General features: G+C 41.0%; 9 protein-coding genes across 23 annotated transcripts; 5 read left to right on the top strand and 4 right to left on the bottom strand.

Moving 5' to 3' along the window:
- Positions 1-19,210: 19,210 nt before the first annotated feature.
- col27a1a (collagen, type XXVII, alpha 1a) lies at positions 19,211-85,765 on the top strand. The gene is made up of 61 exons (XM_061060821.1): positions 19,211-19,603; positions 23,634-23,704; positions 27,969-29,485; positions 33,415-33,468; positions 39,794-39,847; positions 41,802-41,855; positions 41,996-42,049; positions 49,078-49,122; positions 51,749-51,802; positions 52,195-52,239; positions 53,356-53,409; positions 54,150-54,194; positions 58,162-58,215; positions 59,960-60,004; positions 61,971-62,024; positions 62,295-62,339; positions 63,568-63,621; positions 63,970-64,023; positions 64,345-64,398; positions 64,485-64,538; positions 65,079-65,132; positions 65,282-65,326; positions 67,197-67,250; positions 67,335-67,379; positions 67,466-67,519; positions 67,604-67,657; positions 69,291-69,344; positions 70,034-70,087; positions 73,278-73,331; positions 73,584-73,628; positions 74,579-74,623; positions 74,872-74,925; positions 76,272-76,325; positions 76,659-76,712; positions 76,804-76,857; positions 77,176-77,229; positions 77,374-77,481; positions 77,582-77,635; positions 77,723-77,830; positions 77,955-78,008; positions 78,550-78,603; positions 79,086-79,142; positions 79,250-79,303; positions 79,390-79,443; positions 79,554-79,607; positions 79,979-80,032; positions 80,216-80,323; positions 80,698-80,805; positions 80,976-81,083; positions 81,224-81,277; positions 81,444-81,506; positions 81,594-81,647; positions 81,735-81,770; positions 81,885-81,902; positions 82,020-82,055; positions 82,172-82,198; positions 82,335-82,385; positions 82,482-82,650; positions 82,734-82,843; positions 82,979-83,194; positions 83,323-85,765. The coding sequence occupies exons 1-61, from the start codon at positions 19,551-19,553 to the stop codon at positions 83,467-83,469; spliced, it is 5,298 nt and encodes a 1,765-aa protein (XP_060916804.1). The 5' UTR covers positions 19,211-19,550; the 3' UTR covers positions 83,470-85,765.
- A 4,760-nt stretch (positions 85,766-90,525) lies between these two features.
- Positions 90,526-124,264, top strand: cdk5rap2 (CDK5 regulatory subunit associated protein 2). 7 transcript variants are annotated; one of them, XM_061061482.1, is made up of 51 exons: positions 90,526-90,694; positions 94,808-94,863; positions 96,165-96,226; positions 96,923-97,033; positions 97,540-97,616; positions 97,757-97,880; positions 98,177-98,343; positions 98,440-98,587; positions 98,711-98,764; positions 103,115-103,237; positions 103,316-103,435; positions 103,573-103,669; positions 103,834-104,048; positions 104,170-104,340; positions 104,435-104,545; positions 104,628-104,765; positions 104,875-105,054; positions 105,140-105,334; positions 106,009-106,200; positions 106,385-106,514; positions 106,608-106,747; positions 106,844-106,960; positions 107,102-107,245; positions 107,343-107,455; positions 107,562-107,701; positions 109,434-109,574; positions 109,656-109,765; positions 109,882-110,016; positions 110,531-110,632; positions 110,744-110,931; positions 111,026-111,359; positions 111,789-113,274; positions 113,436-113,537; positions 113,981-114,129; positions 114,871-115,268; positions 115,410-115,642; positions 115,898-115,949; positions 117,663-117,838; positions 118,457-118,795; positions 119,348-119,473; positions 119,610-119,726; positions 119,812-120,001; positions 121,046-121,167; positions 121,377-121,592; positions 121,689-121,778; positions 121,884-122,140; positions 122,235-122,384; positions 122,475-122,613; positions 122,769-122,815; positions 122,932-122,986; positions 123,755-124,264. In XM_061061482.1, the coding sequence occupies exons 1-51, from the start codon at positions 90,642-90,644 to the stop codon at positions 123,889-123,891; spliced, it is 8,769 nt and encodes a 2,922-aa protein (XP_060917465.1). In that variant the 5' UTR covers positions 90,526-90,641; the 3' UTR covers positions 123,892-124,264. The 7 variants fall into 7 exon arrangements, with proteins under 7 accessions (XP_060917465.1, XP_060917466.1, XP_060917462.1 ...); XM_061061483.1 differs by lacking the exon at positions 90,526-90,694 and adding an exon at positions 91,528-91,639; XM_061061479.1 differs by lacking the exons at positions 90,526-90,694; positions 94,808-94,863; positions 96,165-96,226; ... (4 more) ...; positions 98,440-98,587; positions 98,711-98,764 and adding an exon at positions 101,805-102,976 and having other exon boundaries at positions 122,932-123,001; positions 123,755-123,889.
- On the bottom strand, positions 124,265-139,770 carry nup188 (nucleoporin 188). Its single transcript, XM_061061484.1, has 43 exons — positions 139,639-139,770; positions 137,949-138,003; positions 137,721-137,794; positions 137,556-137,640; positions 137,382-137,462; positions 137,145-137,189; positions 136,960-137,052; positions 136,729-136,848; positions 136,377-136,588; positions 136,092-136,206; positions 135,651-135,851; positions 134,856-134,936; positions 134,662-134,754; positions 134,435-134,554; positions 134,222-134,348; positions 133,899-134,057; positions 133,176-133,302; positions 132,977-133,064; positions 132,803-132,879; positions 132,588-132,702; positions 132,385-132,505; positions 132,229-132,295; positions 131,803-131,928; positions 131,423-131,663; positions 131,110-131,316; positions 130,846-131,015; positions 130,655-130,724; positions 130,498-130,565; positions 130,208-130,403; positions 129,329-129,406; positions 128,989-129,074; positions 128,732-128,877; positions 128,469-128,647; positions 128,107-128,307; positions 127,661-127,753; positions 127,412-127,564; positions 127,111-127,248; positions 126,939-127,013; positions 126,572-126,787; positions 126,259-126,390; positions 126,099-126,172; positions 125,503-125,632; positions 124,265-125,081 (listed from the first exon to the last, which is right to left on the bottom strand). Exons 1-43 carry the CDS (start codon positions 139,677-139,679, stop codon positions 124,902-124,904), a joined length of 5,256 nt encoding a protein of 1,751 aa, XP_060917467.1. The 5' UTR covers positions 139,680-139,770; the 3' UTR covers positions 124,265-124,901.
- Positions 139,771-140,917: 1,147 nt separating this feature from the next.
- dolk (dolichol kinase) lies at positions 140,918-144,953 on the top strand. The gene is made up of 2 exons (XM_061061285.1): positions 140,918-141,052; positions 141,671-144,953. Exon 2 carries the CDS (start codon positions 141,811-141,813, stop codon positions 143,380-143,382), a length of 1,572 nt encoding a protein of 523 aa, XP_060917268.1. The 5' UTR covers positions 140,918-141,052; positions 141,671-141,810; the 3' UTR covers positions 143,383-144,953.
- phyhd1 (phytanoyl-CoA dioxygenase domain containing 1) lies at positions 144,788-150,222 on the bottom strand. Its single transcript, XM_061061286.1, has 11 exons — positions 149,973-150,222; positions 148,745-148,903; positions 148,367-148,442; positions 147,905-147,952; positions 147,757-147,812; positions 147,615-147,677; positions 147,503-147,524; positions 147,255-147,383; positions 147,002-147,118; positions 146,219-146,345; positions 144,788-145,263 (listed from the first exon to the last, which is right to left on the bottom strand). The coding sequence occupies exons 1-11, from the start codon at positions 150,057-150,059 to the stop codon at positions 145,215-145,217; spliced, it is 933 nt and encodes a 310-aa protein (XP_060917269.1). The 5' UTR covers positions 150,060-150,222; the 3' UTR covers positions 144,788-145,214.
- A 346-nt stretch (positions 150,223-150,568) lies between these two features.
- lrrc8aa (leucine rich repeat containing 8 VRAC subunit Aa) lies at positions 150,569-163,795 on the bottom strand. The gene is made up of 3 exons (XM_061061287.1): positions 163,616-163,795; positions 156,795-158,919; positions 150,569-155,390 (listed from the first exon to the last, which is right to left on the bottom strand). The coding sequence occupies exons 2-3, from the start codon at positions 158,907-158,909 to the stop codon at positions 155,115-155,117; spliced, it is 2,391 nt and encodes a 796-aa protein (XP_060917270.1). The 5' UTR covers positions 158,910-158,919; positions 163,616-163,795; the 3' UTR covers positions 150,569-155,114.
- Positions 163,796-167,189: 3,394 nt separating this feature from the next.
- Positions 167,190-169,581, top strand: dnlz (DNL-type zinc finger). The gene is made up of 3 exons (XM_061061901.1): positions 167,190-167,488; positions 168,632-168,771; positions 169,359-169,581. Exons 1-3 carry the CDS (start codon positions 167,219-167,221, stop codon positions 169,510-169,512), a joined length of 564 nt encoding a protein of 187 aa, XP_060917884.1. The 5' UTR covers positions 167,190-167,218; the 3' UTR covers positions 169,513-169,581.
- Positions 169,582-169,916: 335 nt separating this feature from the next.
- Positions 169,917-172,850, top strand: uck1 (uridine-cytidine kinase 1). The gene is made up of 7 exons (XM_061061913.1): positions 169,917-170,074; positions 170,528-170,687; positions 171,016-171,112; positions 171,218-171,360; positions 171,441-171,535; positions 172,004-172,052; positions 172,138-172,850. Exons 1-7 carry the CDS (start codon positions 169,985-169,987, stop codon positions 172,332-172,334), a joined length of 831 nt encoding a protein of 276 aa, XP_060917896.1. The 5' UTR covers positions 169,917-169,984; the 3' UTR covers positions 172,335-172,850.
- A 345-nt stretch (positions 172,851-173,195) lies between these two features.
- rapgef1b (Rap guanine nucleotide exchange factor (GEF) 1b) lies at positions 173,196-222,590 on the bottom strand. Of its 9 annotated transcripts, none has more exons than XM_061061903.1 (27): positions 222,333-222,590; positions 197,976-198,121; positions 196,822-197,000; positions 194,558-194,714; positions 194,361-194,449; positions 194,108-194,263; positions 193,427-193,477; positions 192,738-192,852; positions 192,152-192,338; positions 190,151-190,672; positions 188,898-189,100; positions 186,035-186,196; positions 182,650-182,796; positions 182,089-182,181; positions 181,035-181,120; positions 180,377-180,482; positions 179,526-179,601; positions 179,103-179,190; positions 178,214-178,303; positions 177,445-177,630; positions 176,107-176,191; positions 175,911-176,005; positions 175,709-175,787; positions 174,876-174,977; positions 174,598-174,695; positions 174,373-174,501; positions 173,196-174,118 (listed from the first exon to the last, which is right to left on the bottom strand). In XM_061061903.1, exons 1-27 carry the CDS (start codon positions 222,358-222,360, stop codon positions 173,968-173,970), a joined length of 3,606 nt encoding a protein of 1,201 aa, XP_060917886.1. In that variant the 5' UTR covers positions 222,361-222,590; the 3' UTR covers positions 173,196-173,967. The 9 variants fall into 9 exon arrangements, with proteins under 9 accessions (XP_060917886.1, XP_060917888.1, XP_060917885.1 ...); XM_061061905.1 differs by having other exon boundaries at positions 192,188-192,338; positions 194,108-194,266; XM_061061902.1 differs by having other exon boundaries at positions 194,108-194,266.
- Between the last annotated feature and the right edge of the window lie 65,768 nt (positions 222,591-288,358).

Raw genomic sequence — 288,358 nt, forward strand, 5'->3', positions numbered from 1 at the left:
TAAGAGGACTTTCAACCAGCCAGACGTGATACACACTACAGTAAGCTGCTTTTCCACTGTGACTGAATCAGGCAGAGGTTTCATAGCACTGAGATTTGCAACTTCTGTGGGTCAACAGGGTTTACTGGTATCATTCATCTGTGCATTATCATAGGGCATCTCATTATACTTTTTATTGGTCTCCCTGCCAGAACTGTATGTTGTGTTTGTAATTTTCTTTTACTGGGATTCCTTTTCAGTGTTTAGTGGATGCTAACAGTTTAAAGAAAACAAAGTCCATTGTCTCCTGTTGTGAAAGAGAAGCAACTTTTTTGTAATGATAGCTCTGACTTGGCGTGTACTCGACTATACAGGCTCTATTCTGGTACCAAATTATTCTGTCTGTTGGATAAGTCGCCAACAAACTGGTTTGGCCTTATTGTGTCTTGCTAAGTTATGCTAACCCTCTATTTTGTCTCATTTTTCTTTTGCTTTTAATATCGGAAGTTGCATCTTCTCTTTCAATTATGTCTTTCCCGCAGTCTTTTGCATTCTTGTAACTACACAGACAGATATGCAATAACACAAGTGAAACAGAGACAAAAAAGAATTTTACAGACCAGTTTGCAAGCACCAGTGTTGTGCTGGCACTATGAGCAGAGTATGTTTCCTGCCGCTCTGGGGTTATTTGAGGGCCTGGTATTCTGTTGTAGACTGACCCACCTCTTCATGGTCAACTGCTATATAAAGAATGCTGGGTGTGTATCTTTATTGTTGATTAAAAGGGTCTTCACTCATCTCATCTGGCTTTCATCTTACAATCCAGCTGGGAATAAAGACATTTTCTAAAAGAGGCATACAACTATTTTACGCATGAAGATAATTTGACTTGTTCTAGGGAGTCTAATACTGTGAGGACTGTGAGGCCTGTGAGGGCGGTTGTTAAAGGCTTTCTGTAGGTTTGAGAGATGATGACATCATCAGGCCAACATCATCATTCATTACTGATGATATCATCTGGTTTATCACGGCTTTGAATGTAGACTAATTGTTTGCAAAAGTAAGCAATACAATCTTTGGGCACAAACTTTAAAAGAAGTGAGCATATAGCAGTCGGGATCAAATTATATTACAGAGATGCATGTGATGCTCAGCGAGATGTTTCTGGACCTTTAGTAGGGTTCAAAAGTCACAATACTTTAGCATTTGCATGCTCTGATTTCGATGTTATTTAAAAACTCACCACCCTCACCATTCTCTGGTTTGACCCACATGTTACTTTACACACAGTTTTCATGACAGTAGTTCAATGTGTAATGGAAAAAAATATATTTGTAATGTTTTGCACAACTAATTACACTTAGTCATTACTTGCATACATTATATATATATATATATATATATATATATATATATATGTACTGTATATATGTGTGTGTGTGTAAACATAAAGTATATATAAATAAATATATAGTGTGTAAATAACAAGGTAAGAGTTAAATTATGTTGATTTAGGTGTTAAGTGTTGTTACCAATAACTTTGAAATTCTTAGTGATAAAATAGTCTCACAGTTAACTGTCTGGGTTCAGAATGATCTTTGCAAAAGGGGGTTTTGTGTTTCATCTTGGTTCATTAAAAATGTTTTTGTTTTTTTTAATGGCCTCCCTGCGTAGTTTTCTAAAAGATAAGTATCAAGTAGAAATGACTGCACCTTTAGAAATATTTATGGAATATAAAAGGCAGGTAAGCAGTGCTGTGTGGTGCCATATTTCGCTTGAGGGGTGCCACTTCCTTTGATGCATGTTCGCAGTTTTATGTTAAGACATACAGTGCAGACGCACATGACTCACCCACATACATTCCTACGAACCCTGCGACAGCCTGAATATAGTATTTTAATGTCGGGAAGTGCTCCACCCTTTTAAGTACAAAGTTCTACATTTTAATACATATAATATGCACGTATATATAAATATGTTGGACACTGTATGTCTTCGTTTCAGTAACAGGGCCTCAGTTTTGTGGCACATGCATGTCAATCCTGTGACTGTTTGTTGATGATTGTGCTGTTTGAGCATCTAAGACTAAGTACCATCTTTGTCCCCTGAAGGCTATGAGCTTGTGCCAAAATATTTCCTCATGGTATCTTGTAAACTGCAACATTTTATAGGGATAATTAAAAAAAAAGAGTTGTTACCTTCACTTCAAATGCTGAACGATTTAACAAAATGTAGCTTTTCATTATAACTCTTTCCTTAGAAGAAGCTAAGGAGTGTGTGGAAAGGCTGAACATTTGAATCATGAACTTAATTCTAGCCAAAGACTGCTGTGAGATTAACCAAAGACTGTGGATTAAGTTAAACTCATACAGCCACACCTGATTGGCACCTTTAAAGGTACTTCATGACCCCAAATTATCATGAACAATATTATTTTGAGCCCTGAAATAACCATACATAAACACGTGAAAATAATATTGTATTGTTATCCAATTACCTAAATCCCCTTTGCAGGTGTAAAAGATACATTGTGACATGCACCATGAGAGTAAATGCTTAGTTCACAAAAAGTGTCTATATGCCATTGTTAGTGGGTCACACTGACCGGTTGTCTTTCCTTTTGTTTTTACACTCACACACAATTTGCTGCAAACTAATATACAAAGCGGCACAATTGCAATTTTTCACCTGCCATGCATTTGATGTTTTCATTGGCTTATCAGACAGACTCTCATGTGACTTATAATGTACTACTACCGAAAATTATTCTCACAACAGCCATAATGGTAAACTCCCAACCACATAAAGAAATTTAGACTGTCTTGGACATTTGTCCAGGAGTTTAATTTTGTGTATCTGACCAAGAGTGATGCTGTTGTTTGCTGCAAGAGTACATCCTACACATCCTAACATACATGTTTATACAGTGAGTTGTAGCCTGTGCAGAACAGAGCATTCATTTGATCAAGGCACATGGGCAATATTTTTTTCATCATGCAGGCTATCACTAATCATGTGAATTATGGAGCCTCGCGTACAGAAGGTGCTTTCGATGTTTATGCATCAGAACGTAAACAGGTGAGAGAGTCAACAGGCCAGGCTTAGGGTAGAGGAAGGAGTTAAAAAGCTCATCTTTCATCTCTAGTTAAATGAAGCCTTTTGATGGATGTTTCTGTGAAACGAGGCTCAGTGAGCCCTTAGTGAGTGCCCTTCATAAGACCGAGCGCCTGCGCTACACAGGCCTGCTGTTCTAGTGGGCGGCAAACATGGGGAATTCTCAAAAGTCCATCTGTCTCTTTCTGACCTGTTTGGATTTCAACAGGAAGTTCAGCTAGCGAATATAGGTGTGACTGTACTATGATATTAATGAGTTTTGTAGAAAGGCCCCATTGAAAATAGGCCCTGAAAAAAAGAGGAAAAAAACAGGGCCCCACCAGGGTTTCAGTTGAGCGCGCATCCTGCCTGCTTCTGAGAGAGGGAAGGAGTGAAATCAAATTTTATAAATTGCATACTTACCTTCTATTTCAGTAGCTGAAACCAGAAGGACAAATGTCCGAATGCCAGTTTTTTTTATGGCTGAAATAACATTTTCTCCCATAACCGGAAGCAGAAACCTGGAATCTAGAGGAAAAGCGCACATAAACTCAGAGCAGAAGATATAGGAAATAGACATAGACAAACACAAGTGCCCAGAAGCATTTTTACTGACTCCAGCTTTAGACAAGCCTGTCATTAGGGTTTGGTTTACTGAAACAAGTGTGGCGGTTCAAGCCAGGAGGCCTCATACGAGACAAGGCTGCAGAAGACTTGAGTCCATGAAATGACAGTGGCCTCAGCCTGGCTGCTGGCACCAAAAATATACAGCTGGGGATGGCTAAGCACTGGGTCCTGGAACGTATATATAAAGTTAATTATTGTATATGCTCAAGGAAAAATATAGTAGGCCGTTGCTAGCTACTCATTTTCTCTGTCTCTTGACTATTAGACTTTCTGTAACAAGCTCTCTCTATGTACAAGTGGATTAAGGGATTGGTGTAGTCTGTGCATTTGGTTCATCTGAAGGATGATTGTCTTCTCAGCAATCCCTTTCTTTTACATAACTGTCCAAGTTGCATTAAACAGAGTTATTTATAATCACATCTAAGCTTTATGAATGGACTGACTCATTCTGCAGCATGCATTGTGCACATTCAACCACAAGAGGTAGCGTTAGTCCTCTTTGGGATGAATCCCTCTCAGGCACAACATCAACATATGCAGTCTGATCTGTTTTAGGCTCGTGAAATGCACGCTTTTTGAAATGTAGTCAAATTTAAAAACAAGTTTTTATTATGATCCAAAACCATTCAGTGAAGATTCAAAGGTGTTCAAAGCAGGTTATAATTCAGCAACTTTGCGGGTGAAATTGCTGCTGGTTTGTTGACAACAATATGTTTGTTGGAAAACAAAAGGCCAAGATCTTTTTTTCTTCCTTCACTTCCACCTCTTCATAAGGCCTGGTGCTATTTAAGATGTGGTGTATGCAGCGGGTGGCCCCTGCAGTCACTATAACTTCTCAGAGCCTTCATTTACCTGTATCCAGGAAATAAGAGAGACAGAAAGACAAGGTTGTGCTAAAATTAAAGAGACTGAAAAGGGCAGAAACAGCATTCACAAGTGTGGTGTTAATGAAAGTAGAGAGAGGTATAAAATGAAAGAAAGGACTTTGGTTTAATTGGAGAGGACGTGAGTGAGAGATTAGAGGGGACAAAGATAATGATGCGGGGAGCTAGCTACACGAGTCGTATGAAAGTGACAAAGAGCAAATGAGAGGCAGCACTGTGCCCTTCCTCTCCTCCTTTAGACCTTAGAGCAACTAACCATGAATCCAGCTTTTGTGATGTAACAGTGTATTGACCCTTGGAGGGGCCCTGGACCAAAAGAGGGTGTTTACCCGAACGCGCAAGGAGCTCTAAGCGTTTCACAGCCTCCTGTTCTGCGAGAGGGTCCGACGCTCGTTGACTGCCACTGGAAATGGAACGGCCAGTCTCTCTGGCTCCCTCCCTCCCACAGAAATAACAGAGCCACATAGAGACTGTATTCAATGCAAGCAGAAGTCACTAAGGCTACAGGCAGTCACATGTGCCAGAGCCGCAGATCAACATGGCTGCATGTACGGTCGCAGTCCAGTCCAACACAAAGCGAGTCACGGCCACTGAGAGGTTGTTTGTTTGCGGGAGAATCGTACTGTCTGTCATTAGCGTGGACACTGCTTTTTCCAGAAAGGCCAGTTCACTATTTAACGAGTTAGTCATTGTGATCCTCCGTCATGGCAATGAATGTTGCATGGGGAGCTGATGTCATGTCTTGAAATATCCCAGAGGTAAGAACAGGCCTGGGTTCAGGAGGTTTGTCTTTCCAGACTATGTCCAACCTGTGGCTCTATTCCCCGAATTTTATTCCCCACTCTCTCATCTCGATTTTCTACTCTATCCACTGTCCTGTCAAAAAAAAAGGTTCAAAGCCAAAAATAAATCTTGGAGAAAAAAAAGAGTGCTTAACTCACGTTTTACCAGTCTCGTCAACTCTTGTGCAGTGATGGAATATCCTCTGGGAGAGGCTGCCAGTTTCTTAAGGCTTCTGTGTTGTCAGCTGTGATTTAAATAAGTGATCAAAGATATCTGGCCATAATGTTTGTGTGTCTACAATGCAACTTTCAATTTTAAACAGATGAATAACGTATAGATGCCATTACTTTACCTTGATGTTATCTGCACTTATATGCAGGTGTGTGTCTTTAGAGTTCATACAAATCTAAATGTCAGCCTAATGATTCATTCATGAGGGCCAATCACAGCCTGACTCTTAAGTTTACCCCTTCAGGCAACGGGATTTTTCAACAGCTGCCAGTACCCTTTCCTGTCCTCTCCACAGCTTACAGCTTATATTGGCGATTAATAATAGCACCTAAAATACTTTACCCATGAGTCACGCTGTTAGTTGTGACACTTGCCTCTGTTTATATGATGTGCGGCTCACTATTGTTTTCGTGAGAGTGCAATGTCAGATTTACGCAAAGTTGCCAGTCACTACAGTGTTGGATAAAAGAGGCGAGGTGGAGTAAAAATGTACATGACGGCAATGTTGGCCCGACGCCAAAAGGTCTAAAAGAGGACACTAACCGGAGCAGAGTTGGATGATGACACAGCTCTTGGACAGCCCATTTTTGCTGCTGCTGTCCTGGAGCATCTTCTTAAAGCTTTCCACATCATGAGCATGGTGATGCAGATTTTTTTTTCCATTCAAAGCGCTGCTTGCATGTTTGAAATTTGGGTTGTACGACTGCATTGGCAGGAGGTAGCTACAGAACTCCATCTTCTAGAAAATGTTTTTCATGATTGAATTCCTCAGTTAGCTTGTATTTGTTGATGATGCACGTGTGTGAGTGGGATAGAGCACAGGCATTTTGACCGTGTTTGTATTTGAGTTGTGCATATGAGACATTCTGTCTGTCATGGCGGCTCATCATGGCGACCGCCTCGACAAGACACGTCCCGTCACAACTATAAAATTATGGATTTCTCTGCATGGCTTTGATAACTGTTGGAAATATTTGAGGTAATGTAAGTACTCAACAACAAAAAATGCACGTTTAGGCCATTTTTTATTAATTTAGATATTTGAATGTAAACATTGTTTGTCATAAAATTCAACATATTGTACGTTTAACTGTCTACAGTTAAAACTTTATTGGAAGTCTGATTAGTTCACTGCACGCATGTGCTTTAAATCAGGGTAGAGTTAGTCAATTCACAGATACAAAACAAAGTACCAAGGGTGTAGGGTAATGATAATGTCACTATTTGTGGAAGTAATAGGTCATAAACCATGGTATAGATCAAATGTTGGCCTTGATAGTACTGTCCACATACCATTAAAGTCATAATGATTCATCCTCTGAGAACAGTGAAGTTGGTCACCAAATTTAAATTTAAATTCAATCCAATAGTCAATACATTTCACTAAAATCTGAGTTTAAACTTGGAGAACTACTGTTTGATGGAAAAAAGTTATTCACAAGGAGGTAGAGAATACTTTGTATGATTACTTCAAAGTTAGGAAAGTCCTTGATTTTTGTAAGCAAAAATGTGACTCAGAAAAGCTTTGAAGTGTCTGTCACTGTTGTAATTTTGTAAACCATGGTAAATGGAACTCTGACTAAACAGCTATACTATGCTCCTGTCAGACTGAAAAGTTGCAACTTTTCCAAGTTTCAACCTTTATTGCAGTAAGATGTATGCCAGAGTGCAAGAGAATAGAAAAGTAGTTTGGACTGAACTCAAAATACAGAAAACTTTAGAATTGCTGAATTTATGAGAATTTTGGGACCAAAAAATGAGGCAACATCCAAAGAAGGTTTAGAAACCCTGTACTACCCTTTTCACTAGACCATCAGTAAGAATATATAAAACTAAATAAACTCATGAATATTAAAAGCAAGCATCAGATTCTCTGATGAGAAATACCACAATGCACGTGACTAAAGTTCAACATCATGTAAACCGGTCTGATTCACACTCATCCTCGCTTTTCCGGTGGCCGACATAAATCTTCTAATGTGTCATTCACTGGATGAGAAAGTGGAAACCGGCTTTAAACTCACAAAGAAGACAATGTGAGGCAAGACTTTGGAAATGTGCAATAAAAGCAGTTAGTGATGTTATGGAACAAGCTCCTTTTTTTCTGTCCATGAGAGGCCATTATTCATACTGTGGTGTAATTATTTCCTAAATATTTTGATGATGTACTTCTCGCCTGGCTGTTTTAAAAAATGATCGTTTCCAGATTCTAACACTTATTAAAAGTAGTAGTAGTAAAACCACTCAACAGTGTTTTATAAGGAGGGAATAATGCATATTTAATTTCATGACTGCAGGCGCACACAAACAGTCTTTGTGTTTTTTTAAATCACAGTGTTTTCAGCTGCAACATCAATGATCTGACTGCTGTCATTATATTGTGATATCATGCTTTGGATGGTTAAGTCTTTGGGAATCTTGGAGTGAAAGAATAACTATAAACAACCCTCTACAAATGAGTGGAACAGTGGTGCCTTTAATCAACTAAACTACAGCATTTTGTAATTCTCCAATCCAAATTTGTTCGTTTCTTCTCACAGATGTCTTTGTGGGCACCTCGTGCAGAGCCTGGCCTCCACACCCAGCAGTTTTACCGTAGTTCTCACAGATTCTCTACATCCTAAATGTCAGATCCTGCTGTATCATTATCATTTACACACTCTCATATGAACTTGACTCTCATACATTCCTCTGGAAACATTAAAATGCTTCTAATTTTACTACAAAGGTTGTAGGTTGGAGGAATGTTGGCTTTTAAAAGAAAAAAAACAACAAACACTTTCGCTGTTGAAGGTCCTCAAGAAGAGTTAAAAGCAAAAGTATGAGCTGTGTGAAGGTGCATTTTAAGGGAAATGTGAGCAATATGTGTGCAGCCTGCAACATGCTAACAGTGATGCTAACAAGCTGATGTTTGGCTAGTTTATTTGCAAGGGTTTTACATTTTAGATTAGCATGTTAGCATGCTTACATTAGCTAATTAGCACTAATCACGAAAGTCAGCTTTATAGTCAAAACACTGACACTTTTAGTCCATTGTCTGACTTTATAATTAACCAAAAGGCCTCTCAAGCTAGTTGTTGTTAATATTTCCAACTTAGTCTAAAGATTCAAGGAAAAGAGCAAATAGTCAGCTGTGGTGTAAACAAGCTAAATCTGTTTAAACATTAAATGTGTTATCAGAGGATTTAAACAAATAAATGATGATGATTCATGCCAGAGGATAAAATAAAATAAAAATGACGTATTTTAAAGCAACACAGATTTACAGTACTTTGCATTGCCAGTCCCAGTAACTTCTGGATTTCATTCTCAGCATACTGCTCACAGGAGCCTGGACATTGTACTGGTTTATGGCAGCATACATTAAAAAAAAATGTCTGTGCTTAAATCTTAAATGTTTATTGGTGCAAGCCTTGTTCTTATGGTTACTGTTCTTTTGGAAAGCACTGTCCTCAAAGTAGGGAACGTTTTGGGAGTTAAAATAGTATTCCCCAAACTTTATCTAACCATGGTCCTGCAGCACTGAGTTCCTCCAAAGGCCATTTGACGATGGCACAGTCAGGGGATACAACATGTGGTGCCAATCCATCTTTTAGATATTTAGCTATACTTCAAGTGAATCAAGAAAACTTCATTTAATTCACACCTATTACAATTCATTAAAAAAAAAATGTCGACATTTCACTGTGAACAAAAATGCTGACCTGCTGAAACTTCAGAAATTCAGTTGGATGTCATTTTCGCTTGCAAATTAAATGCATTTAAAAAAAAATCCAAGTTCATCCCTAGAGCTCCACTGTGAGGCTACGTAATTCTACAGTATGAGTTTAAGAATGGAGCAGAAAGTGTAGTTCTCAGATTAGAAACTAAAAGAATTAAGGGGTAAGAGCAGCCATGGGTGCTTATTTATCCGGCAGAAATAAGCAACCAGTCTGATGGAAACATTACATTCCCCTCATCCTCCAGTCACCCCATATACTGTTTGATGGTTTAGGTCTTTCATACTTAAATACTCTGCAGGTAAGTATTGTCATTACTAGTATTTACGTTGGCTAAGGATCATTGGCAATGTGTGTTGGGTTAAACAATCGGTTAGAATAGTAGACAGTCTGGCACTAGGAGGAGAGTAGTGTGAAGGGTCCCTGTTAGTCTAAGCAGGCAATTTCTATAAAGCCTAGTAGAAAATGAGGTGCTGGTTCTATTGGTATTGTGTTTTCTTGGTGTTGATTATTTTAATTTTCTTTTCTTTTTTAAAGAAAATCAAAAGTCTGATCATCCCTGGAATAGAGGGATATCATGAGTGTTATTTCCAAAGTACATCACATGTAAGTGTTTGCTTTCCTATTATCTGTTTTTCAAATTATCAGTCAAACACAACAGGGTGATCTGGGTCACTGTTGACTTTGTTACCTGGGCTTTGCGTCCCGCCTCATCCAGTATATAATTGTTGTCCTGAAGCGGCGACATTCAGCACCTTGCTAACCTCTATGGGCTGAGATGGTTTTTTTTAATAGTAGCTTCCAGAGCAGCTGAATAAACACTAAACAAACGCTCTGATAAAGACACTGGGTCCAGGTACCAACATGCTTATGATTTCTTCAGTGGGAACAGCTCTGCACGAAAGATAAATGGACTTGCGTAGCATACAGGCTAACTATGGCTAACACTAACACTTGCCTATATTAATCAGAAATCACTTCACTAGCTCTCTGCTAGAAGCGCATTCACTGACCTGAAACAAATAGCCGCTAGATCCAAATACCGGGATCCAGTTTTTGTGGGTTGCATCTAATGTCCTTCCTTACTAAACTGAATGTTCGTTATGTAAACTCAAAAGCTCATTGTCTAGCTATCCTACTTGCTCACAGAGGTGAGACGGTTGTATAAAACTAAAGTTATACAGACATGACAACCACTTGCCACTGGTTATCTTTTTTCATTTAGAATAGATGGCTAATTTACTCATTGATAAAACTTGACCATGTATTAGCTGGTTCAGTGAGAGAGACTGATGAGGGATGACACATAGTTTTATTAGTAACCTGAAAGACTCTGGGCTTTTGAGGAATTAAATTATGTATTGTCAGCTGTTTTTCTCTTTCAGCTCCTCTTGGCTCACGTCTGTTGCTTTTATGTAAACTGATATGACTTTGCAATTATCGATCCGAAGGGAAAAAAATGATTTTTGTTTTACAAACTTGTCTAGTAAAGAGATCCCGAGACTTTTGTGAATACATCCCCCCCCCCCCCCCACTCTTACAAGAAATATCTACTTGTCCACTGAATGATGCTAACTTCAGCTCAGAAATGGCTTCAAAAAGTGTACAGTGTCAAACTCAAAACGCCACATTTACTTTAAACTCCTAAAATAAAGCATGTCATACATCACCCAAACCTACACAGTACTGTACCCTACCTTCTTAGAGCATGAAAAAAGTGTAATGACAAGTGAGCATCTTTTTGCATGCGAAAGAAAAAAAAAAAAGGTTTCCCATGTTTCTCTGGCTTTCTATGAAATCACTGCTGCTCACATGTTTTTTTTTATTTTTCAAAGTTACAATTTGGGGTCAGTTGGTTTAACTAGAGGTATGTTTTTGGGATGGGGTTAGGCTTCCTTAAAACTTTTTTAACTACAAGGAAGGAGGATCATGGGGCCAACATGATGGAGAACAAATGGGAAAAAGCAGAGAGCAAGGATTCTCTCATAAAGTACTTCAATGTATACCAGAGTCCCCTTCTAATAGGATTGATTAAAAAAAAAAATCAGTGCGGTCTTGGTTCAGACCACTGTGGGACATGTGGCATTGGCTTGGCTTGGCTCAAGTGCAGAATAAATAACAGTATCCTAAAAAAACAACCACACTCTGTAATAATATTTAATAATAGTTGAACAGTTATTAAAAGGTCCTTTGAAACACTTTTTTCTGTATATAGGTTGGAAAATCACATCAAGGTACAGTAGTTGGTTTAGAAAGGTTTCGTCCTGTAATAGCACCAACGTCTGGAATTAAGAAGCTGGAGAGATCTTTGGACCTATGATTGTATAACTACTTTCAATGTACATTATCAATTGTCAATCTGTCACTAACTTATATATCATAAATAAAACATGTCCTCTTTTATTTATGCTGTTTAAAATTAAAAAAAAAACTAGTTTCCCTTTCCATGAAGATAACAAAATGTCTTTCAGCATGAAAGGCCTCGTGCAGTGATCCAGCCCTTTAACTCGAGGAACGAACCTGGCCCGAGAAACACAGAATGACAAGCATTTTTCACTCGCTATTTCTGCTCTTTTACATCATATAAGCCTTCCTATTGCTTGCCAGAGGAAATGAAATGTTTATTATATCGCCCTGAGGGCTTTTGCAGAGAGAGTTTCGGGGGACTTAAAGAAAGGATAAGCTTTTCCTCTCTCCCCACCAAACTTGGCTTCCACTCGTGGCATATTAGAGGCAAGGAGGTAGAGGCAGGGTCACAGAAATAGCGAGAAAGAACCAGCATAAGGAATGAAAGAGTATGGAAGAGAGGGGGTGAAGGAGTAAAATTGATGGAAGTCAGAGCTATGCAACTAATAAACACAGAACCCAAATTAGCCCCTCCACTAAAAGAAGGAGATGTTTCAATATTCCTTTCCGATACTGATTCTGATACCATCATTTGCGAATTAAATTATACAGAATACAGATCCAATACCAGTGCAATACTTGTAGATAACAGGATTGTGTGATTGATATCATTTTGTATTGCATGGCTAAGAGAATGCCTCACAGAGAACTCAAATTATGTACAGTAATGAAGGAATGGAGAGAGAGAAAGGAAAGTTTTCTAATTCAGTGTTTTTACCACATTTTATTATCAAGTCGGTTTGTTTTAGAGACGATACCTCTGTGAGGAGTATAGTTTTAGTGAAAAACCTCATGAAGGACAAAGGATAGAGGGAATGCTATCATTCAGTGATTAGTGCTACAAACTTTGCTAACGTAAGCAGCAGATCGACTTGCACTTCCTTGGACCTACTGTGTCCAATGAGTTTCCAAGAACAACAGATTTTATTGTGACATTGTTTTTATCAGTTTTTTTTTTTTATCAAGACCCAGAGGTTTGTTTTGCTACAGGAAATCTAATCAGCACTAGACATGTAAAAAAATCTTCTCTGTAAATCTGTAATTTTCGATTGAGATGTCATTATCGGAAAGCCTTGTGCTTCAGGGTAGGAGCGGTACAGTAAGCCACATATTGCTGTGTAAGCACTCTATGCTCAAAGTAAGGTTCACTTTAATATGAAGAGGCATTCGGCTCGGCCATACTAATGGCAATGTGGGTTACGTCACGGGAAAAGGAGGTTATCTTGCTGGTGTGGACTGGACACAGGGTCATATGGCCCCACAACTCAGGTCCAGAGGGGGGAAAAAATCCTCCAATTTCCTGTGGCCACAGTGAGTCAAATAATATCCCCGTATCAGAACCATGTGAAGTGATTCCCAGTCACAGCCACTGTCCTAGGACAGTTTTGCTTTACATGGCGACAGCAAGTCACTCAGACAAATGTAGATAAAAAGATGTTGGCTCAAACATTACATTGACATATCATAGCCTTGATAAAAAGAAGTTGACATGGCCAATCCAGAAGTGCCTTAAACCTCCATTCGTTTTATGACCAGCAAGGTATCACTTAATGTATAACATCAGTAAAAATACCCCCAATTAGTTATCAACATTTAGTTTCAGGTGTCCTTTAGTAAAGCATGATGTCAGTTGTGTAAACTAGGTTATTTTGGGGGGTTGACTCATTTCTACCACATTGAACTCTGAATTAGAACTGATACCTAGCAATGCATGTCCACCCACACTTTTGGTCAAACATGGTCGCTTTTGGTTCCAAAACAAAAAACACGATATTACAGCCACAGCAATTTGTATCAAACTTAGGAAGCGGGTGTCCAGTTAGCATTGTCGTGGGAGTGAGTGATTGAGAGAGAGGAGTAGTGGAGCTGTCGAGAAATCCAAGTGAAAGGAACATTTGTTTGGCTTGATGCAAGGGAGTGACAACTTCCTGACAACTTCTGAATTGTGTCACGATGATGGAGACCGGAGAGCTGCAGAGTCATTCAACATAACCTTTTAATCTTTAGTACCCTTTTCTCTTAATTCTCGGATACCCCAGTTATGTGGAAAAAACAAACTTAAATATCGCAGGACTTCATTTTCTTTTCTTTCCATTTGGGCCCTGTAGAAAAAAAAGATGTGAGACCCTGATGGGGGGTAGGGTGAACCATCTCCAGGATGCAAAAACACTGAGCCTGGTGTAGGGCCTGGTTCCTTTGGGGGGAGTGGGTACAGCATCATAATGACCAAGCCAAATATTTGTCTAGTCCATATTCTGGGAGCATAATGAAGTCCTTTTACAGAGGGCATCATTGGAATCTGGACACTGATTTCATGCCAGAGAGAGCAGGTTTCACTCAGCCCTGCTGTTTCCACTTAGGCTACCCAGGTCTCTGGTGGCCTAATGCAAATTCAACACAGAGCCTTGTGTCCAGAATAAAAATGAATTAAGGCTCAGTTTGACAGATGATATGTACTGAATCGGAAATTGAAGTTTGATTTTTATCAGGCGATGAACTACACTCAGGTGGGATTTAAGTCTGAAGTGAATTGTATAAAAACTCTGGAATTTAAAGTAAGTGTTTCTGTATACTGTACATACTCTCAGCTCACAGTGTAAGGAGGGAGGAGCTTGAAAGGTGGAATTTCACAGCACTCAATCCTCCAATTTCTCACACACAGACACATCTAAGACCTTGCATACCTGTGAAATCACTTACAGTATGTATATACAGTACATCTTCTATGCTTATACACACACAGGTGTGGACTAACTTCCTACTGTGTTGCGCCTTTCTGATGGTGCCAAGTCGGTCCTGTGTCAATATTCTATCTGAATGCCAAAAAATGTGTTAGGAATGAAGCTATACTGCCCAGTACCCTCCTGCTACACATATTTCAAGATTCTTCTTCTGAAGGTTAACATGCCATATTTGCCACTTGGATGTATCACAACATCTGTCCTTAAAGTGGAATGGACTGCATAGAAAAAAAATTGGGTAAGGCGGTTGTTAAATCATTGGGTGACCCACCTTTTTTATTAACGTTTATTTTGACCCTTTCTTCACCCAAAAGAAAAACTTCAACTATGTATTTCAGAATTCTTTTTTTTTTTTAAGTGTCCGAATCATTGAAATCAATTCTAGTTTAATTGTAATTAAATCCAAAAGGCAACTGGACTTGGTTGAAGACGTTTGCACCTCTCATCCAGGAGGTTTTCTTAGTGATACCTGACTTTTGGAAAGAGCGAGATATTTGAATTTTCCTGCAAGTAGCATCTTAAGAGTCAGGCCTTTTTCTCAAAAGTTGGCAGAGAACAAAAACAGAGCTAAAAGGCTGAATATTGGAATTCAATTCACGTGGCATTGCATGACTTTAAATAAGTGACCCAAAGATATGTTGTTGTAATCACTCCTTGACTAGGGCTGGATAAAAATATCAATTCATTAATGCGTTGCAATTATTATTTTCCCAATTCAATATCGATTCAGGGAAATCCTGAGATCGACCATGTCAATAATAGTATGAAAAAAAATCTTCCCAACCCTCTGCTTTTTAGAACACGGTTTGAATGTTTTTTTTCTTCCAATAACAGTTCCTGTGCATCATGTAAAAACATTTCAACCAAACAAAATACAGTAAGAAAATGACAAACAATGCAAAAAATCAATCTAAAAACAGCACATAGTGGGGAACTCAACTCCATATCTCACACTTCCATGAAAAGAGGTCTGTGTGTTGTTGACACTTTCAATCCAGAGCAGCCAGGTCTGAGAGGCTGGCCCCCTAAAGAGCTTGTCTCCCCCAGCAGGTTATTCTGGTGTTATTATGAGAACTCAACATGCTCATTATGGTTGTGGCACCGCTTTCGGGGTGGCTGTCGACTCTTGTGTGCCAGCAATGGAAATGCTTGTGGTGAGGGAATGACAGGGAGAGAGAGGGATGGAAGAGAGCGGAGGAAACGGGGGAGAGATGGAGAGGATTTAGCAGACAATAGTGAACAAGACTGAGGAGGCGGCGCAGAGCAGGGTGTGACAGATAAAAGGGAAAAAGACAAAGAGATAGGAAAAAAAGAAGAAAGACCTCAACCAAAAGATCACAGGAGACGGGCGAGTAGTTTTTGACTGTTTCCCGCCTCCTTGTGCATCTTCAAACCATCCCCACTCAGGAAGGAGACACAACCAGCAACACAAACAAGAGGACAGAACCACCTGTGAACGGAAAAACACAAACCACAGACACACACTGCATGTGTATGAACAGTCTTTCTGTGTGCAGTGGAGCTGTGAGAGACAGCACTGTCTGCTTCAGCGTCACCACCTCCGTAACCTCTGCCACTGCCCAACGTGAAAACACACCTACACAGAGGTGACTGTCTTTACTAACTATTTATTTGTTGGGTGACATGAGGTGGTTTTATTTCCACATGTGCTCAAAAATACACCACTGTTTACTAGAATCTTTCTTTAGGGGGGGGGGTTGTACATTTTCAAAATTAGACAGAAAGTCTAAAATGTGGAATAAAATCTTTTATTTCTCTTTCCTGCAGTTGCTGCACTGGGTTGGTGTTCGACAAAGTGGTTAATGGCACTCTTCTGACAGAGCCTTTGTTAAAGATGTCCATAGCAGAATTTCAAAGATAAGACGTTTAGTATTTTATTATAGAGAATACTATACATCTTTGTCCACAGGGGTCGCCAAAAACAACACAAAATAAGTTTCCGAACAGTAGCTTTAAAGTCACCTGGAAACAATTCACCACATGCTACTTATATAAAACAGCACTGACATCCAGATAAATATAAACCATGAGAAACATGTGAACACCCAACCAAGCCCAGCACGAAATTTCCCTAGCTTTTAGTCCTCAAAACACTGTATTGGCTGTTTGTGCGTATGTACAGTACACATCTCACTGTAAACACTGATATCCAAACAGCCTGTGTTGCTGTTTCTCTTGCCGTGCATCAAAGAGCAGTCTTGTGTCCTCACCAGGCCCAGGCTGCAATTTAGGCTCAAGGCGTGGCTCGGCACCCATCGGGCTGTGTCCGCCCTGCGCACCAGTAATGACCCCTTCCCTATGGGGAGCGTTTGATCTGGGCTGCGTGTGTGCTTCAGCAGGGCCTATTTCTGGAGCGTGGGGGGGATAAAGGGAGCTTTCAGACTTGGTGCCAATGACCATAATTAAGTAGCTTTAAGGGGTGGCAGTGAGCGCGCAAGCAGGAGCAGAGTTTGTAATTTGGATGCAGGGGGCAGAGTCGCTGTGGCTCATTGGGAGCACATGGGAGGGTCGGGTGGCACTGAACGCTGAAACACAAGGGACGGAGTATGTGAAGGGGATTGTAAAGAGGATGTTAATGACTCGCAACCATTAGCACCCACCCCTGAGGGCTGGCTGACCGGCAGCCCCAGGGTGCATTGCAGAAAGATCAACCTAACTGACACACGCACTCGGTCCCACCCTAACAAAGTGTCATTCAAGTCGACCTTTCGGGGCTTCAGGCCTTTGGCCGGTCAGCTCAAAGCCCACTGTTAATGGACCCCAGTCACTAAGATCCTTATTCTGAGGCCTCCTAAGCTTCTGTGAGTTCACTGAAGTCGCTGTGTGCTGTATTCATGCGATCAAGCAGTTTTCTGTGATACATATTCATAGAATGGTAGACTATATTCATTTAGACGTGTCTACTGCGGTTTCAGTCGGTGTTTGTCTGATAAGATCCCTCTATTTCTGAATCAACAACTTCAGATTGACTTAATAACAATTTAAGCAAAATTGCTGGAATTAGCTGCTCTTATTTGGAGAGTTATTTAAGAGATGATGGGCTGAGGCCCAAGCAGGTATGTGCATGTGCTTATCTTATTTACACTTGCACAGAACTCCAGGAAACTGTCCTGAAATTTCTAGGGTGAGCTGCGTGTACGAATGGCAAACAGTGACATTTTTCACTCCGACTTTACCCCAAGAACATTTTCTGCGTGAGATCGTGGTAAACTGATGTGAGAAAGCAGCAGAAAAGATACAGGAAACGTCACCGCCAGCGAGCGGGGAGGAGTGGTGGCTATTACATCGTGCCACCGGCGCACTACCACAGAGTGTTTGCACACGACCGGTGCGATCTACATGCATGTGATGATAATGTGTCATTATGTTTTCTGTTCACCAGGATGTTCTTCTCTGCTCTTTTGTTAGCATTATGAATGTGTCAAACTACACACCTGAAATGTTCTAGAAATGTTCACGAGTGCATACGTTGATCGGCATAAGAAAAGCCAAAGGGTCTAAGTTTAACTGAAGTGGGAACTGTTTTACTGTGTATTCATTTGACCTTTATAGAATATGTCCTCCCAAATTAAAAAGATGTATAAATAGAAATACATTTGTTCTCACTTATGACTTAATTTTATGTAATTTCTTTTGAGACTTTGAGTTTTTTGTGTGCCTCTGACCCACTTTGAACAGAAAGGTCTTTGTAGCATTTGATTCAACCTCAATATGGACAGAACAGAACCACAACAGACCTCTCTGTGAGAACTTTTTCATCCGAGCGACATAAAAGCCAAAGCGATGTTTCCTATTTTAAACTGTTGCCTTTTCTCACTCGGCACTTATTTTGAACGAACACAAATTGTATTTATCACCCTGTTAAGCACACACATCATTTAACATCTCAAACAGATGTCAGGGGGTAATTACTGGCTCCTGTGGCTGAGCAGTGGTCTTAGGTGGGCCTTAACCTGCAGCAGGCCGTGACCCCTCTTACCGTAATGGGAGCTGATCCAGGTGCTGCTCCGTCTCCATTAACACTTCTCTAACACAACGGGGCGACTGGTGTCACTGCTGACATCTCACACAGGAAATGTTGCAAAATATCTGAACAGTTTTGCAATGTTTAAACTTTCTAAATCTTTTACATATTTGTTGTTCTTATCTGCATTATTCTATGTTTTAATCTTGATACTTGTCTGCTATTGTCTGCATTATTTTCGGTCTTGTCTTTTTACACAGATTTGACCATGTGTTTTTCTCATCAAATATTCTATCTGTTCATTGAAAGTTGTTGTTCAGTCATATTGGGGACAAGAGTGGACATTCTGTGCAACCCATCAGTTTCATGCTCTGCATTGGAACTATGCTGGATTGCATCGTCCCTTTCAAATAAATGAATTCATTATCGTACAAAGAAGTTGCTTGAATTTCTTTTTATTGGTTTGCAATCACCCAAAATATTCCTAACATTGATTGGATAATATTTTGGATACACACAAACGAGAGTCTCTGGTGTAGGCGTCCCAGTTTTGCACATTCAGCCTGCCCACTCTGCCTCACCGTGCTTCATTCAGATGGTTTACCGGCTCATGGGCCTTTGGGTTGGATCCATGTGGCCAACCCCCCTGGAGAAAGGCGTGTAGTTGCTCCATGCAACCGCTGGGTTTGTAACTTGACACCTGGCCGTGCGGTGCATTTGCCATCGCTTTACCCACAGAAAGCCTATTTAAAACGGAAAGGGATGAGTCCAGCGCTCCTGACTCCGTAACCCCCCTCCAAAAAGGAACCTCAGCTTTCTGTCCGGGCTGCGCGTCCCTCACTCTGGATCGGCATAAATGAATGAAACACAGGGGAATATCGACAGACAACCGCACAGGAAAACTCTCTGTCACAGCAGCAGTCTGCCAGGAGGATTTTATGTCGGGCTTGACAAGCAAATCAACATGAGTTTTCCCCTCTGGAACTTCATCTCAAGCTTGTCAAATGTGTAAAACGGCGACCGGTGTCGTCTGCCCCCCTTACGAAGGAGTCACGCTGTGATTAACGGTCAGGTTTTTGACTGCCAGGACAAATGAATACAAATGAATTTAGGCACCCGAAGGAGAGATTGCAGAACCTCTCATCTAGACACAAAGTAAGTTACTTTTATTTTATTTTTTATTTGAGTGTTTCTCAAAACGAGAGAGGATGTAGAAAAGGCTGAGGTGAGAGCGGTCACTGTAGTCACAATTCACGGAGCTGCGTGCGTCCATGTGAGTACCTGTGATGTGCCGGCTGGCTGTGATCCAGCTCTCCATGCAGGAGTGCTGTTCACCTGGGAAGAGGCTCTGTATGGGGTCTGTTTGGATCAAGGGGGGTCATTTATCATTTGGCTGACTTAAAAAAAAATGTTTTGCCAAATGTTTATTCCCCCATTTCATTTTGATTTGTATCCGGACAAAAACATCGAGTAAGTTAATTCGAAAAGAATTCCTGAAAACGTCATTTAAAGCTTTTTCTTTGTTGGTACTTTTACGCAAAAATACAGTTACAAGTTATTAAGTTAGTTTGCGTTTTATCTCAAATATACAGCTGGTGCATGCAGGTACAATGCAATATTGTGTTTACTGTGACTCATCAAAACAGGCATTTATAGAGACCTACAAAGTTTCATAAGAGGCTAATCAGCATCCACTGCAGCCTTTGGCTAGATTTTGTGAGGATGCTTTCCATGTTTCCTCCTTTACGCACAGCCACATTTACGCACCACGGTGAAAATGAGTTTTTTGTGTGTGTGTAAGTAAACCAGTTTCCAACATCCAGGAAATGTTATTAAAGCTAAATCTCTTACATAACTTATTGCAATAGTTTCCTCGAGAGCTTCCACTTCGAAATGTATTTATAAAAACATCTGTTGCTGACACAAGTTTTACCGCTCTGTGACATACACTGCAGATGTTTTCTGCATGTGTTTACTGCATACATTTTCACAGACAGTGAAAAACACATCGGGCTATTAAATGGACCGAAATATTTGATCTCGACTTCGCTGCAGTGTTGATGTTTTCAGGGACGTCTCTGCAGCTGCCAGCTGTTAAAAGGTCATGCATTCATTCAATCTATTCAGTCATTTAAGTTAAACTATTTATCCTGAAGGAAATCTGGATGCATTTAAACAATGCAAATGTCCTTTTTTTTTCTTTCGATAACTATTTGGTTTATTGTGCAGTAAACACCTGGTTTTGTGAATGGATGAGTGGGTGATGCAGCAGTTAAACTTCGGAGCTTCGACGCACCGGCACCAAGTTTCTCCTTCTAAGGATTTATGTTAAAACATGCCACGATTTTATGAAGAATAGTTAAAAAAAAGACTTTATACAAATGGAATAGAAGCTATGTTACAGCAATGCATAATACGTTTTCCATATGAAATGTGTTAGAGCTGCGATACGGCAACGACAGTGTGCCTGTGAGGTGTTGGACGTGCAGCAGCATTCCCCACATGTCCACATGGCGTCGCTCTTTATGTCTCACTCCTGGCTTTTCACTTGTAATTAAACTTTGGCAATAAATATTTTCATTTCTATTTTGCCTCTCCTAAAAAGGACTTTAGAGTTACTATTAAAAAATATATAAACAGCCACACAGAAACTTTCACAATCTAAAATGTTTGCTCTAACTAGTTTAATTAATGGCTAAATAGCTGGATGTCAGAACGAGTCACAGAATTGTATTTTGTTTTATATCTGCACTCCAGTGTATTGATAGTTGCAGGGAGATGTAAAAAAAAGTCAGGTTATTTCATGAACTGGACAGAAAAGGAGAGTATTTTGACAGCAGAGAGAACAATTGGTGGACATGCAACTGTTCTAATGACATGTCAGCTCCTCATCAGCCTCTGTTAGTGTCAGCTAATGCAGTGGAATTTTCCTCTATGTGTGCAGGTTGTAGTTAAGATCAGGATCAGCCTTGGGAAATCCTTTAAGGAAATCATTGAGAAGACTAACCTTGTGAAAAGAAACGGAAACAGTACTGGCTTCTTAGAGTTTTTTTTTTTTGTCAACCTTTGACTGGTTAAGCTTGCCTATACAGACGGGCCGCTGTTTGAGTGTGTGGGGAGGAGCGGGGGGAGGGTTGGTTTTGGCGGGTCGAGAGGTTAGAATGAGAGTTTAGCAATAAAGAAAAGACGCAAAGACATTTCAGCAGAGACCGAGCTAGAAATATGAGACAAACCTGACACTTTTCATGTATAGATTTCTCCTGCAGATTATAAAATGTGGCACCAGATTTCTTTGACTGCCAATCATAAGCAGAGTAAGATGTTATCAGCCACACAGAGCTGCTTTCTTCCCTCTGCTGTCGATGAAATGTGAGTTTGGTGGCTCACTGCCCAACATATAGGTTAGACTGTCTGGTTTGGTGGATGACTCAAGAAGAGGTATTGTTCATCCGGCTTTTTTTTTTGTCCACTCAGCTTGGCCAAACCTCCCTCAGGCATTCATGTCAGAGCTCGCTGTTGCAATACGAAAACCACACCAGACTGGGTCAGTGCCAGAACGTCAGCTTTATTGATTTAAATACTCACTCTGCAAACATCATGCATATATGCTTCACAGAAGAAGAATCACTACACCTCAAAAGCAGTGAAGATCTCAACAACCTACTGAGGACTTTTGATGTGAACATCCGGATAAAACAAGCACAGTTGCCTAGGAAACTTGTTCTGGTTTGCGCGGATGTAAACAGCCTGAGGGACAGAATGAGAGTCATTAAAAAAATCTTGGCATTCATGACTCAGTTTCAGAAAGCAGATCCCACCTCAGCTGATAAGACGATGAATGAGAATGTAACCAGCTGTTAGTTTGTTACAGACAGACACACACACACACACAAACATTGCCACACACACTTAAACAAAGCATCCTGGGAAACCACAAGCAGCTGATTGTGGAGTTGATTGTAATGAAGCTTTATAGCAACTCAGAACTGAGGGGCAGAGGCAGACACCAAAATAACACGATCACACACGTAGATACTGTTTGTACACACACATCCTGATTACTATCAAACAGACTTGTGGGCGAAGCAGCCAATGGTATGTGGGGAAATATGAAAAAGAAGAAGAGACAGACACTTTTTGCCTGTTAAAGTGCAGGTAAACAAGTTTCTGTAACGTCTTTCCCACATTTTTGCATTTGGAGCTGTCGGCCCACGACCCCCTCAAACGTCTGCCTCCTCCACTTTGCCACAGCTGCTATACACATTTCCTCCTCCGATCTGTGTGTGTGACCATGTACGTCTGGATGACCTCCAGCTGTAAACAGTGGCTGCTCTGCCTGTCACCAGATCCCGGTCCCCCGCTGAGCTCGCAGTCCACATGCCAATCAGTCACTTACCTCTGCGACACACCTGGATGTGGTGAAGGAGGCAGCAAGTGTGTGTGTGTGTGTGTGTGTGTGTGTGTGTGTGTGTGTGTGTGTGTGTGTGTGTGTGTGTGTGTGTGTGTGTGTGTGTGTGTGTGTGTGTGTGTGTGTGTGTGTGTGTGTGTGTGTGTGTGTGTGTGTGTGTGTGGCTGTACACATGTTGGTTTTGGGCGGCGTGTTGACGGATAGGTCTACTGTAGTATTTCAGTCTTACAAAACCACAACTTGAAGCTGTCTGCTTGTGTGTGTTTTGGAGAGGAGCACTTGCTGAGTTGTAAGTGCTTTAGCAGAATCATTTTCCCATTTGTTATTCACGGGGTATCACAAGCTCAAATTCAAAGCATATGGGTTTATTTGTATTAGGTGCAATGCGAAAACTAAAACTATGGACAATCAATCCTGTTTTTGTACAACTGTTATTTATGGATAAAAGCCCTTAACTAATGATTTATTAACCTTTAGTCCTAAATACTTGATGGGTCATTGTAAAGTGAGTAACCAGTGAACTTGATTAATTGATTAATTAATTGAACTTGTTAAAAACTAGCCAATAGCATTGATACAAACCTGGAAATTCCCTCCTATTAACAGCTTTCCATAATAAAGCTGTTAATAAAAACTTATGAACAGTTTTTTAAAGGGTTCCTCATAACCATTATTTTTGCAATTAAAAGGTATATAATACATATATGTATAATTATACAATGTCAAGAACCTGTACTGTATTACCTCTTTCTAACCTTCTCTCTTCTTCTCCCTCAGGAGAGCCCTATTGCTCTGTACAGTTTTATATTGTACGTGTTACCTGGGACTTACACAAGTACACTCTGAAGGTAAGACTTCTCTCACCTCTTTCTTCCTCACTGAAATTGAACATGTTTAAATAAAACCTGTGAAACTTACCACAGCACTGGGAGGGGTATTTATGAGTTATTCTTTTGCCTGTTTGGTCATTGCCTGAGCACGTAAACACATTGCTATGAGAATTGGGCCAGCCGTTGCCATGACGACAGGTGTTGAGAAAGCAGCTGAGTGAGCTAGGGAGTGATTCAAATTGTAGATCCAAGGCTAACCAGAAAATGTACTCTCAAAACAATGCTCTGAGTGATGAACCTACAGAACATTAACACCTCAAACTGCACTTTTCAAAATTATAGAGCTTTGTGGGTTAGGCTTATTATTTACCTGTCTGACCCGCTCTTTTACTGTCTCAGTTCACTCTCACTGCTCTAACAGTGTCATTTTTCACAGCAGTTAACAGCTGTTTTTCAGTCAAGGAGCTCCAAAAAGCACATAAAGACAAGCTGCCAATTACCAAAAAGAAGACAGACAAAGATTGTGACTAGCCAGCAAAAAAAGCCAAAATACCCTTAGTAAGTTGGTAGAGACCAAACACTGAGCAAATCTGACCTAACTCTTGGGGATTGAGTTGCGTTTTGGTAATGCAGGCGCCAGGTTTTGACAAGGAAACAGAGTGTGAACTAAAAAAGACGATGCTGCAATGCTTTGATACTTTTCCAACGTCCACCATTAGTCCAACAGGAAGTATTGTGAGCTCCAGTACTTTTAGCCCGATCTGATTACCCAGTTAAGGTACAGTAGAAGTCAAAAGATCAATCTGGCAAATTAGCTGCTTCAGTTATGACCAAATGCTATCTTAAGATTGCCTTGTGGTGTGCAAACTTAATAATCAAACATAATAACAATTCTGTTTGGGAAAATGGTCAGTTTTTCACAGTAGGGGTTAAGTTAAATACCTACCACCACAGTGTTCCCGGCTTGAATCTGACCAGAAACCTTTTTTGTCTTAGGTTAATTCCAAATCTCTTCCTACTTTGTATTTCCCCTTTTTTTCCAAATAAAGGTAAAATATCAAAAAAATATACTCACCAGCAGATGTAAAATTGAATAAAACACAATTTATTACACGTTTTGTCCCTCATTAGAGTGATACAATCATAAATCAGGATTTAAAAGTGTGGGAATTCATGGGATGTATTGCTGTTGGGACACTTTTTCCGCTTAGACTTATCTTAAATGGCTCACTGTAGACTAACTTGGCCAGCCAAAGAGAAATCCTTGAGTGAGTTTCAAACGAATCAAGTGACTTCATCCTCTACAAGGGATAACATTTCAGAGAGTGAAGCTTTGGACTTTCTCTCTTTCCTACTTCAGTGATTTGGCACAGAGAAAGGCTCTGAACTACAGCCATGTGTTGAACACAAATTCATCGGTGTGTATTCACATCCATACAGTGTGCTGTGTATCTAAAACCACATGGTTAATGTATGCACCAGTAATAATACAAGTGGTATTTAAATAAGGTAGTTTGGAGACAGGAGTCTATGCACAGAACAGATACATGTAATGCAGCTCCTGCCTCACTGCCAAGTCCTGAAGTCCTTTACAGCAGAGGAGACCACACAGAGAGAAGACTCACCCTATGGATGGGTATATGCACTCTATACCCCATGGTGGTCTTGTTTCCTCTGACTTTTTTTTATAAAGCCCAAATGTTTTTAGAGTCTTACATCCCTATAGTGAGCACAAAAAGTCCTTAAAGAACTGCCTGTATAGGAGAGCCATGTCTACTTTTTAAATCTGCTTTTCATGAATGAAACTCAATAACTTCTGACTAGAAAGATTTGTGAAGTTTTTATTTTATTATTTATGTGAAAACTTATCTGCAGTTAAGCTGCTTCCTCCCTGAGGTCTAATTCCTCGACAACTACCGGTTCAACTAGGGATCAAATTCCTGCTATTGACTTTCCATGCAATTATATATTTCTCATGTCTGAGCCCCCGTTAGCCATCTAATGATGGGTGGGAGCATTGTATTATAGAAAGACAAGCATCTCATTGAAATCCTTGCTCTCTATGGATTACCAGGACAGCTTCTGTCAGGACACCCCGTCTCTCTTTCCACTCGTCTTTCCCCCTTTCTGTCATGTCATCAACTTTGCTTGTCCACTTTTTTGTCTTTTCACAAGCAGAGCCTCTATACACATGTCCCCATTAGGCAAGGCTGGGTGACCACAGGTCAGAGAGAGCCCACAGACAATACGGATGATGAGGGGCCTGGTCACAGGTCTGAGATCACAGGTCATATCGGGACTGAAACTCTGAACACAGAGTCATAGCTGGCTGAAAGGCTGGAAACTGTACTCTGCCACCAGGCACGGAGATGCTCTACTCACTTGTGGTTGCTGTGGTCATGTTGTGGATTTTACAAACTGACAATTGATGAGAAAGACAGATAGAAAATGGAAGAAGAGGATGTTGTCTGATGATGTCCTTGACCTTTTGCCATAAAAAGCTATGAGGCCATGACTTAATACCAGCAAAATCTCAATAACAAGTCATTCATTTTTCTCTATACAGCAAACAATCAAGTGTGTTTAATGGCATAGAAGTTATATATTTTGGGGAAAAAATGAAAATTCTAGCCTCTGTCTCTTTGGCTTCAAAAATGGTTCGCTCCATAAAGTATCCGTCAGTCCTTCTTTCCCTTGTACAGGAGTTTGTCTGCGAGGTTGTTACCAGAGAGGATTAGTCTGATTGTGAGTTCCTGGTACCAGCTGCTTTGGCCTTGATTGAGCTCCCTTCACAATTACCTCCACCAGCTATTACGTTTCCATCCAGCACAGTTTGAACAGGGACGCCAAAGTCTGGTCTTTCCCCATGCCTGAAATGACTCTAGTTATGAAGTGGACAGACTTGGCAATGGAGCCTTTACAAAGAATATAGTGATGTGATCAAGGAAATGAAAAAAGTCTTTTTTTTTCATAATTTCATGCGGAAATGAATTTATGACGTAGGGTTATAAGTACAAGCAAAATATCTGTTGAATCATATTGTATAATAAGCCATAGTTGTGACGTATGTATTTAATTGCTTTCTACTCCATTTCGAACCAAAAAAAATATTCAAGGTTTTTAGTGCTTGTATTTATTTTCTAGCAGCATGGCACTTTCTTGGAAAACACTTGAATTAATCTAAGGCAAGGACAGGATGGCACAATAAGGCAGAGATCATATAGTACATCTGGAACGAGGGTGCTTTGGTTTTGCTTTAAACCCTCAAATTATTTTTGTCACCATTTGGAGCTTTTTAAATGTAACCACAGTGGGCATATTTTATGTTCGCGTTCCTTTAAGATTTGCAGGCCTGATGAGCAATAAACATTTGTACATTCAAAGGACATTTGTTGTGGGCATGTTTAAAACTGTTTTATGCTTCACCACAGTCATACATTCAAAATTATTCCACAACGGGCTGTAATCCACTGACGTTTGAGACAAAGACAACCACAGAAACGTGCAGCATCTTAACACTCAAAGACCATAAACTGACCAACCAACATCTTCATACTGCCCCTTAACATATTTATGTCTGTCTGGATCTGAATTGTTTTGGCGTAAAGTTGCAGTAGAAAGCTTACAGAATACATTTTGTGGTCTAGAAAACCTAGTGAGTCTATTTTTCTTTCTAAGTCTTTGCAGTAAGCATCTTTATTCCCATCTCTTGACCCCGCAGTTCTTGAGCTCATTTGCTTGGCTTAAAGATCAGGGAGTTATTGGAAATTTGGCTCAAAGGCATTGTATTCAATCCAAGCGCCCGTGGCAAAGACAGAAGTCATATTTTGCTGCGCCTCATTCACTTCAGGAAGAGCAAATTCTCAGCATGAGTCCAGAATGTCCTGTTTACAATTTTACCTCTTTTTTCCATATCTGATAACTGTGGATGAATGCGAACAGTTGCTCAAATGGCCATGTCAGTTGGTGGTAGTACATCAACAAAACTTATGACTGTAAGTCTAATGATTTAATGAGTGCTACAGTTGGGGGCAACAATGTCTGGACATATGCAAAAGTAACAGCACCCAGATAAAGCAAACAAAACAGATGTAAGGAGAAGGAAGTAATCTATGTCAGATCCAGTCAAACTAAAAATATCTCTTAAATATACTTGGTAGTTACTAAAAAGAAAATATAATAATAGGCTACAATTTTCCCTATTGTCTCAAAGCACTGGTGTGTAACCGTCATAAACAAGCGTGTCACAATTGCATCTCTAACAATACTCTCTCTTTAACAGATGTGGACATCCTCCAAAAGTTGGGGCTCAAGGGAGAGAAGCTGTCTCGCTCTGTGCCAGCAGGGGTCATTCCATTCAGATCAGGGATCATCCTCAACCAGCGGGCGCACATTGAAACTCCATTGCGCTCTGTCTTCCCATTGGCCATCTGGCCCAATCTGGCACTGGTCCTGAGTGTGCGCTCACACCGTGTCAACAGTGCTTTCCTCTTCACCCTGCTTTCAGGCCGCAAGAAGCTCCTTCTTGGTCTGCAGCTTGCTCCGGGCAATCTGGTCCTTCACACTGGACCAAACACTTCGGTGGCACTGCCCTATGATCCCCATGATGGTCAGTGGCACCAGCTGGCAGTGGAAATTAATGGACAGAGAGTGACTCTATATGCCTCCTGCGGAGAGCAGAGTGTTCATGCAGACTTTGGGTGGGACAGTGAGGAAGGGCTGGCTCCAGAGCTCCATAGCTCCTTTTTACTGGGGCAGTCAAGCCAGCAGCAAGCTTCAGCACACTTTGAAGGAGCCATCTGCCAATTTGACCTGGTCCCTTCTGCACAGGCAGCTCACAACTACTGCAGGTACATTAAGAAACAGTGCAGGGAAGCAGACACATACAGGCCCAACCTTCCTCCCTTGTTGCCTATCCTACCAAGAGAAAAAAACATCACAGCTACCGCCGCTACGCCTAAACATGGTGGTCCGGTAACAGCCAGAAAGCCCACAGGGTTTAGCCTCGCCAGGAGTGTTGCCGCTGCTGCCTCTGCTGTTAGATATGTAGCCCCTACTCAAACAATAAAGCCCAGTTCTGGGACCATTCCTACACCTTTACTGGCAACAGTAATGCCAGTCACAGTTCAGCTTGGTTTAGCATCCCCACCTCCCAGCACCAGGACGGAAACTGTCACAGCACCACTCAGGACAAGAGTACACCCAACAAAACCACCAAACTCAAAACCCTCCACCTCTAAATCTTCTAATCCAAAACCCTCTAAACCCACTCCCTCAAAGCCCATTCCTAATACCACGTCCAAAAAAACAGTTGCAGGAACAGACAACAAGAAGAAACCTAACTTTCCAGCCACTACCAACACCAAACCCTCCAAGACAAAGCCTGGAGCTACCTTATCAGACCAAGGTGCAGTCCCTAAGAAACCACCACCCATCACAGCCAAGAAAACACCTTCCAAGCCTAAAGTTACACCATCCAAAGCCTCTCCGTCCAAGCCCAAAGTAAATTCTGTCAAAGTTTCCCCATCAAAACCTACAATACCCAAAGTTAACCCTTCAAAACCAACAGTCTCCAAAACTACAACTGCAAAAACCTCCAAGCCATTCTCAAAACAGGTCATCAAGCCAACAAAGCAAGCAACAACTACCAAGTCTCCAGTCACCCAAAGACCAAGTACACCTTCAGACAACCCAGTAACACCACCTGCCACTGATGGCTTCCAGAGCTGGGAGGTTCCACCAACTCAATTCTCCCTCCTGGAAGGAGCTATAGGACAGAAAGGAGAAGCAGGCCCATCGGTAAGCATGTCTTGTCTTTCGGACAGCTCAGATTGCATGGTCTATTAATGTAAGGTACCTGATGAACTCTTGGCGAAATAAGAAGCATATAAATCTAAAAAGGGCTCATAATGGAGGTTTCTGGTTTCTCTCTGACTCTGGTCAGAAGCTAAGCTTTAGCATTTGATGCCACATGATGGCAAAAAACATTTAGAAACCTTGCACCACTAAAAGTCCTACAAAACCAAAAGGAACAGAACCTGCAGTCCGTCTCTGCTGTTTTGGTTGGCAGGAATGGGTTCTTCATTTTATGGTATATATTATTAGAGTTAGTTAACTTCATCATTACAGAGTTCACAGTCATTGCTGTCGCCTGTGAAAGACAGAGTTTGATTCTAGAGCTCTTGGGCTGAAAATAAGAGCCCACAGAGACATGTAGGTTAACTTGAATACTATCTCAGTTCCCACACTGGTTAGAAATCTTACATTTTCTACCGCCCATTCCTCCTTCATCTGTGCACTAAACCCTCCAGGCTGGGTGTGACGTGTCAGGTCTGACGCCTTGCCGTCTCTACACAAGATTCCTCTGTCATGGAGGGCCAGTGGAGGTCTCATGGCCCTCTTTCAAAGACAGGTCAAGGGTCAAAGCAGTCAGTAAACATTATCCTTCAGCTTCCCAATGCAGGCACAAAGGTAGTCTAGGTATATAGTATATCTCTAAGAGCGGAAACACTCAAGCAAGTAGGGCATTGACACTCAGCATCTGAGTACATTTTTATCGCATCTTGATGGACAACTGGAGATGAGCCACTAAACTGTGTAAATCACTTTTGTAACTTCTTGGTAGCAAATTTGGAGTTCAGTATTGTGTCCACGTTGTTTGGAATTGACAAATCACTTGTTTTAGGTAACTATGAGTAATTGTTAATCAGTTCTTCAGCTCCAAATATGGCCTGGGTGATCAGACTCGGACATAAATGTCTCTTCATCCCAATCTGGGTGTGTTTGTTCCTTTATTCAAAGCTTCCCCTGTGATTCAGTCATTTCAGTCTAATGTGTGAGAAGGGACTGTTTGTTTGGGATGTGTGCCTTGCTTATTCTTTGTAGTAGTCTGTAATTTGCCGCTGTAGATTGCAGAGTGTGGCGTGTTAAGGGTTGGCTAATTTACATCCACACTGATGTCCCCAACAGACCTAACTGCCATTACAGTGGGCCAAATTACTGCCATCTAGGAAGCACTACCTGCAATCTCAATATGAAGTGCTGTAATCTAAGACAGGAAAATACGCTAGAAGGGTGATTTATAGAGGTTATGAGATCATTTATGTGAGCACTGTCTGACACATCTATGAAAGCAGGTAGGAAGGCCAGAAGACTTTTGCGATGTTAAAATGCATGAAAGGCCAGATAAACCAACCGAGAGTAGTTCTTTAAACTCCAAACTGTGCTTAAGTGTACAGGAAGAAAGAACTCAAGCGGATCAAAAGTTCTAGTTTATGTCTCATGTTTGTAATGTGTGTGGTTTTTTTTTGTGTGTATTTTACCTTAAACCCAGAAATTTCTCAGGATTAGGTCTCGAGATTCACATGGCGAGTCTATACTCTGAGGTTGTATCAGATTAAAAAGCTGTTTCCTGTGAAAGTATCATGCATTCATGTTGCATTGTTGCAGTCATGCTTGGTTCCATGTGAAAATTTATTTGTAGCCATGTTGTGCCTCAGGAGATCCCATATGAACCCAGTCACGCTTCCTTGTCAACAAGGTTCCAATTTCATAAACACACATGCCATTCATATACTATCCCTTACTCCCCCTTCCAATACAGTTTTATACACTCAGACTGTTTCTTGAACATTCACACACACTTTGACAAATGTAAAAGCCAGATATCAATGAAAAAGCATTGAATTAGTTAGGAGTTCAACCATGAGCCTTGTCATTCATCACTCTTGCTGCGTAAAGCATTAAGATTCTTCTTCTGAAACAAAATAAAACCACAATTTCGACTTGTGTTTCCACTGTGCAGACTCTGCACTCTAGCTGCCAGGAGAAACATCCTGTGCATGTGCAGATATGGCAACAGTTCCTGATCTGAAGCATGTTTGGCTCCTCACTGCTGCTGTTTCCCTACATACCTGAAAATTATTATATACAGCACTATGAATTTCGATGTGATTGCTGACAGTTGGAATTGTTTTAATTAGAGCTGTGATTTTAATTCAAATATCAACTGGAACTGATTCCTTTCAATACCAGGCTTCTGTATTTAGTTAAATTGGACCTGCAACAAGCTGTCTGACCTTCATTAACGTCGCAGAAATGGTGAATGTTCTTGTATAGGGCTTTTAGTCCGCCAGACTATGTAAGGCATTTTCATAGTACATGTCACATTCACCCATTCGCACCACATTCACACATTGATGTCAGAGGCTGCTACGTAAAGTGCCCAGACGCTCATTAATAATATTCCATTCACACTGATTCACACACTGCTGCCAAAGCAGCTGGAGCAAATTTGTCTTATGACATTTTGAGATGTGCCTGAAGGAGCTGGGGATCAAACCCCCAACCTAACAGTTAAGAGATGACCGACTTCATCACTGAGTCACCAACTTTCAAAAACGTTTTATGGCATTTTCATAGGAAATTATGACAATAAGACTACTGAGGACTATGTTATGTACATTTGTAATTGTTTGAAGAGATCAAACTATATTTCTGAAACATTTCTTTCTGAGATCACAGCTCAGTCTCTCCTAGAAGATTCAGTTGTCAGGTGGCATGAAACATACCCAGACTTTCTCATGGCCAAAGTTGCCCCCCTCCCCCCCCCCATAAGTGTAAACAGCCTTTGCCATCAGACTGTGTTTGAAATGTGGTGGTTGAAAAAATGCATACTGATATGGAAATGTCGTGAGACTCCTCCACCCTTGGGTAACAAACAAACAAATTATCTTTGACTGAAAGAGATGGGTTGAAGTTACAGTTACAAAGAGAGGAAGACATTAGGAATAAACAAACAAACAAGTGTAAGGAAGGAAGACTTGGGTGGGACGTGTGAGGATGGACAAGAGTGTGTGTTGATATTGACAAGTCCCGAATGAATGCCACCATAGGGCACACCACCTGTAACAAGGGTGGTGGTCTCAACCATGTAGGTCTTCCTCAATGTGATGGTAGGGGGGGCAATTATAATCCTCACAGCGATTTGAAAAAAAAACCCACCACAGACAGTAGGTTACATGCAAGTAATTGCTATAATCCCTATAACCTTTAGACTTCAGGTCTTTAGTGTATTTAAGAGGGTTTGCAGTGTTTTGACGGTGGTTTGGGGCTTTGTGTCTTTAAATTCATAGCCTTGAGATAAGTGAAACTACACAAAGGCTACAACCTTCCCTTCACTTTATGGTAGATGCTGCTGCAATGTTACTACTTTTTGATATCTATGTTACCTCGGGGATCAAATTTAACACTACAATAAACTCACTGAATGCATTTACAGAACCAGAAAGCATTCAAAAAATGACATATGGAGGTCATAACACATACATCAGGATCCAGAGCTCTGCAGGTAGCTCTTTTTTTTTTTCTGCAGGCCCTCTGTTTTTCTTCACTTCTCCTTTCCCTCTTTTTTGATTAAAAGAAAACGAATGAGCACAAGGCTGGTAGAGCCACACAGCAGGCATTGAGTGGCGCAAGGAAATGACCTGTTATTTCTAGTTTTTCTACGGTTTCCTGCTGCACAAACTCAGAACTTCCTGGTGGATAAGGCTGAACTCTCATCACCTTGCGATGGGTTTACTTTGGAGTGAAAAGGTGTCACTTTTTATGTAGCCCCTGCTTGAGGAGTAAATTACCTGATGGTCTCGATGGTGAGATTAAAGGAGATTGCTGAGATATCAACATGATCTGAATGCATCACTGAATGAATGCTCTCTCTTTCTCTCCAGGGACTGCCAGGACCTCCAGGGAAGGCGGGCCTGCCAGGCAAGAGGGGTCCTAGGGTAAGTCTTTTTTGTCACTCTGTTTCATTGAGAAGAAGTAGCTTTATCTGGTGTTCAAACCATGATTTTGTTTTAAATGGCATCATGTATTGAGCTGTCTTTATTTAGCTTTACTGGTAGTTTTTTGTCTGTGTGTGTTTGTGATTTTTGCTTTGCTGCTGCCATGCATGTTGACTAAGAGCTCAGACACAAACAAGCAGTAAATAAACCTTTGGCAGGGAGGTGACTCAAAAAAACAAACAGACAGACCAACCGACAGACAGACAGACAGACAGAGAGGACTAGATCTGTGGGTTCCAGCCCAGAAGGCATCGTCCTACTCCATTTTTTGCAGCCACAATATAACCTGCCAAACCAGACTCCCACATCTCTTTAAATGCCTCCCATCACCCAGCTGACACACCAAAACACACACGCGCACGCACACACACGCACGTGCAGACTCACAAAGTTTTCCTATGCAGGCGGAATTGACCATATTCAGCACAGGGCTGCGAGCGCTGACCTCCCACCCCTAAGCATAAACAGGAAAGCTCCTATAAAGACGGCCTTTCAAAAGACTGCCTGTGCCACAGGATGCCTAATAAAAGCACTGTAAACATACAGAGAACACATGGCTCCACTGGACTTTCTTCTCCTCATTGAGCTTTTGCAGCAGACTGCAGCGACACTTCATAGGAATCCCATTCTGAACTAATGAAAGGCCTCTTTCTCCAAGGCAGTTAAAGTGACACTGTTTCTCTCCTGGGTCACTCTTCTTTGTGGAATTCTCTTTTGCTTCCTCTTTTTCCTTCTCAGACGTACATTTTTTAATTTAAGCTGTTAGTATTGTGGCTGGAAGTCAGGAATTAGTCCTTTCACTTCTTTGATCCCCACTGAAATATCTCAAAAACCACCTGATGAAATACCTCAAAATTTTATGCAAAGGTGCATGGTCCCAAGAGGATGAATACTAATAACTTTTATAGTCCCTTGACTTTAATTTAAGCTCCACTAGCAGATAACTATTTAGGCTTTAGAGTGAAATATTTTTGTCAACTTTTGTCAGTGTTGACTTTTAGGTTAGCATACTGATTTTAGCTTGCAGCCTGAAGCTCCCGTGTAGGTACAGCCTCTCAAAGTTGTCAAGAATTCTGTCAACTATTAGTCTATTTTTTTATACATTTATTTGACCACAAAAGACGTTTCTTGTTCATTTTCTATCACTTTGATTAATAACTACTGAGTTGTTGCAGAGTTGGGTCAACTGAATGCAATTTACATTAAATGGTTGAATCCCATGTGCTCCCACATGCAAATATGTTAAGATGCCTGTGCTTGTGTACTTTTTTTTCGTTTAAATACTACTCTGTGTCTGAGAGGCTGTTCAGCTAAACTCTCTGTGATCCCCCACCACAATATATAAGGAGGTCTTTGTCTGGTTCTAATTAAAGCTATTTAAGCCCCAGCAGCAACTCCTATCCCGTCTCAAGTAACAGTTCCACAAAATCAGCTCCACTTAGGTGGATTTCTAATGATCCAAATCAATCTTACTAGAAATAAAACTTTAATTGGGCTTAATTTTTTCGCACAGAGCTTGACTAAGCCAAGTACTTTATAGTGGAACTCTGACTGGAACTATTTTTGTGCGGCCAAGCAGCAGCTTATCCAAAATATGCACCAAATGTACCTTGATGTTCCTGTGAAGAATTTCTCGTTTGACAAGAAAGAAATGACTCAAATTCACTTAGATATTGAAAGAACAAAGTTACCTATATGCACTGCAGTGTAAGTTGCAGGGTGGACATTAAAGGTTGAACTCAACCTTGTCCTTGGTAAAGCCACACTTCTGTCTCACACTCCATTCATCAGCACTATGTATCAACCAATCACCTTCTACTGATTTACATCCTGGCAGCTCAGACGTGTCCTTTGTCAGCCGAAGCAGAGCAGCTGTTGAACTGCCTGTGGCATTGTCAGTGGAAGTGGTTGCTTTGCAAAGCACACACAATGAAAACAAGTCTCTTCAATAAAAAAAAACAAAAAAAACACTTGTAAAGGTCTTTGGTTGTGATGCCACTTTAATAAGAGGTCAGTTGCAAACATACTGCCAGTGTCTGACTCTGACCTCACAGGCATTCTGCTTAACGCATACATCCAGACTCACAAAAACATGTACACACGCTAAAGTGCGAATCCCACGCCGTGCCGCACAGACATATGTGGTTGTGTTTATGGCCTGCCTATATAAAGACTGAGACAGATTATGGAGCTTTCCTGTAAACAAAAGCATTTATCAAGTTTAATTGCTTGTTGCCATGCGTGTGCAAACACTAAGCGCCATATACACACACTTAAACATACTCAGAAACACATGTTGTCCAAACTCTCCCAAACCCAGCCTGCTAAGAATGTGATTTCAATTTGGCCAAAGAAAAACACTTGTTCATCACTGAAATAATGAACTCAAATCTGCATCCTCGCTGCAAGTTGCATAGGGTGCATTTCCACTGTTGGCATAGCGTGATTCGATCATTAGCGTCATCTCTTGATGAGAAAACAAAAGTCCTGTCCCGGAAAGAGCTGTTTGCATTTTTTTTGCATGACCCGCCGTATCCTTGGATTACTGGAAGTCTGCATGATGACACACAGAGCACCATTGAAGCCCTGTAGCACCACCCATGAACCTTGACCTCTGATCCCACACATGTGAGTGTGAGACGCCATCACTATGGCAACCACTGTCAGTACAGAAGCCTTTGCTAGGTGTCCGTGTATAGTCCGGGTGAGATCTTCTTTCGGTTTTTTTTGGGACGGTGGTAGAAGGGTGTGAGAGGAAACGTGCAGTGGATGTATCGAGGGGCACACAGGCCTTTATCTATCTGAAGACTGGCTGCTTCAACTGGAGCCTGCTGGGTCAATAGGGTCTTTGTCTGAGGGGGGGGGGGGGGGGGGACCCTCTGTCGCCCATCTTTCCTCATGCTTCCTCTCCTTTTTCCCCACCGTGCTGCACCTTCTTAAAGCTAATTCAGATTCCAGATGGACATTGCATGAAGAAACCTGGAAACCTTCAGCTAGATTGAACTTTCAAATGTGTAAAGGTGTTGAGCTCTTCTTAGTCTGTTTTTGTAACACCAGCCTTTTTAAGGATCCGTATAATCCTCAGAGTAAACTGTGTATATGGATCTCTCATTTGGAACTTTACTGTAATAAGCTCAGGGACAATAAAAATCACATACCATAGCTCAGTTCATTATTTTTGCAATACCTGTTTGGCCAGTTTTATACCTTTTTTACAACCAGGTCTAAGATGTTTGGCATAAAAGTAACTCCAAGTTTCCATCATTATTTTGAAACTTGTCAGGATTATTATGAGCTAAATAGATTATTGTTGCCCTAATAATACTTTGGATTACTTATTATTTCCTTTTTCTTATAATTTGGACCCTGCATGATGTATTTAGCTCGTAAAATGTTGGCTTTTGAAGCCAATTCATTTATTGGCTTTTTCCCCAGCGACGCTTAATTCATTTGCCTTGTCTGCTTTAGTTATTAAGAAGTTTTACTGTAATTTATGTGGCATTAGAGTGCACATTCTGCTATTGCTGCTATAATAAACTGAAATATTGTCCTGGATCCTCAGAGGCAGAACTTCTGTGTGCGTGTCAGTCAGTGTGTGTCTTCAGACTGTGCTCTTTAATTATGAAGACATCCAGTGGTTTCACATGCTCTTGGTCTAATGTTAGTTTTATCAGAATTTGCCCCTTCTGCTCTCATTTGGCACAGCATCATACAAAATCTCTTTTATCTTTAATTTGGTGGCTGTGTATACATTTAAACTGCCTTTTACAAGATAGTGTTGAAAGTAGGACTATGTTTACAGCAAAGCCCATTAAAAGGACATGCTAGAATATTCAGTGTGGGAATGTAACCTTGAGAGTGACATCATGGATCCACGTTTAAGATCCATAAGTGCCTATACATTTTTTGGCTTTAAGTTGCACATGTGGTGATATAAAATGTATAGACTCAAGGACAGATATTTATACACCGCAGAGTGGGCAGCATGCATGTTTCCAGAACATGAAACATTTGGAGCTATCATTCGTCTGGCTTTGGACCGTTTAGTACCAACTTAAAATCTGTAGCAGCTAGCAGGATTATTACCACAGGAACCACAGTAACGCCCTGCATTGCTGTTCAGAGGTTGGTGGTTTTTCATTTGATAGCTCAGCTTGTGTGCACCCCACCCTGCTCTTCTCTAATTAGACACCTGTTGTGCGAGAAGGGGACACAACATGTAAGGGAGAGCCCGGTACCAAATGTGGGTGCCAGCCTGTGCCCACCAGTGTACTGCCCAGGCTGTGGTGAACCACAGGGTTAATTTTGAAGCATGTAATTCAAACATGTCTAGTTTGTTCAAGGTTATTCAGGGCACTACAGCACTGTCTGGACACAGTAAGTCTCAAGAGAGAGAGAGAGAGAGAGAGAGAGAGCACCAGCGGAAACCAAAAGAATAAAAGAGATTGTGGGAGGGAAAGAAGCTACATCTTTAAAACTTGAGAATCCTTGGAATGAAAATATCTCATTTGTAAAACATAACTAAAAACAGATGGGCATGTTTAAGTCTCTTTTTTTTGTGCTTCCCACATACACTTAACAAAAAAGTGGACTTGACCGCAGTGACTTCTCCAATTGATTCCTGATCCCCTTTTTCAGCAGCTTGGTCGTCCCAATCCCTTTTTTTTTTTTTTTTTTTTTTACCAAAGGCAACCATACCAGGATGTTAGGAACGATACAGATTGCAACCTCTCTTCTGATTGATAGGCATCTGTGAAGACAACTTATCTCTCTTATATTATTCTAGATTGGTCAATTTTCAAAAGTACACACCCAACAGTATTTGAAAATGACTTTTCATCCGTGATTTAGACCATTCGCTTCTTTTGAAAATGTTTACTGAGGTGAAAAAATAAAAACCAAATGAAGGGTCATTGTCCCATCTGGTTTTATTCAATCAGACTTCTTTTAGTAACCAGTGGAGTCAAAAGATTTAAGGCACTATCCTAGACATTATATCACATCTTGTTGACACTCTCGAGTCTAAGACAAATTTCATCACATTGTATCTTATCTTATCTTTTCTTACTGTTTTGCATTTTGTCTTATCAGTCTTTGGTTGTCCATTAGTTATAACAGCACCTTTACTAATGCTTAGTAATGTCCTGGTCATTCATGAAAAGTTCTGTCTGAAGTGATTCAGACATGACTGTCATCAAAGCATCCTCTGACAGGAAGAGCGCTTACAGTAAAAGGCATTTATGTTGTCATGTCTGCATCCAACCAGTATGTCTGTTTTTCTACTTTTCTCAAAGGGCTTTTTGTTGCGCTGTATAACCCAGCCCAAACCTCCAGATAGCTTTTTCTTCCCTGTGGGATTATATAGAGAGCCGCCTGTCTGGATGGCGCTCTATGCCCTTGTTGATCCCCTGATTCCCTGATTTGTTTTGACTCACCTCAGTCAAACTTGCTAACCCGGCTCATAAAGCAGTTTTTCCGCCCTCTCTGACTCGCTCGACCCTTGACCCAAAGCAAGGGTAGGTTGGGGGCCCAAGGGTGCCGCACCACGTGGAGGGCAGGAGTGAGGTCAGAGATCCAAAGGAAAAAGTCATTCACAGAAAGAGGAGGCCGAAAGACACACAGACACAACCTTTGTGCTTGTCTGATGGCTGCTGTTTCAACTTAGGAAAAAATTGTGAAAAATTATTCTCTGTTTTTTGAAGGTTTTCTGCAAAGCTTCCCATGGGGGCTGCTGGAGAGGGTTCATGTTACCAATATGCGGCTACTGTAGAACTTGCTTTGTTTGCTTTCACACAAGGTTGTGTTAATTTCCCCAGCAAAAGCCAAGCCAAACTAAAACGTTCACCAGAGAAAGAATTCAAAATGTTATGATACAAGATGATCTGCATTACTCATTAAGATGTTTGGCATATGTGTGTTTGGGGGGCTTGTTGAGTGTGGAGCAAAAGGGGTGGGGGCAGGAAAACCACCTCCATATGGTGAAGCAGCCCCACAGAGCCCCATTTTCCACAAGCTTCTACCCCAAACACCAACTCCAAATACCTCACCACACACACAGCTGATGTATAGGAAAATAGGTTAAAGTAGCACGAAGGCTGAGGTTCTCCAGACAGTCTTTGCCCTCGACCCCCCCCCCATCCCCCTCTGTGGTCTCATTCACAGTAGCAAAGCCGCAGTCTGCCTCACCTCCATTCCAACATGAAGATTGATTGAGTTCTTGCTCACCTTTTGATTATGTCTTCCTCTCTCTCTGGCTTTTCCACAGGGCGCCCCTGGTCCCCATGGAAACCCTGGCCGACCTGGTCCATCCGGGCTCAAGGTATCTTACACACTCTATTACTCAAGTTAGCCTTTCTTTTTTCACCCGGGTACAACATGTATTTTTCCACATAATTTGATTATGTATCGGCATCTATGGCTAATTTAATAACACCTTTATGACCTGGTATAGCCTCTAATGTGACCAACAATCCTTTGAGGATGATGAGGAATCAGCTGGATTCCATAAAGAGTATTGGGGGTAATGGAGCTTTATGGCGGAAGATTCAGGGCCATGGCAGTGTAGCCACACCTGGCAGTTTCAGACACTCAGACACCTCTGCAGTTCATACTTAAGAGCCGTATAACTGCATCACTTTAACATGTGTGCTTAAACAATGACTGTCATTTATTTTATACTCAAATGTCATGAAAGCTTTCCATCTTATTGCAGATCTATTGGATTTAAACTCCAGAATTGCTTTAGTGTGTATGAATTTTAACGATGTTTTTGTGTAAAGAAAAAGTCTTTGTGCTACCATTGCAACTCAAGCGGGAGGGTAAAGGGTAGTTGGACACCATGGAGGCTTGAAGTGATTTATCGGCGCTCCAGGGAAACATTGAGTCGGAAAGTGAGAACTTCTAATAAATCTGTCTAATTTTAAAGCTTGAACAGGAGGTGACCCGGCTCAAGACAAATTCTCTGCATCTTTTTTCTAGACTGATTTGTACCCTAGCAAACACCCTTGACCTCTGGCACTGTGTGCTAAGAGTACATAGTGAGGAGAACTACCTATATTTAGGGCACATTTTAAAAATACCATCTATGACATCTGTGTTCCACTATCCCCAGAGCCCTGACCTCTACAGGTCAAGTAAAAAGAGGGGGCAGCTGGCATGGCTTTGTTTAAAAGTAACAAAATTCCCTTGACACCACTTCTGATGCCTTTGTTGGATTACTTATATCTAAAACCTGTGTGTTCAAGTGATAGTTTTTAGTTTGATGTGGGATGTGGGGTTATGTGTCTGACTATTTCTTGTCTGGGAGTAGTGACCTCTTGGAGTCTCTAGGAATTCACCATACTCTGCCAACAATTGAACTACTGAGATTTATAGGTAGTTTTACTTTTAAGTGCATTTGATGAGGATTTTACTAGTTGCCATAAGTCTTAAAGGGACAACTGTTATTGTAAGGCACTTATTGTATTGACCAGGGACCTTTGTTGGTTTGTGTCATACCCCCTCCTTCATGTAAAAATAAAAATGATGACGGTAATAAAGGTAGTTTATAAATACTGTATGTCTAAGATATGTCGTAAATAAACATGGCACGTTTAAGAGCACTCAGGTCAAAAGGTAAACATTTGAGTCAAAAGGTAAACATTTGAAACGTTGTCTCATTGAAGGAAAAGCCCTTTTTTTAAAGCAGAGTTGTTTAGAGCTGGCTTCTTTCTACCTGGAAGGTGTGTTGAGAGAATGACTCTGAAGTGTTTGATGTCTCCGGGGTGCACCGCTGTCCTTCCTCTTTCATCGTTAATAAATGAAACAAAGTTGTAAATAGCAGGGGGCCGTGGAGAGAGAAGGAGTCAGCACTCAGTGTAATTTCCGATTCATAGCTTTGATGTGCCGGAGCTCCATTATTGTTACCTGATGACAATGAAGCTTGGTGTGTGTGTGTGTGTGTGTGTGTGTGTGTGTGTGTGTGTGTGACTGGAGGGGGACTGAGCCCAAATTAAGGCAGCTAAGAAAACCATCTGTGCTTTGAATTTATCAGTCACATGGTAACTCAATCCTAACCATTACTTGTAACTTCCTAACATCTAGAATGTGATTTATATGGCAATCTTTTGTAGGATTAACATTTTCCTTATTCCATATGAAAGGTGTTGGCCGTTACATTTTTGAGCTATTACAGGTCTTAGTCACACACTTTTAGAGATTGAAATCACTCAATTGCAGCGGGGTATTTTTCACCCTGACAAAGTCCACCTTTGTGTTTTTCTGCTTTGTATTAGGGGAGAAAAGGAGACCCTGGCATTTCACCTGGACCAGCACCTAAAGGAGTGAAGGTATTATGTCTTTAATTCCCTACATGCTGCATTGGTTTGTTAAAAATGCTGCAAGCTCATGACACATTTATGATAGCCATTTGTGCAACCAGTCATTGTTTCATTACTGCTTTTTTTGACATTCTTGCTTTGTCTTAAAGGGAGACTCAGGGATTGTTGGCCCGGTTGGACTGGCTGGCCAAGAAGGGAGGAAGGTAAGACAGAACAGCGAAGCTTCCACCAAATCTTCTGAATACTCGGGAAACCAAATTCCTACCAATTCAATGGAAGTCACTTTTCTCAAATACATGCCGATCCATGTTTTGATTGAGCACAGTGCTTCCATCTGCAAATTTAAAAAATTAGGGAAATCCCAGAAAAGAAAGTCTGCATGAGTCACTGTCACCATTTCCTAATCCCTGTGCTGTTGGATGGTGTCTGTTGTCATGCTTTTTTTGTATCTGTGTGTATTTGTGCACAAACCCACTGATCTCTGTGGAGACCCTTGTCTTTCTCTCCTTAATTCTCTCCATCATTCTGTCTTTGTTTGTGCTGTCGTCACCATTTTTTCCATCTGTGTTTGCTGGATCCAGCTCAGAGGGGTCTTAATGTTGGCAGGAAGGATGTCATGAGGGATGAAGGGGGGAAGGTTTTGTCATCAGGGAAATGAGGATGGGGATCATGCACTGAAACACAGACTTACCAGTGTCTTAGATGTTACTGAAGTCACAACTTGATTGATTAATGAGACTAGGGAAGGAGATGCAGGACATATATTCTAATAGAAAGGACTGGAACAAGCAAGAGTTGAAGTCCAATGGAAAGTTTGAAGGATGTGTCCATGTTTAGGATTTGGTGAATGCATGACGGCTTTTTGGTCAGTTTATGTTTCTAAAATGATTCAAAAAAGCAGTGATATACAGCCTGGGTAGGCATACCTGTACCCCAGGATGGACAAGCGGTGTCAGGAGGCTAAAAGTGAGAGAATAACTGTTTATTAAAAAGAAAAAATCCATTCAAAAAACAACTGCAATCACGACGATTGACGATTGCAATCTAGAGGAATTGTCTAATCATTTAGTTAAGAATATAGCCTAAAGAGTGTTGACTTGGTAGGTAAGAACAAATGGGTAAAATACTTTGGGTTTTTTAAAAATATTTACAAAAAAGACATGGATAAAGTAGAATATTTCATAAATATTTCCCCCTGAAGTTATGTAACACACAGATCTGATGCAGCATTTGGAACAAAGTAGAGGAATCAATTGCATGTTTGAATAAAGCCTGTAGATTGTATGTATTTCAGCAGAGGTGTAAAGCCCCTCTGTATGTATTCTCTGTCTTCCTCTGAGCCCCAGTGCACTGTAACAGACTCCAGTCGGATGACTAACTCGAGCTCAACATATGGCTTTTGTTAGGGGTCTGCTTTCCTCTGTGTATGTCTCTGTGTCCATTTGTATGTCTTTGTCTCTCTCTTTCACACACAGTCAGAGTGGAAAATGTAAAGGTGGGGGGAAACATTCACAGGGTTCTCTCAAACTTAATGAGTCCTGGCAGTGATTTGACGACCTATCAGAAATTTACACCGTGACATTAAAATCAGGGCTGCAGGTGAGAGACTAGCAGTCCAAGAACGACAGCTTACACAGCCCTGAGGTTAGCCACAAATTATTGTTTAGCACAAAGGTAAGCTCACCTGGCAGGAACAGAGACCGTGACTGCAGACCTACACTCCCTTCCTGTCTACACCAAGATGAACAGTGCAGATGCTCTTTAAATTTACCTAAGGGAACATTGTTGCTGCTTTTTAGGAGTAAGAATGTATGCATATTCACAATGGGGGCAGCCATTATCTTCCAATGTTACGCTCAGAGAGGGAAGGTAAAATACTCTAAAGATGCGTGCTGCTTTGATCCAGGTTAAAAATCAAAGGGAATATGAGAAATTGTGAACATTTCACAGCTTTATGATTGACTAGCAGCTTAGAAGAAATGGAAAGCAAAGATTCAGAGGGAGGTTTGGTCATATTTTAAGGTAAAAACATCACAGGTTATTTGTTAACTGACTATAGCTAAGTCACAATATCTTTTTTTTTAGTATTCAACCAATTCCAAGCTAAAATGACTGTTAGCTTGCTAGCGTTACCGTTATCTAAGAGTGTATACTCGTCCTATCCCTTTGTGCTCCAAATACTGATGTTAGCCAGGGAGTGTTTACATGCTAATGTTAGCTGTTGTGTAATGGGTTATCAAAGATCTTTAATGCTTTGAAATGTGAAAAGGTTTCCCTCCTGATTTTGGCTATACGTTGTCTTTTTTAGTAGCTAAGTATCTTGAGATCCAGTGATATTAAAACTTTTTGTAAAATTACCAACATTTATTCAGTATACAAACCTGGAAAGAAGCAGTAAATCATTCTAGCAGCAGTGACCCCTTGTGTGGCCTTAACAGGAAAATAGCCATTGTGTGAAAATGGTTAATGACATAAGATCCCCAGTTCTTCCAACCTGTTACCATGGCAAGTTCATCAACACAAACTCTCTCAACATCCCAGCATGCCTCAGGTTTTACTCAATGAACCACAGGCATGATGACTGTTGAGGAAACTTGTGAAATAAGCCGCGAGGAGTCAGCTTCCTTTCCGTGCACGACCAGAGAGACGCTTATTAACTCGTTAAACAACGTACAATGAACTCCCTGAGGTGTCAGCTGTGCCTCACATCCTACATGTCTACACATCACACCTTCAATGACAGAGCTGTTACTGTACAGTTGCAGGGCAGACTGACTGAGAACAGGTATTGTTTTGTACTGTTTCTCATCGGGTCAGCTCAGGCGGAAAGTCCCCAGACGTGTCTTGTCCTAATGCAGGTCTCTTCACAGACGGCCACGTAATGTTAAAAATCAATGGAGGTTTTCTTTGCAATTACCGCACATGCAAGAGGCAGGCCACCCTGAAACATCCATGTGCTGTTTCTACCTCTTCATACCTCTCTAACTGTTTGACTTGCTCTGTCTCGCTTGCCTGGCTTGTTACTCTGAACGTGTGGTTTAGGAAAACGGGACAAAGGCAGCTTTTCCTCTGTTTTCATCTCTCTTTTTTTTTCTTCCTTCCACCTTTTTCACACACTCAAATACACACACACAAACACTCACATACACACTGGCCCTTTATCTGCCTTAGCTTGACACTTCAGCTGGGATTTCTGGAATTTGACTGCTGGTTTTCCATGGAAAACTTTTAATGGGGAAAGCAGTGGTGCTTTGAACGTGTGTTGGGAGAGTGTGATTTTACACCGTCAGACAAGCCAAGCATGTTCCGCTCTGCACAACATTTGTTCTACCAAGCAGAGCCTGAATGGCTTTTCAGTATGGTAGACAAGGTCATAGAGAGGAGACTCACACAGGGCCAAACCTCGGCTACAAGGCCACATAACAGAACAAGCCACACGTCTCACCTTACTACCTCCATCTTCCTTTCCTTTTCTTTATGTTATCCTTTTAACACATCTGTCTTTCACACTATAACTGTCTCTTCCCCTTAAAGCCAGTGAGACTTGCTCTACAGTTATCCTCTCATATTCTGGTTTAGTTGAGGGATTTTGCATATTTCATTGGTTCACTGTTCTGTCATCAGGGTTTGTAGCTCTGGATTGGTAAATACTTCTATGTCTATATGCTTATCTGGATGTTTTCCTGAAAATGTTCATAGTGATGCAAAAACATTTTGGACAACACGATTCTTCAGTGGGGTCAGGATGCAGTTAGCATAGCTTAGCTAAAAATAAAAAAGATACAGGACCTAGGTGTTATCTACAAAGAAAAACTCCCTGTAAATCCAAAAACATTGAATGTTTAAGCGGATGAAACAAATGGAATGCAATCTGTTAAGTAGCAGGCATTTTTGGTGTGAGCCAGGCTAGCTGTTTTCCCAGCTAAGCTAAGCTAAGTTAATGGCCTCCTGTCTGTAGGCACCACACTTCACTTATAGAATAAGGAGTTGTATTGCTCCTCGTCATGCTCTTGGCAAGAAAGCATATTTGTGAACTTCCAAAAATGTTTAACTTTTTTTAAAATCATTGTTTTTTTTTCCGTGCTTGTTCTGTGTAGTGTAGAAATGTTACAGACTTGATGCAGAACCGAGCTTACAATCAGTGCACTTAGCTAAACTTAGTATCAAAAGTTTTTTTTTGTAAAGACATGTTCTTTTAAAATGAACAACAATTGGTTTAGACATTCAGTTTGAGATTTAGTTGTGTAAAGTTTTGTAGAATACAAGATCAAAGACGTATACAGTACCATTTCCCACTAGTTATGATAGAGAGTAAACCTGAAGCTAGACAACAGTCAACAAACCCATACAGACTAATGTAGACTCTGTTAGGCTTTATTCTGGCAAAAATATGACTGGACACACATAATGTTATATGCTTATTTAGTATTCACGCTTATAAATACCTATAAGTGCATGAACTTTTCACACGTTCCATAATCCGTCAATTGGACAGCCCAGTAACTATTGCCTATAGGTTAGATTTTATATAGACCAAACAAGTTCATTGTTTATAGTTCACCATCAATAACCTATGAATAGGCAGTAAACCAGTTACTTTAATTTCCCAGCAGGGTTTGGACAGTGAATTAATCATTCTCGTTTTCTTCACTATATAAGACGGTTAATTGTGTGACATAAATCTATCTGAAGCTCCCCACGACCGCCTCTAAACCACACTCTCCACATTTAGCTCCTGCCCACTGTTCAAACGAACAACTCCACATGCTCATCATCATCGTAATTTGGGGGAATTCAAATCAACCATCATTTTCTTTGCATTTTCCACAAGCCAAACAACAAATCATTGCTCTTTCTTCCACTGTGCTAGCAACGCATGCAAGCAAACATGCTGCTGAGATTGCGGTTCATGCAGGGATGGGATGAGGGATGTTTTTCCGACGGGTAGATTACAACCAAATTGTCCGTCTAGGTTGTTTGTTTCGTTTGTCCCCACCAGACATCCGTGTGGAGGGTTTATGTTCTGCCATACATGCAGCACATGCATGAAGCCAGACGATTGCTCCGAGCGATCATCTGGCTTCATTCTGCAGACAGAATTTTGGAGTGTGAGAGGTGGAAAGATGAAAGCAGAGATTAATGAGGTGAGCGGTGTATTTTTGCTACCAGGGTACTGGCCAGTGGAGACAGACTAGAACCCACATATTTCATCACTTGTGGTGCACAGTTGTTAACAGACATGAGGCGTGTGCTCATTTGAACACCCACAAAGTTAAGCGTACACAGAGCGACATGTCATCGCCGAACACAATGTGTCCTTTATTTTATTTCAGACTAAATCCGCTTGGTGGCGTTGGATGAGGATGAGGGGGGAAAAATATTTCGAGGGTGCTACCGGGGAGCTGCTGTAAATGAAAAGCACTCTGTGGGTTTATCTGATTGAACCCACATGCTCGTTAAGCAAGTGGCATTGTAAACACAGGCAGCCCAGTGGAAATGGCAACTCTCATTAGCAAGCTTATAATGAGTGAGATAAGGATCTGAACTCTTCTAGCCGAGGTTGTGAGGCTTTGGTTAATGCAAAGGAACTATAGCATGTGTGTGTGTGTGTGTGTACACAAGTGTGCATGAGTGTGTGTGTGGAAGTGTAGCTTTATGGCCTTACAGCACAGCTTGGGAACCACTGCACATGTTTGTGCTCTAGCTAAGCCATGTAATAAGATGACAAAATACATAAATCTGTGTGTGTGTGTGTGTGTGTGTGTGTGTGTGTGTGTGTGTGTGTGTGTGTGTGTGTGTGTGTGTGTGTGTGTGTGTGTGTGTGTGTGTGTGTGTGTGTGTGTGTGTGTGTGTGTGTGTGTTCCTCTGCCTGTGTTAGCTTGCATGCACCTATATGTATGTGTAATTGAATGCAATGACTGTAGGAACGAACTCAAACTAAAAAAGCAACAGATGGATATTCCAATTAAGATGCATTTGGGCCAAGCCGGAAAAACACAAATTCATCAACACAGTATTGTCCAACAGGCAATACTATTTAAGAAGGAAAGTTTTGAAAGGTCAGACGCGGGCGCCATGTGTCAGCAAGTGCATCCATCCCTGTTCTCTCCACAACACTGCTTACCAATAGAGCTTTCATAAAAGTATGGAAAACACACACATTTCTGCTTGTGTTGGCGTTTTATGGCTGTGGTCTGTCAGCACCTGGTGACACATCTGTTTGTTTTTAATTGTATTACTCATATACAGTATTTTCATCCCAGAACTAAGCGTCTCCGCCTAGTGGTCATGTTATGATGCGCAACTGCTGAAGTTCTCAAAAAAAAAAAGGGCTTGGATTTTTTTATTACATCTGTTATAAAAAGGCAACCTAAAATAAAGAAATGTGTGTGTTTTATTTTAACTTTAATACTGGAAAACAAGTACATTGTTGACACAGTTGCTGTACCTATTTGAGGACTGAACATGGAGTACAGTGCTGACAATGGCACTTTAAAGTGCTGGTTTAAAGGTTTAAGCCAGTGGGAGTGATCATGTAACATAATGAGAAGAAGGCTGCTGTCTTCTCTTCTCCTGCAGGGCTAAAGGAAGGTTTTACAGGAACTCGGGGGAGTCTTGGCTTGGCATTAAGAAGCTGTGGTTTAGGAAAGCGGGCCATCAGGAGTCTTTCCTTTCTTTGCCCTTCTGTTTGTGTTTTGTTTTTTCTCCCTTCTTCCTTTCCTTCTCTCCTGCTGTCTCGCTCTATCAAACTGTGGTCTCAAAAGGCATGTCTTCCCATCTTTGATTTAGATTCCCTCTGCTCTTTGTTGGGGGTCCGTATTGCTGGAGTCAGCAGAACTGAAGACAGGCACTATGTCAGGCTGTGTGCAGTGTTGTATTCTTGCTCTGCAGGCGGAGGGAGGGCCATGCTATCTGACTCAAACAGGAAAGCATTTATATCGTTCAACATGGCATTATCCTGGCACAGCCTTTCCCAGCACCACTTCTCTGCCAGTGGAAAGTCTTATTCCCTGAGAAAAAAGGCAGATTGATTCATTCAATATGGCATGGAACTCTCCCTCCTGTGTTGTAAGCGTTGACGTGCATATTTTGCTTTGCACAAAACTCCACTTGTCAATCCCACATGCTTGATAGATTTTCTTCTTCTGAAGACTTTTATAGAGTTTATGTTTTCTTTCATAACTCCTTTATTAAATCATTGAACTCACTTCTACTTTCTCTTGTATCTAAGGGGCAGAAAGGTTACCCTGGTCCACCTGGACTCCCTGGAGAGTCTGTAAGTATTTTGTCCACTTTATTTTTCACCTTTTTCTTTGCTGTAAAACTCTAATACCAAATATCACTCTCTTGTGTTTTTGCTGTTCCTCAAACGTCCATATTTCCAAATCTTCCATCTCTTTTCAAGTTGTAATGTTGATATTATAAGTACCTGATGCACACCCAATCACCTGCACTTCATGCATTTTCCTCCAAGAATATGTTAATATTGTCCTTGTGTCTTCATGTCAACAATCAGGGACTTAACAATGACAATGCACAATATTCTCATCTCATTCTTTAAGAGCTCGGTCATCATCCCCTCAGTCTGTTGTGTAATTGCCTGTTGGTTTCTGTTAGCGTTTGTTACTGTGTGTCCACAGTGTATAACTCAGGGTCGCCAGATTAGATTAGCCTGTTTTGAAGTACTGGTGAGGACTGACATCTGGCCAAAGTGCTGCACTGCAGCAATGCTCTCCAGGATGTCAGAAAGTGATGCCAAAGACAGAGAAAATAGAGGGAAGAGAAGCAGGCGTAAGCCAACTAGGTCAACAGTGACACACTCTCGGCCATAACACGGCAGATATGAAGAAAAAAAATCTTTGTTTTACTTCTTTCCAAGATATTGTCTTTGAACATTCAGCATCTCTTAAATCGAATATTATTGGCCTTTAATACTGTCCCTTTATCATTCCTTCTTCCTCAAACTGACGATATCGATTCAATTAACTTTTTTTAGACACTGCTACAAGAGGGTGGAGACATGACTTTGGCTGTTTGGTCCAGGCCCAAAAAGACTATTTTAAGTATGGAGCATCCAGGGCTATTTTCAGCTGGGCTGGGTCATACTACTGTTTTCATTAAGTAAAGGCCTTAGTCATAGAAAGCAGAGTGGAACAGACTCATCATTGTCACACAGTTTTAGAAAGGTCCCTGTTCTTGAAGTGACGTCACCAGTGCAGGGAGTTCCTGTACTACTAATCCCAGTCATTTTTTCTCTCCCACCCTCACGTCCTCCCACTGTCCATCCTCAAACGCCCCCGTCGTTCCCACAGACGATGATGATGCTGACTTCAGCCTTGAGTCAGAATCCCCCGTAGCACACGGGATGGGGTAATAAGCACAACTGTTTGGCAGAGCGGACTATGTTGAGGCTATTGGGAGCAAAGGCCAGCTGGTGTGCAGAGAGTGTTGATGACTCTCTGTTACTGTAATACACCGTGGACCAAAGTCAGAGCCTCTCCTCGCTGCTGGCTGGTTAAAGAAGGCCTTGCTTCTTGTCTGCTTCTAGCTGGCTGCATTGTGCTCTATATTTATCCAAGAGGCAAAAGGCACGCAGTGTGCATGGCTGCACGCCGGAGTGTGTCAAAGGAAGTTATAACGAACGCTCGAACTTGCTTCTTGAATTCTGGACACAACCCACCTTGTGTGTGTGCTGTGCTAACTCTCACACAAGCATACATAAGCAAAACTCTTAATTGGCGTCAATTCTGTTCGAGGACACAGGCCACATCCAACAAGTGTTAAAGCATTAACAATAAGTACATGGGCAGAGACTGGCTCTAATGTGGGGATGGAATGGAACCAAGTGCATTAACTCTATACATTTACAGGCATAACTACCAATCCTGTTTTACATGTACTTAAGTAAAGTGCTTTAATTCAAGCTGCCTTACACTTTATTTAATCAGGTTTTATTCATACAGCGCCAATCAAAACAAATAACCCTTACAATCAAGATATACTTTACATACACTTTCAACACATTAAAAGTTACCCCACTTTAAAACTATAGAAGTCAAATCAAACTTCTGTACACTGAAATGTATATCCTCAAGATTATATTTGATATTTTTTTAGTTTTTTTACAGTATTATATGATGCTATTACTTCGTAAAACATCCCGATAAACTTCCTTAAACTCTCTCTATGGATACACGTCTTTATCATGGTGTATTTAATTTGATATGAAAACATTGCTATACAGTGAAATCGTAGGATTGTATTCAATTTTATCATCATACCCACGTCTATTGTCAGTGTACTCAGTAAGTGAGACATTATGTAAACTGCACAGCAGTGGGTAAAGCATGTTTGGTATGTGATACAGTATAGTAATGATGATAGTAAGAAGGGATTTGCATGCATGCAACTTTGTCAGACCTGCATATAACAAAAAACCAGGCCTTCATATTCAAGTGTAAATGTTTTGCTACTGATCTAATACAACCATAGATAATAAATGGATAGTCACACTTACACATGTATATCATCCAACACTTTACAGTATATCTTCATAAAGCTCAAATATGATCTTTTCCAAAAGCAGAGAAGGAGATTCCTTTGCAATAAACTACACACACTTACTGAAACACATACTAACCACACTGGAATTTTAAATACAAAGGCCACTTTCTATGTCAGGCAAACACATCCATCTACTTATTTTACATTTTTAACCTCACCTCTGCTCCTTCCCCCCCTATGAAACTGACTGCTACTGTGCAGAATGGCAGGCCTGTGTGTTGTGCTACTTTAATTTTGATCACTCCCTCTCCTTCTCTCCCCTCTTTACTCCCTCTCTCTCTCTCTCTCTCTTTCTCTCTCTCTCTCTCTCTCTCTCTCTCTCTCTCTGTTCCCTGCAGGGAGAGCAAGGTCCAGTCGGAAGCCCAGGTGCCAAAGGTTATCCTGGCAGGCAGGTGCAGTAAATCCTCTGCTGTGACTGGTACAGTTATAGTCAGAGCCACAGTAAGGGCAGAGGGCCAAGTGGAATTAGGTTATGTTGAACAGCTGACTAAGGGAAATATTGAAGTAAATACTCTCTAGAGGGGATTTAGAACATACATACAACATAAAAGTACTAAAATAAATGAGTTCAATTTTTATCTTGAATCAATAATGTGCATGTTAAAATGTGTTTGCAGAAACAGCTTATTTTATGAGTGTAAATTGTATTCTTAAACACATCTGTGTTTTAATGCCATCACTTTACACAACAAAAACACACATTTAAAATGTATTCGTGTAAAAAATAGGTTTAAATACGAAATTGTTAAATCACTGAAATGAAGTTCCTCTCTTTGTTTTTCAGGGTTTACCAGGGCCTATAGGACCAGTTGGGCCTAAAGGCGTTCGGGTAAGTTAACCAAACTTCTTTCCTTTAAATGTGATTCTTAAATACGATTGATCAGTCTGAAATATTAACCCATCTGCTTTGACAGGACCTGAGAGTATTCTTGTGGGCAAAGCAGTAAGCCTTACAGCTTTATCCCCCTTTTATTTTGTACTTTAGAAAACAAGACTGTAAGTCCAGGTTAAAACACACCAAATGTTCTTAAAGTCAGGGTTTCAAACCATTGGTATTGTGTGCTGTTAGCATGTTGTGCAGAAGATTATGTATGTGCATGGAGATGCAAAAACTCATGTGCACCTCTGCATACATGAACAGATTCATACATGCTCACTGAATCCTGTGTGTGCCTCTATTAATGGTTTGCTAAACTTAGGAGCCTTTACTTGTAATGTAAACATTGTATTACCGTACACAGACACTTATTGAAAGACTGGCCGTTGATAAGCCTTCGCATGCAAACACACACCCTCTAGGTACACAAACAAAGCAACACATGCTCAGTGACACAAACAGTGATTTTTATGTTGCGTTCCAATAAAGGTTCTTTATCAGCTCCCCTCAGCAGCTCAGAAGCGTCCCCCCGCCCCCACCGGCTGGAATTTCCTGTTTAAGCTCCATATGAGGCCCTGCTGTCTTAAGGAGGCATTCTCGTCCCCTCACTCTCTCACTTACTGAGCCACCTTTCCAAATATTCTGCACTTTGCTTTGCAGCATATTCCACATTGTGCACAAATCGTTCCCTAGCATCTGAACTGTCTCAACTGTTGTGTTTGTGCTTGTTTTGTGTTTCTCCTTTGTGTGTCTCACCGTGCACCCGCCACTCAGTCTGATGTCCTGGCTATCTGCAGAGATCCCTGGCGTGAGGGTATGTGCCCTTGGACTACATCGTGGAAGCCAGCACCATGCAGTCCATGGGCATATACACTTGCCTCATGGCTTGGTTCTTCATGGAAGCACACCCTATCCACCATCGACCCCTCAAATTCAGCCCTAAAGCTGATGGGAGATGCTTTTCTACCTGCTGCTTTTATGATGTCTTAATACTCATTGTCAATACTTTTCTTCTTTTTTCTTTCTCCTATTGCCTTCTCTCCTCTCCTCTCCTCTCCTCTCCTGCAGGGTTTCATTGGAATCCCGGGGGTTTTTGGCCTTCCTGGGCCTGATGGCGAAAGAGTAAGTTCTTCCGTAATGTGTATTTTCTCTCATGCACAGTCAATAATTGCAAAAATGCACAGTGACCAACTTTACCCTGGCTAATAGCTCTATTGGATGACAACACTGTTTCTCCTGCCATTACACTCAGCTGTCTGGCTGTTGTTATAATGCGGGAAACATCCCCCAGCTGTCCGAGATGCTGCTGTACAAGGCTGTGTGGGAGTGTTGATGACTCATATGATAAAAGCCCCCTCTTGGAGCCTTTGAACTGCATGAACTCATCAAGGCCTCCTCCTTCTGTACAGCCTCTAAAACATGAAGCGATTAGCCTACTTATGACATGCTCCAGGGGGTTGCGTCATGGCAGGATAGGCTGTAATCAGGACCACTCCAGCCAGCACAGGCGGACGGAGAGTTGCCATATACCTTAGGTGCACACAACAAACGGTGTCTGCCTGTCTTCTCCCAGGAGAAACTGGTGTTTATTTACCATATGTAAATACATTTGAGAGATGGGGGGCCTAAATCCCTTATAATAGGCTGGGAACAAGTTGGATAAGCTGCAGTCAGCTGTTCCTCACATCTGTTGAGAGAACAAGGTTTTTTCAGCTTGAACAGTGTTATGCTTTTGTTTGTTTTTGATATGGTTTTCAAATTATGTTTGTCTTTGTCTTTCCTCCTTTTTTTTCTGCATCCTGAACCATTTTCCCCCTTCTGCTTTGTTTTCCACTTCTGCTCTCTCTTGTCTTGACTTTCAGGGCATTCCTGGCGAACCAGGGAAGAGGGGCAAGATGGGTAGGCCGGTAAAGTTTTGTCTCAACATACTTTACAGAAAATCATTATAATGTGTGATGAATTGTGCTGGAAATGTTGTACATTGTCTGTGAATGTATCATCTTCTAATGAATGACCACACTGTGGTAAAAAAAAAAAAAAAAAGTAGTTATTCAACTTCTTTACTGAAGAAAAAGTGAAAAAGAACAGGCTCTGAAATGTAATTACTGCTTAAAAGTACAAAGTTGCCATTTTTCTCTGCAAAGCTAACTAGACATATTTTCAAGTCAAATAAAATAAAATAATTATAGCTTTATATAAAATAAAAACAGATAATATATTAAAAATATCAACGATCATTTCTTTCCAAAGTGAAAATCAGTTTGAATAGGATACCTTCCTGGTTTGAATCTGCCCTTGTGGTATGTATTTACTTTTATCCATGTTTCTACTAGTTAGCAATTGGCAATAGCATTTAATTACAGGTAAGCTCAATGTGCTTTACATTGAGGGTAAAGACTAATGACTAGAAGAATGAGCGATTGTTTCCACAGTCATGAATAAGATTGAGATGAGAAATCAATCAAATCAAAAACACATCATAGCAACATCAAACACCAAAAACATAAAAGAAAATCAACTAAAAACCTCAAAAAGCATGCTGCACATACATTAACCACACAAATCAACATGAACAAATACACACACACACAAACACACACACACACAAAAAGTAACTTTTCATATGTTTGAGAATAGATCTGGTTTTGAGTTAAGCTGTAAAAGTAGAGACGGCTATGAATGGACCTCAGGTCAACAGGTAGCTTGTTCCAGAGAGAAGGAACACAGTAACTAAAGGCCTCCTCTTTGGACTTGGAGACTTCCACCTGATGACCCGAGGGGCCGGGTTGGGTTGTAGACTGTGAGCAGGTCAGAAATGTACTCAGGAGCTGAACCTTTGAGAGCTTTATGGACTAGTAAAAGGAGATTGAGGGATTCAAACATTCTTATTGATAACAGATTTAAATGCTGCATGCTAACACGATAATTTAAATGAGCCAATGATACATTGCATGTCATGAGCTTTTTTAAGTTAACTTTTTTTTTTTTGCAAAGTTTCCAGCAGCTACACATATGTGAAAATTTAAAAGGACTGCGTGTACGTCATTGTGTGAGTCGGCTCAGTATTTCCATAGCTGTTGGAAGGGTTAACTGCAGCCTAAATACTGTGGAGTCCCACCAGCCGCATGTCGGGGTCTTGGATGCAACAAGAAAAAGGCTTTTGTTGCAATAAAGAGCTTTTGCCTCCCCCCCCCCACCTCTCCCCTCAGCATGGAGCCAAGCCATTTGGAGGAAGCCATAGGCTCTGTTGTGTGTGTCAGATAGTGTTCAAAGTCCGTTTGACGGAGTGTTTCGAAGGACTTCTAGACTCACTGCTGAGATCATTCTGCAGCTGCTGCTTATTGGTTTTTCAGTAAATAAGGCAGTTGTAGTGCGAGATGTATGAACACACGCAAGAAAGCGTCTGCTTAGCGTGAGGTTTTCAGAACATTAGCTTTTTCTGTAATTAGACAAATCTGACAGAGGTCACTGCAGATGCCAAATCTCCATTTGTGAGGTCTTGTGTCACATCAGTGAGTTTCAAATTTCATGAACTGATGTGGTTTTTCTGATATTTTTCGGCAACAAAGAGCATTTCACAGTTTTGGCACAGGTTATGCAAAGCTAAGAGTATTCATATGGAGCTGCTGTCATCACAGCTTGCTCTTTACCACTCTCATTTTATACTGGACAGTTTAAGCACAGCTTGTCAACGCCAAGAGGAAAAATGACAGTGTGTCACTAAACAGCATTGTCTTAAAAGAGAGTCGAAGAGAAATCCTAGAATTTTGATCTTTTTGAATTCGATCTAGGGATTTTTATCTTGCTGCCACAGCCATTTAAAAACTGACCTTTATATGTTACTGGAAAATGCACACACCATTGGCTTTGTCCTGCTACTGCATGGAAAATGGGAAGTAAGGCATTTACAAGATGATCCCTTAGAGAACATCCTTGTCCTCCCTGATGGAGGAGAAAGAACAGAAGAATCACCTGAACCAGGGCCAGACACTTTAATGGCCATAACCGCAGCACTTGTACTTGTTGAGGAAACGCACGCTCAGACACAACTATGTCCACCTTTTACCAAAAGACAGATGATATATCTAAATCTAAAACAGTGGAGAGCATAAAAAGTTTTTTCCACAGCGCATCGCCAGCACTTCTGCATTTTTACTTAACCTTTATTTTTTGCATGTTGCTATTTAAGGTTTGTTTGTCTTGTCTTTATCAGACTCATCAGTTGCACTTCTTTGGCATTGTGCTGCTACTGTGGAACAGTTTGACCATGAAGCTGAAAAACATGGTTATCTGACATTAAATAAAAACAGAGATACACTATAGGCTCATAAGATTCAATACAGAGCTTTTCTTGGCAAAGCAACATTTCCCACATTTGTCCTTCGTTTATGTGGCGGCGGTTTCAGCTGTATGATTCCTCTTTTGGGTCACTGCCATGATTCATAGACTCCTTGTGCACTTCTGATACCCCTTGTGAGCACAATTTCTTTGTGCCATTGAAGCAGTCCAATGCAGTCTTTCAAAAATATTTTTTCCAATAGCTTTTAAAACAGAAAAGAGCTTTTGCTGACATAATTCTATCAAAGCATTTAGTGCAGCTAGGATGACACCATTGACCCGATTAGATGTGTCCTTGATTGATGGAAAGGTGAACATTTACATACATCTGTCACCAGGATTGTTATTGTTTGAATATGTAGTCTAAATTTAAAATGATCCCAGACTTTCTGTCCTTAAAGAAATAAACTGCAAACCCGAATACAAAGAGTAACATTTAGTCAGCAGTTTCTATTTTCTAAGGCACGTCAGCCATTAAAATAAACATGTGCTCTATATCTTAAACATCTAAGCTATGGTAAAAATAGCTGGAGGTATCTACAGTAATTAGCACCTTTGAACGATTTGTTGAGGCCACAATAGCACAAGCATGCCATTATGAGTTCTGGACTGTTGGGGTTTAAAACACGTGCTGTCTGCAGCTGTGGTTCCTCAGTTTAGCTTTACCTACAGTTAGCATAGCTCAGATTAGCATGCCGTTTTCTATTAAATGAACAGACTTGGCTACTGGTTTTTCATGTTGTATTTAGAAAATGTATTCAACAGAACAGTTGGCTGCCCTGCATCTGATAGACGTCCTGTGTATAATGCTCCCATCAAGCACTTACTTTGTACATATTTAGAATTACTGTGAGTGTAAGGTTATTTTGTTCGGTGAAATTGTTATAATTGCTGTGCAATTACAGTTGTGGAATTCTTGGTTGTGTAACACTCAGCACTATTTGTAAAAACATGCTCCAAAAATTTCAACTTGAAGGTAAAACACATAATTATTTACACACCCATACCCAATGAAAAGCATTTTCAAACTTACAATGAGTTTCTTTAATTCTATAATTAAAACATTCTAAACATTGAAGCGCCAAAGTTTTTTAGATAAGAGTTACAGTTTTAACATTTCTCTGTTATGCTGTAAAACTAAAAAAGGATTTGAAGCTAGCTGCCCAATGCCAAACAGCTAGTTGGCGCCTAGCTTGTGAACATAACATACCTGAAACATACTTTTTCAGGAGCTGGCAGAGACAACTGAAAATCAGAATAATAACTGGACTTTTAATAATCAAGTGACAAGAAACATGACTCAAAGTAGAGCTAACATTGCTGCGTATCTGCTAAATGTGTAAGTTAGCAAAGTTGTTGGCAAAGAGTTGCTAACAAGTTTACCAAATAAACTTATGTTAACCCAAACTGTTTAAAATATAAGCTACTACAGGTTTGATAGAGCAGAAATGATTCTTTAAATTTCATCCATGTTTCAGCTTGATTCTTTCCTGTTTATACAAAGCAGAACATTAAAGCTACTCTCTCTGTCTTCAGGGGTTTCCAGGCGACTTTGGGGAGAGAGGACCACCTGGACCAGATGGAGAGCCAGTATGTCACAAACTCAGTTAGCCAAAAAGCATACTTAAAGACATTACCATTCCAAGTCCTCAGACACTAAAACATAGAGACATCACACTTACACAAGCACACAAATTGAGAGCAGTGGTTTCACTTGCATCCCCCCCTCCCCCCGAGTGTTTTAGCACTGACATTTTGGCAGAAGCCGCTGGATAAATCATCCAACAGTCCAGAAGTTCGCCTCTGTTTTATTTGAAGTGAGTTTTTCGGTCCGGACAAGTTTTACTGCTGTATTTAATTTCAACCCATGCCTTCCTCCATTGTAGATAATTTTTCTTGGCCCTTGGTTTCAAAAACCTGCAGTATTAACAAGGGATCAGTTAGCGGGCCTGGCTTTCAAATGCAGCCCTTTCCTTTCACCCATGTAAACGGGCCACCAACACACACATACATTGTTATTATTAGAAGGTGATATCCAAGAATAGTAAATGATGTAATAGGAGGTTGTGTTGAGAAATTCTTCCAAATCACGGTCAGCATAGAGTGTTTGCTAGTCTGTCCCATGGCTGGGTCCATATGGAAGGCATCAAATTATTACTGTAGCATTTTGGCTATTTTCTGGATATTCACTGTTATTCTGATAAATGTAACACTTCATAAGTCCCAGTGAGAAGCTCTAGAATAAAACCATAAACACATCAGAAAGTTGCTCTTTAACAAACTCTAAATACATAATAAACATGAAGCACATTTATGTTTAAAGAAACACTTTGCTCACACATCTGTGACTTTTCATTCTTGTTGCTTTGGCAACCGAACTCCTCGTAAATTCTGTCTTAGACCTGGTGTTTTTTTCCCCCTGTGAATGACTCTGAATTACAGTCAGACGTATCAGATGTTGTAGGGATATATTTTGTTAGTCTATACAGGGGGTTTAAGAAATCAAAGTTACATACTTCATTTATTCCCCCCAGCTGAGTCTTTAATGTCTGTACATTTCAGAAACAAAAGCTAAGGAACCTTTTCATATGCTACAAAACCGTAAGGAGAGAAAGTGTCTTTAAGGGTGAAGGTTTGATGTCAATGCTTTCAGAGTTATTGGAATTAAAAAAAGTAATACAAATTATAAAATATTTGTTTTATCAATCATAATAGCTGCTCATTGAGCTAAATGCTAGCATTAGCATGCAAATATGCGCACAAGGATCATGCTAACATGCTTACGTTTATCCAAACATGCTACAATGAGAGGATTAAAAACAGCCTTTGCTGTTTAAACTATCTAATGTTAGTTAGCCTGTTAGCATGTTTCCCTGTTACTGTAGCAACAAAGTCAGCTAATGCTTAAGAAAAGGTCTTGAGTTTTGCAGTGATTTCACAGTACAATTAAAATCTTCAACCTGCTGGTGGCACTAGAGGAAAAGTCAGTTTACCACAGTCATTATGATTCATCCACTGAGAACCAGGGTATATCTGTAAAAAATTCCATCAATCTATTTCTTTCATGTTATTGGAGGGAGAGCTAACCTGCAGACTGGAAAAAGCCTCAGAGGGACGATGGGCTAACATCCACTTCCAACTTCACCTCACACACACACACTTACACATATGCACACACACATATACGTGCACACAGCCCCCACTCATAAGCCGTGATGAACACTGAGCCACTCTTCTGAGCATGTTTGTTTAAAAAAGAGCCAATAACCCCAGAAACTTGCTCCTTCTGACTCTCCCTTCATCTCACTGAATCTCTCTCTTCCTCTACGAATAGGGTGAGATGGGAGCCCCCGGTCCAAACGGAGTTCTTGGACTTATTGTGAGTAGTGGTTTATGTATGTTTTTGTGTGCTTGCCTTTGTTTAAACACAGACATGTGTTCTGTTAATACATGGCTTTGAAAGACTGTATTGAACTGAAATAGATTTGCCTACTGAATTTGAAAAACAGTCTCTAGTAGCTCCTATCATTATCTACGCTGCCCACCAATATCGTGGGAAACAAATCATTCTCAGTTGGTTCTTAGCCCCTGAAATTATTTTTTAAAAGTGTAATGTTAGTTTGTAGTTTGGGAGATTTTGGCAATGCAGTTAACCTCTAAAAGAAGGAGTTTGTAGCTCCTACTTCCTCTCATGACAAACACAGCAATGATCAATCAAACAGACATAAACAAAGCGTCTTGTTTTCCACTTCAATCTCTCTCTTATTAACTATTTTTGAAACAGGAACTTCCCCCTCGCCCACCCATCACCTTGCCCTCCAAGCCTGCCCTGCCCGACAGCCACATAATTTTGTCTGATTATAATGTCTCCCTGGTTTCTCTTGTCGTGTCCCATCTTCATTCATCGCCACCACTCCTCCCGGTCTATTCTAGGCCACCGGTGGTGGTAGAAGGCCTGTAATTGGAGGACTCTCTGATTACAGCTCTGGGTCCATCTGTCCCGACAGTGTACTGTACAGTACACAACCAGCAGCACAAAGCTGCACTTCAAAGATATAAATATACAAACACCCTTCTCTAGAGACTGTAGACCTCAAGTTAGGGTGAAGGCGGGCCACTGTTGGGAAAGTGTTAGCATGAAGATGGAGATCAGGGGCTTTCCAAAAACAATGATAGTTTTTTATGTCTTTGTTTCAGTCTTATCTCTTAGCAGAGCTCTGCAACTGGAAAAATAACCTAAAAAATATTTTGCATTGGCCCTGCACACACCATCCAACTTTTGTTTGATACACAACAGGTCACAAAGGTTAATGCACGCTCCAGGAAATTAACCTGGGTGCCCCCTGTGGCATGCATTTAAATTCAGTTACCATTATGTTACATTATTTCACTTTAAATCTTTATGTAATTCCTACTATTTGGGCCCGTAAGAAGAAAACTTGCAGTTGAAATTGACAATTGTTTGTCTTCTTGGCCCTTGAGAGGAATGTAGCTCTGGAGCCATAGAATGAGTTGACTACGGATGTTGGACAAAGTGCTTTTTTCCCTTTCATAGTCTGCATTGACTTTTCCCAGCTGAAGGGAAACAAACTTTTTCAACTTTTAATACCAAATTAAGTGACTTGTTGTGGCAGACTTTTTCTGCTTAATGCATTCAATAACATCCTCTGTTACACACGCAGATGCTACAATATTCAAAGAGAATTTCTAAAACACTGAGCCAAGGCCACCCTGAAGTTCTTTCAGCAGAGAATGAAAATAAGATAACAACTCTCAGCCTGTGATGATTCTCTGCGCAGAGGACACATGTCATGAATGATTTCATCAACACAAAGTACAATCAGGTTCCCTCTCACAGGCTGAAAAGACGGCCGATTACCTTAACTAGTCTTCCATCACTGTACAGTATTTGTCCTTTCTGAATTAAATTACATCCATATTTGTATTTGAAATCTTGCTTTTTTTCTCTCTTTGGCCATGAATTGTGAATGCATTCCCAATAGGACCGTTGACATATCATCAAGTAGTTATTTGTTAATTTTGTTGATTAAGGCGTAAAATTAAATACAATCTTGGAATCAGACAGCACAATCTATTCCTTATCGCTTAGATTTGTCCATTTGTTATCCTCCATTGTTTTGTGTGGTGTGTAATCTTATGGCCGTATGGGTTGTCTGGAAGCAAGACAATGAAACTTAGTCTTGCATTTATTCCAAAGTGAACTGACATGAACTCATTGTTAGTGTGTGTTTGTAGAGTAAAAGCTACGGGACTGGGCCATGTTTTTATCTGTAGTTCATGCACGGAATATGAATATGTTTCTTATTTGCCCCCTTTGGCGACAGGGTGATATGGGACCTGTGGGAGAGATGGGCCTTCCAGGACCTAATGGACTGAAGGTAAGCTCTCCCAAACAGATGGAAGCTGTTTCCTTCACTGTCTTATCTGGTATTGTCTTGTTGTTACTGCATATAGTTCAGTTATTATTGTTATACAACTCAAAGGAAAAGCCAACAACAGAGTTTGGAGACAAAGCTGGATAAAATAGCATATTAGACTTTGCCAGTGATTTACATCCTCAGCACGGAAACATTACCATGAGGGTGAATTGTAGGTGATCTTTGTCTTTGGGGATCCCTTTCTAACCTAACTGTTGGTGCTTGTTGCAGGGGGTTCCCGGAAATCCAGGAGAACCAGGACTGAAAGGTGATAAGGTGATCTGAATATTCCTGTTATTGACCTGTGTTTTAAGCAGCATGTGATGTAGGCCTTCATGTTCTCCTTTGCATCCTGCTATAGCCAACTCTGTCCAACTTTTACATATAGAGCATGTTTTCAGTAGGTCCCACCTTCATTTTCACTTCTAGGCCTATGAAAACTCTTCCACTTATATAAAGCATCAGATTTGACTGTTTTCTCTTGTTTTCATGAGTCCTTGCTATGTTACTTCCATGACATCCCTTTGTGATATGTTAATGAAAACGACTCGTCCCCCTCTTTCAGCAGGGAGACTGTCTGGTGATAAACTTAAAGGAATAATTTGACTATTTGTGGAAATATGCTTATCACTTCTTGAACTTTAGATGAGAAAATCGATACCACTCATTTGTCCGTTGAGTATGGCACTCAAGACAGTGGAAAACCGCTAGTTTGGCTCAGTCCAACAGTAACAAAATCTGCTTACGAGCACCTCCTAAGTAAACATTTTTACTCTTTTTTTTGTCCTGTTAACACAAAAAGGGGATGATGACAAAAAGTTAGCCTAAAAGCCAGTATTTGGGGTGTTAAAGGGGTTTTTGAGTGGGACTATTTCCTGGCTGGGGGCAGTGAACTCTTGGTGACTGGGAAGTAAGACTACTGTCCCTGGTTAAGAAGTTAGTCCAACACTTCTTTGGGTTTTGTGGGATTACAAAAACAGATATAACATGTTTATTAAATATATTTAAAAGGTTTTTGTAAGTTATTTTTAACCTTTGGATAGCAAAGCTGTTTGACTTCAGTTTTGAAGCTAAGCTAAGCTAACCAGCTGCTGGCTCCAACTTCAGATTCATGTACGGACATGAGCGTGGTATCAATCTTCTTATCTGATACGTGGCAAGAACGTGAGTAAGACTAAAGCCGATCGTACTTAGGCAAAGAGGAAAATAATTAATTGTCTAGATTTACTTATCTCAAACTGGCATATTCTGTAAGACATGTGGGTGTACAGATCAGTGGGATTGTTATCAACGCCTTCACTAAAACAGATTGACACCACATGAAGAACTTGGCTAATCAAATGAATTAGATCAATTGTGACAGAATGTTGGCAATCAACAAACCTGTAATTAGTATTGTCTGTTCAAAAGCTGAATGTGATTGTTCAAGTTGAAAGCTACCATTCCCCCTAATGTTTTCCATTTATATCTCTTTATGTCCATACCTTCCATCTTCCTGTGTCAGGGTGAAATTGGGATTCCTGGAGAACAAGGGGAGATTGGGTACAAAGGAGACAAGGTAGATCACCACTGCAGCACACATGCATATGTTATAAATGTTCACATTTAGACTTAACATCCTTTTTTGGAAGAACTGTGTGTCTGCAAAATGACTTAGCCAGATGTGTTTTGTCCTGGTTATGGAAAATCTTATGTAAACCCTCCTCATGTATCTGTATGTGTAAGCAAAATCAAACTCTTTTAGCAACCAAGCACGGAGTGGTCCCAAGAGATAAAAGAAATATTGAGCAGAGTCATGCATGTCTAATGTCTGTTTCCTTCGAAAAGGAACCAGGGTTCTTTTTTGCTTCTGATTGCTCTCTGACTGTCAGTCTAACATTTTATTTCTTGTGTTTCTGTTGGACAGGGTATCCAAGGGGCTCCAGGTTTGCCAGGCATCCAAGGAAAACCAGGACCGCAGGTTAGCTTTGGTTCTAGCATACAGAAATAACTTAATATGCATAAATGTGGGTAAAATACGAATACTTAATATGAATTTCCTTTCCAAGAGTCACTCCAAATCTGTCTGCTCAATATTTTGCTACAGCAACAGTTTAATTAGTTAGCCTAGCTTAGCGCCCAAACCGGAACCTAGGTGGAAACTTAGCCTGGGTCCGTCTAAAGTTAACGAAATCTGCTGACATGTATAAAGGGTGTCTCACATTACTCTTTAAAAAAATGTGAATGAGCATATCCCAATATTTGTTTAAGGTATTTCTCATGTTTGTTGTCTTTGTCACAGGGAAAGGTAGGAGAGAAAGGTCCAGACGGTGCACCTGGACCTCCAGGCCCTGAGGTCAGTATTTACATTGCTACAATCATTTAGTGAGCCTTTATTTTGAACAGACAATTGACAATTTATTTTTTAATCGATCGTGACAGGGTTTTCCTGGTGACATGGGACCACCGGGAGAGAACGGCCTTGAAGGACTAAAGGTGAGTAAACTGTCTTTTTGCTGAGTCGTCTATGAATGCAAGAGAAAGAAAAAGACATGTAAGCTAGCAGCTCTGTTATTTAGTATTTTGAGCTAAATGCTAAAGTCTGCATGCTAACATGATTTCAGTGGAAGTGTTAACATGCAATTATCTAGCAGAATTAATGTCTGCCATGTTCACTATCTTAGTTCAGTGTGTTAGCATGCTGAGCTTTGCTAATTAGCACTAAAAGCAAAGTAGAGCTTAGGCTGGTTTGAGGGTAATTAGTTTAGCAGGTTTCTTTTTAGAAAAAAATCTGAACAAATCAATAATTTGATGTAACAATGGCACTAATTCATGAAACCAACAAAGCCATAGTGATTCATGAATGTTTGTACAGAATTCCAAGATAATCCGTCCAGCAGTTTTTGAGATATTTCAGTCTGGACCAAATTGGTAGACCAGCTGACCAAAAGACCAACATTGTCTTCGCTACAGCCAAATCACTCCTGGCTAAAGCGCATTAGCATTCATTCATTCGACTGTTTGTTACCCATCCAGGGAAAGCCAGGAGTCAGAGGTTTACCGGGACCACGAGGGGTGCCTGGCTTGGAGGTAAGACTGCCCATCACCACCCCTGCCAGAACGACCCCAAAGCGCCAAAAGGCATTAAATGTTTTATTGCGCAGGGCTTCTCTTTGCTAAGGGGCTGCTTTGTGTCCCCCAACATAATTCATGCTAAGATCAATATCATCTGTTTCCAGGGTGATGAAGGCCCGATCGGACCACCAGGACCAACAGGACTTGAGGTGAGTTATTAGATAAATACCCAGCGCTCCCTGCCTGCTGTGGAGAAAGGAGGGAGAGAGAGCTGATAAAAGGGGTCACAGTATAGCATGTGGTTACTAGACATTCATGTGTGTTTAGTCATGGAAACACTTTGAGTCTGTGTGTGCAATTATGCAAGTTTACATGTTTGTTTAAACTGTACCCCATGCAGTACAATCAAACCATCAGTCATGTGCATTGTTTTGGATTCTTTCCATATCCCTTGTATGTCTGTTGTAAACAAATCAACGACAGAGAGAGATTGAAATATCACTGAGTTTATAGAAACCTAAATTCAGTGTGAAGCCGAATCAGCTCATGATCAGCTGTACAGTTCTGAGTTAGAAGATCAATGCAATCATTGCATGGGGAAAGTTTGCAATTGGACTGCTATGAATGTTACTCGATGTGAGTAAACAGAGCAGGCAATTGAAATGCAATGCCAGCCTTCTGTTTTCAACAAATTACATACTCTAAATCATGTGTGACTCTTTATGCACCCCAAGGACCAGCACAGCAAGCAGTATAATTTAGCGGTTTAATTTTAATCATGCAGCCCAACGATTGTTGTCCCGCAGTGAGAGTTGATAACAAGGTTATAAAGTAGGCCATCATTATGGATTTTTCTCGGTGTCCAATAAAGGAGCTGTAGAAATTTATACCCCAACTTTTATGGATGTTGTGCTACGTTTTGTCTCTTTGCAATTTTCCTCTCGCAACAAAGGCTTGCATGCAATCCACATTGTTGGCCACTAGGGGGTGATAACTGCAATCACCTTGTTTATAGTTGGCAAGATTTATTGCTGCCATAAAGTGCTAGATGTTAATGGACCACTGCAGAAATGAAAGAGTTGTTGACATTATTTCTTAACTTTTTCTCTGGCTGACAGAGAAAATTGACTGTTAAAAAAATAGAAATGCTGTCATCCCTACTTTTTCTTTCCTTTAAAAAAAATGTTTCTTTATCCGCAATGCTAACAATCCATCGGTTTATCTTTTTCTTCTTCCTGCTTCCCTGTCAGTGTGCACTTTCTTTGACTCCGGCCCCCTTAAACTCCCCTCCATCTCGTCACCCACCCCGCCCCTCTCTCCTCTATCCGAGGGAAGTGGTGTATTACTCCTTCAGGAGCTGTGATTGATCTCTGGCCAGGTGCCACAGGTCCTCCTGCTACTCCACCATGTCCTTTTCCTCAACCAGCTGTCTTTTAGCTTCACTGCTCTGCTCAGAATGACACCCTCTTCATACGATCTCTTACACCTCCTCAGATGTCCACTCTGTTCTTTCTTTAAGCATTCCTTTTCTTTTGTTGGTTAATGTGGTGCGTCACAGATGTAAATTTAAATAGGGTGATAAGAAGTCACAAATTCTGGAGAGCTCTGTTTTATTCTCATTTTACTGTTTTTTCGGTAAAACAGTGTGAGCCTTCTGAAAGCTGCCAACGTTTCCGGAGTAAAACTTTGGAATTGTTGAGTCACCTAGTCTTTAGGAGTTTGGCTTAGACATTTGTGACCTGGAGTTATTGCTGGTAAAAAAGCACTCAGACCCCCTCTTAACCCCGGGAATTACTGTCTGTGCAAGAGGAACATTACACTCATTGAACGCTTTCACAGCCGGCCAAAATGTACTGTCAGCAATACCTGCACACGCCAATGCATATTCCGACAGCATGTACAGTGAGCTAGAACAGCTGCCAACAACAGTACTTCCTAAGCCATACTTCAGAATGTCATCTCTTAGGAAGCAGATCCTTTATATTCATCGGGAGTTTGTCATGAATTGTAATGATTCGGCGACTGCTAAGTGTAAATCCGTAATTGGCTCCTATTATTCACAGCTTTGTCCTCTTTCAGGGTAGACTGGGCCGAAAAGGATTTCCTGGAAAAGTTGGGCCAGAGGGACTTAAGGTAAAAAAGAAAATCAGTAAGCGTATACCATTTTTGCCTTTTCTCAGTATAAACAAACCATAAGTAATGCATGTTTTTCTGCAGGGAGAGACTGGTATCACAGGAAATGTTGGATCCATGGGGGAAAGAGTAAGAAACTGTCACAAAGCACATACCATTTTTCCAAATCCTAATCTATTCATCCATCCATCCAACACTGAGTCTGATTGTTTCAGGGCTTGGTGGGTTTCATTGGACCTGTGGGAGAGTCAGGACTGGCAGGAGAGAAGGTAAAGTAGAATGTTCTTTACTTTTTTGTTCCATCTTTACAAGGTGACTTTTTATGACTAAACGTCGTGCTCATGTATGTTTAGGGTGATCGAGGGGAGATGGGCCTTCCCGGACCATCTGGAGAAAAGGGATCAACGGTAAGACACAGTGAAGAAGGCAGAGTGGAGTGATTTCATGTGTAAGAGTTACCAATGACAATGCTTCAAAATGAGCTCTTAGCGAGTGCTTTTATTACGAGAAACCTTAAAAAAACATCAAAAACTAAACTGTGTGTGTTATTCCCATGGGAATATTCTTAAAAGTGGGATTATGTCAGTACCACATAATATGCCTTTAATAGAGACACAGGACAGTTGATAGAGTCTCGGGGAGAGAGAGTGGGAAAGGAGCCATAGGTCAGATTCTAACCCTGGGCTGTCCGCTTTGAGGACTGTAGCCTCTGTACACAGGGAGCGCAAACTAACCACTAGGCCACCAGTGCCCCCTTGGGCATCACCAGGCTAGGGGGGCCGATACTTTGGAGAAATATTTCAGTACACTAGAGAAACACTTGTTTTAGAGGTAGGACTAAAACATGATCAGAGCAGTGCACTAAAAACTGACACAGCTTCCAGGGCTATTGTGAAATCATGGTGTTCTGTATTAAATGAAGAAATCAAATCTGAGAAATTAAAAATGACCAAGCCTCCAAGTCAGTGAGGAGTCGCTGGTAACCTTCACAAGGGCTGTTTCTATGCTGTGTTCGGCAAATACTTCAGATTGATACTGTTCAAACTGTGACACAGATGGCTTTTTTTGAATTTGAGATATATTTTTCCTAGGACACCCCAGTGCACCCAAAGGTGCTTTAATTTGCTTTATTCTGTGGTTATCATACAACCATCTTGCTGTGTTCAAACTGAGCATTCTGTCATGTTGTGTCTTTATCTGAAGTGAACCATTTAATACTGTATGAGTGGCCGGAGTGGATGAGAATTAAGTCATCATTTTTCCTGAAACAGAGAAAAGTTTCCTGCTGGCCAACAGCCAGTTGGATTCCTCTCAGGACATTACCACACACAACCACTCACAGAGTTGTGAGGAAGTTCTCTGTTGTCCCGCTTTCTCAGCTGCAGAACAGAATCAGACTCTGTGGAAAATACTGCATCATACAAAGTGAAGGGAGCTGACTAGGAGACATCTATAAAGGCTCATACTTCCCAACATTTGTGATTTATTCCCATGGATGCATGAGATCAGAGCTGCCTACTGTGCTATAGGTTTGGATATTGGTCAGATTTTATTGCACTCAGCTGATCTGAGTAGTCTGACTAAAATGGGTTCCATTACATAGTTATGCCTTCACAAATGGCCCGGCCAGAACATAAGGAGCAGCAGGGGAAAGAAAAAGCAGCCAAAAGCAGTACAGTATGTTTTCAGATGTTAAATCATCTCCTTGGACTCTCTTTTCCACATCACGCTTCTGCAAATGTATGGTCATACAAGTTTGTGGCTGAAATCCAGTTTATTGCTGCAAACAAATTCAAACTGTATGCTTGCAGAAGAACAGAATTAAGACTGAGTTTGTGTCTTACAACAAATAAATTCCCTTCTAAAAACCTTTAGTTTGTCAACACTCGACTACAACAATGTCTCGATCATGTTACAGTATTGTACCTTTCTTTGTGTATAAGATTTTTACTTTGCTCTATAGTATAGAGTCTATACTTTTACTGCTTCTTTAATCAATTCAACGACTGAATTTGTTTCTGTTTGTGTACTTATTGATAGGGTCACACAGGAACACCAGGTGCAACTGGGCCGACAGGACCACTAGGAAGACCAGTAAGTCACCACTCTTTCTCTCATTTTCTCCTTTATCACAGTTTTTTTTTTCCAGATAACTGTGTTGTTAATAGTGCTATAATTATTGTTATCAGGTTTTGTGTTGTCTGTAGCTTAAAGTAGTATGTATGGCTGTGTCTTAGTCAAACTATGTAGTCCAAAAAGCCTAATGTAGAACAAAGACATCTTTGTTTCTAGGTACAAAGCCCCATGTTTCTCGCCTTTGCAGATGACAGTAATATGTAGTGTTTACAACCCAGAGCCTACATCAAATGTTTCTCAGACAATTATGAGACCTGGCAGCCTCCTGCTGAACCCTCATTACCCTCCTGTCAGTCAAAAGCCCAACACCTATAACCAATTAGAAGCTGCCCCCCCCTTCCCTGTGTCCTTGCCATGGCCAGGTCTCAGCTGAGCTTTGCTTGAAGGTGGGGGCCACTGAGCCACCAAAACAAACATAAATATGGGGCTCTGGGGTGCAGCAGGACAGGATTCCAGAGCAGGACCTTTAATTGGTGTGAGTGACAGATCTAACAACAAACCCCATAGTGTGTTCTCGAGGTCAGGCTGCCCCCCAGGGTCAACAACCAGGGGGCTCTGTGCTCTGTCAGTGTAAACCTTTGTTTTATCTTTCTGTCCATTTTTCCTTACCCCCCTCTCTTCATCCCCTCTTTTCCTTTGTTCATCAGGGCCCTCCTGGAGCGGCCGGGCCTGCCGGTACCAGAGGACCCAAAGGCTTGCGGGTGAGTTTGACGTTTGAAGTTTCACACCTGTTCCTTTTGACACTTAACTTTAAGAATGAGTGTGCCAAACATCCCGGCCTTAAGAGCAGATCATAAACTACAAAAGCGTTTAGCTACACATCGCTTTGCTCTACTGTGTCGCACCACTGGAAAACTTTTGCTGATAGACATAATGAAGTGACATAGACCTGCCTCTGAGCTGAGGTCATGTGTGTTTAATGGACACGGCTGTTTGCATAACACAGTGTCTGGTTCAGAGTCATAGCATGAGTCCACTTTATCCTTTTGAGAAGTCAGTGCTCATTATAACTGCTGGAAGAGCTCCAGTGATGTAAAACAAACAGTTCCTTTTTTTGTATTTCATGCAAGTGCCACAATGACAAGCAGTTATGGGAGGAACCTGCCGTCAATCCAGCTACATGACACGTGTGGTGGAGAATGTGACCTGGCTTTTGTGGCTTTTCTGGAGATTGCTTTGAAGATAAATTTAGTACACTGATGAAATGTGATTTATGGCGGGGTTTAAGAGGCTTATATCAGTTATATTGGAAAAGCAGAAGGTTAAAAACATTTAAAAAGGTTGATGGGCTTGAGCCTGTCTTGCGCTTTTCTAGTCTTCTGACTACTCAAAGCGCTTTTACACCACATTCACACTCCACTGACAAAGCAGTGGAAGCAACTTTGGGTTAAGTGTCTTGTCCAAGGACACCAAGATGATGGCCTCAAATCTCTCTTATGCCCTCATATGATTGATTATCGGGTATTTTGATATTGAACTTAAAATAATCAGAGTTTTGAATCTCATGTAGAATGTATTGCAGACATATTGATTTATCATTATCACTATCAATTACAGGCTTTCATTGTAGCTGTGTTTCATTCACTGTGGGTGAGACACTGGAGTGCTGAATTTGCCTTTAATAGATACATTTGTGGGAGATAAGTCTATCAGGGTAAAAATAAGGCACGTAGTTTCAACAAAAATGTCAAAACTTTGTATACAGGTGGCAGTAACTGCTTGAGAGTATTCTGTGAGCGATGGAAAAAAAAGGTGATTTACAGCTGGTTAAATACCACCAGCAGACATTTAGACCACATAAATAAAAAAAATAGTTTTTAGGTAGACCCCAGAGTCATAATAATGTATACTGAGACTGATGCAGACAGCTAGGAGTGAGAAAATAACACTGTCAATGATATGTTGTGATTTGCTTTGTGTCACATTAGCATCTGCGTGATCTTTACCCTCTGTGGGAGGTCAGACATTGTCTCCACCCTTTATTCAAGGGTTTTAAAAAGATGTCTTTTACCACTTAAGTCCAGCTGGAGAGCTTCATGAAACAGCAGTGTGCTTTTTTATCAGAGGTATCCATGGGAGACGGGCCTCACTGCGGTCGGACTGGACACATGTAATGTCTCAAGCTGTGTTTTCAATTAATACAAATGTCAGCAGCTTCCATTGCCAGTAAATCTGCTGCTGCTGCCTCATGACTTATGCTGGGCAGTCCAGGCTTAGAAACCTGAGGGTAGCAAGCCAGGAGACAAATGTGTGCAACCAGAGACGCACACACACACACACACACACACACACACACACACACATCTCACAAGGTATTTCTCCACAAAAACACATTGTTTAAGTTTTGATATATTATTAAATCATAATTTAAAAGATGTTAGAACGCCTAATCCTCTCACATTTAAGATTTTTTTTCATTCATAAGATTATTTCAATTATCAAATCAACAAATGGGGCTGTATGCAACATTTACTCTGATTTCAACACAATTTGTCTTCAAGCTGTTAGCTCCTTGGCGTGAGGCCTCCATGTTGACAGCAACGTAACATCTGGCCTGGCTCTCTGAAACATTGGCACTGCTCTGTTTTCTAACATGGAAATATTGTGGAATCAGAGACAAGACACAAAACCGCACCAGACTGCATGTTGGCATTAGAACTAGCTCGGAAGCTAACAGCCCTTTAGCCTCTTTGTTAACTCTTTGTTTACGTTTCGTTTGCAGCCTGTTTGAACTTGCTGACTCAAATTTGGGGATATCAGCTGGGAGTGATCAGCAGTCTGACTAATCATGCTTTGTATCAAATAACTCCTCATGACGTCTGACCTACAAATTCTCTGCTAATGTTTTCCATATTTAAGAGCATATAAATCCCCTCTCAGCATTTGGCGATAATTATTTTTATTTAGCCAATTAAAAGAGATGTTTTTGAATGTTCTGAGATCATGCTCTTGGTGTTTCTTTTTTATATTTGACAGGCTTAGACATTTTTTGACACAAAATAATATAAACGGGTGTAATTAATAACCTTTAAAGAATAATCATAGTTGTGTGAGCGGGTTTTTCTGAAGCGTGATCAGAGTGAAATGTTTCCCCTACACATCGGCTAATCCGGCTATGTAAACGCAAGCAGTGGGTAGCAGGTACCCCAGACAGGAATGTTAATGAGTGCTGCTTATCCAGCTCTATGTATAATAGGCTTATAGCACTTCAGCTAGCGGCGGCTAAACTCCCACTGTGCTCAATCATCAAGCACTCCTGTGTGGCTGCGTCATATTTTCTTTGCTTTTCTCCTCGATTAATGACCCTGAGAAAATAATTAATAATCACTGTAAGCTCAGATCGACCCGTAGAGTATGAGCCACCGGGGATCGTCACTGTGTCACTAAGCCAGCATCTTCCTCAGTATGGATGAGAAAAGTTGTGCAGGTGCAGAGCAGATGCTTTGTATTGGTCCACTGCCTGGCTCCCATTTATTATCACTGCTTAATGGACTGGGGGGCCTTTAAGCACTGTAGATTGATTATGTTTGACAGCTTGATCCATGTAATGTAAACAGTCAGACTGACAGTATAGGTGTTTAAATTGGACCCCAGACTATGTGCCCTGCTTTAAAAGAACTGTAACTCTCGCTGCCATGTGTTACACCTGTAACTATTTCTTCAGTCTTTCCACACACAGATACAAAAAAATTATTTTTACACACACTTACACACAACTTGTTTCTGTATCTAAAATGAAATGTAGCGTTTCCAGGCACGGCTACACTCACACTACCTCCTACATGGACATTTTTTGCACTATACAATGATGTTTATGTACAGAATGCCGTGGCTGTCTGGCTGTGTTACACTGACCTCTGTTGGTGAAGTGACAGCTGTCTTGTGTTTCAGGGAGCAATCGGGCCTGACGGTCCAACGGGAGAGAGGGGGTTAGAGGGCAAGGCGGTAAGAAATCCGACTTTATTGTGTGTATATGCTGGATTTTCTTTTTCTTGTTTGAATTAATCACAAAGTCAAACCGTGCAAACACATGAGTTATGACCTGGAAATAGCATGACATGGTGTAAAAATGACACCCTGCATGCATAATTGATTCTAAAGAGGGGAAACAGATATTTAGCACCAAAAATGAAAAGCTGTAAATCTCTTGACATGTTTTAACATGCAGCCATTTTTCATCCTCCCCTCTCTCTGCAGGGCTTTGATGGTCCTCCAGGAAAATTAGGTTTCCCTGGACCTCAGGTAAAGCACTGGGGTACTGTTCTGCCTTCTCGCTACTTCCTTTCATATATTTTTCGGTGCTCATGTTCCTCTGGAGGGATTAGGCATTAGAATGATTTATAAAACCTACATGATACCAGCAGTGAGGAAGCCAGCAGTCAGACACAACGTATGACTTTGGAGGAGATAACTTTCCTGGGGAGGTCCCTGCTCGTTGACTGTGAGCCAGATTTACAAAGGCCTGCATGAGACTTTCTGGTGTAATATGAATGTTTCTGCACATGTATTACTACAAAGTCTAGTAATCTTTATTCATAGAAAATGTAATGGATATGATGAAAGGATCCATACATTCACTTTTGGGCACATGGACGGAAGTTAAAGTGGCCATTTCTTAGTGAAAATCAACTATTTTCTTTTTTTTCTTTTTTTAATCTACAGTGGTCAGATATTGCTCACATGTATTTTAATTACATAAATAGCAAACGTTAAGCTGCAGCGTACATCTCAAACAAAGCACTGAAGCTTTAATATACTTTCCTTAGTTATTATGGTAAATATCATAAATTAAAATGTTATCTTTAAAGAAAATTTATTTTAAAAAAAGTTAACTGAATGTGCTTTACATTAAAGCCAGAATATAAAGATGAATATAAAGATGATCATCTAGGTAATATGAGGAGCACTAATGTAGGACACACTGTAAAGTGCAAAATAATATAAAGTTCAATTCAATAAATTCCACACACAGAGATAAAACCATCAATATAATTAACCAAACTCCAGAATATGCAGGTCTAAGAAGCAGCAGCCACAGTTATTATTCAATGAGCCAGGAAGACGAGAAACATTCTTCGAGGAGTTTGCTTTTTCTATACTGAACTCCAGTTTAGTGAGCATCGAAGATTGCCACTTTAATGAACTTAAATTAATCAAGTCTTTCCTGTCGTCCTGTTATTGTGTCCTCGCAGGGGAAGATCGGAGAGTCGGGTGAATCTGGGCCTAAAGGTTTTCCTGTGAGTTCACTCTCCCCGTTTTCAGAAATTGTACAGTTAATGAATAGGCTTAGATGAACAGATCGACCCTGTTACAACAAGCTTTATGTTCAACAAGCCGTCTACTGTTTGTAAAGGCTGTATTCAACTGTGATATTGTTTAATTGCTTTTGCTATTTGAACAAACTAAATTTAGTTTTTTCTGTTTAAATGAAGGTTGGGCATATACAGTACTTGTTTTCTATGCTCACTTATCTTTCTTTTTCCAGGGTATCCAAGGGCCTTCAGGACCTCCAGGGGACAAGGGAATACCAGGCGAGCCGGTATGACCAACCGACTTCATCCAACTTCAGCCCTCATCTTTCGTTTTTCTCCCCTCTTACTCCTTCCTTTTTCTCTCTTGAAAATATCCGCTTTTGCAGAACTCCTAAATTAGCTCATCAGACTTTTCTTCTTCATTTTTCACGACCATACTTGGAAGTTTTATTAGCTTGTCTTTGGCGTCTACGAGCACCTTAGTCTTCTCTGCCCAGGCCCAAAATATCACAGCCAAGAGAAAATTTATGAGACACATTTTAGACTTTATTAAGAGTATATATTTGCTTCTATTAAATGTTTCCTCCAAAGGAGCCAGGGAGTTGTGTCATCCTTCATGCATCTGTTCTGTAGTGGCAGGAGAGTGAACTGTGAGCATGCAGTTTGAAGGATTAAGTAGTCTACTTTTTTTTAAGTAGGAACAGCTTATGAATAGAGGTGCTAAACTGCTGAACTTGTAGGGAAAATGTCTGTGATTATTGCCATGATGGATAAAACCTGTGCTACAGAGTTTCTGTAGTCCTTCATGTGGTTTTGTTTTAATTGTTCTGAAAGCGACAGAACAGTAAAAGACAGATGAAGAAAAGTTTTTGCTGGTAAATGGACTTGAGCAACTTGGGGTTTAGTGTCTTGCCCAAGGACACATCAGACATGTGACTACAGGAGCTGGGCATCGAACCCCTGACCTTCCGGTTGAGATACGACTCTACTAATTGAGCCACAGCCGTTAACTGATCTGGCTTTCTAGTATTAGACTATAGAGTTTGTTGACTACTTTGTTTACATTTAGGCAATCTTTTCGGTTACTCTCTATTAAATAGTCAACCTAGTTAGGAAGATGGAAACCAGTTTTCCAGGAACCAGCTACAAATATGAAGACTTGTAAATATAGAGTTCAAGAACCGCTCTTTCCCTCCTATTCTATGCTTCATTTGTTTTCTCTCTTATGCTGCATGGCTGTACGTACTGAAAAGAAATACTCTGAGCTCCTCAGTTTCTTAATTTGTTCTATTAAACAGCAATACAAATAAAAGCCCCCACAGGTGAATTCAGTTACATTTAAGCTATTGTTTAGGCAGATCCAAGTCAACCAGGGAGCACACATTAATCAATACGCACTCGGGATGAGATTCAGAAAATGTCATGGCAAAGCATCAGTGTTTTAGGCGCGTAATTAGTGACAGTCAGTCATTCAGAGCCAAACTGTGTACACATGATACTCATTTAGGTGATGTTTTCAACAACTTAAAAACAAAAGCCACATATTTCCTTCGTTTTGTTGTGTATTAAATGAGATCTGATGAGAAACATCTGTTTGAGTGAACTGATTAAGTATTTGTGTTGTCATCTGCAGGGACCACCTGGGCCACCAGGGACGGTGGGACTGTTGGGAGACATCGGCCAAAAGGTGAGAGATTTTGTTAACGATTACACTCATACACACAATGTGTTCATCCACACACACAAACACACACACACACACACACACACACACACACACACACACACACACACACACACACACATTAAGTATACTGTAGAGACTAAATGACTAAATATGTCACATCTGGTGTTCACTCTCTCACAGTTTATCAAACAGAACTTATTAACACACATCACAAAAGTGGCCTTTTTTTTTTACAGTAATTATTGGATCCAAGTCCTAAAAAAATATTGATATCTCGTACCAAAGAGTCATTAGTCCTATCTTTAAACTTGAATGTGCTTTGTATACATTCAGGGTCCTCCAGGCAAGGTGGGGGAACCTGGACTGCCAGGCGAGCCAGGAGAGAAGGTGAGATGTTTCATTTAAACTTTTGCAATCTTGATCTGCACTGATTTGGTCAGTGCTGTGATGCTCATGTTTACCTGTCTGCGTGTATCAGGGCGCCATTGGAGCTGACGGGAACATCGGGGAGCAGGGACTGATAGGACCACGGGTATGTTTTTCTTTTAAACTATTTCAAACTATCAAATATTTTGGGGTGCAGGTGGCCTAACGTTTGGTGAGCGCGCGCCTCATGCACGCAGGCTGTGGTCCCCGAGAGAAGGCGGCCCGGGTGTGGCTCCTTTCCCGCATGTCCTTCCCCACTCTCTCTCTCTCCCGTTTCTGACTCTGTCCACTGTCTTATCTCTGAAATGAAGGCCCAAAAATAAATCTTTAAAAACGATCAAATATTTTGCCTTTAACTGTTGCATTTGTGTCTCTCTGTGCGTTTGTGTGTGTGTGTGTGTGTGTGTGTGTGTGTGTGTGACAGGGAGAGCCAGGCCTAGAGGGAGAAGCTGGTTCTGCTGGTCCCGATGGCGCCAAGGTGACATTTTTGATTTTCCTAAATATCTTTTGCATCGTCTCCAAATCTCAGTTATATACTAAACTCATAATCAGAATAAGATTTTGAAACACGCCTAATATAGAGAATCATAAATATCCTCATGTTTTATATGCTTATGCTCAGGGTGACAAAGGCGACATGGGTCAGGAGGGCGACCAAGGAGAAAAAGGAGAAACTGGGCTAAAGGGAAAGGAGGGCCCGCCTGGAAGTCCTGGACTCACCGGCGTCAGAGTAAGTCGGTGTTTTTGGTCAAATTCATGTGAAAATGTTGAAAATTTCGCAGACTTTCACAGACCCTAAACCCCCTTCTTAAACTGTTTCTTCTCTAAAGGGTCCGGAAGGGAAACCTGGAAAATTTGGTGATAGAGGCAAACTGGGCCCGAAGGTATCAACATCAAATCATCTTCAGACCATGACATAGAAATGCTCTGTGGGTTTTTGTTACTATAACTTAAACTTTGTGTTTGTTCAGGGTGCAAAAGGTCATCAAGGTCACCTTGGGGAGACTGGGACTGTGGGGAAGATCGGACCACCAGGTTTTGTTGGGCAGAAGGGGTCCAGGGGAACCATTGGACACGTGGTAAAGTGGAACAGTAATTATATACAGTATATCAATCCGTTTTTATAGCAGTTTTCACGCCATCTAATGGTCTAAATTACAACAAGTGTGACTAAAGACACAACATTTATCACTTTGTCTCTAGGGAGCTCCTGGTCGGATGGGTCAACAAGGGGAAACTGGTCTTGCAGGTTATGAGGTAAGATTACTTGAACATTAGAAAGAACATGCATATGGATGGGCATTTTAAATGATAGAAAGCACTATTAACACTCCAATGGGAAAAAAAAAACACCTCTGACTCTCCATCTGCAAACTCGTATCACTCTGCTATGCCCCTCCCACCGAATGATACACCAAACATGAACGTCAACCGTTGCCACTGAAACTGTCTCTTCCACTGGGGTAGATATTTCGGAGGACAGAAGCAGCTGAAAGAGCAGATTACACATACGCATCCCCCAAAAAAGTAAAAAAGTAGAACCTCTTCGGCAAGGAGAAGCAAGTTTGTACAGGATCGCTGTGGTTGGCTGGCTACATGCAAGCTAACCCTGATTGGTTGGTCGATTCCGACAGGGCCCTCAGACATCATCTCAGTTTGATATTGTTGGTGACATGCAATGATCAAAATGTGTTTTTAACCAAATGATTATAATATAATGTTGCCTACAGACGCTTGAAATGTTAAATACGGCGGTTGTGATTTCACTTGATGTTACCTTATGCGTCTTTCTTCACAGGGTCATCAGGGAACACAGGGCCCGATGGGTTCTCCAGGACCAAAAGGTGAAAAGGTACACATCGTTTACTTCATGTGTAACACCAATCTCTTATTTTCCTCTTTATTTCCAGTAACTTTTCCCAGTACATCCCAGCACCAGATGGACTAGCAACAAAACACCTGAAAGTGGCCAATAGGACTAAATGTTTTCCTCTAAGTTAAAAAAGCCTCCCACAATGCACCTCTTTCTCTCTAAGCAGCTTGTACTGATCAGCCATGATTTGACACCTTCATCAAAACAACTCACTGTTAATATATCACGGCTTTTATCAAACACAAAGACAGGAGGAGGTGATTTCACACACACACACAGGGAGGGTGTCGGATTCTTGTTGTGTCATATTATAAACAGCCGTGTGTAATCTAAAGAATGTACACACAAAGTAAACATCCCGCCAACATTTTACACCTAAGAAGCGTTTTAAGAGGTAGACACGGTGTTTGGATGTGTGTCTTGAATTTAAAAAATATACTTTTTTTTTATTTGCTTCTCAGGGCGAGCAAGGAGACGATGGCAAAGTAGAGGGTCCTCCTGGTCCTCCAGGTGACATAGTAAGTCACACCTGACTTACTTTCTCCCTTCTTTTGCTGTTTGTCTTGTAAAAGAATGCAATAAAAAAATCATTTGCAATTTATAAATGTCCTTCTCGTTATATTAGGGTCCTACTGGTGACAGAGGAGAGAGAGGGGAATCAGGAGATCCCGGTTATAAAGTATGTACCATCACTCCAGCTGTTTCTAAATGGATGTGTTTGCTTATTTGTGTTGTTGATATTTATGTTGTCTGGTTCTGTTTTAGGGTCAAGTTGGCGTGGATGGAGAGAGAGGCAGGTCTGGAGCTCCTGGACTGCCTGTAAGTGTGAAAGTCATTTCCATACACAATGCTGTCATTAAGCCTGCATAAACAACCTGCAGGCACGGGGTGCCTTTATCTGGTTTTATTAACGTCACCGCACATTTCAGGGACAGCCTGGGCCTCGAGGGCAACAAGGACCCAAAGGAGCCAAAGGAGATCAAGTAAGGAAGTGGAAACATAAACAACTTTTTGTTTTTACTTTGTGTGGGAGAGGATGAATCTTCCTCTGCATGCATTTCTGATTACTTGGAAATAAGATACAGTTCTACCTTTTGTCTTAAGAGTATTAGGTGAAGTCTAAAACACCCCTCAGAGCTTGAAATACAGGATGTACAATTTTGTATGTGGTGTAAAATGAATACCAGGGGGAATGTCACTGCCTTAAATACTAAAATATCAACAATAACATCAGCAGGACACAAGCAGAACTAAAAGTTACTCTAGGTCACCAGCAGTGACGAACAATAATCAATAGATACAGGCTGATTTTATTCATTAATAATCCTTTTTCAAAAATGTTCTCTTTCAACAGGGTCAAAAAGGCAAAAGGGGTCTGTCAGGACAAAAAGGAAGCCGAGGAACAGAGGTAGGTCAATGAGTCTCCATTCATCAGTTTGAGCTTTTAACAATTTTATTTATGACTGCAATACTTTGAGATTATGAATAAACAAAGGCATTGATAAATTAACCGAGGCAGAAAATGCCTGTCTAATAAACTTACGTAAAGACGCCATCAGTAGTATCCATGTCTGACCGCTCTGCTCCTCAGGGTGTGGGTGGTCCTCCTGGTCCCAGAGGTGTGGTGGGCAGAGAGGGACAGGAGGGTGTTCCCGGGCAGGACGGAGTCCCAGGAAAGGATGGCAGTAAAGGCATGCCGGTAAGACAAATGAAGACAACTCTTAATGAATGACACCAAAATATCAACAGCTTGATGGTTTAACTGTGTTTTAAGACTGTGAGTCAAATACATACCAGCCTTGATCTGTGGGTAGTGCTGAAGGAGATAACGGTCATAGGAATCCAAACGGTTTATCCTCTTGAAACCATGAATCTTATCAGCAATGCCATCCAAGCCAACAAAGGCTTTAAAGAATGGAACAAGCAAGTTAATGGCAAGCTGCCCAGTAAATGTTTTGCCCTGGATTTAAATTATGAGTAAGCAAGGGCCACGCTTCCTTCAGGATAAAAGTTTGTCTACTTTTTGCATAACGTATGGCTCTGATAGATTTTGCTTTTATAAAATGTTTCTAGGGAGAACATGGTGATGATGGGGAGTTTGGTCCTTTTGGCAAATCTGGCTTCCGCGGTAAAACTGGTGTTCCAGGACTCCCAGGAGATCAGGGGAGCTTTGGAGCAAAGGTAAAAGACAAACGTAGAATACTGTACAGGTTAACGCTGTCACAAAGTAAGAAAGCTAGAAATCGTTTTTGATGTGATGGCTTAAAGTATCACATTACTACAGAAATAATAATCTTACTTCTCATGAGAGATCTACACTCAGTCATTCGATCATCTATTCATCCAACCAGGGGGAGCGGGGTCTTCGAGGTCAGAGCGGACCTCCAGGGAAAAGAGGCTTCAGAGGTGGGATGGGACTACCAGGGCCACAGGGAGACCAAGGACCTAAAGGACAACCTGTGAGTGTCTCCCACAGATACAACATCCAACGACTTTCCAAGACCTTGACTTGCATGATGTTATGACGTTAACATGTTATGATGTTACGACTCTTTTTGGAGATTCTGTATTCTTGATTGGCGTCTTTCTTATTGCTCAGGGTGATACAGGGGAGGCAGGATTTCCAGGAATTCTGGGAGTTTTTGGACCGAGGGTATGTTCACAAACCACACAGCAGCACATCCTCTGAACAAAACATAACTGTAAAGGTGCAATGCACAGTAGAAAACATTGTCTTAGATATGGTAATAGTCTTTGGAAGTCAATTATCAGACAGATATTTTGTATAGATTCTAAATATTTAAATCTGCTGTTTCCAGGGGCCTCCAGGAGACTTTGGGCCAAAGGGTATACGAGGACCAAAGGGGCCAATGGGATCAATGGTAAGCAACCACATGATCCAGGTCACACGGAGGAAACACACCAAGCCTCAAATTAGAAACTTATTTTCACCCTTTTCTCTACATCAGGGCAGAGGAGGAGTTGCTGGCCCCACTGGAATTATTGGTCCCAATGGCAGCGCAGTAAGTATTCTTTAGATTCAAATAGGTGTGTTCTGTTTCTCTCTGCTGTTATTCTACAGACAGCTGACTCTGCGTGTTTCCTTACAGGGTCCTAGAGGGGAGAAGGGGAACCGTGGAGAAATTGTAAGTTTTCCCGACCTCTTTGGCCAAACATTTTCTTTCAAATATTTACTTTTTGAAGCAACTAAATCTAACTGTGAAAAAACGACTAATTTTGTCTTTTCTTTGTCTGAACAGGGATTGCAAGGTCCAATGGTATGTTTGCATAGTGTGCCTTCATTTTCTGATATCACAAGTTATGTATATTTTACTATGAACGCCTAATAGACAACATATTAACTCATCAAGCATGTTTGTTTGTCATTTTATCAGGGATCTCCTGGACCTCGTGGACCTCCAGGACTTCCAGTAAGCGTTTCCAACTTTATAGATTCTTCATAGACCTTTTATAGGTCAAACAAATATTATTATAGAATTGAGGTGGATTTCTTTTTTACTGTCTAAATATGTATTTTTCCTCATAGGGTCCCCCGGCTGTCCCTCTGTCATTCGTAAGTCATCTTTTTTGAGCTTATTTAATTACATACAATTAAACCTTAATGTTGTTGAAATATAATGTATTTAGATGGCCAGAAAGAGTCATTGTCACTGATTTACTAAGATATGATTTTGTTTGTTTTGTTGCAGAAAGAAGATGGTGTTTTGTTCGCGGACTCACACACCCTACACAGGACTGAGGTCAGTGGTGTTTGATGTCAACATGTTTCTGCATTGTTACATTTTCAATCTGTTTCAGACTCTGCAGGCTCCTTTTTTTCCCCCTCTCTCCTCCAGAATAAGCCAGTGATGGACCTGCCTATGCTGGACCAAGGCGCAGAGATCTTTAAGACCCTCCACTACCTCAGTAACCTGATCCAGAGCCTGAAGAACCCACTGGGCACTCGAGACAACCCCGCCCGCATCTGCAGGGACCTGCACAGCTGTGAACAGAAGCTAAACGATGGTGTGTACTGTTTTGAAGACAGAGACCGAGAACAATAAGATGTTTCCAAAGACAAATATTCTAACATGTGTTTATAATTTTAGGCACTTATTGGATTGACCCTAACCTGGGCTGCTCATCAGATAAAATAGAAGTCTCCTGCAACTTTACTGGAGGTGGACAGACCTGCCTTAAACCAATAACAGCATCCAAGGTATTAGAAACACGTTAAAAGACACAGTGACATAATAAAAGTCTTCCAGATTATCAAATACAAAGATGGTAAATATGACACACATTAGCGCAAGCCAGACGTATTAACTGACACCTGATCTGTCCATTCATGCAGCCAACGGTCAGCGTCGGCCGTGTCCAGATGAACTTCCTACACCTGCTGAGCTCAGAGGCAGTGCAGCACGTCATCATCCACTGCCTGAACGTCTCAGTGTGGAGGTCACCTGAGGGTCAGCCGGGTTCCCAGTCTGTGAGATTCAAGGCCTGGAGTGGAGAGGAGTTTGAGGTGGGGGGAGAGCTTGAGCCAGAAGTCCTTGAAGACTCATGCTGGGTAGGAACATCATGATTATCATCTCGATTTGCTCCCTGTAGTAGACATGAATGCTAATTTTTAGACTTTTGAACTTGTTCCACACCAACAATTAATATTAAGTAATATTTTGTGTATCTTGGATTCAGGTGAAAGATGGCCACTGGCACCAGACCCATTTTGTGTTCCACTCCCTGGACCCCACCCTGCTCCCTGTGGTCGACATCTACAACCTCCCCGACACTTCTCCCGGGTCACATTACCACCTCGAAGTAGGTCCTGTATGCTTCCTGTGATGGCTGCAGTGTAACACATATGATTACAGAGGAAGGATGGATCATCACCCCCACAGGTGACACCCTCGTGCAGGCGTGGGGACCAGAGCAGCCTCCTCCAATCCATGGCAAAACAAGCGAGTACGAGTCTCCCTTTGCCAAACTCCCATTGGACTGCAGACACAGAGGGAGTAAACGCGGGGAGCTTGGAGGGGGGGGGGGGGGGGGAGAGAAAAGAAGAGCTCTGGAGGAGCAGGGGAGTTCTTGCACTAATAGCTTCTCCATATGGCAAACGCTTCGTTAAGCTCTTCAAAAAGGATCTCCACACGTGGCCCGCTTGAAGAAAAAACAAAGGCTCTTTGCCACAAAATCTCTCTGGAACATTTCTGAGTGAAGGGAGACAATCAGCAGACATTATAGTAACTTATTTTTCTAACTGTATACAGTCTGTATACTGTGTGTTCTATTTGTATGGAAGTACCAGGAATTCAATTCTGTTAAACAATAAGAAAGAAAGAAATTGGGATCAGTTAAATGTACATAAATATGTATACTTATTATTAATAATATTATAATTAACTTTTATACATGTATATCTTATGTAAAGAAATTAAAGTGCAATAGAAAATGAGAAGATAATTGGATATTTTAAACTTAAGAGGAAGGATTTTTTTTTTTTGTGCTCAACTCCTTGTGATCCTGCCCAGGTTTATTCAGAGGCAGGCTCAAAAAAAAGAAGAAAAAACAAACATCTATATTAACTAGGGTACTGTGGCATTCAGTTTCCACCTTAATTAGGCGAAAAAAAAACAGGAAAAAACGTTCGAGAGAGTGCATCTGAAGCTACAGCTGATGCACACAAGCTGTCCACAAGGACCATCAAATTGTCAAATACTTATTAGTATACTTATAACTTATATATTATGAAACTGGAGGCCACTGATGATTAGGGAGAGTATCTGCAGTTCAGGAGTATAAAGAGTACAGAGCTCTAGTTCTCAGTAGTTTTGATTAATTTCTCGTCAACTGTGGAGAATAAAATCAGGCTGTTCCTTTGTTTCTTACTTATTAAAAGAGATAGGAGGGTTTTATTTACTCAGTACTAAACGGGACCTGGAGTCTCTTCTTCTTGCCCAGTTTTGGTAACAGTACAACTACAGGTACAGCATTCTTAAGAGGAGATCTGAGCCACAGGAAAGACGAGAGTGGGTCCAGGAATCAGAATTGAAACCCCTATCTTCTGTCTCATCCTCTCTCTCTGTAATGCATGGTGCTAAGTGAATCATCAAAGGTGCTAACCATAGTGCTGTAATTACACCACTTTGCTGAAATTTTCTGATGTCTATAGTGCATGTTATCTTAGATGTTAAGGAGTAAATATAATATATTGACATAGTTTTTACTGCGCACTACAATGCTAATATCCCATTCAAAACTTCAGCCATTATTCTAACTGTTTTGTTCAATGCTGCATTTAGAAAATTGGTTTTTAACTGTAAAAAAAAAATGTTTAAGATATAACTATAAAAACAGAAAAAACAGATTCCTCCTTTTGTAGCCGTATAAATGACAGGGTTGATAGTTTTCCTAATAATCAACATGTCTTTCTCTCTGTACAAAGCCCCCCACAGCTGTATGTAATATTTGTTAGAAACACAACTAGTGGAGATAGTTTTGATTAAGGAAAAGTTTCTTTGTTGTAGCTGGACACAAGTGTGTATAATTGTGCAAACCTTGCTGTATACAGTGGATCCCCTCTTGCTTATTTAATGTTATTTAATGTTGTTCACGTGGTTGCAGATGGAGCAAACTTCTTTTGTTTGAAACAATACTACTCTCTCTGACATCTTTATCTATCAGTTGGCCCAACTGGTCTTGGAGTTTATAGATTTTTTTTTTATGTGTAAATTTGGGGCTCCCGAGAACAAATTTATTGCAATGTTAATTACCTTTTATTTTTCTAATTTTTGTTCATTTTTGTTGTCTTTTTCCTCTTTAATAATAATAATAATCAAACATGTACTGTACCAAGACTCTATGTGCTATATTATAACTTGTGTTTAAAAGAATTATGCAAATATGTGAAAATAGTTTTTGATTTTTTTTTGTAAATCTGTTGCAGACATTCAGACGAGCTAAGAATACCTCACACTTTTACAAATGAGTTCATCGTTAAAGCCTGTTTGGAAATATCAGCCAAATACAGTCAAGTCATCAAACTCTGAACAAGACCATTTCTGGTGCAAACATCCTTTATCCGTCTACTGTTTATACATTGTTTAATGTCCATTTGTTCAATAAAGACTTTCAATCTTTATGCTGAAGAATTTTCATCTCTAACAAAAGCATTTAAAGAAAGATTCATATGATGCAAGGATCTATCACATAACTTTATATTTACAACTTGTTTTATTTTGTAAAGGAACAATTAACAATGCCATATACATAGGCAGTCATTTTTGATCATTTGAGTTCTTTGTGGTTAGCACAATTGTTTCTACACAAAGAAATAATACTTTTGAAATGGTATCAGATGCAAAGAGTGATAATAAGAGTGGTATAGATACATTTTCACATGACTTAACGGCTAAAACGTTCAATTTCCTGTTTGTTTTTTTAAATTTGGTTTGATTTGATTTTTGATTTTTCTTTTATTGCTATCATGTAACAAATGACAAAGGGGAACATTAAAAAAATGAAAGAAAATAAATAATAATCTCAAAGAGTGGAAAGTAAAGTGCAGAAAATTGTCGGACACATAGCTATTTAATTGACATTTTTTTATTGTTTTAAATCAACAATGGAGTAAATTTTGTCAAATTTGGGCTTCTTATTAAAATCTCTCATGGGGGCGCTGGTGGTGCAGTGGTTAGAGCGCGCGCCCCATGTATGGAGGCTGGTCTTCCAAGCGGGCGGCCCGGGCTCGAGTCCAGCCTGTGGCTCCTTTCCCGCATGTCATTTCCCACTCTCTCTCTCTCCCTGATTTCCGACTCTATCCACTGTCCTATCTCTCAATTAAAGGCTCAAAAAGCCCCAAAAAAAATCTTTAAAAAATAAAAAATAAAAAAAATCTCTAATTTCCAAGTGCATAAACAGAAGGAATCCATCTCTCATATGCCCACATACAAATGTGGGAGTATTTGCAGGGAAGACAATTCTTCTGTGTTAAGCATTTTGAGCAAAAAAAGAAAGGAAACAAACACTAGACTATGTTGTTTGTATTTCTGTGAGACTAAATCCAAATCTGATTTTGAGTAAACTTTAAGATAAATAGTTAAAGCTGGACAAAGAGGGAAGAACCTGAGGTTCAAATGTTTGTGTTGACACCTGCAATATAGTATACATTCCACTTGGTGGTGTTACATCACTACTTTGGAGAAGTGGGTCTACATGATTAAAATAAAAGAAGAAGATGAAGATATACTTATTAATCCCCCAGTGGGGAATTCAATTGTTTTCACTCTGTTGTTATTGAAATGTGCTGCATACCATAAGCCCAAAGCACACACATAAACAAACTGGACCCTATTAGCATCCATCAATGAAGAAATGAGGGAGTTGCACCCAGACAAGCACTCTGATCAGTTGGGGGGATTGACGCCTTGCTCAAGTAAACTACGGCAGTGCCCATTAAAGTGTTCACCTTCCACTCAGACCTCTGCAACACAACAGCAGCAACTGCCTCTTTCCGCTGCCTTACATAGCAATATATGCTGCTGATTCCACCTTCCATCTCTGCCAAGAATCTTTATCCACTGCCATGTAAGCAGAAAGCTAAAAAGCAGCAGCCTTCCCTCCATCTGCACAATATGAAAGGCAGCTGCCATCAATGCTTTCAAGCATCTGACAAACCGCAGTTTTCAGCATCTTGAAATATCTGCAGATTATTATGCAGATTGTTGCTGATAGCAACAACCTTTCCCTCCACCTCACACCTCTGCAATAGCAATAGCCTCTGCCTCCGTCTGCATCTGCATCGACTCCAAGCTGCCAATATGACCTCCTGGCTCCAAATGCAGCCTCTACCAAAAACCTGCGGGGCCAGCCTTCCCCTGCAGGATATGAAAGACAGCTACCTCAAATATCTCTGCCACTACCTCCACCTGAAGATTGTTGCTCGATTGTCAGCTACAAAGCATCTCAACCTGCACCCTCTGCAAAAAAAAAAGAAAATTAAAAATGCCTTGAACCCAAATCTCTGCCTGCAAACTACAACTGCTGGTTTTGTGGCTCAAAGCTTGAGCCCACACCTCCTGCTGCTGACACTTCTATATACTTGCAGCCACCAACTTAAACTGGAGTGTCTGCAAGTGACCTTATTTTGCCACCATCGTCTGCAGCTGTCATACAACATGTACAATACGTTTTTCAACCTCTTCTTGAAAAATGTGGCCGACAACTGCAGCACTAAGGAACACTATCTGCCCTCAACCTTCAGCTTCAGAATCCAGCTGCAGCCTCTGCCAAAAAATAACAGCCTTGACATTCATCTTCACAAAATGAAAGACAGCTACCTAAAATGCTCAGACTCAAGACGCTGCCAGCAACCGTCTGACTCCACCTCAAGATTGATGATATTATACTATACTACAGCAAGTTTGCATCTGCTTTTCATATGCCGCACAAGGCATCACCGCAAACCTCAGCAAGCAGACTTTAGCTGCAGCCGCCACCTACAACCTCTACAAGAAAATCGAGAAAAGCCTCTATACCTCCAGCAAGCAGTTATTGTCTACCTCCACCTACATAATGTTAAAGAAAGCTGCTTCCAGTGCCTCCAACTCAATCCTCTGTCAGCAGCCAGAGGCCTCCACTTGCAGTTTGTGGCTGACAACTACAACCCATGCCTCCAACTCAGACCTCAATGAAACATGAACAGCCATCCCTCATCTCTGTCGTCATGTAGAAAAAAAGAGGGACTGTCTCCACGTGCCCCCATTTCCAGACCTTCTCGTCACCGACTGCACTTGGAGCCTCTATCTGAACCATCAGCCTCTCCGTTGACCTGTGTAATATTTAAGCCCTTCAATGTCTGCAAAGCAAGCCTCTGCCCGCAATATGCATCCGCCTCCACGTGAGTATTGTGGCTGACAGCTGCAGCTCAGGCCCCTAACTCCAACATCTGCTTGTTGTCAACATCTACCACCAACTAAAACCACACATCAGCAGCTGCTGACCCCAAATGCAGCCCCTGCTCCAAAGCCATCATCCCTTCCACATGTGCAATACTGAAGAAAGTTACATCCCATTCATTCAACTGAAGTCTCTGCCAGCAACCTTAGACCCCCACCTCAAAATGTCAAACTATCTCATTCAAAGGATTTTATTCAATAATAAACATAAGTCCATTGCACTCTTTCAAATAGTCTATGAAGGTTGTGTGTCTTCTGATGCTCTGAATGAGCTTTCAATAATTTGTTTAAATGTCATTTCATGTCAGTATTATAATTTTTTAAAACCACATTTATTAATATTATCCAGATTGAAAGTTTGGATTTTTCCAATTTGGTCATTTATCCTACAAAATTAGCTTTTCAAAACATGTTCATCTCACACCACTATATTAGGTTTTTGCAATTAAACCCAATTTTGAAACAATGTTAAACCATGCATCATTTCCTGCAAAAACAGCTGGAAAAAAACAGGTTAGCCCCTGGCTTTGAGTCAGACTTTAACATCACCAACAAAAGGCTGGACACCCAGCATTACTCGCAGTAATGTCTAAATACAAATCCAAAAGGAGCTTTTATATAAATGAGTCTTTATTATTTTCTATTTAAAATGAGCTCTTTGCATGTTCATTTCACGTGGTAGTTACAGCTTCAAATACAAACACTGTAAAAGTCATTAATCGAGGCATTTAGATAGTGTAAGAGAAAAAGAACAAATAGCCTACAAATACCCCCATCCTATAATATACTAACAAAATCACTATAAGCTTTTACATATTTAAATATGTTTAATTACAACTTTATTAAATGTTGTATTTTAAGCTGGAAATTGAGTTACACTCTTCAAGTCGTTTTATGTATGCATTCCGAATCTCAACATTTTGATGGTCAATTTTTGAAATAGATTTAAGCCTATGTAATCAGTGCTGTAGTCTGCAGTCTTCATACTGAACTATACATTGAAAGCCTAATACTAACATGATCCCTTTTATAAAAAGCCTGACGCATATCCCAGGTTTTAATTAGACCTTGGTGCAAAAAGTGTGAATTCGATCGCTGGCCATCACACTAGTCTTTTGCCTGTCTCAAAATGACCTAGTAGACTACTTAACTGTATAACTGGCTGAAATATGGGGATGCAACTCTAGATGTCGCCGCTGCTGTGTGGACACATGTGGAAACATTGCCTATAGACGTCCGTTCATGAATTTAGGGAATGGTGATAACACTGTGGGATAGAAGTACCCTAACATTACTGCAGACTAAATGCCTAAACGTATTCATTAGTCCCCTAAAGCAATAAACTAAAAATGCAACACACCCACCATCCTTTAATTACCTAGGACGCAAACAAAAAATGACACTGATTAAGTTTCAGTCAAAAAAATCACTCAAGTAGGCTACTTAGTACAAATCCACATGTATTAAATCATAGGCTACATCATAAATACTCATAGGCCTAAATCACAGTTCTATCTATCTATCTATCTATCTATCTATCTATCTATCTATCTATCTAGAGAGAGAGAGAGAGAGAGAAAGAAAGAGAGAAGGCTCTGGATATATCCTATTTTTAAGTTTCTATGTACCTCCCTAAAATATTTGTTTTGGCCAATCGCTTTGTTGCAGTGTCCACCCAGTTGTGTGCTGCATTTGTAATAGTCGAAATTTTTTTAATCGTAAAGTCGAAAAGAATAAACTCATACGGAGGCATCATAATTAAGAAGCACGGAGACTTGGCTAAAAATAAACATACAACAAACACTGTGCTATCGTGACTTTACAACGTCACAATAATTTTTTAAGGCATTTACCCCGAGGTACCTGCACCAAAATTCAAATGTTTCCTGCACGTCCTTGAAGGCATCATCAGTTTTCAACGTGCACAATGGTGACGTTTACCCTATCGTGATGGCGGTACCTTGGACTATTTTGAATTCCGTCTTGCGAAGTTTATACAACGTCTAGACAGTGAAATGTATTTTAATTTAGTGATAACATAGAATAGTCTAATTATTTATCATGGACTCCGTCGTGGGGGACGATTTGACGCTGCCCGTGGACATCAACGGAAGGTAAAAACCCCACTAACGGGCTAGTGAGCTATCGCTAGCTCGTACGTTAGAGCTGCAACACTAATCCGACTCCAGCATTTATCCAGCACCACTCTGACAATGACTACTGCCTGGATCAACACAGAGCACTTTACTTGTTATGATGTTAAAAGCTTAATTTATATATATTCACTGTAACACCATTCGCTAACTAAACAATGCCTTAACGTATGTATATACTGTGGTAGGTTAGTAGGTCATTGACATTTGAATGTTCAGACTTGTATTTGTTTTTAATTTTCCCATCCAACATATTGTTCAAATAACATGTAGCTGGCCATGTATATATCATTTTTTAATACGCAAGTTATTTGTGTAAAACTAATATTCCCTTGTTGCCAGATATAAGTTGTTAGTTGACGTCTTATAGATGTGTCGCCCTTTGACTACAGAATCATATTCTACCTACATAAGCAATCTTTATTGATATAAAATAATGGTCCAGTGCATGGTATTGTTTTACCATGCAACCTGTGCTTTTTTATAAACTCAGCAACACAAGAGAAAATCATCTTAAGTGATGCCAGTTTGAGTTGACCCACAGATTTAAGATTAAGTCTTTAAGTTTGGGGGACTAAAACCAAAATGACCTCACTCTTCACTGCCAGACTAAAAGGGCAGTGGACTCATTGATGCAGAAAGAAAGAAAGAAAGTCACGCAGATTCCGTTATAAATCATATTCAGCTCATTGGATGTTGCTGTGATATCACTGCGGTCGGTAGGTTGGCTTGTTGACCTGTCATTCAGTGAGAGAAAGAAAGCGGAAATTATCAGAGCCAGCTTTCAGCGGGCTTCAGACCGACTGAAGAAGCGACGTCTCACTGCATAATGTGGAGCATAATGTGGAGTTAACGTGTTTTTTTCCCCCCCTTGTGCCCTCCAAGAAGTGAAAGTATTTGAATGTGGTAGGTGAACTGTACATTGTTAGCTCTACTCTTAGTGCTTTTCTAGTCTGTAGCTCATTGTATTCAACTGGGAAGTTAGTTCAGCATCATTTGTTTTTGGTTTGTTGTCTCCTTGTTCTTAAATGACTTGGCCCAGCTGTGTTCTGTCTGTATTAGGGCTGTCATACAGGTCATACAGGTGGTAAGCGTGCCTCAGTAATGTAAGATGATAGCTGATATGTTTGGTGTGTATTACTTATTGGGTCATTCTGAAACCTGATTCAGTTGACTGTTTATAGTTTTAAAGCGATGACATTGCACGCTCAAAGTTGCTTAAGTATTTGCTGTATTATATGTACTACTATTCGAGGTATTCGTGTGAGCTGAGCTGTTTTAATATTTGTGACGAGCAGCTGAACAAAATGAAAAGAAAAGAGGAAGTCACTGTTTACAGACTCTTAACATTGTTTCCACTGTGCTGGAGGGGTAACTATGCAGCATTGTAAAAGCTGTGTGAATATCACCGACACAGATTTCTTATGAATTCGTTTGTTTTTACAAGAGGTTAATTTGTGTTTGTTTCTATGAGAAACGTTTCAAATGTTGTGTAACGTGTTCTTCTTATCACGTCTCTTGTTTTCAAGTGCTTCGTCGCTATTAACACAGGAAGGGGTTGCTTGGCATGTGAAACCTCAGTGATGCAACAGTTGTCAACACATTTTCACTGACTTTTAGTGTTTTGTGGAGGATCATTGCAGTCTCTTTGCTCATACTCTTCGTGGCCTTATTTTAAAATCCTCACAGTGACATGTAATAATCTTTTTTTTTGTTGTTCATTTCTGCCAGTAAGTGTAAGCTAATTTCAACAAATCATTGTCGAGACAGTGGTTTTATTTTAGAGCTTCTTTCTGCAGAGAACTGTCATTTTGCTTCATGTAGGTTAACTTTGTAGTGATGGCTGTCTGAGCAAAATAAAGTTGGGGAAGAGCAGTGTTTTTTCTTTGGTAAAGCCTGTGGAAGATATAATTGAAGTGTATGTCAAGCAAAAATGTTCAGAGCTCCCAGGATCACAGAGAGCATGGAAATCAAATGTTACTGAGAAATGAATCGAGTCATATTCTTTATCTCATCTAATTTAAGATAGTGATTACATTTTACTGAAATATAAATCACCAAATACTTTTATGGCTTCACAATATAAAAAAAAAAAACACATGTTTATTTGGTAGAGGATTAAAGATGTGAGTAGGAATGAGGATTGCTGCATAACTATTTTTATTTTCACACAAAAAAGTATTCAAATCATGATTAGATAACATCTGTATTGGCTTTGTACCAAATAAACTTGTTTTCATACACTGGAAGGACGAGATTTATACACCAGTGAGTGCATCACTACAGAACTTCTTTAAGTCATTCAGCGGTTTTGTCACAAATGTATATTTGAATGAAATTGCAGCTTGTGGGATTAGATGGTGCTTGGCCATATTTTCAGTTCGATTACAGTAGTTTTGTTAATTGTGTAGCTCAGATATAAATGTTGGTGTTTGAAAAAAATATCAAGTGATAGGAAAAACAACAAAAAATGCCCAGTAATAACTTTTGTATGGACCTCCTCCTCCAGTATTACTTTATCATTCTATAATGTCTCAATTATGGGTTGGAAATCACAGAGTAATTTACAACTTATATGATACAATACACACAGTATGTGGTCCACAATAATGATAGTATCACAATACAGTGATTCTGTGGTAATTGATATATTGCAAGACAATCATTTAACGATACATCATTATATTTGATATGGTTTGTTTAACTGAAGGATACAAAATGTCCATTACAAATTACAAAGCAGGATTAATGCATTAATTCACCACAATTTGGTGTCAGTTTCTTCTCTTTACTTCTTTTCACCGCTCTCAGACATTATCCTGCTGTGGTTTCTTATTAACTTTGGTTCTTATAATCTTCTTTAATGTCATAAGTGCCACCATGATGATTCATGAAGTGCTGAGTAAAATAATCAGGAACATTTGTAGAGCACCATATAAAAAAAAAAATATATATATACAGCATATATAGATAATTGGCACCAGCTATACGATAAATGTATCTCACGATATTTTGCAACATGATATTTTGTCCCATCCCTTATCATCCTAAATTAGAGCATACTCTGCTGAGATTTATCTACTAGATAATACAATATTAATTATTATGTAGAAATGAAATACTAAGTGTTTCGTGCTTGATCTTTATTGAGAAAAATACAGAGAAGCATCCAGAGTGGCTGTGCTTCCACTGCCTGAGGAAGTATGGGAGGTTGTTATGCAATGCTGAAAAATATATAGCATTAGACACAAGGGTCAAGGTTCACAAGAGCTTGGAGCAAGTAGTTCATGTTTTTCATGCATTAATTCCCCCTCTTAAATCACATCTGTCATGAGAAATTTGCTGTTAAGCTTAGTAAACAGCTTTACTACATATGCAAGTGTTAGTGTAACCCCGGTCCCTTTTATATTATTGGTATGATCCAGATGTGTGATGCTGATGTTTGGTGCATTGTGTAGTGTCTGTGAGTGCCACCTCTGTCCCATCTCTGTGTGATGCTTTGCTGATCAATGGCCACAGTAGTCCACTTGTCAACGAAAGCAAGCCCTCCCCATGCACTGCTTTCTCTGTTTCTCTCTCCTCCTGTCTGTCTGAACATGAGAGCTAGGCTGCCACTGGCACATGGTCCCACACGCATGCACGCACGCACGCACGCACGCACACACACACACACACACACACACACACACACACACACACACACACACACACACACACACACACACACACACACACACACACACACACACACACACACACACACACACACACACACACACTGACAGTCTTTCTGCCTGAGTGGATGTAAATGAAGCAGAGAGTCATTCTTAAGCTATTTATGGAGCGTTCTTCAGGCTCAGTGGATCTGGCCAGCGTGAGTAATACATAAACACGGCACATTTGTATTGTTCATGCTATGAAAATCAGTGTATGTGTGTAGGACGACCAAAGACAGAGGGCAGAGTTTGCTTTGGTTCCAGTGGTACTAGAAATTTGAACTGGCTTAGTTCAATACAATAGAAATGGATCCCTTTTCTATATATTTTGTAGCTAACAAAATGCTTTTTTCCCCAGCTGCAGACTGCCAGACTCTATAAATGCTGGAGATTTTTCAACAGACAGCATGACAGGTAAGACTTCTTATTGCTCTCTCTTCTGCTTCTTTTTCTTCATGCTCAGGTTGGATCCCTTCCCCTGTGTATTAATTAACACCACTGCCGAATCGTTGCTGTGACCTCCCACAGTTGTGTCTCCAAAGCTGTGATGAGGGATTAGCTGGATGTTGTTAATTAGCTAATCCTCTTTGTTATTTATTGTCAGGCTCTTGTGGTGTGCCAACAATACGCAGGGCTAGAACAACAAATACAAGCAGTAAACAATTATAGACATAGGTCAGCATCTGTGGCTGTTTGTCAAGTAGATCATGTGGACAAAAGTCATCTAAGCATAACACTGACAGTTGCATTATTGTGACAGTAGTCATGTTCAAATGTAAAGTTATTCTAATATTCAAATTGTTTAATATCAGAGAAGAATAGAAGCAATGTGTTATGTAATACAATCTACAACAAACATGTTTCTATTCCACAGAACAAAGAAATAATCATTTGGATACACATGCTAAAACTTGTGTATCATATTGACAGGAGTAGCAAATATTTTAGTTTATATCTATATATCTATATTTAGTTTGTTTCAGATGTCTTACTCTGATGAGTCGTGCTGCGACAACTCTTAATGCCTGGATAAGAAAATGAAACCTATTTAAGCTTATCTCTCCGTAATATCTTTAGATCAAACTGATCACGCATGCAAAAAAAACAAACAAACAGAATTATGCTTTAATTGTAGCGATTAGATCAAACTGGTATAATTCAACCCTGTGATGACAGCAGCTCCTGCAGCTGTTTGTTACCTAACCCTCACTTTTGTTTGCCTCTATGTTGTCCTCAATTGTATGTCAACTAGATAAAAGATTTAAGATAATTAAGTCAAGGCATCTAATCTTTATTGCTTTTGGTTTATGTTCACATTAAGTATGTCAGTATAGTCTAAATACCACAAGTACAAAAGCAATAACTCTGATTTTGAAGGAGAGAAGGTAAATAAACAAGCTTGACAGGCGATGGAGCACGTCCCATAACGCTGTCAAACTATGAATCAGGAGTCGGAGTTGTGAAATATTTTGTTGACGAGTGTTACATGATCAGCTGTGTGTGTAGGCAGCTTTGGACCGGTCTAAACAGGGAAGCGCTCCAGAAACCTTCTCACCTCTGATGCCTTTGCAGTGACAAACATGACTGCTTTCTCCTTCTGTCTCGAATATGAACAGACTCTTGAAAGCAGGGAGTCGTTCTTGTTAGGAGGGAAAGATCATCTGCTCTGTTGAGATTTTTGAGTAAAATGAGTGAATCACTTTTTTGTTTTACAGCTCCATCCTTCCCTGAGAAGATGTCCCCAATCAAAGCCCTCACAATGAAGGACTATGAGAACGTGAGTCAAAGAATGTGATGATTCTTAAATTTCAATCGTGATCAGTTATGTAATGTCTTTTGGAAGCCAAACCATGATCATTTTGTTCAGTAATTAAATAAATTCTTAATAAACTGAAACACAGAGCTTTTGAGTATGAGATCATGTAATCAACTTTAGCCCAACACTATTAAAATTTATTAAACCTTATCCTCAGTCTGACAAAAACCAAGCCTCACTGACCATTTATGGAGATTTAGTGATGAGGTGTGTGTGTAGGAGGATAGATAGCCTGAAGTCTATATTTCAGCATTTGTGTGGAATGCTTGCTCAAATCTTTTTGGCTCGTGCTGACCTCCTGGCTGCATGATTAGTTTTTTTTTTTTTTGGAGACTCCAGACTTCTACCTCCTCCCTTTGACATCTACCCAACCCCCCATTACCAGATGTATGACGCTGTGAGCCTGCAGCACAATGATGCACAGTCTACTTCACACACAAGCATGAAGGCCTCCCTTCATTTTAACAATATCCATACACATGCTCCTTTTCAGTTATATAAACACGTTGTCCTGGTTTTCCCACAGACAAACTGCAGTTTTCAGTTTTCATTGAACTCAAGTCAAGTGAATTTAATCAGAGGCTAGACATAATTCAAATGTTAGGTTTTTTTAAATTATTATCCTGTGTAATAAAATCTTTTCTCAATCATTTGCAGCAAATCACAGCTCTGAAGAAAGAGAACTTCAACCTGAAGCTGCGCATTTACTTCATGGAGGAGCGCATGCAGCAGAAATGTGACGACTCCACTGAGGACATTTTCAAAACGGTATTGTATTATCTTTAGTTACAGCATTTCTCTTGGCCTCCATGTCTATGCCATACATTTATTTGGACCCTTCAGTCTTCTAATACTACATGAGACTCAGTGTTTCCTACCGGGACTTACTGAGATCACAAAGATCACAGCTTCAGCCACAACAACAGCTGGATCTTATTCAACCAAAATCATGATCTCTAAGCAGCTGTCTCGCCCTTTCATTGTTCTTTTTTTCCCCTTTTCTGAGTAAGATGTAAGAGTAATGGAATCTCTTGGTCTCATTAGGGCTGCTTGGCTTTTGTTTTCCATCATGAAAAACGAGGTGCCATATAAGAATGTTATCTTTGGGCACACGTCCCAAGAAAAGCCTAAGATTCAATTAGTCACATATTAACAATACAGTTGCCAAAAAACATACTCTAATAATCTCTTTCTCATTGTTTTTGCCAGTGACTTTGTGGTTACTCCAGATATGTAATTTGTGCTATAGTGAACTTAATGTGGTCTGTTTGTAGAACATTGAGCTGAAGGTAGAGTTGGAGTCAATGAAGAGAGAGCTGGCAGAGAAACAGGAGCTTCTTGTGTCTGCATCGTGAGTATCACAGACAGTCCCACATTTCAGAGTTATAGTATTTGTCAAATTCTCGTTTGGTGTCACGTTAAGATTTCTGGCACAAACCAAGATCCTTATTGACAATGAGGTTTAATAGCACATAACAAAATTTTCTCCAGGAAAGCGTTGGAGAGTCTGGCGGGTCGGGAATCAGGAGAACCTCAGCGTGTGAGAGAGCAAGTTCAGAGAGACATGGGCGCATTACGTGATGCATTCAGCAAGAGGATAGCTGACCTAGAACAGGTATGTCAAAGGTTTTCTAGTTTTTTCATTAGTTGTGCTTACATAGAAAAGGTACTCTCCAAATTCTTGTTACTCCACACAGCTTTTCAAAACTCTATGAGCGCAGTAACTTTCTGTTTCATCTCCTGTAAAGTTCTGTCTCTTGCTCTTAAAAAATCTGATAATTACATTCCCTTTTTAAGGAATATTTATCTGGTATGCAGTACAATAAAATAATGACAGTCATAATAGTCATATTTGGATTTGGAACAGTTGCTTAGGTAGTTGTCTCACATGTCCTATTTGCCTCACGTCAGTGTCTGCGAACAGCAGAGGAAGAGGTTGAGAAGATGGCAGCTATCGCTGAGCAGGAGAAGCTTAAGAATATCAATATGAAGAGGCAGCTCCGAGGTCCACCAAGCACCTTTACCCCCGTTGCCAGCCCATCTCAAGACCTGCAGCAAGCCCTGCAGGAGAAAGACAAGTAGGAACATGAGACACATTCATGTGTTTTCAGTTTTTACCTGCCCTGAGGTCCTAACATTTCCAATGCTCTTTTTATTTTATTTACTCACTCCAGTATCATCGAGCAGCTCACAAACACTGTAAAGAACCAGGAAGCTGTCATCCAGCAGAAGAAAATTGCTGACCAAGAGAGAGATGCTCCATCAGCCGACTATGTCAAACAGCTGTCTGATCTCATCACCCAGAGAGATCAGGAGCTCGAGGTATGTCCTTCACATGTTACTTAAGATATCTATTTTATAAAGATGTAGCAAAAAAAAAATATTTCCAGCACTACTTGCAATATGAAAAGACATTTGAGTGACCTTTGACTATCCTTTTTCCAGGCACTAAGGAACAAGCTACAAAGAGAGAATGACCAAGCCGCTCCAGATCATCAGGTTGGTGTTTCAGGATTTCTTAGTTTTTCTCTTTGTTTGGTGTCTTAAAATGAATACAAAACATTGCAAGGCTTCAGGCTGAGTATGTAGACTCATTTTTTTTTCCAATTACTTCCACGTAGCCATTTTTTTTTATTCCGACAACTTGAATATTTTTTACGTCAATCATTGTTACGTCATTATTTAATTTTTTTGTTTCCAGCAGCAGACTAGCCTCAAACCAAAAACCAGCTCATTGAACGGTGCACTAATGTGTCAAGTCATTCAAACACTCACAGGCTGATGATGCACACAGGCTATGTTCTTTGCAGTGCACACACAGCAGGCACTTATGACTTCAGAGGACTTTCAGTGTTGTTCTGTTCAAGCACAGGAAATGTTCTTTGGCATGTTTTATGGCTTGTCTTTTTCCTCTGTGTGCCTCCAGGTGAGGTTTTATGTTTGCTTCCTGTTTCAGTAAAGTAGTGATGCTGGGTACTCTGTTGTTTGTTGTGGTTATATCTGGGCTTTTGACAATAAGAAGCTTACATCCTGATTACTACATGGAGTATAAGTGAGTTTGAAGTAAGGCTGTAGGGTATGATTCAATATATTATTTTACTGTAAGCCAGGCAAAATATTGCAATTTTAAATGCCGTTTTGGGGCAAGGCATAACAGTACAGAAAAAAAGTCAAAATACATTGACAAAGCCAACATGGTCAAATGTAAGAGGCACTGAATAAAGCAGACTTGGTGAAATGACAGTTATCCTTGATTGATGATCTTAGCAGCTTCTATTACACACAGAATAAAGTGCTGCGTAAAGAAGAATATAAACAGGTCACTGTTAAATATTCATTACTGGTAATAAGATTCAAAAGTGCACATTCCAACATAGCCTACATACATGTGAGAGTACCTGCTGACAATGTTTACAAAAGAAACATACAAAAGCAATGCAGCCGAAGTGAGATATAAACTGAAATACAACAAGCATCATTGGTACCAACAGCATTACCAACACAACTATCTCCTTCCCTGAATTGATTTAAGGAGAGAAATGGCGGTGGGGGCAAAAGAGTGCCTGTATCTGTTGGATTTAAGGAAATCTGAACCGAGAACCAGAAAGAAGTAACTGAAATTCAAAGTGAAGGGGGTGAGCACTGACTGACAGGATGGATTTAGCCTTTTTCTGAACATGTTTTTTGTACAGGCCGGTGAGGCTGCTTTGCTGGGCACCAATGTTGTATTAAGTCCAGCATGTGGTTTGGCATTGTCTTGCTGCAAGGCCTTCCCTGAAAAAGAATGTATCTATTTGGGAGCATATGTTGCTCTAAAAACCTGTGTTTATCGTTGGACATTAATGGTGCCTTCACAAATGTGCAAGTTATGCCATGTGCAGTAATAGATCCCTAAACCATTAAGGATGCTGGCTTTTGAACTGTGCCGTGTCCACTAATAACAAGCCAGATGGTCCCTCCCTTCTAGCCCAGAGAACAGGGCGTCCAGGATTTCCAAACAGAGAATCAAATTTTGGCTTGTCAGCCCTCAACACAGTTTTTACCTTTTCCTCAGTCCATCTTAAATGAGCTTGGACCCAAAGAAGGTCGCTGTGCTTCTGGATCTGGTTGTTACAGTGTTGAAGAGTTTGAAACTTGCATTTGTGGACACTGCGATGAACTGTGTTGAATGACAATGGTTATTGGATGTGTTGCTGGGCCCATGCAGTGCTGTACACTACAGAATTGTGTTTGTTTTTAATGCAGGGGCAGCTGAGGACCCAAAGATCATGGCTACCCTATAATGTTTTTTGTCCTTACCACTGCGTATAAAGATTTCTACAGATTCTATGAATCTCTTATTGATGTTATGTACTGTACACAATAAAATCACGAAAAATCTTTTGGATTTTATGTATAAAACATTATTCTTAAGAATTGCACTATTTGCTAGCACAGTCTTTCATAGACTTCTCTCTTAACTTCAGATAGACTCAGCCTGTTTAGTTCCTGATACATAAGCTTGATGTGTGTAACCCTGGTAAGTTGTCTCTGTCCCTTAATCCTTTAATTGATGTATAAAGGAGTTTAAAGGTGAAAGTGAACCAGTACTGGACGACTTCTCTGAATTATTCTCTTTTCTGTCTTCTCTGTTTTCTGCATTCTGTGGGTTTGAATCCTGTATGTTATAACACATTTCATGACATTGAATCCTGTTTATTGGGCACATTTGATGTATTTAAATGTTTGATGGTAATTAAACAATCAAGATATCTTACTTTTTCACAGTTTAGAAAACTTGAAAAGGTCCACTCTTTAGGCATAATGCAAAGAAGTTTAAAAGTGTTTTTTACACCATTAACCAGGCGACTGGTTAAGGTACTGTGACGTTGAGCGCTGAAAGCTTAGTTTGGCAGTCTACCAGCTTTCCTCATCAGGTTCTTGGCGTCTGGACTCGGGTCACAGTGTTAAGACTGGATTATAAAGTTGTCTGGAGACAGTTCCTTTGGATGTTATTTATGTCTATCCTATATCTAAGATAAAACAGGGGCTGTAATCTGTCTGTTTAAATATATAGGTAAATTAATGAAGGGGCTATATTTAGAAAGTTTGGATTATTTTTTTTTGGTTTTATGAGGGATGCTTTTGGGTTTGAAAGGACTTTGAAGGAGGTGTAATGGAATTTGTGACAGCTCTGATTGCCAAGATTACACCTTCTCTGGTCTTAAAGCAGGTTTTTGATGTACTGCCAGGCAGGAAGGAGTCAATGGCGTTTCATTTAGTGCTGGATACTGCCATCTTCATAGGTCCCCTGGAGAAGCACCTATATGGGGCTGAGTGTCATACCTGAAGTCCCTCTCAGTGCATCTGGTGGGAGATTTTCTAGGTATGGTCTGGCAATGGCCACGATGCTGATCCCTGTGGCCGTCCTAGAGGATTTGATCTGATTGAATATGTGGGAGAGGCGAATAGAGGCGGGAGCAGGGATTATCAAAGGATTAGGGCTTATAGTGCTCTGCACTCAGTCACTTTCCTCTCTGCTCTCCCTGAAGCAGTAAGAGGAAATGATAGACGACTCTTCCATGGTTGGCATGATTGTGATCATAAGGTCTCTGGACAGTTTATGCGTCAGAGAGAGAACTATTGGACTCATTAAAAGTGGGTGAGTGTTGAAGACCGAAGAGCGCCATGAGGGACCCGTGTCGGATATGTGGTGTCCGTTTGGTGGGAAGCCAGTGTCGCTGGATCTTCAGCTCATCAGCGAAAAGAAAGCTACATGTGGTCTTGTCTCATGTTCTGGGCTGGGAGGTGACTCGTGATGGCCGTGGAGAGTTCCTCTGTGGAAAGTGTGTGTTCCAGTTGGAGAAGGTGGTAACATGTGATGTTAACATCAGCCAGCTGCAGGATAAATACAACAGTCAGATCCAGAAGCTGCAAGCGGAGAAAGAACACCTTATTCAGTGCATCATCCACATCTACAGAAAAAACAACTCACAGCTGGCCAGAAGTGAGTTAGAGAGCACCAGCTGCAAGACCCTGCTCAGGTCTTCTGAGGTGGACAGTCCTGAAGATGAGGTTTTGTGTCACTTAGCCTCTGAAATACAACAGTTCAAGGAGGGTGGAAGTGGCCATTCAGAGATTCAAATTAGAAGGTGTGTGAGCCTTGATCGGATTGTAAGTAAAGGGGCGCGCTCAAGCCTCAGGAGGAGCAGGGTGGGATCAGCAGCCTGGCCCGATGGTTCTATTAAGAGCTTTGGGCTCCGAGGAACACGACAATGTTCCCAGAGCTTGTACCTCGACCTGATCCAACGTAAGGGAACACTTCCTAGACCTGGAATCAAAAGTCGCTCTACATCCCTGCAGTGCCTCAATAGAGACTTTTCCTTTGACACTTCTCCAGACCCTCCACCCAAATCAAAACTCAGAGAGTCTAAGCTGTTAGTTCCCAGGCAGAGTGTCTCTGATGAGCCAGGAGGAAAGGTTCAGGCCAGAGCATTGCTCCGCCGCTCCTCAAGCCAGCCTTCTGTGATCTCTGATCTGATCCAGCTCCTACGCTGCATCCCAAGACAACAAGTCTCTGCTCCACCTGGGAGCCAAATCCCTGTCTTGAAGAGGTTAAATGCTGGTTCTCTCAACCTCAGGGTCAAACGTAGATCAAAAGAGGCAAAGTGGAAGTCTCTGCATGACCTTACAGAGGAGTTTGATGATCAATTCACTCCTGTCAGAGTGAAGGTAGTTCTTTTAAGAAGTTACATTTTGGTAAAATGTTATAGCATTAGTAATAAGCTGCCAGATAGATAGATGCCAGCTTTGCTGCTTAACATTGCTAGGGTTAATAAATGTATTCCTTTCTTTGTTTAATTTGCACAGAAGCAGAATGACTTTAGCCGATTGGAGTCTTCTAAAACGCTCCTGACTGAAGAGATCACCCAAGCAAAAAGCACAATTGAGAACCTGAGCAAAACATTGGAGGAAGCCCAGAATCAAAACAAGGTACAAGAGGATGACAATTTACTTATTTAAATAGATTGAGAGGTTTCTTTGTTTAAGATCACTGCCTCTTGTCAACAGAACATGTTAGGAAAGTTGGAGGACAAGGAGAATGAACTAAACTCTGAGAAGAAAAATGCTCTGAAACGAGACAAAACGATCCAGGGACTCACTCAGGTTCTTAGAGAGAAGGAGAAAGAGGTAATGTTCATACTGTTACTGACACGTCTATTTATTGTGCTGATCACAAGACATCACCTTTCTTTCTGTATCACTAATTCTGTATTATGAAACACTCTTAACAACAATATGTCTGTCTTTTCCTGTGTATTATACAGATAGCTGAGCTGTGTCATGACATTGAGGACAGGGATGATGCTTTGGCCAAGGCAAGAGAGGCAGCACATAAAGCCCAACTGCAGAAATACCAGGCAAGTCCTGCACCTGTTTCAAGAGAGCCAGACTTTATAGAATTTACCTTACATGATAACAGTTATGTTAATTGATACATGCTCTGTGCATTGACAGAAGTATAACTAAAGATTAACACAACTGTAAAGAAAAAGCTAATGCAATTCTTCCGCATGTCCCTCAGGGAGCAGAGGAGCACCAGAATCTTTTAATGGAAAAACAAACCGAACTGGCCCAACTCCAGGCTGAACATCATGCCAAGGTGCTTGAATCCCAGAAGCTTCAGCGTGGCCTGGACAGAAAGGATCAGGAGCTGACTGACTTGCAGCAGGCAAAGGAGCAGCTGGAGGTGGAACTGGAGGAAATGCAGCAGCAGAAGAAGAAGGGTGACAAAGCCCTCAATGTAAGACTCCTTGAGGACAGTGATTGTCCAGTACACATTTCCTAAATGTCATTATTATCTTTAAGATCCTCTTGTCTGTTATTCTGGCTTTGTTTGATGGAATAATCATTCCTCCCTCCAGGATCTAAATAATCATCTCAAAAAAGTAAGTGGAGAAATTGGGGTAAGAGAGAGTGCACTGGAGCAGCAGTACGAAGAGCTGCTGGATCAAACAAAAAGAAAACTACAGTCCCATGAATGCACAATCCAGCGGCTAACATCCACCCTGGCTGATAAAGAGCAGCAGTTACAGGTGAAAATAATATATTAACATTTACTGACAGATTCTAGACCAAAATATATAACTTTTATTTCAGTATTAACATTCTCTTCCCTGTGTTCACCAGGAGTACATAAACATGGTCAGAGATCTTGAACAAAGCAAAAGCATGGAAGGAAACGATAATGTGCTTTCCAAGCTGCGCCAAAGGCTGAAAGAGAAGGAGAAGGCTTTGGAGGTGGGCATTCCTTCTATGTAATCTTCTCACCACAGTGACTATAATTTAAGTCTGACAGTCTTATGTTTACTCTCTTTAACAGCAAGCGCTCGATGAGAAGTTTGCTGCCATTGAGGAGAAAGACAATGAGATACACCAGCTGCAGCTATCTCTAAGGGAGAAAGAAAGAGACCTGGAAAGGCTCAATAATTTACTCTCTCATAACGAGGAAACCATTAATGTAAGTAGTTATGACTGTCCATTGTGGATATATCTGAGACTGGTGCCAGAAATGTTCATTTTCCAGAAATGAGTTATAAATGCATGTCTCTGCCCCTTTTATTTTTTAGAGTTTTGACAGTTTGATCAAGGAGAAAGATGTAGAGCTGCAGCATCTTGCAAACACCCTGAAGAACCTGCAGAGATCTAAGCAAGATGTAGAAGATAACCTGAACAGATCTCTGAGGGAGAAAGACTCCATCATCAGCCAACTACAGCTCTCCCTGGAGGGCAAGACGAAAGATATGGAGGTTAGCTTAAAAGCATACACAAATATACACCACATAATTTGTTATGTTGTTTTCAGTTGTGTAAGTCTGCCACTCTTCTTTGTAGGAAATGGCTAACTCAATGCTAAGCCAGTCACAGACTCATGCACATGACCTTGCCGAACAGATGGGCCAGAGGTTGAAGGTCACAGAGGCTATGCTGGCAGAGGCTCAGAAGGCCAGAGAAAGACTCATCGCTGACAATGAGAGTGCTGTGGAGGGACTGTTGGCTACAATCAACAGCAAGGACAAACTCCTCAAGGTCAACATATAATTGTGAAAATATGTAGAGTGATATCGGGGATTAACCCAGAGAAACTCGGTATTCATAGCAACAAATAGTAAGAGAAAATTCAATGTTTTATATGTAGACTTCAACATTAGATTAGCATTTTAGGTACTGTTTATTAGTTCAGATCTTAGCTACAGAATAAGAACTTTTATTGTCATGGAGGATTTTTTTTGTCTAAAAGCCATAAATATACAGAGGTGTTCCTCAGGGCTCAATTGTAGGTCCTTTACTTTTTAGCTTTTATATGCTCCCACTCAGTAACATCAACATTGCTCTAAATCAGGGTTAATAGATGCCCACAACACTGAAGACATTACCTAATGGGTGGCACAGATTTTCTACTGGTCAACCAGGATATAATGGAAGTCTTGGCTATTGGTAATAAGGTTCAGAGAGTCATATTATACAAGCAAATACTATTAAAAAAACTATATACATCTGGATTAAAGTGTATTATACATTAATCACAGCATACTAACAGAACATCTCAAATAAATATTCTATCATATATTAATACAAAAATGATCAATTATCCATTAATACAAAAAAAGATTTGTGCAGCAATATAAATTAATTACATTTTTTTAGTCAAACTGTGAACATCAGTATCTCTCGTTTATTTAATCTGTACTTTGTCTTCCCAGGAGTCTGCAGAGCATTACAACCGCATGCTGTCTGAGCGTACACAAGAGATTCAGGAACTAAGAAAGAAGCTGTCTGATAGTCAGCAGCAGCTTGCCACTGCTGAGAGGCAAACCTCCACAACAGCCCAGGAGAGTAATTTGGAGACTGCAGAGCTCAAAGCGCTGCTCGCTGACAAAGACAGCCTCATCAATGTAAGTTGCACAGTCAGTCAGCTGTAAAATGTACTCGACTTAATAGCCTAACAAGGGAAGGAAGTCAGAAGTCCCCAGGGGAACAATACTAATGATACTCCTCTTAACATTTTGACTTCATATGATAATCTTTGATTTCCAAACAAATTTTTTTCAGTCCGTGTTTGTGTTTGTAACTTTGCAGAAGCTGCTGCAGCGTGGTCAGGAGAGGGATCAGTATCTGGCAGAGATGAGGCAGAAGGAGGAGCCAGATCATGTGTTGGAACTCAGACAAACTATTCAGATCATGCAGGAGAAGTTGGTTGAGAAGGAAGGTGAGGCATTAAGACCCATACCATCTCACTAGAAATTGGAAACTTAAATTACATGATGGTCCTACTTTTGATTCTGTTTTGTCCACGTTGAAGCTGAGCTGTCCAGAAGGAACAGTGAGGATAACGCGGAGAACATTCATCTCCCAAAGAAAACAGTTGTTGTCCTGAAGAAAGAACTGGCACAGAAAACTGAGGCACTGAACAAAGCACTTAAGAGGGAGAATGAGCTAAAGGTCAGTTCATTTTACCCAACTTACTTTGTCAGTTATAACTTCTCTTACAAACATGTTATTTTCGGTGATCCTCAACTCCATTTTCTTTAAATCTAGATATCCTTGGCTGAGCTACAGTCTTTACTATCTGAGCGAGATGGTTGCAATGAAGGTCAGGCTGCTAATATTGAATCCCTGACTTCAACTCTGAAGACCAAGGATGAGATCATCAATGTAAGGCTTCACCCATTAACAAAGTGAAGATCTTATGCTGGAAAAAGTACACAACAGCTGTCAATAAGGAGCTTTTCTACTGACTTTGCTCCTCGGCCTGAACTCAACAGTTTTTAAGTTTTGTTAAATGCCTCTGTGCAGGTTCTCCACCAACGCCTTGGTCAGAGGGGGGACAGCCGAGCTGATCACACTCAAGATCAGGTCATCGGCTCTGGCATGGAGAGATCTCTCCCAGGGCTCCCCCAGAGAGAGAGAACCATGATTGGTGGAGACAGCCAGCAAGAAGTAAACATTTTCTTCTGAATAAAATACCTAAAGCAACACATTTAAAACTAAATTGGACATTTAGACCACTCCCTTAATCATTTCTGTTTCCCCAAAGGCTTTCCCCAACCTCATAGCACTGCAACAGGAGCATAATGCCCTGAACAAAGCCCTGAGAGCCGAACAACAGCTCTACTCCAGCCTGGTCAGGACTGTAAAGGAACAGGACAGGTGAGGGATAATGATCACTCTGTCAAAACTAGAAAAAATTCAGATAAACTTGATTTGGTTACTTGTTTTTTTAATTACTTTGTATGAATCCGTGTATGTTTTGCAGTGCTCAGCGTCTCCATGCTCTGCAGCTGGAGTTGACAGCTGTGCAGCTACTCAGGCAGCAGCTGGAGGAAAGCATCAAAACTAACGAGGAGCTAAGGGAGGACTTGGAGAGAGAGATACACAAGGCCAAACTCAGAGAAGGTGCAGTGCAATCACACGCGGTGGTATAAGATGGTGGGAACTGAATTAAAGAAAATAATGAAAAGGGGAAAATAAAAAGGAATGTTTATCAGTTCAGTTGTTAGGGAAGTTAGGAAACAACAGCTCAGGTAGACTTTCATTTAAAGCACCGAGTACGGTTGTCACCATACCAAAGTTTAACTTACTATTCTTGTAAAAATCAAACAATATCAGTACCCGTTTTTATACCATGACAATAACATTTCATTGGTACTTTTCCATACTTTTTATCTTATAAACAGAGATTTTATCCTTTTAAACTGTGTGGTATTGAAAAGTATTGAGGAATTGAAAATTTTGAAGACCTTAGCTCCCAGAGAAACACACATGTCTTCTTTGTCATGTGTGTGTACTCTAATAATATCTCCTGTTGACAAGCTCACGTCCCCTCTTTTATGTGTCACTGTATTCAGCATGCACACCTGCTCCTTCCACTGCTCATCTGTCTTCATGTTATGTTCATTGTTCTTAACGTCATCACCTCCTCATCTGCATGTTCTATCCAGAGTAAAGTTGATCGTTGTCTTTGTCTCTTTGAAAATGTAATGTCTCCAGTCTGTTTCTGTGTTTGTCTGTCCATTATTAAAAAAATAACTAAATAAAGGCTGCTGTTGGCCGATCTTTCTGTCTCTCACTTTAACACACTGTCTGTCTGTTCTGACTGTCCCATTAAAACATTTGGTTGTTTGTTGAATTCCATAACACCCCTCTGGTTATTAACTCAACCCATCCTACCTTCTGTCATTTCATTGCACAAGCATTTCATTATATAACAACTTTGAAAAGGGTATTAAGGGCTGTTATGAAGCAGAAGAATCTAACGGTATCCTGCTACAGGGCAGCTTCCCTGAAATAAATCTTATTACAAAAGCTACGTTGGCTATCTTTTACATCACATAGTTAATTCAATTTAGCACAGATAGTACTTTGGATGTGAAGTCAGGACGTAGTATTGAGACTGATTAAAGATGTCACTGTATGCTAGGACCAATTACATCAGTGTTTGTCAACATGTGTATGTGCTCACCCTTGTGCGCTTGTCAAGCGCCGGCTCTTCCCCTGTCTGCATAGAGCCAGGTGTATAAATAGGTCAGCTGTAAGTAACAGGCCTGTAGCTCACATTCACTCTGAATCCGATTTAGAAACAGCTTCAGTAATTACCACTGATTAAATTTCCACATCTTGTTTCTGTTACAATGTGGTCGTCTACACAAACTTTTTGATTGTATTTCTACAACTATATACATATTTGAGAATGTATTTTTGTGTAGCTGCAGATCTCTAGCTTAATTTCACACAGAAGCTTTCTGTTAAATTCCACCACTAGTCTTCCTGATTCTATCTTGAATTTATTGTGTATGGAACAAGCTAACCCAAAACCCATCAAATGTATTTTAGAAAGTAATCAACAGTGAATCTAGCTATGCTTTAATAAGAGGACAATGTAAAGCAGAATCATGCTTTTTGGGTATTTGGATAAGTCTTGGTTTCTTGAAAATATATTATTAAAGGGATTTATTCAATTATACAATGTTGGATGTTACACAAAAACATCTTGCCTTATTAACTTACTATGCTGCATGTGAATTGAAAAGTTAAACACATGTTGACAGTTTAACACTTACCTGAACATAGATACTGAATGCTAACATGACAGACATGACTGTAAGGAACCCTCTGTGTATCTCTTCAGGTATTGACCTGAGTGATTCCAAAGAACTGGAGAGTATGAGACACCAGCTGGAGGATGCACAGCGCTGGAATGCCTCTCTGCAGGCTCGCTTAGGAGCCATACAGAACCGTGGAGGAGGTGTTGGTGGGGCAAATGATGGTGGTAAGTTTGGACAGAATACTCAGACTTATTCTGGAGTTTTGGCTTTTACTCAACATTCATTTCCCCCCCCCCCCTTTTCAGGCGACACTTTGAGTTTCATCGGAGATCAGACTTCCTACATGAGTATCTGTGTGGGGGAGGAGCAGGATGACAGCTTGTCTCAACTCTCTGTGCAAGAGCTCAGACAGAAGGTGACTGAGTAAATTAATATAATTGATTTTTATCGGTTGGCAAGACTAGCAACAAAATATGTTCAACAGGAAGACAATAATTTTGTGAATAAATAAAAAATAAATCCATGGTTTAGGTGCTGGAGCAGCAGGACTCTCTCAGCAGACTGCAGACTTTAAACCACGAGCTGCAGAACCGACCATCAACTCTGGAGAAGTCAGACTACGACAATGGAGGCAAAGATTTGGCCAGCAGTAGTTCCTGGAAACAGGTTAGAGGCCACAGAAGACTGACGCAAATGGAGAAATTTGTACTTAAAGTTGAGGTGTTGAAGTGTATGTTCTGAACTTTTCTGCATTTTATCAGCAAATCTTGGAATAGTTTGTCCACATTTAGCAAATACTTGATGAATCATGTCTTAGTCATTGCCTAACATCCAGTCTGTTAGCTCCTTTCAAACCCTAAACCTTATTCTTAACATTTGCTCTGTCTAGCTTGTTGCTAAAGTCTTTCTAGTCTTTGGTATTGTTTGTCTTTTTCTCTAACAAGTGTGTTTTTTGTCTATAGTAGAAGTTTTCGTCTACTTCTCCTTCACCTTTCCTAACCACTCCCTGTGTTTTCTTTATCTTTGTGTCCCATGAAATGGTCTCTCTTCGCCATACCACATTAGACACGTCACACCATTCTGCTTTTGCTGTGCAGTGTTTTATGGATTTTGTTCCCTCGTTAAGTTTTTCTTTATGGAGCCATCTGTGTCATACTCGCCTCCCATCCCATTACTCTAGCAGCTCGAGAAGATGCAGGAGACGCGGCATGTGGCTCAAAGTAGGAAGACACAACATTCTGTTCAAAATCAAGAGAGTCAGACAGACATCTCACTAGGACAGGTATGATAAATATCATCTTTAATATATGATCTAAAATGTAATATCCTTACCCTTGTAAATTCCCATTTGATGTAACTCAATAAACCATTTTTCTAAACTATTGCTTCTTAGATGGTGTCTGGAGAGCTGTTGGGCAATATGAGTATAAACAGTGGCCTCAGCCAGAGTAGAGAGCATGCTCAGTCTGGCAAAGACACCTTGGACATTGGAGATGACGATTCTGGGCAGAGGAGCACAGATGAAATAGCACTTAGAACCCTTCTGACTGACAGTGGGGTCCCATCTGTCTTGCACCTTAGGTGGGTCTTTTCTGCACCAGTGTCCAGATCGTATTCCTTGCTTTCACTTTTGAGTCTATGTAATAGTAAACTAATAAAATTTCCCGTGATGCAGAGAGGAGCTGCGCAGACTCGAAGCAGAAAATGTGGAGCTACGGGGTCTCCTGAAAGAGCAAAAATCTTCAGAGAGTAAAGAGAAGGAGAGCAGAGATGCCTCTGGGAACAGTAGTGACGGACAGGCTGAGTTGAGAAGGAGTGCGGAAAGCCTTCAAGGCGAGGCAGGAGGTCACACAAAGGTCATGAATCTGCCAACTGAGGAGGGAGACAAGAACTCCTACAAGATGTCAGATGGGGAGAGACATGTCAGCACCACAGAGGGGACGAAGAATCCCCCAACTAATGGCCAAACACTCAACAAGAGTGCAAAGCAGCATGTCACAAACCATGGGGTAGGTTTTGTTTTATAGTAAAACTGTACAACATTGCATTGCACGCATTGTGTTCTTGTGACATCCCAACCAAAGTTGTATTATAGAAACTGATTTTAAATGCATCATTTAGGAAATACTGATGTTGCGGCTGAATTAATGATGTGGAATGGAAAGGTACTCAGAATGCCTTAAACTTCGTTTGATGCAGACAGTGCTGAAAGTGTTTATCATGGATGGGGAAGCTGCTCTGCTTGAAAACTGTCACAGCCCCATTTTTATATCACCCTGAGCATTTTGTTTTGCATTATGTGAAGGTGAAAACAGTTTTTTTTATCATAGCTTATTGGGAACTATAGAGACAATATATATTTGGTCATGTATCTGTGGTGGACACATGCATCAGCCAGGCTTTATTTATAATGTATTTGATCTCTGTTTTAATTGTAGGCTGGGGTCAAATCTCGTCTCCCGGTCCCCGTGAGGCTAAGAGCAGAGGCGAGTAGCAGCAGGCAGTCTGAGAACTCTGATCATCTGAGAATTGATACACTTAAACACCTTCATATGGATGATGTATGTGGGTCCGACCAGCTATTGCATACAGACTCTGACTCTTCCTCACGTGGATACACATATGGCAGCAGCCAAGTGGAGACAGATAACGTCTCTGAAGTAGCAACAACAATGGATCACACCCGAGCCAACTCTGCTCTTCTCACTCAGCTGGAGCTTCTTCACCAGGAGTGTCAGGAGAAAGAGGCTCTGATCAACAAGCTCAGCAAGCAGCTAGCTGATTGGGAAGAGCTTGACATTCAGCTCCAGGAAAAGGATTCGCTCAATCGCCAGTATGTTGAGGCCTTACAGGCTGCAGAATCCACCATTGCTTACCTTACCGCCTGCAGTCTGGACAGCCAGGGAGGATTTGGCACCGCAGGGTCATGTACAGCGTCGGGCTCTGTTGGTTCAGATGCAGCCCTCCACAGCAGATGCATGGTCCTGCAAACAGCACTACAGGAGAAGGAGGAGCTTAACAACAGGCTTATAGCTCTTCTGAGCATGGCAGAGAAAGCCATGGCCTCCACTAAATGCCAAGAAGAGAATCCAGAAAATTGTGATTTATGTTTAAAGATAGGGGCAGCTTTGCAGCAGGTGAAGGCTTCTTCAAGCACACAGTCTCCAAGAGGTGTTTTTGTAAGCACAGAGGACTCTGTGCAAGAGCTGCAACGGCATGTGGACTCTTTGCAGGAGTCACTGTGGGAGCAGAACAGGCGTAATGCAGAGCTTCAAGAACAAGTGAGAGCTCATGATGACGTGACTAAATACAACTGCAACAGTAGCAGTGCTGTCCAAAATGCAGAATCACTTAAGGGAAAGGAGTCAAAGAAAAGTTCTGCTTTTAATCAGGAGATGACCAAAGTTCTCATAAACTGCCTCAGTGCTGCAGAGTCTGCCATTGCCTCTCTGGCAACACACTGTACAAATACCAGCTCCTTAGCTTCTGGTAAATCCTCACAGACTAGCTCTGACCTGCAGATCACTTTAGAGAACCTTCAAAGGGCCCTGCAGGAGAGGAAAGACCTGGGTGAAACCACCCAGCCACCCTCTAAATCCACCAGCAATCAGTCTGCTGCTTCTGGAACAAATGGAGAGCATCGCCAAGACCTTCACAACAACATCCGCCTCCTCTATAAGGTCCTCGCTGATCAATATCAGAGAATATCAGAGCTCCAGGCCTCACTCCAAGGAAAGGGCTGGAAAGAGGAGAGCAAGGTCCACAGGACATTGCAGGATGACAAAGGATTACCACCAAATGTTCAGCTCCAGCTGGAAGCTCTCCACAAGGCGCTGAGGGAGAAGAAGAAAGCGTGTAAAAGCCTGGAGGAGAAACTGGCCACTGCACTTTCAAACACATCCTCCCCTGAAACTGCACGAAGAGGTAAGATGGATGGCCAAGACAGAATATTTTTTTTTAAATCTGCAAAGGCATGCTTATGTGATTTTAAAGTGAAATGGATATGGAACACCATAAAAGAGAGAGAGACTTGTGCTTGTTAAATGATTTCTTCCTAACCCAACATATATTGCCCCCAATGCCAGCTCTGGAGCAGGATGACAAAGGCGTGCAGGTGGATTTGCAGGACCTGGGTTACGAAACCAGTGGAAAGAGTGAGAACGATAGGGAAGAGAGCAGTAGCACAGGTAGACAGCTTTCAGACAGACACTGCATGTCTGTCTGTTGAGTGGACACTAATCTCACATGTGGACAGAGTCTTTCTATAAGTGTGCATGACAAAGTGAACAATGGAAACTGTAACACTGTCTCTTGCCTCGACAAGATGTTTTCACGTTGGGTGTCTTAACCACACAAACTCTACTGGTTTGAACTTGGTGTTTCTCTGCTGCACTCTTCACAAACTTAAATGAACTGTCAATGTTTTGCATTGATGAATTCTTGCATGTTTCCACTCTGAAGTTCAGAATGTCTCTGGAGCACTCATTAACCTTTCACTATAATTTCTTGACTTTTTTCACAGTAAATATGTATCTTAGATTATTTTCCTCTTACTCTCTTTCACAATTGTCTTTCCAGAATCAGTTCCCCAGTTGAGTCTTTTTTTCTGTGTTTTTCCCTGTGTTGCCAGATCTAGAGGTTGGTGTGAAGCCCAGTTGCAGTGCCTCTAGCCTGCCCTACCTGCTGAAACATGAGCAGGCCAACTTTTCCTCTACTGACAACCTGGACTCCACCTCCAGCACCCCATACCCCAGTTCTCCGGCTTTCAGCTCAGCCAAGGTATAAAATTAGGCTTAACCCCTCCCCTGAACATGCTTGCCAACTAGGGAAGAACAGCTGGTCTGTCAAACTATCAAGACACTAAATTTCAACAAGTTTGGTGTGTGGTGTCTCTTTTTTGCCCATCTGTAACAAAAAGTTAAGTTAAAAAGGAGTGTATGGTCTCTCTAACATGCACTGCAATTAATAGCATGTATGGCTAACTAGCTTGCTGATTACATAATGCAGCCAGTGAGCAGTTTGAACCAACTGATTTAGATAATGTCTGCTGTATCAGCTAGCCAGCTACAAATTTGCAGGCTACTGTTACTACAGCTTGGGATTCAGAATCAGATCACAGACTTTTATTCTCCCTCCAGGCAGAAACACACACACTAACATCCAGCTTGTCTACCCAACAAAATGCTTCCAATTGTGTATGCGTCCCCTCAAGTTCAAGGTCCACATCCAAAACTAATTTTACCGTAAAGAACATAGTAGAGGAGAAATACATGTTAACATTTTATTTCAAAATGACTAAGAATACTAAGCTGCATTTTTGCACAGTGAGATTGAAAGGTTTAAAATAAATTGCAACACTACATAACAAGGTTTATGCTACGTGGACTCTCAATGAACAATTTGCATACTATACATTCAGTCAAATTCCTTTAAACAACAATTTCCTACTGTTCAAAAGCAACCCCATATATTAGTAAAAACAGGTTTTCAATTGTGTAATTTTCTCTGTTGTGTTTTCAGGTCAGTCTGAAGGGCCTGCAGGTCTATGACGAGTACGGTGTGTCTGAGGACCCTCACCAGCTTCAGGGACAAGTCAAAGAGCTGAAGGTCCAGCTTGAAAACCAGACCAAACTCATCCTGCAAATGCAGAGTCTCCTGCGAAGGAACTCCCTCTCCAGTGATCAAGTCGCAAACACCTCCGATCCATCAGCCGTGAGGGATCAAGGGGGGCCACATGGAGACCATGGCCAGAATATAAGCCACAAAAGTGGGTCGCTAGGGGACAAGGAAGGGAAGAACCAGGCGATGAAGGACAAAACCAGCCGTTTGAATGTAGACCTGGAAGGAGAGAAGATGCAGAACAGAAGATTGAGTGATCAGCTGCAGCAAACCTGCAGCGGTTCTACATCTCCTGCAAGGTCAGCATTCACTTTTAATATGATCATTTCATTATCGATTGGCAGCTGCAAAGTTGTTTTGAATATTAGATCTTAACTCAGCCTGTTGACTTTTGTTGTTTTTCCTGACTTATCTCCATTCTGTCTGCTATTGCCTCTCAGACTGGACTCCCTGGTACAGTCACAGGCCCGGGAGCTGTCACAACTGAGGCAGCAGATCAAGGAGAGCCGCAAGCTGGGAGCCCTGCAGCGCAGACAGCTGGAGGAGCTAAACAAGGCCTTCAAGGATCTGCTGCAGGCAAACAAAGTGGACTACTACATGGGGGAGGTGGTCAAAGAGCAGCTGGACAAGAGCCTCGGCATCCTGGACAGGTTGGAAGGACGGCTGGACAAAGGTAGCTGCTGATTTGATTTGACTAGATGCAAATTAAATGAAAATTGTCCTTCCTTTTTTAAATAAATAGTAACAATCTCTTATACAGTTAATCCTTATTCTAAAAGTTAACAACCAGCTGTGTCATAAAACAGTCCTCACCTATTGCACAGAAATGGTTTGATGATTTTACAAAGCCTCAGCGGAGAAAGAGCAGTCACTCGTAACTGATTTTTACAGACAGGTCCTTGACAGCATCTTTTCCTCTGTCTGATAGGAGACTCTCATCTGGATAACGAGGACATGGCGGCTCTGGAGCTGTCACGCAGGTACATTGCACTTGCTTGTTGTCAGTGTCTGCATTTGATTTAGTCTGTAGCCTAAGTAACTGAATAGTTAAAACATGTCCCATTTTTCATGTTAATATTATTTTTCTGGGATTGTGATCTGTCCTGATACATAATTGTTAATCTTAGAGAATATGCTCAATGCACTTACGGTTACGGCTTTGTGGTGGGGAGTTACATCAAAGATTGTTATCTCTTTCATAAATATAAGATTGAAGCAAGCAGCCACAGGGGGGGACCAGCCAGCCAGCCCAGTCCAACTGTGACAGTTTGTTTTTTAAACTGGAAATCTTTGTGTTTACACTTCAGTCTTTGAGTGAGCTTTAGGGGGTTTTTAGGGGGGTTGTGTTACTTTTAACAGAGCCAGGCTAGCTGTCTCTTTGCTAAGCTAAGATAAGTGGCTACTGGCTTATTTATTTTGCTTTATAAGACAGCAGGTGTATCTCACTTCTCTTCCTCATTTATGAATACTGATTCAGCTGTTTTTAAAGCTGATGGGATTCTTTCTTTTGAATGTTCATGTATATTATTCAGTTCAAATTGCCAATGTTAATGTTTGAGTTTTGCCAGTCGTTAGCAGAGCTGTTTTGGTGTTTATGTCATGACCCTTTTAAACCCCCACCCCCACCTCCACCCTGCCAATTTGCTATATGACCGTGGGCGCTGAGTGTTTTGTTGATATTGAAAAGCGTCCTGCTGTTGACCTAATTTCTTTCTGTGACAACCAAAACATTAAGGTTACAGTGCCCTAACTGGGTCACTGGTGTGTCTGGGAAATCAGAACACACAAACCACATGTCAATAATCATCTATTAATGTGCATGTTTATTACAGCTTAATTTTTAATAATGGGCACAGTTAAAATCATTTTGAACACTTTCACATTTTTCTTTTCCACCATTGGTAAAAAAAAAAAAAAAAATGAAGTCAAGGAGCTCCAATGGAATATGTCTGGTTTCTTTAATGGTTTGACCTTTTTTGTGCCAATTTTTACATTCATATAAAGAAACACGGAGAAACAAAAGGATCTGTATTTGGTGAAGATTTTTGCAGTTATATTTGCGTTGCCGTGTCATGATGATTCTAGCTATAATTCATATAGTGTCGTTTTCTTAGAACCATACGTTGCTCACAGTAACATTCACTTTAATCCACGTCATGCCCTGGGCAGTTCTCTGGAGCTTCAGCAGGCATCACAGTCACTGCTGTCTTTTGAGGAGAGCATGAGGCATCCTGCTGACAGCACGGCTAGAATCCAGCAGGAGATAGATAACCTGCGTGTGGAGCTAGAGGGCGAGAGAGAGCTGCTGCAGCAGCACATCAGCCTCCTCGTCCAGCAGAACCTCAGCCTGGCTGAGTGCACCAGGGAGCAGCTGGACCTGTGAGTGGGTCTGATGCAGACAGATAGACTGCATGATGTTTGCGGTGCTAACTCCTTCTACATATTTTCTGGCCGTGTGTTTCAACTGAAAGTTCAAAGACCTGTGGTTGGATCTTTTTGTTTTTCACTTCTTTGTTGCACTTTTTGCCCCCGGATCTTTTCCTTTTAGTTTGTGTCCTTTCTTTCAAGTTCTTCTTTGTTATGATCCCAAAACACCCTGCTGAGATGTCACAGATTAAAATCCAGCAGTTGGGTCCTCAGGTAGACCAAATTAAAAAGATTTAAATCCCTCCTGTTCCTTCTTTTCTCCACAGACTGGCTAAGGAGCTGCAGGAGAAGAACTTTCAGATCCAGAGTCTGCAGAGTCAGTTAAGAGGCCAAAGTTTCAGCAGCCACCACAGCTCCCACTCTGACCTGAACCACTCAGACAGAAACTCCTCGTCCTCCTGCTACAGCAGCCCGACCTCACAGAGCAATAACCAATCCCACAGTAAGCATAATGACATGTTTATGAAGATGCAGATTTCTAGATGGAATTTTTTGTCTTTTTTTAATTAAAGAATTATAGACACAGAGTCACAGAGGAGGGAGTCAGTCAGGAGTGTTTGGTTATTTAAACTTAGCTTGCTCCATTAAATATGTGTATTTCCTGTCCTTAGTATATCATGGAATTACCGCAGTCCTTGTCCACCTGGGGGGCCCGGCTAGTCGCAGCCTGTAATAGCACTTCTTTTCCACTCAGATCCATTCTGTTGCAGTGAGCCGTGCTACAGCACAAAGCAAGCTGGCCAAGAGCAGAGCGGGTTTATAGTTTCAATCTGCCTCCACTTAAAGCTACATTATTCAGTGGCACCTATCCGTTTCAGCCTTCAAGTTGTGTTTCCCTCAGGAAGAGAGACCATGAAGGCCTTACAGAAACCAGGGAAGCATGTGGTCAAAACCTACATCTCCCCTTACTGCCACCTCACTTAACCTGTTTGGCTCCTTACGATGCATCTCAATCAGTTGCTGCTTGTGTTATCTTGGGGAATGTTAAACTCCATATATAAAAGGTGGAGTTTCAGTCTTTTACTCTTTTTACCTGAATGGTCTTCCTGCTTATGTTTAGGCCAGCGACCTCCCACCGATTGGACGGGAGCAGCTGTCCCTCCTATGGGAGGAGCTCAGGAGGAAGGAGGTGTGTTGGCTCACTACAGACTGCAGGGCCTGCAGCGGGAGAACGGGCGACTGCATGAGCAGCTGAGAGACACAGAGGAGCTCAACACCACCCTGCGCAGTGAACTGGACCTGCATCGCTCCATCATGGCCCAGACCAGCTCCCATCATCAGGCGCAGGATAGCGAACAAGACCAGGAGGGATGTGGGCCCCAGATTGACACTCACACTGGAGTTGGAAATGTTGGCTCACAGACTAACGTTGCCGAGCAGCCTCGCTCAATGAGTTCAGGTAAATGTAACACATTGATAGTTAGATGTATCTAACTCATAATACAGTAAACAGAGAAATGTATTAAAGTCCACATCTTTTAAGTTTAAAGTTCTCTAAACCTCAAAGGCCTGAGAGAACATTTGAATTAAGGGTCTTCATATGTCTTTTGTGGCTCTTGAGCTTTCAACGGTCTGTAAAAAAAGCAGTAACAGTGATGTTGTCATAGTGATGTCATCTGCTTGGACTTTAAGATTTCAAACCTTTGGCAGACTATCTTCCAAAGTTTTGTTTTGGAGTTATAAGATATGAACATCAAGGGATTACTTTTTTTTTCAAAAAAAAACAAACAAGTGGCATTAAGGGAATTATAGAATCTCGTTTTTTCTTTCATAGCTCCGTCACTTGTAGGGATTAACAGTCAGGATATTTGGGCCTTCACTGCTCAGTTTTGGCAATTCTTTTTTTGAAATCTATCTCTGGCAAGCCCTTATGTCAGAAACAGTTAATCCCCATAAAGTTCCCCTTTTAGTAAGCGTTCTGCATGTGAATTTGTGTGTGTGTGTGTGTCAGACTCTCTTGCAGAACACTTGCAGGAGATCCGAGCATTGAGGCAGCGCCTGGAGGAGAGCATCCGCACCAATGACCGTCTCAGGGAGCAGTTGGAGAAGAGATTGGCCGAGGTTGAGAAAGACCCAGGTAAACTCCAGAAACCATCTGCCTTTTTTCTGCTGTCCCTTACCTGTTTTAGTGTTAATATTTAAAGTGAAAGTGCTGTCAGTGTGGACTGACAAGTCTTTTTTTAAATTTTTTTTTATTTTTTTTACGTCTTTAGCGGCCACCAACATCTTCATCCAGGGCAACGAGGAGCAGGGTCAGCTGGCCAACGAGGTGCGGTTCCTCTGGGGACAAAACCAAGCCCTGAAGGAGCAGCTCAACATGGGCTCCAGAGGTAACACACATCAAAATACACACTTCATAAGTAGAGGTATAGATCCAATTGTCTCTCCCTGCTGATGTTTGAATCTCTCTTATAGATAAGCAGAAGGAGAACGAGAAGCTACGAGAGACTCTGGCCAGGCGGACAGCAAAACTGGAGCAGAGCAGGAAGGATCGTGAATCTCTGAGGCAGGAGAACAGTCGACTGCAGGAGAGGCTGGAGCTCAGCAGCCAGGAAAACTCCCAGCTGCAGGATTCACTGCACTACAGCAAAGAGGAGCTGCACAGGTACACACAACGATTAAAACGGCTCCTCTTCATGCAACCTGAAACTACACAGAGATACTAATTACCAATCTAAAGAGCCATTACTGTTAGCATTAGCCCGTGCTATATGAACAGCTCGGAAAGGAGATCTCCTGTCATTTGTACGCTCATCCATGAACACGTGCATGCATACCTTAAATGATGGTATGTGACCTCTTACCCTTCATCCCACTGACACAGCTGAGTGAGGCTGACACCTGAAACCTGTCAGCTCACTTCTCCTCTCCCTTTCCTCCCCTTGTCTCCTCTAGCTTGAGCACATACCACACATGGCTCATTTCTTTTTCTTTTAATGGGGATTTTACAGAAATACACCAAGACATTTCTTTTTATAGATTGAGTTCGGTTTTGAGATGATCTCTCTAAAGTAACACTTTGCTAGTTTATCAAGTTCATCTGACTATTACAATAAAACAATCTAACACAATTATGTTTAAAAAAAAAAACAATAGGGCTTTTTAGAATCAGGTTTTTTAAAATGTTACAAAACATTGTTACTGTGGTTGCTGCTGGCATTCTAAGAGGCTTTTTTTTTTAAAGCTTCTATGAGGAGTCTCAAACTGGTTATGAATCAGAAATTAATCCAGATGTCTGAATATGACCTACGAAGCAAAAGAGACTGTCAACAATATGGATTATTTCTATATAACATAATGTAATGCCTTGAACCGCTGCTGCTATCAAAGTGTTTAGCTGCACGCTGCATGAACACCCTTTTTTTTTTACACAAGATTCTTGATGAGTGAGAGTGATATATTTGACCATTAAAAGAAAGCAGCATTACATTTTTGTGTTTTAAAACACTGCAGACACATCCAAACAAATCTTATATTTTTCTTCTACAGTGCACATATTGTTAAAGATTGGATTAACCTTTCTATCCGTACATAATACTTTATAACGTAATGTGAAGTTTTCTAGAAGAGAAGCATGTTTGTTTTCAGACCTCTTTACCATTGTCTTAATTTGTAGTTGTGTTTTGTTTTGTTTTGTGTGTGTTTGCAGGCTGCAGATTGAGGTGAAGCTCCAGAGGCAGCAGCTGTCTGACTCCCAACATCTGCTGCAGTCTCTGCGGGTGGAGGTGCAAGTTTATGACAAGATCAAGACTGAATCTCAAAAACAGAACGGTACTTTAAAAACACACACCGACTCAGAACATAGAATGCAAAGACCCTGTGATGAAGCAATACTTAGAAATCTTCTAATTTGAAGACTTTCTAGCCATAAGTACTTAAATCTACCTTGACTCTGGCTCTATTACTTTAACATTGAGTGTGAAATAGCTTACATGGTTTCATGGTTCCCACTTTTTTCTTACCCCCCCCCCCCTTTGCAGAATCCAGCGAGCCCACCCAGGATCCCGTTTCTGTCCCTCCCCCCTCAGGCTCTGTAGACCTGAGTGAGCTGCTGCAGGAGATCAGACACCTGCGGCTGCAGCTGGAGAGGAGCATCCAGACCAACACGGCTCTGAGACAGAGGCTGGAGGAGCAGCTGCTCCGAGGGCCCAACCGCTCTGAAACCATCAACATCAACTACCTGCTGTCCTCACCAGGTAAACACACATGACAGACTGATATAAAGAGGCCCGTAAACAAACATACAAGAATCTGCAGGGTTCTGACCGTGCTGGTTTTACATTTTGTTTTAGACGAAGGAGGGAAATCACCTGGTCGGGAAGGCTGTGATCCTTATCGTCACTCGTTTCAGAGTCATAATGAACACACGGGCGTCCTCCATGGTAAGAAAACTTTATTAGCATTATGTTTCACACAGCAGTAAACACATAAATACAGGATGTGCAGGTCCGTTTGAAACCCTCTGAGCACACATTCATCTTTCTTAGATGAGAGGCTTCGGGCTCACTCAGATGGCGGCTCGCTCAGCAGCAGCTCCGGCGACAGCATCACCGGTGCTCCCTCTCGCCTGGTGCCAGGTCACCGCATGTGGGCCAACCGCAACGGCCGCCATGTTCTGGGTCTGATCGAGGACTACAACGCCCTCCGTAAGCAGATCTCAGAGGGTTGCAAGCTGGCACGCAGCATGGATGCACAACTACAGGAATGTCTGCACACATTCAGACAGCAGGGATCTGACAACAAGGTACTAACAAATCTTACTTTTTTTTATTTCACAGCTTGCACAGAAATATACATAAATTCATCAGGTTGAATACCTTGTGTGTACATCTTCATAGGTTATAGAGCAGCAGCATCTGAAGAGTTTGTCTGGTAGTGTGAACACCATGCAGCATGTGTTAGACGAGGCCGGTCGGCTCCTCAAACTGGTGTGGAGAGTCTCTTTGCCATCTGGTAACACAGCAGGAGACGGCAGCAACAACCAGCAGGTAGTCACACAAACACTTAAAATACTCTTTGTAGTCTATCTCATTATCTACGGGAACCAAATCTTAAACCTTTTTTATCCTCCGTATCAGGATGAGCTGCTGAAAAACGAGGTAGCCAGACTGAAGAGCAGGTTGTCACAGCAGGAGAGGATGCTGAGCGGAGCTGTGAAACGTCTGCGAACAACTAACCAGCTCAAAGAGGGGATGGAAAGAGTCATCATCGACCAGTGTATGATTAGTATTCTTGATTTTCTCCTCTGCTTTTCCACACTTTGCATTTCTTCAGCTCTGGTATAGAGTACAGTCGGATTGGATGGATAAACTGATTAAGTGTTTTGAACAATTGCAGACATCTGACTTCATGTTATTTTCCCTTCCATGTAGTGTTTCTGACCCACGGAGTGTTGAAAAAAGCCAGGGGGAATTTAGAGGTGAGTCAACCAAAAACAAAAGCATGCCCCCATGGTTAAATTTCCAACTAATCTTCTTGTCCATAGTGTTAAATTCTCCCTTTTTCCTTCTCCTGCTTCATGTGAAATAATGCTAGACAAATTACTGTACCATCTTTGGGCTGAAAGGTCGGTCTGGAGGACCAGACGAAGGTCAGTGTGGTTGAGGTGCAGGCTTTCATTGAGTTCACTGCTGCATGAGATTAATGAGACCCTGTATTTTTGGTTTGCCCTGCTGCATGAAGCAAACACCAAAAATATTTACGTATCATAAGATACCTGCCAGTTATTTGGGTTTGTTTGGTCAAATCTTGTCCTGAGATGAATCTAACTATGATGTAGGTTTTGGATTCAGTGCGACTTGTATTAAGCTTACTGTACTTAATAAACTGGAAACATTTCAGATTGTGTTGGAGTGACTGTGCGCCTTTACTACTTTAAGAGACATCTTTAAAGGAGTAGTTTCACATTTAGGAAAAAAAGACAAATTCAATTCTTATTTCATCTCTAAAGTAATCTATTTACAGTGATTTATCTTATATGTAATTTTCTTGGACTCTTGAGGATAAAACATGAGAGTTCTAACGTGTTTACAGGTGAGCTTCAGAGGTAGGCACATTTTAGAGCCTTGGACAGAGCCCAGAGGCCGTTTAGCCTTTTTTGTTTTGTCAAGCAAACTTTCTTTAGTGTCATATTGAACAGACACATGACATATTATCTTTCGGAAAGGAAAAAAGCTGTTTTCCTAAAGTGTCAAACAATTCCATTTAAACAAGATGTCATATGCATGTGTCTGCAGGTGGTTTGAAAATGTCAATTCAGCACGTCTGGTTTTAACCCTGCATGTTTAAGGGCCAAATATGTGAAGTGACAGTTTTTCTGTGCAGGATAATGTAATAACATGATGTTTTTCTCTTCCAGGAGGTGCCAGTCAGTGGCCAGTAGGAGGCACTGCAGAGCAGCTACCTGAGCACAGGAACGTCCCCGTGTCTAGACAGCCTGCAGAGAGACACTCTGATTCCTCCAACAGCGACGCCTCTTTACACTGCAGCTACTGAATCTGCTGCTTCTGATAATGTAGCTATCAGGCCTTATTCTTCCTGCCTCTCCGTCCTGCTGTTAAACTGTCACCTTATTCTCCAGGTATCAAAGCCTTCTTGCACATGACTATAATTTGGTTTATTTTAGGTACTGAAGATGTAAATGTTTTTATTCTTTAAAAGAAATGCCTTTGTAAATAGTGATTCCTGCATCTTAAATATTTTTCCTCTTTTTTTATATGATGCATAAAAAGAACATGAAATGTATTTTATTACTGATTTGTTTTTACTTTTTGTTCTTTGTAAGCCAATGTATAGGAAGGCTGAAGCTTCCCCCGTGTTTAAATTATGTGCAAATGCAGTAAAGAAAAAAAAGTTGAATGAAACTAAATTGTGGTACAAAAGTCCCTTTATTGGCATAAACATACATTTTTTTTCTAAGTACAAATCTTGAGAGCTGCTTCAAAACGTGTACATGGATGAAGAGAGATAAGAAAATAAAGTTCAGACGGAGTTAGTGAAGAGAATTAGAAAAGTACAAGAAAATGTTCTACATCTAGTCTATATAGGAGAAGATGAATTAAAAAGGTCGTATTATTTTTAAGCACTTGAAACGTGTCTGGTCATTCCTAAGGTAACATCGAGGTGACCTATAAAACTAGGCCTCAGAAAGAAGAACCACAGTCAGCGACTGATGTTTTAGTAGCACCCAGATCTCTTCATATGACATGTTTGTTTGAAACAATCACGCAGCTTCTCATTGGCCTTTCAGAGTAAACACTTTGGTTGTGGTCACGTTACGACAGCTGTTTTGGCAAAATGAAAAGTTTAAAACAAAAAAGATGGCTCCAAACATATCAGAATAAACTCTCTTTGTCACAAGTTGGTGCCATTTAAACGACAGAAATCACTTTGTACATAAAAACAAGGCATATCACAAGATAGTTCTCCCCGACTTCATAACTGGAGGTACAAAAACGATGTCGGGTTGTACTTCAGGTTTTTCCATCTGGAGCTGTTCAGTATTTCTATCTTTGCACCAGTCTGACAAATGCCTGAACCAGCTGGATGAACGGCTCCTGACCTTCATGGCTTGCCTTGGAGCCCGGTGTGGGGGGTTTGGACTGGGTGGAGGGGAGGATGCCACTGGCCGGGGATGATGGAGAGCCCCGGCGGAAGTGTCGGGACAAGCTGGAGAGGAGGGTGCTCTGGAGGTGAAGGGAAAAAAAAAACAAAGACACTTTTAGTTATGTAATATGAAATATAAGACAACCTATTTAAAAACTGTCAACGCTAGAATCCAGCTCTAAACAGTGCCTGCTCTTTTAAAAAAGTGCTCAATAATATTCTTAAACTTAACTGGATTTATATTCAGTAAATCGGGGAGATTACAGCCTTCATTGTGGTTTGCTAGGAAGTATTTTTGTTTACAGCGTGTTGTATTTAGGAGTAAATCTAACATTAAATTACTGTACCATAAACATTACTGTTCCGGAGTAAGAAATAAACAGCTTTAGTATTTAGGAAAATGTGTTAGTCCAAAAATCATTGTTTTCTCAGTGATATCCTTTTCTTTTTCCTTACAATAAAAAATAAATAAAAATCAAGAGGAGAGATTTCACATCTCACCAGTTCAGAGCTGAGCTCCTGTTTGAGCCTCTGTTTGTCTCGAGGGAGGATGGAGGGGTCTTTGAGACACCGAGCCGCCTGAGAGATGAGCACGTAGAAACAGTTCTCCATGGTGAACATCAGCAGGGACCTGACAGGAAACAAGAAACAAACCAAAGATGAGCTTCATTCAGTGTTGTTCAGCGAAACCCCCCCCAAAAAAAGTTTCACAATTTGGAGAAGACCCTCTTTTTTTTTTTCTCTCTTGCCAAGAGAAAAAGATACCGCACTCTTATTCTTTATAACAAACTACAATCTGTGGCTGCTTAGCATAGAGACTGAAGGATCTACCAGCTGCCCTGGCTCTGAATGGAAAAACCTTTATAGACATTAAAGTATGGTGGTAACAGTCTTCTTGCTTAAAGCTGTAGCTTTATATTTGTTTGAAAATATCAAGAGTGATATCAATGTTTTCATCCATCTCACAGCAAAACTAAAAAAAGCATTTCTTCTAAAATGTTAAGCCTTTTCGATTAGAGGCTGTATAATAAGAATAAGGGCCATGTCATGATAGTACCCTTGAAATAATCCATATATAAACAATAAGATTAACTCACTTGAGAGCTTGGATCTCCTCCGATGAGGCCAGAGAGACGATGCTCAGTGAAACAGGCTCTTTCTTCTTCTCCATCTTTGAACAAACAGAACAAACACAATCATTGATCAGCTGTGAGTTCCCTGCAGCTGAAGTTATTAATCATTAAACTTGATATCTACCTCGCCCAACATGCTCAGAGCCACATTGATGGTGGCCAGCAGGGTCCCGAACGATGGAGCCACGTCAGGGTCAAACGCCGGTGTCGTGAAGCTGAGCACGAACAGGGTATGATACTCTGCCAGATCCATACTCTGACACACAGATACACACACGTCAGCATTTATTTTCTACTCTGTTTCTATTTTTATTCATATCTCATAAATATCAGCAAGACTTCAGTTTCTTTCTGTGAAGCTGAAATGTGATGCTTGTTATCCGAATGAGTCATTTCACTCAGAAATGGAGCATCAGGAGCAGAGTCGGCAGACTGACCTGGTCCAGGAGGATCTGGCAGCAGTCTGGAGTGAAGTGCTGCAGAGTTGCTAGAGTTTTGCTGAGGATCTTCAGGAGGCTGCACTGCACAGCCAGCAGGGCTTTTTGCTCAGCTTCCTCCCTCTCTCCTCCGCCTGCGGCCTCTTTCGTCGGAGTTTGGGGGGGTCGCTGTGGCCTGGGGAGGTGACCGGGGGGCAGCGCTTCCCCATTTTTCGCCTGATAAAGCAACATAAAAGTTGTTATTTTTCAGAGTTCATAAATATCTTAAACCACCTCTTCTGAACAGGATATAAAACAGAACATAATAAAGGTGTTATGATGCTGCAGTGCGTGCAATGAGTAAATATAAAATGTTTGAGCTTTTGACCTGGAGGTAGTGATGGAGCATCTTCTTGCTGTGGAGCAGATACGTGCAGGTCTGGCACAGATAGCACAAGTTCACCTGTATGACAGAGAGAGAATGAATGTTGAGGTTTAACTGCACAGGTGGAGTCCCAGTCTTCGTCTTGGATGATTCAGACCTCTCCCTCTGGACTTACCTGTATATCTCGCAGCAGCTTGGGGAGGTGAAACTGCCACTCTTTACAGAAGCTGGAGAGCTGCAGCAGGAAGCCAACCGTGTGATCCGCCTCATCCAAACAGGCCAGACTCTGAACTGTCCGCACTGCGTTCAGGCACTGAGAGAGAAAAGCTCATCATGAAAACTCATATTACTGTAGTTTACAGAAAAAAGCACCAACATTACAAGCACAGGACAGTCATTAATACTTCTCTGAATAACAATACAAATTTGTAAAAAGAACAAAAAGATACAAATAATAAACACCGGCTCACTGTTACCTGAAGTATTCGTTCTTGATGGACTCCCACAAAGTCCAGAGCTTCGTTAATGAAGTTGTAGCGCAGAGTCTTCAGCAGACTCTCCATTAAAGACATGCAGAGGCGGTACACTCCGGGCCAGCAGGCCGAGTCCTGGGACTTGCGAGAGAAACTCTGCTCAAACAGAAATATGTTGTGTTATTACTTTAGTGCTACAGACCCAGCAGCGCATTAACATAAGGTCGCTGTATGTTCTCTTTTTTAAATCACCTGTGATGTTCCGTTTGAAGAAACCTCATAGACACTCAGAAGAGGGAGGCAAATAGTCTGGATGACTCCTGCTCCTGCAACCGCTGCTGCCCCCTACAGGATCAAAATAAAAACTCCCTCAGCTATAAAACAAATCTTACAATGAATTGAGCCTCATATCAAGTGTGTTCAGAGAGCAGCTCGATTAGCTGAAGAAATCCAGGAAATGCACTCTGAATTTCTGTTTGGTAACATTCTAATGTTAATCTACAGTACTCGACTGTTCTGGGAAGTTTCTGAGCCTCTTCAAAAATGTTACTTCACATTTGCAACCCATCAAAAAAAGTTGCATTTTTTTAGAGAGGAAACTTGTCTTTACTTAGTGGTTACTGACACAAAAAAAAGAAAGTAAGAAACTGGTATTATTCCTTAAATTTCACGGTAGAAATGTGTGTTTTGGCGTTTACCTGTGGCGTGCGGGCCAGTGTGAGCAGCAGGTGAAGTGCGGCCTCAGTGAAGTAGAGGTTGTGTTTGGATCGTAGGCTGAGCTCCACAGCGCTGAGCACTGAGGGGAGGACCGGCACCTTCCTCATCACTGAGACCCAATGCTCCCCGTCCTCATCGGTGCGACACAGCTCCTTCGCCAAGTGCAGAGCCAGCACACACACCTGATGAAAGAGGAAACAAAGTCCTAAAAATAACTCGGACATACTCTGACACTTCCTTAACTCAGAGACATCTGGAGAGATTGAAGCTAAATGTTTGAATGTTGGGATCGTTGGCTGCTTTGGAACGAGTGACATGAAAACAAAACACTGCTCCGGCTCACCCCGTCTCTCTGGTCCTTCTGTTGGCCGCGGGGAGAGTCCGTTTCCATGACGTCCTCGTCCTCCACTGTTTCTCCTGCCTGGTTCATGAGGCGAGTATTATCGATGAGCGCCAAGGCTTCATCTTTCGCCGTCTCACACACGGACAACAAAAGCTGGGGCAGTTGGGAAATATCTCCGCCTAGCAGACCGAGAAATGAAATCAACAAAAGAGATGCAGCGCTGCAGACAGATTCTACGTTTGACCCACACACGCGCCTCTTACCGTTGAGTCCCTGAATCTGCAGCACAGAGATGAGAGCAGAGAAGATTTTGGCTTTGGTCCTCTCCATCATCTGCTGGTCAGCCTGCAGGACGCTTTCCAGGATGAGGGAGAGCGGAGACAGGATGTCAGGGGCTGTAGCTACCACACTGGAGACCAGAGGAAGAGAGAGAGAGAGAGAGAGAGAGAGAGATGTTAATCCAGAAAACAAAGTCAGGCTATTTTATGTTAGTGTGTGTTGATATTCTGCCAATACACACCTCTTCCATTGTTTCAGCAGGATGAGTAGTAGAGTGGCCATCATGGATCCAAGACGAAGACAAGGCACAGACATGGGTGTAGTGAGCTGAAGAGACCAAAAGGAGATAAGATAAAAGAATTCAAAATGAGAGGACATACATTGCAGGAAATAATGTTTTGACTTTCAGCGGACTTTTTATCCCAAAGCAACGTTCATCTGAGAGTAAGAACACAAACAAGGATGTAGAGAGGAGGAAACAAGGCGAGTGTTTCTAACAAGCAGCTTTAAGTTAGGGGGTGCTGACAGGCAGTGCACACAGGAAAAAGCACTGGGATTTTGTTTTTTCTCTGATGACTTACAGCAGCTTTGGTCTCCTCCAGAACATCCATGAAAAGCTTCAGTTTGGTTGAGTCCTCCGTTAGCTGCATCACATCGGACTGAAAGCAAAAAGTATACACCAGTAATGATTGAATCTGTTTTATGTTGAAGCAGAAACACTAGTTAATATGTCAGGCCAATTAAAGGGGTGGGGGGGCAGACACTTGTACAAATCCATCAAAAACAAATAGACAAACAATATTTTGACATTCATTGAATGCTTTTTTTTTCTTCTCTTTCTTAACAGAAGTGAGATGATAAGATTGAAAGCACCTTTCTCTCCTTAAGCATCGTTCAAAACTTGAGAGTGAAACCTACGAGTTTGTGTGGAGGTTGTTGTTTGGCCTGAAGTAGTTGCTTCTCTTTCATTTTTGCAAAATGTAGGCAGATTAAAAAAAAACAAGTTTGAATTTATAATCATGTATGAGTTTTAGAGGTGCTGGTTGGCAGATCTGGATATCTTTGATATCTTTGGACAGAGACACAGCCTCCTTGTATCGCCGCATATCAACAATACAAACATGATCTTTACATCAAACTCTTGATCAATGATCAAATATTCTCTTCAATGCAGGCTTAAGGTGCTGAGATTGTCAATCAGAACTGCTTATCAGCTAGCCAATAAGCATCACAAGCCCTGAATCTCCCAACCCTTTTTGATGTCGATCAGGGCGGGTCTTGTTTGCCCACTTCTGCAACTTTATGGAATTAACGATCCAACATTCAGACATGTGTTTGGATGTGATGAAGTTAAGAAAAAGGTACATTTGCTGTGTGTGTAAGAGACATAGCACTAAACGTAACTCAAACTGTGAGTGTCTGTCCTTCTCTCTCTCTAACGGAGTGTTTTTTGAACATACATGGCTTGTGGAGAGTATGAGCAGCATCCTCCAGGCAGAGATCAACATCTGGGTCTCAGGAAAGTAACAGATTCCCTCCTCCTCCATCTCTGCTATATGGCACACCAGAGACTTCACATACTGGGACCAGTACTCATATCGTCGTGCATTGGAAAACTTCTGAAGGCCGTCCTTTAGAGACTGCTCCAAGGAACCGCTGTAACAACACACACACACACACAATAAAACTCCAGTTACAAGATATTAGAGCAATCATAGTCAATGAAAGAGATTGATGGATATGGAAATACCTGACAACGTAGTAGATCTCCAGGCCGATGATTTTCATGACAAAAGCACACGTCTCCAGAACACAAGGCTGAGGGAAACAACAAATTCTTCAGTTGACACGTTTCACGTCCAATAAGTCATGTGATCATTAAAGCAGAGTCAAAAATAGTTCACTACCTCTGTGGTCTCTGAAGGTGGAGTGAGGGTTCCAAAGAGAGGGGTTGTCAAATTCTCCCAAAATCTCTCCCTGTGTAAAAATCACAAATGTGTTCAACTCCATCATTCAGCCTTACACGAGACTTAAATGTTCACTTTTCCAGGAATGTTGAAGATCAAAGTAAAATCTTGGTTTGAGATCATGTTCCTACTTTTTACGCAGGACAGAGATGGCGCTTTCTCTGCGATCCTGCCAGAGAGCAAGCAGGAAGGCCAGGGCCGCTCTGTGCAGCAGGGGGGGACACCAGTACTTCCCCTGCTGTTTGGAGTCGATCAGGTCCAACACCACATGAAGACAGCTCCACTCACCCAACAGAAACTCCTACAGGATCAAAACAAACTAAAATTAATCTGGAAACAGTAATACACATTTTTAAAACAAACACACTTCTTTAACACACTACACATATCGTTACCTTGGACCCTTCCTTTCCATCTTTGCCTTCCAGGTTGAGGAAAAGCTCAATGAGGCCAGGCTGCGTTTCAACAGCAACAGTTAGGAACTCCAGGATCATGACCTTGATCCTCATGTCTTCTGTTTTGCTCTGCAGCCGAGTGAGGAACGCATCCCTGATGGCTGATGCGTCGCTGCCAAGGCAGGCGTACACTGACATAGGAGCCACCTACAGATTACAGATATACATTAAAACATCGATATTTAATTTCCTCAAAAACAAAACGATCATATAGAGTACAACATGCAAGGAACATATACATATAATCCCTAACCGTGGCGAGACGTTTCAGCAGCTGGATTGCCAGGCGAGGCAGCGCTGGGTCGTGTTTGTGGTAAATATATTTGGCCAAGACAACTATGAGATTGTTGCCATGGCCACTATGCTGCGTCAGTGCCTGCTCCAGAGGGGACACGACGTCAGACGGCGGCTTCAGGCGGATGACGTTGTTGGTGACGGAGAAGGCCAGTTTGACTGTCTGGATCAGGATCTGACCGGGACCCTCAGAGCCACAGCTGGACAGCATCAGAGGAAATATTTAAAAAAAAAGAAAAGAAAAATGATGAAATCATAATGTAACAAAAACATGGACTTTTTGGTCTCACTATATGTAACGTAATGAGGAACACTAGACATGAAGTGTTGTCCATTCACCTGCTGGGCTGTGCAGCCAGGACTACATCTATGGTGTCAACTCCAACTCCCATAATATTGACGACCGCCTGTCCAGCCTCAGTGTTTGCCAGGCTGTAGATGCACAGAGTCTGCAGGGTGGGAGTGCTGCAAGAAGGCAAAGTGAATTAAGTGACTGACTGACACTTAAAAGTGGATATTCAGGCCAGTTATCCAAGATCCTGAAATATGAGAAGCGTAAACTAGTACATGATTGTTAGTTTGTTTTGTTATAGGACTTTTATAAGATGTTTTCATTACTGATGCATATTAAACATACAGTAGATCAAAGACATTGATCATTCCAGTTCTTGTTTATGATCTCTTTCCTGTCAGTCTGTTTGTTGGATTGTTGAAACGTGCAGTGAACATTTTAAGTTAAACACTTAAACACAGATGTATCCTCACCTGCCCTGATCCTCTCCCTCTGGGCTCAGATTGAGGATAGCATGGATCAGCTCCAAAATAAGACAACCTGCATCAACATAGAGATTGGTTTTGAAATGTTGCAGTCTATAAGACAAAGAGACTTCCCAACACTTCTGTGAGGACTCGTGTCCTTACCTATCCTCTCCCTGACTCCATAGGTGTTGTAACGCCACTTGTGGTACGTGGGAAGCATCTCCTTTAACACCAGCAGCACACAGGGGATCAGGCCTTTGTTCTGAGTGCTGCCAAGCTGACCCTGAAAAAAAAAAAAGATAACAAACATTTTAACCACCACCTTTACAGATTGTATGTACAACGCATTTAGAAAAATGTGTTACCTTGACCAGGGTTGTAATGAGACGAAGGAAGGCAATGGTCACAGCGTACTCCCCTCGAGGCTGCTCAATTTGCACCAGCAGGTTACCGTAGTTACCTGCCTTCATCCCTTCAGCACTAGAAAAAAAACGCTTTAATTCAGTATTTTTTACTTTGTCTAAAACAGAAGTCAGGAAAATAAATAAATGTCTGTCCCAGTTTACATATTTGACTTTACCTCACACATTGAGCCATGCTGGTCAGAGGGTTGGAGGCAAAGGGTAAGAAACCTGTGTGGTGCAGACTGGACCACACCTGAAGATAAAAACAAGATATTTGGAGAAGTAGAAGCATGCATGAAAAATGACATTAATTTCCCTTAGTGTTCACTCTGGAGGTACTAAGCCTTTACCTTTCCAGGCATCCTCGCAGCCAGGACAGAGAGACAGTTGACACAGGAGGCGATCACGTCCACAGGAGGGTTGATGACTGACGTCAACCTGACAGATTGTAAATACAGAAATGATCACATAAATTCATTCTTAGTGTCTAATCAAGTTTTTTTTCACACACACAAAAATACAGAAAACTTGACTGTGAAGAGAGTTTACCTCTGCAGCAACATGTAGATGCGTGAAGTGAGAGGCAGCAGACAATCAGAGACAGTCCAGTCTGTGCTTATGATCTTATGGACCAGATCCAGGATGGGCTTCACACGAGCACAGTGTGCTAAAACATCTATAAAAATAAAAATATGACGACTTTTTTCAGTTTAAAAATATAGTAAACACTTTCAGAATCTTCAGAAACAAATGACTAATTTACATTCGTATGAGCTTTTAGTCAAAAAACGATTTTAAAAACAGATGAATTACTCCTGAAGTCAGATACTCCAAACATCGTGTGTCTGTGCTCTATTCTTTATGTTTGAGAATTAAAGCACAAGCACAAGGATTTTCTTTTCCCAACTGTCAAAAGCAATTAATTTATCCAACAAACAAACGTCATCTTGGTATTTGAACCCTGACAGTTGTGAAAAAAGCTACATTGTCATCATTGGTAAGACTTCCTGTCCTTACAATCTGAAGCAAAGTTGTTTCACTTTTTATTCTAAATTACAGCTTATATTCATAATCGTTTTTAAAGACTTAGAGGACACAGAGTAGCTTGGGACTGAAAGCCACAGACAGGCTGGATGAGTTAGAAAATATCTTTGTTGGTTTTGGTGTTTTAGAGAATCTGTTAATAACATAAATGTATGTTATCAAAGCCTAACCGCCTTTAAAGCAGCCAATGGTCTTCTTGTTAGAATTAATGAACCACGAGTTGCATACCTGCAGTTGAAACAACGTGGAGCAGCATCTCCACCTCACAGGTGAAGAGCGTCCAGGAGCTGTAGGAGAAATCCCAGCGGACCACATAGCCCTGCTCGCCTCCAATCATCACCTGACCCAGCACTCCCTGAGGCATCCACAGGTTGGCCTGCCCCGAGCCTGACGGTCAAGACAACATGTTGTAGTAGAGTTATGGCATTAAAAATCTTTCAATCTTTAATAATAAATTAAAAACGACACCGTGCTTCACAATTTTACCAAGCCGTGTCGGGCAGGGGAAAAAAGTGTTTTAAATCTGGGAATAAGATCTTTGAAACACTAACCGAGAGGGTACAGGAGTTTTGGTGTTTGCCTCTTCCACAGTGTCTCATCGTCCTTCGAGATGATATCACTGGGCTTGTGTTTGTAAACTTGTGTGTAGAATGACATCTTATCCAAAAGGTTGTAAACCTGTCAAAAAAGAGAAAACTTTTTATTATACCATTAACATGATACAAAGTTGAATTTGTATTTATCCATGAATCTGTCAAATCTACCTTTTTAACTGTTGACTTGTTTGACAAAAGAGCAGTAAGCAGCTGTAACAGTGGTCCGATCTTATGAGGGAACATCCCCACAGCACTGTCAAGGATCATTCCTAATCCCATATTTGGTTTCTGGATTTTTTTTTTTAAATGTGACAACGGGAAAAATTACAAACTGGCATTTTATTTTTTAAATCCAATGTATGTACGAAAGTGTTCTAAGTTTAGTCTTTTCTCACCATTTCCCAAAAGACCTCAGCCAGACTGGGAGCAGACAGCACCTCACAGGCAGCATCGATCAGCTGCGAGCACTGAGTCGCCACGCCGTCTGTCTGTTAACATGAGGGATGAGTGAAGTTACAAAAATAACAAATACAAGTGTGAACAAAGAACATTTGATATGCACACCACAAGTACAACTGGAGGTAATTACCTGTAAGCTTTCCTCTTCAAAAGAAGTGATCACAAACGAGAGGAGGCCGTAGACGCACATCTTCGCTGTGCTTGCTGTGCACTGAAGAGGAAAGATTTCAATCGTGATGTTCAGTGCATGTGACAGCTTTTCAATGACACGTTTTATTTTTCAGAGGTCATTTGTTTGCATCTCATGTCTTCTTGCTTTTAGTTTCACTGAACTCTAACTTGTCTCTTTGTTTGGATTGCTATACTTAAATGTGCCTGTGAAGATTTTAGTAAACGGTTTATTTTTTTTGCAAGGTGCTATTTAAAGGCTTTATATGCGATATTTCAGACTTAAATATAATAGAAATCAAGTATATCCTCTGAAAATAACTCTGTGAGACTGTCTACAATGTGTGTAACACCCGAGTCCCGCTGTCTGTGATGCTTTCCGAGTCCTATCTTCAGTTTGTTGACATCGCCGGGACGGCCGGCTGACTCCTCCCCTCGCGTATAAAAGTTGTTTAATTGAGGGACTAAAGAAAAGAAGAATAACATACTGTACTCACTGATTAACTGTGTTTCTAGATCATTTCGGGTAAATTTACATGCAGTGTGAAGATACGAGCATAATAAAGATCGCTAGCATTAGCATGCTAACACAACAATGCAGCACGAGTTGTTTTGGTTTCATGCTGGTGCTCAAGGGCGACATCTGCTGGATCAAAAAATCGCATATAAAGCCTTTAAGAAAAAGTTCAGAGTACAGAGACTGTTTTTCATGAAACTGTCCATCAATGTGCCCATTTGTGTATTTATGTTCTCTTACATTGTTTCCTGAGACTCCAAGGCCTTTCAGCATGGTTGAAATGTACTTGAACACCCCGAGCTGCAGGGCGGTGTTGCCTATCCTCCTGACCACGGGGCTGGACTCGTCCGGCCGCAGAGTGTGTCTCAGCAGGACCCAGGCTAGCAGCACCGGCCCGTGATGAGGGATGTCACCAAACGTCAGCAGCAGCTGATCTATCTCCTGGAAGGAACAGAGGAAATATAGAGACTTTATCCATCTCTTTATGGTTTAGTCTTGATGCCTTCACTTAGGTGTTCTGTGTGCGAACAACTTCAGTGGAAAGAATGCTAATCTTAGGATGTGTTGAGGTCATTTCAATACATTTCATCATCTAGTGGATTCTCTTAAGTGGAGTATTACTACATTTCAGCTGTGTTGAAGTGGATTTATACGTGTCTCCTTTAGAGACAATAGTCTAACCTTGATGACATCAGGAGCACTAGAGAACTGATGTTGATCTGTAGAGTCCTCCAGAGCACACTTGTGCAGGAAATCTATGTCCATTCCCTCAACCAAGATGAGAGAGCTTAAATATCTGCAGGACAGAAAAACATACAAGGCATTAAGGACTAACAATAAATTCATATTGAGTGATGTGATTAAATGCTTATTGCAGATATATTAGCCCTGAAGTAAACACACAGATAAATGTGACCTTACATTTATGAACAGCACATAAACACAGACATAATGAGGTGCTCATACCCAATGCGGTCCACCAGCGCGTCCATGCTCTTGTTTACTAGGTGTCTGTTTGTCTGCCGCAAACCGAAGCCTTGCTCTTTGAACATTTTGGTGAAGCTCAGCAGGTCAGCCGGGCTCATCTCGAAGTATGCGTAATACAGAAAGATGATCTCCAACAGCAGAGACTGTTCCCTCAGACACTGAAGAAACCAAAGGGACACCTGCCTCTCCGTCTGAGAGCAACAAAAAATAATAATAAGTTATATGCAGCAGTAATGGCCTCAGAGACAAACGAAATCTACATAAACTCTGGATAATAATAAACAGTATTAGTGTACTAAATATGAAAAAAACATATAAACCAAATTATCACCATAAGGTTTCCATGAGTTTCCCATGTTGGTGCTTCTGCTTTGAAGAGCTTCTCAAACTGTGACTTATAGTTGCTCACCAAATCCTTCTCCAGTTTATTTACACAGTTACTATACTCAGCCTGGGGGGGGGGGAAACAAACACATCCAGAGATATCACACACAGCGATTAACCAGAGAATACCTAAATAAGTGTTTCATTTCAATATTTGACAAGTCCAGCTGCTTCTCACCCTGTAGGGATGTCGTTCATCCTGAAAATATGTCAGCAGGAGCAGGACGCATCTGAGAAGGCACAGGCGCTCATCATAGTAATGGTCCGCAATCTGTGAATTTGCACACACACTGCTGGATTAAATATGGAAATGGAACTGTTACATTGAACTGATTGTAAATAGCATGTGATTTCCGTACTGACCTTCAGGAGAAGTGCCTGGCTTTGTCGCTCATCCTTGAGAACAACCTGTGTGGAAGAAGACTCTGTTAGCATCTATCTCAATCTCCATCAAGGAAATGGTCTCTCACAATCCCAAACATTTTTGGTTCCTTATTAAATTTGTGACTTTGATACATTTTGTGATCTACACACAGAAAGCCTAGATGTTAAACCCAAATTCTCGCCCAAAACTGAAGAAATGTAATCAAGATGGGACACCTTTAAGGAATCACGGGTTCCTCTGTAGTCTTCCTGTAGGTAGCCCTGTAAAAGCTGCACACTCTGCTGCTCATCAAGACCCTGTAACAGTATCAACACTTTAACTCATTATCACATTGTCATAACATATACCACATGGACACCTTTATGTTAAAAAGACATTTTAACACTTACCAATAATTTACTAATCCGCAAACCAAAATCCTTCAGTGGCTGTGCAACATCTTTGTTTTCCTTCACTTTCCCAGCAGAGGATGAGCTACAACATGTAATGTTTACAATTATTATAATTATAATTATGCTAAATCTAACATCAGGAATAAACTAACTTTATCGTACCTGGGTGGCTTGTAGTAGGTAAGTCCTTGATGTAGTCTGTTCCAGTGCCTGTCAAGCTCTGCTTCTATCTGAGCCTACGTACACATATATAAAACATTTCAGAATAAGAAAAGGGGAAAAAAAATCACTAATTTGTAATGTGAGAATCAACGCGTCGCCTGTCTTAATACTAAGGTTAAATAACATTTACATATGTAGCACATCAGTATATTTGAAAAGTAAACATACCGGCTCCCGCAGTGCAGACCTTCCCAGAAGTATGGTCCACAATTCCCGACAACTCCTATGAGAATAAAGAGTACACGAACATATTACTTATATTTATATAAAAGACATGGCTGACACGTATGCATCAACTATTTTATGACTTTTTATGACACTGTGGTGGCGTCTGCACTTTTCTATGCAGTGGTCTGCTGGGGAGGAGGGAGCACAGAGAGAGAGACAGGAAGAGACTGAACAGACTGGTCAGGAGGGCCAGTTCTGTCTTGGACTGTCCTCTGGACTCTGTAGAGGAGGATGTTAGTGAAGCTGACATCCATCATGGACAACCCCTCTCACCCCCTGCATGACACTGTGGGGGCCCTGAGCAGCTCCTTCAGCAGCAGACTGAGACACCCACCCTGCAAGACAGAGCGCTACCGCAGCATCACCACTCACATCAATAATGCTACACACTGCGTGTGTTTTTTAATTATAAGTCTTTCCACAAGTGGAAATGCACATACCTGGTATTATTCTATTATTGTATTTTTCCCCCTTTATTTTACTGATGTACATGTTTGATTTTTATTTTTATTTTTAATCATTTTATCACTTTTCCTGTTTTTTGGGCGGCAGTAGCTCAGTCTGTAGGGACTGGGGTTGGGAACCGGAGGGTCGCCGGTTCAAGTCCCGGTGCGGACCAAATATGGAAGTTGGTCTGGTAGCTGGAGAGGTGCCAGATCACTTCCTGAGCACTGCAGAGGTGCCCTTGAGCAAGGCACCAAACCCCCCTACCCACGACCAGCTCAGGAGCGCCCGCTGTGGGCCGCTCCGTCACTCTGACATCTCTCCATTAGTGCATGTCCACAGGATCCTGTTTCTGCATGTGTGTATATACTTCAGCCTATGTGTGTGTTGCATGACCTAAGAGTGTAAAAACTGAAAATTCCCCTTTGCAGGGATCAATAAAAGTGAATCTTAATATTTTCTTGAGCTGCTGTAATACAAACATTTCCCCCATGGGGGATCAATAAAGTTTATATTTATCATCAACTATCAAAGATGTGAAAGAACCAGAAGTTAAATAAACAGCTCCAGGGTTTCTTTTGAATCTCCTTGAGAGTTGTCAGTTTATTTCGACTGACTTTTAATGATGTAAAAGAGGATTCACTCAGTTTTAATGATGTAAAAGAGGATTCAGTCAGTTTTAATGATGTAAAAGAAGATTCAGTCAGTTTTAATGATGTAAAAGAGGATTCAGTCAGTTTTAATGATGTAAAAGAGGATTCACTCAGCATTTGTTAGTCATTGTCCTTCCCGTCCTCACACTTTACATTAGCTTTATTAGCCTTTGTCACAATCATCCTTTCTATGTAATTGAAACTTATTTCGAGGTTATTCAACTAGAAATAGGAGTAGCATTAACTCGTCTCGCAAAAACCCCACAAAGTTGTAGTGTATAAGTGAACATGCTGTTGTTGACATGCGGCTGACACACCGCGCTGATGAGAAGCCATTCAAATGTTTCACTGCTAGCTGCTGCTAAGCTAAGTTAGCGTGGTGCTAACCGCTCAACAGACACGCTGTCATACACACATGTTACTTTTTACAAGACTATTTAAACGTTGAGTTGAAGTGCTCACACTCGTGTTTATAGTTGCACACGTATCAAAGTAATGTAAACGTTAGACAAAGTTCGTTGCTAAATGCCTACCTGACACTCAACTCCGATTCCGCCATCTTCGTTTCTGTCATTTGATTGGTTGTTGCGCCTCGTCGTCATTAACGTCATAGACACGTTCTTCTTCTTCTTCGTTGTCGACGCCGACTCTTCCCCCCAAGGGAGACTGCCATCTTCAGGAGAGAGAAAGTATCTCCAATTACTCTCTGCATAATATATAGTTGTAGTAATTAAAGTATAGTTCGGCCTTTTTTTATATTTTAATACCAATATGGGATGGTATGGCATAATTGATTCATGTGTAAATATTTATTTTTATTTTTATTTTATTTTTATTTGTCAATTTTATTTCATTCAAAAAAAACAAAAACAATAAAGTTAAGAAAAACAAACAAACATAAAATCTCAAATTTTGAATGAAAAGGAGCAGAAAGAAGATTAATCTTATAATATCTGCCCCTCTTTTTACAAAACATTAATTAAAACAAAACAGAACACTTAATTCAAAAACAATTAAAATTAAATTAAATTGGCTGCAGGCAAACACAGCCACTGGCAGCCCCCTTGTAAGTCCTCCTTACCAATTCATTGTACACTGTACAAAGTATATCACAATACATTTTTGTTACAGCATCACGAAACAAAACAGTATCTCACTGACATATTTCCACATATTTATTCAACAAACTGGCTTTTATTTATTTTTTAAATATCGGTACATATTTACTAGCAATTATAGCTAAATGCAAATAAAGATTTCCCCGTATTAAAAATTATTATTATGATATTTAAAAGAAAAATTAAAGCCAGGTTGTTGAATAAATATGTGGAAATATGTCAGTGAGATACTGTTTTATTTTTTTCCGTGATGCTGTAATAAAAATGTATTGTGATATACTTTGTGCATAATGAATTGGTAAGGAGGACTTACAGGGGGGCTGCCAGTGGCTGTGTTTGCCTGCAGCCAATTTAATTTAATTTAAATTGTTTTTGAATTAAATGTTCTGTTTTGTTTTAATTAATGTTTTGTAAAAAGAGGGGCAGATATTATAAGATTAATCTTCTTTTTGCTCCTTTTCATTCAAAATTTGAGATTTTATGTTTTTTCTTAACTTTATTGGGGTTTTTTTATGAAATAAAATTGACAAATAAATAAATAAATAAAAATCTCGCTGTTTATGCCTTTTTGCTACACAAAAAAATATATAAAATAATAATAACAATATATATAATAAAAATGATTTAAAAACAACGAAAACCACGCCTTTAAGAGATTCTTTTTTTTTTTTTTTTTACAGCTTTACCACGTGACCCGGCTGTCAAACATGGCCCCCTCCTACTGGGTGTGAGAGCAGAGACAGCTGACAAAGAAGAGAAATCCATGAAAGAAGACGGCACCGATTCAAATCAGAACGCAGCCTCGTCCAGATAACACTGCACTGATGTGGTACGTTCACTCGTCTTCTTCAATATGAATGTTTATAATCTATTCCGCCTGCAGGTTTGGTGCTCTGTCGTTACGCTGTCTCGGTGGAGTCAGCTGTATTTTTTTGCCTTCAGCCGAGGTTGCAGCATCCTTGGGTCTCGCAGATAGACGCGTTTCTCACTTTGGTGAGGGTCAAGCTGGCCCTTGTGAGCTCTATTAGCATCGAGGTAACAAATGACTAGAAGATTGTTTTTCAGTCAGATGCTGTGGCCAGGTGTGAACTCAAAATACACCACTATTTCAGCCCCGTCTAAATCCGATCCGAGCATCCAACCCCCACAGAACAAAAGGTTATAGCTGATGTTGAAAGAGCAAGCATTTTTTTTTTTCCTGCGGTCTTCTTCATAGTCGCAGATAGCTGTGTGGATTTCACACTGACTGGGTGAATGTTCAGTGCAGTCAGAGTTCATAACAAGCAGATGAAGTAAGTCCAAGGTTCAGGCTAAGATAATCAGATAAGTAATGGACTTACAACTTGTATCCACTGCAATTCCTAATGTATATGATTATTATAATTCTGTTTGTTTTTTCCAATAATTAATAAAGGAGACCTCACGTTTCTTTTAACCATTTCTACAGACTTCCTAAGAGAGTGAAATATGCCTGCCAAATGATGAAGTGTGCCAGAGCGAGGAACTGACAGAAGAAGGCCTTCGTTGTTGCAGCCCATCTGTTCAGCTCAACCCTCCTCCCTGCCTGCCTCACTCCACCCTGCAGCCATGCAGATCAATCCAGTGTACGTGGAGTCCAGTGTGGTTTTGGCTGTGGTGATGTGTGTTCACATGGCGGTGTGGAACCAGCACTCCTGGTCCTGCATAGCCCTCTTCATCCAGGCCTTCTACGTCCAGCACAAGTGGGACCGCCTGCTCAGGTCGGGCGGCGCCGTTTTCCAGTTCCGTCCCTCAGCGAGCAGCGGCATCGTCCCCGCCTCCATGGTGATGCCTTTGCTGGGCCTGGTACTGAAAGAAAAGTGCTCCGCCTCGGGGAATGTCTACTTTGAGCGCTTCTCCATGGTGGTCACCATCACAGGCATGATGCTGGCTCTGTTTCTATCCCTGATTGTGCTTGGCATCACAAGACCCGTACCCACGAACACTTGCATCATCGCAGGCATGGCTGGCAGCGCGATTCTCTACACAACTAAACAGACGCTGACAGTGTCCGAGGTCATCGAGGTCCTGGAGGTGCTGTTGATCTTCGTGTATCTCAGCCTGATTGTACTTTACCTGCTGCCACGCTGCTTCACACCTGGAGAGGCGCTCCTCATCGTAGGTGGAATCAGTTTCATTGTCAACCAGCTCATTAAACGCTCCCTGAACCTGGCCGAGGTCAAAGGTGACCCTGTGAACTACTTCCTGCCGGTCATAGTGGTGGGCTCCCTGCTGCTGGGCGTTTTCTTCGCCCTGCTCTTCTGCTTCATGGAATCCGAGACCTGGGTGTCATCGCTGTTCTTCCACATGATGACCGCCGTTTTGGGTCTGGGGATCCTCATGCCATGGCTCTCCCTGTTCATCGGGCGGCACCCCATTATGTGGCTGCTGGACTTTGCCACGCTAAATGACAGAAGACTCTGTCTGCTGGGGTACTGGGTGTTTCTAGCTGTCGTAGCAACTTGCGTGGTGTTACACCAGAACCACCAGCGACAGTCGGGGTCCAAGAAGCATCAGGCCTCCACGGTCGTCAGGAAGTACTTCCATCTGATTGTAGTGGCTACGTATGTTCCAGGGCTGATATACGACAGGCAGCTTCTCCATGTGGCGTCTGTGGGCTGCTTGGCAGCTTTCCTCTTCCTGGAGTACGTGCGTTACTTTCGGATCAGACCACTCGGCCAGCTCCTGAGGCAGGTGCTCACTTTATTCCTTGATGAACGAGACTCCGGACCTCTGATTCTGACCCACGTCTACCTGCTGCTGGGTATGTCTCTACCTATATGGTTGTTCCCTGGACCCTGCGCCCCAAAGGGGGTACTTCCTGGTGCAGGCGGTCTGGTGCCCTATGCAGGAGTGCTGGCCGTCGGGGTGGGTGACACTGTGGCATCCATATTTGGCAGCACCATGGGGGAGATCCGTTGGCCTGGCACAAAGAAAACCATGGAGGGGACTGCGACATCAGTGTTTGCCCAGATCATAGCAGTGGCTATGTTCCTCATCTTTGATGGGAGCATCAATCTGAACTCTAGCTACTCGTGGATTGTTGGTTCTGTCACTCTGGTGGCAATGCTGGAGGCCTATACCTCCCAAATAGACAACCTCCTTCTCCCACTCTACCTCTTCATCCTGCTGTTGCTTTGAGCAGAAAGATGGCGCGCGCAAAAAAAAACAAAAAAACCGGATCCACTCTGCTGTCCTCTGCTCTTTTAATGGTGGGGTAAAAGGAGCGATGACTTCAGAAAAAAAGCAACATATACGAACACATGTGATAGTTGATGTAACAAACGTCTCTTAAGGAAACATTGGTATATTTTCTGTTAGCACAAGAAAGGAGCATTCAAAGTCTGACAGCTTACTTAATCAGGATAACAACCCTAACCCAAGTCAAACAAATGTGGCATGACGTTTGTGTCTGTTACCTTTAGATTACTAATAATCGCAGCTGCTTAAGGAATGAAACTATCTATTAAGAATAAGTTACAAAGATATGCGAGTTAAAGTTCCTGCCTGTATAGACAGTGGTGTACAGTTTCTTTTGCGTGTCACTGTCCTGAGGGAGGTACTCAATCACTGACACCAAGTCCTCTTAAATTATGCAACAGGAGATAGTTTAACAAAGTAGAAAAAATGACCCTGCTATCACATCTAATCAATGAGAAAGTATTCCTATCTTGTCCCATATGGATACATGCCTTTGTATTGCCTTTGAAGAACATTATTTCAAGTTATCTTACTGATACATCCTCTTCTTTTGTTATTCGGTTGATTTGCCTCCCTGATGGCAATATGACGGACTTTACTGCTGAAAATATTTGCCTTAAGGTGTTAAGAAGTATTTTCTACACACATTATCTACTGTTGTAAATGCTGTAGATGAAAGCATGGCAGCCCATCTCAACTCTTCTTAAAAGGGCTGATTTATATTTCAATGTGCAGAACGTCACTCTGTCCATGCATGACACTGGTATGAAAAACTGGAACTTAAATACAGGTATTCTACAGTATATTATTTTTGGTTGACACACTTTTGTTAATACTTTTGATGTTTGTTGGGACCCCCTTAAAATAAGGGTAACATACGAAGTACATTTCCTTGTTATACTGAGCCTTCAAACTGCAGTTTTTTAGTCTGTAAATAAGCGGTGGGTCTGAATATTAAACAAAGGCCCTTTATTATTTTATCCATCCACATTTCATCAGGAATCATCTCATCATTCTTTGTTGTGGATGGAACAGTTTCCTGCCTTAAACCTTTTTTTTCCAGCAGGATTTTCCAAACATGTGATGTCTGTTCATCTTTAAAACTTTTTTGGTGTAACATTTTATTAGCATGATCCTACTAGTATGTTTATTTTTGCCATCATCATAACATTTTGAAAATGTAATAGTGCATGTTGAGTGCATTGGAGATGAGACGCTAATTTAATATATAAATGAATTGAAGACCTTTGTGACTGATGGATTACACTTTAACATTTTTTATTAACCTTACTTTTATTTTCATTTTAAGCTGTAATGTTGTGATTCATGATTGTTGAAAGGCACATTTTTGTTTTTTTATTTAAGTTGCGTCTTAAAATGAACATACTTGAAAACGTAATATTTTATGTTGTATGTGTTGCTTTGACACAAATGAAAAAAAAACAAGAATTATGCTGATTGTAAATAAAGAGTTGCTGAATAAAGGTGGACTATTGATGAAAAGTTGAAAATTTTTATTATTTAATTATTATTATCCAGTCTTTCAAAAAAATGTATTTAAAAAATATCGATACATTTATATAGTTTTAACTTTGTACCTTTCTACATGTAGTTTAGAGAAACAGATGGTGTCTTACATCTTACAATACAAGCCAAGAGAAATGGCATTTATTTAAAAAAACTAACAGTTTCTTTGTAGTTGGTCCTTCTTCAGGAAAGATTAAAGCTTGTGTCCTCCGTTGAACTGCTCCACCAAGTACTAAAAACATCCTTCATTTAGTGTAGAGCGGCGGGAAAGGAAGCTCTTCAGTGGGTTGCAACCTTTGAAGAACAAAGAGATAGAAACATAAAAAAAATAGGTTAAAACTTCAGTCTTAGTGAGGTTAAATAACATCAAAAGTATGTCATAAAATTTAATTTACAAGCAATAAAAGATGCTTGATCATTCAAACAAAAGGCTGCAAGCTGCACTTTGCCTTGCAGGACTCGTAGCTAATGCAAGCCTATATTACTTAAAATGTGAGCTAACTCAAGTAATGTTTTGCTCTTTAAAAGATGTTATTTAGTAAGCTTGTTGACTCCTCTAATTTGACTACTTCATTCTACTGTCAGAGTATGTTTAGTATCATCCCACGATAGTCAGTAATGACCAAAGAGTCGGCTATTCACCAAACATTACATCATAAGCTAGCCTACTGTGGTTGTTAAAATCCCTTCATTTTGGTAACTTTTCTGAATAATAATAATAATAATACATTGGTTTTTTATAGTGCTTTTCTAAGAACTCAAAGACGCTTTGACAAAATATAAAACCATAAAACAAAACAGAAAACGACGAGGACAGTACAATAAAGAAGTAATGTGGGGGGGGGGGGGGAGTTAGTGGTTGTAGGCAGTGTTGAAGAGGTGAGTTTTGAGGAATTTCTTGAATATCGAACAGTTTGACTAGACATGACAGTTACAGCACAAAAATACAATTTGAAGTCAGTGGAAATTTAAAGACACTGTAATTAACGTGCCTCGTTTATAATCATTTACACTGTTATATATAATACAGTTAGCCAAAATAAACTAGCATAAGCTTACATTAGCCACCATAAGCTAATGGTCATACCAGACCAAGTACAGATAGAAGAAATCCATCGAGTGTGTTAAATTAGTAAACAGTGTGTTCAACTGTTCTGTAACTTAACGTCCTTGATCAAGATTAAAAAAAAAATTGTTTCACCATCATGTCTCACAAATCACCAAATGCATAAAAAAAAAACCCTCTCACCAGTTGTCCGGGCTCCAGCGAGTGTCCTGGGACTCCATGATGTGGAAGGTGTAGACATGGCGGGAATCCTCAGAGGTGTTTTCGGCACTGCGATGCACCACTTCCCCGTGGATCAGGACTACACCACCTGAAAAACAGTTGTGAAACTTGCTATGTGTTCATGCACAGAATTTAGTCATAATAAGTCAACTAAAAGTTCAAAATGTCTTTCAAGATTTCTAAGAGCCCAAGAAAGCATTTGAAACGTACTTCTTTAGTTCAAAACACCTGAAAGTATTCAATTAATATTAATTGGAAAACTAGAAATACCTTGAGTTTAAAATGATCTTCTGATTCATCTGAGGAATAGCCTTTTTTTATATAAATATATATTTTGTCTTTAATTGAAATAAAAACTCCATTATGATCTATGTACAGTAAACATAAAGCCACAGCTAGAAGTCATTCAGCTTAGCTTAGCATAAACACTGGAAACAGGCGGAAACTTAAAACCTCGTCTGTCCAAATAACCTATTCCACTAACCAGTACCTCTAACGTAGAAAACATATTTGTACATACCATAACTTAAGGGTAAACTTCATAATATATATATTTTTTAATGTCTTCATCTCTTTGTGTCCCATTTTGTTGACTACACAATGAGGGAGCATACCACTATATCTGTACCTTTAAATGACACGACACCACAATGTTTTTCTCCCACTGCAGCATAATGTGTATCCACAATACAGCCTAATGCATACATGTGCTTAAACCTGCCGACAGCCAACGCGGTGAATTACCTTTTTTCACTGGTGTACTGATAAACTTTGTCTCATCGTAGGTCTGCTCTCGACCAGTGAAGTCTGTCAGGGGAAAGGTGCCTTTTGGGGTGCGCACCATACGTCGAGAAATACCACCTAGAGAAAAGTGTGCAGTATGGTCAGAAATGTAAAAAGATTTGACATCAGATTAAGAAGTAGCACAGTGTTTGTTACAGAGTGTAATCAGTAATTTAAAAACAATCCTTAAAGCTGAGTTAAATAGCTTTCTTACTGTTGTGTGATCCGGGGATAAACCACAGGCAGCCGTTGTTAACAGTGGCATCTTCCAGCGCGATCCACAGCCCCACGACTCTGCCCAGGGGCTCCGTGTACAGAAACGTGGCGTCTTGATGCGGTGTCACTTAAAAAACACATAAAATCTTCTGTGAGGACAGATGAGGAAATGGAAAGCATATTTATTTCCTAAGTGCTTTATTCAGATTTCTGTATAGTTCATCAGTTTCTATCAGTTTTTCTTACCTTCCCCTCCAATCCCTGGTTGCTGGAAGAAATAAAAAATAAAAATCTTGACTGAGTAACCCATGATTCATCATTATCTTTCAGTACAACACACTTTATTGATTGAACATACCTTAAAAATAAACATGCTTTGCAGTATCACAGGACTTACAACACCCAGCTTCTTGGCTATACCCTAAAAGAAACCACAAGTAAAGAAAGTTATTCTTTCACTCACGTCGTCGTTTCATGACATTGTTCAACAGATCACTCACCTGAACTTTGGGTGAATGTGTAACCTTTTTGTACAACGGTTCATATGCATGAAGTGCTAAAAAAAATATATGAAATATTATTATTTGAATTCTTGCCTTTTGAAAAGCTTTCTGCGTGACGCGAGCAGCACGTTATCAAATATCTTACCATGTCCGACTTTGTTTAGTGACCGCTGTTTTGGTACGATGAATTCCCCTGAAAGGCAAGAAATGTTTTTTTTTTAGACAAAGACTTATAAAAATAAAAAAAACTTTAATTAAAAAGACAGTTTACAAAGTGATGTAACAAACAACGCCGGGTACTCAGGTGGCAACACAATGACAGACACACAAAACAAAAAGATGCCAGACAAAGCGAGAAAATGTGAAGGTTCAGTCAACATTAAATTAAAGCAATGGGACAAAAGATGTCAGACAGTGATGTCACAGAGCGAAGACAGAGGGATTGAGAAAGATGACGCTAAACGCAACACATTTAAACAAATGAAAAAATACAATTAGATATAGGTTAAAAGAGTCAAACAATAAAAGTCAACATAATGCTAAAGGAAGTCGGATTTGATGATTTGGCATTCATGCATAAAAGAAGAGACACAATAAAAGGAATCACCTTTGTCATCAAAAACTCCCTTCTCGAAGAAAAAGCGGATCTTATCTCCGCTAGTGATGAAATAGTCAGCATTCCCCTGCAGGTCAAAGGGTTGAAATCAGTCACATGATCGAGCAGAGAGAAACACAAACATCTGACGCTGAGCAGGCTGTTGACATTAGTTTTCCATTAGCTTGAAACGAGGACATTTTAGGGTTGAGGTAAAACAGACTGGATGAAGGGGACACACACAGTGACTCTCTGCGTTATAAATGTGAACCTCACCTGCATCTTTAATCACAATATGAAGGGAAGCATGAGAAAGAAGTGCATCATGATCAGCCCGTGAGTCACAGACACGAGTTAAGAACTTCATCACAGTGGTGTTCATTATGTCACCTGTGTTTTTAACTGCTCATCGTGATAGGTTGAGAAGGTGATGCGGCAGTGCTCTGGGACGTCCATCCGGTCCACTAGCTCTGCCATCCTCTGCCTCAGCTCGTCGCACTCCTGTGAGGTCAGCAGGCCGTCCAGAACCACATATCCATCCTCCAAGTACTGTCAGGAGGGAGGAGAAAGCTGATGGGTCAGTTTTCATCCTCAAAGTCAAATCCAGGGGCAAATGTGCAGATTTTTACACACAAAAGTGGAACTCTTCTGTCCGTAAAACATGGAGTTTTAAGTGTGGGAAAAATCAGATCTTTTAACCTTGTTAAGTAGAACAGGCTACCTTCTTATTATTTGCGCAATTTAAACTAATTTAAACAAGTCCTGTAATTGAGAGAGCTTTGTTTTGTCAAATATTAAACGCACTCAAACTCATTTTTATTGTTCTGCTGTATTAAAGCTATTTAATAATTGTATTTTAAGTAAAATAATTTGCCAAATATTTTCCCAGCAAGGTCTGAAAATGTCAGAAAACCTTAAGTGACGCTAACAAATGTCACTTTATCTTATGCAACCTTCATAGACCCAGAGATAATCATTTCACTATGACATGAACAAGAAATGCAGGAAATCCTCACAAGCTAGAAAAAAAGGATGTTGACATATGATACAGGCTTCTCTCTATTTACTGTTGATCTGAATTGTTCCAAGAAATTATTATTATTTATTTCATATACAAAAGCAATCTTTAAGTAAACATGTTAAACATAACAGAAACTTACGAACTTTCTAAAGTATTTTACTCTCAACACTGTTTCCTGTTTACAATCGATCAGGCAGGAGGAACACAGAGATAAAGAAAGGATCTCTTCAATGTGTAAACAAATGACAAATGTACTCACAGTGGAGGCAGTTCTGATTTGATCTGACTGCCTTTATTGGACCACTTGTAGCTGCTGCAGTATGTTATGACCCTCAAATACTACAAACTACACAAGGATTAACAATAAAGTGTTGCAGAACAATTTAGCTCGCAGTACACATAAAAGATCTCTGAACACATTATGAAGTTACACCTTTATTTGAATTTGATCTCAAAGTAACCTTTAAGAGATTCTAGATGCAAGCATGCATCAAATATCTCTTAAATGTATAAATTAACATTTAAGAGATAGTGGATGCATGCTGCACAGCGTAATAAATGCTTTATTTAAATAAAAAAAAGTAGGCTAATGTTCACCTTTTGCACATCCCGATCTGTCATGAAATCCATAGTTGTTTTCTCAGTTCGGTCCAGCTCATGGGTCAGATATACGTTGTGTAGCATCCGGGTACCTTACAGCCAGCAGGAACTGATTTCCGACCATGTGACCCGTCTAAATCATTTACAGTGTAAACGAAGGGAAGCTGTAAGAGGATTTTGGACTTTAACTCTTTCGTTGCAACCAGAGCCGTCTAATAGAGAGGACACTGGTTGTATCATAGGAGCCTCAGACGCTGTAAATGCTGATGCTGTAGTAGCCAAGCCTGGCCTCTAGATGTCGCCCAAAGCTTTGGTATACACACCTTGAAATACTGTAGCGAGAGGTGAGAGGAGGAACAGCGCCATCATGTGACCATACTTTTGAATACAAATTTGATGTAGGCCTACTTTGCATCATAATTTCAATATTTTGATAGTTTTGACTTCTTCTCCTCTTTTGAATACCACTGTATGCACACAGTATAACAAAATATGTAAGTAGTTACATTTCTTTTCTCAGCACCGAGCTCAGCAGCGATCAGGACTTTCCTCTGAAAGCAGAACTGTCCATTAGAGGAGGAATTGCAACAGTGAAGTGTTAAGTGTTTATTTTATTATCATGTGTCAGAATGGTACAAAAGTAGCGTCTGGACATTAGGAAATCAAAGTTCAGTTGTCCGTTGTTACAGACGACCTGCTTTAAAAAGCCAGTGTTCAGTCCACTTGGCAACGATTCATCAATAAAGGCCTTGTGTCACGTGTGATACTGACAGAGCGGATTGGAACATGTCTGTCCATCCAGCTCACAGTTTAGATTCAACAGTGATTGCTGTTGGGAGGTGAAGTGGGTAGCTTTCTGTATGGCTATAATACACACACGTTCAGCATCAAAATGCTCTTTCTTAGAGATGAAATGGAAACAGTTTTCATATATCCCTGATCTACAGGCAGCAGAATGCAGAAATGAGTTATTGGTATATAATAAATACAAACATGTTTTTGAAGAAATCACACATGAGTAGGGATAAGATGTCATTGCAATCATGGCAGTTTAGAAAAATTCACATGACTGTTTAAAAAAAAAAAATACAGGATAAGGGTTACTGTTACATACAATGCCCAAACAGGAGAGTTAGCTCACTTTCATTTACATAATTTCAGGTTGTTGAGAGTCATTTCTGACATTGTTTTGTGGAGGGACAAAAGCTGTGTTTAACGACATCAGACAAATCACTGGGAATTCAAATAAATCATGCTTTCTCACACTAACCTCACTACTTAAGGCATAAATAACATAAAAACAGATTTTTAAAAATGTGTACTTAAAAAACACACAATCAAATAAACAGATTTGGTGCGTCGTAATAGACTGGAACATAAAGCTTTATAGTGTATTCATTGAGATTATTTTTAGGTGTTTGGATGTAAATGGGGTGCTTCTGACACCAGTCATTTTCACATAGTCATGGGGGGGATTTTATTAGTCATAAAAACTTCCTGCCTTCATGCTCCACTAACAACTGGCTGACCTCATCTCAGACCTTCACCCCAGTGATTCACCAACCCTTTCTCCTGACGTGCCGGAAAAGGGAGTGGGGCCACAGGTTTGACTGTGCTCATCGTGTGACTCAGGGGGAAGTGACTGTGGAGGACTGTACTGCCGATGTCACAGCTCCGGAGGTCAGAAAAATAAATGACTGAGGTGAAAATTATTTGTAGAACAGAAAGCTCTGTCTGACTTCAGGTGTGTTGTCAGACTGATGATGCTGCAGATAAAACGGAGAAAGGCCGAAAAGTGAATATTTTTTTTAAATGTTTAAAGCAGTTTTAACAACTCTAAGAATGCATTTGGGGTTAGAAATACATTTAGCAGTGACTTTCCAACCACCAAGCTAAGAACAAAACAAACTTGATACAATAACTGACAGGCAGTTTTTCAAACATCCCAATGTGACACTCTGATGGTGCTGCACTGCAGGAGGGAGATATTTGGTGTCAGCAGCGCTAGCAGCTGCACTGCACCACTACAGAGAGCAATGTTACAGAGCAAAGTTAGGTTGAAGTGACATTAAAGTTTTCTCACAACATGTCCCTTTATCCATGGGAAGCTACAGGGCAAGATATACGGGATCATCTTTGCAGTTTAAAGCTCCTGTAAGGAGATTTAAGCTGGTGGGTGAAATGAATACTGATCAATTAACATGACCTACAAAAGCAAACAATACAACCAGCAAGAACACTGATTATTTCTAAACGATACTGCTGTCGTGGTGGTAGGTGTCAGACATGCCGTTTCACAACACGCTGTTGAAATAAGAAAGCTAGATGAGGTTTTTTTTTGTTTTTTTTTTACAGAAAACCCGACCTACATATGAACAGGACAAAGGCAGTAAAGAAAGAAGATGTACCGCTTTGTCCACAGGGGGGGGGGCGCCAAAATCAACACACACCAGCATTTCGTCACAGGAGCTTTAACTTGCTCGTATTTCAGATATTTGCCTGTTTGGCATTCATTGTTTGGCATTTATCAGGTCACCTTGTGTAGAATTAAGCAAAAAAAAAAAAAAAACATGCTTGTGCTTTAGATCCGGCCCTAAAAAAAAAAGTAAACCAGAGCACAAGTACAACAAGGCAGATAAGCAACTTAAAACAATCTTCAGGTTTGAAATAGTTTCACGTGCTGGAAAAGCTTCGAGTTCCTTTGAATAACGACCTTCCTCTTGTGTCTTTTGCTCCTTTTTTGTTCTCATTTTTGTCTGTGACCTTGTCTTTTAACTTGAAACTGGTTGCTTGTCAACACATTCAGGCTCTTCGTTCAGAGCAGGACTGCGTGGGGAGCACTTCACTAATGACCCCAAGAAGGGCATTTGGATTCAGCCAAGGCCTCAGTGAAACAAAAAACTCACTGTGAACAAAGGTGCAATTGTCTCATCACAGTAAAAAAAAACTTCCCTTAAATCTCTTGAAAAAAAAGCCGAACTCAAAGTAAAACAGCTGGTAACAATAAGAGCACACACCATACCCCTGAAATGTACAAAACAAGCTATACATTTAACAACAACACATGAAAAACAAGACATGAATGTGATGTTTGTGATCATTAACAGGGCGTAGAGCTCGTAAAAGATTAAGGCCATATTAGCAACGAGATGCCGGGGTGGAGTGAACATAGCAGGGTTACTCCAAATGATGCTAGTAAATCCAAGGCCGTAACAAGAAAAGTGTTTCAAGCTCACAAATGTTTCCCTTGTTAGTAGTCAGTTTCCTACACTCCTGTTTGTCCTCATTTTGGATAATTGGACATTTTGGAGTAAACTGAGCATGATAAATAGAGGGACCCAGCATACAAACAGCACGTTAAATCACAAACATCCTCACATTTTCCTTTGCAGATTGGCAGTACCTGGCAGCGAGTTAAACCGCTCCTGTCTCATATCTGCAGGATAATCATTATCTCAAGTCTCATAATTCAAGATCATATACCGGGCATAAAAGTACCACGATTATTTCCTTGTTTTATTGGTCTGCATCAACTACAAGGTGGGTGATAAGAATTGTGCAAGCTTGCATGTTTATTTTATCTCATAAAAACAAAGAAATAAAATGAGAGTTTTCTGAATGTTTTCGAACCTGTAGTTTTGGTACAGGGACAACCTCTTCCTGTCAGCCATGGGACACCTTTTTGAATTGATATAGTCGGTGAAGCCTTCAAATAAACAAACTCCACTTAAGATTTTGACTTAGTTCCAAAATAAACTCAATGTCTGTGTTCCATGTGTGGCCTTCAGTCAATAACTTCTCCTTGATCTGGTATTATCTCAATGCTATCCATTCACCAAATAGCATGTTAAAAATGCCAAACCTCACTAATGCACAAACTCATTCCCGGCCCTTTACTGCAAGCCATCCTTTCTCTCTCCCTTCAATCTCTTTCTTCAGTTGTCCGATCTAATAAAAGGCAAAAAAGTGGCCAAAAAACGGGCCCAACATGAAACTTGTGTGTGGTAGCATTAGAAAATACAAAATCATGTTACTTGACGTCTAAATAAATTATTAACCTCCTTTAAAAAAGGCCCGATCTCAATCAATCTCATGAACATTGATAAGACACGCAAATAATGTGCGATGCTTTTAGCCATGCAAAAAATAAACAAAAACAAGGTAAAGTCTGATTCACATGATTTAGAGTGAAGCAAAATAAGAAGTCCAAGAAGAATGAAGTGTTGCTCCCCCACTGTTAAGAAATCTCCTGCCGCACAGGCAGACGTTATAAATTAACAACCGTGGGTTATTTAGACATTGTACTGTGAAGTTTGTTCTCATTCGTGCTCCGCTGAATATCTGACAGCGTTGCTGTGACGCCGTTGCATCAGTCCCTCCCTCCGAGTTAAGGCCAAAGCTGGGAGATCAGCTGCAGGTTCATCTGTTCATCTTTCTTACAGAGTAGGTTTCCACTCACATAAAAAGAAGCCTTCAAGCATGTTGAGCAACCATAACGTCTGGAGAAAACAACAGGAGCAAACCTTCATGCCCCAACAAATTGGCTGCTGGTTTCACTTTCTTTTATTTACCTACATCTTCATCTGCAGCCAGTACTCTGACAGCTGCAAAAGTAAAAATGTCAGGAGTAAGACTGAAGTCTCAAGGCCAGAGAAAGGTTAGGCAAATACTGCTTTGAACTGGTTTAACTTGTGCATGATCAGCAAATGAGAAATACTGAGCACATTGGGCTCACTGTGGCGGGGCTGATCCGTGCAAAGTTTATATATTTGTTTGTATCTCTCAAATGAAAACAGGTTTGCTTGAGCGTGGTCCTGCAGTGACATGCAAATTCTACATCAGCTGCTGGCATCCTTGCAGCATTAAATACAGGAACAGGAAAGCCACATTGCTGAACCACCTGTCTTTGTTGAGCTTTATGAGAAACTAGTGACATCCTTTGAGGTCGTAAAGGTTGACACCGGTGCTTCTATAGTTCCTGCAAAGGAAGCACCAACAAGCCATCACCTTTCTGACCCTGCATGTCCGACTCTGCTGCAAATCTTGAGAGATTTGCCATTCTTTAAAAAACTAAATGATTGCTTGTTTGTTCCTTCAGTCAAAACTTCTCGGATTTTTACGAGAAAAGGAGGTTTAGGCTCAAGCTTGCTCCTTGTCAGCCCTCCAGAGCTGCTCTTTGACTTCTGTCGGCAGTGTGTTGAAAAGGTCCTCCTCCACCACCAGGCCGCTCCTCTTCAGCAGACGACACTCACCGAGCTCCACTGGGAGACACTCCAACCGGTTCCCTCTCAGCTCCAACTGTGTCAACCCGGTGAGCTCCCCAAAGCGTGAGGGCAGCGTCTGCAGGCAGTTGTTTCCCAGATTCAGAGTTCGCAGCTTCTTGCACTTGAACAGCTCCGGGGGCAAAGTCTCAATCTGAAGAGGGGAGGATAAGAGGGAGAATAAAAAAAGAGCGGTGTAAATTACATGGATTACAAAGGCTGAGGTTTTCCATTTTTAATCCATATGCTTTGCTAAGATGAGGCAGGGATCTGAGATGTAAGCAAATGGTATTAAGAAAATGAGCAGCTGTTTCTACTGTCGTGACTGGAGAATGGTTCAGCTCTAGTTCATTTGAAATGTTACCCAATTAAAAAAACATAATGCAGCTCAGACCTTGGCACGCTGAGCAAGTCAAAAGGAGGATAAAAGGCACTCAAAAGTTACTGTATAGAGTTAGGAAAATCTCAACAAATTCAGGAGAATAGAAAAAGATGCAGAAAAATAATGGCATCTATCATGTTTGCTCACAAAACGAAAACCTCTTTGATTGATGTTTGCAGAAATGACATCTTGTCTAAACAGATGAGCCCAATTCTCTCAATTATGCAACACATTTCAACTGATAACATGCTGACAGTGTAAAGAGGATTAAGACAAAAACACCAGAAGGGTCCCATTTAATGGATCTATTTTTGGCTGCAAACAAACCTGCTGGAATCTATTTTCAGTGTGCAACCACACATAACGCAGTAAAAGAGGCAGTAATGGCACCAACAAGTGAGAACACATTATGCTGTTCACTTTTTAATGAAGGACAACAACTGAAATTTCTCATCGCAAATAAAATAAACAGCCTTTTGTAAGGAACAAAATGATTGACTACTTCACCCAAAGCCAAATGGGTTAGCCAAGCTGTAGCCGTAAAAGGAGAATACGGCACAGCCCTCCCAGCATACAAGGTAATCTTGGCATGTTTTGTAAAGAAAACATCATAAATAAAGCTGGTTTGCAAGTATTTACTTGAAAAGTAATTGTTTACTTCTCTGGAAAGTCTGTAGGAATCTTAATCAGCCTCTTTCGTTTTTCTAAAGGGTTGAGGATGGATTGCAATTTCCAAATAGTTAGGAGTAAGTGTTCACTAACCCTAACATAATCATACTATAACTGTGACTTGACTTTGAAATGTACGACTAGGTAGTGAAAAACCTGAGGTAATCATAGAATACATTACGGAGAGATTAAAGGGGTGGAGACCAAAAACCAGTAAGCTTTACTTTAAACTTTCACTTCTGCAAATGTAAGGATGCAATGCGTCTTACCCTGTTTGCCCTAACCGCAAAGTACTGCGGATTGGTCTCACATTATCTTCCGCAAGCAGCTTATCTCGTCTGTACATCTCACTCCCTAGATATCCACCAAGGATTTCCCCTTGGAGAAACTAAAGCTATCCGATCACTCTCATGACAATAAACTGCACCAGAGGACTATGAAACTGGACTCCGGTCTTTGTTTCTCTGGTACTTTGTACAAATGTAAGGATGTGATGATGAGTCTTACCCTGTTGGCCGTGACTGCGAAGTACTGCAGGTTCTGGAGGAAGCCCACGTCAGCGTGGATGCTGGTGAGATTGTTGTGACTCAGGTCTAAGAAGCGCAGCTTGCGGCAGAAGAAAAGCTGACTGGGGATCTTCTCGATCTTGTTTCTGTTCAGATACAGCCTCTCCATGTTTGTGAGCGTCCCGATCTGAATGGGGATGTAGGCGATCTGGTTGTACCACAGCTTCAGGCACACGAGGCGGTGCAGGTGCTGGAAGCTGATGATCTCCTCTATTGTCTTCAGATTGTTGTCTTTCAAGTCGATCTCCTGCAGGTTGTGCAAACTGAAGATGGAGTGTGGGATGCGTTCGAGATCGCAGCGAACCAGCTCGAGCTCTGTCAGGTTGACCATTTTCTTCAGGCTGTTGAGCACCATCAGTTTGGTTCCCTCGTTATTGACGGAGAGCTTCTGGAGATGCACGCCTACGTCTGTCACCACCTGTGGCAGCTTGGTCAGGTTGCTCTTCAGACGTAGAACTTTGAGCCGTTTGAGCTCCCGTAGACCTTCGATGACAATGAAGCGATTGTTCTCAGCGCTCAGGTTCCCAGTGAGGTGCAGCTCGGTGAGGTTCTTCAGGCTGTAGATCCACAGTGGGATCTCTTTGATGTCTGTGAACTTGATATGCAGCGACTTCAGGTTCTCTCTCAGGAAAGCTAGAGCTGGAGCCTCAATTTTGGCGGGCGTGTGATAGAGCCACATCTCCCTCAGGTTGGTGAGCTGGGCGATGATTGGCGGGATGGTTACATCGGGGATAAGCTCCAGCTTGAGCACTTCCAGCTCAACCAGATCAAACACTGTGTCCGGGATCCCGCTGAGCATGAACAGATGCAGCTCCAGCTTCTCCTGCGAGTTCTTGGTGATGCGCTGCCTCAGTTTGTCCAGCGTCCACTCGTTGTTCAGGTTCAGCTGCCTCAGCTTGTTCTCGCTCACCTCTGACAGGAACACAGCAAAGCGCTTGGAGTAAAGAGGGTCATACTGATCGATCATGTGCAGCATGAAGGCAAAGTCGTTCTTCAAGTCGGGGATGTCGCTGTAACTGCTTTCCTCACGGATTGATTCGAAGGAGTATCGTTTGAGGGAGCGGCTGAGCATCCAACAGAGAGTGTACATACAGATCAGACCGTAAACTACCACCAAGCTGATGTAGAAGCAGGCTAATATCTTGAAAAGAGTTGCCAAAGGGTGAGCGCAATAAAACGTGCTGTATCCTGTTAGTTTCTGAATGTTTACCGTGCATACCACACTGAACCTGATGTAGTGCACATAATAGGCTGTGTAGCTAATTATCAGTATAAACTTGATTACTTTGATGATGGTCTGACGTATGTAGAGACGGTACACAATGTCCCCCTCCTCGACATGGATCCTGAACTTCTTCACCTTCTCAAAAAGAGCCTTGGCTTGTTCCCCTTCTTTCTTATCAAGAACTCCAGTTTCAGAGCGATCCACGATTCCCTGTTCAATTCTTGACTTTGTTCGTTGGAGCATTGGCACGCTGGCCTCCACGTCTTCGCTCACGCACGAGGCCTTCTTGTCTAAAGAGCCGTTCATTTTCCCCAGAGGCTTGGGGTCGCTCTCCTCCACCACGGTCTCAGACAAAGCCCTTGTTGTCCATGGGGAGTCAAAGCACTTAAGGAGGATGGAGACAAAGTGCTCCAGTTTGGAGCTTGTGCGGGGGAACTTGAACCAGAAGTTACTACAGGCCAGGAAGATAAGAGTGTGGAGTAGCACCAGATATGGGAAATATTTGGCAAACCAGTGGAGTTTGTTCTCATAGCAGACGGCATCGACGTAGTTATACTGGTGACGGTCGAGGTCATACTGGATGCCTTTGGGTTCTGGTGCGTAGGGGATGCTCACATTTGGCATGGGCATTTTCTCGCAGGACTTGTTGACTACCCACTTGCACGGCAGGCAGATCATCTTGTCCTGCGTGACCTGCAGCGTACCACCGAACACCGCGATCATCAGCATGACTATGGAGATGTAGTCCGTGAAAACGTCCCACCATGGCTTCAGGATACGGTACGCTGGCTGGGTGTCAGCAAAGTACCGGAGCTCTGTGATGGGAATCATGATGGTTTATCTAAAAAAAAGACAGAAAACAGGCAATCAGTTGAGAGTTCACAATGCTGAAAGTAACAACTTCAATGTACCTTTTTTAGTCAGACCAGTATTCAAACACATAAAGGAAGTTTTAATATACAGTCATAACAAAAGAGAAGTATTATAATACCTGAGAACATTTTTACGTTTTTTGTTAACTATCGATTCACTGTTGAAATAGCTGTTTGGATTATGGACTTGACAGCACCAATCGCCCTTGTGTATCTCCAGTCTGTTTATCGTTAGAGTGACAGCGTAAGGCAGCATTTCCTAAGGACTTAGGAGAAGGTAAGGTAAAAATCTGTGAAGCATGAGTGAAGACGTCATCACAGATAGTAGGTAGCCTAAAAAGGGCATTAGTCATTATACAGTATTGGCTGTGCATCAGGAAAATCATTGGTGTCTTGCATGTGCAGACAGCACACCGCAGGTCACAGACTGCAGAGCAAGCGAGAAGCTAAAAGGACCACAGATCCTGACACAGCACATGTTCACACTGGCCATTGTTCCCCTGGTTTAATCTTTAGTCGCTGCTTGTCAAACCACAGTTCAAGATCTAAAAAATACAGACAGGGATTATGTTTGTTTCCCTTCTAATTTCTAGATGAGCGTAATCGGATAGTTGACTTCTTAAAGCACAATGAGGTAACTATCAGATGAGTGGGCATAAAAAACCAAGTCAGTATCAACCACTTGAACTTTGACTTAAAAACTCTCTCAGCAAACTGGAAGTGATACCCAACGGGATCAGGCGGCTGACCATGCCCCCAACTCACGTCTATAACTGACATACTCTCTCCATGTTATACTTTATGCTTGAGTGTGTCCACCCGACCAAAACTGTGCTACTTCCTCAAACAGTTAATGTGTGATTGAAGTTAGAAAAACAGCAACATGAGCAGTTTTTTTCTTTCTTCAAGTTGTTTCAAAGTTAATGATATCTATAGATTAAGCAGCTAGATGTGGACAACCCCCATCCTTTTTGTATATCTAAAATAATACACACATATCATGATCTCTGCACATCTGCTTCTTATTTTAAAACATAATGTATCCCTATATGTTCAACTCACTCCTTATTTGAAGGAACGGATGAAAGAGGATACTTGGTCAAGTGGTCACAAAAACAAGCCTTCTTTTATCCGGTTCAAACCAGAATGGCAGTACAGTCCTTGTGGGCCTGTGTAAGGTTGCTGCTTTGCTGAAACAGAGAAATAACAGCACACACGGAGACCCTGACCGCTGCAAAAACACCTCTGAATGTAACAATACCAGTGATATTAAAAACAACAGGAAACCTTTTATTTTTGTAAAATCATACATCCAAAAGCAGAAGTGAACTTTAAATATGCTTAGGTTCACACATAAAAAACAAATCTGCTGATTTTCGCAGTTTCCTGTCCAAACACAGATGTTAGATAAACTTGCAGCAGTAGGCGTGTTCCCTTTTTCCAACCATAGATAAAAAAAAGGCCTGTCCCATCACGGCACAGATAAGGTCATGTAAGCTGTGACAACAAAGTCTAAGCTTCTGAAGAGGTTCACTCCGGCATAAAGGTCGAGTACACAAATGTAACATAACCACATTCACAGACGTCTTCAGTCACAAAAACATGCAAGATCTCACATTATCGTCCGCAAGCAGCTTATCTTGTTTGTACATCTCAGTCCCTGAATTTCCACCAAGGATTTCCCCTTTGAGAAACTAAAGGTATTTGATCACTCTCATGACAATAAACAGTCCCAGAGGAATATGAAACTGGATTTTTTTTTAAAAAGAAGAAAAGATCAAGACTGTACAGATGACTCTGCTCTTGGCTTCCTGTTTGTAGAGTTTCCCTGGTACATTTTCCTGGATTTGTTCCCTGAACAGAGCAGCTTTTGTGCTGGCAGTCTTTGCCCATGATACTCTGACACGTGGGCTGAAAAAGCTGCAGGTGAACCTGGACGCTGTGAATGCCAATTTATTACAGAGCCAACCTTTATTTCACTCAAGGACACTTGTGTGTTTTAAGAGAAGTTACTGTCAAACAGAGAAACGAGGGAAGAAAAAAAAAATCCAGATAGAGTTGATTTAAAACTCAAGTTTAGCCGTGCTAGCGCCTCGGCTATCGGGATGGAAGTGACTTTCAGAAACCATTTTAGTCCAGAATTGAACATATTAGACCTGGCATATTGCTGCACTAGGGGTGGAACAAAACAGTGCTGCAGCAATATACTGTATATCATCACACCTTCTCGTGTGACAAATATCTGGTGCCAAACATCAATATTTGATTTTTTTTTGTTTTTATTAAATACAGCGCTTCAAACAGAAATCTTTCCAATTTTTATCACTTCATCACCGCTTCATGTCTCCTCAGAATGGCACTTGTGACATGTATGAGGGAAATGTGAAAACAGCAGGATAATGTCATGCAGCCGTGAAAAGAAGTTAAAATAAAAGCATGATAAGAGGTGAAACTGACACCTGATTGAAGTGTTTTTCATCTCATATTGTGATGTATGATTGGATCCAATACATCAATTATTGCAGATTTTATGTATTAGGATATAATTGTTATCATGAGCCATGTATGTCATTCCCACCTCTATAAGGCACAGACTCTCATGGTTCCCAGGCTGTTTCTCTTAAGTCTTGTCTACACACATACAGCTTAACCTGGAAAAAAATAATCATTCAACTATGCACTGATGCAATTACATCATTAAATACCTGTTTCACCTGTCCACCTCACTGTATTCTACAATGTACCACGCTACCACAATGGATGTTTTATAAATGCCACCCAAACTTATTTTAGAGCACAGTGGAGAAATGATGAAATGTGTGTATTACATGGGAACAGCAACAACGTCCCAGTGCTAGCAGAGAGTTTGACCTTAATCAGACCTAACAAAATACCAGCTACTGAAATGGGTCAAATCCAAGAATTGAGAATTAAATAGTTTCATGTGAAAACAATAATCACTGGCGCTCTGAAGATCTTCAGCAGAATTAAGAGAGGGGAAAGAGATTTTTGGATATTCAGTTATGATTGGCTATTAATTTGTTCGTGTTGAATTTGTTAATGTTTTACAATAAACATCAACGCTAGCATTCAAATCACTTCCATACAGTAGTACACCGCTACCAAAATATAGAATAGTCACATTAAAATCATTTATATTTCCCTATTGCCTGGTTTAGCTAAAGCACATTATTTAAGTGTCTGTTTTTTTTTTGCAGGTGTATATATATTATATATAGAACTTATATATATATACACATTCTTCTTTCTTAGCACCTGATATGGGATCCCAGACACTAGGGCTGGGAAATATATCGAGTTTTTAAGATATATCGATATATTTTCAAACAAGATATATGATAAGACAATATCGTTAATATCGATATAGTTTATGTTGCATTAAAATAACGTTACAGAGGTGCCAGGTCACTTTTTTCTCATCTCACTGACGATGACTGACTGTCTGTCCCTCTTCACCCTGCTCCTCCTCTCTCTCTCTCTTTTATTGTATTTAAGGAACATTTTTATTTTTTTAATATTACTTTTTAAATTCACAAACAGGTAGTTTATTTTTCCATGTGTTTTCACTGTTAATAAAATACATATCGATATATATCGAGTATCGCCATTCAGCTCATCAATATCAAGATATGAGTTTTGGTCCATATCGCCCAGCCCTACCAGACACCCACGTACCCACAGATCACAAGATCCTGTTCCTCAAAAACAAAACCATTCTTGGAGAGAGAAAAAAACAGAGATATCACAGCGTCTGTTCTCAGCCCAGTCTGGGCAACACTGGCATTGTTATCACAGGCTACTTGCGACATCTAACCCAAGGAGAGAGTGTTTGCAGTTTTAACCAGGTCTAACTGGTTCTTTCTTACTTTGCAGCTACAGCAACTTTCCTTTTCATGACAGCACTGGTGATGTCATTTCCACACACACACACATGATGATCACAAAATACATCTAACTACCAGGGTTAGATGCATCCAGAGTGAAAACACATGTTGATTTGAATCATTTGACTTGCTGTGACTCTACAGCTGCATACTGTACAGACAGATTTCCTCTCTTATCAGAAAGGACAGCAGTAATGCTATAAAAGGTAACATGCACTATTTGTATCACAGCAAGCTTGGGCTACACATCCGTTTTATATTTACACCCCCTTTGTAGGTGTCATAAATGAAAATACTAAGATTAAGAATTCAGCATTTACCTGAAATAACAAATTGATAAAACACAAATGAGGTTTGGTTTTTAAGGATTTTGGTTTGAGACTGAATTTGTCCAAAGAATCAAACCCATTGTGTACTATCCCAGTGTTACATCGACAGTGTTGTTTGTGTTAGAATAACATGCTGGCCTTCAACAGTGGACAGAAATATATGACCGAGAATATTTAATTGGTCATTCTTCGGTGATTTAGAGCCTTGACAGTAATGCAGTCTGATGAAATAACATGTAATCTAACCCATTGAGCGACCTTTCATGAGGAGGGCTTCTCCACAACAACAACAACAACAACAGTCAACAGTCAGAAACGATGTCTCATACCGATGCCCAGTGAGCAAACTGCGGCAGGGAAATCACACTCAGCCAGCCAGTCAGTCAGTCAACACACATTAAGAAAAAAATAAAAATGAATAAAAGACCCACCTGTTTTATTAAAGCTGTTGTCTCTCGCCTCCTCCGCACACGGGTGACACATTTCTCAAACGTTTCTCGGCGGCTGTGGCAGGTCGGACACCGGGCCGGAGCCCCCCGTACGACAGTGACGGAGGAGAAAACCGCACATGAAGGCACGGGGCCGTCGACTTGCGCGAAGTCGACTGCTGCTGCTGCTGCTGCTGTTGCTGCTGCTGCTGCTGCACGATACTGCCGGAAGTAAAGCCGCTGTCAAAATAAAAGCACGGAGGTAAACACAACAAAGAGCCAAACAACAAGTCTCCAAAATTTAAGAATTCAACCTGTTATGTGAATAGAACGTAAAACTAACAGCAATGTAAACTAACACAATATATTTCCAATTGGACATTCATTTGTAATAGGCTATGTTACTTTATTTGTAATATTGCACAAGTGATTTGTGTTCATAGAGCCAATGTAGGTGATGTGGATTCCCTTGTTGTTGATATGTTTGATGGTGAAGAAATTCGCCGTTGAAACTGACTTGCTTTCAAACAGGATGAACAGCATCTCCAGGCTCGCCATGGTTCGACCTGGGAGAGACACAGCCAAAAGTGATCTCCCCCCGAACACACAATGAGAGTGCTGTTTATACAAAATGTCACAGGACACATGAGGACATCTGTTTCCTGTTCTTGGGTATCTCTCTGGACACAGGGGTCCCCTTGTTTACCTTCCACTGTGGGGGATCCTGTCTTAGATTTAGGTATTCCTCATAGAACAACACCTCTGAGCAAACATTCAACTGAAGGGGACTCCTCTATCAGATACAAATTATTTCCAGATGTGTGCGTTATACAACTAAAAGAGCAGTATAATATCTCTGTACTAGATATTTAAGACACTTCATAGGCTACTTGATTCTATACTGTACAAAGTGTATATGTGTAAACGTACTTGGCGTTAAACATGATTCTGATTCTGTATTTGTAAGTTCAAACATTATACACTACACATTTGTTTGCAGGGTTTTTCTTTGCGTCCTTTCTTTTTTCCCATTACTCAGTGATGTGTGGGTCATGTGGTTTAGATGCTTGTGTTGTTATGCTGGACTTTTTTTTTATTACTAATTGTTGCAGATTGATTGTGTGCAATTCTTAAAATGTTAGAATGAGTTTGGAAATCAAGCAATATCTGCTGGCCAGATTCTGGACTCAAAAAGAGACACAAAATCATATAGACTTCTGTTTCCTTCAGGTTGGTCAATTTGAATATTTAATTGCCAGTTGCTGGTAGATATTCAAATGTAAAAAAAAAGTAGATTTACCAGCCTGTTTACGCGTGAGGAATGGCAAATAGCCTTTTGCTACAATTATCAATACATTACAATAAACCTTGATGTAATCACTTCAGACACAACATAATAGTAGCCTCTTGACATCTGTAAAGCTTTTAAAAACATTTCAGAATAATAATATCCAGAATACGGTGTACAATGCACAAAACAGTCTCATCTTCATGACAAAAAAGTATTGTTGTAAATGTGATCATCTTCATTTCAACATTATTGACCTATTTATGAAAAGATGCATTTAAAACAATGTAAACTTCCAGAGATGACTGTTCTTACTAAATAAGTAAGGTCTTTAAAAAAAAGTTATGAATGCTTGATGTGAAAACCAAAATGTGCACAAAATCAGATAGTCTAGCAGCAGTGTCATAAATACTAGCATTTGGGGCGCTGGTGGCGCAGTGGTTAGTGCGTACGCCCCATGTATGGAAGCTGTAGACTTCCAAGCGGCGGTCCAATTTCAACTCCAGCCTGTGGATAGATCTAAATCTAAGAGCTGATATCAAAGTATTTTTGTCATCTGCTGTTGGTTTTGAAATACAATATTCATAGTATTATATGAGCATACAAATATTTCAGTCCATCAACAAATACATCAACCCTTCCATTAGCCCTTCAATAATACAATGCAAATACAATAATGCCTACAACAGACGAATACTGCTTATTTGGTTATATGTAAAAAAAAAAAAAAAAAAGAAATAGCACTGCCTGTAGCTTGTTAAGATGTCTTTTTCGTTTTTGTTTGTTTACCCTTACACTGCCACTAAGAGGCTGGTATACAATTTATTTTTCCTTAAGTTTAATTAATTGGCTCATCATTTTATACATGTAAGCAGTGATTTAAATTTGTAGAAGGTCCAGGCCATTCTGACCATATTTTATAATGGCCAACATTTTTAGATAAACCAAGAAAATTGCTTAGTATTGTATTTGTGACAGTATATTAGCATTTAAAAAAAACTGCTGTAAGATTAATGAGGAATAAATATAACTATTATTGAATGGAAGTTGCATAAAATGAAAATACTCATAGGTATTTTAAAATGGTACCCGTCCAATTTTCCACAACTGACATGTTTCTAACCATTTTATTAATGCTGCATTAGCAAAACGCTGCACGTATGCAAACAGATCACAGGATGGATCATTTTATTTTTAAGTTTAATTTTCTCCAGCTAAACAAAGACAAAACTGAGGTTGTTGGTTTTGGAGCAAAGGAGGAGGAACGACTAAGAGTCAGCAATCAGCTTCAGTCAGTAAGACTGAAAACCACAGACCAGGCAAGAAATCTGGATCAATTTGAAAAGCCACATTAAGACAATTACAAAGTCAGCCTACTATTACCTGAAGAACATATCAAGAATCAGAGGACTGATGTCCCAGCAGGACCTGGAAAAACATGTCCATGCTTTTATCTTCGGTCGTCTTGATTACTGTAACAGTGTCTTCACAGGTCTGCCTGAAACATCAGTCAGACAACTGCAGCTGATCCAGAACGCTGCTGCTAGAGTCCTCACAAAAACCAAGAAAATGGATCACATCAGTCCAGTTCTGAGGTCCGTACACTTGGCTCCCAGTCTGTCAGAGAATAGACTTTAAAATCCTGCTGCTGGTTTATAAAGCGCTTAAAGATTCAGGGCCAAAATACATTAGTGACCTCCTGATTAATTATGAACCATCCAGACCGCTCAGGTCGTCTGGGACAGGTCTGCTCTGTGTCCCCAGAGTCAGAACCAAAACATGGAGAAGCAGCGTTCAGTTTCTATGCTCCTTATATCTGGAACAAACTCCCAGAAAACTGCAGGTCTGCTGAAACTCTCAGCTCTTTTAAATCCAGGTTGAAGACACACCTGTTTACAGCTACAGCCTTTCATTAAACAGCTTTAATAAGATTTTAAATTTTAACTCTGCACTGTAACTTTTAACTCTTTTTTATATTTTTACTTTATTTATTTCATTTGAATTATTTTTATTTGAACATATGTTCAGATTTAATAATTCCAGTGATTTCTTTCTTCTTTTTTTTAATGTTCTATTTTAATGTTTCTTTTCTTTCCTCTGTCATGATGCTTTTGTCTTGTGTGAAGCACTTTGAATTGCCTTGAAATGTGCTCTATAAATAAACTTGCCTTGCCTTACTGTGAAATTACGTTCGCTCTGACGTCATAAGACCGCGACACACCTCACGCTGACGAAACGTCCATTGCTGTTTATGTCCTGTCAGTTGATTTTGCATAAATGTTTTTTGTCCCTAACGTCTGTCAGACTCGTCCAGGAAGATGTTCCCCGTCAGTCGGTCGTTTCGGTGTTACCCTCGTCTTTTAACACAGCTGAGACCCTGTGCCGCGTTTCACTGTGGTGCCCTCGGACCTCCGGCCACGGGACTGTTCCCCTCTCTGGACCGGCGCAGTGTCCACATGTTGTTACCAGCTGAGAGGTACGAAACGTGTCGTGGCAGTGCAAGAGGATTCTCAGCTTCACCAAGTGTCCGAAAGGACGCCATCGGAAAAGTTCAGTCAACCCATTATCAACTGGTTTACACCTGCGAGGTACCAGCATCCCTTTGCTCTGAAAATAAATGTTCTGAAGTGCCCAGTGTGAGACTAAGAGACTAAATCATCAGGATCCTGGTGGGATAGTTCAGGGCTTTTCTATCCATAGGGGGGGTGGGGGGGGGGTTCAGTTATGTCAGCTGAGGAGGCAGAGGACTGAAGGTTTACAGGACACATGCAGACCAAGGCACCAAAATTATCAATTGTCAATTTGTCTGGGTGTGTGCATTTTTATTTATTTATTTGTTAGTGCATATTAATGAACAGCTGTAACAATTACAGCTGTAAAAATGCCAGATTATAGCAGAAGTGCTAGTTTCCATCTGTTGTCTCTAGGCGGGTAACAAAGAAATAGAAATAGAAATACAAAGGCACGAGTGACACAAGACAATAATAGAGGTTAAAGGTTAAAGGTGGTCACAGACTTGGTTTTCTTTTATCCACTGTTTGAGGTGTGTTTTGAAGGTTGCACATGTTTGTGAGTCTCTTTATTGTGAGTGGGAGAATATTCCAACATTTAGTTCCTTTGACTGACAGAACAGTTTGAATGTAGTGCGTCTGTGTGGGACCTCACAGTCTCCTCGGGCTGTGGCCCCTGGTGCCGATCCCACTGGCAGCTTCATAAAGTCCTTCAAAAGGAGGAGGACATGCATATATATAACATATAAAACATGCATTCTGTTTGATGTGTTTTTTAAATGTTAATGTTGGGTCCAGTGTTAGGCACGATGCATGATGTGTGACATGTTCAGGCAGCATCGGCTGGGAGGAAACTACTGGGTTATGGAGGTTCGAGCTGCTGGGGTTTCTTTGGTCAGTTGCAGGATAAATGACACGGGGGGGGGGGGGGGGTGTTGACTGTTTGTTGTGCTTCCATGATGGTTTTCCGGAGGGCGGGGTTGTTTCTGGCAGATGATAGATACTTGAGGGCTATTGCTTGGTGTCTTTGTGTAATGGTTTGTATGCCAGATATGGAATGGATGTAGTGGTTGTTGATGTAGAATGGAAGTCTATGGGCCAGTTTCAGTGCTTTGTTTTTGTATAATCTGCAGGCGTTGGAGTTGATGGTGATCCAGGCGAGTGTGAGTACGCCCTTAAACGCCCTTTAAACCCCGACTAACTGAATTTTTTTTTTTTCAGGTTTGCTCCACGAGGTCCTCGAAGAAAATATCCAAACAAGCTTACCACAAAGGAGTTGTCATAGTGACATGTCCAGGATGTGAAAATCACCACATCATCGCTGACAACCTCAAATGGTTCTCTGACCTGGAAGGCAAGAGGTTAGTGATGCTTATATACACAACCACAACCAAATCACAGAACATAGAATAACGTTTACCTCCTCCTTACATGATACCAATATATTTTTGGTACCATGTGGGACATTTTTAAATGGACTTCTTAGTGAACTCTGGTGGACAAATTGTGTAATGGCAGCTGTTTCTATATATATCCTGAAACGTGCTGTAATTTCTGTTTTACAATTTTCTTTTTGAAAGACAGAAAGTAAATGCAGATAGTGATATGTTGGTCTTAGTGTGACTCAATAACAGTCTATGGTGTAGCTCTAGAAGTGTTGCCTGAGATTGATAACATTGTCAGTATCCTTGACTGTAAAAACAAATCCCATTCCATTGTTCAAAACAGCAGCTAGGATTTGAGACGTGTATGCGCTTGCACACTTCCAAATTCTTGTTCAGGCATTGATGCAAGTTTCTGATAATGTTAAGATGCATCATATAACACTGCGGATTTGAGCAAGCAAATTTCACACATTGAAGCAAGAGAGACATCTTTGACTTACCAATAATTGTGTAATATATTTTTTTTAATGACTCATGTTCTTCGTTGCTGAATTTTTTTCCAGAAACATTGAGGAGATCCTCGCTGCCAAAGGAGAGACAGTGAAGAGGGTTGAAGGAAGTGCTGCTTTGGAGATAGTACTGGATGAATCGATCAAAGAAAATTCTCAACTTGGTGAAGACACAGATAAAAAAGACAATGACAAAGAGAAACAATAACGCTGTCTTTATACTGTATATAATGGAAAGTTACTTTTTAGTTTGACAATAAATTAAGTCTTTTGTAATAATTTTGATGCCCTGAATATATTTACACACACACACACACACACACACACACACCAATCTAAACACACAAAAAACAAATTTAAACACACCCATACAGAACACACATACACCAAAACAAGGAATTACACTATTTTCTCTAATGTGTTTATTATATATATTTTTTTTAATATATTATCTGATTATTAGTCTTTTAAGAATGTTATTGATATTTATTATTGTTACTATTAAGTTATTAATGATTACAATTAGGCTAATTAATTGTGTTATTGTATTCTTTGTTATTAAACGCTTCACGCGAATTGAGTTGTTATCGCGAGAACAGCATGTTGTTGCTAAAGACAGCGAAGCTAACAGCCCAGCTTTCAAGAAACTCCGCAGTCTCTCCAAAATTGTGGGACTGGCGATGGATGCTCTCGGAGCCCAAGAAGAGGCAGAAAGGCCCCGACATCGACCTTTTCTTATAGGGGTCAGTGGAGGAACGGCCAGCGGCAAGGTCAGTACGTGTTTTTTAAGACAGAATCACCCGAGAACGTAGTAAGTATCCGGCGTAGCTTAGCTTATGTTGCTAACACTAGAATTGATCAAGCTGTCAAAGTAGCAGGCACGCCCACTTACTCACTTACTTATTTATTAGTAAACCAGGTAAAACATTGAATGTATTCTCTATTGATTTTACTACAATTCCTTACACTATATCTACCTTTCAGCGCCAAACAACTAGCAGCTGTAATGATTAATTCTCTCGCTATGCAAAGAGCAGCAGTCAGCTGATCAGCACTAGTTAAGGTCACTGACATTATTTATTTCACACTCAATCACAACGTCCAGACTTAACAAACTAACACAAAATGCCTTTCATTTTCGCACACGTTAGTTAACCTTAAAAAAAACACATCCTGGTCTTGTGAATCAGTAGTTTTTAGTGACAGGAGTTTTCTTTCTACAGTCAACAGTTTGCGCCAAGATCATGGAGCTCCTGGGCCAGAACAAGGTGGACCATCGCCAGAGGCAGGTGGCTATTATAAGCCAGGACAGCTTCTACAGAGTCCTGACTCCAGAGCAAAAGATGAAAGCGTTGAAGGGCCAGTACAACTTTGATCACCCGGGTAGGTACAGTCCATATATGATGCACACATGGTCCTTTCTCTGTCCAAAGGAAACTTCCTGATAAAGGGGCGCTGATGTTTAAGTAATATATATGAATATGAAAGCGTTTTTGTTTGAATAGTTGGTGGTATGTACAAAGTTTCACATATTTCAGAAATGAACCTGCAATTCTGCCTTTTAAGCTGCAGTGACCAAAACAAGTAAAAACTTACTTAAAAAAAAGAGCTGGTTCTGAGCAGACTGTATTAAACATCTATTTAGCTCTCAGTATGTGGAGAAATACAGTTTTAAAATCACTAGTAAATTTGTTTGTGTCTTGTTTTGCAGAGGCGTTTGACAATGAGTTAATGTACAAAACCTTGAAGGACATCGTGGAGGGACAGGTGGTTGAAGTTCCAACGTATGATTTCGTCACCCATTCCAGGTAGGAGGAAGCCGAATGCTGAACCTTGGTGGGGTTTTTTTTTTTTTTTAAGCTTTTCGCATCATCGTTTTTTTTTTTACTGAAAACTTTGCATATTTTCTCAAGGTTGGAGGACCGGATCACAGTTTACCCAGCTGATGTGGTCCTCTTCGAGGGGATCCTGGTCTTCTACATGCAGCAGGTGCGGGATATGTTTCACATGAAGCTGTTCGTGGACACGGATTCAGACGTCAGACTGTCTCGCAGAGGTATTAATGTCTTTTTCACACACAGTATATTCCAAAAGTTACCACACTATAGGATCATTTGACCTTGATTTTCCTTTCAGTTCTGCGAGATATGAACAGAGGTAGAGACCTGGAGCAGATTCTCACTCAGTATACGACGTTTGTAAAGCCTGCTTTTGAGGAGTTTTGTTTGCCTGTAAGTATGACAATAATGATTTTTGGCTTTTTTTTTTCTAGTGTCAACAAACTTTTAGCAGACAGGATTGAGTACTAGGGTTGTCAGTATACCTGAATTATAAGCTACGATACAATTCTAGTAAAGAACAAACAATATCCATATCTGTCTTCATACCATGGCAACACAAATGGAAGTCCTTAGCACCCAATATTGGGTAATTTCTCGTTTTTAACCTGCACACTGTCTCTATTGCTTCAACATGTCTAAGCATTGCCAACATGTTTTGCAAATGAGACAGTACTCTCTCTCTCGTTGGCTCACTGCAGCTTTTGATTAAAACCTCACTGAAGATCTAAAGTTTGTTTTAAAGCTGAAAGCTAAAAAGTTTTAATCATGTTGAAACAGGCGGTATTGAAGTTTCGAAAAATGTGACAACCTTTGTTAAATGCTACTTTACTTTATTTCTAAAGACATTTTCCCTTTCAGACGAAGAAGTATGCCGACGTCATCATTCCGAGGGGAGTTGACAATATGGGTACGTTTCAATCCCGTTTCAGTAAAGCTGCATACCTGCTAATTACTCCAGCATGAATTTTGACAAATCTCTTGTCTCTTACTAGTTGCCATTAACCTCATCGTCCAGCACATTCAAGACATACTGAACGGCGACATCTGTAAATGGCAGCGGGGATCCATTAACAGTCACGTGAGGGGCTTCAAGCGCGCCATTTCCGAGCAGGGCGACCTGCAGATCGGAGCAGCTAACCCTCCTGGAGGGAAAAGAGTCCTGCTGGAGCCCAGTTGTCGACCCCACTGAGAGAGAAGACTTTGCTGGATGTGTTCAGGCTGTGAATATGATCTTTTGAGCTGAGGTCGTTGCTGCAAATTTGTGCGGGATGGCTCTCAGTGCTGCAACCTCTTCATTTTACAGTTTTTATTGGTGCACAACCAGTAATTTTATCGAGAACCTGTAACAGTCTTCCATGATAGTCTTCGATTTTTTTCAGTTTTGACTTGTCGTCAGATGCCGTTACTGAAACAGATGGAAATGCGTTAGAGGGATGGAGCATTATTTAAACTTTTAATGTCAGTCACGCTTTGCACCTTATATTTATACTGGCTTTAAATGAAAAGATCACAAAGACTCATCTGTTGTAGCTTTGTCGCTTTCGGTGTTTTGTTTTTAACTTATTTAAACCACGTTTCAGCAGTGTCGGACAAATTGAGTGCTTCCTTTGAATCATTTACAGTTGAATACATGCCTTAATTTTTTTTAAGTTCATTTTCCACTGACCAATCTGTCCAACAATAAATGGAACTTCTATGAAAAAGTTTGAAAGTCTCGTTTTGAGTTTTGAAATCCAAATGAAGCTTCTGAGCCAAACAGTGTGTATAGAAACAGAGCTGTTTGTTTTATTGGTGTTTGATAGCACAGTGTGATGTGTTGGTTTTTATCTCCCCCAAAAAAAAAGGAATTCAAATGATTTTCTACAGCACATTTTTTGGAATGACAAACACTCGAGCCTCTGAGGACTTCGGTCGCACTTCACAAACACGCTCTCACACGGCGACGTGACGGGGACATGATTGTGACTGCCTGATGGTTCTCTACACCTGAACACGGCACACGATGATTCAGTATGACATACATAGATCACAGCATCTTTAGTAATTCATCTTTTTGTCTTTTTTTTTTTTTTGCTTTGCTTTTTTTTGAGTGCACATATGTATGGCACTTTGGGAGAAGCTTAGCTCTTCTCATAAGCATTAACATCCTTTTCGAGAACAAAAGGAGCACTGTATATAATACATTTCATAACCATACATGATTCTTACACAGAAAAAAAAAAATGTCTTAAAACAAACTCAGTCTCTAACGGTCATCCTCTTTGTAAGTTCAAACCCCCTCTTGTGATCCCTCAGCAGAGTGTTGTGTCTGCAGCTTGCGAGTCATAGTTCAGGGCACGTCCATGTTCTGCTGTTTGAGGGGAAACTCGAGGGGGGTTTCAGAAGATGACCAACAAATGGCACATACATAAAAGGAAGGAGCAACTCTGAGGGTAATGGACCATTCAGCTCAATCTCACTCACACGCAACAGCTCCACTCTAAAACAGAGAGCCCAGGGAGCAGACTTTGGTTATTTCTGTAGTGTCTCCCTGTCCGCTCTGTGTGATTCTTCTTCTCCTTGGCACCGGGCTTCCTCTTGTTCCACCACTCCATCTCTCCCCTGCCAGAGCCACAGTGATCCCAATGAAAATTTCCCGGAGCAGCAGCGCTCTTTGTAAACCTCGGCCACGCTTCACTTGTCTGTAGTTCGAGTCTCCCGTTAGCTCTAGCGGAAAGCTTCCATTCGTCTTTCTCTCAGTCTGTAGTAAAGTGGAGTTAGTGTCATGAAGCACAGTTGGAGGTCAGTCTCAGTCAAGCGGGGGTGGGGGGGGGGAGGGAGTCCTAGGTCTTCTCCTCGCGGTCTGTCTTGCGCCGGGTGATGTTCCTGGGCTTGATCTTCAGCGACAGCTCCCACAGCGCCTCCTCCGCCAGGTGATCGCTGAAATCATTGAAGAAGCAGACGATGTCGTCGTTGCGCTTCAGCTCGTAATGCCTGAGATGAGAGGAGGAGGAGGAGGAGGTGTGATTACTGCAGTGATTCATTAGTGAGAAAACAAAACAGCCCATGTGGAGATCGTAGAGCTGCTTTATGATTAAAGTTTAATGAAAAACAAAGTAGAAATACATTCCACTTCCTGCCAGAGCAAACAAAAGCTGACATTTATTCATTACTGTGAGGGATGTTTACAAAGCACTCTAGTAATATGTGAAGTTTATCATAGTGTAGATTCATCCCAGTGGACTTACACTTGCTGGAAGCGCCGCATGCTGTCCAGGATGTTGAACTGCTGCCAGCGTTTGGAGAAGTTAACCTTCCCGTCGATGAGGTCAGGGTTTCCCAGATGGACGAAGGTCAAGTCCTGGAGGATGAGACCGCTGGAAGGAGGAGGAGAAGGAGTCAGGTCAAGATGAGCGTTTACAATGTGTGGAGTAAAAATCACAAACATGCATGTTAAACGTGAATGCACTTACAGGTACGGGATGCACGGAGGCTCCACTTCAGCCAGAGCCGCTCTGTACGCTCTGAAGGAGGAGGAGCTGTCAATCAATGTGCAATACTCCTCTAATCCCTGAGAGAAGAAGAATGACAAAGTGTAAGAGGAAAAGTGACAAACATGTTGAGAATACTTCCCTATAGTAGATCTTTATAGCTACACCGTCTAATGAACTGAGATCTTCTCTGTTATGAACATGATGGTATGTATGAACAGTATGTAACTCCTCCCATCATAACCAAATGATCCTCTCACCTCTGAGGTTTGTTTCTGCCACTCCAGTCTCCTGATGGGGGCGGAGTCAAGGGCAGACAAAATAGCCAGGTAGGAGTTGAAATTATTCAACTTTCTTAAGTGCTGTAAAAAGAAATAAGAAATGTTATAGCATAAAAACATGAGAGAAAATACATCCCCAGCAAACTTCAACAAGATCAGAACCTCTCTGTTTATTTTTTTATATTTCGGGGGTGGGGTGGGGTGGTGGTGTTACCATTGGCCCAAAGAGCAGAGAAACATGTGATATAGAGGCAGACCTCTAGGCTGACAGACTAGCTGTCACCACACCAACATTTTAAGCTTTGACACAAAACCTGTAAACATTTCAACAATATCGCTAACTGTTTCGATACCATGGCAACAAATATACTGTCTGTCCTGGGCACCCAAAAATGATGAATGCAATTTCTTGTTTTTAAATCAGCAACCTGTTCGAAGTGCTTGATCAGTTAAAAAATAAATAAATCACTTAACACATAAAAATGTAAACACCATCTGCAACAGACGCTTACATAACTTGTGCATCTTTACGAGACGCCCAAAGAACTCTTAAAAACCTTAGACCTAAAAATGGATTTAGTTGGTTCCTCTTCAACAGCAGCCGTTAATGACCCATGCTCTTTTAACTCGCCCCATAGTAGATAACACCTGTGAACTGCCCGACGTGATTATGGCCTGATAAAAAAAATCTGTCTGAACTTCAGGGGGACAGCTCATACTTTCCAGAGTAATAAACAAGCATGTGCTCACACAGTTGTCTGGTTCACAGGTCGGGAAATAACAGCCTGAAGTGGATATTTAATGTCACTGACCTTCATTATCTTGATGAACTTGAGAAGCAGCTTCTCTCTGTCTTGAGCTTTCTCCTGCTGGATTATTAAAGAACGGACCCTGCAGGTGAAGGAGGAATATATAAATGAGGCGTAACAACATTGAGGGAAAGATGCTTTAAGGGGGAATTCAGGAATATCAATAATAGACAAATGAGGGGATAGACTTGGTTTGGGGTCTTACCAATAGCTCATGTTGTTAAAGTGCTCTGTGAACTGAGTCAGGTTCGGACTCTTCTCCTCATTCTGCTCCTTTGCCCAAAGCAGCACCTCAGGAATCTGAGTGGAAAAGGAGGAATAAACAAATGGAGTTCAGAGTGGAAACACACAAATCGATGTGGGCAAATGCCGGGAGGATTAACACAAAGCAACTGCTGTACCTCAATTTTATAGAAGAGCTCAGCGTCAAGGAGAGTGAGCTGATCTGCAATCTCGTGACTGCGGAAGTCATGCAGGGTTCCCGGCCTGTTAGGGAGACATAAACTATTAGGTGATGTCTTCAATCTAAAGTTTGACTTTGAAGGTTAGCTGCACCTACAGGATACTAATAAAGGAGAGGACTGTTTCTTTCATTGTAGTTCATTGTGCTGCAAGGAGTCTATTTCTTAAATACATTTCAGGACTATTTCTAAAAAGGTGAAGCATAAAAGTGCAAAATGTGCTACTTTGTAGTGAAAGGCGGGTCATATTACATCTTTGTCTCAATCATGAACTGTATATAAATATTCAACAGCCTCCTGAGAGTGGAGCCAAAACATTTAGAGCTCCCCCTGCTGACAGGCTGCAATATAGGTCATAAAGCCGTCTTCTCCATGGGAACAGATGGGATATGGGGCAAACTTTTAAAACAGCAGGTTGGATACATTTTTCTCAAATCCAGATTCTGCCATGATAGATATAGTCACGCTGATTTATGTCCAAGTGTTCGTTTTTTTTTCATTAGTTATTTGAGAAGGAGCGTTCAGGGCAAACTTATCAAAGACTAAAACACGAGTAAGAGTGAGTGTCTGCTTCAGACCAACACAAGAATCTGTTCTGCCTGTGGACTGTCCCGACCTGAAGGATCTTTGCCATTTTATGAATAAGTGAAATAAGTGCTGTGGTCAGCAGAAGGGGCGTGATGTAATCACATGGCTCCACCAGTCAGAGCCCTGCATATTGATATATGCAGATATACACTCAATTGTCTCAATCTGTGTCAGACTGTTTACCAAGCAATACGTTTTCAACTGATGCAATGGTTGTATACTCAGGTGGAAGACGCTAGTAGAAAAAATAAGGAGCACTCATTGATCTGTCATTTTGGTGCAGGTCTCCTTCACCACAACAAACTATCTTCTTTGTTAGGCCTCAAACTTTGTTTTACTTTATTATTCTAACATATCCTTTAGTTTCTGTGTCTGAGTTTTGCATTTTTAAAAGCATTTGAAGTGTTGGCAGTTAATAATTTAGGAAGTTGCAAAGTCACATAGCTAATTAAAAGTACATTATGAAACAACTACCTCAGGTACTCTGCCCTGATAGAGGCTAGAGGCTGGAAACACGAGCAAACATTAGCTTGGAGAATAATAAGAATATCTGAATATGAGTTAAAGGAATCTTAAGTGGTGTTGTAGTTTTCTGAGAGTCAGTCTACCAGACAAAACAAAACACTGTTGGTTAGCCTTAAAGGTATTAAGCCATAAGAATAAGAGAAGTGAACCCCCCGCCCTCAGTACCTTGCAGAGACCCCTCGGGCAGCGAGCGGCTTGAGGGAGTTAGTGTATCGTAGCAGCTTCTTCTGCTCCACCTTGTCCAGGATGTTCTTGCGGAGCACACGGGCGAGGCTGAGCTCGCCGTTGCACACCAGCGTGAACACCAGGTCCATCAGCTGCTTCAAGATGTCGTCCGTCAGCTCCACCAAACTGCACCACACAGGAGGGAAATAATTCAGATTTAACAGGAGGAAGGTCGAGAAAAACAGTATTTTTAATTGATCTTTTATATAATGTGCATTAAAGAGACGGATGAATCAAAGTGAGAGCTACTCCATAGTACTCCCTAAAATGTTTGTCTCATGACCCTTTAAAGTGATGTCTATGTGCATCACACTAGTTGTTTATGTCTTTGAAGAATATTTATAGACATTAAGAAATAATACAAAGAAGGTTTTTTTAATTGCCCCCCATCTTCTTAATAATCTTGACCCTGTGGGGGATCTTTATCAGCATTTTGAGAAGTGTTTGCAAACAGTATGTCGATTGTCAAAATATAGCTTACATACTTTCAAGACAAAAGCATACTGAAAGCAGTGGTAACTTCTATGTTATAAAAACATACACATACTTTGATTCATTGTTTTCTGATGAGCCTGATTTTCTCTTCACAGTCTTCTACTAATTCATACATTTGTTTATTTATAATACCACGTTTCCCGAGGAGGTTCACTACGCCCTCTGAAGCAGTTCTTTCCCAGATTAAGAACCAAAACAACGTAGTCGTACTCACCACAGCTCATCCACCACTCGGACCAGCACAAAGAACGTGTTCTTGCTGACTCGCTTCTTGAAGGTGTCTGGACTGTGGCAGAACCTGGTGTATGTGCTCAGTGGTCAAGGACAAAAAAAACCCACTATATGCGGTTTCAAAATAAAACATGCTAAACTCTACACATTGGACATGAGTGATGTTTCATCTAGTGACAAGATGAGATGTGTCAGAATATGTTTTTTGAAGTACTGCAGCTCAAATGTGGTTGTTCAAATGAATTCAACAATTAGTTAGCATTTAACCAACAGTGTACTATTCTTCTAAAGTTTAAACAATATAGTAATCTAAAAAAATAAACTATTTTCAGAACTTCTGGTTTAAAATAGATTTTAATTTAGGGAACAATTTCATAGCCTAAAAATAAGCTTGTAATAGATCTCGCTTTAGCCTCAGCACTGAAAACACACATCATTACACAGCATCTCTGCCATGACTTCAACCTGGAGTAGCAGGACTACAGCTATGCTAGCAGCTTGCTTTGTGAGGCTTCACTAGCCCTACATGGTTAAACCAGTAACAACATAGAACTGAAGTTTGCTACTGTAAAGCCAGCTGTTAAGACAACATCTATGGAAATATCTTGGAGGGAAACGTTCTTGGTAAATTGCTCCCTTGAGGTGCCATTAAGCACTGCACACAATCATAAAAATCCAAACACTTTAAGAATAAGTTAAGTATCCATCTGGAGAGAAATACATTTTGTTTTGAAGCTTTAAGTCTTTGAAAGAGCTGAATCAAAGCAAAAACAGATAAAGGGGTCTTTCCTTGGTAAATGAGGATTTTAATAACAGCCTTCAGTCAGCAGATGTTTAAGCTCCCAGTGACATGTTGAGTGATCTGAAAAGGATATCTGTAGTGTAGCTTCTTAATGAGGTCCTCGGGGGTTATAAAAGTCCTATATGTAGTCAGAAAGGCTTCACAGTACAAAACGAGATCTGTCAAGGAAAAACAGAGGAGAATAAAAAAAAAAACATATTTGAGTGGAAGTGTATCAAAGAACCTAATTAAGCCAAAAACACATCTATTAAAATGTGAAGGTTACATATCCAGACTGACACATCGCAAATAAGAGAACCAGAGAGAGAGAGAGAGTGAGACTGAGGCTGTTTTAAAATGCTTCTCAGACTCGTCAAATTACTGAAAATAAAAAGATCTTTGAATGCCCAATGGCTCTTACGCTATGAAAACAAAACAAAGCTGCACCAGTGACCCTGAAGCACACTAACATACTGCCCTGTATACTCCAGCCTTAATGTGTGCTGTACTGTACCTTTGCGGTCTGTTTCTGTAGCGTGCACTAATAGAATATCTCCTGATCCAGCACGGACGTCAGGGCCGTCATCATTCTGGAAAAAAAAAAAATGAGCAAAGAATTAAAGAAGAGGAAAAGATGAAAGATGAAATGGAGTGAAAACAGGAGAGGAAAAGAGAGTGGTGAGAGTTGATGGGTAGTGATGCAGTCTAGCCCAAAATGTAGCAGCCCCTTTCTCTTCTTCTGCCTGTATTTTTTTTTCTTTTCTCACTCCCCCCCCCTCCCCCCCCCACACTTCCTCTTAAAAGGCCCCCACCTCTCCCCGTCCTGCACCAGCTCCTCTGATGACGAAGAAAAAGTCAGACTTGTGTATGATAAAAGCCTCACCACTGCAATATGTCTCCTGCAACAGCTCTAAAAATGTCCTCACAGGCTATGAATCTTCCCTCCTTTCCACTTCTGATCCCTCCACATCTCATCTGTAAATCACTGCTGTCCCACTGGCCCTAACCTTGCAGACTGGCGAGCAACATTTCTACACATCTGTCTATCAGACTGCACCACACAGGACAAAGGAGGAGGAGGAGGAGGAGGAGGAAGAGGCGTAGGAGGAGGAGGAGGAGAAGGGTGGTTTGTCGATTCCTAGCACTGCAGTTTCAATGAGTTCACAGCAGAGGGAAGCATTGACTATCAATGGAGGATCTCAGGATCAGGGTTTTATATTAGAGTGACTCACAGTGACCTTTAGCCAGCGCTGCACTAACAGGATAGAATGTGCTTTGTATGCAGGGGCTGCATGCTTCTATCACAGCAGATTCCTAAAAACAGAAAGCATGCAGCCACAGCAGCAGCTCTGCTGTTGGTCTTACTTCTTGTTTTAGTGTTATCCTGCTCATGATCTCCTTGTGATCTATGAGAGAGAGCTCGTCCACGTCTTCCTCATCGCTCCCGGCCGACTCTGACGACTTTTGCCGCCTAAAACAAACACAGGAAGATGTCTTTAGCACAGATACTCCTAAGCTTTTATTTCACAGCAATAATCATGGACATGTTTCAAGATAATGGTAGAAATATTTTTGTAATCCATGAAATGTTTGGGCTATTATTAAGCAAAAAAGGAGAATGTTAATTGGTTTAAGCTAAATGTGATGATTTGATGTTGACAGGAGTTTTCTTTCATTTTTTGGCAATTTAAAACAAGATATAACCCAATATTAGGTGTCTAGGACTAAAGTGTTCTTTTAAGCATTTTGTATAGTGACAACCTTAGTATTATATATTACTACAAAAGAAACACACTATAAAGTTAGTGTTTAAAGACATGTTCATCTGCTGATCTGTTGTTACTGGCATGTGAATGTAATTATCTGAATGTTGCCGTGACTGTTTGTTTCCTTTCTTTTGTCTTGATCATTCTTAAATAAGACCTGTTAGGCTGTGAAACTGAATTGCCCTTCTGGGATAAATTAAGGTTGTCTGAAACTGAGTGTACAGTACAAACTGTAGACCTTTTTGTATGACTCTTACCTCTCCTTGTCCAAAGCCTCTTTGCTGTTGCTGTTTGGCATCTGAGGGGCGGGGTCTTGAAGCACATCGTCAGCTGTGATCGTTTCCTAATCGACGGATGGAAAAACAAAAATCAACATCTGTGCTGCGGGTTACACGGACCATCACTGGCGAGTGATTCCATGCAGTGACAGGCGGCAGGATATTGATGAGATCGTATGGACCCCCAGTGTGCATGCTACACTTTTGGGTGGAGGGGAGGATGGATGCTTTGTACAAATGTCACAGTAAGGATATTGTACTGATTAGTGTTGGTAAAAATGCAGTTTTCCTCTAAGTATGAGCAGGGAAACCCAAAGAAACCAGAGGGCTGAACTCACACACTCTGAACCCGCACCAAATGTAACACTACAAACACAATCACATATCATCTCTTTTGCCGTCACTCTCACTTGTGTTAAACACCCCGAACAGGACTCAAATACACCTTGAATTCACACGAGCCCAAAGGAACACAACCAAGCACACACTGATGCCGTCACACATGCACATAAGCTGTTACGAGGAATGTTATTGGAAAATTGAAAACCGGTGAACCATTGAGAATCCCTTAAGGAGCAGCCACATGTCAGGTGTTAGATCGGAACAAGGTTAAATGCTTGTTACAGTTGAAGCACAGCCAGAGAGAGAGAGAGAGAGAGAGAGAGAGAGAGAGAGAGAGAGAGAGAGAGAGAGAGAGAGAGAGAGAGAGAGAGAGCAAGCAATCACAAGCCGACCAGTCAGAGCAACATACAGACGGACATCTTTTTCCTCTCTCCACGGAAACAGAAAGTCCTCTTGCAGGCAAACCCATGAACCTGAAGTCATGCTCGGTCAGGTTTTGTCTACATTCCCATTCCATTTCAGCGCCATCAGTTCACGAGATGAAACAATGAGCACTGCAGAGTGCAACAGATGAATGGCTCTGCCAGTCAAACGGGGCTCCTGACTTCACATTGATTCATATCCTGAAACGATGGAGCGCTGCGTAAATGGAATTGACCTTGCAACCTGTGGCGGACGGTGAGCTACTTACTCTGAGGGAGAGAGACAGCTCCCCGTTGGCCTGGTTGGACGAGTACAAGTTGACGTACTCCCCCTCCCCGCCCTCGTCATTCGCACACTCGCTCTACGGGGAGACAGGGGTGACACAAACCCAGGCGTGAGGGTGCGGAGAGGGGAACAGAGTTTTTGCTTACAGTGTGAATATATAGTTCAGGAAGAGAGACAGCCGCTAGTCGAGGTTTTAGTTGTGTACAGTGGGCGGTGTGTTTTCCAGCCGACCACCAGGTGGCACTGGAGAGCGTCATTTGTAAAGGTAATTATATTTACAGGCAAAAAAAAGCAGTGCAACATGCTCTACTGGGATTCTTTTAAGAGCAATACTCAGACAGCAGACAGTTTGTGGGCAGTGATAATCACAACAAGAGAATGAGTCACTGTATTATCATCTGTGCAACAATACGGGACAGCAAACTGCTGTAATCTGACAACAATCTGCCGAGGGAACGGCTCCAGCATCACATTTTATTATCAGTCTGAGAGAGCCTGTTCATGTTGGCATCCTGAGTCCACACATCAATCTGTGTAAGCTCACCGCTGAGGTGTGGAGCGAGTCAGTGAGAGAGGTCTCAGAAGGAAGACAGACAGCCACAGAGCCCACTGAGCCGGCCAGCAAACCGTTGGGCCCGCCCCCGCCGCCATCCAGATTGGTGGCATTGGTCAAGGCAACCTGGTCCAAGCTCTGCGATTGGTGGAAAGAAGGAAAGCAGGAAAAAAAAAAATAGAGAAAGAAAATAACATAAAATACAGGAGTAAGGGATTAGAGAGGTGAAGACAGAGCAGTTAGAAGAAAAGAAAGAAGAGGCTGAATTATAGGAAGCGGAGGAGGGAAAAAAAAATGTTCACATCTTTCTCCAACACCTCCGTTAAGCGTGGACTATGAGGATGATGTGTCTGAACAAGAAATGCACACACACAAACACACACACACAAACACATCTAAAAAATTCAAAAATGCACCCATTGGCAAGAGAAGCGTCTCCAGTGAGAGAACAAGGAAGACATAAATGTTTAACAAGGAACCTCAAAGATAAGCTAGCATCAACTCGCAGTATGTATATGTGTTTAGACAAGCCATGTCTTGATGTGTGTGTTCGTGTGTTCGTGTGTGGCCAGCTGTGGAGATGCGTGTCTGCAGGGAGGCAGTGGTAACCTGTCCGAACTTGTTGCACATATTACCCCTGTTCCTGCATACCATCATGGAGGCGCATATACAGATCACTGATAAACACTGCACACACACTTGGCATAAACACACACACACACACACACACACACACACACAATATGCATGCACGTGATCATGCACAGACACGCAGGATCATCTGGAAACTAATCTCCTCTTTTTCTCAAAAATTCCAATGCTGTTGGGAAATTCTTGTCTGTAAAAATAACAGCAGCAACACACACAAAGAGGGATATTCTCCAATACCAATATGACTTACGGAATATTTCTTTTTCTTTCCACTAACTATGCAAAGCAGCCACCCCTCCCCCCCTGAATAAAACATCATGCCCAAGTGAGTTGAGGAATGCAAGCATTCCACTAAATGGAAATGGAAAACAAAGGGGTGTGAGAGGAGGTTGCATCATGATGGAAGAGAGGGACATAGAGAGATTGGAGAAAGTAAGGAGTGTGGGTGGAGAGACACCGACGCCAAAGGAGGAAGAAGATGAAGAAGAGGAGGAGGGAGGAGAGGAGCAGAAAATGGGAGGAATGTGTTTTCCATCAGGTCCATCTGGAGCTGCATTCCAGCAGGGATATCCTGCGAGAGATCCACAGCATGTCTTAAGGGTGCATAGCTCACCATGAGGTCATCATGGGTCAACCCCTCGCTAAACAAACCACTGTAACACATAGTGGGATGGGTGAGGGTCAGGGCCGAAGTAACTATGACAAAGCATTTATTAACCAAGAGTTGACTTATTAACGAGGAGCTGTTCATGGAAGGGAGATTTCTTATTTCAACAACCAAATACGAGACAATCTCTTGTGATATGTGGACATACAGCTCATCCAAGAAAGTGAAACCGAAAAAGATATCTAAAGACTTGTGTGAAGGGTTTTTAACTGGTTGTGAAAAACTCTGAAATGACTATCGATGTCTCTTTACGACTTACGAAAGCAAACAAGACCATCAGGAACAGAAGTGATTTTTTTCTATAAAGCTATTTTTAATGCCTGAAACCACTGCCATGTGTGGGTGTCAGACTCTCATTACGTGATGTATTTGACGGTTTAAAGAAAGCAGGATACGTTTTTTTATTAAAGCACACTACTTACAAATGTACAGGAGAGAGATAAGCGGTCCCACTTTGTCCACATGGGGCACCAAAGTGACACTAAATCAAAGTTCCTCACGAGCTTTAAATCAAGGCAGCATATTACCCACAGACGTCTTCTAACAAGGCAGTTCTTGTTTGGCAATGTATTTACTCATTTCAAGCTTTTTCGCCCTGAACAAACTTGATAAATTATTGTAATTTGTTATTGAGATTTTGACCTGATTCTGAGCGGCTTTAATTAGGATTATCAGAATTAGAAATCTGTTTGATCAACAGTGACAATTACAGCTTTAGATGTATTATTTAAAGCATTTTTATCCTTATTATACCTTCATATTAGGGCTGGGAATCTTTAGGTGTCTCATGATTCGATTCAGAATCCATTTTTTCGATTCAAAACAATTCTGGATGAATGATTCAAAGTCTATTTTGGAATTAGTACATACTCCAGTCATCTGTGAGACTGGCTGAATTTCTTGCTGCTCTATTTGGTATCCTACTGAGTCAAAGAGCTAGCCTTAGCACTTTGACTAGCAGGGAGTGACTGATTAGCCAATTTTATTTGGAAGTTATGAATAGATATAAAATCTCAGAAGATAAGAATCTCTATTTTTTAAATAGAAAGATTTTTTCCCCCTCTATTTCATATGTTATGACAATACACTTTTCATCTGAGTCACCTCAACGATTGAACAAGTCTGTTACATCACCAGGATGGTATTTGACTTGAACAAAGTTTGGCAAGGAAATTAGCCTGAAATGTATTTCTTTGACCAAGTGACTCGGATTTCCTTTACTGGTACATTTATTCCTGATGACTTATTAACACTTAACTATTGAGACACTGGATACTAACTTCGTTGAAGCACTCTTTCCTACATTTTTAGAAAAACTTTTTTTTCTTCATATGTGACCTACAGTATCTACATTTTCTGTCTGGCCCTGCAAGTTTTAAAACATCAATTGGGTCTTTCAGACGATTATCACCAGGTAAATTACGTTTTCTGCTTCTAACAGCAGATTATTTACTTCAAGTAACAATTTCCCCGTTTTTTTTTTGTTCCTTTATTTTTCCTTGTTTTAGAGAGCTAACTTTTTCCAGTGCACTGGAACTGTTTTTGCTGTATCTCTGAGGCGAAATGAACAGATGGAAAGGGTCAAATCATTGCTTATCATGTGGAGGAATGCTTCAGTGCAACATACAAACTATGGTAGCCAAAGGCTGCACACAACCACAACAGATAACTGCACACACTCACGTCACAACCACACAAAGCACACATTAATAACAGCATATCTGATGCCACAGCTAAAAAAAACACACAACAAAGCAACACTGTCAAAACAAATGCACACATGGAGGGGCGATGCAGCTAAACGAAGGACCACACAGCAAGCAAACCAGCGACCCTCGAGGGATGGAAGGCCCCCATCGGAGACCTCAGAGGGTCAGGGGGAGGATAACAGGCTGTATCACATATGGTGCACACACAGGTCAGGCTCCCTGGACCAGACCGGGACCACACAGCACCCACACCAACCGAAGCAGAGAAATGGAGGTGGAGGGATGGCGTTTAAGTGAGAGAGAGAGAGAGAGAGAGAGAGAGAGAGAGAGAGGGGGTTCAGGAACTTACCGTGGGCGTGGTCAAAGACGCCTGTCCAATCAGGTAGGAGTTAGAAACGGACATGCTGAGGCCCAGCCCAGAGCCCGCCTCCTCCATCGCCGCTACAGACGGCTGGAGGTGGCAGGAGAGAGAGGAAGAAGAGGAAGAAGAGGGGGAGGAAGTGTGGGAGGCCTGAGATGGAAACAAAGAAGAAAGAAAGAAAGAAAGAAAGAAAGAAAGAAAGAGTAAGAGTAGAGAGAGTTAAAGCAGGTAAAAGGGGAAAATTAGGGGTGTTAAGGGAGGAAGAGAAGAAAAAAAGTGGACAGTTGATTACACTAGTAAGTAAGAGTGAATCTGAGCAGATTTAATCAAAGTTCAGCAGAAAATCAGTAAGGTCAAAGTGGTGAGAAGCTGGAAAGGATTCTGGGAGTTTAAATTAGAAGTATCAGCTCACTGGCTTTTGAGATAAATACAGACTACCACTAAATATACCGTTATGTTTCATTAAAAGTTCTCCCTGGAAAGCCCTAATGAGCAGGGGGTCAAGTGATGTGTAAAGGTTACACACATAATGTAGACTGTGACAGCCCAATAACCTTTCTTTTAACGCCCCGAGCTTTAAGAGCTTTACTGAAACCAGGCCAACTACAGCACATTCTAAACACTGCCAATATTATCTGCTTTGGTTTTTTTTCACCCATTTCCTTATCCACACTGCAGCTGAAATTACTTTTTTTCTTTTTTTTTTTTTTTTTTTTTGCAGCAAAGCCTTGTAAAGTCGCCAAAGCGTGTAAGCCTGGAACACGGGCTTATGCAGGAGGCAAACAGGCTTATTCCACTGGGCCACGAGCTCATCAAGTCCAAAACATGAGGCCAGATTAGGGTCGTGCGGCGGGAGCAGAGATGAGTGCGGTTGGACTGTACACGCAGACAAAAGCGTGATAAAAATAAAGAGCCGGGCACACAAGGCTCAGAATACACAGCTGTGGTGGCAGAGAGAGGACAATGGACAAAGAGGAAGAAGAAAGACTCTCTGAGGTGGCCTGGGCAGACTGACACTCAAAGTCTATTTTCTCCTCACTGGGCTGTGATACTGTAAATGTACTGTAGCTGCACCCTGGAGAAGAGTGTCATTTGTTTACTATCCACAAATGTACTGTCCTTGTTGTTACAGAGCTTTAGGCCAACTTTACATTCATTTGTCACCTTCATATATGAATGGCAGGCAGAAAAATGGGCATGTTATGTTTCTTTGTGGGAAATCTCATTTGTGACAGTCCTGCAAAACGAAGCTCCTTCTAGTGAACATGAGACTCTTAGTGTAGATCCACATTGGTGATCCTTAAAGAGAAATCCCGGTATAGTTTAACCTGATCTTCTTCCCATTAACTGCTGTCTTTGTGTCAAATGGGCTGATGCATCCCCAACATGAAAACTTGTTACCCTAAATCTTTGCAATGTAGCATTGTTTATGGGAAATAAGTAGGGATGCACAAGTATTTAGCATGACATCTACACAGCCCGATAAAGGCTTTAAAATTCAGTATCAGAATCTGCCCTAACTGAATATTTCTGCTGCGATGAACAGCAATGAAGGGTTTCTTCATTCAGCTCCATTTAGAAGCTTAAATGTGTCACAGTAGATTGAAGTATGTACATTAAAAATGCTGTAGACAAATATATACTTGAGATTTGACATGTAAGCTTTAAAGTAGTTTTCTGTTTTTTTGCACAGTGAATGTGTACATTTTGAACAATTCTTATCACCATGTGAGCCAGTGAGTAAGTAGGCTTATCAATATGTTGATTCCCCTACAGGAGAGGCTTTATAAATACGATAGATATGCACAAATTGTTTTCTACCTTGCCGCAGGGACATTAGCCAAAAAACGATAAAAACGTGCATATTGGAATTCTGCAAGAATCCAAGTACTGGTATATACATCCCTACAAATCCACCTGGGTGACAAATACATTACATTTTCCGATACAAGCAACATTCAATAAAAGACGTCTTAAGATATTATTGATTAAGTTTAGTGGCAATTCCTCCATCAGGGCTGTGTGAAAATGACAAAACAACCGATACACCGAATTGATGACATCATTTTTTAGATGGTTCCTGAGGTAGTATTATCATAAGGACCCCATTACTTATTCTGCACTGATAAGAAGAATTTTTTCAGAGCCTTCAAATGTTTTAATTCAAATTCTGACACATCACAGTGTCCCCTTCTACTGCTATGAGCTGTCTTACTGTGTTCCTCTCTCTCTCTCTCTCTCTCTGACAGTCGTCTCAATTAACCCCGATGCCGACCCGGATTGAGATAAGTGGACTGGATCTGATGTGGGCCTGATAGAGGCTGGTCTTATCTCTCACTAACAAGCAAACACCTCTATGTTCACACAGACGGCTGCTTTGCTTACAAAAAAAAAAGAAAGCTCGGTGAGGAGATGGAGAGAGTAAGGGGGGGTCGAATAGGTGAGAGAGATAACAAGATAGGAGGAGGCTCGAGAGAAAATTGATGAGGATTACCACTGGAATGTACTTCAGCTGCAGAGTGCAATCTGCATTCTTTCACACTCGTTTTCTTCCCAGCGTTAAGGATGAAGAGACTGTGACCAACACTGAGCTGTACGGCAGACATTTGTTTTTATATTGTTGAAATGTACGAGTAAACCTGTTCTCACAAAGCTCTTCGTCTCATTGATCTATGTATAATCCCTTAAATTAACTGTGTTACCAATGCAGGATCCACAGCCTCAAAGTTTTGCTCTTAATTAGAGAAAAGGGAACCCAACTATTTAAAGAATTATAATTACAGCTTTGCTTCCACAGTCCAAACCCAAAAAGCAAATGGTCCCTGTCAACATATTTGGAGGGGTTTCTTACCAGTTGCCTTTGTTTCGGGGGCAGTGCCGGCGGCAGCAGCGGCTCGTGGACTGAGTCGGTGCTGCTGAAGGAGTCGTTGAAGCGGTAGACCTCCTGGAAGCGCTTGTTGCGCTGCTCGTAGATGCTCTCGCTCTGCGGCAACTGGTAGAAGACGGAGGGCTGGGGCTCCGAGTAGTCTTCGACAAACTGCATGTACTGGAGGACTGAAGGGAGGGTGGTGGATCAGATGCAAAATAAATACTGTTATTAAATGAAGAGAACTGTTTACTTCAAACTCAAAGAGTCAAGAAAGTACATGTTGCTTCAGTAATTGAACCCCACTAAATCCCTTTTTGAATGAAATTACTCCTCACTTCTTGTTAATGGTGCAGTACTGTACAATCATTTACTCCTGCACTCCACCAATATTACAAGTAGACTCACAAGAGTCTTAAAAAAGAACAGTAAACACTGAAGCACCAAAGGCAGATTTATCTGTACTTCTTTCCCCCTTGTATAAGTCAAGCTCCAAAAACACCAAATCCTTCACATCCCATGATGCAACTCAAAAGCATCTTTCATTAGATCCTCTCCGCTCTGTTAACACCCATGTCTTCCAAATTCCACACACAATGACTGCTTTTGGCAAAAACAGCTCGAGGCCAAGAAAGAGATCAGCCCGATGACGACATCATGATATCATTGGTTGATATTTCTAGGAATTTAAAAAAAGAATAACCTTTCAGAGTAAGAGAAGATATATTCAGCAGTAACTGGAAAGTTGTGTCAAGTCTTTGTATTCATGTAAACTGAACTCATGACGATTTCCACTTGAAAAAAATAATGTCTACATTGTCATACAGTAAGTGTTTCAGCTAACAGGAAGGGCTGGCTGTATGGAATGACATGATACAGTAGTGAGAGAGGAAGTGATGTAGCAGGTGTGTCAGGAAATGACCAAACATTGCCCTCTGTGCCCCTGGAGCCGGACCCATTGTAGCACATCCTGGTATTCACTTCCTGACTCTAATCACGGGGGCATATTTCTTTGACATGAGCTATGCTTCAACAGACTGAGAATGAAATGGAGCCAAAGTCTTAAGTGTCTTCCTAAATCCATCTCATGCCTCTCTGTATTCTTCCCTACATTAGACTCTTTGTCCCTTTCTCTTCCTCGGTGACCTCTGCTCAGTCATCTCATTTAAAGCTTTTTCTTCCTCCTTGCCTTCATCGCTCCCTCATTATATCCCCTCTCTTTCTTTTTTTCCACTTACTGTGTCTGCTTTTCTTCTCAGGCAGAGGCGGTGGACTTGATGGGACATCCGCACACTCGCTGGCTATGTACTGTGCGACGAACACGCCCCCGTTCGTCTGAGGCATGGGTGAGATGGGCGTGAGAAGTGGGAACGGCGGCGTCGGGTGCAGCTCCTCTTCCGACAGGTTGTCGTAATGGGAAGGGAAGCGCTCGTAAAGCATGCGGGATCCTCCGTCGGGGAAGGGCAATGACTGGGTGCTGCGACGCTTCTTTTGGGGCAGGGCAGGGGGGGCACTGATGCGGGACAGTAGGGGATTGGTTTGATTGGGCTGCGGGGTCCAGTATTCCGGTGGCTGCTGGGGCGGAGGTGCGCTGAAGCGGGGATGTGTGGGGTGCTGTCCGGGGACCGGGGATGAGGACTCGCTGTGAGACTCGGGCAGGGGGCTCAGACATCCTCCTACAGGTATTGGGGGAAGGTTTTCCCCTACCGACAAGTCCTGGTGGAGGAAGTCATAGTCTGGGTCGTAATTCTCTGTGTTGTCTGAAAAGTAGGGAAAAGGTACAAAATATAATCATGAAGTGAAATAAAAAAAAGTCCATCACATAATTAAAGCTAATCTCTCAGTTTGTGATGCTTTTGGCGATCCTGTGGACAAAGTGATACCTCTTATCTGTTTGCTGTTTTTGTCCTATACATATGTAAGTAGTGTTTTAGAACAAATATTATAACTTGCTAACTTCAGCAGTCAAATGTTTCCCTCACATCTTAGCCATTGAAAATGTAAAAAAAAAAAAAAAAAAGGTCTGTTCCTGCAGCGTGCTGTGAATCTCTTGGTCTGACACCTACCCTCCAGCAGCTGTTTCACGCATTTAAAAGAACTACAAAGAAATAAACAATTGTTATGCCAATGATCTTGTTTGCTCATAAAAAGACATACATATTAACTTCAATCTGTTTTATAACCAGCTAAAAACTCAATACAGGAGCTTTACACATTTACTTTTTATCATCTTACAATCAGAGTGTAACCATGAGTCCACTGTCTCAGCTACTGTAAACTCCATTATGGTTTCAGTTTAGGAAACTTTTCTGTATTAGGTCTTGTCTGTGTGCTCTTTGAATGTCGGTGTCTGCGTGTGGGTTGTGTGTGTAAAATGATCCACCACTCTGTAACGCCACTTTAAGACCGCAAAATGTGTTGTGCAGGTTTCGATACGATCAACAAAGTGATGACCGCTCTCCAGAGAAATGATCGTCTGATTGTGGAAACATCAAATGCTGGAGAGTTTAACTTTCATGTATATCATAAATATACTCTGAACTTATGTAGTTATGTATTTGGATCATCAATACTTGAAGCAATCAGCTTTTTAAAAGGTCTTTTTTTTTGTTGCCTTTCTTGGGGAAATACACTGGAAAAACTAGTGAACAAGTGATGACAAACAGTAAAAAGAAAACACAAAGACCAAATTGAGACGGTTGACAAGATACCAACACAAAGGTTTAAATTAATGTCCGGATGTTGTAAGATATTTCTGGGTGTTGAAGTACTTTGGAGACCAAAATTCAATCCAATAATCAAAATAATAGCAGAAGAGAGATTGGGGAGAAACTATGTTTGGACGCTCGTCATGTTGGCAGAGTTCTCTATTTGTAATCTGGGTACGTCTGTGTGAGGAGTAAGGGTGCCACTACAGAAAGGTACAGAAGTGAGCATTTCATTCACATGAATGTTTGGAGCTGCTCAACTCATGTTTAAGTCTCTGCTTATTATGTGAAATCTTTTAGGTACACTACTAATTAAAAATATAAATATAGAAATATAAAGTATGTCCATCACCTAAGCCAACATCTCTCTCTGATATGAGAAATTTTTAGTTTTTTGGAAATGTTGAAAGCTACACTTATTAAAGTGTAACCAGTGGACTGGGATTAGATTTTTTATTTTTATTTTTTTTAGATTTGGATGTGATGAAACTCCTCTGAGTCCCGACCCTCTGTTTGTCTCTGTAGTCTTACCAAGCGTCTCACAGCTGGTGTTACGAGAACACTGACCGCTGTCCTGCTCCATGGACGAGAGCTGTTCGTCCGACTTGCTGAGTTTGCCCATGCTGCTGCACGGAGACAGGCGCGGAGAGTCGCCCCCGTAGGACTGGCTCCCACCGGAGAAACGCCTCTGAAGGAACTCCTGCTCGTAGTCCTGCTGCTGCAAAGACAAAGAGAGACCTTTAGCTTCATTGCTGTTTAGTTTATTTCATGTACATTATGTTGATATTAAAGGGACCTAAAGATGGATTATTGTCTTCACTAATATCAGCATTAGTCTGAACAAATAGTATCAATAGATGACCAATCAGTGTATTTTACACTTTGCATAGACAAAGAATGTATATCTTTACATATATTTATTCCTGTTTTCTTTTAGTCTATTTTGTAGAATTTTTGTTTTGAGATTCTTTTGATACTCTGTCATTCTAACTGTTTTATTTTTTCCAGTTTCTTAATACTGCTTTTATCTTTCTCTGCACTACCAGCTCAGGGGGAGCCTTTGCTATTTCATTGTTTTGCACAATGATAATAAAGACTCGAATCTTGAATCACTCACCTGTCTGTGGACGCTGCAGGGCAGACTGGAGCCGCGGCTCATTGGGGCGACCACTGCGACTCGTGTGGGCGAGGGGGCAGACTGACGCTTCTTAGGAGGAAGAGCCGGTGGGGGACTGTTGGCAGATACACAGAAAGAGCGGAATATAATACCAGGAATGTATAATGTTTTTTGGTTTTTTTTATCCTCGAGGCAAAATCAATAGAGACAATCAGACAAGCAGGAAAACCACGGCTTTCAAAGGCATGTATGCACACATGAAACCTTGTATGAATACATGAACACACACGTTATCATCCTTCCTGTGTAATAGTGAGAGATGGGACTGTTTCATGTCAGCTTCTCGTAGCTGTAACATGAAGCTGTCCTGCAATGTCAATCCAAAATTCTCCCAGTGAGTTAATGCAAAGTCAAAAATGGGGAACACAAGGCGCCATGCCATGGAGGCCAGCAGAAACAAAACACTGCATGGGTCAGTAACACACTCTCATGCACTGGGACTGTCTTCTGATTGGATGATGAGTTCTTCAGGGAATGCACAGGTTGACACAAATGTTGGGATAATGCAACCATGCAAGTAAAAAAAAAAAAACCACAGTCATCCAATTCAGAAGCTGTACAAGGAGGGGGGGAGGGAAGTTTTGTTGGGATGTTATAATGGAGACGGATGATCCTGAGGGCTGACATACTTCTCCTTCTGAGAGGGTCTCCTTTGGCCAGCGTCAGCACTCAACTGTGCTCTGTTCCCCGAAATCCAACGGGGAAACCAGAGATGAGACAAATCGAGAGAGACAGCAGAGAGAGTAAGATGGGAAGAGACAGCAGCAACCAAAGTGTGCCAAATGTAAAGTCTTAAGTATGAAAGTGATGAAAGTTTCAAGGAGAGGGTTTGGATTGATGGACCCTTGGATGGATTGCTTTGAAAAATACTTTTAAACAACATCATAAAACATCATCCCACTCAAAGTATAAATAGGTGAAAATGAAAGAAAAGTTTGGAAATCCGCCTAAGGCACAAACGTACGCCTTTAACGCCTTCTTTATTCCTCATCTTACAAAACAGTTTCACTTCAACTTTAACTTATTTTTAAAACAATAATGATGAAAACATCTATATCGGGTACTTCTTCATTTGTGGCTAAAGTGCAAAAGGCTATAAAGAAACCTTTGACCACATTATCACACAGCTTTGGCTTCTGACTGGAAGGAGACAAAACAGACAAAAAGAAACCCTGAACTGAAAAATAATCTCTGACAAACACTTGAACGAGACTGTTATCAACGTTTTACTTTGATAAAACTAACACTATACTTCGACCAAAGAAATACATGGAGCAGATGCTGAATATAATTGTGTCAGTCAGCCTCACCTGAGTTCAGCCATCTTGGCTTCAGGTAGAGGGGGTTTGGGAGGGGCGACGTCCTCATCTTGGACGTCGGAGGCAGCCTCTGCAGGAGCAGCTGCTGGAGCCGTCTTACTGGAGACCTCCTGCTCCCGATCTATCGAGGGCATCTCTGACGACACGCTGCTACACACATATAAAAAGTTGCTGACTGAATGAACTGCCTTGAGTGTCAGAATGAGTGTGTGTGTGTATTCTGGAAGGCACACTGTGTACTCACCTCTCTGCTGTGGTAGCAGGTGGTGCTGGTTTGTTGGGAGTGGTGGGCGACGGCTGCTCCTGTTTCTCTATGGTCAGCTTCACCAACTCCTGTTCATGTAAAAACACAACATAGTCAGCTCTAGTAGCTCTTTTGATAACACCACAACTTCAGGATACATAAAACACCATCGAGAATATTTCCTGGTTCCTACGTACCTTTACTCCGTCCAGCACTGCTTTGATGACGATGGTGACTGAAGCCACATTTTCCTTGTCCTCCAGGTCGATGCCGTCCAGCATCACCTGGTCGGCCCAGCGGATTAGGTTGGCAAGACTCTGATACACCCGATTGTGGCAGGAAGACAGCGCCGAACTGATGAAAGAGGTGCGAGGACAGGGATTGGATGAGAGTAAGAGGAGAACAAAGCATTTGTGGGGAAAGAAGACAAGAGAAATAAGGCAAAGAAGAGAAAGTAAAAGGAAGGTGAAAAGGTGAGGAGAATGATAAAAGAACAAGAAACAGCGCACATAGTGGATTCACGTGGACTCAGGCAGCTGTAGATGGCATACTTGATGTCTTTTAGTGGACAAGAGGAGAATGGTAAAAACTGATGAGGTCAGCAGAGGTCACCCGGAAGCAGACGACTTAGCCATTGAAATAACTTTTTGAATTCTTGGCGTCAGATCTTACAACTCAATGTTTTATATCTCCTTTTAAACACGGAGGAAACATGAGTATGGAAAAAAACAGCTAATTATGTTGATCCAACAACACATCTTCTTATTTTCAGATTAAAGAAAAACTAGGCTCCTGGATATAAATGATGTTGTTTTGGTGGTCATATATAAAAAAATATATATTTAAAAATTCCATTATTTAATAGACAGAATCCCAAACTTCGTATTTATTTTTCCTGTTTTTGTCAACAGTAAAGCAGCATGTTGTCACGTTTGGTTCTGCCATTTCATTGGCCTGTTTCTGTGTGTTTTCTCATGCTGTTAAGAAGAGGTTGCCTGCCCGCTTGAATCCATGTGAATCCAGCATTAGACTGGAGATGACAAAAATCACATACAGACAAAACACCCATTACACATCTAACTATCTAACATCCGATAAACTACATATCTAAGAGGCATTTGTTGGGGAAGTGCCTGGAAGAGAAATGTGTAACCACACGGGGGAGCGGGGTGTCGTCCGTGCCTGTAGTGAATGATGTGTTCGGAGCCAAAACTAAAAAAGGTGTGGTGCAGGCCTGCACAGACATGCTGCAGCTGATTCACAGTGCCGGAACATTCATCCACTGTCTCCTCGCAGCTTAGCTGTTTGGTGAGCAGGAGACGACCGCAGCTTTTTTTGGGGGGGTTTAGCAGAAGGATTTGAGGGATGGAAGGGTGGATAGGTCTGACCAAGAAAGACTAACTAAGGGCTGTAGGTTACACTGGAACTAAGTGGTGCTATTATAATAAAGTCTGCAGATATAGGATTAATACAAGAACCTTTTGGCAAATAAGCTCTGATCAATTTACCACTGTGTGCTAAGACAGCGAGTAGGAGTAACACCCACTGTTGACCTAGTTTATGTTGATTGAAATCACTGCAGACAATCTAACACTCACTGTGCAGTAGCAAGTCAGAGTAAAATTCTTCTACAATGGTTGTCACGCAATGCTGACTTGATGTACAGGAGCTTATTTGCCAAAAACACATCTAAGCTCCTACTTTGATTTATTGGGGTTTGACTCCATCAGATTGGAGGTCAAATTCCCGGCGGATGGCGGTTTCTCAACGATCCATCAACCGCTTCTAAACACAGAGCTGCTAGCTACAAAATCTGTCACCTATGACCCTCCATACCTTCATCGGCACTGACAGATGGGGAGAGGCACAAAGACAAAGACAGAGAAGTTCCAACATGTCTTGACAGTCCAAACAAAAGTGCAGCTAAGGTTACATTCGCAGGAGGCAACATTTGCCTTCACCCGGAGAGGAAGAGAACAAACAGACCAACAAGATGCAATTTATTTTCCTCCCTCAAAGGTAACATTTCTGATAACGTGACACTGACTAACACGTGATTCACTTTAAGCTCATGATTCCACTGAGGAGTGACGTCGTGTGTCGCAGCATGCTAGCTATCTTTACAAGCTGTAGCAAGAGTAGGTCAACCTCATGCTGGTTCGAGCATGTCTTGCATGCATACTGGCTACATCATAAGTTACATCAAGGGGCAAGAATGAAGAGAATTAACTATTTCATGACATTAACAGTGAAGGCATAATGTTAAAGAATCTCTTAAAATGTCCTTAAAGGAAAATAAAAGTTCACAGGCAAATACCACTTGTTTTTATAAGAAGACTTTTAAAAATCTATAAGAAACAAAATAGCTACATTATTTTTTTTACCCCAGGAAGAGTAGGAATGAAAGTTTTCAAAATATGTCCATATATTTTCCATCTCATTGTTTTGTGGTGGGACTCACCTGTGCTGTATCCGGGACTCCACCTGAACCAGAGGCAGGATGGCCTCCAGCACCTTGCTGGCCGAACCCGGAAGCATCTCCAGCACTTTCTTCTCCACAACCATTTTGTCCACGATTGTCTTGAAGTAGCGCAGGGCACTGACCACCTCCTTCTCATGCTCCTCCAGCCGGCTTACCTTCTACAGTGGGATCAATCAGAAAACAGGGAACAGTACTTTAGAATTTAGAATTGACTGCTAATGATTCCCATGATACTGATAGACAGTTTCTTGACACTTTAGTGAGCATTCAAGGAGCCTGACCAGTATATCCTTCAGCGGATATTACTGGCTCTTATGGACCCTTTCGAATATTTATTGGTATTGATGTATTTATGTTGATTTGACAGACCATTTAATGCAGAAAACAACATTTTGCCCAATTCCATAGGCAACCATACTCTCATCATTGTCTGCAGTAATATAATGCGAGGTTTCCCTGCACTAGAAATTTATGACAAGAAACCATATGTTAAAAATAATAATACCTGTAGTCGTCTATTGCATATTTGTATAGGTGCAAAATGGGCACAGAATCAAGTAAGAAATATAAAACATATCTACCAACATATTTGTAATCTGAAGTTTTTTCCTCATTATTTCTGTATGTGTTAAAAAAAATCCACATTGTTCTGGCTCTAGTATGCAACCTTTGTAGTATTTCTTATAGTAATGACTGTTTGGGTTCTCTCCTTTGCTTCTATTATTCCCATGGTTTGCTTGCAATTCCAAGCGCCATACATCAAGTGATGTGGCTTGGAGCCATCCAGGTACTACAGCAACAGGCTCGTTCAGCGTCTCCATTCTTCACAGGAGGGCTGAATATACTCATTACACCATAAGCCCTAGGAGGCAGCGGTGGAGCTCATTCAGGAAGTGTCCCAGTTCCATTCATGTCTTTATAGGTTTAGACACCTGCTGTAGCGCAGCCAGCCATCCCAGCCACTGGGAAACTGTGGGAACCAGCAGGGATACTCGCACACACAGACACAATAGGGAGCACAGGAAAACAATTGTACACAAATAGGCAAACAAACTCACAGAATAGGTGGGAAAGAGGTGGATTTCCCACAACACACAGATTTTCTTTTGGCACCTGAACGTGCACGCACACACCTTGTTGGTAGGTTTTTCAGTACTCTTGGCTGCTGGCTCGGGCTGCAGTTGCTTGCCCTTCTTGGATGGTGTCCTCTTGATCTTGGGAGAATGAAACTTGTCCATCAGCTTCATGGTGAAGGAGGACAGATGGGACCGCTGCGAGTCTGTGGACAGAAGGGAAAAGTACAAAGTTGAGTGGTCGGTCGAGAAGGACAGATTCTCAAGCGGGAGTAAAAATTTGATAAAAACAGATGGCACAAGCAAATTGGAGGGTTGGTATCAAATCTCACAATGCCATTGGCTGAAAAGCTCCCCAGGAATACACATTTTTTGGGGGTATTTTTTGAAAAGAAAAGGCAGACATTCGTAAATATGTTTTATTTTCAACATCCCGTTTTCATCTGGTCTTGTGGTTCCAAACCATAAATCTGCAGGACAGGCGCAGTCATACAGTGTATTCCAAGAGTCCATTATGTGTACAGATGTGCGCACACACATGTTAGAGCACACAAAGACAGACAAGGACAACAGAGGAGTGTGGCTATAATAAAATACTCCGGTTAGTGCTGGGATGAAAATTGCTTTACGGTACATTATTGAGAGGGGCTTTGTAATAGCAGAGTCATTTTGCAGAATCCCACTTGTTCACTGGGGGGGGGGGGGGGGGGGGGGGGCGCGCGCTGATTGAATCTAGGGAGAGCACAGTCCCCCCCCCTCCCCCCCGCTTTGTAAATCCTTTGAGAATAGACTGCTCACCTCATCCCCTTTTTCTCCACACCGAACTGAATCAGGACAGGAGATACAAATAACAGCAATGTGAGTCGAGAGGAAGCATGAGGTGTTATCAGAGACAGAATCACTATGTGGTGTGATCACCCCTGTACTTGATGACAACCCAAGATCTGACATTCCACAACAATCAGCGTAAAAAAAAAAAAGGGAATAATTTAAAGATTTAAAGCCATACACAGCTTGAGCATGCCACACAAACTAGACTACCAACAGGGAAGCACTTTCGTCTACAGCATCGATCCCAAAGCCCCCGCACACATCCCACCCTACTGTGACATCCCACTCTCACCCCTAATCCTCATCATCCCTGATTCAGAGCAAAAGCCAAAGTTTGCTGAGGCAGCCAAGGACGCCTGTGTGCCTCATTAAAAATGTTGATGAGAATGCTTCCACTTGAGCTTCCTCTTCCCGTGCAATTGCATGTGATGATGAAGCAACTCTGGCCCCTTAGGCTCTGGTTGTACACAGAAAAATAAACCTTATCTCAGAGTTCTGCAAAAAATAAACAACACCGGCTGTTCTGCTGGTTACTCATGGTTTGTTGACTGATTTAATAAGCAACCGGAAATGTATCTCATGACTGCTGTGTCACCTTTAATCTGCATTCGACCCACTTCCTAACATCCAAACAGGTCAAAATCCCACACATAAGCACAACAGGCAAATATGCTTTCCTAGGTAAACAAATTAGCTTTGTTAGAATACAACATAACTCTGACGTCTGAGGAGACATGCAACAAGACAACTGTAGAATATTTGTACATTTAATAAGCAACCCAGTTATGTCACTACAAAGGGAAAACCACCATGTAACAGAGATAACAGCCTCTCAATGGGGATGGTTAATTGATTGTTTTGTCTCCTCTATTCACACAATTAGCAGAGTAAAGAGGTGAAACATTAGTCACTAGTGCTGCATTATTATCATGGTTTTTTTTTTGCCTCATAACAATATAATCATGCACAACAACACCCAAGGCAAAACCGTCTGGAATGAAATATCGAAGCGCTTTTGTACATGTGCCAAGGATTCACATTGATGGTGGAAAGATTGATGGTGCAGATAGAGAAATCCGGCCATGCATTCAGACTAACTGGCCAATCACATGAAGCCCCAGCTAGCTATCAGATGCCCAAATGATGGTGCCAATTTGGCGGCAATTTGGAGGTTAGCTACTATCAGGGGTGGGACAAAGTATCGATACAGCAATGAATCGCTGTCCAGACTCGTGGGATACAATAATCAAACTGCTGGTGCATTATAACGATATTTTGAATTATAGAAAATATATTGCTCTGAACAACTTACTTATGAAATGAATGATAGTGAACAGATGGTAAATGGCAAAAAAGACAAATTTTACAGTGAGATAAAAGAATTAGCAACGACGACGGCAAGATAATTTCAGGCAGCTGTAAAGTCATCTCAATGCATCATTGATTGTCTCGCAGTCTATCTATTATCACAGAATCGCTCTATTGTTAGCTTAAGCCATGTATTACGCATTGCATCATAATTAGAGTGACCATGCATTTTCAAACCCTGTTAGCTGCATCAGTTACTAAGGAGGGAGAGCCAAGATGGTTAGGATTATTTTAGAAGAATTGACTCTATGAACACGGGGACTTTTTAAAGCATAGACTGTAGAACAGCAGAAAGAGAAAGGCAGGAACTTTAAGATAAAGGGAGTATATACACACACACATCTCGTGGCATAAAGTCATTGCATCATTTTTTTAACATGTCAGAGCTTTTCCTTATTTTGTGCAGGATTTACTTGTCAGCCAGGCCGGATTAAGAGAGAAAGAAGGAAGATGTAATGTTTGATGATGATGCGTATTTCTCCATTGTGGGATAAATAACGGTTTATCTTATCTTATGTGATTGTCAGAGAGTCAGACAAGTCAACTCAACACATAGCGGATCACGCAGAAGGCGACAACCTGCTCAACAGCTGTCTGGATCAATACTCTATAGTTGTGCCACGAGGGATCCAGGCTGTTTCACCTAACTAGAGTCTGGATAGCAGACCAAGAGCTGACAGTGAAGGGGATTTTTTCTTTCTGTACCCTGAGGATATACATACCTGTGTCAGCCAGTTTTGCCGCAAGCCAGCAGTCTATTCTGACAAAGTGTCACCTTATGGCAGTGTGTCGAGCAGACCGTATGCTTATGATTTGACAACAGCCTCCATATGAATATACTCCCACATTATACTCTCTGTTTAACCTTGTTTCTCACATATTCCTGGCAAAATGCAGGGACTGAGACTGGACCCTCTCTCGCTCAATCCCAGCTTTAACAGGCCAAAAAGGAGTGCGTGTGTGAGTTTACAGCTGCAACTCAACAATCCCAGCCCCAGAGTCAAGCAGCGCAGTGACATCAGCATAATGAGTCACCGCCGCCTTGATCGATACAGGCCCTTAGACACCATCGCAGCCCCACCGTGGCTTGCTCAGCTGTTTATCATGCACACAGAGGTTGTTTTTTTTTGTCTCCTCTCCTCAGTTCGGGGAACAGAAAGCTAACCCCACCCCCAGCCCTCAAGTCTTCCTGTGGAGTTCACTGGAAGTCTGGCCTTGCATGGAAATGACATCATCAACAGAAAGAAATGAACAGGGTGCAAGTGACAGAGAGAATACATTGAACACAGTGCAGTGCTCTGTTGTACTGTAGTTGTGTAGGCTGCCTTTCAGTATCCACCCTCCACCATAGACGGGGCCATCCCTCCCTCTCTCAGGACTCTCTCTCCGCAGCTGGACGCCTTCTGCTCTCCAGAGTTATGAGGTGGTGATGTCATTGGATGTAATGTCTGTTACACTGAATCTGAATGAACTCAGTGAAAAAACATTTTTCCCCCCGGTTATGTTTAAACTGCAGAGGTCACAACACGCCCCTGGGTGCTCAAGTACACCTGCCAAACACAATATAACGAGTGTTTGATAGCAAATATCTGGATTTTTATTGCCTTATGATGGACAAAGTGAACAGAAAAAGTGTTGGAAATAGACACTTCAGCGTTCCCAGAATGCACCAGATTATTCACAACACCTTTTTACTTGTTGATTACTACCAGTGGCTCGGAAATCTCCTCCCTTACCCCCCTTAAAATTCAGTGTAATAAGGCCGCAGAGCCAGCATGATGAACAGTAAAGTGTCTTTTACACTTCCATAAAGGGCGAAGTTCGTCTCCTCGGTTGTAAAACTCAACAGTCCCACACACACACACACACACAGACACACACACACCTCTCTTGATTCTCTCTGATACACAGTGACTTCAAAGTCACTTGCAGAATACAATGAGACAATTGAGGTTTCTACAAATACCATGATCAAATATTATATAACATAACTTTTCAATTTCTGTAGGGTCTATACGTTTCCAAAATCCTTGACTTTTTTTTACTCAGGAAAAAAAAAACAGATCGTGGACAATGCATCGCAAAGCATTTGGTAAGTAAACATCTTTTGGGTGCATTTAAATTGCTTAAACTCTTTGCTGCTTTTCGAAAGGCCTTTGGGGCATTTTGAACAAACACTCAAGTCTGAACGAGTCTCAAATGAAGCCTGGGAGAGTTCGCAAACAACTCAGTTGTAGAGTCCAGTCCCAAAAAGCCCTACAGTCCCTGGATCGTCTCAAAGCTTAATTAAACAATAAGAAAACATACACACACGAGGAGTGTAAATGTAACGGGTGCTTTAAGCAAAAACACAGTTTAATAAACAAATACTGTAATTTGCATTTAACTGTGGGCCTGCATAGACCTGAACATTACATTCTGTTGCTAACACATAGTTATTGGCCATCCAGGTACATTTAGTATCTTCCATGGAAATTGAGTCACTTTTCTCTAGCACAACACAGACACATCAGTTCATGTAGAATCCCTGCAGGCTGAATCTTTTTATATAATATATCTACATATAAAAGGTTACATCTCTGATTACTTTGTACTCATGAACTAGTCTCTCTCTCCTTACTCTTCCGAAAGTAAATGAAAACAGCCAAAATGCTGACTGTGCAAAGGTGTAAAGAAGCTATAGCACACATAGCTTCACATTTACAGTAACTGACTATAATATGTATTTTTTGTAGGAATTCCCAGGATCCCATTTGCTGGTCTCGATCCCAACAACACAACTGATGAGTGGTGACATATGAGCTTGTCCAGAAGAAGTGGCAGGCGGGCAGATTGATCTGGTTGTTTCTCGGTACAGGTGTGATCTGTACAGGACAGCTGGCCGGCCCCACAGAGGAGGGATACAGGGGAGGTTGTGCCTAAGGTTACACACACAGCTGCCACCTCCTGCTGAACTCCCTTGGTGAGGAGGCCTGCTAAATGAAAGTGTGCAATCCCTGCGCATTTGAACACGTTGATGCTGCGAAAAGACCAAAGCAAGAGTCCGAAAAGGTCACTCTGCCAGCTGTTAAAGAGTGAGAGGACACTCACCTAAAAGAGTGTACGGGAAAAAAGTTCTAATTAAGCGTAAAAGAAAGTTCTCGTCAAGTCACAATAGGACAGGTGGTATGAAATGTTAAGAAGAGGCTATCCAAACAAATCTCGCAAACTGATCTCCACTGACCCACTGGTATCTTTAAAAAAGTACCCTGAAGTAAAACTATATGCTGACAACGCTAACATGCTAATGCATTTACAATATTAGCCTTGTTCACCTGCTTAGTGTGCATGCTAACATTTGTAAATTACAGTAAGACGAACCATTACAGCTAGGTCTGATGTTAAGGTGAGACAGTTACAAAAGCTTCTAGGGTCCATCTTTAGGGCACTACGAAAAGCTGTTCAAGCTTTCCTGTAAATTAATCTACTAATTATTTAAAAAGTTTCACTTAAAGAACAAAAATGTCAACCATATTGTGGCGTGATGCGAAAAGTCAAGATCATCAAAGTCAGTGGGGTTCTTCCTCTGGAGATCATGAATGATGAAGTTGATCAAAAGCTACTCTGACCCTCTTTAAAAATAAAAGGTGTATTTGAAAAAGGCCAATACAAGTAAAAATCTATTTCTGATATATGGATTAAGTTTACCTTCCTTTTCAGCATCGTCTTAAACTGGTATTAAATATGATCGACTGTACTTCCAATAAACATGATACATTTATTCTCAACATGTACCCAAGTAGAATTTGTGAAAATCAGAGAATCCCCTCCCTAGGATATAAAATGTAAATATACGCTGCATTGTTAACGGGCAATTTTACCTGCAGCAAGGTCTTATCTGTCTATAAAAATTAAGACATAGCATTAATTTATGATCTGCTACACTGTAAAATAAAAAATGTCCACAGGTAAGAGCTGCTGTGGAGCAGGAATGTGGAATGCAAGCCGGAGGCACGTTCGACGCACAGCAGAGAGGACAAACGGAGAGGAAAGAGAGGAAATTCAACAGGAAATAGTCAAGTGCTGAGTGAATTATTTATTCTCTGCATTGTAGTGGTTGGCTTCCTCCGGGCTGTGTTCAATTTTCAATACCAATCCTCTTCATGTCCTCGGTTATCAACAGGCTGCATTCTAAGGCTGTGAAAGTGTGTGCGGTAATAATCCAAACCAAGGCACAGTTCAAGGATGGCAGGGAAGGGAGGAAGCCCTTATGCAGACTGAGCGTGGCCCCGCTTAATGGCTGATTTGAGAAGTAATGGAGGAAGAAGTCCAGTGGTTGGTTTTACCGACTTCCAGCTGTGCTGTTCAACGACCAGCCACAGGAACACTGAGAGCACCCAGTCCATTTACTGCGTAAGAAAACAAGATCGAGTGGATGCTAAGTGCCCAGTCCAGCTACCATCTATTGGATTTCAATTAGAAAATGAGTAAATGAAGATGATTTCTATGAGAACAATCAAATTATGTAATGCAAACAGACATATGAATACTGTATTATTCAGCCACTCACTCTAAAATGACTTCAGACATCCTTAAATAACCGTAATAAGTCAGACTTTGACTCGCACTGCAGAGCACAGGACACGGGAATGTTCATGTTCCACGGTCACCGTTTACACAAAGGATCCTATGATAAGCAAGCTATCTTCAATACTACTGTCAGCCTTCTTTGCTAACCCCAAGAAAACCATTTAGAACTTTGTTTTTATTTTAATAATTCAATTTAATAATTCATCCTGCACCTACATGTTAAGAACAATGGCTCTGTTGTTGTTCTCTGTCTCTATTGCGTGATGTTTCCAATGACATCAGGGATGAATTACAGGCCGTTTTGAAACTCAGAAAAAGTCCACCACTATCGGTACTCATTTCTATCTAAAGGAAACATCTAAGCTCATTTATATTCCATTTCTGCTTTCTTTTCGGAATGAGGAACAACACATATCTGTTTTACAAGCACACACATTTTGAATTGTGTTCTTATGTAGGCTAATGGTTTGTCTTTTCTAATACAACATTTTAATTAGTGAATTCTTGAAAATAAAACTCTTTATCAGGGAAAAACAGCATTGTCTTCTATAACAGCATCATCAGCCAATATTTGGCGCTATAAATAACTCGCACAAACATGCCCGTCAGTATGTCGATGACTAGTAAAGCAGACCCACCAACTACGGGTCAATGGCCGTGAGCAAATATCAATGTGGTGATGGAGGCGCTCTGCATGCTCCATGCTCTGCATGGGAACAGACTGCCTGGTGGACCATAACAGAGCATGACCCCACAACAGAGGTGATCTATAACCCCCATATCTCTATTACAAAACAGAAAACCAGATCCCTAACTGCTCGCTGAGAGTGTGTTTGGGTCACAGATCTATCGCCTTTGTGCGTCAGGAAACAGAATTTTTAAAACCCCCTTTAAAAACGGTCTGGTCCTTTATGTGTGTTAGCTCAATCTGCTTTCAGATCTCACTCCAGAAGTGACACAGTAGACTGATGATGGGGGACATATGTGAATGGGGAAACTCCTGCTCTGTGAGGCAGACATCATTAAGTCTCTGAGTCATGAGATGGCACTCTGAGATAAAAAGAATTTCAAATGTACCCTTAGCCACTCGCTCACTCCTTCGTCACCTTTGAGTGCTGTTTCAGATCGAGAACACTCAGCGTGAAAACATGATCTGATTCCTGATTACAAACAACCTCATAAAAGCTTCCTCACTCAACACTCTCTGACAGACCTGCATGAGAAATTCTAACTAAAACCATCAGTTGGGATGAAAATATGTAAAACTGTAATAAGCAACAAACTGCATGTAGAGGCATATAACAGTAAAATCCAGCCTAATCTCTTGGTGACACACCTTGCATTCTTCAGCCTTTTTTTTTTGTATGTTGTCCACTCTTATTGCTCAGGATGATTGGCTAAAGCCAGACAACCAGACACAACATCCAGTATCCATCACACCTACGGCATAGATTAAAGCATATTATTAATTAGGGCTGGACATCTTTGAGTCTCTCACGATTCGATTCAGAATCGATTTTCGATTCAAAACGATTCTGGATTAATGGTTCCATGGATTTAAAGTCTATTTATGAATTAGTACATACTTCAGGATCTACTCCAGTCATCTGTGAGAATGGCTGAATTTATTGTTGCTCTATTTGGCATTCTACTGAGTTAAAGAGCTAGCCTTAGCACTTAGCAGGATGTGACTGATTGGAAGTTATCAATTTTAAATCTTAGAAGAGAAGAATCTCGATTTTTACATAATTTTTTCCCCACCTCTATTATTAAAAAAAAACCAAAAAACCTTCATTCTAATATGAAACCAACTACACTGGCCTACATTTCTGCTTGACACATGCTTGCAATCACATCAACAAGATGCTTTTTTCCTTGAATTTAAAGGCCACCTCAAAGAAACCGTAATGCCACTCTGAAAATCAGCAGCCTACAATGCACCATCTATCATCTGAATCCTCCGTCATGTACAGCAGTAAATCTGTGGCTTGAAGCAATGTTTTGCAACGGTGTTGTGTAAGGAAAAAAAATAAAAATCACACGGTTCTACTGTGCCAGTTACGAGAGAAAAATAGTGTTTGAGACAGTACAGAGAAGAGGACGAGCAAAATGTTTTACAGTGATAACAGTGTTTTAAATAAACACTATGCTTGAACCCAAGGCTGCTGAGGGTACAACAGGACATGCACATTATTACACAGGTTGCAGATGAGATGTGCTCCTTTTCATTGTGTTGATGCTATAAGTGTAAGCCTTCTTGTTTAATCTTCTATATTGTTAGTCTTTAAAGATTCTTATTGAAACTTTTGGTTTGCGTTGATTTTGGCGCCCCCTGTGGAAGAAGCAGTATCTTATCTTTTCGTTTATCTTTCCCTGTACATGTGCAAGTAGTGTTTTCTGATATTAAAACAAAAAAGTCATTTCCAAATCTCCTCTTCTTTAAACAACCAATCACATCAATCACTGTCTACTGCCGCGTTCCATTTACCTCGGAAATCGGAACTGGGAATGACGTCACACCCGAGTAAACTGCGTTCCAGTTGCAAGTCGGAAAAGCAACATGGATGCGTCCAGGAGAACTTTTGTTTTGTTTTCTAGACCAGACGATAACAACACACTACGTGATAGTTTCTGACCGAAAATAACATGAAAACACCTCCACAGAGAGAACTTGCACGATACCATCGGTCTGATTGATTTAATTACACAAAAAGACGACTAAGCTGCTAATAAACTCAACAGTTGTATCTTAAACATCCCTTTCGATGCACGTAGCAGTCATATTGGATCTGAACTTTTTTTTCTCTGCGTTTCCAAGTCGTAATTACGACTTCAGGGGGCATTCCAGTTGACACTTCCGACTGGGAACTGGGAATTTCCCACTTACGAGATCAACTGAAACGCATCATATCTTTGCTGTATACAAGACTGTTAAAGCAGTAGCTGGTCTTATTGACACCTACCCGGTGGCACCATTTACAAGCATTAAAAATTACTATATAGAAATCTTCAGTTAAGTCCCCGATTGTTTTATTTGTTTTTGAGGGTCAAATTGTGCAATCAATATTGTTTTCAGCCTGTTTCATAACCCCCCAAAAACTCCTCACATGTGCTTGTTGTTGAATAGTTTCATAAATTACAATGATACTAGGCTTTTATATTCAGTATTAAACAGAGATTACAAATACAAAGTCCCTTACACTAGTTCTCAATAATCATAATAATGTGGTACAACAATGTTACAAAATGTAAAGGTCTGTGTTTAATAATCCAGATCTTCTAAAATCTGTTTTATGTTTAATTTTTCAAGTGTAACCTAATAGTGAGCTGTACATGTTAATACATAAAAGCTGTATCACTGCACACTGTCACATGGACGACAGGTTAACTATGATGCATATGCAAAAGAAATACACAGTAAAAACCTGAGGGGACTTTCTGCTGCACCACACAGGGGAAGCTGACTTTACAGGCTGTGGTTGTATTCAAACTAAGATCACACAGAGAAGTTTTGTTTCCCTTTACAGGTTTAATTTTTAATACTATTACAGGATTAATCCAAAGTGAAGCTTTCCAAGAACTTTTCTGGCCAAATCCTTAAATCATTAATGAGAAATTTCCTAAGGACGTTTTTTGATGTACTCTGGAATAAAAACCATCCAATCAGATTGTTGCATTTTTAATCCAGTAAGCTTCCGACGCAGCACTCCATAATGTGTCAAATGTAGGCCAGCTGCCTGGAAGGTGGTGTTTTGGAAGAGGGTGGAACCATGAGGCCTGCGTATTGTGTGGAGGCATAAACATTTACAAGCCTCCAGCCTCAATGTGTCCTCTGTTTAACTGCGAAGCCAACAAAAACTCCTTCTTGCAAAGCTCTCTCTGGCCAGCATCTTTCGTTCAATCTGTGTTTCTCTGTGACCCTTTGTGCCTCTTTACCCCTGCCTCCGCTCTGGGCTGGTGGTTTGTTCTGACTGATACCACTTTTGGTTGTAAGCCCACATGTTTCCTCCTTTCTTGTAAGCCTGATGACAATGATGACCACATTGTTTGTCCACATAGGCACATCACAAAATTATACTCTTGGGTCTGCTGCTGGTGGCTCACTTGTCATATTAACCCCTACCCTCCAGCTACTTTAATTATTATTACTCATCCATTCCTCCGCTCCAATGCCTTTGATTCACACCCGCCCTTTTATGTACAGTAAGCATGTCTGTGAGTAACTTCCACTAAATAAATAGTGATTTATTAAGGGTCCTGAATGCTTTAGCATTGACTCTGGGCTGTGACTGATTTTTAAATTATTGCAACTATTCAAATAATGTCCTCTTTTTTTTTTTTTTGGTTGAGCTCTTGTTATGGGCTCTGAACAAGCTAATGGAACATGTTAATGGGGGCACTTGGCACAGCAGTCCAATTTGGTTGTACTGAAAGCTATGGAGCGAGCCCTGAGGTCTAGGTCACTCAATTGTCCGATGTACAACAGGCACACACATACGCATAATGCACATCCATAGCCACAGACAGAAACAAATGAGCACACAAAGAGTGCCTGTAAACTATTCAACCACAAGCAGAAAAAAGGTAACAGAGGGGAGGCCTCAGGGCCTGGATTTCAACAGAATCGACAACAAATGCAACACGGTCTACATACAGCACGTGAGCTGCAAGCTTTTGATGCCCCAGTTGTAAAATAAAACACAAGAGAGCTGCACACATGGTTTGGCACGGTGACAAAAAAGGCTGAGTAAACTGTAAAGTGAAATAGGAAAGGGTAAGAGGTGGTCTTGAACCACAGAGTACTTACACAGGCTATACAATGGAAGAGTCTCCAGATAGCTAAAAAGCTCCATGACATCATTGTGTACTGAAAGAAAAGCGTGATCTATAACCTCGAGCTTTTTGACAGGGCTAGAGCACTTTAGCACTTTCGGGGTAGCTAAACTAAAGTATAAGGACAAACTTGACGAAGCCAACAAAAACTCAATAATCAGGTATTGATGATCAATTTTCAGCATGTTGACCTTCTCTAAGAGATACGATTCTTTACAGGGATGCACTGATGGTGAAAACCAGGGCCTATAATGACATTGACATTTAAAATACCCATCTAGCCAAATTTTGATGCTGAGGATTTTTCATTCCGTCTTCATAATTCTCAGTGGCTGTTTTTCGAATGAGATTTAATGTATATAAATTGTTTCTTGAAGTTCTTCTCTTCAAATTAGGGGCCGATACAAATATTAGGGAGAGAAAAAATCCGATACCATATCTTTCTTGGATCTATCTTCGACCTGTAAAGATAGATAGATACACATTTATTGTGTTGATCCTTCAAATGCAGTTATCAAACACTTTTGGAAAAGATGTTTAATGAAGACAAGATAAATACTTGACTGGAAAGTTACTGTGCATGTTGGTGCATCACTGTGTCTAGTGTAATACAATGATACTCAAAAGAAATGCTATTTGACTGGTAAATATATCTATCTGGTAATGTCAGCGCATATCTGCAATAAAATAAGCCAGTACCGATAGTCACTGGATATGCTTATAACGGCCAATCAATCGGTCGAGCTCTGGGACTCTCGGACTAAAAAGTCAATTGAACTTGTCCTACAAAATGGATAACACCGATCGTTCCCAGAGACCCGTTTGACCACTCCTAAGCAGCCAACACTTTCTTTCTTACTTGACCACGAAAAAACAAATCACATATTATATCACACCCGAGTCTGCCCAATAGGGGACTTCTTCAGCCAAATAATAAACCAGTCAGCAGTTAGGTATACTAGCATTAAACTTATGTGACACAACAGAGACATCGGCTACAGACATCTGTGCATGGCAAATTATATGACGTGATTCAAAACATGCTTAGATAATCCCTCATGTTTTAGTTTTTCAGTACCAAACCATTAAAACAATGGCCGACATGTTAATTAATAACTAAATCCATGTGCTGTATTGTGAATGAGCAGATGAAACACCAGATTTTTTTTGTATATTCCTAACCTTCAGGGCTAAAAAGGTTGAGATAAGGATCTCCAAAATTAACAAAACTTGCATTTTAAAAACCACGTTTTGGACCTTTTGTGTGTTATGTTTGTCTGTTAATTGCATATAATTTTGGAGGGTGTGTCAGACGAAGACATCACAAATAAACGAAGTAATGCATAGACCAAATAGAGAAAATAAGAGAAAAAAAAAAAGTTATAGTCCTAATTTTGATAATTGTGTTTTACGAAGTGGTGACAGCTCATGATTCCATTGTGGTGACATGAGAAATCAAAAGCACACATACACATCTACACCGTTGCATTAGAGCACGGGGAAAGGGCATGAGAGGTGAGGGGCTTAAAGGCGGGAAATCACAACACGTACACACCATCCTGGGTACCACTCCTGTTCCTTCCCCCCTGACGCCGAGGTCATTGGCACACTTTCCTGTCCCTTGTCTCCCTCGCTGAGAGCCGCTCCCTCTTTTCTGGACTCACAACCGCTGTTCACAGCTCGCCTGTTACTTCAACTAAACATACAAGGTCTGACAGCACAGAGAACACACAACCAGCCAATAGAAACACACTCTAAACAGTCCGATCCTTCCGTTGACCTTCTAGCTGCTGTTGTTTACTGCATTTTCTTTGCCTCCGCTCAAAGCTTGATTTCTGATCTGAGTTTTTTCGGCAGAGTAAGAGGAAACCAACTGGCAGACAGCAGGCTCACCTTGGGTGAAACTGATAGACTAAAGAAGCACAAAGTGCTATAAATACCCGGCTTGTCAGTATCTGTAACATCAGGCAGCAGCAGAACAGAGACACTGCGACAGCTAAAAAACCTTGTGATCTACTGAGATGATTTCTCGGCGAACGGCAGCTGCGAGAGAGCGAGGCAAACAGCCCCTATAAAGCACTTGAGACGGGAGAGTGATCCCACACATAGACAAACAGCCACAAGAGAGCCAATCACTTCACTGCCTGAGTACAACAGACAGACAGATACTGAGAGAGCAAAGCATAAGCAACAGCGATCTTGTGAGTAAATGGCCTCAAGCAGCGAGAAGTGGTACCACTCTGCGCGCGTTAGAGCGCTGTACAAAGCTCGCCTTGTCTGCGCAGCGGCCTGCTCGACGTCCTCTTGACACTTTTTGCACGCACACATCGCAAAGGATGAGCCTAACGGACAAATAACACATCTCATCACAGGTCAAAGGCATTTTGGCGAAACAAAAAACTCTGCTTTAGGGTTTTTCACAGCTTCTTAAAAATAGGTTTGCGTCAGTCACACAGAGCAAGACTCGCCCTCGCACGGCCACTTATAATTAGCCAGCGGTTGTTAAAACTATGTGAGCAATGAATAATCCACACGCTGAAAGAACTTTTGTCTTTCTTTTAACATTTTTTTTTTTAAAACTGTGCACACAAAGAAAAGAATGAATGTGTTTCCTTCTCTCCTTGCTGTCGTTGAAGGTTGTCATTTCTTTCCACTTCCCCTTTTTTTGTGGATTTAAAGTCTGTAAAGTAAGTTTCTTTCTTTAAAAGCCTCTGGTTCAAGTGTTGCTATATATAGATGTTGCAAAACCCTGATCTTTGAGTTTCTAAGCTGAGTCTATTGTGGTGACACATATATTTTTGTAAAAAGGTCACATAAAAACAGTCTGTAAGTTTCTCTTGTGGTTTGACATTTTTCCACATGAAACAGCGTGTCGGGGCAGGACATGGAGCTGGGAGGGACATGATTTGAAAGTTTAAAAGAAGGCGGGACCAAGACGGCAGAAGTTCTATTGTTGAGGATCTTTTGGGATTAGGTCTTAAAAATGTCTCTAAAAGAAAATCTCTTAAGCTTCATAAAATGTAGATAGTTTTTGCTTTTTAATCATTATTTTTCAAATACTTGTAAGTAGATTTGTTTTTGTGTCATAACAGTTCATTGATTAAACATTAAAGCATTCTTACTGTGTACATGAATCAAAAGACTGGTGTCCACACTGCAGATCATCTATCCAGCTATTTATTGGTTGACTGAGGTTTTGACCTTTGACCTTCCTCTACAGACACACTGAATGAAAGTTGTGGATCATAAAAAATAATGTCAAAACTGAATTTAAATTTATATTACAAGCCTTCCAAAACAAATGATACGGTGGGGCCTTTAAGCACATCTGGTACTATAAAGTCATCCATGTGATTTATTCAAGTTACCGCACCTCCATACTTCTTCTTTTTTACTTAGGAAAATTCACATTGTTGTTAATAAAAACAGTGATTCTTCTCTTAATGGAATCTTTACAAGGACACATATTTATGAAAAGCATTTTGCTGATGGCATATTTTCAGCAAGCTGTAGAGCTTGACCAATATATCAGGCAACCAATATTATCTGCCAATATCCTCCTATGCCACATCTTATAATTTGTGTTTATGGTTTCCAATACCTGCCAACATAATACAGAAAACAATGCTTAGGGTGATTTAGAACAAGTTTGACAATTGAATCATTTAAACAGCAGAGAGATCTCCAAATCCACTGTTTGCAATCGTCCCTGCACTTCTGCAGCACATGTAGCAGAGCAGACAGTGGTTGGCTCTATAATTGGTTGACATGTCAAAGCCTTTTGAATCTTCCTTTTTCAATTTATTTGTTTAAGAAATGGCAATCCATCATTTTATCCCTCTAAATTTGGTATCAGTATCCCTCTCAAAAACAAACAAACTAAAAGTTACAATTCACTTAGGAAACACTTTTATCCCAAACGACGTACATCAGAGAGCAAGTACAACAGTAGTCCATTCATACACCGCCACCGAAGCAGCAGGAGCAATGCAGGGTTAAGTGTCTTACCCAAGTACACATCGGACATGTTGCTCAGCTGGGGATGGAACCCCCAACCTTCTGGTTGACAGGCGACGACTCTACCAACTGAACCACAACCGCCCTACCAACTGAGCCACAGCCGCCACTTGCATCATGCAGGCTCTTATCATATCTAAATGGTAATTTGCAATTCTTGCAACAGCAAGTTCATTTTTTGTTGTCAGATTTATGACTACAAACCTATTAGCGGACTGTTGAAACAAGTCAAAATACACACAGTGAAGCAAATACTTTCAGAAATTAAAAATTAACTACATCTAGACATAATAGATATTGCTTGAAAAATGAAGAATAAGAAGAATACATGGATCTGTTGGCAATCTGTTTGAGAATTGACAATGAAATGTTTTATGGTTCTGCTCAAAACCTGTTTGTGAATCTTGCTAAGAACTGCTAAGAGCCTCAGGATGTGCATTAGAAGTTTCAGATTTATGAACAGAATTCTTCAATATCAGCTGGAATTAAAAAAAAAAGATGTGAAGTCAAAATGTAACCGACTGCCCTATAAGACCAAGATGCAATAATTAAAGAAGCCAACTTAACTCACTCTATCAGAGTATTTTACAATTTCCTCAGAAGCTCATAAAACCACAGTGTTGCATGTTTTATTGCTATTGTGAAAACTCATTCAGGATGTATGAGGAGGAACATCCAAGAGGACAGCGGAGGCAGACAAACAGAGCTACAGGCTTATAGCCACTGACAGAATAAATACTATGTGTGCATCAAAGCATGTCATGTTTGGGTATGACAAAATGATATCAAACCAATGATTCAGAGTCATTTATGCACCCAGATAAGCAGGCAAACAAATACACAGAAACCCTCACAACTCCACATCTGCCCTGACAACAACGCGTTTGCAAGGCAATGTCAGCTTCTCTCTGCAGGCCTGATTTAGACTGGTGTCGGAAACTGGCAGCAACTGTGGGACGTCCCCTTCATTGTGTGCCAGCTCCCTGACCCAACCATGCCACCCTGGGGTCTGAATGATTTGACATACTCAACATGAGCACACACACACACAAAGCTGGACATCATACAAGACCCCCTTTCAGAATCTCCACATTTTCCTTTGGCTATTGAAATTGTTTAATTTCAGACTCTTCCTTCCTGCTGCCCACTTCATATTGGCTGCTTACAAAATGACATGCAGATGGATACTTTTTCATTCTTTTGTGGTGGCCATTACTGTATCGGTATTGTATTCTTGGTATATCAGCAAGTGCATTTCATTACCATGTGATATGCTAGGATGCTTCAATCAAACGGGCATGATATTGCAAAGTTGTGCATAATGGCAAGACCTTAATTTGGGCAAAATATTTTGCCAATAAATGCCTTTGGAATATGCAGTATGTGTTCCCACATATTCAAACTGAAGCATGATATCAATTAAAATCTCCTTGTAAAATAAGAACTGGAAGAACATGTCAAAGTACACTCTGCACTCAGAGTTCAGTGACTCACTCATAGAGGTTTTAGTTCGAGTATCTAATCCAAGGTTACTGTGCACCCATACCATCAGATTTGTTTGATTGTTGTAACTGACTTTTTGAGGGATAAAACACCGAAACACTCCCAAAATGTCCAAGAATTGTCTCTACAGACTTTGCACTTTATTTAACAGACCTGAATGGACTTCTGTGTCTAGACATCACCAAAACATGTGCATGGGTAGGTTACTGAGGTAACAAATAGAAGTGGGTAACTATGTACACTGGCGACACAGCTTTCCAACATGGAAGCATGAGAAATCCTCTCGCCCTCCAAACAATCATGCTGTCAAGTCACAGCATGGAATTAGATCCATTCTGCTCAACCCCTCTGTTGGACTTCTATCACTTGTGTTGCAAATTGTTCAAAGACTGTTGGTCCGATATTTGTTTGAAAGACTGGAATGGACAGAATAAAATGTGTAAAAAAAAAAGAGAAGATTTTAATTGATTATAAGCCAATGCCAAATGTGTCTTCGATCCAAAACTCACATTTAAGGTTTATAGCCTTCCTGACTTTGTAGAGTCAATCTTGACACAGTCTGGATAGGGGAGAAATTTGATTCAGAGATGGTGGAAAAGGCGTAGTCAGTTAACACAGCTGCATCCTTTGTGAATCTACCTCAATATTGGCATCTGCTGTTTCTGCTTTTGTATTGGGATGGAACAGTGGAATCATCCTCTTAAGTATACTGTGGATCTTTGATCAAGCAGAATGCTGAGCCTGAGACCCTCATCTGTACCACCATGCAGCCAGACACAATATCTGTCTCCAGTGAGAGACATCACAGCAAGGGAGACTGTGCAGATTGGGTCAAAAAGACGAGTAACAAAAACTTGACTTTTACACTGCGCTGGTCAGAAATGCACAGATTAGTTAGTCCCAACGCAGCACAAGCTGTGTGCCTTCAAAACAAGGTGTTATGGCACTCAGCACTGTGTAATTACAAAATGATGGACTCTACTACCTTAATTATGGAGCCTCTGTGTGCTACAGGCTCACCAGGGTGGATGTGTTCACACAGCTTAACAGAAGAGGCACAAAACAGACTGAAAACATCATACATCCAACAGCGTTAACTCCAACATGTGGGTCAACAAACAGGCTAAGCTGCCATGATGAAGCAAGGCAGGCAGGTGGGATTAAAGATGCCCCTCAGTGTTAGAAACAACATTTTGTCCGTTGCATAACTGGATTACAACAACCGCACCTATGCAAACTGGCAGATCCTCACCTGATGGGCCAAAATTAGAAAAGCTGTGGCTTCAGTATACAAACTTTGAGGGTGATAAGGCGGAGAAGCAGCCTGCGCAGAGGCAACCTGTGGCCCTGCAGAGCAGCCTTCTTGGGTTGGGTCTGCCCAAGCCTTCAGCAGAGCAAATGAGCAGTCTCTATAAAGCCACAAGACACAAAAAGCACAGCGAGGAATGTCCCCTGCATTTCTTTCTGCCAGCAAACCTATTCTACATTAAAGCTCCAAAACTGGCAGCAGCGGTCTTAAACAAAGAAATACATTGCCAAAACAACAAAACAATGCAGGCATCCACTTATTTCCCCAAAAAACGGTTGAAAACATTCATAGTGTGAATGAAGCTACAGTAAAAACACTACTCCTGTAATTGGGCAAGTCACACTAAACTCTGCACTGGAGAACACTTTTTGGCAGCAAATAGCGTTTCATGCCATTTTTGTACATGTTTGTGCAGTTTGAGTTGTGGAGAAAAAAAACTACACCCCGTTTCTTTTGTGCTTTTAGAATATTTTATTTAATAAGTGAGGCAAAAGATCTAACAATTTTGGAGAAAAAAAATCTATGTCAACTAGGGCTGATGAAACACTCATGGCTAAAACTTACATAGACAATGTTGATAAACTCTGTACATGTTTAACCCCAAATGGATGGACCATTAACCGATTATCGAGTACTTGATTAGTCGCAAATTCTATCTTCTTTTTACAGTAAGACATACTTCAGACATGGACCTCCTGGTGTCCCGCTATGTTTTCTACTGTGTGCCGCTCATCATCATCATCGTCGTGTGTGTCATTAGGACAGCTGTCTTCCAATCCCAGCCATGAAATGACAAGTGATGGTCACATATGAAAAAAATGTTTTGATCACACTTGTCTTAACACCCAGTCAACCCTGCTATAACAGAGGACTTATTAGAGCATTAAGAGGAGGTCATATATTTGTCTTTACCTGTGTCCTCATCTAGATCCCCCTGAAGAGAGGAGTCAGTGTCCTCGGAGGAGGTCTGGCTCCTCCAGCTTATATTTCCCATCCAAAAAGAGGCCCTGTGTCCACACAGCTACTGCTCCAGAAGTGTTGCTGATTGTTACACCTCTTGTATAAAGATGGCTTGTTGGTCAGGCTAGCATATTCACAGCTATAACTCGATAACACAGCTGAGAGTTAGTCACAACTCTGGTCCGCATGACCTTCCTGTCCTGAGTCAGACGTGTTGCACAGCGCTTCAGAGGAAAGATCCACAAATAGCACAGAGGGACGACAAGATGTGCTTTTGCAGATTCTTTGTCAAATAACTCTTCTTGTAAACATAGCTGGGAGCATATAATCCTGGACAGAATGTCTGAGTGAAGCTGTCTAAACTGTCATCACAGGTCCTGGAGAGGGTCCAACCCACAGTTATCTGGAGTTGGGATGTACTGAGCAGACACAAGGAGCCACACAGGCCACCTGCAGGAATAAATGACCTGCTCTTTGGCATGTAGGCCAAAACACAGCAGAGACACCAAGTCAAGCATCATCCTATGAGATCAGGCCCTCTGGGAGAGGAGTCCTGCGAGCACATATGGAAGCAGAGAGGGCGAAAACGACCTGTAAGTGTAAGCTGGAGAAAAACACATATACAGATCCCAGAAAACAGATCTTAACTGCCGTCTTCGGCTCCTTGGAGGGTGTCTGCAAAGCAGCTTTGGAAATATTCATGTTACAACAACCTGAATGCCTTCCATTGCATATCGATAGCCTCTTTCGATCATATGGGAACATGTAATCCATCCATTTCTCCGCCTGATTCTCCCTCTGTGCAGAGACTCAATTCCCATCCACCTCCCTCCAACAGTTTTCCTTCTCTCCCTAAGCTCTATTCCCTCCTTCTTTTTGCTTTCCCATACACACAAAAAAACTAATTACAACACAGCTAAACCTATATGAACAGCAAGCCTCTCATTCTGCGGGGAGAGGGAGGGTGAAACGCTTTCTGCCATCAAACCTCAAAATTGCAGCATGTCAAACCAAGACCCAAAGCTGGCTGTGTGCAACAGTGGGATCACTCATCAGCAATGTGCTCAACATAATCGTCAGGGGAACCCTTTTGTAATCACGGCTGCTTTAGCTCTTGCTCAGAGTTTTGGTGACTAAGGCATGTGGGTCTGGCTATTTCTGTACACCAGACAAGAAAGATATTTCAGTGTGAAGTGGTGCAGTAACCACTTAGCAAACACAAAGCCATCCAAATGACTTGCACGTCAGTGTTAACTCCAGGAATGCTTAAGAGTAAACTCTTTGCATTGCAGCTAAACCGTTTCAAAGGCAAATACACAGACACACACTCCCACACTAGGCAAGAAGGGGCACGGAGCCTAAAATAAGGAACTGATGGATCAGTTCCGCTGCAGCTGGCTACTACCATTGACTGCCCAGTAAGAGACGAGTCTGAAGGCTAATTTTAAAACGCTGTGCTACTCCTACACATTTTGTTACCAACACTGGCATGCCAAAAGTGTTGTGTCACAATCCCAGTCGCCGTGTGCGGGGAAAATAAGGACAAACACATTTGGCAATTGGAATTATTCAAATACAGAGACTCAATTAAAGCTTGTTTTTTCCAAAGAGAAAGACGATGTGTGTTTAGGCATGCATCACTTGCTGTTAAGTGTGTCAGAAAAAACACTGAAAACACTGAGTCACAGTTTGAACTGTACAGCAACACAACCATGCCATGAGTGAACAATAGGTGCACAAGGTCCAAGCATAAGCACAAACACATGGTCTAATAAATATGTCACTACAAGGACCCCGATACAGTACACTTTCAACACAGTGTGGAAAAAAGAAACCATTATTCGTGCTTAAAGCCTTAATTATCTTCAGAACAAAATAAAATGTCAAACTGTAAAATGAAAGAAGTACAGGTTTTTGAGAAAAAGTCAAAACTATGGTTTTCATAAATTGTTGGGATGCAAATCGATTTTTTTTTTTAATTTTCCAGATGTGGATCTGAACGTGGAAAAGTGGAAACAGGGTTAATGCTACAACATGGAGCTAAAGTTGTTAGCTAATTGAAGATTCTTTGCAATTTTCTGTAAAAAATCTGATCACATCATCCATGATAAGGCATTTTAAGAATGTTGCATTAAATGCATTCCTGGTATATAGAGCTCTGTGGGCTTTTCTTTCTGTCAAAGTTCCTTAAAGATAGCGCTTGTGAGGTTTTTATTGGTTTTATTTGTTTTTTTCTTCTTGTGCAGCTTTAGTCTCTCCTCACAGTCACAACACCTTACTAATAAAGGGGAAAAGCCTCAAAAATAGTTCACTAAATCAAGCCTCAGGAATGATTTCGAAGGTTTTTTGAAACAATTTGTATGTCCTGTTGTTAGTTTTATCCAACCCTCCATGGACCTTCTTGCTGGATTCAACAAAATAAGACCCCCTCAGAGACTCTACTTCCTAACAGCTGCATATTTTGCAACTTTTTCAGACCATAAGAAATACTGTAAGAAACAGTATTGTATTTAATTCCCATACATGGCTCTCAGACCAATCCCAGTCAACGGCTCCACGGCAAGATGTTTCACTTTGGGATTGTTTCCCCTGTAAGATGTGGCAACACTGACTGCCAACTACAACTGCAACAGAGGAAATGTCCCAGGGCGGCTAATTAGTTCATTTAAAGCTTTACAGTAGACAAATAAAAACACTAAACATTCAAAGTATGAAATTGGGTAATAGCTCAGGAGAAGAATTGAAATACAGAATGGTTGAACAGCCAAAATAAGTCTTTATAATCCAATTACACTGTCAGCCTCCTTTTGTGAGTCCATTAAATAACAAGTCCAACGCAAAGTGTGAAATTACAAATGCCGAGACAATCCGAAATTTCAGTCTCCTCCACCCAGATCATTTTCTATGAGGTAAGCATTAGTTGTTTGGCTGCCTGTAGACTTTTGGGCAACACCATCACATGCAGAATCTGTTAAGTGTATTACAGTTTGGGCTGCCAGAGTGATGAAGTCATGTGGGTGTGTAGACACAGGATAAGGTCCAGTGTTGAAACACGCACAAGAACTACCCTACTGATTCTCTTGGAGGTGACACCCCAATTACGCGTCACACAAGTGGGTGCAGTGGCACAGGTTACAGTACACGTAGGTGACAGAAGGACACGGAAACCATGGTGATAAGAGAGCATGTTGATGCAGCTATTGAGTCTGGAAGACAAACTGGCTGTAAGTCTTCCTTAGTGTCCATGTGTGCATTGATTGTCCTACTTGGTCTGTGTGCCATGGTAACCATTTGCATGCTGTATACAGAATCATACCACTATTTAAACCTAAACCCATGGCTTCATCCATGTGCAGGAATCCTTATTAGGATACATTAACCCTAGTTCGCCTTAGTTCCCAAATCTCTTCCCTTTTAATTTGCTCCTCGAGGCAGCAGTGCATTAATCTCCATCTGTCAAGGTCTAAAACGGGTCCCGTTTTACTGTAGAGTCTCCACAGTGCAAGCCCACATAGACAACAGGCTCCCTTTTAAAAAACCAGCTCCAATCCTTCCTTACGCATATTCTCTCTTTTTTTTCTCTCTCTCTGAGGAAAAGGCTTAACAGGAAGACACTGAAGCTAAGCACAGTTCTACAGTGCTACCATGAGACCCCGGCTTTGCCCTTTCTTTCCATCTCACTGGTGTGTGTCCTCTGGGTATAAATTTGGGATCAATGGGTACATGCAGAAGAGAGCCGGTGAGCAAATGACCCAGTAAACACAACTAGGAGAGCCTGGGGACCACATGAGAGGAATGATGCTGGAGATGGATTGAGGCCATTGTCCAAATACACACTACCCTTTATTTGCGTTTGACTCATCATTGAACCAGAATGTAATATAGATTTTTTTTTAAACAACAACACTGAGTCCTAATTCAGCTCTGACCATATGTAGCCATCTCTCTTCAAGATCCCGAAAGAAATTGGAAACTTTTTACGCCTTTATGAAGAATGACTGAGGCTAGTGGTGGATGACACTCCCTCCCCCTTGTGTGTGTGTGTGTGTGTGTGTGTGTCTGTGTCAGTTTACTGCAGGCATCACTGGACAGGAGTATATGTGGAGCTAACCAAGGAGACAGCTGGTGGAATGGGATGCAAGTGTTGCTGGAGGGTATAAAGTTTCCCTACAAAGGCATACCCCCAAGACTGCCCTGTTCTCCCTAACACTAAACGGGCTCTGCTGTGCGTTTACCAGTCTGCAAAAGACAAGCAGAGGCAATGTGGGTAAAACTAACAAAAAAAAAATGCCACGTGCACAATGTTGAAACCAACAACACAAACACACACACGGCTGTCTTTGGGCGTGAACGCATCACAACTCTAAAGGTAACAACGTAGCTAACGAAAAGCTAACATTTTTTAGCCGGCTGGTACTACCCGTTACAAATCCATCCTGGGTTTAACGTTAACAACCAACTATGGAGCATGAAATGGAGAAACAAAAAGCACAACATGCTCAGTTATTTTACGGTGTTAAATGTTTGTTATTTGTCCCCCCCACCCCCTTAGTGAAAAGCTGAGATTTGTAGCCTGTATGTTGGCGATGCCTTCACAGGATCAAACCGTGGTGGTGTATTTACGGCCGCTGAGCTGAGGGAGCCAATGGTGAAAAGCCGGTCGGGTATATCACACAAGCTATATAATGATAGCACATACAAATGGTCTTAAGGTCATTTATTTGTAAGTTAACCAGCTATCTTTTTGTCATGAGGTTTAAAAGGGTACAAAAGTAATTCGCCAACACCAGCTAGCTGAAACGGTGACGCTTTATTTTTAACTGGATAGCTGAGAAAAGAACAATCCATGAGGCCCAATTAAACCACCATTTACAGTGAAAGAACCCCGTCTGGAGGTTTATTTTGGAGACCCATTCAGAGTACATATTGGACCCCACATTTGTTCCCATCCGAGCCCCCCGAGGAGAGGAATACCGTTATCCGGTATCCCGAGCCCTGTGGTTGAGTCTAACCCGGGTAGCACTTACCTTGCTTGCTCTCTATTTTCCCCGACATTTTCGTAGCCAGCAGCTGTGCTCCCACTCAGCAGTTCCAACAAAAAAACGTTAGCTACTAGACGAGCCTCGCCGTTGTGTCTCCTCCGATTATTCCCTCATTGTGGATGTGCGGTTACGTCCGTGAGATGATTCCGACGGGTTTTAAGGCGATATATACAGAGGCAACACACATTGGTACGGTCAAAAAAAAACTGTCTCCCAGTCGGTCTCCGGGTAATTTTCACTGGATACACACACAACAGCAGCAGCACACATGAACCATAGACTCGGGCAGAGGCAGCCCCTCATTCAGTGTAACAGCGCCCCCTTGCGTGAGGAATTAGTCACAGCAATCTGTCAACAAGAGGATGGGCGTGTTTCAATTTCAAATCAAAGAGTTGTAACAAACCAGTGTTATTGTCTGTCCCAAAAGCGAGACATAGGCTATATAGGGGTGCTTGGAGATTCAAATATTACCCATGGAACAATAAACAAAATGGTTTGTTTTGTCTTTTGCATGCATTTAACAACACACGTAAATTCACTCATTACCAAATCTATCTTTTTCTTATTTATCTTTACATAAAAAAAAAACGACTAAATTGCGTACATGCATTTCTGAAAAGGACGCACGACTAAGGAAAATTCGTAACTTTTAAGTAGTTTTGAGTGCATGCTGACAAGATAAAAAAAATATATAGATGGAAAAATAAATAGAAACGGCTGGGCAGGTTTAATGGGCGTTACATGACCTAGTTTAAAAACAGGACTCCATGTCATTTCACAATCCAATCTGACCTCATCATTGATCTTATAGCAGCCCAGTGAAGTCACAGAGTGTCTCTGCATTTCAGCTTGATAGATAACAGACAACATGGTTTGTGGGGATATAAAGTAAGTTTAAAAATACATGTTAACAAGTATATTCTCTGGGCTTTAATGCATATAGTTGTAATGCACACTAGGGGAAATTGATTCTTAAATTGGATTTGTTCCCTATATGATAGAAATCTTCAAAAAAAACCTCATAAAAATGTTGATCTTTTTTTCAGTGTAATCTCAGTCACTGACATCTGCCAGCATCTCTGTGGTTGTTAATGATCAGTGTTGTCCACATGTGTTTGGAGAATGTTTCTAAACTGAACTTGTCAAGTTATGTGCAGGTTTTTTTCCTTCAATAAAAAAAAAAAAAATCCAGTTTGGATCAATAAGACGGTGCTGAATTAAATAAAGGACTCATTCTATCATACTTTAGAATACTGCTAAACAATCAGATCACGTCATATCTGATTCTGTTGGATTGAGACTGTGAGCATACAGAGGACTTACATGTTGACTTCCTTTCTTGTGGTCAAACTTCACCTCTGGTTCTACTGAAATATACTCTTAGTCTAAATATTCTAGAAATGTGTCCTTAAGTTATTTCTCTTAGCACATACTCTATCCTTGCCTAGATAATTCCTTTGCACACTCTGCAGCTTCTTCTCAGCAATATAATTATTGAAGTACATCACTTAAGAATATTGTTTTGGGCTGTTCCAGGTTTTCTTGATCCAGGTCCAATGCCTTCATCACTCTCCAGTGCCTTCCACAGGTCAGCATCAAGGATACTTTACTTTGTCCATCTGCGTTCCTCTGTTAGGCTAGTTGCACCGACAAGACAGCATGAGGCATTTCCTCAACATGTTAACTAAACATACCCGTTACTCTAATCTAGTTCTTATACGTCATGATTAGCCATACATGCTTCCTATATATTCAAGGATCTGAACTATGCATATTGTGTATTTCCTCAGCAGATCTGAACCAAACTACTGAAAGAGGTCAGCAATAAATCAGTATCTGTAAAATGAGTTTAAGTAAATTATGGAAAACTTACATCTTGTTAGTGGAAAAGTTTCTTTCAAATATTGTTATTTAATAATGAATAGCCATGTCTGGAAATACAATGGTTATTTTGAGTAAGAGTGACTTTGACATGCAATTAAAAAGTATATAAACTACCATGTGTATGTGCAGATTAAATGGAAGCACAGAGCCCCCTGTTGGTCATACTGAAACCTTGAATGCTCATGAAAAAAAAGAAGGACACTTTTTTAGTTTCCTCTTATCTTCCACCCCCATGCTCGAGCTTCTTCTTCTTGCAGGAAATTAAAGAAGTGCAGCAGAAGAAGAAGGCGGAGGAGGATGACTTCTGATTTGCCCCTGATTTCAGTGAACTGCTGACTAGAGCGTTTGCCTATTTAGTGCTGCACATTATCCCGGCCATTAAGTAGCAACCATGTACATTATGTCTCTGCCATATCAAGACGGAGCCGATGTGGTCTGTCATCTTTTTATGAATAATGGATCTGACTGAAATGATCTGCGTTCTGCGAGTGATCTGGGTCAGCATGTACGCTGTCGATGCACTATATAAAAGCAGAGGCATGTTTTAAAAAATACTGACAGAGGGAGTTTGTTGCATGTTGTGAGAGGCTTCTCTGCAGCTTTACCTCACCATCAAAAGCATTTAATCACTTATCAAACCAGAGTCAATGGTTCATATTTACTCTGACTGTCATTATGCCTGCTGCTCCCTTGTGCATTTGCTTGCACAGCAGAAACCACACCCATGAAACAAGTGCGAAGTGCTTTCTGCATGTGTGCGTGTGTGTGCACTTGTGGGAATGTGTGGGCGTATGTGGTGCAGGGGAAGGAGTGGAAGGAGTGGAATACCTTCCCTCGGGCTATGATAAAGTCACACAGGAAAGACAATGAACTCCTCAGCAGCAGCAGACTTGTCAGGACAGGATAGGTCCTGCAACACAGCCAGATAAAGTTTGTTTGTGTGTGTGTGTGTGTGTGTGTGTGTGTGTCATAGCTGTGATTACTCAGTTTGTCACTGTTGTTTTTAAAGGAGTTGTACACAAATAACACAGATGCAGGGCAACCAAAACAACAGAATAAACTTAAAAACAGTGTAGTTTTTCATCTTCATTTCATTTCATTTTACCTTTATTTATTCTCGAGAAATCATTGAGGGTAAGCCCTCATTTACAATGACGTCAAGAGTACAATTAAAATGAATAAGAGACAAAAAAGACAAAAAACAACGAAGACAAAATACATAGATTATAAGACCAGAAGAATAAGCAGTAAGCAGGTAACTACAGTTAATAACATTTACACTCATGAGTACAGTGAGCTGTGAGCAAGTAAATCTGAGGGCGGAGTGATAAACTGTGTCTAATGATTTTAGGGCGGAGGCAGAAGCATGTCTATAAATGACATCCCCGTAGTCCAGAACAGATAGAAAGATGGCTTCAATTATTCGCTTTCTACTCACTAAGGGGAAGTTCACTTTGTTTATGTACAAGTATCCAATTTTCTGTCGTAGTTTAGTGGTTAATGTATCAATGTGAAATTTAAATGAAAGGGATTGATCCAACCAGATGCCAAGATATTTATAATGAGGTACTCTTTCAATATTGTGACCTTCCAGAGTTGTTATATGCAAGTCATTGTCTGTGGTATTTCTGGCTCGTGTAAAGAGCATGTATTTAGTTTTCTCTGCATTCAGTAATAATTTTAAATCAAGGAGTGCATTTTGTAATTTGTGAAGTGCTTCTTGTAAAGTTTCCATTTCTAAGTGTGCAGTCTCAGCAAAACAATACAAAACTGTGTCGTCAGCGTAGAGATGGGCCTTACAATTTGTAAATACAGAAGCAATATTATTAATATAGATCGTGAACAGCACAGGACCCAATACAGAACCGTGTGGAACCCCTTTTGATAGTGGTAAGTATTCAGAGCGATCAGATTGTACAGTCACACATTGCAATCTATTAGACGGATAATTCTGGAACCATTTAAATGAGGAGTTGTCAAAACCAACATCATGTAGCCTCTGCAGGAGTATGGTGTGATCAACAGTGTCAAACGCTTTAGTTAAATCAACAAAGAGGGCAGCACAGTATTTCCCTTGATCAACAGCAGATACAATATTATTTATGACAAAGGTAATTGCTGATGTGGTGCTGTGTTTTTTTCTGAACCCAGACTGGTGAGGACTTAATACAGAATTTCTTGAAAGATATGATTTTAGTTGATTGTTGACTAATGTCTCCAGGATTTTAGAGAGGCTGGACAGTTTGGAGATCGGCCGGTAGTTGAGTTTGTTTTTGTCGCCGCCCTTATGCAGAGGGACAATGTGTGCTGACTTCCAAACCTGAGGGACAACTCCAGTGGTGATTGAAAGATTAAAAATATAGGAAATTTGTTTCTTGATTAGAGGGGCACAGAGTTTTAAAAAGTATGTCTCTAGATTATCTTTTCCCCTTGCTTTCCTAATATCTATAGAGTGCAGAGCCTCCATTACAGCAGAGGAAGTGAAGGACTGTATAGTACATTTAGGGGAATGGTTGTGGGAAGTAGGAATATGAGCCAGCGGCCGGATATTAACAGTGTTCCCAGAGTACAATGTTTCAAACTGACTCCCAGAAGCAGCAAAATGGAGGTTAAAGGCACTATCTGAACTTTTATTTGTTTGGCCTTCATTTAAAGTAACATAAGAAGGGAGAGATGGGGAGGATTTATTTTTGTTTATATTCACTGCTTTCCAGAATTTTGATGGGTTTGAAGAGCAACTAGAAATCAACTCCTGGTCTCCTAACCTAAGACTCTCACACAGAGAGGCCTGAAGTAAAAATGTGAGATCATCAATTTTCCATAAAATAATACTAGTAATATTACTAATAATAGATTTTTTTAGTGTCACAAAGGCTCCAATTCGTATAAATTAGAGTCCATGTGGACACGTATCTGTATAAAGAAAAACTTGATATGATCTGTGTTTATAAATGTCTAATGTTTTCTTTCTTCTTTTGTCTTTCCTCATCTTGTATGTTTCTGTATGTCCGGTATGTGGATTACATTGTGCAATGATGTTTGGAGATATTAAGTGGTGATGAAGGATGGCTCTTTCCCTCTGTTTTCTCTCTGTGCATTGTAATTGAAGGGTTGTTTGATTTTGTATGTTCACTATCTGTGTAGACTTTTAATCACACCAGACAGGAAAAAGCTCTCATCAGCCTTTTGTGAAAAATGTATAAACACGGATGTTGCACCACCTGACCTAAACACCATGTGGGAATGAAACCATGTTGTTAGAAGTTTACATTAAAACTTATTTCTCAGATTTATAAAAAAAAACAAAAAACATTTGGATGTTAATTGCAACAAAATATCCAAAAAAGGAATAAGGAAAAAATATTAATTAAAAGCAAAAAGTTTTACATACATTTAAACATGGCTGTCTGATCTCCCCCTCTTGATTTGGGCCAGATGTGGTCCGCAGATCATTCACTGTACAAATAGGAAGTAAATGTGTGTGAGTTTGTGTCTGTCAGGTGTATAGCTTGAGTTGGATTTGAAGGTATCATTTGGGCATGAATTTAGCCTGCCTGGAAATGCCTTTAATAAGATACATTAAGAGAAAAGTTCCTCACTATTTTCTAAACCCTGGTTATGGCCCTGCATATAAACACATATGCACATGTATCTATGCATATGCAAGTGATAACATGTGTATGTGGGAGATTTATTATCTTATTTTGAATTGAAATGTATACAGTTGTACAGCTGTATCTATGATTCCTTTTAACGACCCCGCTCTATGGATGTAGATTACAACATGAACTACAGTTGACCCTTAGGTCTGCCATATTGTAAATAGTTCTCTTGGCATTGTCTTCTTTTGTGTTTTTAAACAAAGGAAGTTTAATTAAATTACATACGGATGTAAAGAATTTTAAATAAAACGTGGTTAAAAGAAAAAGGTTAAAATAATCAGAAAAAAATGCAACAAGTAAATCAAAACTGACCCAAAAGCCCTGTAACAAACAAGCAAACATATAAGAAAACAGTCAAACAAAATGACTCAATACATATTTCCCTACGTTTGTTTACAACCAGATCATTAAATATGGTCACTGAAATCCTAAACCCTACGCACATGCAAAGCCTCTTTTACCTCTGAGACTAGTGTGTTCTCGATTTTATCCAGCAGGGATTGAATCTGTGTGTACATCCTAATATTTTCACCAGTTACCCCATTAACATACATGGGGAATAGTAATATTAGGCATCCCTTTGAATAAAATGCACTCCAGTACACCACCACCACACACTTGAGTAAAACAATAAATAAGTAGAATTATAACCTTTGTTGCCATGTCAACAAATATGTAAATGTAGGGTTTAGTAAAACTAAATTTGTAATAGAACTACTGTATTGGATCTCTTAGGTCTTCATAATATTATGGCTGATCAGTGTATGGTCAATTAACATGACAAGAAGAGGATCTATTTTGAAACATGTATATAGACCCTGTAAGAGTGTGTTTCGTATTTTCCAACTACATGCAGAGGATTGACATCCATTAGTTTCTATGTCGAGTTTAAATGTGCTATTCAGGTCAGTCAGGTTTCTTGCTCATGTATTGTAACTCTTTGCTGCCATCTATTGGTCAGTCAGAATAGTTCAAACCTAACACTTATTACATTTTGTGTCCACATAGTGGTGCTCATATCCTGCTGATCATTTTTGTTGCAGTCCTGGAGCCCTGCTTCCTGCATGCACCCTGTAGTGGTTTTATTTGCATCAATGTATAAGCAGGTAGAGGCATAAGGAGTGCTGATGAAATGTAATTTGAGAGGGATGAGCCCTAATGTAAAAGAACCTGGCACTACAATGATGAAGCTGCTGTTTTCTTGATGACATTCACTGAACGGATTAAGATGAGGTGGTAGCAGGAATTTAAAAAAGATACTGCCAAGGCCTACTAGGAAAGTCAATAACAAACACAATAAGTAACAACTAAAGCTTTAACAGGTATTAAGCAGTCATATGAAATCATCATACTGCTGCAGAACTGGAAACTATTCTAAATTTAAACTCAGAATGAACAGGCATGAATCAATCACTGTGCTCAAATATTCAGGATCGAATGGTCTAATGAATGTGGGAAGGTTGCTGTGTTTCACACTGGGAAGCTTCACACTGGGCTTAGAGTCTGATCAGATCCGCCGTGGGGCTGGAGACGGTTCACGGTAGACGGGGGCTAAAAAGGAAGGAGGAAGCGAGACAGTTTTGTTAGCTGAGAGTTGTCAGAGAGAGCCGAGAGAGGAACAGTGTTTGATCTCTGCGGTGGTGGGCGTGTGATGCCGAGCTCAAACACAGTTTAAGGCTCTGTTAACCTTGGCCAGCGGTCAGGCCCCTCCGTCTGTCTCACATCTAAGAGTTGTGGAAAGAGGGAGGGGATCAGGGAGGCTTAAATGTATGAATATGTTTAAGGGAGAAGAAGGGAAAATACCTTCACAACAATCAGGGGTCCTCTCTGTCTTTGGCCTCCTTTGTTGGCATACAGTACAGTGAGCTTTTTCATGGTGGAATTAAGATGGACGGCGTGAGGTATCCATAAGAGGGGGTTGAAGATGGGAAGGCATTGGAGGAAGAGGACGAGATGTCGAGGTCGTAACCTACTCAATACTGCATGAGAATGGACCACTCTGTCACTGCCACAGACAAACACATGGAGACTCATGGTTGACAAGGTCGGGAAAATTAGAGGGAGGGAGCGTCTTTGACATGAACTATGGAAAAACAAACAGAGCTGAGTGGTCTATCCGGGTCTGTCATAAAGACATGAAGAAAAAATATTAACAAAGCAATGAGTTTTAACACGACTTTGACAAATGACACAGTAATAACAATACTAAACTTTATTTTCTAGAGCCCTTTTCATACAAGAACCAAATCTCAAAACGCTTTATAAATTAGTCAAATAAATTCACAATACAACCTCTGAAACTCTAAAAGGATAGAATGCAATAATAATCGTTATTAGTCAATAGTTAGTCAAAGCCAGTTGATAATCCATTTGATAAAAAATATCAAATGGAAAATTTTAACCATTTGATTAAACACCAATCAAAATATAATAAAATATTCATGGAATGCACAAGAAAAATAAAACCTACTTAATAATTATACAGTTCAAACATGTTAGTACTTGTGTTAAATTAAATAAAACACTATTTTAAAAGATGTGTAGCAGTTCAGTATAGTTTATAAGGTCTGTTGTAGGAAAGTCATAGCTAGCTAACGGCTAAAGATAAGGTGGATTTAAGCTAACTAGCTTGTAGCTGACTTCCCTTTAATTTACAACAAGTACTTTGGGGTGTAATAGACTAAGGCTGAACACCTGATTGTCTTACGTGTGTTAGTGAAAATGTATTAAAATCATCATTAGAAGATAGCAAGCAGCCTCAGCTTCAAACAGGACAGGGCACAAACATACTGTAACTGTGTGGATGCATACACACTCTAACAGGCAGGAATTATTTATGTGCTGAGACAGGCATTGTTGCGCTGCTCTTTGGAGCGCTACAGGGCAGCGGGCCCTGCTTTTGGAAAGCACAGCTGCCTGCCTTTCAAGAACGCTCCATCCTATCACCATGACAGTGAAGGTCTCACTCCCTAAACTCTCTCTTTCACTTCCTCCCTTCCCTTTTTTTTTTCAGACAACAGGGTCAACCATGTCTTTATGGTGGGACCCTCCTCTGTACTGCGCTAGTTCTTCCAATGCTCCCAATTGACATTTAAACTCCAAGGCTAGGCTAAAGCAGGCCAAAGAGGATTAAATGAGGCTGTCCACAGGGGTGCACAGCCAGACTTGACCACTCCCCATATAGCACCTCTACCTCCATTAGCCAGCGGAGTCCCTGGGGGTGTGCAGATGCACCTAGCCAGAGAGGTCAGCTCTAGTTCCAGGAGTAAAAGGGCAAAGCAGGGACATACAGACCAACCGTGTGATATTCTTTACATTAGCATTTTAGCAGTTAGCCATAGCGTCTTCTCCGCATGCTGCTTCTCTCTTTAGATGGCTAAATGTCAATGTTCATCCTCTCCTTACCCTCAGCAGGTGAGAGGCATTTAATGTGTGTTTGAGGCTAAATCTTCAGTGTCACTCAATTTTTCTCTCACAATACACTGAGTAGGAGGCTCAACAGTGTTGTAAGCTCCTGTGTACTGTATGTCATAGTAAAATAACATATTTGGTAACCCATTACTGTTGGACCAAAACTTATGTTAGCATTTAACAACTTCCTAGCTAACATAACACTGAGAATGTTACATAACTTAATGTCAAATGTCCGGTGTAGGTCTGTCAACATTAAAGAGGTCATATTATGCCCTTTTTGGGGTTCGTATATTTAATCTATGTACCGACTAAAGTATGTTCACAATAGCTAAAGTTTGAAAAAAGTGTCTGTTTTCATGTACTGCCGCTCCATGCACCGGCTCGCTTCTGACTCTCTCTCTAAGGCTCTGAAGTGCCCACGTTCAGTGTCCCCACGTGTGCCAAGTCTGATCTGATTGGTCAGCCTGTCGGCTCTGCCGTAATTGGTCAGTTGCTCAGCACGGTTCTTGGAAATGTCACGCCCCATTTACCATATTGGGAATGCAGCCACTTTGGCTCTGAGTGGAGCAAAAACATTAGCACCTTAGCACTACTGTGCTACCGCAGGCTACGGCATATCGTGGGCGTGCTACAGAAGTTAACGGGCGTGCAACATGAGCTGCTGGGCTTGACACAACGAGCCAATGGGCTTAGATCAGTGATATCACACTGACAAGACGTCACACTGGCAAATTTATTTCGAGGGGGGCTAGAACCGAGCGTTACATGCAGCTAACGCTACAGCTAACAGGAGGACGTAGGAGAAGCCGCGTTTCCGCGGACTTTGAATTTTTGCACATAGATGTGCCTAAACATGCACAGGACACTTGGAAAACACACTAAAGGGCATATAAAACCAGAAAAAGCATAATATGACCCCTTTAACTAGTTTATCACGATGAATTATGGTCTGAAATCAATACGTTCATTTTATTTACGATTCACGATTAATCGCAATTTTTCCCGTCGCACCGTGGATAAGCCTGTGTGTCCCTGTAGTCACAGAGATGGAACATAACAACCTTCCTTTTTCAGTGGTTAAGTAAATGACGCAACCTTGGATCACAATAAAAGTGGGGTTGAATTCACAGAAAATACAGTACTTTAAGCTCAGGATTGTACAAAAATTCAAAATAAAAGCCTAGCCATTTTTATTTCTAAAAGCAAAATAATGGAATATCCAACATGCGATTAAAAATGCAATTCATCACATTTAACTATTGAAATCAGCGCTTAATAGTGATTAAAACATTTGATCATTTGACAGCCATAGTCCGGTGATTTCATACACGTTGAAAAGATTTGTCCAAGATATTCAGAATGAATAAAAAAATACAAATGTTTCATGTAACACAGACAGTGGTTGAATTCTAAAACTAGCTGTTGTAAAGTTATTGCTGATAGGTTACTTAATTTATTTTTACGCTTGAAGAAAATCTTTATTTACTGGCTAATTCTGTCCCATTCATCCTAAATAACATCCTTTTTAAGGATAGTTTTTTTCTGTGCCAAATATTGAAATGTTACAAATGCAAATCAAAACTGATATAATTGAGGTTGTATTTAGTGGCGCATCACAAAATAGTCCCCAATTTTAAAGTTGAGGAAGGTTGATTTAACACAGTTATTTAGATTATTCACAAAAACATGAGAAAGCGCTGAGTGTTGAAGGATTTTAGTAACATTTAAAATTTAATTATGCACCTATTTGTGTTTTTTCAATCCCACTCTGTAAAATCTGCCCTCCAGGGTGACTGCCTCTTCACACAGCTCATCGCTCTATTTCGGTGTGTAATGCTGGTCAGTTGAACGGGTAGGTGTTATCAGTGGATATGGCAGTCCTCCAGGATGCGTCACTGTCTATTCACACAAGTCCGGGCCAGTTTTGACAGGAGCATGTTGTTATGAACAAGGTGCGGAGTGAGACAGTCTGGTCTGTGGGTGTCACACAAGTTCATGCCAGCTCCTGGGTGAGGGGGTTACCGTACTGCTGGCCTCAAAAGTCCTGCAACATGGCTCTGCTGATGAGCCATCCAACGTTCCATCCACCCAAGGGCTGTTTAACAGGATCAGTGATTAAAGCTGTGAGTAATTGAATTAGGAATGTTCGGCCCAGAGCTAAAGCTGCCTTACAGAGACTTGGAAGGAAAAAGATGGAAAAGTTTGTGAGGTGACACGAGCCCACACCTTATTGGAACAAAAACTGATGCTTACAGATTTGAGTCATTTACTAAACGCACTAAAGTGACTGAAACTTTTCAAAAGGCAATAAGGAATAAGGCCAAATTATGTACACAGTAGCATGAATTTACTTGTGTTTTTGTACAGTGTGTGTGTGTGCGCGTGTGTGCTTGTGTGTGTAGGTGTGTGTGCTCATTCATAAATACATGTAGTGCTTCATTTGAATATGAAAGCAAGATTTTTTTGTGGGCATTCCTTTCAGGGTTTAGCCCAGATTTACACAACCTGAGAGAAAAACTGTGTCCCAATTCCAGTGTACATAACATTTGTTTAAATGAGATATGAGTTTGTATAACTTGTGAGCTGGATATGAGACAAAATAATTTAAAAAGTATTTTTGCTCATGTCAAACTCAAAGTTATTTTTGAGAGCTTCAGTAATGATTGATCATGCACTTCCTAGTTTATGGTGTTTTATTATAGTATAGTTTTGTATTTTTCTGTCTATACTATTCAATTATGTCCTTGTATGTATTGGTAAGCTGTGTATTTGCTCTTTTTTTATATTTCAAAGGCCCATGTAGTTCAGGTTAAGTTAACTTTAATTTTATCCGTATAGTTGGATTTGTTTGCAGTCAGCAAGACTGACATCCATCATGACACACAGATGTAACAAGGAAAAACACATTAAAGAAAAGGCAAACTATTTAGTACCTAAAACAGGATAAATGAATAAAAAATTAGCCGAGGCTTTATAAGCTGTGGTGTATATAAGCACCAAATAATCACAGAATACAGTAGATAAAGATCTGCTTACAGCTGGAAAAGCACATATATACAGCTCCAAAAGCATAAAGTAAGTATTACATTTTGCATTCTCTATGTAAAGTATCAATTGCAAGTGGCAGTTGCGTTCCATTGATGTTTGTTTGTACTTACTATTAAACAGCAGAGTGCTTGAATTTCTTGACACCAACTGCCAAAATCAGTATGCTGTGAGTTTAGTACATAGTGAAACTTGTATTAGTTTATAGTGTGGAAGTGGGACACAGTTTAAGTCAGGTCTAATCGCTCTCACCGCCTTGAAAAAATACATGGTGACAGGCCATTATTAATGTAGAACTGCCCTACTTACCTACACACACATGCAAACACACACTGGTGAAGGCAACACACGGCAGCATTTTAACGTATCACCAAATCATTTTCTCTCAATAAAAAACTCAGTGCTGTCTTTTCCTCTTGTATTCATCTCCAGGCTAAAAATAATGACAACATGGAAGGTTGGGATCCTTTAACAGCACACACTCTGCAGAAGGCAGGGAAAGCCCTGGACATGTTGCCAGTCTATCACAGAACTAACACAGATTGACAGATAAACACAGACACACACACACACACACACACACACACACACACCCATTCACTCCTATGGGAAATTTAGAATCTCTAATCCACTTGATTGTGTGTCTGTGGGCTGTGGGCAGGAGCCAGGGTATCAGGAGAAACCCGTATGTACAGAGGGAGAACAAACAGAATGCACCAGTGACTGCGGATCAAACCTGGGAGCTTTTAGCAGGAAGGTGAAAGTGTCACGCTCAGTCATTGATTCCTGGAGGTTAAATCACCTTTTCACTTGACCGCCTTTAAGCTCGACCTATCAATCCCAGATTAAATATATATAATTAATGTGTCTATTTTTAGGCTTGTTGTCACTTAAAGAGGATATGTCGACTGAAGCTTTATTTATTAAAAGAAAGCATGTCTAGTTTTCACACGAGAGACATAAATGTTTAAAGAATCACACTAAGACAAGGATTTGATTGATTTAAGAGACTTAAGAATAGAAATATTTTTAGACTCCAAATATCAACACATCTTTCAATGGAGTCCTGAAAAGCACTTTTACAATCATTATATTACAATAGGCTACATAAAAAACGACTATAAAATATTTACAACACACTTAACATACAATTTGACACTCCTAGATAAATACACCACACCTAGATAAATACACCACACCTAGATAAATACACCACACATACAGTACAGTATTTCTATGAAATATCAAAATGTGTGGCACTGCAAAAGGAGGACATGGACCTCCTCATTATCTCCCCCACATTCAGTCAGCAAACACTAAACACCAAGGCAAAGAGAAAATAGGCGACTATAACAGACAGCAGAAAAGCGCAGCAGCAGTTCTGCCAGAGCTGTGTTGACAACTTTCCAGGAGCTGATTTAGCGAAGGAAGCTACATCTGTTGAGCTTCAACGACAGCCATTGGGGTGTTCAGGGGTGCTTCAGCTCAGATGTGCTGCTATCAACTTTTTATGTCGATGGAGTAACCTACTTTGTTCGGCACACAGCGAATATAGCAACCCGGAGCCCTGAAGCCCCTCAGCTCGGGCATTGTTACGAATACTAGCAGTTTTTTAATTGACAAAAAACAACAACTGATCCTGCAAAGGGAAATTCCCGCTCTCATGCAGTAAATTTCTAAATAACTGATGTAGAAACAAACCGAATCACATAGACACTCCCTGTTCCCTCGACCGTCTCTTTCTCCCTCTCCCTGAGACAATTCTGCAAATAGAGTCGTTCTGATACATATACAAGTGCTGAAAATTCATTTGACATGGCCTAAAATGTTGGATTAATTAATTATCATTTGGTTAAAACTATTTATTTCAAATCATTTTTCTTAGCACCTCAGAAACAGTACTCAGCAAGCTGCATTGTGCTGCCAACATGGAGGCCAGGCTGCAATCAGAACCTACTGTTTCAGGACAGAATGAAGAACTGATCTCCAGTTAATTATTCTGTTACAGTCAATCTCTCTACATACAGAATATGTAGGCAGGAGACATACATTTTTCATGTGTTCTGTTTTTTGTGTGTGTTCTGATTAGTACCATCCTTTAGCGTGTCAGTGGGTGTTGGCTTAATGCAGGCAAAAAAAAAAAACAGTTTGGAGAGCGTGTGGAAAAGAGGCAAAAAGGTCCTTTGAAATGATTGATGTTGATTATTTGATGAGTTTTCACATCTTGACATGAGTTATTAGTGACCACGTAAAATACTACTTTTTTGAGTGATTCATTCATAAATTATATTCTTTACTAATTCATAGCTATTTCAGGATGTGTTCAAGTGGCTGATGTTAAAGTATTTTCTGAGCTGCAGCAATATTTAAGCAGTTACTGTTGGCATGTAAAGATGTAGATGTGCTGTATAATTTACAACACAAGGTGGCGTCTGTGAGTGAGTGAGGAGCAAACTTGCAGGCAGAGTTCAGAGAAGGAACCTGTTTGTCTTTTGGTGAGTGCAGAAAGAAAGAAAAGATGAGTGAAATGTCTCGATGCGTCTGTGTTTTCTGGCTGCAATTAATGCTTCAGCAGTACATTCAGCTAATGTTCGTTCTAAGATGCTGTCGCTCAGCTCCAATTCTGTTCTCGATTCTCCTGTTACTAGTCTGACTGTAAACCCTGGAAACACAAAGAGCAGGAAGTCCTACATCCCTTAACCGCTGGCTGCCTAAGAAGCCCTGAAAAAGTTGTCAATTCGCTCCCGGATTGTTTCAAACACTGTATTACGATACAATATGGTTCATAGGAGTCAGAGTAAGGACTCCTCTATAGTTGTCTTTCCTGAGATTTTTAACAGGAGCAGAAAACAACGCAGAGTTGAGCAGACTACTGCATTCATGAAAAAATAGAAACCTGCTCTTTTTTTCAGATTTTATCAGATAACTATCTCTGAATTACGAGTTACATTTTTATGAAAACATAAACTTCTAACTTGTTATTCTGAATTAAGGAGATAACGGTACCTCAAAAATCCCAACAGAAGCTCTCATTTAGACCACTTAAAGTAGCAAACAATTTCAGACTAAATAGTCTAATCCAGTTTTATTTTGGGTTTGGGTTTGACACATGGGGAGCTACTCGTGTCTTTGTGCTGGCACGGGAGATCATTGCAGTTGAGACGGAAACCTCACTCTGATCCATCAGGAAGAAAAAACGCAGAGAAATGCATGCACCTCGTAACTCGTAATTCTGAGATAATCTCTTGGCTCCATGTTAAAAATTGATGCAGAAAAAGTGAGAGGTTCCTCAAGAAATTATCTCCTTTGTGAATCTGTTTTAATCCCCAGTTTATATACGTCTCTCTTAATGTGACAATCTGCCAAACCACCAAACAAATGAAGGGTCAGTAGATTCTCTGAGCCAGGCAAGACAAAAACAAACGCAAAAACTGTTATCGGTTGGTAATTGTATCAGCCAATTTACAAACTCAGGTATCAGAATCAGTACCTGAATGAAAAAAAAATGGTATCAGAAAATAAAATCTCCCAGAAATGTTTGGACAGCCTGTATAAGCAAAAACGCTTGCTCTAGGGAACGGGTCGCTGCACTGCTCTGGTATGTTTGTGACAGGAATGAGTGGAAAGGCTGTATGTGCATGTGGAGTGCAGGTGTGTCATGTTTTATATATAATGTGTGTAGAAAGGTCACTGCTGAGGGAGTTCTCTCTGTCACACACTGTCCCTCATGGCTCTTCCATCATAGACTAACTTTCTGCTGTACCTTTTCTCACACTCTTACTCTTGTCCTGATTGATACAGACACTATAAGCCCGAGGAATAGAAAGGTTTTAAAGGTTATAAATACTGAATGTCGATGTGTAGTTAAGTCTGTGCATTGAGGGAGAAGGTTGCATAAAGTGAAAGAGATCCACAGCACACCTGTCGTCATACTGTTGTTTGAATAGGATGTTCTATGTCGTCGTTAAGCAAACATACGAGCAGACAGGTGGATTTTCCTGCTCATCACCTGTCTGAGGTCATTCATTGATGAAAGTGAATTAACACGTGTTAAAGCCCATGTATGCTTGCAGCTGTGTTTGTCTGCAGACTATTAAAAGCAAAGAGATGATTGAGACAGGAAGTCTTTCATTTGTACTTCCCTGTTCATCCAAAGTTAACCCGTGTGGCATCTAGTCTCATGCCATGCAACTAACATCCACATGGGAATTGTTGGCGATTCCAGAGTCTGTTGGGGCCCTGGGCAAAAATCAATAGGGGGACCCTCCAACCAGCATTCATCACCGCCGTGTCTGCCAGTGTCCCGACGCCTACTCCTCTTCCTCTTTATTTTTTCTCTCCTATAGACGGATAATTCCTCTTTCATCTTTCTGTGTTGACTATCGTTGACCATCTTTGATTTTCACAGCGATCCTGCATGTGAGGCTCAGCAGGGCAACACGAGTGAGTGCTGTCAGATAGGCCCACCTTAGGGAGGTTTCCTACAGTCGTTGCAAAATTTAGGGCCACTGCTTTGGTTTAATTTGTCAGCCCTCAAGGGGCCCCCTACTGGTCTGGCAGTTGCCTGCCCTACCTGTTCACAAGCAGGGCCTCTGATTGTAGGCAAAAAATTACGCACAGGAGGCAACCACAAAACTTGCATTTCATGGGAACTCCTCTGGTTTCACATGCACCTCAACTTAAGTTGAGGAGTTATCAGCCTGTTACGATGTTGTAGAATTTTGTATGACTCTCTGCAGGAGCTTTTTCTGGGACTGAGAAATAGCTCTGGTGATGTCATTATATATGATCTAGTCTTGGAGTGACTGCAAGTTTTTTTTTTTTAAACTAATATTGGAGACTCATTTTTAGACAGGAAGGGTCTAAAAAGTTGTGTTTCGACAACACGATACAAACGAAACAAATTCTGTGCTGACAATCTCCGTCTAACTTTAGGCTAAGGTGGGCCACAGCCTTCCATCTATTGTTGCTTTATCATGTCAATAATGCTGCACAATGTGTTTTTACAGTGAAGCTGTGAAGGCTAAAACACATCTTAAAACCATAAACCTTTAGGTTATAGCACAGGACAAGGAAAGGGAATCTATTCACTCTATAACACTCTGATAAATAAACACCAGTTTTTACATTTTAGTTTAAGGTGTTTGCGAGTAGTATAGTGAATAAACCTTTTTATGTGCGGGCCAGCATTGGTTTGAAACAGTTCAGATAACTTTTAGTGCGCGGCTGCTGATGGATGTCACCAGAATGGCACGATTACAGAGGAAAGTTGTGGTGCAATCTGGATGCAGATCACCTCCAGTGGGGGCCAAAATAGCCGAGCACACGAGTGATAAATAGATGGAAATAGCCCACAGTGTCCAGTTCACAGGCCCGCTGCCCCGCGCTTTGATCTCTGGTCCTAATGAGCTCTCAGAACAGAGCCAGAGATGAGAAGACAGGCTTTTTCAAAAGGACCCTTGATTCTGGGGGAGACCTGCGGTAAGAAGTGCTATAAGCAGACCTGAGATGTTGCCTCAACCAACATTAGTATTCCCTTAAGAATTCTTGGCTACATTAGTAAAACCTGCCCACCCAACTCTCCGGAGCAAGGTCACTTTCATCATTCTGCGCCAAGTCTTAAGCTACAGAGGGCTTTCAGGGATTGAAAACATACGTTTGTTTATCATACAAAATGCTTTTTTCTTCTGTTAATAGCTTAATAATGTCAATAATTCCCTTTGTAGAGATGGCAGCTCCCCGCCCACCCCTGGGTGTATCTGGTAGTTGAATTTGTTGAGAAGGATTAAGTACTAAACCACCAGTGGGCTGAGACATTGCCAGGGGAAAAATATTTGTTAAACTGTAAAGTGCTTGTGTACAGCACATTCACTTAAAAGCAAAATCCCTCAGTGAGACTATGCAGCTGGATATGCAATCAAAAGGAATATTTAATGTCTTCCACCCTCGTTCAGATTCAGCATGCAGTGCACTCTGGTATGCTCTCCTATACCGGCGACAGGCATATATTGCCTGTCCATATACCACACATACCTGCACGTTATTATAGAGCACATACCAGATATAACGAGGAGGCATAACAGAGGGCTAGATTTGCTAACAATGCAAAAAAAAAAAAGTATCAGTAAGCTAATGAAAGGCAGGTTATTTATGGACAAATACATGAATTAAAGTTGGTGATTGAAGTTCCCACTTAAAGGAGAGTCAGACTCCTTTTTATTGATGATGAAAAACTTTAGGTATCCAGTCATCTTTTCTACGTGGGACTCATTGGAAGTGCTTAATGATACCCGAGCCCTCTCAAAGGCTACAGAAGCAGCAGGACATCAAAGAGCGGATGACAGACAGACAGATTTGGAGTTGCATGTTAAAAGCCCATCCCTCTTTAAAATGAAAATAAAGCTCAAACACACAGTAATCACCACCCTAGGAAAAAAAAAAAGATCCCGTCATGCTCTTCATCTCTCCATGGTGAAACACTGCATCAACCTGAAGACGTACATGTTGCTACATCCGTATTTCTTAAAATCTTTATTATTTCATTTTTTCCCCCCCACTCCGCTCTTCAAATGGCTCGTGCTCGGGCATAGCCAGGCATGTTTTTGCATCATTAGAGCTGGTGGGTATATTTGAAGACAGTCTAATGACAGCTTGGCTTTGCAGCTCAAACGAGAGCCATCGCTCATTTACCTCAGTAGATACAGAGATAGATAAGGGAGGGGGGGTTTGTAATGATGTCGCCTTATCAAATATTCCCCGAACAGAAAAGACACAATGTCAGACTTGAGCTATTTAAATTACAGTCACGGCTGTGCTGTGTGACAACTGTTAGGCATGTTAATGTGTATTTTCCGAGAGAGTAAATCAATTGGGCATCACCGTGTACATGCGGCTGTCTCGCAGGATGAATGGTCCGAATGATCAAGAGGAGCAATGAAACACAATAAGGAGTGCTGTACGCTGATAAATTTACAGGCATGTGTGATTCACAACGCACGGCCTCAGAGAAACGCCATCCTCCCAACGCTTCAGATTCTGGCATGATCCTTCATGATCTACCGCCTTTTTTTTTTGTTCTCCTCCATTTATCTCCCCACAATCTGCCGCCCTATCTCCCTCTGTTCTCCTTCCAAATTTCAATACAGTTCGCACACCAACGCAAGCTTACTTCATGAGAGCTGCAATGTGGCCCGTTGCCAGCAATGGTTTCTTTCTCTCTCAACTTCTCTTTACTACATCTCCCACCTACAGCTGCTCGGTGGCCTCAGGTCACATCCCATTTGGGTGGCAAGTCATGGTAGCCAAATAACGTGTCCCTTTGTTAACACTTGGGAAGGAGACGCCAGAGTGTCTACACTGACCCCGGCCTGTTAAAGAGTATTAACAACCGAAAGCAGTGGCCCGTTTTTTCCCGGGCCAGCTGTAGACGAAATCACGTCTTGTTGACATTTCATAAGGGTCCCCCCCCCCCCCCACCACCAACAAAAACCCTACGTCTGCTGCAGCCCAGGGCGATACAGATTAGACCATAATATGGATCGATCCCTGCTCTCCCTCTCCCTCCCAGCTCTCGTCTTCACACATACTGGATGTGTGGGTGTGCGCTTGTGTGTGTGCACATACAGAATTTGTGTACAATTTGTGAGCAGACCAAAGCACCAACACCCCTCCTTCCCCCCCAATTTTTTTTTTTTTAGTTTATTCCCCCCCTTTTTTTTTTATTTTGGCTCTTTCTGTGAGATTAATTCCTCTCTTCCCATCTTTGGGCTGTCAACTCAGGGTATGGAGTCATTTTTTAAAGGCCGCCGTTCCCAAGGACGGGAGACTGATTGAGTTGTGGCCTTTTTCTGAGTGGGTAAAGAACAGGATTAATGTGTAACTCTCAAACTGACATGTTGGAAAATGGGGGGGAAAAAAAGGGTTAGAAAATGTCCCATGTGAGAGGGTCATATAATGAAAGTTTATGTACGAGTGTATTATGTACTTAGTTATGAGATCTGAATGCAAGACGTGTGATCTGTTTATGGGAAGGCGAGAACATGAGGACAAATGTTTTTGGTGTAGGTGTTAAAATCTTTAAACAGAAATAATGATCATACAAACAATGTTTCTGTTTGAATAATTGCTCAATAGCTCAGAGCAATACCAAACTATGTACTTGTACAATTGATCATCTATTAAACCCCTTTGATGAAAAGTGATCTGGACAGAAAGTCATGTCAAGCACATTTTTACATCAATCTACACTAATAGTAACAGTTCACATGCTTTGAGAGTTTCCGGTTCAGTTACTTGATTTGTACCCGGAGGTAATTTTTTCTCTCTCTTCTGATTCAATCATAATACTCATATGTCTTCTGCTCTGTTATTTTTCTAAACTGAAAATTGGCATCGTAAAAAAAAAATAGAACCACATACTGTAGGTTTTGATATGAACATCTAGAAAGACGTACATTAAAACGTTTACGTCACCACCACATTTCTTTTGTTCCATTTGCACCCTTCATTCCTCCAGGTTTACACAACCCCCCCCCCCCCCCCCCCCCCCCGCGCCCTCTGGTGACCCCCCCTTGGGAGTCGGGATGAACATTATGAAAAACAATTAGGTTAAAATTGTTAGCAAGGCAGGCTAAGTACGTTAGTGTCCGTCTAAGGAGTAGCATGCATTAACTTTATTGTGTAGGATTACAGGAAACTTAAAAACACTGTTTCCGACTTACATAGCGACTAAAATCTACTGTATTTACAAACAATATAAAAGCTGTTACTGGATGCCATTAGAGAGGGTAGTTTAGCTAGCATTGTATGTCCTGCACACAAAGCAACCCCAGCTTTGTATGCCACACACAGTTAGTCCTCATGCTTAGAGTAATTTGTCCTCTGGAGTTTAAGGTAAAAATATTGGTTTAAAATGATAAATAGCATTATTTAATAGATATTTTAGGCCATTTGGCTTTATTGGATAGGGTAGCTGAAGAGAGACAGGTCGTATTCAAACCCACGGCCGCTGCTACGAGGGCAATGGCCTCTGTATAAGATGAGCGCAACATAATCGCTAGGCTATCTGGCGCCCCCTTAAATCATGATTCCCCCTTTCCTCATCAATTTCCCATTGAAAATGGCCCTGTCTCTGATCAACTAGAAAATACACTTAAGATAACATTTAACATACGAGCATCAAAAGCCATAAATAATGACATCCCGGCTCTTTCACTGCATATCTTTGAAATGAATTTCCAGTGGAGGAAATTCAGCAGAGCAACATGATCAGAAATGAAACCGCACGCTAGCTGCCCCCCTGTCTGAAGGAAATGAAATCTGCATTCACCTAGGGGTTCCTGAGAACCAATGTTCTCAACAAAGGGAGTGAGTTAGAGGTTGGGCCTGCACTTTCTCATGAACTCCTCCCAACAGACTCTCACCGCTCCCCCCCCCCCCCCCCCCACCCTTCCCGTGGCCACGCAGAGCTGAATAGCTGATTAAGCACACATTGATTAGCGCAGACTCATTAGCATCCTGTTTGCGTTGACTGCCCCCCACCCCACACACCTTTTTCAGCACACACACATGCACACACGCACTCCCACACACACGGACACACACACACACACACACACACACACACACACACACACACACACACACACACACACACACACACACACACACACACTGAGCCCCCTTGCTGCTCCGACTCAAATGGATTAACAAGCACAATATTTCTGCCAGGGACAGGAAATCACTGAACACTTGTCAGGAAACCTGCAATCGATGTATTTCACATCATTGACCCCCTCTCACCGCCTACGCCCCCTAACCCACCCCTGTATCCCCTGTCCCCGACCTTTCCACACAGCGCAGAGCAAAGCAACTCCTTCTGGCTAGTGAGCGTTTGCACACGTCTAATTCCAGATTTTGAATTTGCATTTCCTCTACATATCAAATCAGGCATTTATCAAGCTGGAAGTAACTCCAACACACACTTGTGCAGGTGAAAACCCGCACAGATTCATGTACACACACACATATACAGTATGTGTATATACACCCCACACACCTTGTTGCATACACAGTATGTGTGTACGTCTGAAGTTTAACGCTAGTTATTAGCGTAGCTTTTTTCCAGTCTGTCATCTCATCTAATCATTCCCAGCAGAGTTGCCAGCACTAGCTTAAGCACCTCAGGGTGTCTCCAAGGTTAACTTAAGACATTACAAGCAGCAAAAAACAGCGCTCAGAGTGTATGTGTGTATGTACTTTTTTCGTGTGTGTATATTAGGCACATAACTTTGTGACCATTTTCACATTTTTTGTTTACACAAATGAAAAATCTTTAAAGACAAAAAAAACTGTTGTTGGTAAAAAGCGACTTATTCCCAAAAGGCTCACACATTCAGCTCAGTAGATGATGTAAGATGAAAATATCTCAGCTGGAACCGAATCAATATACACTAAAATATGTGTGTTCGGGTAGCCGTCCAATTATGACACAGTTTTCTTCAAATAAAGGACAGAGAAAATAAACGTGTTGCTGATTTCTCCATCTGCCATCTGTTGCTGTAAGATTCACACAGAGAGAGAAAGAGAAAGGGAGGGCTGCTTTCACTCTGGAGATTCATGCAATTTGTACCCGTTTTTGGTTTGTGCAAATTGCAATAAATCTCTGAGTGAAGAGCAACATTCCATTTTGGTTTGGGTTGAATGTAGCCCCAATCCAAAAGCCTTCTGCAGAAAACATAGGACATGAGAGACTTATTTTAGGCTGCAAAAAACGGTACAAAAAGATTAAAAAAAAAGAAAAGAAACATGATTCAAATGTTTTAGTTATAAAATGTAATGCATTCTTTCTTTTTCTCTTAAGAGGCTTTAAGCCTCCTGGAGGTTATTTTTCTGGCTGCTGTGAGCTTTCTGGAGTGTGACAAATAACCCAGCAGGCCTGGAGCCCACAGCTCAGTAAGCATTCCAACAATGCCATATTACTGCATTAATATTTAAGGTCTAATGTTTCCCTAACTGGCATTCAGACAGCTGGCTAAGGGCCTAGCTCTAAAAGCATGTCAAGGCCGGCACTCAGCATCATATGTGTTGTTTGTGTGTTAAATGCTTTGTAAAATAAGCAAGAAAAATTCAATCGATCGGCATTTTTTAATGGCTTTTAAAGTATTTATCTTCTCAATGCTCTGGTTAATACATGTACATCTACAACAAGTAGATGTTGTCAGGTCCTGTGATGCTCAGCTGATGTTGAATTGGATGGAGACAGTGATTAACGGTAGCCTACCGCTGTATTTACACTTTTATGTCAGTTGTACTCAAAATTGACAATAAGCGCTTATTACCACTTCTGCAAGGCTACTGCTGCTGCTGCTGTTTATACTACTACTACTTCAGTGTGATGAGTCAGCCAGTTATTTGTTCCGGTTGCTGTGTTGATTGCGTTCTCAATACAAACGAAACACTCCAGTGTTGCAAAATGAAACCACCTCCTACAGGTGATCTTGGCTCGTTTGTTTTTGACTTTACACATCGGCTCACCGTGAACACACTTGGGAAATTTTGCTAAACAGGCTGGCAGTAAAATTTGTGGGTAAAGTTCGGGGGGGGGGGGGGAATTTGGCTCTTTGCATTCACACATGCAGCTCACCTTGAAAAGTTCCCGAAAGTTTTGTTCATGTGTGATAACAGCTACAGACCAACTTGTCTCAGCCTCCTGTTGTCCTAAAGGGGACCGGAGATGTTGGAGGGGAAAGGTAGAGATGATATTTGTGCGGATATAGAGGTCATAACTAATGGCATAGACAGAGGAAGCTATACAAGCCACATAAATTTGAAATCCCCCATTTTTTGAAGTATGAAAATGACAGGAAGTGAATGTGTGTTCTTGTTGTACCTGTCTTATTTGTGGCAACCTGTTGATGGGTGTTTCCCTGCTGTCGACACTATGGATGTCGGCAATATGGAAGAGGAAGAACCAGAGGAAGACGATTAACAAATGACTCACTGCTTTCAATATCATTGCATATCTCAGAGCACAGATAAAGACATTAAAGAGCCTGATGGTGTAACATCTGATGATGTAAGCTCTCCAGGTTGCGGAAGGAAAAAAAAAAAAACATCTTGTACCCAGCCTCCATCTGACCTTGACTCACCAACCGCCTTTTGACTCTGATATCACCTTCCCGATCAAGTCATTAGCGCTCAGAGTGCTGCATGTGTGTTAGCACGTTTATGAGCAGGCTGATTATGAAAACATTTATGATTTGAGAAAAAAACAATTCTCCTGAGACACGCATCAGTCACAGAAACACCTCATCCTCCGGCATATATTACAGACCTTATGGCAGCATGTTTTTCTGCTGTTTACAATCTCGCCAATTTTTTTTTTTTTCCTTTCCCTTCTGGCTTCTCTTTCCCAGTCTGGATCTACTTGTTCTCTCCTGCCTTCTTAACCCCCCCTACAGGTTACAACAGAGCGATTAAATCCCTGGTGCCTGGATTACTTCGTAGCAAAGGTTGCGGACATGTCTGCGTGGGAGTAGTTTTGATATTTTACACAGTAAGAGATGAAGTCAATGTGACACTACAGAGGAGCGGAAGCTGGTGGGATCTCCGTCAAACCTGTAAGCTAAATTTGTAAGACGGGGAGGGAGAACATTTGGGGGAAGTGCTGCTGGTGCACTGAAACTGAACCCAAAGCTGCAGATTAGCAGGGGGGCAGACGCTGACGTACTATGTGTGTGTGTATGCAAATGCACGTGTATGTTCTCCTGTGTATATTTTTCTGTGCACAGGAACGTTTGCCATAGCCGCGATGGAAGGAACAGATGGGCGGGGGAAGTGGACTCCTGTGCCTGAGGACTACTGTGGCGCTTAGGATCAGAGTGCCGCCTACGTTCCACCCTGGGCCCCAGTTACCCACTACAGCACATGGAGCCCGTCCAGCACCAGCCCATCATGGACCAGCCCCCCGCGCCATCTGTCTCCTAGGACAGACAACCCCCCCTCCTGCCTCCTCTTTCCTCCTCCTTCTCAGCGCTGTGTCCTCGCCAGCCCCGCTCCTCCGCCTCGCCACCCCCATCTCCTAAACCAAGAAGAACAGGCCTGCGAGCAGTTACACGAGCGCTACGTGTTGCTTTTTGGAGCCCTGGGAAGACAGAAGGAATTTGGAGAGATGACTCAAGGAGGAGATGGAGAGCCAAGCTGCATTTAAACCCATACATCAAGACGATGGAGCGATGATTTATTTATGACAAACCTGCTTCCGTGCAGTTTGCTTTGGATAACTTGGTTTTACAGCATCTCTGAAAGTGTTGCAGGTGGCACAGACAGACTTCGAAAAAGGTCACGTAATCTGGAAAAAAAGAGTGTTCATGCTTAATTTCAACAAAACAATTATATGAAATATTTCATTTGAGGTTTCACTATTGTCTGTTTATATAAAACGGGCCTATGTACCATGGGTGTTATTTAATAAACTAAAAATTGGAAGTTGGGTGTATTTGAAGCGCTTTAAGGACCACCGCTTCAAAATTGATATTATGAATAAACAAGAGGATCCTCAGCCGACTTGTATTTCCGTACCTTTCTGACTACTCAAAGTGCTTTTACACCGACATGTCACACCGACCCACCTACACCCGTTCACACACTGACGGCAGTAGTTCCTATGTAAAGTGACCATCAAAAGTAACTAACCCCATTCATACACATTCATACATAGACAAATCAGCGTCAAGTGTCTTGCCCAAGGACACATCGGACATGTTGCTGCAGGGGCTGGGGATCAAACCCCCAACCTTCCAGTTGAGAGACGACCTACTATACCACTGAGCCACAGCCGCCCAAATATCATTTGTGGATTTATTACTTTCATATAAGCAAAACGGAAATGGGTAAAAACATGGGAGGTGGTCAGACGGTCGTAAAAGGCTGTATTACTTAAGTGAGGTCTATAGGAGCTAAGCTTCTGTTAGCTTGTTTATAAATTATCCAGTCTTAAAGGTCAAATATCTAAGACGTCCACTGAATTCAATCATAAAACGACCTCACTTTATGCTTAACATGTTGGATGACTAATCAAACGGTAAACTAAAAGAAAGATATAAATTTAAGTTGGGTTAAAGTTACAGATATCTTACATATCTAGCTGTAGGTATAGGCTAGGCTAATTCTTACATGGCTGAAATAGCTAGCTAAACATGTTGGACTTTAACACGCTATGTTGAAGCGCTGGCTTATCTGACAACAATGCTGAAGCCAGTATGTCCTCCTTCCTAGTTTCCATTCTGGTTTGAAATGTTTTTATTTGGTGTTGACCAGAGGTAGACGGTCTTAAGGAAACCCCAGACAGCCATTTTGGACACCCCTCGGTTTGCCAGGCAAACAGTATCTGAAAAGAATTTGAAACATCTGAATAGTAGAAGAATTTCTGTTCTGATTGAGCAAACTACTCTGAGAGGGATTTTGACAAAGCAAACACTACTATTTTTTTCTTCTTACTTCTATGTCTTCTTTTGTGTCCTTTGGTAAAAAAAAAAAGTCTTAAACAATATGACCTAATTTTCCTCAACTTGGGATAACCCAGAGGAAAAAATAAAGAAAATATATTTAGTGTCTCCAGTTTGGATTTTTTTCTCTAGAAACATTGTTTAAAGAATGAACAAGTGCTCCTGTTGTGTTAATATTTGTAATAATTTGTCCGGCTGATTCATTGTTTGGTCATGAAGGTGGCTCTTGATAAAGGAATAAACCAAGATGCACAAACACAAATGAGAGTAGAAGGTCCTGCTTTAGCTGTGTTTATCTGGTCAGATAAAACCTTTGGCCTGTCTTAATCACCTGTCAGCTCCGTCAGAGGCTCTCGGCCCTCTAACCGAGGGGGAGTGTCTGATGTCTTGTAATGCCCGGCCTCTCTGGTGTCTGTGGAGATAATGAGGCAATACTGTACAGAAGCGATGACACCATGCTGGGTGGGAAGGTTGGTCAGGGTGCAGTAAGGACCGATAATGAGGGACAAACTCTGGCAGGCATGGGGGCAGTTGCGGTGGGCGGATAGTGTTTGGAGGCAAACGCAGCGGGAGGTTCAACATGAGCCGGGAGTGAGGTGCAGGAAAAAGAGGGAAGTGTGTGTGTGTGGGATAAAGACCGACAACAAAATACCAAGCACTAGTGAAAGAAAAAACAGAGCTCACAACAGATTAATGAAGACACAAAACAGCTGGACATCTGGTCCACTGTGCACATATATCTGTGGCTGTTTCAAACTTACATCAAGAAAACCACAAAAAAAAGAAAGCTCATCATATTCACAATCAACTCTATAGACTCAACCGCTAATTTATTTAAAGGGAGAAAACTCAGCTCTGTAGATGGAAGGAGAACATTGACATAAACACTCTTAAGGCTCTCCTTTAATGACATGACTATTATGATGGTAAAGGGAGTGTTAATTTAGCCCAAGACAAAAAAAGCTTCTCTAACGACCCCCTCTGTGTTATATTAATAAAGCTGTGAACACCCTCCCTTAGGAGTCACCGGCAGAGCGCTGCATCCCCCCCCCCCCCCCCCCCCCCCGCCCCCCCTGCGTGCACCGAATCTCCCACACACTGCCTTCATTTGTGTCTCTGCTACTTTCTCTGCGAGGCAAATTTCTTGAGCGTGTTTTTCCTTTTTTAGTTCAGTCCCTGTATTCCATTCATTATTCAATTTTTACTCTGATTTGAGTTTCAGGAAGTCCCACAAAGATCTGGTGGTTTCTTAGAGGATTGTTAGAACTGAAGATTGCCTGATTTTGTGGCGCCTAAAAAAATAAAAAAATAACGATGAAATTTGTGATTGTTTTTTTCCTTTTCACGTGCTGATTCATAGGAACAAAGCGAAAACAGAGGCAATTGTCGGAAGTGTTCTTTGGTTCTGGATGAGCAAAAGTTCTTAAAAAACAAGTGCACCTTGGAGTTAAGTCACCAAAATAGTAACTCCACTCCAAAATCTTTGAATCTCAAAACAAACAATGAGAATCTAAAAGTTATTTGTTACATTTATGCTGTTGTACTCATGAGTTCTCCTGCTATACTGCAAAACCATAAATGAAGCTACTGAGGGATTACTATTTTACTGTAGCCTACAATTATTGTGAGAAATGACCCTCCACACACATCAGTACCAGAGGCTGTGGTTGGTTAGAAATTTAGGAACAAAGCCCCTCAATGGACAACAGATTAAACCCAGAACATCACGGGATGGCTAACAGTTTTCAACTTAAAAATTGATTACCTCATGTATTAGATTAACCATTAAGGGTTTACTGTACTAGTTTAATGTAATGCCACTGTAATCCAGGGCTTTGGTAAGATTCTAAGAGACATGGAATGAAAAGGAAACTTTTTTTAAACGACGCAGGTGTCTGCTGCACGGCAAGAAAAAAGAACAAGTCTCTATCTTGCAGCTTTTGAAAGATTTTAAGGATGCAGTAAAATGACACACTGATGCTTGATATGACAATGCCTATGTAAAGGGAGAAGTACGTTGATCGACATGTTTACCAACGCGAACCTGAGGAAGCTACAGGGGAAACGCGTTGTTTGCTCACAATCAAATACAGTAAAGTTAATTTCAGTGTGCCACTGATTTTGGATTTATTTTTCATGCTTAAAAAAAGTATTTGAGTCAACTGCAGCGATTTATCAAAATATGCAAAACACTTGCAGGCACTGGAAAAAATTGCAAGGCAGCATGTAAAAGGTTGGTCGATTTTACATCTTTTGTTGTAAAAGCCACTTCCTAAAGGGACTGGTCAAATGAGAAGAGATCATTTTCTATCTTTTTCTCCACATGGTCACAAATGAAAAGACCATTTTTTTTCGATACGTTCTGTTTCGAAATGCTTTGTTGGAGCTGTGTTTGTGCCACAATAAAAGCAGTAACAGGCATACAGGCCAGCAGAGTAACATTAATTCCCCGGCCCTCGGGAGAGCAGTGTATTGATCGAGCTTCGGTGTGGTTTGTCACAGGTGATCACGGTGATTGGGACACTGCTCAAGCGTGTTATCCAGCTCTGCCCTGGAGGAGAGCACCATAAGGACTTAAACAGCACAAACTGACTGGCACTAATGGAGAGCCCCACTCTTATTATATGAATCACTTATCTGCACTGTTGAGCTGAGCGAGGAAATGACTGACATGCAGAAAAATGGCATATCAACTGAATGGATTTGGGCTCGTGGAGATTGAGCAGTTCAGACAGCTGAGAGCGGATAACAGGTGGAATCTGTCTCTCACTTCCTGACCTTGAAGTCATAGTAAAAGTCTGTACACCAAGCCCTTTGTCCACACAATAATGGAGGGTTGAACACTTCCCTGCACCTTCTCCAGATATTCTTAGCCTCTATAGTCCCAAGACCAGCAGGTGTGAATACTGCTGGACTTTTACCCGTGACTCTTCCTCTTTCTCAACCTTACTTTTTCTCCAACGCAGACACAGAAAAAAATCCATTACATGTCCATTCTCACCTCTCTCAACTCTTCTGCCGTCAGGGCACCTGTTTCTGTTCCTTAACAGGACTGCAGTTCTGCATGTTTCAACACCTTTAAAAATATCCATTATCTTTTCTTGATTTCAAAGGGATACACATTTTTACAGAAATGTCCTACCCAAACATTTCTCCACATTTAATAAATCAAGCATGGAATATAAACATTTTAAAAACGCGTATCTATTGTTACCAAAAATGGTTTCTGACTCAATATTGCACAACAAACCATGTCTTGAAAACTTGTTCTGCTGTTATTTTCATAATATCCAGGAATTCAGTGAAGGCTGTAAAATGTGATTCTTGACAGGCCCAAAATCTGTACAATTCTTTCCCCTGAACTTTATAGGGCTAAGTTTTCCTGAGGATTGTTAAAGAAGAAGTAGGCCCAGAGAGGATGATGTGGTCACATCCTATGTAGTTTTGGATTCTAAGCATTGTAGGGAGATCATGATTTCAATATCTTCGGATGCACATAAATTTGATATTTGGGAGACTTGGACTCATATGTCATAATATCATAAATCTTAGTTACTGATCAGCTAATTTGAGAAATAGAACAAGTAATTATTAATGTTTAATAATAAACAATTTTACTATGTCAGCTGTATCATCCGATAATTTCTGTATGTGTTACAATATAGTGTGTGAATCTATTCTAAAAAAAGCAAGCTAACGGGTAAATACTCTAATTAGTAAGCAGAAATGAATGGGTAACATCGCAAATTTAAGCTAGGTAAGCTAATTGATAATAGGCTAAATGGCATAGCTTAACATGTTGGATGACTAATCAACAGTAAATTAAAAGAAAGCTATTAATACATATTTAAATAGTAGGCTGAACGTAACAGATATCTTAAATATCTACCTATAGGCTTAAGCTAGCTATGGATAACATTTCAAATATTAAGCTAAAAGTAGGCTAGCCAAAAGTCATGAATACAATTTCAAATAGTTGACTTGGAGTTAGGTAATGGACAAATTGTTTAAATAATAAGCTGATAGATAACATTATGGTTTGCATGAAGAGAACTGATGGATTCATGTTTGAAATAGCTAGCTAAGAGTAGCTTTAAGGATAAATGTTGAAACCTTGAGCTTCAGCCAAACAGTTTTGTGATGAAAATCTAAAAATAAAGTTGAATAAAATGAAGTTCATATCAATGACACATAGGGAGACTGACAGATGGTGTCAATGACTTGCTGTGGGGGTAGCCCTTTATCTGGCAAAAGAAGTTAGAAACCACAGAATATCTGAAAATTAGAAAATTCTGATGATGTCGTCCAATGTTCACCTAATGCCAATCTGCCTCTGATCTTAGAAACCCCCTTTTTAAAATGTAAAAAAAACTTATTTCAAGTCTTCTCACAACACAGAGAAAAAAAATCCCCCAGAGACATACAACTGTTATACTAGAGGTATTAAATATATTTACATGCATTACTTTAAGAAGCAGTAAAAAGGACTCTCTCTTCAGGATTAATACCTAAAAATAACTTAAGTTGCTCATCAGATGCTAGAATAGGATGAGACTGCAGATTCCTTTGCCCAGTGGTCACAATTAACGCTGAACCTTCAATATTGCCAGGCGTCCTCCGGAGATCTATTAGAATTACCATAAGCAAATTGGTCAACAACTAGACATATCCCACACGAGGGGTTAGCAGAGTGTGACCCTGCCCAGTCTCCCTGCTGACTGACACTGTTCCTGCTCGACCTTTGGCAAACTCAGCTGATCGAACACGCCACCTCAGAGCTGGAGTAAGCATTGTATAGGAGCGGGGCAAAAATCCCGCCGTCTGCATTACATCAAATATTCATAACCTGACCTGGCATAAGAGCGGAAACTCTTAAAAACCCTTGAAACTGTACTAGAGGGTACGCGTTAATGTAAGGACGGAGGAAAAGCGTAACAGCTTTAAAATATTAACCTCTTTATAACAGTTTGATGGCTTAATCGCCAATCAATACCATTGTGCAGCGGCAGTGGCTGGGTGGGAACAGGATGGTGGTGATGAAAAATGCATGAGGCTGGGGCTGAGGCGGGGGGCCAGAAAATTAAACCCTGCCCGCCACATTTGCTGAGTTGCAGTGGTGGAGCCGGGATAAGTTCGAGTAGGGAGGTTTGTGTGTGTGTTTGTGTGTGTGTTTGTGTGTGTGTGTGTGTGTGTGTGTGTGTGTGTGTGTGTGTGTGTGTGGTTTCCCTGTGGTGTGTTTTGCACCTGAGTGAAACAAATAAAAACACTCTGGTGACCGAAAACGTGACACACAAACCCAAACACACACACACGAGTGTTCTGCAGAACGTTATTGTTTCTCCCCTGCAAAGTTTAAAGGAAAGCCATTTTCAACTTAACTCCTGTTTTTGTTCAATCATCCGCACCACAAAAAAAAAACAAAAAAAAAAAAAACTCTCAAGAGAAAAATAGTCAACCATCACAGGGGAAAGAGTACACGGGTGTAAAACCATCATTGGAGATGTTGCTGTGACTTTTCCGCTCCTGTTTATGAGATGAAACCTAGTCAGGGTTCCTGCAGGCAACCAAATGTTAGCAATGACCCTAAACTACAGTCTATTTTTAGCATACAGTTAATTCCTCTCTTGTAAGGACCAGAAGGCCTCAGCTTCCCCTGGGTTATGAAAGATTAAAGACCCCTTATGTACACATTAGACTGACAAAATCATATCTGCACTCAAAAAACAGCTTGTACCTCATGTGTGGTGTCTTGCTTTTTTAACTTCATATATCAATTAGTACCATTTTTTGGAATTACCTACAAAAAAGTTCAATCTCATTAAACTACATATGTTTTACGTTATAGTTTGTGATCAAGTTATGAGTGTATACCTTTAATGAAACTCCTTATGGTAACAATTTACAATGAGGTACACAAATGTTGCATAGTTAGTGGAAAACGAATGGGAAACTAACCACTAGGTAACTATAAGGTAACCACTAAGTAACCACTGGGTAACCACTAAGTAATGGGTAGATAGTGAATACTTCTTCATCACATGTTCTAGAGTAGCTAATGATTAGTTAGTGGGAAACAGTGGGGAACTAACTACTGGGTAACCATTAGATAACCACTAAGTAACCATTATGTAACTACTAAGTAACCACTGGGTAACCACTAATTAATGGGTAGACAGTGAGTACTTCCTTATCACATGTTCTAGAGTAGCTAATGATTAGTTAGTGGGAAACAGTGGGGAACTAACTACTAGGTAACACATACACATTTACACGCCGTCAACGAAGCAGTGGGAGAAACTTTGGGTTAAGTGTCTTGCCCAAAGACACATCGGACATGTAGCTGTAAGAGCTGGGGATCAAACCCCCGACCTTTCGGTTGAAAGACAACCGACTCTACTACTGAGCCACAGCCGGCCTATGTAATCTATTAAGGGTCTTAGTACATAATATGAGCAAAGACAAATGAGATTGGTTTCAGACCAGAATCGAAAGTAATTTAAAAAAAACAACTGAATTTTGTTATTTAAATTCTTAAAATTTGCATGACATTTGTTATACTCAGTTATTTAATACTCAACTAATTCCAGTAACAGATGAAGTCACAATTCAGCTATTGGTAAGCCATAGTTTGAGCAGCTTTATCCATCTTGTTAACCTGCTGGCGGCAGTGCAGATGTGGGTCCCGCGAGGCCCAGATGCTACCCCCACATGCTTTTCGCCTCTCTGTCGGACGCCGTGCTCCACAACAAGGCTGTGATCTCACCTGTCAGAGCGAATTTAGCTGCAGGTGAGCTCAGCCGGTCGCTACCTGCAGACTGCAGCGTTGTTTCACGCTCCAGTTGGCCACCTCCTGCTGAACATGATGCTGGAGAAAAATGGACAATGACCCCACCTCAACCTTTTCCATTCCAAGTCAATGCAGGAGAAAAGCTTTTGCAAGGAGGAGGGTCGGAAAGGGAAAGAGGGAGATGAGAGGGCATGTAGCACTTTAGCTAGGGTTTCCTGGAAGTGTTTTTATAAACTGGCAGAACAGTGGGTGGCACGTTGTACTCTGGCAGTGATGTAATTGTCCCTGCTGGTAAAGTGTGTGACATAGAGCATGTGAAATCTCTCAGAATTAATTCACCATCAACACTTTGAGCAGAGGAGACTATTTGAGGGAGACCAGGCGAGCCGCAGACGCTTCTGCAGCCTTGAACGGTTCGTCAGCCAAGCTTTTTGCTTGAAGTAATCTGGGCCTCGCCCTCAACACAAAAAATAGCTTTATCATTGATCAGAATGCATCCTGGCAAACAGGCATAACCAAAATAGCGTCACCATTGATCTTGAAAGGAAGACTAATCAATCTTTATTAGTTCTGAGCACAGCAACAGCGGTGTTTTACGGACTAGGCTTCCAGAAAGTCTGCTCTCACACTCATAATGTACGGACACACACACACAGGGCCTGAGTAACATCTTCACACACACTTTGAGCCTGCATTGAGAGCACAGTCAGACGAGCAGACAGAAGCGTGAGGGGAAGTGTTTCAGTCAGCAGGAACCGGCTGTGTTGAACAGCAGCACCTGGCTTAAAGGATAACACTTTCCCTGATCCCTTGAATCTACAAGGCCGTGCCAGCTGAATATACCATCTCACAACCACAGACGGGGTTACCTACGGCAACAGCGGCCAGCATCATTTCTCTGAAAAGTGGATGTAACAAAAAAAAAACATCAATACTCGCCATGATATAAGATGCCCTCACGGAGGGACTGGGGACCCATCTGCATCTGATTACAAGCTGTAAATCTGGATGACCCTCTTTTTTACAGTCGGCACATATAGCCGAGCATGTTTATCGATCTTTGTGGACACTCTGAGGTCTTGTACACACACCCATAAAAAATACCAGCACTGCACTGAAAAAAAAACCAATATATTGTCGGATCAACTTGAGAAAGTTAAAGTAATCTATCACAAAAAATATTTGACATTAACTCAGTATATACTCCATAACTTCAACCTGAATTTTTTTTAACTCCTTTTAATTGGCACAATGATATTTCCCGCAAGGGATTGCAGTTTAATGTCTACGTGTGTGGTTTAAGCCAATTGAAACCCTAATCCATTAAAGGAAGAATGTGCCACCTTTTACACATTAGTACAGCAAAAATCAAGTACTGTATATCCTCTGTAAATGTCTCTATGAGTCATTTACTGACTGTCCACAATGAGTTAGAAACGCGAGTCCTGCCGGCTGTATTGTTGTCGTAGCTGTGTTTACATCATGTTGGACGGGACGGCTTGCATATAAAGCTGTTTTAGTCAAGGTTTAGAGAAGAGAAGAATAACATACTCACTGCTTATCTGGATGTCACATACGTGTCTTTAGATCACAGTCATTTTGTGTCAATGTATGTGCAATGTGAAGCTACGAGCTAACCAAAGTGTGCTAACATTAGCCTGCTAACACAACAATACAGGCCACAGGCAACTGCAGCACGAGCCAAGGACTATTTTGTCCGCGGCTTGATCTTAATGGTGCTGTATTATGATGCATCCTAATTAATAACTCCTTCCTGCGAATGTGAGTGCAGAGAGGTTGGAGGTTGGAGGTGTGGCGCTGGAGGAGAGCGGAGGCTTCAGAATAGCAAAGGTGTTGCCAATGAGGTCACGTCAAACAGCAGTTTCTTTTGTTTTAATGCTGGTGCTCAAGGGCGACATCTACTGGATCAAAAAGTCACACATTCAGGTATTAAGGTATCCGTCTGTTCACACGTAGCAGCAGCATCACTCTGCACGACAACTATTGTTGTTTTGATCTATTTTTGTAGGGCAGTAGGGATGGACATTTCAAGCAAAATACTATGTGGATAGTCACTGGCAATTATATGATTGGACTGGCCTTCACACCTGGCCAGATCATGCTTCCCCAATCTTCACTGCGCAACATTAATATATCTGTACTAATCACAACTCACAATCACGTCATTCACAGTGTGATTGAATTATAGTAGGCTGTGCATGGAAACACAGAACAGATCATGTCATTGAGTCAGAGACTGAACATGATGGACGGATAGGTATGCATCATATTTCATCTTTTCCTCAGTGATCATCATAATTCATTATAAACTCTCAAAATGTTCGTTGATCACAGAATTTATTGCGCCATTTCACGCTCCTCCTGCATCAGTATGAGAGAGACATTTACTTTGTCACAACTCTATCTATTTTAATTTAATGTCAGAGTGTGTAGACGTATGATAAACTAGTTGACCTAATAAAGTTGTCACTTTACACACAAATGCTTTTCAGTTTCAGTGAGTAAAAAATATTGAATGAGTGACATCAGTCTTTCTTTGCCTGCTCACTTTTTGATAGTTTCCTTTAGCACTTAGAAGTTCTTGTTTCTCTTCCACATGCTGGCACCTCAAACCCAAGGCTATAGGAGGAGACGATAATTATTGCCTGATATGTTTGTCAAGTAACTGCTGCAAGATGCAGAGCACAGAGGGATTCCAAATAATCATGTTTGCCTCATTATACATACAGGGAAACAATTGTCAAAAAAAGCTCAAAAATAGAAAACAAAGCAGTCTGGGAGAATGCACGACACCCTGAGGGTGAGGAGGGGGAGAGCAGGGAAGTGACAAAGAGGCGGAGAGAGACATGACGGGGAGGAGGAGGGAGCCGCATTTAACGTGATGCTTATCTAATGTATGGGAAGTTTTAGCGGCAGAAATGAGAGTGAGAGGTAAAGAAGAAGGAAGGAGGGAAAGTGAGACGAGGGGGAGTTTAGGGGGTAAACAGAGATGTCTTTGATGGTGATAAACAGATGTTGAAGAGAAGCCGTCTCGGCTGTGTAAAGGCCCACCTGAGCTGGCAGGTAGTCGTGCCCAGATGGCTCTTTGTTCCAAACCCGGTGCTAATGAGGAGAAGGAGAGGCAGAAGTAGAGGGGAGGGACTCTGGCAGGGGCAACAAGAAGGAAAAAGGGAGCAGGGGTACTTTTCATCAGGCACGGATACAGGAGTGTTAGTAATGATTATCTCATTGACAAGCCTCTTGTGTCCCAACTGGGCAGCAGGAAGCTAACACCTGTGACTCGGAGATGATCTCACCGATAGCCAATCGCTCGGATGCAGAGCAGCGCTGCAGCATTGCATATTCATTACAGAATCCCATGCATTGATAGATCAATGGTGCTGCATGCTTCCATATGCAAACCACTGCGGCATGCGATACATCAATCACCCCGCAGAATAATCAAATACAGGACTCGTCCCCTGGGCCAGAAAACACTGAGGACGCGGGGCAAGATGATGACACCACAGGTGTTAGCTGCTTGCATCTACTTTGATGTGCATCCGCGCGTTTCTGTGTGTCAGGAGGGCGAGTGAAGATGATGTGAAAAATAGCAGGTAGAAAAAAAGAAGATGAATGTGTATAATATGAAATCAAATATGAAATAACATACACAAAGTTGAGTTATTGGATTTTTTAAGATCTTCGCTGTACAATTCAGATCCTGCAGACGTTTGAACAACCAGCCAGGGTTGCTCTTTTCACAGTTTAAGACATATCTTCACAAACTAGCGTTCCCTCTGTGATTTGATCCTTAATTTAATTGATCTGTCTTCTTTAATTTTCAACTGCCGTGCACTTTGTTACCTGTATTGAAAAGTGCTATACAAATATAGCATCAGCATATCATCTGTTTTCTGTGTGAGTTGCAGGGATGTTTGTCAAAGTGAGGCAATTCTAAGAGCCAAAAAATCCCAGGATGGATGGGTTAAAAAAAAACGAATCCTCATATCAACTCCCTCTGGAGAAAACTCATTTATGGTACTATAAACTTCTCACTTGTTATGAACTGCAAAAAAAACTTCAACTGCATCATAAATGTATCTATTTTGACTGCAAGTGTGTTTGTGTGTTTGACAGCTTTTGCAGGCTATGTTAGACATGTCTTGTTTTCATATTCTAAATAAAAGAGGTTTGGATCTTAACCAGGCTCCATGATCAAGTTAAGTGTTCTCTGCGATTGCAGTTAGTCATGTAAAGCCAAAACAGGTAAGATTTTCATTTTGTTGTTGTTATGAAGTTTAACTCACTCTCCTGCCAAAACAACAGTCAGAAGATGGAAAGCTTAGTTCCTCTGTTTTTCTCTTTTACCATCAACATCCGCTTTAGTCTTTGCATGAAGTGTTTGTTTTTGGGCTTCCTGCAAGAACCCTACAACATTATCCCATGTTATATCGCTAGTGCAAGAATAGGCATGTGTGCCGCAGAAAGGGAATGAAAGAGGCACCACTATTTTCCTCTACAATTCAGTTGACCCTCAAAATGATTTTAAGCTGTATTTTTGAGGGTCTGGGAACTTTTTTTGCTTTAAGCTTTGCAGCTGTAACTCCTATAGGGCCAATTATGACAACCAAGATCCAAGCATTCAAACATGAAATAATGCCTCATACTGCAACTGAGCCTTTTGACAAAAAAGGGGGGAAAAAAGGCAAAAACACGAACGAGAACACAAAACTGAATAATGTTGTCAACCAATTATGTGAGTAAAAAGAAAAGCATCTTGATTCATGACAAACAAAGCCCTTTTATTTTTTTATTTCACATTCTGTTTGACCCTCATTTAGCATTTAGGTCTCTTGAGATCAACATCTATTTCTCAAAAGAGACTGGGACATAACTGTAGCACGATTATGTCAGACACACACAAGGGAGAGAAAGATAAAACGTGTCGCACAAAACAAAATAAACATTCACACTTTCTAGTCTCACTCCTTTTAATTTCTGTGACTTCATGTTTTCAAATAATTTCCTTTTTTATTGTAGTTCAGTGCAAACAGATGGAGCTGCCCACTCTAAAGCCCTTTCACCAAGCTCTGTATGTTCCCTTGGTAAAGACACAAGCTGGGAGACCTCAGAGCGCAGGCTGCAATTTGACATCGCTGGTGTAAAGAAACACGAGGACAGATGTAACAGAAGCTGCTCAGGGAAGGCCTTATAAATTAGAGAGAACCCACATAATTATGTGCATATTTCATCAAACAATGTGTAGAATCCAAGTCAAAAGAAACAAACTGGACCAAAACCTCCGACAGTTCCCTGTATGGTTCCAGACAGAATATCATAATCAGCTTTATTATGCTCCTGTTAGCATACTTATGAAAATTCAGCTTAGTTTCTCTTGTTTTTGCAGAGTGTTATGTGTTTTTAGTTTAGCATGAAGACAGCAAGTCAGAACTTAAATGTCGGCACCCTGCTGTGAAAACTGTTTTCCTGCTGCTCTCACACCTGAGGCAGTCTGTACGCGCCTGGGGGAAGTTGATGGGAGTATATTACACCTTACCAATGATTTAATGTTCTCAGCGATGGTACAGTACAGGTAAAATGTTGGATGTGTGTTTCTAGGTGTCAATATCTTGAAATCGCCCACCTACATCTTAAATATTATGATGTTAAATCAACACCCTAAATTGTAGGAAAGACATTTTTTTTTTTTTGATTTGAAAATGTCAAATCTCTCCACAGTGGTAAGAAGTGTCATTTTACAATTACTGGAAAATGTCCATCTCTCTTTGATCTTTTGCAGCCTGAAGGGAGTAGCCATAACCAAATAATCCCAGTGCCACCGCACAAATTAAAAGTGACCACATATGAGTTTGAAATGAATCTTTCTAACAGTAAGCAGAGCGTGACTACACTGGTTGCAAAGAGAAGTTTGACTGTACGGACGTCTTTGATGACCCTCATTCTCGACTTATTTAACATCAATGTAAACCTTTCCATACACATTTGTACTCTCAGTTGCTTGTTCCAGGTGATTTTTAATAGCGTGGGATTACATTTGTAAACTATGGTTCACTCAAAGTAAAATAGACAACAAAGAGCAGTATGCTTTAGGGTGTTGCTACTTTGAACAGTCGTTACAAGAGTAACCTGAAATAAGAAAAGATAAGATAAGACTTGTAACAGGTTTCGCCAACATAACAGTACAAAAATGATTAACACAAAAGAGCAAATATGCCTTGTCCTGTGTTTGGTTGTACTAAAACACACCCTAAGGTGTCAGATGTGAGTGTTTTTTAAAGTACACTTGAAGTTGAAAGCCTGTCTTTCAAGTGTTATGCACTTGCTAAGCACACTCCAGCTTCACCCTCTAATCCCTGTATTCCCACTACTGGTTCATCAAAACCAAGAATTCAACAGCAAAGATGACAAACTTGAAAATTCAAAACAGAATTCCGGAAAAAAAACGGGGGATGTATTGATGGCTATACTTCCACTTTTATCTACAGTCTATTAAATTCAACTTATAAAAAAGCTTTTCCCCATCTCCTTATTTTGTCAAGAATGTAAAATCCTGGATATTGCACCAACAAGCACTAAACTAAGCATAAAGATCCACTTTTGGAAAACTCTCTAAAAGTATGGTAATATGCAAAGCTCCAGCTGTGAAGTCTCCCGATAGAAGAGCTGCTTCTGACAACCCTCCTCCTCTCTTCACCTGCAGTCTGTGGTGGGTATCAAACTATTTCTCCCTGCTGCTCATTTACACCTCTGCATGGTCAGAGGAACCTCAAGAGACCCCAGAATATTTCACATTTTAAGTAGATTTGCCCCCCCTGCCCCCCCCATTGACTGAATTTCATTAAAATATGAAAATCTTTCTTTTTTAAAGTTACATATATTCATCGCTATTTATCATAGAAGTGAATCAAATGGTTGAAACTAGTATTCACCATGTTCAGACAGTGGCCATTTTCATCATATATCCCACTCAGGGTGGGAAGCGCAAATGCTATCCACTGTAATCCAGGATGCAAGTCTAATAAATAAAATACATACATCCAGATTTGGCCGGGACAGTCCCGTTTTCAAGCTCTGTGCCCCGAGTCCCCACACATATCTATAAAACATGAATATGTCCTGGTTTTGAACAGTCCCTGTCTCAACAAACCAAACAATAATACACCATGCTTGCAACACTGACTTTTCTGTATGTCAAATAAATGTCTTTACAGCTAGCTTATCATACTAACATGACCTGCTGCGTGACGACAGGTAAGCTAGCTGTCATGACTTAAATGAAGTAAACATTTTCCAGAGAGCGCCAGGAGAGTTACAGCCACCTTTGAAAAGTCCCAGGCAATGAATATGCTGGGTTTTGCACACACTGCAGGTGTCCATATTTCAACATATTTCATGACCAATTTGCAACCTTTACAGATCAGTTAATGCCAGTTTCTAGCACATAAGGCTAACTAACATTACATTAACTAATAAGTACATTTATGGGTGGATTGTTCCAAGCAAGCATTCTGTTATCTTGGAATTTAAGCCTTTCACCATTGTATCGTGTGAAACGACATTTAATGAAAGATTTCGGCCACATCCTAGCCCACAGTTAAATGATCTAGTAGCCTATACAGCTGAATGCTAATGTTAGCTGTTGCCTTACCCTGGCTAATTGTTTTTTCAGATGCATTGTTCCATAACAGCTAGTGCTAGTTTCAAGTACTTTGTAGATAACTTTACGCTCTCAAACTTTACGTTAGCTTGTAGGTCTATGACTTGACATGTGTTCTAAGACAACATTACGCTAGCTAGGATTGAATCCTCTCCCATTGTTTAGTGTAAAACTACCAAATGGTAATACTAGCTTTTAGCTGTATCTTAGTTAACCCAAATTTTGTCTGTTTGGCTGGAGATTAAGCTAGCTGTTTTCTGAACCTAACTGAGTTAATTGGTAATTTGTTTTATCTTGAAATAACCGCTCAGATAACATTAGCTAACATCACATAAATGAAGGTAGCCCTCAACTACTTATTTGTACTAAACAAGCAGAACGTTAGCAAAGACTTAAAGCCTGTTAACAACCTGCAAGACAGCAGTCGGACATAACAGCTTTTGAGCATTCAACTCTGATTATTACATCCAAGAAAAGTGTCCACGATTGGAATAAAGTAAATTCAACTTTAACAAGTCTGACTCTAATCACAATACTTGGGAGCTGGTCCGATTTTCTTAATAAGAATGTATGATGTTTTGTGGGTGATTGTGTAGTAAGTAGCATGTCCACAAATTGGCACAGAAGCTCCTTAAGGGTCATCTGACCGGTCACTTGTCGTAGCAAGCTGGCACTCTCCGCTCTGCTCTTCTGCACTCGGGGTGTGGTGGGTAGTCAGCCTGCCTCTCTGAAGGACATCCGGAGAGTTTCAAAGGCGATAACAAATCAAACTGTTCCCTGAATCTAATATCAAACAGGCCTGGTGTCAGCATTTATTAGAGAAATCAGATTCTCCCCCCTTCTGCCTCTCTCGTCTCCCCCCTTTTACTCTCCCACTTGCAGTATTCCAACACACAGCGGCCCCTTTGAAGTCGGAAGAATGCAGGATCGCAAATTACCCAGGAGACGCAGCTGATAGTCTTTGAAGCCCTCCTTTGATAGTGTTGTTTTTTGTGCTCCCCCTGCTTCTCTCTCCCTCTATCTCTCACTTGCTTTTCCCTTCTTTTCCACACACAATGTAGCTTGCAAACATGAATCTGTTCAGCGGTGAGATCACACACAAATACTCCAACACTTAGATTCTCTCAAAGCAACAACAATGACCCGCTGGAAGTGGACAGGGAGGGGAAAAAAAGGAATCCGGATTGCTTAATCTTCCACGTTTGGAGTTATTTATTTCATTTAACAATAAAAGACCTCTACCCTTAGGAGGGAAGCTTCTCGTTTTGATCCACCTGCCAGCACGAGTACGCTGTAACTCAAACTCTGGGCCTGGGCATACTTAGTTCCCTCATTCCCCTATGAAAGACAGATGGAAAGTCCATGAGCATGATGTAATTTCCCCTTAGCCACAGTCTATTCAAAACTTCCCTGCTCAGATATAAGTTGTCACAGAGCATTTCTGTTTACTCTGGTCTCTCCTCACGACATCCAAAGGGAATAACTGTAAAGGTACTCAAAAGATTTCTCTCTACATCAGACAGCATGACAGCTAATGCAAGGATGTAACTGCTTAGAAAACTAGACAAGAAACCCCCCGTTCTGATATTTGGTTCAGAGCTGACAAGAAGAAAACAAGATTTTGATTATTCATAGACAGCAAAAACATTGTTTTAGCTTGGGGTGTAACGGTAGGCTATGTGTCTTTGTCAAGGTACAAGAGTCTTAGTTTGGTGCATGCAGAGATGAATACGTCTAAGTGAGTGAACAATACAGATGGCAGTATCCACTCCAATCTAGGTGGCGGTATTGCGCGCAAAAGCTTTTTGCCATTCGTCGTTTAAGAACACACAAAGAGGACAACTTAATTAAACACAAGACCAAGAAGGGTAGATGGGAAATGCAGGCGACACAAAAGAGCTTGAAGACCTGCTAGCTACATTTAAGTCTGCTGTGTGGTAAAATGTTGGGTTTTTGTGGACTACAACAGCAATGGCGTGCAAGTGGTGGATCGGTCGAGGACTGTGTTTCTACGTTGTTCGACAGTGGTGCGGTATGTGTGTGTGTGGTAACACGTCAACCCATATGGGCCAACCACCAGAGCTGGGCAAAAGAAGGCAATTGTCCAACAACTCATACACAATGTTTTGAAAAAAAAAACCCTCTAAATGTGATAGCAGACAGGGTCAAAGAAATGAATGAAGCTCTTGGCATTTATATTTCAACCGCTCTGTGCCCGTATGCAGTAGTAGAGGACCCTGGCTTCAAATATTTACTGAAAGTTTCTGCACGTCACGCAAGGAAGCAATTAGCTTAACCAGCATAGCAAACTTGTGCTGGGCTCCAGTGTATTTTTTTGATCCCCCCCACGCTAATTTGCACAAACACACAATTACATGTAAAACCATTCCTTAAAATTCCACAACAGCCAATCTGTGTCAACATGCAGAAAAACACCATGGAACTGTCACCCCTACCAGCCTCTGATCAGCACCACAGACAGCAGCCGGAGCGGCACATCTATCCACACTGATCTTACAGCGTGCCTCAAACCACCTCAGCCTGGTTTAATGAATCTACCAAACATCTAATATCAGTTTAATAGGCAGCTTACCCTGCTTGTTGATGACAATTAACCAAATAGTCAGGAAAAAAGCACGGATGCTTCACATAAGGGATGACAGCATCTGATACGTCTTCATGCACACTTCATCATTTATTAATAACGGCCCAGCGGCCAAATTTGATCACAGACACACAGTCAGGGCACATTTTCCAACATATTAGAGGTAACAATAATATTTCAAATTCCATTCAACTCTTTAGCAAAGAGCAATCTGTACTCAACAATTAAAAGTTGATCCGGGCCTTGCGCTCTGCAAAGTCTACAACAATACATGTTTAAATTCAATTTCCTGGCTTTGCTGTTCTCCATTAACAAAATTGTCAATAATCAGTTTGAGTTTTGAGAATGAGCACTCTGCGAAATGCAACAGTTACAGGAATGGTCAGGTATAGCAGCAATGCTGTGAAACCACAAACCACAAAATTGTTGCTGCCGTTGATCTGGGGTCCATGTGGGGCCACCCAAAGCGTGTTGGCCCCAGTTCATTGCACCAGTTGCACTGCGGATAGTTAAGCCATTAAGTGGATTTACCAAAATAAAGTAAATTATCCTTCTGTAAGTAGAAGTGTGGAGGATTAGGATTATAAAGTCAGTAACAGAACGGCAACGCATTGTGACTTTCGGGGCATCAACAGCATTGCTGTTTAACCAGAAGTTTGACGAGGTGTTTGCTCCTTAGTAAAAGCATCTAGCATCTAGAAAAGTGTATTTTTACAATTCAAACAATTCTGATATGTTGTTTTTTCTAGATATAACTGCTACTCCTAGTTTCACATGCTTCCTATATTACATTACATTAGCCTATTTTACATTACAGCTCTTTAAAACAGAAATTATGGCATCAACAGAAAATAATCAAAATGCATTGCATAAAGCCAGTCGCCTAATTTAGAGAACAAATGAAGGCGCCCAAAAGGTTACAGTTTTCTTGTGAAACACAGGCCATTATTTATTCTTATGTTATTGGCAGATCCATTCCCCTGAGGTATAGCAGGATTAGATCAGCTGCCTATCAGAGGTAGGTTGTAATCCAGTCAATTCGCCCAAGGACACATCGACCATCCATGTTTTAATCTCTGGTTTTTCCGGCAGGCACTTCATGGACTAGCCTGTCATGACTCGCTAACAGACAACATTGACCCATTAGGTAAATGTTCACCGGACTAAGGACACTTCTTAAATTGACAGGGAGTACTTTTTTCTTAAAAATGTCTAATTTCTTTGAAGTTGTATTCCTTTTTATGTGACAAGATCTAAAAGTTTGGTAATAGTTCTGAGCACGTATAAAACTGATATGGCACTCATCCTGTTCTTTACTTTTAATCAGCGGGGAATTCATCATGCATCATCTCTGCAACCCAAGTACAGATCGTTTCTTAATGGTGATGCAACCATTTTGAATTCTGGTGTAATGGCGGTCCATTGTAGTTTGGTTTTAAAACACTTTCATAAATCTTAAATGGCCTCTGCTTCATTAAAGTCGTTACTCAAGAGCTCCTTGGTGCACTTTTCTGTTTGACAGGTTTGACGAAGTTCGCTTTTCTTGCCAATGATGTTCAAGAAAAAACACGACATACACTTGAAGGGCAAGATGTCATACGGTGATGATGACGGCTACGCAAAAGCATGCAAGTGCACCCACACAAAGTGTCTTGTGCTGGTTTCAAAGCACACAAGCACAGACCCTCCCTGATGCGGAGCTGCATTGCTCTGGTGGTTTGGGAGCCTCACGTCCACTTAGATAATTAACAGTGATCAAGGGTCGTCCCGCCTGTCATAGTTGCCTCATGTTACCGCCTGTTCAAAAGGACTCAAACTCACTGGCCTGAGCTGAAAGGAAAGCTACACACAGGCTCATATTCACATCCAATAAGCCACATTGTAAATGCGAGTATAGGTTTTTGAGGTGGGGGCAGGAATCTGACTTATCTAATATGAACAAGGGAAGATCAAGCGCCTTCCACCCACACCCACTGAGGGCTTTGAAAAGGGACCCAAATTATAAAACATACCCAGACTGTGCCATTCCTTGTAGCTGTACATACATAAAACAGGTTGGAGATTATGAGATTTTAAGATTTTTCTTTTGTTCATATTTGTTTTTATGTCCTTTTTTTCCAGTTTGGCATTGTTTGGTTTGGCAAAATGACACACCTATGAACGTATTCAATAGGCAAACTGTTCATGTAGGAGAGCACGCTTGCTAGATGCTCATTTGGAAGGTAACTTTCTACCATATCAGAGTGAAGTGCAACCTGTAAACATCACTGTGGCTTTTAGCACTTTTCAACTTATTCTCCAAGGAGAAAATAAAAACAACTATGGATAGAAAGCGAGGAGAAGAAAGAATCAAACATGTTGAAGAAGGCAAACAACGGCTCCCAACCTCGCATTTGTACACAAATAAATGAGCTTGAACTTTGTTCCGGAACACCACCTGTATTTTCTCAGATTAGATTCCTTATATCCATATCCATATTGTATTGATATTATTACTATATCTTTCATACAACAAGGTGTGGCTAAAATTGGAGTGGATGAAGGAGAAAGTTGTTTTGGCCACGTCAATCAGGCAGAATCTTTAAACACAGACAGAAAAGCCTATTTCTTGGAGCAGATCAGTTGGACATGGAAAGTTGGTTGTGCGTTTCGAGATCACCAGATCCAAAAAAAAATAATAAACAGGTGATCAGCAGTGAGATTAGTGATAGGTTGAAAAAAAGCCATGCACAGCTTTCTTTTCCTTTTATCTGCAAACACCTAATCAGAATGCTCCCCTACTCTACACAGACACAAACACTCCCATTTCTTGCATGTGCCTGCTTTTAATGTGTTTGAATTTTTACACTGTCTATTTGCATTACTCCTCGCTTTCAGAAAAAACAAGGATGGGATGGGAGTCATTCTTCTTAGATCTAGAGGTAAACAGTATTTTTGTAGGAGTAGGGTAGGACAGGAGTAAAAATCCTCTCCTCTTGTGTCACCCTCCATTGGGAATCCCAACATCCTCCCACCCTATACAGACAAACTCTATTGTAATTAGAAGACTTAACTTTGCAAATACACATTATGAACAGGTTAAGGTGGCCCAAAGCTGCATTTGTCATGGTTGAGGGCTTTGTGTTTGAAACCACTGAGCCTGTGGGACACCGTGTCCTTTTGAAAGTTTTAATTAAGTTATGTGTGTGTGTGTTTTATGTGTGTGTGTGTGTATTTCCTAGAAGTGAGGTATTTTGTATGGTAAGGCTTTAATGCAGGCAAGAGGCAACCTCTGGTGTGAAAAAAACGAAGCCAATGCAGAAGTGCAAAAAAAAAAAAGGTGCAATTCCCTGAGTGTCCACTCGAGGCTTGGCTGCAAAAGCACTGGAGTGCCATTGAGACCCATGTTAAAATGCCCATTTTTACTGCAGAAATAAACACATTTACAGTTTGATTCAAAACATTTTTTTTGTCTTAATGGCTTATTTCTTTATTTGTTCACACTGAAGAGGGGTTGAATTTTTTTACAACTCATCTATTTTGATTAAATTGAGGCAAAGAGTTAGGAGCATAATTAGGAGTGTGGGTGATCTGACTGACAGGCAGGTGCATTGTAGCTGTTTGCTTGGTGAGATCCACCTCAGCGCCACCTCTTTGCTCGTTTTAGGTTGACTGAAGGTTAGCGTTGGGCTTCAAAACTCTGCTTCAGAAAACAATGGGTGACGTCACTGAGACTACGTCCATGTTTGGTCTATGACTGCAACATGTATGATGGGACAATTAATGGTGTCAAGATACTGTTTTCTATCTATCTTTGGAGTTTCCCAGTCGCTTTCTAAAAAACCTGACGCATAATCAACAGGTCAGGGGAAACAAATCAATCAGACATTTCATGGTAAATTAACATTGTTTTTCAAGATGATAAAAGATGATTATTTACATGATTGGGAGGGTTTAATGTCTTATTTCATCTTATTTAAAAGTAAAACTGAATATTTTAGAATTTTCTGCCTTTAAGGATGACACTTTGAAGTTTAGGTAATTTGGACTTCTCCCAAAATTCTGACATTTAATACACCAAACAAGTGATTCATGTATTGAATAAATTAACAGCAGATTAATGACGAAAAGAAAAAAAATCATTAGTTGCTGCTCGATCATTTTCATCTCTTCTAGACTCTCAAGGATGAGATACTTATCCCATAAGATATTTAAAGGTCAAAGAAAGTATTAAAGTAAAAAGTATGTAGATTGGTTAACAGCAATAATATAATCGTACACAAAGGCTGACACAACATTCATTAATTCATTCACTAATCCCTGTTATGTAAACTACAAATCCTCCCCTGGCTGGACTGGAAGTTCTCTTTCCCCTCCACAGGGCCAGTTAAAACAATACATAAGCACTGCTGTGAGTCTCCAGAGCCTCAGCCGTACAGTAATGCATATTGTAAGCTCACAGAAAACACTGGGGTGCAGCGTCCTTTTATCTCCACATTATCGGTGTCAGACTGCTAATGAGAGCAACTGTAACACCATCAGATGCATCCTATTGAGCCAAGTGTGCATGCAGCCAGTTCTCTGCTGCAATCCGATGCATAAATGTGTGTGTGCGTGTGCAGGGGCATGAGTGTGTTAAAAAAGAGGGATGGAGGTGTTAAACTTATGGAGAAACACTGCATCTGGGAGAACAGATGAGGGAGGTCTCGGCTCTCTGCACAGTGAGGCGAGGAAACAAGAGGCTTAATTCTTTTCTGTATGACTTTCTTTAGTATTTCATCACTCCTTTAGTGTTGTGGTCCAGAGAGGGGGAGGAGAGGGGGGGACCCCTCAGCTGGGACGAAAGAATCTAATCTTAAGATTGAGGGAGTGGAATTAATATACATTAGGAATGGGGGCATAGAAGAGGAAAACAAAGAAAGTTAATTGTCTCATGACCTTGTTTGCCTTTTATTGATAAAAAAGTTTTGGCTGGGTTATTTTACTCTGAGACTGAGGCCAAGTGCTTATTGTTATGTTAAAGTCAAAATATGTGTAAACACTGCTATTCAACAGTAATAATAAGTCTTCAGTATGAAGAGGAGGAGAGTCTACCAGGGGGAGATTCAGGCGATGTATAGCTTATTTCAAACTCCATTTTTATGTTATGTAAAATACATTGGTTGTGTTATTTATGTTAGCTTCATACCTGAGTCTGCTAGTTACGTCAAATAAGGTTAATCACTAGCATAATATACATTAGTTTTGTCACTATTTTATTTACATTACTACTCATTTTAATCCAAATTGTGTTCTTTTTTTCCCCTAAAGCGCACCAAATAGTTCTTCAAATCAAATGTTTCATCAAATGTAAGTCATTCAAGTCTCCTGAGGGGAACTTTCGGTTTGTTTTTTGTACTTTTGGATCGAAACGTTGCCCTTAATCTTCTTTAATCCTCGACTGCACTTCAACACTTTATTTATATTCTTATCATTCCAGTGAAACTTTTAACAAACAGTAACATTTTATTTTCTTGGTTGTATTGCTCTGTTCTCCCTCTGTTTTTTTCTGAACTTTCGTTTTTTTACATTTTTGGCACAAACCGAAAGCACCTTCTATGAACTATCAATTAGAGCGTTGAGGAACAACATTGGTTAGGAAAAAAGGTCTTCTGGCTGTGATTCTCTCACTTTCACGAGCTCCCTGCATTCCGCCTCTTTTACTCTTAGATTATTGCTACAGCGTTATGATCATATTCTGAAGCTTTAGGCCACTGACTAAGAGACCGTGTTTGACAAGTTAGGAGGAAAAACATGTTGGTTTGGCCATGTTAGGAATGACTAAGTATGAACTGCTTAACATCCTGAAAGTTGAATTTGGGTCTCTTCTGTGAAGTTCCCCAGCTTCAAAAAGAGAAAGGCCTCCTTTTGTGTAAACTTTGAAACAAATATTTATTCAATAAAAGATTTGCTAAACAGAGCCGAGATGTTAGAAGGGCAGTGAGACATTATGCAGAGCTTTGTTATTGTTGTGTAAAGTATGCACAACAGAGCTAATGCTTATCATCAGGAGAAATGATAACACACCAATACAAATGGAGCAGAGGATGTGTTTAGAGAGAAAAAAAGATGAGGGTAACATTAAATTATTAGGCAGATATCACGTTGCTGTGTTGCAATCTAAAATCTTATCCATATGAGATGAGGCTTTATTTAAAAACACATTTAAGAACAAATAAGTTCTTGAAGTTTTCTTATTTTGTGGCTACAAACCTGATTATGATACAAAGTTTAGCAGATTAAAGGAATGTTTTCTGCATCTCTAAAGTTGGATTAACAAACCAAGTTTTGTAAAGGCGTCTCTCTTTCTGTTTTTCTGTTTTTTTAATGACACGAGGCACAATACAGGACAGCAAAATACAAGGTGTGAGAAAAAGCCTAATATAGAATCAACAGAGAGAAGGTTGGAACTCAACAGAAAACATGCCCTGGTAAGATAGTGTGTTAATGGTCAACATAGCAGACATCAGTGGACTGCTTGACCAATTCTTTATATCAGTTCTAAAAAGCATTGATGGAGGCAGGAAGAAAAATGTATAATTATGGAGAGGAGCGACACTGAATACATTGTGGGTTAAAGGATCATAAAAATAAGAGCCGTCAAATGTTTTAATTGCAATTAAAACTCAAAATTCAAAAGTAATTACAAATGAGTCGCATTTGAAACACGTTCAAAATTCCATTATTTTGCATTTCATTTGCTTTTATTTTGTATTTTTGTACCATCTTAAGCTAGGGGTACTTTATGTCCTGATTTTTTTTTTCTGGTAAGAGAGTAAAAGTCAACAAGAACATTTAACCTTTAACTGATTGAATGGCCATCAGGAGCTTTGTAAAAAAAAAAAGAAAGAAGTGGTAGGCAAGTTCTTTCCAATCATCTGGATAACTTTGCATGACTTTTTAGGCGAACAAAGTGAGACAAAGTGTGTGACATCAATTTAAAGAGATAAGTCACTTAGTATTGGGGACTGCCTGCTCATGCAGCTGCATCAGAGTGTGCATGATAAAACATAAAAACACCCTCCACCAGGAGAAAATATTGCTTAAAGTCAAGATATGACACAGCCTATTAAAAGTGTGTGCGGCTCAGTTTGACAAGTTGAAGCCGGATATCTATATACAGTACAACACCCGCTCTCCCAAGACTGCTGGTCTGTGCATCCTGCTCCCAGCCGAGTGGGGGGAATTGCAAACCAGAGACAATATCAAACCCGCCGAAGAAGATGCAGAAACAGTCATTCATATTTCATAAGCAGAGCCCTATAACCCCCCCCCCCCTTCTTGCCCCTCCTCTCCCCTACCTTTAACGTTTCCTTATTAAATCCGCAGCTGTCAAAGCGTACCTCAAAGTCTTAGCATGCACACACACCAGCATACACACACACATTATGCAATTATTCTCAAAATCCTGGGTGTGCAGTAACACACACACACACACACACACACACACACACACACACACACACACACACACACACACCCACACCCACACACACACACACACACACACACACACACACACACACATAGTTTCTCTGTTTCTATTCCCTTCCTGAGACAGGCATCCTGACTTTAAACTCATTACTTGAGACAAGGTTTTTAATGGAGGCTAGAGCGCAGCACACTGAGGTGCAGGAATGAATGATTTGGGGACAGAGAGAGAGAGAGAGAGAGTAAAAGAGGGAGAAACAGAGCGAGAGAGCAGCCAGAGTAAACTTTTACTTTTTAATTCACACCACACCCTCACCTTAGTTGACCAAAGACCTGATCTCTGTAGGAAGCCACTGCAGGCTGGTGGAGGAGAGTCTGAGAAGGAGGGCGCACACAAACCTGTTTGGTTTTCCCCTCATGTATCTAAAGTTGGGCTGAGCGACAGAGGGGGGGAAGTAACGAAATAGAAATACTTAATAAAGGCTCTGAACACTGTAGCTTGGCAGCTTGTGTACCAATCAAATTTCTTGCTTTTTTTGGTGACTTTTTACTTTCACTGCCTACATTTTTAAAACAAATATGCAACACTTTCAACAGAGGCTTGTTACATTAGCTTTAAAGCCTTTGGAAATTTGAAGAAGTGATTGCATATATAAAATAAAATTGATATTCCACTTAAGTATCCACAAAAGTCCTGGTCAAAAACTGTCATTGTGAAGCACTCTGTGACGTCTGTTCTTGAAAGGTGCTATATAAATAATTCATATACTCACTTGTTTAGCAGTTTAGACTATTTTTAAGACTGTGTGGGCGGGGCCAACACATTTTTAATTGACATTTCGCACTAAAATGATGCATGCCACTGAACTCGAGAACTCTTCCTGCTGACAGAACTGTACCTCTACTACCCGTAATAGAACATCAGTGAACTAGCACTACTCTTGCAACAGACGAGCACTTAACCATCCCCAACACAGCAATGAAAGCACCTGTGTGATTAATTTTAATTTTCTTGGTAAATTCTTGGAGGGTACCACACCCAATTCAAACGCAGTAACAGAAAAAATAGCAGAACGACAATTTTGGTTTAGGATTGAAACTAATTAACTAATAATTCAAAGGATTTTGTAGATTAGGGGGATTATCAGTGGGTGTATTTGTGTATTTTGCATAACTGAGCAACACTGGAGTGCCTGTTTAGCTCAGCAGTTAAAGCATGTAGCAGCCCAGGAGTGACTTTGATACTCGGCCAAGCAGAAACATCCAGGGTTGAAAAATGAAGCCAATGTGGAAGTGCAAAAACCTGCAGTTTCTCGAGTGTCCACTGGAGGTTAAATGCAAAAACAAGGGAATCCCAACGAGGTGTCGTATTGTAAAATGCCCGTTACTATACAGTTTATGGACTCAGGCCTTTTCTGAAGACCTGTTAACATCGAAAAGATGAGACAATAACACTTAGAAAAGATGATTTCCTTGGTGAACCCATCTATCCATATCACACAGAACAACAGCCAATAGACGTAACATAGCATATACAATGTTACAGACTAATCAATTCATAACAAACAAGTAGGAAATCTGCTAAGAAGAGATGTCTTTATGTGATGTCTGAATTAAATCAAATGTCTCAAATCGGTACATCTACGTTTACCAGTCTTTTTCTTCTGTTCTTCTAGGGTAAAAAAAACTGTGTACTTTTGCCACGTCTGCAGACCGGCCGGTGCTCGTGTAACGCAGCAGACATTCGCCACCAGGGAGTCATTGAGCAGCAGCGACGCCTGGGGTGTCATAACGACAATATTGCACCAGCAGAGTGCTAAATGACAGTGAGCTCACAGACACAGTGAAAAGAAGTGGCCGAGATGTGCTGATCAATGACGAATCAATACCGCCCTGCCAGGTAATCACAAACCGCGGTGATTAACGGCGTCCAATCAATTGCCATTAACCCCTGCATGTAGCAGTTTAGCAGACAATCAGCGTCAATGCCCGAGATATACGCCAGAAATGATTGGAGGCCCTTTAACATCCTTCTGTCTCTGTTAATGTCACCAGGAAGAGAGAGCTCGGATGTGTGATTCACTGTGTTTAACCCTGATAACACATAAAGAGTGTCAACACAAAACTTCAGTGCATTGAGGAAAACTCCGTTAAGTGTAACTAAAGATTTTATTATGTGTCACAACTGTCTTTAAAGGTATGACATTAAAATGTGTTTTTTCTTTATTGACCGATTAAAAAGACAGACAGACATTAGATTATTATAGTTGTTACTTCTATTACTTAGTTTTAATTTCTACTATTATTGTAGGAGCCAATTTTAGTATGTGCAAAAATGATTAAAATAGTTTGGTTTACCTGTTTATTGATTTACTTAAAGTTGACACGATGTGGTGATAATCAATAGAGTGGGTTAACTGGTCAGGTGGTATGGTTGAGTGTTTATAGCTCATGGGTTAACAGGAAGTCGGTCGGCATAGGTGGTGGGAAAACACGGTTATTACTGTAAATGAAGGTAAATTATAATCTAAGACCGTCCGTTTCAGCCTTTGCAAAAGACGAATGAAAAGTCATTTCATTTTGTACATTGTTTATTTTTTTGGATATGCATTAAAGACAATTCCCTCTGTAGGTGACTAAAAGTATGATTTAGAAATGTGGACATCGGATAGTCACTACAATTATTATTAACATGATTACTGTGTGTCCTGGTTATTTTTTGTTTCTCTGTGTGTGTGCTTCTTCCAGTCAACCAGCCAGTCAGTCAGTCAGTCAGTCAGTCAGTCAGTCAGTCAGTCAGTCAGTCAAAAGTAATGGTCACTGCTCATTAACACTTACTTTCCTTCCTTCTTTGCCTTTATTGTTTGTGTTTGTGCATTTATCTGATTTGTGTGTTTGTGGTCTGTTTGGGGCACCTTGTAATATTGTGTGTGTGTGTGTGTGTGTGTGTGTGTGTGTGTGTGTGTGTGTGTGTGTGTGTGTGTGTGTGTGTAGTTTCATTTTGTGAAACTAAAACAGACTTGCCTAAGAAGTCTCATTTTTTGGGCACCTGTGAAATGCCATCTGACATTTTTCTGTCTGATTTAAATTGAAAGACTGGGCAGACAGAAAAGTATAAGGAATGGAGTGAATGTGCGGTGACATACTTTCCACAGTTCTTCCTTCACACCCTCACACTCCCATATAGGCATGCGAGCACACACCCACACATGGACACGCACATTTGCTGATCATTCTCACACTTGTAGGTGTGACGCAGCTTCATGCAACACACTAACCCCATGCTTTCAGGCTGTTGAAGACGCCATAATCGGTTCCTTTCCCTCCACAGATAAGAAACATTAGGATATATCCAAAATCCATTTTCTCCAATCACACTCACCATCAGCTTTCGTCTGTCTCTGTGCTGAAAAACCAGAATTCACAGTGACAGCTGTTGTTAACAGGCCAAAGTGATGGATGAGTGTGTTCAGGCACGAGCAATTTGTTAAAAGCTGACTTTGATTGCAACTAATGAGGAATGAAAAGACTTAATAGATGTTGTTCTGGATGTATTTCTTGTTTTGAACCAGAAGAGGGAGCTGCCAGTGGGGAAGCAGCATCCAAACTCTTTAGAAATAGGTCAGAGGAATGTTTTTCTCCCTCACACCCGGCTCTACCTCCACTTCTTTCACACACTGTAACAATCGTTCCTTTCTCTTCTTTCTTTTTTACGCTCTCTCACTCATTCTACTTCCTGCTACCTTCTCTCTCTAACGCACTCTCCACTTCCCCTTCCTCACCTTCTCCTCCTCTTGTCTCTTCCTCTCTTTATTGCACATCTCAGCACAACTCCCAAACTTCAGCCATCATCACACAACTCTGACAAATATTCCACACCAGCAAGCACTCTTTGCACTCTCTGCTTACTTTGCTGCTGCTGCTGCGCTAACCTTGAGCTTTTGAAGGATGCATGCTGCAGGACAGACGGACAGATGCGTGTGTAGTCCTCCTCTCTGTGTGTTCCATCAAACGAAGATCAATATCACCACAAGGTCACTTTAAAATTCAATTAATAAGAAAGTAAACATCCCACGGGGCCGTCGCCACCCCCTGGGGGGGCAAGAACCAAACACCAGATCCAAGGGGAACCAAAGTGTGGACATCAAGGAGCAGAGAAATTGATCAGTTTAGATCTGTATCATTAAGCACAAAGCATGATGGGAGATGAGTTTGTCTGTAATGAAGTCTCACCAAGTGCATTTTTTATTAATGACATGAAGCAAGCCAGCAAAAGCATATTGTGTCTTGCGCCACCATCTGTTTTTTTGTTGTTGAGGTGTTTGTGTGCATATCTTTTAGTGTTTAAGTGTATAAAGGTCTGAAAACTGCATGCACTGCTTGCTAACTGCAAGTCACGATAAGTAAGTTGTGAAGTTTTTGCATGCGCTGAATGACCACAAATGTGCCACTTCTTGCGTCCACACAAGGCCCGCATTAAAATATGCATGTTGAGCCACCGCTCAAGTCTTAATATTTAAACCCCGCCTGGAGGTGAGGCCTGCTCTAACACAGCCTGACAGGCCGTGTGTACAAAACGCAGGCTGCCTCCCATATAAAGTCCCTAAAAACGTACACACACACACATACACACACACACACACACACACACACACACACACACACACACACACACACACACACACACACACACACACACGCACACACACACGCAGCAACAAACAAGAAAATAAACACAAGCTGGTTCAGACAGCGCCATGGATAAATCCATACAATGTGCGTCCCATATGTGGGGAATGCTTTTATTAGCCGCGTGTGAGCCGCAGGGGCTGGTGGGAGGACTGCAGGGAGGTGACTGGCGCTTGTTTGTAGCATGGTTGTGGAGGAGAGGGAGGGAGGGAATGTGACCCGCAGAGACCCAGGTGATCCGAGCGTTAATTACCGTCTGCTAATTACGAGAGAGACGCATCATTAAGCAGAGCGAGCCACCGGAGGGCTGGAGGACTCCCTGTCTCTCCTCCACTTCTCTTTCCCTTCGCACTCCTTTCTTCCTGACCCTGATCTTCTGTCCCAATTAGCACTGCCCTGCCTCCCCCTCTTCCCTCCACCTCCCCCCCACCCCCCCCCCCACCCCCGTGTGTTTCCATCAACACTGCTGCAGCCGCTGTCTAAACACACGCAGCATTGGCGGGACGCACCATGGGCCAGCCATTAGGGGAGACGGTGCTAAAGAGGCTGCTCAGGCACCTCTGTCTTCTTGCACAATGACTAATGTGGCGTCACAAGCTGTCATCCATGCCTCGCTGAGTCTTCCTCACTAGTCTCTCTTCCTTATTGTCTTCAATACTCTCTCTGTAATATGATCTGTCTGCTTTCCCTCCCTCGCTCTACTGTTAGCGAGTCGTTTTTTTTTTTTTGTTACACAGCACTTGAGTGATGGCAGAGTGTGTGTGCTCGTGCTTCAAACAACTCAGAAGTGCCGGCGCTTTGAAGGAAACTATTTGAGGATGAGATGCAGTCAATGACAGGTTTGGTTGTTATGTAATTTTTCCTCCCGGTCCCTCTTCTGTCCTCTGCCTCTCATCTTCCTTGAGAGTTGTGTTCCCTCCCGGACCCCCTGGGGATTTCAGGTAGGACAGGATCAGCTGCCCCCGGGGGTCAGATCTGAACCTTCTGCCAGCCAGACCATCTGGAACCTCGCGAGCCACGAGGTCCGTGCCGACGGCTCCACCACCAGTAAGGCAGTTGGGAAACGCAGGTAGAGAGCAAAGAGGTGCAGATGAGAGAGAGAGAACGGAAAGGGAGGGGAGGGGGATAATGAAGACGAGGCAGGGAGGAAAGTGAGAGAGAAAGATGGTAATAAATGAGAAATGATGGAGATGAAGGGAAATAAGGGAGGAACGACTCTCTGTAACAAAGCTGAGACTACGCTTTGTTGTGACATGAAGGAGATGGTCTTTAACTAAGAACTGAATATCACAAATTATTTAGTGTGAATGTTAGTGTAAATCTATGTCACTCGCCATTTAGGCCTGTATTATTTAGTACTAATCTTACATCTCCAAGATCTATAGAGTGGACCCAACACATAGCACACAACCTGAGCTCTCCCAGTGTTCATGTCAAACATTTATACTTCACACAGAAACAGAGGAATCTGTTGGATTGTGTTGGACAGAGAGGTGTTTAAACCTTTTCCCCATGTGCTTCTTCATGAGGCTCATGAAGATTATTTTTTTTATTTGCTATCTTTATAACTGATATCCAGGCAAATACTTCCTCTAAAGTTATCTGTTCGGCGTTTTAAGACCAACTAGAAAGTTGGAAGATCAAAATGGAGATGGAGTTAAAAATTGGCATCTCTTAAAAGCATTTTCAAACGGAATGAGGTTACACAGATGAAAAAAATGCAAATATGTCACTTGTTGATAGTCGATGGGTTCAAGGATTTATCAAGGGTAATGAGTTACATCTCTTTTGCGTTCCATATGGACAGGTTTCCTAAAAACAACCAGAGCTCACTCAAAACCAGGCCTGGGGGGGGGGGGGGGGGTGTTGTCTAGGGGTGGCATGGGCCACTCTTGAAATCTGGTTGGACACCCCTGGTGCCACTCTGAAATCCTAAACCATCATTAGTTATTTGCCTTGTTCGAGATGAGACTCATATTAGAATAAAAAATAACCAGGCAGTGGTCTGGCCTAACAACCAGTAAACTGTCCACTCTCCATATCGTGTAAAGAAACACTCCTTTTTGCTGCTTTTGAGGGCTAGTTAAAAAATTCAATGTAATGACACATTGCTCCATCATTATCACAAAATCTTGTCAGGTTGTCATTTCTGTGCCGTCTTAAATAAACATCACATCCCCATGAGAATTGAAAAGCTTCCCAGAGAGCCATAACTGCCAAAAATAAGATGAACACTCTTGTCAGCTCGCAGAAACACTGAAATTACTTACAGTTCCACAAACATTAGGCTTCTGCAAAAAAAAAAAAATACATAGAGTGTAAACAAATCGATAAATTACTCATAGGGGTCCTGTCCTAAACTGAGCAAAGAGCAGAGATTTAAAGAGATGCCTACCACAGCTGGGATATCCGTCTGAAATGAGGGAGGGCTCTGTTGAGTGTCTTCAAAAATAATCTGAAGAAGTTAATTCATGAAACTAAACTCATGTATTCAACCCACAACAAAATACAAACTAATGTTGGACTCAAAATTGGGGGGGGGGGGGTGGATATAAAGGAAAAAAGTAACAGTCATGCAAACATCTGCACATATCCCTCAAGCCAAATCACGCAAGGTATTTCAGCCTTTTGTTCACACGTATCTGGCAACTTTTACCCCAAACATCTTGTGACTGGGCAACGTATTTTAATGTTGATGACAGAAAATGAGCAAATAGAAAAAAAAAACCTTCTTGTCGTATCTTTGATGTAAGAACGATTTTTGCATTTTGTTGGTCGATGAAATAAGTGCATAAGACCATGCTGCTGTTTTTCATCTTTTTACATTACAAGATGGATGAGATTTTAAGGAAAAGAATCAAAAACTTGATCGTGTTTTACATAATGTTTAGCAGATAACCCAGCAAAACCAGCCGTTATAGATTTAGCTAGCGCAGTGTGTCTTTTGGCTGAGGCTGTCTGAAATCGCATACTTTCAACCTATTAACACAAAATATGACGTCATAGTGAATATGTAGAATGTGATTTTGTGTATACCAGAAATACTAGTAGAATAGTAATAATAGTAATAAAAGTGTATTGTCTTGTGCACACACACACACACAACGTATTTCAGTGTTGCACAAGGTTAGTTGAAGTCAAGATATTTATTTTATTGATTCATACTGTTCAAACTTTCAATGACAGGTGACTTTTAGCAGAGGATACAACAAACTCAGAGTTGTTTGTCCATCGGAGAACGAGTGAGGGGGCAGGAGTAGCCGACCTACTTACCTTCTACTGCACATGATTTTATTTTGAAATGCATAAGCATCCTATTACCATGCCATTTATACAAACAATAGATATCTTTGTATTATGTTACAGGCAGGATTATGGGATCTGTTTCTATATGAAACTGTTTCTCCCGACACACATATGACATTGTTGACAGATGCTATGCTAATAGATGTTCTGTAAATCGCATGCTGATGCATAAATTAGACCAAAGCTCATGTAGATCAGGCTGAATCTGGGCTACACAGGAGCGGGCCGAGGAGTTCATACTGTTCATGCTGCAGAGGCAGTGCAGGTCAGTCAAGGATGGCTCGATAGCAGGCTTAATATTGCAACAGAGAACATGAATAAAACAAACCTGATACGGACAGTACCACTCCCTCCATCCATTAGTTACAACAGCAGGGTATCAGAGGAGTCCTCTAGCCTGGGATAGCAGACACCCGTCCAGTTGAGGCTCTCATTAGTCCCTGGAAGTTAGGATGCATGTCGTGTAAACACAAAGACTTAATGTAGATCTAACTTAAACAGAGCTGTCAATCAGTGGCAGTCCTTGACCCTGGTTGGCTGATGAGGGTTCTCTGGAGGCCCGGTTGTCCCGGGCTGGTTGGACAGTTGGCTGTCAGAGTTGTGCTCATCAACAAGCAGCGACGTTACAACAAAAGAAGAACAGCTGGAACATCAGGCCAGTGACATTGACAGATTAATGTGCGAGGAGAACATACATAAGTAGCCACAATTACATCCAGATCAACTGTCAGAATAGTCAAAAGAAAGCCAGAAGAAAGTGGTGAGGAGGGTTCTTGCAAAGCTTGATCACTGATTTTCTTATTTCATGTTTTGCAGTTATCATATTCTCTATGCGTGTGTGTGTGTGTGTGTGTGTATGTGATGTGTGGGCAGGCAGGTTGGAGCACATACACAGGCCCTGATGATATTTAAATGTTGACAGCATGCCTAGAACTCTTGTCCTCCGTCACTCTGTCTTCATTTCATCTCCCTCCTCAGAACACGCTGCATGAAATCAGCGTGCATCAAGCCTACTCATGCTAAATGACACGACTGTGCACCAGCATTATAATTTGTCTAATTCCTTAAAAATGATCTCATTTACTTAATTTGCATTCATAAGTGGTCTGTGGTAATTTTTTTTATTGAGATGTAAAGAAGTGGCTGAATAAATTATCTGTTATTTTCCATATTGGAGCTTTTTTAGCACTATAACATCATGAAAAGCAGTGCAATTATTAGAGCGTGATGTCACAGTTTATCAGCCTGCTTGTCCTCACTTCCTTTCAATATGCAACTCTCCTTGTCACTGATGCCCTTGTTGGTGCGTGTATGTGTGTGTCCGACCGAGGTGTCAGCATTTTCTCAGGAATCATTGGGCTGATGGCCTGTCACCCCAACTTAAGGACGCAGCGAGGGGAGGGGAGGCGCGGCTCACCTTTGCCACGGCTGACATTTTAATTTGTCACCGTCGCACCGTCCTGTTTCCGTCAATAGTACATCAATGCATCAGAACAAACGCCATGGGACGCAGGGGGATCTGTGGGTTCGATAGTATTGATACTCACCTCTGATTAAGGCTTCAGTGCTGCCGCTGCAGAAGGAGCGGGCCCGGGGCCTGTGGGGTGTGTCAGGAGAGAAAAGAAGAACGAAAAGAGTGAGATGACAGCTCAAACAAGAGGAGATAAGAGAAAGGTCAAATCTCCAAACATAGGACAAACATCTCTGTTTAAGTACAGGCATGTGAGGCCATCAGGATGTAAGCAAACCTGTTAGGACAATTTCAAAAGCAACGTTCTATGTTTGCAGGTTTCAGTGGGACATTTATGTAAATTAATCAACAACCAAGCAGCATATCTATCCAACTTCTTTTAGCTGTTACAGGAAACACTTGAGCATTAACAGCAACCATTTGGTGCATGTCATCCCCTTTCTCTTACCCAAAATCATATCTTACTTTAGCTGTTCTATCTAGAACAATTGCCTCCACTGTAAGCGTATGTTTCAATCATTGTCTCCTCTCTCAAGAATTCAATTTCAAGTATCTGCTTTAGATAATGTGAGTGTTCTTCAACAAGATGAAGTGTCTACAGCTGTGCTTGGCAGCTCTGCTTGGCAGCTAAGTGCTGACATCAGCACTATTACACGCTCACAATGAAAATGTTAACATGGTGTCGTTAAGAAGGTAGAATGTTTACTGTGGTCACCAACCGAGGGAACATACTTTACCGCATGATCCTTCTCTAGTTTTACTCAAGGAAAAAATTAGAAAACCAGTTCATGGGAGAAAAAAAAAATACATGTAGTGCTGCACGGATGCCTTCTTGAGACGTCTTAAAAATCTTGTTTTGAGATTCTCAGAAAAAAGAGGGGTTTGTTTGGCACAATCTCAGAGGTGACATCATCGTGTTTTTAATAGTTTATTTTGTGAAAATGAGAGTGCCAATCGGAAATGATCACTCCCACTATTCAGGTATTACATTGCAACTGTAATATCTGCCTAAGTGAGTACTATGTCATTTTTATTCCATATCATGCAGCGTATTAAAAGATGGAGAGGATAATGGTTTGTTTAAGCCCTGAATCTATCCAAAGTGTATTTTTCTTAATACGGCAAAATAAGAGGCTTCTATTGTGTTGTTTTTTAAAAAGTACCTAGTCACTTTCCAACTTGTCTAATATACAGTCACTCTCAGTCACCCACACACACACACATTAATACATCTTTTCCCTGGCTGGGACGGTCATTAAGCCCTCATAGTGGCGTCCGTCAGTGCGGCCGAGACACCTCTCCCAGATGTCAATACAGGTTTGGCACACCTTGGCCCAGGGTGCCCTCTGAGACCCCACCACTGTCCTGCACGTGTCAGCAGAAACAGAAGCCACTGTGTCAGGCTGCTTCTCCTTCCTCCATCCATTCCTCCCCCCCCCCCTCTAAAGCCCTCCATCCATCCCTCGCTCGCTCCGTCCAGTCCCAGGGGCAGCAGGTCAATCCTAATTGTATGCTAATCAGGGCATCGCGCACGTCTCTCTAACTGCTGACAATCGATGGGTGACATCAAGGTATCGTAGCCAATGCAAAAGAGAGCCTCCAGAGTAAACAAGGAGGACAGGGCGTGGATGCAGAAGATGTGCCCATCAGTCTGCCTCAGTGGCCTTCACTGTGTGCGTTGGATTCACATCCTCCTAACTGATAGAGGTTTCGTTTTATAGTCATATTCATCCAGGTATTTTCTGTGGTAATGTTTGGTTACAGCAAGAACATGAGCAATGTTTTAATCCACAGCATAAAACAGAGACAGCAGTCACTGAACAGACTTTAAATATGTGCTAATATAATGTGGCATAATGCTGCAGTTATAAGTGAATGATACTACAGACTGTAATTCAGGGAAATGTATTTAAAGAGCGATAGGGGGGATAGATTTTTGTTATTTTTATTTATTTATTGCACAAAAAAAAAAAACATAAACATAATAGATCAATAGAAAAATAGACAGTACATAATGATTAGTTAATTAACAAACTATACATTTTGGAAGAAATGTGCTGGAGGAGCCAAATAAACCCAGAGTGGCTTGTCGAGTCCTAAAGAGAAACATGTAACACAGAGACATATTATTAATGTAGTCCAAGCAAAAACAATAAAGCTAACAAGAACACATACTCAATAAGGTGTAAAAGAAAGCAAAACAAGAAAGAGACAAATTAAAGAAAAGGGGAAAAAGGAAAATAAGCTCTTATGGCAGAGAAAGATTATGATGGTGCATTGGTTAATTGGCCAAGCAGGAAATGAATGGTTTGTTTTTAAAATAAGTTGAGGCTGGTGCTGTTTCTAATATGATCGGGTAAATTGTTCCAACAATGAGGTCCTCTGAATCTGATAGAGAATTGAGAAAACGATGTCCTGAAAAATGCAGAATGAAGTAAGTTGGCTGACCTTATGTTGTAATGATGGATTTGAGAATTGAATTGAAATATATCTTGAAAACAGACGGGGAGTAAGTTGTTAACTGATTGGAAAAGAAAAATACATAACTGAAACTGGTTTAGGTGGAAGATGGGGAGAATTCGTAGGGACTGGAACAAAGGAGTAGAGCTGCTAAATCTGTTGGAGAAAGTGATCATTTTGATGAACCGCTTTTGCAGAGAAAAAAATGCAGTTGAATGCTTTTGAAGGTGCTAGCCCAAACAATGTTACAGTATGAGATGTATGGATAGATCATAGTGTAATATTAATCAAGAAGGATTTTTCTTGATAACAGATGCATTATTCTTCTGATGACTCCAATATTTTTTGCTATTTTGCCTGAGATAAGTGTTAAATGATTTTTCCAGGTGAGATTTTCATCTATGAGAATTCCAAGAAATTTAGTAACGGTTACCCTTTCTCAGATATTATTGGCAATATACACATTGGGAAAAGTAAATTTAGTCTGTAGGTTTCTGGGTATAAATAACATGTATGAGCTTTTTTTTGTATTGAGTGATAATTTGTTTGCCTTAAACCAGGTGTCAACTTTACTTAATTCACTGTTCATTTCGTACACCAATCTTTGCCCATCACTACCAGATAGAAAAATATTGGAATCATCAGCAAACAAGATGAAAAATGCTTTCTTTGAGATCAAATACAAGTCATTAATATAAATAAGAAAGTGTAAAGGACCAAGGATCGACCCTTGTGGCACCCCACAAGAAATTTTCCCCCTACATCACTTACTCTCCATGTCTCCAAACAATTATGAAGTCTATAATCAGCTGCAGGAAATGATTGTATGTAACTGAAACAATTCAATAATTTGTCACAAATAAAACCCACTAATCAAATTCAACAACAAGCTGCAACACAGTCATAATCACCCCTCGTTATGTAAATTACACATGTAGAGTACAAGTGTTTTATAAATTTAAATATAACCTGCATTGATGTATTAATAAATATTTAATTTTCAACTATATTTCAAACTCTAAATTACTAGAGGGAGGGCGGCTATAGAGGTCAGCCTTATGCAGGGGGGGCTTGAAACCCTGCTAGCGACCGACACCCATCGCTGATGTCTTTATCCACCATTACTATATCGTAGTGTCTCCACTGTTCTCTCACTTTCCACTCTCTCTTTACAGTTACATTATAATATCTCTCCTCTGTGGCTCCGATAAATCTGTTCTGACTTCCAGTAAAACCAAAACTGGCAGTTCTAAATGAATGAAACATGGGATAAGCAGAGATGACACAGAATCTGATGAATAAATCCCTCAATATGGGATGTGGGTTTTGTAATAAGCCGCTCTGTATGGGCGTATGTGTTTGTGTGTGCATAAGTGTCTGTGCATGGGCCACTGCTTACGTGAGAACGAGGTAGTGTGAATGTGTTTTTCCCATGTGCGGGTGATGAGGGCATGCACAAGTTCACCAGCTGCAGCTCATCTTTTGATTTGTGCTGTCTTTACGGCTTAAAATATGAATCTACAAAACTGTTAGATTTAATTGTGGTGAAAGATTTACTAGAAAAGGACTTGCATAATAAAGCAGATAAATTAAATCTTATCAATTAATTTGAAGTTTCATGCTAATGCTACATTACATTGTCAAACACTCAACAACCTTTATTGTTGTCTAACCACAAGGAGTAAAAGAACAAAACATCTTTTCAGAACAGGAGGACTTAAATAATGTCCTACATATTTTTACATTTCCTGTAACATTCAAAAGCCGGAAGCTTAACAAGCATAAGAAGTGCGAAGTCTTGCTAGGTTTGACTTTATGTATTACGCTAGCTTACCAGTTATGTGAATGAGCTGAATAGAGCACTTGAATTCATTCATTTAACGTTATGAACATGTTTGCCTTTTGTGAAAATAAAGGCTCGCACACATGAAATGTTGGCAAGTCCATGTTGGCAGCAACAGTTTGAGCTTTTTTCTAACAGCTTGTATTACTTTCTCCTTAAACGTTTGGATGACCATGGTGATTTCATTCAAAACGTGTCATCATCTAACTGCTCATGTTTCTTGCATCATGTATTCTAACCTGTAACCTTATTTAAGGATGGCCACGACTATCAAAATGAGAACAAAGAACCAGAAAGTGCCATTAACCTTCTGTGCATGCCACGCCTCTTAAAAACACTTTCTGTCCTTATAACAACCTCTTTTTGTCTTTTCATGCCATGCCTTCACCCAGAGGAATCTTTTACTCTGTTACCCCACAATCTTTTCTATTCCTCGCACATCTCTGATCCCACACAATTATCTCCCAAATCCCTTCCCAACTCCCCTTCTTCTCTTTTCTACTATTGTAGAAGAGTAAATGCTTTTGAACAGTCAGACAGAGACTATGGCTTGTGAATCGAGGGTCTGTTTATTTCTTTCACTCGGAGCAGTTCTTTCATAGCATCCCAAACATCATTTTATGGTCAATCATCACATTGGGCAATTACAACATGTGTTTTAGATAAAGACCATTTCCCAGAAGTTTCTTGGCAGGACAACTTGTCTTTTACCAGGAAAGAGTGGGTGGGTATGTGTGTACATGTATCAGAACATGACTTTGTGACTTGGCCAAATTCAGGTTTGTGCCTGTTGTTGTCCAGATTGTGTGTTTCTGTTCTGCTTCAACCTTTCAAACTACAACACTATCTCTCTTTCTCTCGTCATTTATCCACCCTCATCTACTCCGACAGGTCTCATGGTTCCCTACCGCCCTCCCTGCACCTCTCTACCCCACTCATCCCGTCCCAGAGGCCACCAGATAACGGGGTCAGTGTAATCCCGCCGTACATAATCTCCCCGCTTAATCCTTTCAATCTCTCACGATTAAACACAAAAAAGATGTCCAAACAAGAGCTGGAAAAATGACAGCCCATTGCGCAACAGGCTGTGAGGTTGCTTTGGGGGAAGTGTGAGAAACGGTGAGGAAAATTGTGACAAAACTGAACAGGACAACATCAGTATTAGCTTCTCTAAACTGTGTGCTGACACCTGAACACTGCTAGTCTCT

Source organism: Labrus mixtus, chromosome 17, assembly GCF_963584025.1.
Source record: "Labrus mixtus chromosome 17, fLabMix1.1, whole genome shotgun sequence".
In the NCBI taxonomy this organism is placed as follows: Eukaryota; Metazoa; Chordata; class Actinopteri; order Labriformes; family Labridae; genus Labrus; species Labrus mixtus.

Bases quoted from the DNA above. Each gene is read 5' to 3' on its own strand.
- col27a1a (XM_061060821.1), top strand. From the start codon at position 19,551: ATGAATTTAGGCACCCGAAGGAGAGATTGCAGAACCTCTCATCTAGAC. The intron at 79,444-79,553 runs GTAAGTGTGAAA...CGCACATTTCAG, and splicing joins CTGGAGCTCCTGGACTGCCT to GGACAGCCTGGGCCTCGAGG. The intron at 83,195-83,322 runs GTAGGAACATCA...TCTTGGATTCAG, and splicing joins TCCTTGAAGACTCATGCTGG to GTGAAAGATGGCCACTGGCA.
- cdk5rap2 (XM_061061476.1), top strand. From the start codon at position 101,933: ATGAGGGACCCGTGTCGGATATGTGGTGTCCGTTTGGTGGGAAGCCAG. The intron at 107,246-107,342 runs GTAAACATTTTC...GTTTCCCCAAAG, and splicing joins GTGGAGACAGCCAGCAAGAA to GCTTTCCCCAACCTCATAGC. The intron at 115,643-115,897 runs GTAGCTGCTGAT...TCTGTCTGATAG, and splicing joins GGAAGGACGGCTGGACAAAG to GAGACTCTCATCTGGATAAC.
- nup188 (XM_061061484.1), bottom strand. From the start codon at position 139,679: ATGACAGAAACGAAGATGGCGGAATCGGAGTTGAGTGTCAG. The intron at 132,506-132,587 runs GTAACACATTTT...TTTTTTTTTCAG, and splicing joins TCATTACAACCCTGGTCAAG to GGTCAGCTTGGCAGCACTCA. The intron at 125,082-125,502 runs GTGAGATGTGAA...CTTCACCTCCAG, and splicing joins AGGAGCTCAGCTCTGAACTG to AGCACCCTCCTCTCCAGCTT.
- dolk (XM_061061285.1), top strand. From the start codon at position 141,811: ATGCAGATCAATCCAGTGTACGTGGAGTCCAGTGTGGTTTTGGCTGTG.
- phyhd1 (XM_061061286.1), bottom strand. From the start codon at position 150,059: ATGCTACACAACGTATATCTGACCCATGAGCTGGACCGAACTGAGAAA. The intron at 148,443-148,744 runs GTGACATAATGA...TTTGACCTGCAG, and splicing joins ATGAGCAGTTAAAAACACAG to GGGAATGCTGACTATTTCAT. The intron at 145,264-146,218 runs GTGAGAGGGTTT...TGTTCTTCAAAG, and splicing joins CGCTGGAGCCCGGACAACTG to GTTGCAACCCACTGAAGAGC.
- lrrc8aa (XM_061061287.1), bottom strand. From the start codon at position 158,909: ATGATTCCCATCACAGAGCTCCGGTACTTTGCTGACACCCAGCCAGCG. The intron at 155,391-156,794 runs GTAAGACTCATC...TCCCCTCTTCAG, and splicing joins TCGCAGTCACGGCCAACAGG to ATTGAGACTTTGCCCCCGGA.
- dnlz (XM_061061901.1), top strand. From the start codon at position 167,219: ATGTTCCCCGTCAGTCGGTCGTTTCGGTGTTACCCTCGTCTTTTAACA. The intron at 167,489-168,631 runs GTACCAGCATCC...TTTTTTTTTCAG, and splicing joins AACTGGTTTACACCTGCGAG to GTTTGCTCCACGAGGTCCTC. The intron at 168,772-169,358 runs GTTAGTGATGCT...ATTTTTTTCCAG, and splicing joins TCTGACCTGGAAGGCAAGAG to AAACATTGAGGAGATCCTCG.
- uck1 (XM_061061913.1), top strand. From the start codon at position 169,985: ATGGATGCTCTCGGAGCCCAAGAAGAGGCAGAAAGGCCCCGACATCGA. The intron at 170,688-171,015 runs GTAGGTACAGTC...CTTGTTTTGCAG, and splicing joins GTACAACTTTGATCACCCGG to AGGCGTTTGACAATGAGTTA. The intron at 171,361-171,440 runs GTATTAATGTCT...TTTTCCTTTCAG, and splicing joins CGTCAGACTGTCTCGCAGAG to TTCTGCGAGATATGAACAGA.
- rapgef1b (XM_061061902.1), bottom strand. From the start codon at position 222,360: ATGTCGGGGAAAATAGAGAGCAAGCAAG. The intron at 181,121-182,088 runs GTAAGTAGCTCA...TCCGTCGATTAG, and splicing joins AGCTGTCTCTCTCCCTCAGA to GAAACGATCACAGCTGACGA. The intron at 174,696-174,875 runs GTGAGAGGATCA...TTCTTCTCTCAG, and splicing joins GGCAGAAACAAACCTCAGAG to GGATTAGAGGAGTATTGCAC.